General features: G+C 39.9%; 5 protein-coding genes across 12 annotated transcripts in view; 2 read left to right on the forward strand and 3 right to left on the reverse strand.

The window, feature by feature from the left end:
- Positions 1 to 22,769, forward strand: part of PLEKHA8 (pleckstrin homology domain containing A8) — a 31,218-nt gene extending 8,449 nt beyond the window's left edge. Inside the window, exons 2-14 of the mRNA XM_058019347.1 lie at positions 1,461 to 1,577; positions 2,341 to 2,496; positions 4,197 to 4,321; positions 5,752 to 5,910; positions 6,834 to 6,874; positions 7,560 to 7,717; positions 10,159 to 10,318; positions 10,728 to 10,813; positions 11,442 to 11,500; positions 12,784 to 12,914; positions 13,412 to 13,482; positions 14,720 to 14,781; positions 15,698 to 22,769. Coding sequence (XP_057875330.1) covers positions 1,461 to 1,577; positions 2,341 to 2,496; positions 4,197 to 4,321; positions 5,752 to 5,910; positions 6,834 to 6,874; positions 7,560 to 7,717; positions 10,159 to 10,318; positions 10,728 to 10,813; positions 11,442 to 11,500; positions 12,784 to 12,914; positions 13,412 to 13,482; positions 14,720 to 14,781; positions 15,698 to 15,895 — 1,523 coding nt within the window. The 3' untranslated portion in view covers positions 15,896 to 22,769. The remainder of the gene's footprint in view (positions 1 to 1,460; positions 1,578 to 2,340; positions 2,497 to 4,196; positions 4,322 to 5,751; positions 5,911 to 6,833; positions 6,875 to 7,559; positions 7,718 to 10,158; positions 10,319 to 10,727; positions 10,814 to 11,441; positions 11,501 to 12,783; positions 12,915 to 13,411; positions 13,483 to 14,719; positions 14,782 to 15,697) is intronic.
- A 10,901-nt stretch (positions 22,770 to 33,670) lies between these two features.
- On the reverse strand, positions 33,671 to 73,287 carry COLQ (collagen like tail subunit of asymmetric acetylcholinesterase). Of its 2 annotated transcripts, XM_058032324.1 has the most exons (17): positions 73,182 to 73,287; positions 60,049 to 60,158; positions 57,953 to 58,048; positions 55,076 to 55,120; positions 54,273 to 54,299; positions 52,736 to 52,807; positions 50,320 to 50,382; positions 49,389 to 49,415; positions 48,736 to 48,780; positions 48,000 to 48,035; positions 47,036 to 47,116; positions 43,988 to 44,084; positions 42,213 to 42,352; positions 39,383 to 39,502; positions 38,688 to 38,808; positions 35,735 to 35,837; positions 33,671 to 33,740 (listed from the first exon to the last, which is right to left on the reverse strand). In XM_058032324.1, exons 1-17 carry the CDS (start codon positions 73,285 to 73,287, stop codon positions 33,671 to 33,673), a joined length of 1,359 nt encoding a protein of 452 aa, XP_057888307.1. The 2 variants fall into 2 exon arrangements, with proteins under 2 accessions (XP_057888307.1, XP_057888318.1); XM_058032335.1 differs by lacking the exon at positions 57,953 to 58,048.
- An 8,400-nt stretch (positions 73,288 to 81,687) lies between these two features.
- On the reverse strand, positions 81,688 to 102,639 carry HACL1 (2-hydroxyacyl-CoA lyase 1). Its single transcript, XM_058024106.1, has 17 exons — positions 102,551 to 102,639; positions 101,429 to 101,533; positions 97,848 to 97,888; positions 97,225 to 97,305; positions 94,509 to 94,581; positions 93,944 to 94,021; positions 92,876 to 92,970; positions 92,369 to 92,481; positions 90,638 to 90,773; positions 89,393 to 89,498; positions 87,968 to 88,051; positions 87,586 to 87,687; positions 86,515 to 86,669; positions 85,210 to 85,368; positions 84,812 to 84,919; positions 84,027 to 84,213; positions 81,688 to 83,608 (listed from the first exon to the last, which is right to left on the reverse strand). The coding sequence occupies exons 1-17, from the start codon at positions 102,605 to 102,607 to the stop codon at positions 83,576 to 83,578; spliced, it is 1,713 nt and encodes a 570-aa protein (XP_057880089.1). The 5' UTR covers positions 102,608 to 102,639; the 3' UTR covers positions 81,688 to 83,575.
- Positions 102,148 to 112,592, forward strand: BTD (biotinidase). Of its 3 annotated transcripts, none has more exons than XM_058024120.1 (5): positions 102,148 to 102,187; positions 103,717 to 103,790; positions 107,000 to 107,234; positions 108,794 to 108,943; positions 110,273 to 112,592. In XM_058024120.1, exons 3-5 carry the CDS (start codon positions 107,016 to 107,018, stop codon positions 111,461 to 111,463), a joined length of 1,560 nt encoding a protein of 519 aa, XP_057880103.1. In that variant the 5' UTR covers positions 102,148 to 102,187; positions 103,717 to 103,790; positions 107,000 to 107,015; the 3' UTR covers positions 111,464 to 112,592. The 3 variants fall into 3 exon arrangements, with proteins under 3 accessions (XP_057880103.1, XP_057880119.1, XP_057880112.1); XM_058024136.1 differs by lacking the exon at positions 102,148 to 102,187 and adding an exon at positions 102,781 to 102,834; XM_058024129.1 differs by lacking the exon at positions 102,148 to 102,187 and having other exon boundaries at positions 103,446 to 103,790.
- Positions 112,593 to 119,260: 6,668 nt separating this feature from the next.
- On the reverse strand, positions 119,261 to 238,958 carry ANKRD28 (ankyrin repeat domain 28). Of its 5 annotated transcripts, XR_009115434.1 has the most exons (29): positions 193,559 to 195,028; positions 192,381 to 192,464; positions 171,692 to 171,770; positions 161,374 to 161,444; positions 158,301 to 158,501; positions 157,579 to 157,666; positions 154,373 to 154,515; positions 153,197 to 153,409; positions 147,343 to 147,421; positions 146,809 to 146,923; positions 146,289 to 146,371; positions 143,823 to 143,886; positions 142,439 to 142,507; positions 140,753 to 140,893; positions 137,439 to 137,550; positions 136,721 to 136,747; positions 135,753 to 135,827; positions 134,585 to 134,786; positions 133,062 to 133,149; positions 132,547 to 132,664; positions 131,734 to 131,953; positions 130,094 to 130,181; positions 129,914 to 129,997; positions 129,251 to 129,396; positions 128,995 to 129,077; positions 128,774 to 128,856; positions 126,421 to 126,512; positions 122,956 to 123,060; positions 121,167 to 121,254 (listed from the first exon to the last, which is right to left on the reverse strand). XR_009115434.1 is itself a non-coding variant. In XM_058038115.1 (28 exons), exons 1-28 carry the CDS (start codon positions 238,906 to 238,908, stop codon positions 120,968 to 120,970), a joined length of 3,162 nt encoding a protein of 1,053 aa, XP_057894098.1. In that variant the 5' UTR covers positions 238,909 to 238,958; the 3' UTR covers positions 119,261 to 120,967. The 5 variants fall into 5 exon arrangements, 4 of the variants coding, with proteins under 4 accessions (XP_057894098.1, XP_057894010.1, XP_057893919.1 ...); XM_058038115.1 differs by lacking the exons at positions 122,956 to 123,060; positions 193,559 to 195,028 and adding an exon at positions 238,882 to 238,958 and having other exon boundaries at positions 119,261 to 121,254; XM_058038027.1 differs by lacking the exons at positions 122,956 to 123,060; positions 193,559 to 195,028 and adding an exon at positions 214,803 to 214,888 and having other exon boundaries at positions 119,261 to 121,254.
- Positions 238,959 to 288,358: the final 49,400 nt, after the last annotated feature.

Below are 288,358 nucleotides of genomic sequence, written 5' to 3' on the forward strand. Positions count from 1 at the left end.
CTCATTCTTGTGATTTTCCCCCCTTCATATAAAGTAAAGAAGTGTTGAGAGTACTTCGGATTTTTGATATTTTTATCATCTTCTGGGAAATAATGGAAGAGATCTAGAAGGGAATTAAATATTATTTATGTTTAATTTGTTTTCCAGCCACCACACAGGGTTCAGCAATCTATAAACTGGGTTGGACTGAATGCAGTGGTATTGATTAAAAAAAAAAAAAAAAGAAGAGCAGGGGGGTCAAGCCAGAGCATACTCCTGCTGTTAGCCTGAGGCTTTAGGCCTTTCTAATCTTAAACTGTGTTGTGCTTGGCTTCAGCAGTTGTCTAAGGAACCAGTTTCTAGGTGGAAAGGAGCTGTCATTCCTCCGGTGTGGTATCAGTCCAAGCCCAGCCTGGGCTCCTGCCGCACAGTTCTGGTTGGCAGAGCCCTGGTGCAGGGGACAGCAGAAGTGAAAATATCTGCCAAAATATCTAAGAGCCCATGTGGCCCACACAGTCTTGTCCAAGTGTTTTCTTCCAGAGATGGTTGTCTGGCACAATGTGGGAGTGTCAGAACCTCAGTCCATTGGACCTGGCCAGGGATGCTTGTTAGAGCTCAGTAAATTAAAGCTGCTTTCCTCCAGTGACGTTGCTGCCTCATTTCTTCTTAAGTCAATGAGCTTGTAGCTTTTAATTAGACATAAATGGCAGCTGTCAGGTTGTGTTTGGTTTTATCTTTTCATACTACTGTAGTGCTTCCAAAAGTAGAAAAAAAGGATGATTTACTTCTAAAGTTGGGCAGCAGGGTGGGCAGAAGTGTACCCAGAACTACTGGTGTTGGTCTAGCCTTGTTTTGGTTTTTCTCTGGGAAGGTATCCAGAAGTGCAGGTCAGTAATTCAAGACTATGTTTTATGTGGGCAGCACAAGGAGTTTCAGGAGCTGTTGAAAACTGCTTCTCTGAAAGATGGCATTCAGAATGTTCAGAAATCAACAGATCCGCCTCTGTTCGTCTGTTGGTTTTTAAGAGATTCTTACACATTGTTGTTCAAGATAACCTGGCTAGCCCTTCCTTTAAGGGAGGAGGACTTGGAAGGCAAGACAGCAGGGGTGGCTTTTGGGAAGAGTGAAGAGGTAGGTTGAGGTGTGGTGGAAGGAACTGAGGGGTGCTGAACTGAGAAGGTGGTTTTGGAAGACAGAGTGAGTCAGTGATGCTGTGTTAGCAAAACTACTGAAAATGACATGGTATCTCGAGATATGCTGCTGTGCTCCAGCTGTGTGCAGAATGGATATGTAGGTGCCATCAAGCAGGGGTTATGGTGTACAACATCCAAGTCTGTCCACAAATCTTAATACTTCAAAAGGGTTTGGTTTTCCAGGGGGACTGAGAATCTTTGGGGGCGTGTTTGCAGCAAGTCTCAAGTGAGAGAGATGGTGGAACTGCAGGGAGAGGCGTAACTGAGAAATGCAGTTTTGTTTTTCAGGCTGGCAACCTCGGTGGTTCCTTCTCTGTGGTGGCATCCTGTCCTATTATGACTCTCAGGAAGATGCCTGGAAGGGCTGTAAGGGAAGCATCCAAATGGCTGTTTGTGAAATTCAAGGTAACTAAGATACAGTAACACTCAGCTGCATTTAAAGTTTGTCTGATAATGTTGCATTCAAGATGAGATTTCAGGTGACAAGAGCTATTTGGCAGCTTGATTTCTCTGGTATGTATTTGCAGTAACTTGATGCTTCAGGTCTTTGATGCTGCTAAAAGATAAGATATATGGGAATATTAACTAGAAACCTCAGGTATTAATTCTCAGGGCAGGGATTTGGAGACTTTGTTTTTTTCTTAAAATACACTCTATAAAAATACAGTTTTTATGCTATAGTATTTTGAAAATGTTGAGTGAACTGCAAGTCTTTAATATCGTGGATATTTTACGTGCAGGTGGGTCACTGCTTTTCATGAGCTGTGGTGGAACATCACACGGCTTTAAATGACTCTTCATAAGCAGAGAGCTGAAGATAGGAACATGAATAATAAACTTCAGTATTGGGTCTGCTCAGTCATATTGCCACATTTTTGAGGTTCACTTAAGGGCTGGAAGCTTGAAAGAGAGGCTTGCCAGAAAAGGATGCCCTTTCCATAAAGACTCTCAGATTATACTGATCACAAAACTGTCTCTTACAGCTGTACACATGTGTCCTGTCCATTCTCTAACTCAGGAGAGAAGTCATAAAATGGCAGTGGGGGAAGTTGGGACCACAGATTTCTCCTCTTTCATTTCTGTTTCACCTGCCACCTGACACATCTGTTGGGATGTTTGGTTGGGCTGGGAAGGGCCAGGGGGCTGGTCTGAAATCTGTTGCTTTCAGTTCATCCTGCAGATAACACACGAATGGACCTGATAATCCCAGGGGAGCAGTACTTCTATCTGAAGGCAAGAAATGCAGTTGAAAGGCAAAAGTGGCTGGTGGCACTTGGAACTGCCAAAGCCTGTCTGACTGACAGCAGGACACAAAAGGAAAAAGGCAAGAACACCTTTTTGCTAGCACATAATGTTTGCTTTGTATTTCCCCATGCTTTGCCTAGTCCATGTGCTTACAACTTCAGTGTCCAGCCTGTGCTTCAGATCTTTGGTGCTGCTGAGAGCTAAGACACATGTGAATAATAACTAGAAATCTCAGGTATTAATTCTCAGGGCAGGGATTTGGAAACTTTGGGTTTTTGTTAAAATATGCTATATAAAAATAATTTGAGAACCATGTGCTGATGGGTTCTGTAAGCACAGTGAGTAAATAATCCCTGGCTAGGAGTCACTGTGATGCAAACTGTACGAGAATGTAATACCCCCACCTTGTACAGCTGCCTAAATATGATGACCCAGCCTGTCACACCAGTGTGTCTTCAGCTTTGGAGTTCCTCACATGTTTCCATGTTCTAATTGGGCTGTCTTCTGCACTTTGAGAATTGCTTCAGCAATTAAGGAAAGGTTTGCAGTGAGTTCCAGATCTGTTAGTAATCAGAAACTTAAATCTGATCATGGTCAGGCTGTGAAAATTAATTCACTTACCACTTTGCTTTCATCAGCAATGTCACTTCCCTCCCCCAATGAAAACCCCTCTTGCTTACAAGTGTGGCATCAGAGAACATTGTAAGACCTCATGCCTTATCCTTGTGTAACCTCAGCACAGTGACTGTACAGAAGATGGGAAAACAGCAAATTATTGATGTCCTGAGTAAATGCAGGGCATGGCAAGCACTTCCTTTCCCTGAGGTGAGGATTTGCTTCTCCTCTTAGCCTTATGTGTGTTATCTCCAGGCTTTGCATCTATTGGTTCAAACTGAGCCAGAACTGGGCAGAAGATGCTGCTGTAGAGTCCTTCACCAGATGGGATCTTATGTGCAGTGCCTAGAAGCAGAACAAAGTTGGATCTGTAAAGTGACATACAGTAGCACAGGGTGAACAGCTAGTAATGTATATACAGAACTAAACCATGTTAGTCTTACTGAGAGACAATTTATTTTATAATTCAGGGACTCTAATATCAAAAACATTACTTCTGAAAAAATCTCAGAATGACTGTTAATCTTATCAGGATTAGTCTTCTGAGTTCTGCACTCTCTGTTTCTCAGAACGAGAAACATATGGATACACTGGAGTGAGTCCAGCAAAGGGCTGCTAAGATGATTAAAGGAAATATCTAGTGAGAGAGCATAAAAAGATGAAGCCAGAGTCTTATCACTGAATGAACAAGAGAAGATCTGCATGAATTTTGATACAAACCACTCAATTGAAACATATGCAAAAATGTTCTTGTTGTGATGACAAGGGAGCACTGAAAGGCTGCACAGAAGTTATTGTGTAGTCTCCATCCTTGGCACTGTTCAAAACCTGACTGGACCTGAGTAATTTGCTCTGACTCTCCTTGAACAGGGGAGTAGGACTAGCTGGTCTCCAAAGGTGTCTTCCAATCTCATCCATCCCATGATTCAAGGATATCTGTACTAAATTAATCCCTTTCTGTTGGATAGAATTCATCTTTTATGTCCAGTGTTTCCTACCTACGACCCTGTCTAAACAATGCTATTGCTACAGCTTAAACTACTTTGAGAAAACAAAGCATATGTAGGGCTTTTCTCCTATTTAAAAGGCCTCCTAAGACCAAATGTTTGTACTTGCCTTGCACTGGATACAGTAAATTTAACTTTTCTTTTGTTTAACTTTCAGAGTTCACTGAAAATACAGAAGCCTTGAAGACCAAAATGTCTGAACTTAGACTGTACTGTAACCTCCTTGTTCAGCAAGTGCATAAAACAAAGGAAGCCAGCATTTCTGGTGTGTCAGAACCAGAGGTACAACTCTATTTTTGTTATAGACCACATGTGTAATGTCTTGGATGCATGAGCTTTTCTGGATACCCAATGTAGTATTCACTCACAATTACTTAATGTTGCAACCTCCTTCTGCAAAGAACCTGGGGGAAATAAAGTGCTCACACAGCAGTTCTTGTTTAAATGGAGTGTTACTATATTGTTGCAAATGACTTGCCCTTTGTAGGGCTAGCAAGTAGTGAGATGAGATCTGATATCTGTGATCTAGACAGTAACAGCCCTGTAGGTGATGTGTTTACAGTGGAACAAAAAAAGCAAAAGATCTTTTATAAAAAGATAATTTGCATGAAGCACACATTTTTCTGCCCGAGTCATTAATATCCTGCTCAGCAAAACACATCCAAAACCCTTAAAAGGTCAAGAGATGTTGCAGACCACAAAAAGAGCAAAAGTGAGATAAAGAGCTGCTTGGTTTGCCTCACTAAAGTTAAAGTTTCAAACCTTGCAAATCTTTGTGACCAAAGAAGCCTCATTTGAGAGGGATCTCCTAAAGACCGTGATCTGCCCCTTGGTTTGAGAGAGAAATGTGTGAAGAAGAATGCACTTCCCTTGCTAGAGAAGCTGGTGTGGAGTTCCAGGATGCCTCCCACTGGAGAGATGGGTCCTCAGATGCAGAACAAGCAGGCAAAACACCTGAAGGTTGATCAAACCTTTGGTTTGGTGTCCAAACCATCTCTGTAAAGATACCTGAGAAACTGTGTAAGGTGAATTAAAAGACAGTGCAGAAGCATGATGTTGTGTACAAATGACTAAAAGGCACTGTTAGAACTTGCAGCTCACAGATGTTGGCCTGTAATGTGGTGTTTATCCTGCTCATATTTCATGCATCTGGGGGAAGACTCTTTCCCTGATCTTACTGGCATTTAACTGCAAAGATTTATTGCTAAAAGCATTTCAGCAACAATAACTCACTTTGCAGAGATGAAGAGGCAATGTGATACCTCATTCTGCATTTTGTCATTTCCAATAAGTTTCTGTTGATGAGGTTTTTGAAATGATCATCTGCAGATCATTCTCCATCTGTTTAGTTTGTTTACTTTTCATATCTCCTGTCAGTGGTGTTTCCTGGAATGCTGTTGTTGAATACATTCAGGCTTAGTATTTCATGCACTTCTAACACCAATAAGATAATTGTGAGGCATTAATTTCAAAACACAAGCATATTAAGCTGCTTGTACTGAGCTGCTTATACTGAAAAGAGGGGTAACACTGCAAGGGGACATAGCCACAGAAATATGTGATGCCAGTCCTCTGAGCAGCTGACACATTGAATTTTAATTCATGTTAGCCAGAAATCACAGCTGTAGAAGCTGTGGGCTTTGCAGACATTAGTTGCTCCAAATTGATCTTCTGTGGCGAGTCTATTTCTTCCAATTGATTTCTTCCCACAGAGTGAGATTGATATGGGAGCTCTGTTGAAATCAACCTGTGACACTTTCCTGAAGACTCTTGAAGAATGTATGCAGATTGCAAATACTGCCTTCACTTCTGAGTTACTGCATCAGACCCCACCTGGATCCCCAAACTTAGCAGTTCTCAGAACAAGCAAGGTAATGGCCAGTATCTTCTTCTCTCAGCCTCAGCAGGGATGCTAATGGATCCTTTTGTCAAAAGTAGCATTTGTAGAAATAGGGAATGCCTTTTTACCCATATCATAGCTACTGGTCCTACAGTGGACATACTCTGCTATTTCTTGTGGTTTGCAAGTGAGGTAGCACCATTTTTTTAATAAGCAGTGATCAATCTCTTAACCTTTAATGACAGGTGAAAGTTATTTCAGAGCCTGAAAGTTACCCAGTGGTGTTTCACAGAAAGTCATACAGTGGTGTTTCAAAATACCTTAGCTCTGCAGCAGGTTTGTCCATGTGGGAGCTCACAGTAATTATTACTCTGTTAAGCTACAGCAGTATTGGATGTGTGCTAATATGTCAGTGGGAGCTGATGAGTTCAGCTTTCTAATGAGAAGGGCACTTTGTTGATTCCTGGATCCATAACTATATATGGAAAACTGGAGTATCTCTGGCAAACAGGAAGTTAAGATCTATGTAGGAAGGTAGATGCATGACTGTATATGAGAGATGGGATTGCTTCACCATATCTGATATCTAGCTTCATGTTTCCTCTATTTTTTTCAAAGCTTTTTGATTAAGTAAAGAAAACATTGCAAAGGAAGCTCACTGCATTGTTTCTCTTCCATATGCTGTGTGGTGTCTCACTTGACACTTGCTAACTACTTTCTGAAAGAAACCTTCAGATTTTCTTTCTTTTCCTTTTTCTTTTTTTCTTTATAATATTGTAATGGTGTAATAATGTAGCACCATTTTCAGATTTGTCTTTATACTGCCTCCAGGTCAGAGAATTAGGGAGGGTTTTTTTGCTGATTCCAACTTGTGTTTAATAAAATGTGAAGTTTAAGAAGCATGATACAGTCTTCTTGTTTTAAACAATATTCTCCCCCCTCCATATCTTTCAGGTAAAGCACTCTGTCTTGTCCAGTCACACCTCAACAGAAAGGTACAACAGAAGTCTTTACTGTCAGTCTCTTTCTAATCTGTGTTTGGTAGTGTCTGTTCTTTCCTTATTGCTACTCTACCCTTACCTGATGCAGGCAGAATTGTGTTGCTCTGAGCTGCCTACTTGGAAGGAGGTGAAACAAAAGGGATCTGGCTCATCCCACTGTGTGTCTCTTCTGTATCAGCCCTTTCCCTTTCATTTTTCTCTGCTGTCCACCTGGTGTCTTACTGCTCAGTCACCAGCCAACTCTCTCCCACTTCATTGCTCCCTCCTGCATTTTTGGTTCCACTCCATAAGCTCCTAAAAATCACTGATGGTGAGCAGACTGATTCCTGGAGTAGGTGGCAAGGATGTATATTTTAAAGTACTAATGAGGGGATATTCTACAAGTTACAATACCTGCCTGCAATTTTCTTTTCTGTAATCGTATTATTATGTACCTTTTTAATAAAGATCATTGTAAGTATACTTGAACTCTGCAAGCTGAGATCGAGTCTTTATTCCTCTTTACTGCAAAAAGCTGCCTCATTCTTGTTATTATTTTAGACAAGTTCTTTGCTCAGAGCAGCCTGTGACAGCCTGTAACTTCTGTCAACTATTTTTCTCTTGTTATTTGTGTGTTCACAGGAAGAAGCTTACCAAGCAATGCTTTATGCACTAAGTATTATTCTTTCCCTTTCTTCAGGCAGGTGGAATTGAACCCCTGTGAAAATGGCTGTGTAAAATCAGAAATTACCCATCAAGAGCAAGCAGTTATTAAAAATATGGAATGTTTAAACTTGGAAACAAGTGAGGGGGCTGGTGATGTTTATGTTGAAGATCATATAGCAAAGGATTTGGCAGGTAAGTATATGCACAGTCTTTTGTCCACAATGATTATTCTATAGGTGTAAATTAAGGAAGGTGTAGGCTCCTTGTGAGACTGCTGATCCCTGACTCCCAGGAGGGAATATCAGTCTTTTAGTTGATACTGCCTCTTGCAAGTTTTCTCAGCATAGCTCCTGCTGCCTTTGCTGATGGCTGACTTGGGACTGAATGGAGAAGGAGATGAAAATTTTGTTTTTGGACAAGTTGAGGCTCTTCAGGTACAGATTGAAGGCTGGCAGGGCTTGGGCTCTCCAGGCACTGTGGACAGATACATCATTCCCTGCTGGTATGTAGGGCTGCAGTGTCAGAAGAGGTTGTGGGAGCTTTGTGTGTGTGTCTGAGGGCTTGAACTTTTAGTCACTCTTGATTGCTCTGACAAATGTTTACAGAAGATTAACCCTTTTCCTGCAACTAAGAGTATCCTAGAAAGCATCTTATTTCTTCCTTTATCTTAGCAATGGTGTGAAAGTTAGGTTTGTGTGCAACTTCAGTGAAATACTGTTGAACTAATTCAGTATAAAATTCCCTCCCATGTGCTCATATTGTTCAGGGCTGCTGAACTTTAATTGGGTAACTATTCATGTAACATCATTTTTGCACATCCTCTTGAATGGACTGTACTGTTCTTGAACAGTGACTTTCTCTGCCTGGCTGTTATTCCAAAACATAAATATGCAGTCAGTGAGTCAGCAGAAGTTTTTAAGTCCAAGTTAATGATGATAGTAATTTTGCTCTTATGGGTTCTCTTTGGAATTTTCCCATTTTTGGGGTTGGTACTACATAATGTGGCAGGTCCCTGCAGGATAACAAACACATGACACCATCTAGCATAATATCAATAAAACAGCACTAAAGCAAGGACATCAAACTAATTCAAGTTTTTGGTGTCATTTAGCTCCTGTGGTTCCTGTGCACAAAAGAGAAAAGGCTACCCCCTGTTGGGTATAGATATTTGAGCTGCAGAGTTTTGCTGTCAGTATGGGGAGGAGTTAGTATGTGCAGGGCCATCCATAGAGGGTGGGCTGACCCAGCCAGCCCATGAGCTTTGTCTTGCTGATGGCTGCGCCTGGGTGCTCCCTCTGACCCCAAGAGCTCTGCCTTGCTCAGATATTTTTTCTTCCCTCTCCCCTTTTTTAAGAGCAGTCAGTCTTTAAAAGTGCTTGAGCATTTCAATCCCTTAGCAATTTTCTCTGTCATTTAGGACTTACAGTGTTTGAATATGAAATTTCAGAGGACCCAGGGTTTTTGCATAGCACTCCTGCAGTGTCACTGCAGACCTGGGCTGTTTCTCTACTCCCCAGCCTGTGTGGCTTGGTGAAGGACAGATCAGTGGCATCACTCAAACCTCTTGTCATTCCTTGGCAGAGACACTTTACTGGGAAATGTCAGTGATGTCTGAGGCTGGAGAGTGGCTGGTCTGGGTATGAGGGGTTTTCTTTTCACCCAGCACCAGGTTTGTTCAGTGGTTCTGCAACTAATTGGCACTGCTGTAAGCCTGCTCTCAGTTGTCACCTGGAGGAAGAGAGTTCCTTGCACCTTGATCCCTTCAGCCAGAAGCTCAGTTCCACTTCATGTCTCTCTTTAGTCCTCACTGACACTTGGGAGTATTCCTTTCCTGGGAAATTCTGGATGCTAGTTTGACAGTCTGGCAGCAAGATGTGCTGTAGCTATGGCTTGGATGATGCAATGCTGTGAATCATTTTTCCTTCTTTACTTGTTCTCTGAAGTTCTCCATGAGGTCCAAAGGTCTTACCTTGTAAGGGATGTATATGAAAGATTTTGTCTTTCCTTTGTCTTCCTTGTACTTTATGTGAAACAGATGTACTGGGCCCCAAAGAAGAAATAAAACCAACCACAGTAGGGAAGATATACCTGGATCTTGGAAAACTTTAAAGATATTTATAGAAATCAGGGAGAACATAGCAACCTTTGATAACATAGAAGTGTCCATTTAAGCAGCCAATTTGCTTACTGATCAGAAGGAGTAAACATGTTGCTATTATTCTTTTGCTTTTGAAAATGCATTGTGGCACTTCAGCAATACTGGGAAAGTTACAACCATGTGAGAAGTAATCTTCCTTTCAAGGAGATGAGTCAGCTCCCTGCTGCAGCAAATTGCTTCTTCAGTGCTCTTCTTTCTCACAAGACTGTCCTTGCTGAGGTTGTGTGGGCTCACCTGTACTGCAGCCTGGTTCTTGGTTTGTCTGATTTAAAGAAATGGGGGGTGACTGCTTGAAATGTGGTCTGAGCATCTACCAAACCTGCAGTGGTGCTGGCAGGGATGCTTTTAAACTTGCATTATCCAGATGTCCAAGTGCCCTCCTTCAAATATAAAGGCATTTTGATGAAAAGGAATAACAATATGTGTATGTAACTGGGGTTTTTTTTGTTTTTCTTTTGTTTCCTGTAAATGTTAGGCATTAAAGATGATGGAGAGGACAAGCTGCAAGCTGTAGAAGGATGTGGTGCCCACAAGATGCTGCAGTCAGAAACAAATTCTTTAAGTGGATTGACTCTGTGTGAGGAGGAAAGAAATGAAAATGATTCTCCTACCTTCTTCAGTGTCATGAGCAATAGGTAGTACAGTTTCAATTAAAAGGATTATTGCAACTTAATGTTAAGCCTTAAATTGACTTATTTTTAAAACTTTTCTGTCTGTAAAGCTGTATTTACTGAGATTATTTGACAGGACTGCCTACAGCGCAGTAATTGGAAGAAGATATCTTTTGTAAAATTAGCTGTACAGAGTTAAGTGGGAGGTTTTTCCTTGTTTGTAATTGCAGGCCTTGCTTGCACACCACCCAATGTGTGTTCTCTGCAGTCAATTACTTTAACGTAGTAACACAAAAGCCATGGGTGTGGTTTCATGTCTCTTAAGTTTTCCCTCTATGCAAATAACTCAGACAGGAAATCTAATTTTGCTTTTGGCACTTACATAAAAAGAATAGTTAAGGTAGCAATATTTTCTGCTTGTCCTGGACACCAGGTTCAGTGATATTGAGCTTCGGGAGGAGGAGGGCATACCAACAGAGGAGTTCCTGGAGTCCTGTTATGCAATTGTGCCTGTTCTGGGTAAGCAGCTGCTTTTCTTCTGACTCCTTCTGACTGCTGCTAGCAGCAAGCAAAGGTGGAGCAGTCGGGTTGGAAAATTTGTTTCTTCACTAAAGTGAAGTAATAGAACCAGTATAACCACAATCAGTTTAACTGGTACCAGTACATGTTTCTTACCCCTCTGCTTTAAAGAGGATCCACTCTCACTGAGATGGGACCCACATATAAGCTGTTTGGCAATCTAGGTGTCTCTATGGAACAGCAATTTCTCCCTCTCAGAAAAGCAGCATAGATGCCTTACAGTCTGGTACAGCTGACAGCACACCATCAGCTGTACTCTCTATTTCGTTTTTCCAAAGACTTTGATCTTCACCTAGCACAGCCCCCCACCAGCTTGACCCCTGCATCTAGTGGATGTGGTGTCTCTGTGAGCCTGCAGCCTTTAGAAGACTTTTGAACTGTAGGTCAGAGAATTTTAACATGTGTAGCAACTGGGATGGATTAGTTCTGTATCAGAGAAAAAGATCAGTTTGTCGTTCATTTAGTATTTTCCTGCCATTTGTTAAATGAGTAAATGAAACTCATTTTTACTAAAACATGAGAACTGGAAAAAGAGACAATTTTAAAATACGGCTTTTTTTTTCCGTAGACAAGCTGGGACCGACTGTTTTTGCTCCAGTTAAAATGGATTTTGTAGGCAACATCAAGGTAACTTATTTCTAGCACAGGTTTTTGTTTTTTTTAACAAAATATCTACTTTAGACACTAGTGCTCCAGAATCTTTGTGGTAGGAGTCAGTACTGGAAGGTTATTTAATATTTGATAATGTTACCATCTGTCAGCTTAAAACACTGAAATGCCCCTAATTCTGTTCTGACAGTACATGCTGTGTTTAATAAATCCACTTGTGTGCAAACTTATAAAATACTTGATTGACTGCCAAGTAAAACATCTGTTACACCTAATGAATGTGACTTTGATCCTGAGCTGTATAGGTTTATAAGTCATGATGTGATGTTAGCAATGTTGACTTTAACCTGTAAAACAAATGGAGGGGATGGGGGAAAAGCCCCTTTGCTCAATCAAGTAGGATTGAGAAGCAGTTTAAGAAGCAATTTCTCAGCAGACTAGGGCAACCCATGCAGGCTTGGTTCTTGTTCTGGAAGTTCTTCCAGCTTCAAATACCTTCTGAAGAACCTTGAAGAACCTTTGAAATACTGGTTATGAGCCAAAATGTGTTCATAGCAAGATTGTTTGTAGCATTTTCTTTCAAGAAAAAAGAAGTAAAAGCAAAATATATCTTCTGAGTGTGTGCTAAGGAATGTTGTATACAATCAGATTTGTTTGGTTGCTTATCTTATAGAAGGTAGCCACTGGAAGACTGAAAATAGCAAGAGAAAAGAATGCTATTTAAAAAACTAAACCATAGAATATTTATTGCCAAGTGATAGGCAGCTACTCCTTCAATGTAGAAGAAAAATCTGTTTGTATGCTCTTTATATATTGTCTCTTTTGTTTGCATGAGGAGTTGTGTACAGAAACTTGGGAATAAACTGAACCATAGGCATGCTGAGCACTGCTAAGTGTAATATTGAGAGTTTGCAGTGGTCAGAAGGTAAATTTTGCTTGTAGTTGAAGCTCTGGGCAAATGAGACTTTGCTTGAAGAGCAGTTTGAATTAACTCCTTTCCTCCAGTGGGGAGGATGTCATGGGAACTTGAAGCATTTTGTTGGACAGAAATGGTAGGTCCCATGTAAATTTTTGGCTGAGATGCTTTATTTAGGTTGTGTTAGCTAGATGTGTCTGGAGTGTGCCCTGGGATGGCATGCCCAGGGTGTCAGAGCAGCCATGCTGTGCCATGGGGACTCTGTGACATCCTTGGGAATCTGCATTATCTCTTAGCAGGGAAGAGTCCTGGTAAACAGAGCATATTTATAAGCTCCTGTTGGGCCTTAAAAGACCTAAAGCTTTGCCTATTATATTCTTTCCAGAAAATAAACCAGAAATTTATAACCAACAAAGAAGAGTTTGATACCCTTCAGAAGATTGTGCTCCATGAAGTGAATGCAGGTGTAGCACAAGTTAGAAACTCTGCTACAGAGGCTCTCCTGTGGCTGAAAAGGTAATGAATGGCCTTGTAGCTGCCTTCACTGGGAACTGCTGGTGCAATCAGGGGCCTTTCACCAGTGCAATCTTATGTACATGGGGCAGGCTGGTTACTTCCCACAGGCTCCATCAATCCAAACTGCCCAGCTTCAAGATTATTGTGCTTTCTGTGGTTGTATCACTGCAACTCTGCCAAAAGGCCGGAGAAAAACATTGCAGGCAAACTTTTTTCCTCTAAAAGTGAAGTTACAGTGAATGACTGATCCTTCTTGGCTAGGGCATCAAGCAGATGATTTCAAGCTGCAGCAGAAATGTTTAGCACAGTATTTTTCCCTTGGACTGGGAGAGAGGCTGGAGGAGGTGGCTGCAATTTTGTTCAGATTGAAATTGGCTCCTTAATACTGAGTTTTATTGCACTTTGGAGTTGTATTGCAACTCTGGGGGCTTTGTTATACTTTGGATTACTTTCTTATAAACATGGTTTCTTTTTATTTCATGGGTTCGTCCTGGCAGAGGTTTAAAGTTCTTGAAAGGGTTTTTAACAGAAGTGAAGAATGGGGAGAAGAATATCCAAACAGCTCTAAGTAAGTACCAATTGCTTTGTTCTTCATCTGCTTCTAAATTCACATGCTTGACTACTTTCCTTCTTGTTTAGAACCTGTGTCTTTTCTTCAGTGGCTGATGAGGAAAGTGTTCTCGAAGACATAGCATTTTTTGAAAACTGCAGTTTTTTAGAATGGTTGCCTTGAGATGGGTTACTAGATAACTGGTAAATGTAATTCATTAGCAAATAAAGATTCCTTTAATTGGGATACTTTTGGCAGAGGAGACAGTCAAGTGCTTTGACTCATGCACATTTCTCTACTGGTTTCCAGTGGAAGCTCTCCCAAATGTATAATTGCTGTTTTGTTAGTTTTCTAATTCCTTGTGTGATTGGCCATCATTCTTGGAAATCACCTCTTTGCCAATTTGGCTGTGAATTGCCTGCTTGAATTAGAAGGGAGGTTTTAACAAAGAAGAAGGATTTTTTTCCAAGTACACAATTTCTGACACTCTTTGTCAAGCTACTGACCACAGTAAGTACAAAACAAAATACAAACTCCTCTTAGACTTTACTTGGTTGCTCCTGGGCAAGACCCTCTCTACACGCGTGCAGTATAATGTTGTAATAATCCTTTAAACCAACTTCAAAACAGCTTTTTTAAAGCTTTTTATGTTACCTTCTTTTACAGAACAAAGCAATTGCCTTATAGGATTAGTAAAAAGAACTACTACACTGCAGTATGTAGCAGCTCTTGGAAGTGAGGCTGTAAATACATTGCTCCCAGATATGGGTGTTAAACACCATGGAAGGTGATTAGGCACTTATTTGACCTTCTGAGTCTGAAGGCTTCAGCGCTGAACTGCTCCTTGAATTGCTCTGTGTCTGCAGCAGAGTCATGCTGCTGTTTTTTTATACTTTTTCATTCACTTTCTTCCCCTGAAAAGCTCTTCTATATCTGTACCACCACTGCAGCTTTGGTTTACTGTTGGAATTTCACTCCATACAGTATTTTCTTAGACTTTGCATTAGCCTTCCTGTCTGTTGGAACACTTACTTGCTGTGGATGAGTTGAAGGAGATTTGACAGGGGAGCTGAGACCCCAGTGCAGAAATCCCAAATCTGTCATCTCCTTTCAGTCTGCTCAGAAACAGCCATTATTTACATTGAGTAGCAAGAATATACCCTTGAATAGTCATCTCTAAGCTCTGTGTTCTCTTGTGATGCAAACTTAAAACTGCCATACATCTATCTCTTGATTTATTTTCTTTTCCTTTAAGACAATGCTTATGGAAAGACATTACGGCAGCACCATGGTTGGGTTGTCCGCGGGGTCTTCGCTGTAAGTATTTATCTTGGCTGCTGACAGAGCTGGGGGTCTTGTCCATGTGATCTTATATTGTGTGTAATTAATAAACTGTGTTAAAATTCTAAGCATTAAAATGAATAGATTCCTTTGCCAGACCTTATTTTCAAACTGAGGATTGTGGCTTTCACTGTGTTTAGTACTGGACTTTCAGGATGGAGCCTGATTTCCAGAGATGAAACAAGCAGATTGCATTTGCATGCACAATTTTTTAATTATGTGCTTTTGAGCACAGTTTTGCAGGGCTATTAAATGAAGAAAAAAGGTTTTGAGGTTGCTTTTTTGAAGATTGATCTCGCTTTGAATATGAAGAGCATTCAGACAGGATTAGCTCAGTGTGTGTGAGGAGTTGGATAGAGGAAATTTTTCGTCCAGTCTGGCAGCTCCCCCTTGTGTCTGTCATTGGAAAATTATCACTGAAATTCCGAAAGGAAAAAGGGAAAACCTCATCCAGGCAATCATGACTTTGAGAGGAGCAGAATTGTTGGAGAGACCTTTCTAAAGAGCATGTTGAGAATTTAGTGATGGTGTGTAACACTGGGTTGGAAGCTCCCCTGACAAACTATACTTTATTTGGGGTTTGTATTTAATTGATTTCTGATATGCCCAATGTATTTATATAAAATATGATACACAAACACTTTCTAAAAGTCTAGCATCTCTGAAGATATCTTTAACTGGGGATCTACACAAAAATAATAATAAAAATAATATTTTATAAAGTTAACCTCCCTTCTAGTTAAAATTCTCAATATATGCATGTACATGTGATTAAATTGAAGCTATGCAGTCTAAATGCAAAGAGGGAAGTCTTAGAAGTTTTTCAGGGCTTTAATTGTATTTCTTTTCCCATTCTGTGTTGCAAATCTAAGAGCTTTGTTTCCTCTCCCAGTTAGCTTTAAGGGCAGCTCCAACGTATGAAGATTTTGTGGCAGCTCTGTCTGTAGATGAGTGCGATCCTCAGGAAGAAACATTTTACAAAGGAATGCAGAGGGACCTCAACATTTACTTACCAGCCATGGAAAAGCAGCTAAATATCTTGGACACTCTCTATGAAGTACATGGTTTGGAGTCAGATGAGGTGGTATAACTACAGCAAGACCACATCTTAAAAATTCAGGGACTGTGTCTGTTAACAAAGATTCCTTCCATTTTGGTTTTGGGACATCATTTCTGTTCATTGTATCTTTTCAGGTGGGAAAGGTGTTGAGTGTTTTGGGGGAAGGGTATGTGTGATTTTTATATTTTCATTATGCTTGTGTTGCATTTAAATGCAGAGGTACTGTCTCTCTTTGGATCATAACTATGTCCGTGGTGAATGTTTTTGACTGTTTCTCTTCTGCCTGTGCACCTCCTCTTCACCTCATAAAAGTAACAAAGCAGAATTTGGCCTTGGCTGCTGTACCTAAGGAGAGACCTGCTCATGCAGCAGAGCTCTTGTGTCACCACTTGGCACCCAGGCAGGTGCTGCTGCCTCTGACTCTCCCATTCCCTGTGCCCACTCCCTGCCATGGTGTAGGAGGATAGTGAGAGTTATTGTTACCCTGGTAGCAGAAGAGAAGGACAGCTAAACACCAGCTTACAATGTGGTGAGTTTGTCCTTCAATTTGGGTTGAAGCTCTTTAATGCAAATAATATATTTGCATGACATAGATATTTATTAAATTAAATAAGCATTTTAATCCAAACATTACAGAGATCTTCACCACAGGTGTATGTGGCTGGTGGTCTGAGTGGCCCCAAGGTCTAGCCTTTGAAACAGGATATTGTGTTCTCTGACCAGCTCCCAGTATGTGCTGTGGCTTCCCTGCCGTATAAACCTTTTAGGTTTTGGGGGTTTTTTGAATCAAATTCATGCAAAACTGTAATACTTGCTTTTAAGTTGAGTACAGCTAGCAGTTTGAAAAGCAGATGTCATTAAAATCCTTCCTAAACTGTCATTATGGGCAGAAACTACATGCAAGTGGACCTGAAATGAGTAAAGTATAGGGGAAGCTAAAATTTGTGATGGAGCTATTAAACATGGGACCAATTACAAATCTTGAATTTTGAAATTATTTAGAAGTGACTAAAAATTAAGAAAGATTTCCTCTTTTTCCCATTTTGCTGATACAGATAAAAATGTGTTTGTTAGCATTACTGCTATTAAAATAGTGAAGAACTCCTTTTAGCTGGAGACATTGTTAGCAGCAAAATTTCTAGTTGTGTTGATGACCAAGCAGAAGGCTGTCTGTGAATTACTCCAATTCAAGGCATAAGCAGGTCTCTCCTTGTTGACCTTGGGCTTCAGATGGCTTTGTACAAAGAGCCGAGTTTAACTCATGTACAGGAGTGGTGAAGACTCTGCTAATGAGGAACTTAGAATTAGTAAGTTTTCATAAATACACAAGGCAGTGTTGCCATATTCACAGAATTATTGCTGGCTTCTGCTAGGCTAAAACCAGTGTTGTTAGTAAAATGAATGTACTGCAGACCTGCTGCCCTGCATTGCTCTGTGACAGGAACCTCTGCACACTGAATACTTGATCCTTTCTAAAGAGCCTAGCATTGTGAGCTTTAAGAAAAGCATGTGATACTTGAAGAAAAGGCTGACATCAAACTTACTGTATAAAGAAAGATACCAGGACTGTAATTAGACATTAATAGAGTCATAGAATATGCTGTGTTGGAAGACATCCAAAGGGTCAGGATCATCAAGCCCAACTCCTGGCCCTGCACAGGACACCCCAAGAATCCCACCATGTGCCTGAGAGTGCTGTCCAAAAGCTGCTTGAACTCAGGTGGGCTCAGTGACCTTTTCCCTGGGGAGCTTGTTCCAGTGTCCAGTCCCCTCTGGGTGAAAAGCTTTTACCTGGTATCCAACCTAAAGCTCCCCTGACTCAGCTTTGTGTAATTTCCTTGAATCCTGTCACTGGTCACGAGAGTGAAGAGATCAGTGTCTGTTCCTCTGCTTCCCCTCAGCTTCCTGAGGATGTTGGAGATCACAGTGAGGTCTCCCCTCAGTCTCCCTTCTCCAGGCTGATCAAACCAAGTGACCTCCTCATAAGACTTCCCCTCCAGACCCTTCACCATCCTTGTGGCCCTCCTTTGGACATTCTCTGACAGCTTAATGGGTTTTTTATATTGTGGCACCCAAAACTGCCCCCAGGACTTGAGGTGAGGCCACCCCAGCTCAGAGCAGAGCAGAGCAGGACAATCCCCTCCCCTGCCTGGCTGGCCATGCTGTGTCTGCCCCCCAGGACAGGGTTGGCCCTCTTGGCTGCCAGGGCACTGCTGACTCAGATTCAGCTTGCCATCAATCAGGACCCCCTGAGCTCTCTGCAGTGCTGCTCTCCAGCATCTCACTCCTGTCTGTGCACACAGCCAGGACGGTCCTGTCCCAGGTGCAGAATCTGGCACTTGCCCTTGCTAAACTTCATGATTTGGTGATTGCCCCTCTCCAGTTCTTCAGGGTCTCTCTGCAGGGCCTCCCTGCCCTCAAGGGAATCTCAGTTCAGCTCCTCCCAATTTGGTGTTGTTGGCAAACATACTTAGCATCCCTTCCAGTCCTGTGTCCAAGTCATTTATGAAAATGTTGAAAAGCACAGGGCCAAGGATGTGGCCATGTGGAACTCCACTGGGGACAGGGCATCAGCCTGATGAGTCACTACAACCATTTGTGCCCAGCCCATGAGCCAGTTGCTCTCTGATCATGTAACGTGGTTATTGAGCTGTATGCTGAACATCTTGTCCAGAAGGTTACTGTGAGAGTGTTGAAAGCTTTGCCGAAGTCCAAAAAGATGACATCAGCTGGCTTTCCTAAGTAACTAAGTGGGCTGTCATAGAAGGAAATCAGTTTTGACAATCAGGACTTCCCTCTCATGAAGCTGTGCTGGCTGTGACCAGTGACTGCATTGTCTTTCAGGTGTTTTTCAATACCTCCCAGAATGGTCCTTCCCATGATTTTACCTGGCACTGAAGTGAGGCTGACAGGCCTGTAATTTCCAGGGCCCTTCTTCCCCTTCTTGAAAATCAGGACAATGCTTGCCAGCCTCCAGTCAGCTGGGACCTCTCCAGATTCCCAGGAGACTCTTTAAATAGTGTGACTTCTTGCTCTGTCATCTTCTCTGAGTTTTACCCATCTGTAGTTCCTAGGAACTTGAGAGGGATCAGAAGGAATCAGGTTTTAGTTTTGTGGGTTTACTTAAATTAAGTGTGTGTGTGAGTACAAAGTCAAAACTTTTGACTCTGTTCAATTATTTCACTACTCACAGTGCTAAAAATTAAGCTAAGAGCTTTTGGAATTTGGTTGTCTGCTAATTCTAAGCATGAATCCAAAGAAACCACCCCTGTAGGAGAACAACCAACTTTCCACCCTGTGTAGTTTCCTCATGGTTTTCAGCTGTTCTGTTACTTCACTGTAACGGCTTTTAGCTGAATGGTCTGGAAAGATAATGGAGACCACATTTCCACAAATTATCAGCTAGGTTATGGGAAGATCAGGAAGAGATCCCTCTTCTCTAAAAATTAACTGTCAGATCACCAAAGAAAAATGAATTCCCTTTTGCTCTAAGTTTTTCCAGTAGTAGGAAAGTATATTCAGATCAGAGTATTTGGTGGTATTTTTGGGGTTTCTGTTTTGTTTTGGTTTGTTTTTTAACTAGCAGGAGAACCACTAGTTTGTTGGGTGTGCATCAGATGCAAAATTTGTTTCAAAAATCAGGAGGCTTTATTTTGTAGGCAAAGAACAGCTTAATTGGGCCACTAGCTCCAGTTACTAAGTTCTACCGTTCTTCTGTCGTCCAACAAGCAAGGAGAGTGTTCCACATTACACATTCTCTAATCAGCATGGCATCCTGCCTCAGAGCAGGCTTTCTCATCTTGCTGTTTTGTGTGAAGTTGTTTTTTCTGAACTCTGGAATTGGTGCTTGAGAACGTTTTTAGGAGACCATGGCTCCAGGAGACCCCTCTGTGCTTGTTGTTAAACAGGGGCCTTGCAGAGAATGAACTGAGCAAGGTCTCCTTGCCTTCAAAACTTGCACTTCTCCATGCACTGCTCTTGCAGGGCGCTGAGCACTTCAAGACTTCTGAATGCAATCTTTGCAGTCAAACCACCATTGAGAAAGAAACCCATGCAGCGTGTTGCAGAGCTGAACTCCAAATGACACTTCTCAGGGTGTAGTAGGCATGACCAAGTGGAAGCAAATGCACTGATGGACAACTCACTGTCTTTTTCTGTGGTGTCAGTTTGGCAAGCAGAGAGGATAGCATTAGAATAATTGTAGAGAACAAGCAACTAATTTTTGGCCTTCAAATTTAGAATTGGAGAGAAGGTCGATGTTTTCTGTTCCATCTGTTTGGTTTGTTGATTAGTTACGGTTGTTTTCTTTGTTGTGTTTTTTTTAATGGCTGACATTTATGAACAACTGACCTGCACACTGATAGACATCCACATGACTCTCAGATAACAGCACCCTGGCTGTCTGTACTTCACATGAGCTGCTTTGCTTTCTTGAGTTGTGCTGGTCTGAAGTTTTGCATCCCTTTCCTTTAGAAATGCTTTTGGCTGTTTCCTTCAGTGTCTGACAGTTGCATATTCTCAGGGATTTTACTTACCCAAGGTGAAATAAGAGTAATCACAGCCTTACCCTAGGGGGGAGTAAGGCTGCTTTTTGTGAAGTTAGTATAGCTGAGCGTAGAAGTCTGATACAGCATGTGAGACAGGCAGTGTCTGTGCAGTGTGCATCCTTGCTGAGACATGGTAAATCCCAAAGCAATCTGATAGAAGTGCTATGTAGTACTGACTAATCACAGTCAGCATATTTGAATAGAGATCATGAACACATCTTTGTCATATAATGTCATTGACATCAGAGCAGAGCTCTCAATTTCAGTCGAGTTCTGCTTAGCAATCAGATACTTTTATTTATTTTATTTATTTTGTGTGGGCTTTTATTCTTTTTAAACAAGCTGTGTTCTGGAGTCCTCTCTGCTGTTTAAAGTCACTATACTCAGTTCCGTATTGAAGTTCTGTGAGATTACAGTTGTAGAATATGAACTGTATACTCAAGTGCTTTAGTGTAAACATAATGAGTCATTGAAACATCCCATCTTGACACTGTTGTGCTGTGGATCTCCCTTTAACAGATGCATTTAAAGTTAAGGGCCATGTACCTTCACTTGAAAGCTTTTTGTAAAGCATCATCAGGATTTAAGTTACAGCTGTTTGCTTTTGAAATCTTTCCTTGTTTAAAAGGTGTTGCTAAGTTGGTTGGACATGTAAAAAGTATGCCCAAAACCTGCCCCAGGTGTTTGCAGCCTGCTTTGGCAAAGGGGTGTGGGCCATTATAGAAAAGTTGCTACATATGTCCATATGCTGCACCTTCTGCACCCTTTCTTTTCATTGTCACTTCAGCTTTTGTGATAACGATTAGGGAAGCTTAAACTGCCTTTCAGACACCAAGGACGATCATTAGCTTGTTCCTACCTGGCTGTCTTGACCTTTTTCCCCACCTGTCTTTCCTTTTTTATCCATTGTCATCTGCTTTGCTAGGAAAGCTGTTGCTGTCAGAGCAAAGCAGGATGTTTTATAAGGCATGCAAATATAAACTGAGATATTCAGAAATTAATTCTTTGGCAGGCAGTGTAAATTGGGGCATTTCAGACTTGGCTGTTCTGCCTCATAGGAATGAAAGCACAAAGCTTTTTGGTTTTGTTGTTTTATTTTGTTGTTTTAGTTAGTACTTATTTCTCTCCTCTTGCCTGCATAGTGCAGATAACAAAACAAACCAAAAAAAGCAGTGTGAAATAACTGAATTCATGCCTTGTTGATGCCTTCTGTAGCCCCCTGGTGAACAAACCCTGCAAACTTCTGCTTGCTCCAAGCAATACAAAACCTCCCTTGTGCAGGAGGGGTGTCATAGTGCACTTACGGGCTCTGAGCAAACCCAGGCCCTAGCTGATCCTGCTCACAGTTGACACAAGGATTAAAGCACTTGCTTTGAAGTTACAACATAGGCGTATGCTTCCTTACACACACGTGCATCATCCCACTGGCATGCAGTTCTTCAAAATACAGTCTTAAATTGTCATTTTTAATATCCCTTTCTTGGTGTAAGATTTCCCCCCCACATACTTCAGATGTACTAAAGCTGGATTTTTTAAATATGAAACTTCCTTGTTTTTATTTCCTTATTTCTACTTAACACTAAGTATATCAACTTACTTTTGCATTTCAGCATTCAAGGTGTCCAAAATTTATTGATTCCTTTATTTAAAGCCATGTTGAAAGTTTGAGATTTATGTCTACTTGAAACTATATGAGTAAATTGCATTCCAGAATACAATAATTAAACTGAAAACTAAGGCAGCTTGCTTTTATGGTTTCCTTTCCTATTTTCTTTTTTTCAAGGCAGTTTTGGGCATACATTTTTATCAATGTCAAGCTAAGCTTAATGTAAGCCTTACTTTGCATACTAAAACATATACATACTGAAATACATTTAAAGACAAAGAGAAGGTATATTGCCTCACACTTTAAATTTACTGAATTCTAAGGGCTTGTTCACGCCCCCCCAAATCACCTCTCTCAATGTAAGCTTTGCACAAATTGTGCTGTCATAAGCAGTTCAGTCTGAAATACTCTGAAGTTTCCAGTCTGCATCATCTCTCAAATCTACAGCGTCTGTCTCTTTGTTTGGAGCGTTTTTAAGACTTTGACAGACTTTTATATTATTTCATTATAATAAACTTATTTTAAATAAGCATGTTTTTAAATCTCCTTTTCTCCTTGCATGGATTTTGTTTCTTTTATTACAATATAGGGCCTAAAGTGCTCTTCAGGACTCCATTTGTTATGGTTACTGTGTGAACAGTCGAAACCAGTATGTTTCTGGTTGACAGAAACTGCCTGTATGTATCTTTGTATGAAGAATGTTAACACACATGAAGCCTGTTCAGACTGTGAGAATAAAAGCTGTGTCTGGCACATGGTTGTGGGTCCTTGGCCAGTGTAAATATGGGAAGATTATAGCTACAAAACCCAGCTGGGCAGGGTGAGAGGAATTTGTATTTTCAAATTACATGTATTATTTATCCTTGGACTTGAATGTCTTCCATAGAGATTTCAAAGACTTCAGCAACTCCTGTGTGGTCATCTTGAGATGCGGGTAAGGACTGCCGCTCCTTAACCTGGGTGGGACAAATCCCTTTCCTCTCCCTTTTCTTTCTCCATCTGAAGACAGCATGGACCTCTCAGCAGATCTGTGATACCCAGTCGTGTCACTCTAGCAAGGGCAAGTCCCTCTGTTTAATGGCAACAACCAGGCAGAGAGGCATTTTCTCAGCTGCAGAGGAGCCCTTGCCTACCCAGCCCTGTGGCAGGGGTGGGATGGGGTGCACATATCCCATTACAGCAGCACTGTTCAGCCAGAGCTGCTGTTTCCCATGGGATTCAGGAGATTCTGAACCCTTCTAATTGCAGCTGGCCCCAGAGCATCATCCTTGCAAAGGCCAGGAGTTGTATTTGCTTCAGCAAGGGCTGAGTGTGAGTCGTCAGTCCCTTCTGCAAACTGCCTCATTCTCCTGAGCAGCCAAGCACAGAGCAGCAGCCCTGCACAGACACGTTCTGGTAGAAATGCCACGCACAGAAAGATACCTCCCAGGCAAGTGTCACCTCACTGCACTGCAGCTTCTGCTGGTTAGAAAAGTGAATCTGTTGCTGTTGCAGGATCCCAGATGAACTGCAGAAAGAGCCCCAGCTTTGACAGTTTGCCATATTTGTTGGTAAAGGTCAGGGCATGTGATGCTGGCTCCTAAATTCCTGTCCCTGCAGGAATCTGGATCCATGGTTCAAAATAAGAAATTAGTGTGCTCAGCATGTAGGGTTTGTAGGAACACACAGATGCTGCTGTTAAACTGGGAATGCCAAAGAGGACACAGTAGATTCTGTGATAACCAAAATATCCTTAAATACTCTTTTTCTTTAGGGTTTGTCTTATGGATATAAACTGTGTTTTCTGATTTTAAGAGGGAAAGACAGTGCAAGCTCAGAGCGCCAAAGCTGTGACCAGTGCAATGAGGCAGAGTGCAGCCTTCAGTGGGCTGCTTTCCTTTGAGCCCAGCTGGAAACCCTGCCTACTCTGCAGGCAGCACGGGGCTGGCATGCAGTTTTGCTGACCTCTAGGAAATAAAAAGGTATTGAAATGCAAAATATGGGACCATAGTTCAGCACTACAGCAAAACCTGGAGTACAGGTTTTAAACGTTAGTTTAACACGTCTGTGCAAAGTTGTTTCCTGAATTTTAGCCATGGAAAGAAAAGTTTTATCATTTGAGAACTGGTAGAGTAAGAATCAAACACAAATACAAGGACTGAGAGGAGGAATTGCAGGAGATGCTGCAGTTCGCCAGACCTTTCCAGACATTGGTGCAACCAAGCTGTCTGTCCATTTGAATGCTTTTGTCCAAGATGTCACCATGCGGTTTTTTTCCTAATATTTCATTCAATACATTTGCCCAAATATATTCATATATTTCTTAATGAACAGGTATTTATTCCACTCCTCCTGTGCCTAACACAGGTTTTAGACTTGTTTCTTGCATGTTGCAAAAAAAAAAATCATTTGTAGAAAGTTTCCAGCTTCCCTGCCCTGCCCCTGTGAGGGGATGGTTCTCAGAGAAGCTGCACTGCTGGCACTACAGGCTCAACCCCCAACTTTGGGGATTAGGGAAGAAGGCTTTTCCAGCTTTTGTTTTGTTTTGGCATTCCCCTAAGCTTCACCTTTTTCCAGCCTGTATTTCCTTGCTGGTGTCTTGACTTAAAAGGTCTGGTAAAATTTCTCCAGGGTCTTTCATTGTTTACCCATAACTGGGGAGGTGTCACCCTGGGTGCAGGAATTCTGCCTGGAGCAGGAGGAGCTGAAATTGGTGACACAGCCTTCCAGAGCGGTCAGCAAGGAGCTTCACTAAGATGCTGCCTCCCCAGTGGGTGCTGTGCCAACCAGCAGCATTTGGCTGCTTTCTCTGCCTGTACCTCACTGCTTTCAGCAAGATGCACTGGTGTGTGGCCTGAGCAAAGCCCTACAGCAATGCCAAAGAGAGAACAGCTCCCTGTTTTCCCAAAATCAAACAGATCTGAGACTCCAAAATGCATTTTGATCAATTTGTTTGTATCGGGGCTCCTGCTCCAGCTATGGATCTCTGCCAAAATAACTTCCAATCACTTTAGCATCTGTTTCCAGTGCTGGTATTGCCAGCTCCTCTGTAGTCTTCAGAGACCAGCCGTGCCTCACATAGTTTCCTATAGGTCGTAGCTTTCCACTTGCTGTCTTGCTTAGCAGCTGGACACAATCTCTTCCTGCAGGCGGGAGGAGCTGGGCAGTGCCACCTCTGCTGTGCTGCCACCCTCGCCCAGCTCGCTCTGTCCCAGCTGTGGCATCGCATCTGTGGCCTCAGGTACCCAGTGCTCTGTGTAGCACCAAGGGAGCAGCAGCTTTCCCAGTCCACCCAAGCAGCTCTGCCCCACGAGCAGGGCATGGCTGGGTGCAGCAGGTGCTGGGATGGCTGTGAAACCTGCACCCCTCCGAGCCCTGGGGCAGCTGGGGGAGGCTTGCTTGCCAAAACCCTTGCCAACCAAGAGCAAGGGGCCTGCTCTGCCTCACAGCTTGGTTCTGTGCCCCTGGCCATGGTATGAGGCACTGCCAGCTCTGCCTCAGCAGATGTGCCAGCCAGGCACAGGAACCTTCTTGCACGTGCTCCTCTCCTTGTCGGCATGTACGGAACGTCCCAGTCACTCAGTGGACCATGCCAGGACATTTCATTATTTATTTTCTCCAGTCCAGCTTACTAAATTCCCTTTCCTTCCCCACGAGTCTTTTAAGGGTCTACATTCTGTCACCTTCCATCTACAGTGCACTCTCAGAGTAAAAATAGTCACTGTTCCTTATCCCCACCTCACGCTCCATCAGTCGCCTTGCGCAGGCTGCTCTCCCCTGGGGCTCAATCCAGCCCCTGGGCAGAGGCTGGGGAAAACCCTGGGCTATTTCAAAGCACTCGGACATGCTTCTTGTCAGCCAGCCCAGAAGTTTCTTCATATAGCACTTTGTTTACTTATGTAAGTCTTGTGTGGAGAGTTCGTATATCCTGACTACGCCCCCTTCTGAAATAGGACTCCCTTCTGTCCAAGCTCTTCCGCTTTGGATAAAGTAATTAAATATTAATTTACATTTTCTTAACCCTATATCATCCAGCAATGTTCCCAGCCTGTGAGTATGTAGCTGTTATCCATCCAGGGAGAGCATTTATCTGTCCACAATCACATTTTTTTGTCTACCAGCCATCTCAAATGGAGCTCTCCTTTCCTTTCTATTGATGGAGATGTCTAAGAACACGTAAAACCAGGATATTCCTACACCAATGGAACTTTTCAAAAATAACTATTTGTTATCACCTTTTTTATTAAAACAGAAAGAGACAAAAAAATAGGGAGGTAGGGAGGGAATCTCACCTTAAAGAAGTTTCTTATGGGCTTCAAAGTATGGTGGAACCAAGGCAGGGCCTGAAAAGCTCTGTTAATAACCCTAAATAAATATAGGACATATATAACCACATTGGTAAATTACAGCTGATAGCTGTGTCCCTCAGCCCCAGCTGAGCCACAGGTGTTGGGTAACTCCTTCCGCTCCCAAACTCTGATGCAATTCATCTGCTGTGGTTACAGCAGAAATTAAGTCATCAGCCTTCACATAAAGATGTGCTCACCAAGCAGACACCCTGCTGGGAAACATGGATGTGCGTGTTGCAAAGAAAGAGCATCACCCCACCGTGCTGCAGAAACCCCCCACGGCCTTCTGGGGGCTTTGGCAGGAAGATTTAGCTCTCTGTACCCTGCAGCTGCAGCCCTGCCATCCTCAGGGCTGCAGAATACAGGGAATACTGGCAGAGAGAGCAGGGGAGTCCCCTTGCAAATGGCCTGACAGGGACTGCTGAATGCAGGAGGAATGAATGCATTATTTGCATTATTTGCATGTCCTTAGGGCTCTCTTCTTCTTTGCCAGTACCCAGTTCAAACTCTGTGATGTCAAGCTATTTATTTCATTTATTCCATTGGCAGTTTAATCATGCCACATGGTTACTCCCTGACAAACCTACAGGACACAATTGCTCATCAAATAATGGGATAGTGAGGAGCAGAGGACAAACATTTGACATCTTGAAGTTATCATAGCCGCTCAGTCTCAGGCAGCATAAGGCAGAGCTTGCTGACCCCAGGCAGCAACAGGTACAGCTCTCAGAGCTTTATTTAGAAGCTGTAATCCTGCAGCCTTTCACACCAGATATTGTCTTGCTCAAAAAGTCCTGGCACAGAGTGAGCCTCTCTGCCCTTCCCTGCACCCACCAAGACCAGCAGGATTGCCAGCTTTTCCCACTGGTCCCATGCTTCTGCTTTGGGGCTCTGCTGGATTTGACAACCAACCTCTGCCCAAATGACACAAACCAGTAACTTGTCACTACGGCCACCACGTGGTTTATGATGGTTTATCTGAACCTACTGGGGCACCACAGTTTACACCCAGCATTTCATTTGATGTCGCAACCCCCTGTAGATCCTGGCCCATAATACACACATTTCAGCCAGCCAGTTCTGTCCAGTTCAGTTGCCTGAACTCTTCTCTTTCTCACCTCCCATCAGTCATCCTCCCCTTTAAATCTGCTAACAACTCAAAACCTGAGCAGTCCTCAATGCTCTCTTCCCTGGTACATCCTGTCCTCAGAGCAGTAATAGTGCCAGGCAGGTAAAATGTCAAAGCCAGCGGAAATGTGTAAAATAAATTTACATTGCTGGGAAGCATCAGGGTTGCCAGGCTCCTCTATATCCCCATTTGTCCATCAAATAACCTCAGCGAGGAAGGCATAGGAAGCACCAAATATAACCTGCCCCAAATGTCTGACTGGCTCAGCACAGCCTCTCCCAACTCATGCACAATGAGTTCCATGGGGCTGATTGAAATGAGCAAGGCAGGCAGCAATGGTAGCTCTTCTCTTCCAAACAAAGTTAGTCACTAAAGAGTTTCTGGGATCCCACAAAGGGTTTAGGGAACAGATGGGGTTCTCAAGCAATTCTCTCATTGCTCCATTAAAATGAGGGCGTTCTGGTTAGGAGGGCAAAGGAAAGTAAGGTAATACATGCCTGCATTTCCACGGTGTAAGTCAGCACTCTGAGGCGGCTCACTGGGAAATCCCCAAGAAAGGAGGTGTCCCTTCCTCCCAGGAGGGTGACAGTGAATAACCATCAACACCACCCCCTGTTTACCCTACTTAGGATGCTACAGACCCTGACAGGGCTCTGACTGCTCTTCAAGATGAATTCTGAAAGCTTCCTCCACACCTGGCACACGGGTCAAAGACACCTTGCCATGGGCTTGAATTTAATGCTGATGTCAGTTTATTCCCTCCTTGAATGGTGACACTTTAGACCGGCTAAGAGTGGGTGATCAGTTGCCAAGTTGCTAAATATATTAAACATGCTGCTGTGTGAGTAAGTTAATGTTACCTCCTCTTCCTCCTGGCTGATTTATTGTGCCATTTACTCAGATTCCTGCTCTGCTGAATGTCTGTTTGTGTTAGCACAGACCAGCCAGGCAGGCTCCCAGCTGCACCTGCAGAACAGCTCAGGGAGTGCTTTGTGCTTGCCTGTGTACTGCAGGAGGTACCACCAGCAGCATTAGCCTGGGGACAGCACTGCAGGCAGCTTTTCCTGGAGAGCAGGAGATGCTCTGGAGCACATGTGGCAGCATGAGGCCCCTTCCCAGACCCCCACCATGGCCAGGGTGCCTCCTGCTCCCTGCAATGCCCTGCTGCATCCCTTGGCTTTGCTGTCAGAGACTTTGAGGGGTTCAGCTCTGTCATTCTCCTTCCCACTCCTTTCCAAAGAAAATCCTGAGCAGCACTCCATGCAGGAGGGCTGCTTGCTCAGTAGTGCGTGGGAAGGGTGCAGCAAAATATGTCTGCTTAAACCCTCTTCTCTGTCACTGGAGAGGATTATGTATCCAAACTGGACCCTCCCTCAGATGCTCAGGGAAACTGTCAGAGTGAATTAAAAGCTGTAAAAGGCCAGGGCTATAACTCAGTGCCTTTTAAGTGCCAAGATTTTTCCAGGGACGGAGAGAGGGAAGTAGCCACTAATGTAATTTCCATCAGGAGTACACTCCTCTAATATAATTTGGCCTGGCCATCCTTTCAAATGCAGCCTTCCCTGGCTGGTCTGGTTCAGGGCCATCCTCCGAAGTGCCCCAGTAATTACTGATGCAATGAAAGCATGTGCCCAGGCTTTGCTCTGGTCTTTTTGGCCCTGGAGTGACACCAGCTTTCTGCATAGAGCACACTGCAGGGCATGGAACTGGACATATTAATTTTGTGGGGGTTTTTCACTGACTATGTTCATTAAAGACACAAATGGCTCATTTGCTTAGGCTTTGTTCCTTTTCTCTCTTGGGTTAAGGCCTGACGTTTCTCTAATGGTCTACAAGTTGTATGGTCTCTCAGCAGATTAATAAGCATCAGTTACTCTGATCCAAATTCCTCATCTAAATTTTGCATTCACCTGTTGTCTGTCCTTTTTCCAGTACCTTGTGCTGTCTGTGGCAGAGTTCAATAACCCATTATTCTGTCCTTTCCTTGCAAGGGAATGGTTTCCTGGGAAGGGACCCTTGCTTTGCCATTTCCATCTCCTTAGGCAAAAGCTACCAGAGAAAGAACTTGAAAGTGTTTTAGAAAGTGCTCTCATTGCTTCACCTTTTGTGAATTAAAATGCCAATTTTCCAACAGCTCTTTAAACATCTCTTTGCAGCATTGTGCGTGATAGACTTAAATATCAGCAAAGAACCACAGCACAGCACCGATTTCCTTCTCTTGGGTTTATTTTGGTCATCGTTTTAAAATACATCTCCTGATTGTGTGTGGCAGCCAAGTGTATTGAATTGTCCCCAGTGCAGCTATTTGGGGACTTAATACTGTTATTCCTCATAAACAGGTGGTGCTCAAGGACAGTTCTTGGAGACCTGCAGTTTAAGGATAAGCACCAATCCCCTCTCTCCTTGTACAAATGGTTGGGGCTGAAGTGGGAAATGCATCCTACAATTTTTAGAAGGTAAGGACCATGACCAAGGGGCTTTGCTGTGACATATGGCAGGGCTGTCACAAGCAGATGATGTTAGAAAAGGGATGGTGTGTGAGACTGAAAGAGAAGCTGATGAAACCCAGCAGAGCAGCAAGGGCATTGCAGAGTTTTCAGGAGGCTACAAAGGATATGAACTTCGGTGTCTCTAGAGGAAATAAGAAGAAAGAAATAAGGAGATGAGGTACATGGCCAGATTTATGGGCAAGGTCAGACTTGACAGCTATGATTTTGAGCAATTTGAAGGGAAGGGAGAAATGACAAATGACGTAAGCATTTGGGTGCCAGAGAGATGAGTGTCACAGAAGCTGAGTTTTTAGAAAGAACAGGCAGAAAGTAGACTCACTTATTCTCTGTCTGTCCATACACTTCCTTTTCCCCTGGGGACAGCAAGGACTGCCCTCCTCTGGAACTCCCTGTTATACACAAAAGCCTTGGGACCACAGACTCCCAGGCTGCAAGGCAGGATCCTCTTCCCAACGCCTGGGTGCCAGTTTCCAGGAATGCCCAAATCCTGGATGCCAACAGCACCATTCCCATTGTCCACCAGCACCCGAGGCTGCTGCTCTCTGTTTCACAGCTCAGCCTCTGATAGAGAGTTGCAAAGCAGCCAGTAAATACATTATCTGGTAGCATTGCAGATAATCCCCCAAAACACAGCCCAAAGCCTTATTAAACCAAGTACATTACAGATTCCAATCAGAAATCAGTGGAAGTGGAGCTGCTCTGCCCATGGAGTTTTGCAGGGGTCAGTTTGGGGATGAGGCAGTGGCAAGCCCAGGAGCAGGGATGCACAGTCACACTCCCAGGCTGTGCCCACTGTCACAGTACTGGATGCACTGTCACTGTGCCCACACAGAACCAGATCCTACGGCAGGCAGGGAGAGGCAGCAGACAGGGGAAAAGAGGTGTTTTTTCCCTCCTCAGCATCTTAAACTAGGTAATTATACTTTAAAACCATGCTGTTAAACCCAAAATTAAATAAGTGAAAGTAAGGACATAGGGGAACTAAGGTAGCATGATTTATTGACATGAGCTGCTAATATATGCAGTAGGCAATTACATATATTTAATCACATATTAAGTGCAAGCCAGATTTTTTGGTATACATTAATACAGTGCATGGCATAATGCTTTGTACTTGCCTAGAGTTGCATACTAATCATTAGAAAATTCTCCCAAAAGTGTATGCTGCTACAAAAGTCCAATGAACTGAAATGTTCCAATTAACTTTTGAACCAGTCTTGGCACAATGTTATAAGTTCCCAAACTCAGAGAAGGAGGGAAGACAATTTGCAGCAGACCAGGCATCACCCAGCTGAAGAATACCCAATTGATGATAAATCAGGTATGTCAGTAATGAGGGCAAAGGATTTATTTTGCAGCATGTTAAATCATATATACTTTATGTCTTTCTCATGCTTTATATTCTGAGGGGAGCAAGACAGTAATGGTAGTATGAAACTTTTTAATGTTTTCTTATATTTCACATTGCTTTGTCCATTTAAAATCCATGCTGTGCAAGCGTTCCCAGACTGACCAAGCTGATAGCCTCTTTCTGAACATAAGCAGCACAGTATTTTACCTGGGTGACCACATCTCCTGTTCACATTTTCTATGATCCATGCACATAGCTTTGTTATTTCAATGTCCCTTGGAGGTAGGAGCTTTTAATGAAAAACGATCCAACTGAAAACTGAAGGCAAAAGGCCACTGGAATGACCAACTTCTCAGAGACTCCAGCCTTTTGGGGGGTTGAGATTAGCTCCTTGGAGAAGGTGAGCAGTTCAGATGGAGTGCCTCCTTCCCAGGATGGCAACACCAGCAGATTCTGCCAGGGTTTCACCCAGAGGGATGTGCTGCTGGGAGTGTGTTTGTCCTCGACAGCCTCCCAACAACCATAACTTGCTCCTTGTGGTGTGATGCTGCTGGAACCTGCTGCTTGCTCTAGCACAGGAAATTAAAAAGGCAGCTGTGCTAGTGCCCTGATTTCCAGAGTTTGTGGCAATTTTCTTGTCCCAGTGGTTCCTGGACCTTTTATTAAGACCTCAGTTAAGAAGAAAAAAAAAAAAATTAAACTGTTGAACTGGGCTACAAATGCTGGTGACTTGGCTTCATAGCAACATAAATAGCCCAGGTGAGTGATAATCATGAAGAGTACACAAATTTTCTTTCTTGTTTTGTTGCTAATTGGTGATTTCCAATATCACTTAATACATGCATAGTTAAAGTCTTCTAGGCAGGTGGTAAAAGTTGCATGTGTTTCTTAATTGCTGTAATGCATTATCATTATAACACAAGATCCACCTTTATTTAAATTCTGCAGATGTGCCAGTGTCGCTGCAGCTGTTGCTGTGCTGTCACTGGCACAGATAACTCACACATTTCACACAGTCCTGTACAACATTTACCACAAAGCAGGAAAGAGTGGCTTGTATGAAAATAATGCCTAATTTTAAGGCTTTTAGTCCTGAATTCTGCACATTCTCGGTTTCATTTTCTGTTATAGACTCTTTGTCACGTGACATTTAATATGAAATGTGAAATTTGCTGTTTACTACTTGCTAATAAATAAGTATATAATTACCCTGACTCCAACCAGAGCTGATATAGTTGAGAGACCTTCCCAAAAAACGAAAACCCACGTGTACATTGCACAGTATCCATGGACGTGCTACTCTGCAGTCTGACTTACAGCAATACAAAAGTGAGCACACACACTGAGGCAACAGCCAGTGGCACAGGGGGAGGGAGCACAGGGGATAACTGGGAATTGAGTGGTGATGGCTGGGTGGACAAGGGGTTGCAAATGCCAAGACCTTCCAGTGTGGACACCAGAGAGAAGGCAATGTGTACATGGCCGTGGGCAGGGAACTGATGCTATCCCGGCCCCTTGGGGTCAGGCAGAGCCCAGTCAGCTCAGCACAGAGGAGAAAAATACAGAAATATGTTCCTTCTTTATCTTCCCTCCTTGTCTGATTTTCTCCTGGGAGAGAACTTCTTGGCTATTTCACAGTTTTTTTGTCCAGTTTGTCCTTTTGTGGTGTGTTTTGCCAGTCTCCTGTGACTGCTTGTAGTGCACGGACACACACAGACAGTGCCTTCGCCTGAAGGTGATGTTAACCAGCTTATTTGACTGATTTGCTGATTCTGAAAGAACTTCAACTCCTTTGACCAATGAAGGAGCATTGGTAACCTTAGAGTTGCTGAAGTCATCTCTAGTGGATGCAACATTTGCTAAGTTCACATTGTATTGAAAGAGAAAGTTCCTCTAAACACCGCATCCAAGATATGCTTTGTGTTTATGCAGAGAAGGGTTAAAGACAAAACCCCTGAAGAGATTACATTTGGTTTAACAGTGCTAAGTCGAGGTAATTGTTACATGGCATTCCTGGTTAATGAAACTCAGCTTCCAGTAGTTTAATGTTGCTTTTGTGATGGAGAGCCATCCACAGCTGCATGGAAGTCTCACTGGCACACATAGCTTGACATTTATTTCTCTATTAAGACAGGATGCAGTGGTCCTATTTTTCCCTATCTGACAAATCTATATTGAAAAAAAAAATCTCAGAATGGCCATCAGCAGCATGATGTGTCTTTGCTTGTTTTCCCAGAGGTGGGTGGGAGTTTTTTTTGTCCCAGTCCTTCTTGGATAGGTGATAGTGTAGCACCTAGCACCCCTAGGCGGGGGATGCTGCCCACCTCTGCTCCCTCAGGTGAAGTACCGGCACTGTGTGGAGTCAATGTAGCAGTAAGGAGTGCAGCGCAGTTTCCCGTAAGACCTGGAATAAAAGAGAATATCTCAGTTTCAAAACATGGTATGGTTCACTTACATGGCTCCTGGTTGTAACTCTCTGTAGGAGTGTAGAACCTTGGAATATGCATACGCAGCAGCATATGGGAAACTAAATAGGAGGGCAATTTTTATCAGGGCTCGACTGTGTACTCCTCTGTCAGCAAAACAGGCGTCCAGGAGAAACTATGAGTGAAGACTTTACTCCCAGTAATGTCAATTAAAAAAATAAAATCCCTGTTGGCATCAGGACTGGAGCATTTCATGGGGGTGGATGCAAAAGGCCTCGTGCTCACCCACGGGAGCTGTGGAACAAAATATCTGAGGCTCTGAGTTGAGTGTTTTTCCAGCTACTCCCAATAGCTTCAGCAGGCATGACTGTGCCTGTCCTTTAACTTCTTTTCCATGTACTTGAAATAATGAGAGTGACACATTCCCACATTAGAAATAATTATTAAAAGAGTAATTTGAAGAGTCCTTGCAAAATAAAGAGAAACAGAGATTTTCTCTTTCTACTGACTTAAACTGAGCAGTGACTCTACTTACTAAAGACCTGACCAGAACTGTTAATAAGAATTGAAATGAGTTTTTATTGCTGGAATGTCTAAGTGAATAACAGATCCACAATGTCAAGCTATGCAGCTTTAAAACTACGTCCTAGGATAACCCACATTCTCAGACTAACATCAGATCTGGAGAAGGTGTGTGAAACAGAAGGAGGGATCTGTGGGCTGGAAAAAATGGGAAAATCAGTTGCAGCAGAGCTCTTGGAGGAAAGGTTACTTCAGGGTAAAACTCCCATGGGAGTGTAACACTCACATACTCAGCCCACTTGCTCATGATTCACAGCTTTTTCTTTGGTTTGGCAGATAATTTGCAGACTACCACAAAAAAAAAAAAAAAAAAAGAAATCTCAGTTTCTCTTCCACAACTTGAATATACAAGCAAAGTGAAATATATAAAGTTTTCCTCAAGCTTTTGTGGTGCTATGTTGGGCACCAAATTTTCAGACTCTTCAAAGGGAAGAGTTTTCACAATAGAGAACAACTCCACACTGTCTGAAGATGCCTCTGCAAAATGTTTCAGTTTTGTCAGGTTGACTGGCCTGAATTTTAGTAACCTCTTATACCAAAAGTGCTCCAACAATTACAGTGGAAGGATTAGCACAGCACTAGATTTACAAAGACATCCTGTGGTTTCTTATTCCTGTCAATTAGCACATTATTGTTCCCTGAATGATGAGGGCTCTGCACATAATTTAATTTGCAAATTAAATGTTTCCTGTTAGCCAGTAACAATACCTGACAGCTAAACAGAGGTGCTGCTGTTGGAGGCAAAACCCTGACCAGAGGAAGCTGCCTAAACAAAGGCAGAGAAGGCAAGTCAACAATAAGCAGATGTTTTAAATGAAGGACTTTGCTACACAGATGCATGGCTTTGCATCTGCTGGTGAATGAATTTCCTGCACTTTGGAAAAGCTGACAGATGACTGCTTGATTCAAAGCAAATACACCCCCAGAGTACCCGTTAATGGGAAGGGCAGCAGGAGGTTGGTACAAGTCTGTGGTTTGGATATTGTGGGGTTTTTTTTTTCCTTCAGTGTGATCATCTTGTCATGATCTTTCCTACTATCCTTATGTTATGGCTGGACATTAATGTGACCAGATAAGGAAATTTTGGCAAGAAATGGGCAAACATAGGTCTGTGTGAACTTCATTTGTTTTGTACAGTAAGAGGCACGTACTTCTTACTGTGAAATGAGATTTAGCCCTTAAAGTCAATGATATACAGAAATAATTTGGCAGACACTTTCTTCCCTGCTACTTGCAGTGGTCCCAGTGGAACAAGGTTAAAGTGGGTGAAACTCCTCTGTTTTAAAGCTGGAAAAGAGAAAAAAGAAAGGAAAAGCACGCGCAAAACCGCCCTCCATAATCAAACCAAAAACACCCCACCAAACCCAAGTGAAGACCTCCTCTTACATACCCAGGAAGGTATGTTCTACATGTCAAGTATCCAAAATCCATCCCATCACAGTCTTCAACCCCCTCGTGCTTGTAGCCATCTCCGCAGTAAGCACGGCGGCACCCTAGTGAAAAATAAAGAAATAAACACTTTCCAGGCACTTCACGTGTCAAAGAAACAGGTGAAGTGACTGGGACTAGGTTTTTAAGGGTTAGTATAAAGTGAGATATTTTGAGGAAGGCATTCTGTAAGGACTCTCTTAGGAGGAGCAGTACTCTTCACTACAAAGAATATACTTTCATCAGCTGATTTCTGTGATGAAGGGAAAGAATGGATAAATGCTAAAAATAATTACTACAGAATCAGTAATTACAACAGCATTTATTTGAAACTTATTATTGCCATAGATAATTACCATCAAAACAATTTAAGGAAAACATAAAATACAGTTAACATAAAATTATTTGGGGAAGTCACAATCTCAAAAAAATAATCTTAGGTGGTTAACTGGTTTGGAATTCTCAACCTAGACCTTTATCCAATTCTGAGCAATATCTGTGTTTGTTGTGTTTCCACATATGAACAAAATTATGCAGCCTGTCTATAAAGAAATAAAATATATAAATGTTGCCAAAATCGTGTCTTTCCCACTGCTGACTCTTACTGACTTGAGAGTGAGTGGGATTTGTCACATTTTTTCATGGTGACTGGCACGTAGGCTGCAGTAATTTGTGGGTTAGTTTGCCATTTTAGCAATTGGACTTTGATTTTGATATCTTCAGCATATTGCGAATGACTTTCTAATATGAACAAATTAATTTAGTTAAAATCCCTTTGACACTTTCTGGGAGAATCCATTGGTATCAAGCAAAGGATTAAACAGACACTCAGGAACAGGGAGTTTTTAAGAGGCTAAAGTGGGTTATTTACAAATAGAAATGATTAATTAATTGCATCAAGGATGTGTTTGTCAGAAATTGATGCTTCTTAGACCAACAAGCCTTTTTTACAATAAAATCCATTTAACATTCATCTAGCCTTTTCCTTTTGGTTCACTTACAGGAGAAGGATGACGACAGTGTGCTCATTTCCAAATAACTCAAGGATGGGTCAGATCAGTGTCAGAAATCTCTACTGCAAGGCCTCCATTGAGGCTTTGCCCAATGCATAGCACAGAGAGCACGATGTGCCCTCAGACGCAGAGTGCACAATTTTGCAGGCACTAGGATTAATGAACACTATCTTGCCACATGGTTGTTCCCCACGTCTGATTGCAAGTTCTAATTTAATCGTTTCCTCATGTCTGGAAACAGGAGAGATGTTGTCTGCTGTCTCTCTGGAGTACTCTGCAGTCAGGCAAGCTTAGAGGGGCTTTTATTTATGTGTCTCCCTAGACCTGTTGAGATGGAATTGCCTTTGAAATCTCTTTCCTGTTGTCATTGAGAAGTTGGTGGGGATTCCTAAGTCATAAGGGGAAGGGTGGTGATGGACAGCTGGATGGAGAAACTTGCACAGGGCATGGTTGCACACACTCCATTTTCAAAGTCAGTGAGTCATATATAAATGAAAAATTGCATCTTTCAGTGTTGCATAATACTGTTCTGAAGTGTGAAGAAGCACCCCTTTGCTGGGAACAACACAGCACCAAACCTACTATGTAGAGATGGTGTAGAGCTGTGCTCTGGGGAAGGATTCAAGATGTAAAAGTAACTGAGAGAGGGGGAAGTGAAGGTTACCACAGTTGCTCAAATGCTTATATGCTCTTTGTATGCACTTATATGCTCTTTGCTATCCACAATCAGCAAAATGGAAGGAGGATGGAGTAGACATGTGTCCTGGGTTGACTATATGATGCTTTTATCCCCAATCGTCTCGTTCTGTTATGCTGAATAATAAGTATTGCACCTTTAAGCCTTGTTCCAGAGAGTGAAGGGGACAGAGAAGAAGCAGCAGTTTGTTATCAGACACTGCACTCACTTCTCCACATTCCTGCTCCTGACTGTGTTGTCTGCGGATGGACAGACAGGAGGATGGAGCTCTTTTTTTTGTCTTTAGTTAGTTTTTAGCTAGCTGAGGGAAAGAAGTTTCCTGGACTGTGGTTTTTATCCCTTTTCTTCAGACCTCTTGAAACCTGCTCTGGCCTGAACACCCAGGAGAGCACCGGCAGCTGCAGCTGTGGCCCACTGGGCCGGGCCTGGCCTGCGACATTTCCAACACCGGAGGGACTGATCAGAGACTGAGTGCAGAGACCAGAGACTCAGCTGCAACCTGGGGACGGGGTTTTCTCAGTTTGTCATCTCTTTTGGAGCGGCAAGGGGTTTTATTGGTTAATATTGTTTAGGTTTTTTTGCTTAATAAACAGTTTTTATCCACTTTTCTCCAAGGAGGTATTTTCTCCCAGACCTGTTGACGGGAGGGTCGGATTGAATTTTCCTACCGGAGCCCCTTTGGGGATTGTCTCCCAAATTTGCTCTGAAGCAGAACAACATGCATTAAATGTTATATAAATCTGATAGTGAAGGTAGTGGGCTGACACCTTCACTATGCAAGTGAATAACAAAATCCAAAGTAGTGTTTCTGGACTGAGGACCTATTATATCATAAGAAACAGTGTCTATCCCAAGGGCTGTGCTGCACTGCAAAGGTGTGCTACAGCTTTTAGAGAGAGCTGGCAGCCCCCAGGAAAGGTGTGTGTGTGTAACCCAGCTGCTGCATGGCCCTCAACATGCAGAGTTTCTGACTCAGCAAGGATGTTAGAGAAGTCTTGATGTCACCTCTCTCCTGTGTGGTGTGTGCCATCCACATGCATGGACGCCTCAGTTTTCACCCTGTGGCCATCGTGCCTCCCTTTCCCCAGGCCCGCCCTTGATCCACAAACCACACAAGCTCTCCCAGACATAAGCAATGTACCCTGTGGTACAACTGATGCACCTTCCTGGCAGGAGGAAGCCCCTCCTGCTGTGCTGTAACTCACTTATGCAGTCATCGGTCACCACCGCGTTGCCGTCGTCGCACTCCTCCCCATCCTGCACGATGCCATCTCCACAGGTGCCCCCCTCCTCCAGGCGGAAATCCATGGGGTACAGAGGGGAGAGCTGGCCAGGAAAACACACAGGGGTTACTGAACCACACCAGCAGCAGCCTGGCTAGCAAGCAGAGGAGAAGGGCTCTAGGGGCCAGGTTTTATGGCTTGTTATTTGTTGGTTAGAAAGTTTATACAGAATCTGATCCAAAGTCCAGCAGACACAAGAAGGATGCTGTTGCTAATTTCAGCAGGACTCAGCTCCTTGAAGCAAAAAGGAAATATGTGAATTTGGTTTGCAGGGTTTTAGTTCTGCAAATCTGTACCCTGGTGAGTTTTGCCTTATTTTGTATTAAATAAAAACTCTTTTTACCACCACAATTCCCTGAACTCTGCTCCAGTTTGTTCACCAGTGGTTCAGAGGAAGGTTAGCATAACCTGCAACACTGCTGAGTTAATTCCTAAGTAATTAAGACTCCTGAGAATAAAATTCACAGAATTATGTAGAGTTGTGGCAGTGTTCAAAAATGAGCTTTTCCCCGTTTGCTTAACTGCTTTGGTATGACACCTTAAGTACAGAAGTACGTTCTGTATTCCAAATGAAACATACACTCACGGGTTTTCTGAGACCACAGTCATATTTTTACCTGGACTGGGAGCCATCCAAAGGTATCTTTGAAATACAAAGATCTCTGATCTCTTCTAAATGCTAATGCGTTCTCGGTGTTTAACCGATCCAATTCTTCTTGATTGTTCACCACAAAAATCTGGGACACAGAAAAAGAGGTGATTGGCAACCTTCTCAAGAAGTTCTTTGGATTATCACAGAATCTAGTTTGGCATATGTATCTTCAAATAGGTAAATAATATACAGGAAAGCGGTTTAGTTGTTTTCAGAAAGAGAAGAGGTGAGAACCTACAGCAATGGAATGGTCTTTCCCGGGCCCCTATTTTGAAATGCACATCTTCAGGTAAAAATCATACAAATAGTAGTGCACAATCACTGCTGAGAAGAACTTCATGATACTCAAATGGCTTGATGCTGAAGCAACTGCAAAATCCAAATGGGCATAAGTCCTTTTTGTGGATTGACTATAACTTTTTAGGCATGTTTGTGGCTACAAAATAAATAATGCATGGCTTAATACAACCTTCACTTAACTTTTACCTCTTTGTTATTTCTTTAGATTTAACTGACAGTAAAATGCCTGTTTCTTTATATGCATATACTATGGTCTGACGCCAAGTATCCAATCATACTGCAAAAAAAAATATAGTTCAAAATGGAAAAATTAGGACAAGCTGCTCTCTTACCCATTTCTTTAATGTCTCAATCACTGAAATTGGATGTAAACAGCATTAGAAAATAATCTCTTCCTTCAACAGCTTAATCAATTTAATTTTTGTAAGATTCAAGCCATTTTTAAATTAAGAAAAAGCAAATAGAGTGTTTCTGGGCAAAATAGTTTTAGATCTGACTCTGATTCTCACCAACATAAACAGAATTGGCTCTTTAAAAAACAAGTTATCTTGAAATTTTTAAATAGCAGAACATTCCCATAACCTTGGAAGAAGGCCAATTTCATTAAAGAATCATTGAATAAAATGCCTTCAGCTTGAATGAATGGAAGCAAATAAATAGGAAGCCAGCACAGAACTGATTCTGTAATTGGAGCTCATCCCCAGAGCTCAAATTTCTCTTGAAATCAATAACAAAATTATGCTGTCTCAAACCATTACAGATATTAGCCTTTAAAATTGCCCAAGATTTTAAAAAATGGAATGAATCTAAGCCAATGACAGAAAACCAGCACTTTGTTTCCCAGCCTCTGCCCTCCTCTGGAGGAGCTGCTGGGTGCGTGGGTGGTGGCACTCAGGTTGTGCTGCTTTGGCAAACCCCAGGGCACAGAGCACCACCTCTGGGTCCTTTCCATGTGCAGCTATAGAATCCTGACAAGAGCTTTCAAGTGGCCTAAGACAGGCTTCAAAGCTGCTACATGGGGATCTGGACAGAATAAACAATAGTGATGTTTAAGCTTTGGTTTAAGTTAAAGTGTTCTTTACTCTCAAGGGAGTAAAACAAAAGGAGCAGGCAGGAAAACAGGTGATGCTGCTCTGGAAGTGCTTCTTTCCAGAGTTAAGCCTTGTCTTTTTGCCTTCCCACATTCCTGGCAACAAAATGGCACCTGGGGGCTCATAGTGATAGGGTATGGTATTTTACATGTTTACACTCTCATTACTATCTTTAAGATCTATTACTATCATTACTATCTTTTAATATCCTATCTTTTAAGATAGGAAACTGTGCCTGATGGCAAAGGAGGGTGATGAGACCTCTACATTATATTGAGAGCCTTAAAGCTTCTCCTATGAGTTCTCCAGGCTGCAAAGTACATGGTGGGGTTTTTTCGCACAGTGTGGTGTGATATGCACCTTTATTTCAGCACATTCATCTCTCACCATTATGTTTTCAAAACAACAGGAGGATTTTTTCTAATACAGCACAGCCAGGGATGAAGGAGCAGCTGGCACAGCTGCCAGGACCTGAAACCCACTTGTGCAAAAGGCTGAACTCAATGGCCCAGTTTAACGGTGCTGTGAGTGTGTCCCTTCCACACACTGTGACAGCTTTCTGACACTGTGACAGGTGGGGCTTTGACAAAGCCAACTGCTGCTCATTGGCATTCAGAGACAAGCAGACACCACACCATTTCCACTTGCATGGGGGGAGTGGCTGAGCTGTGCTGGCACACAGCACCAAGGGAGCATCTTCATCACTGACTGAGTGCTGCACTGCACAGATTAATGAGGCGGGGCCCAGCAGAAGGAGAAGGACATAAACAGTAGTTACAAAGCCCAAAAAAATCAGTGATAAAAAATTACTTGGTCACATTTCATCAATGCCTTGTCCTTTAAAGTATTTTGTCCAATTTGCTCGTAAAAATGCTTTCAAGGCTAGAGATGGAAATCAGCCATATAATGTGTATGTCTGCAGACTGGAGCCCAGACACCTGATTCTCACAGTTTGTGGAAACTCCTGTTATTGAGGATCTGTGCTCTGGGAGAAAGCTCGATTGCATATGTGAAACGCTTGATCCCAAAATTCAATTCTGAAATCACTGTCTTAAAAAAGCCCCAAACAAACCAGAAAGGTATGCTTACTTCACTGACCAGTCTGAAATGCATTCTGATTTAATGAAATAAAAAGGACAGATTACATGTGTACAGTAGTAGATGAAAGAGAGCACTCCTAGGCTTGAAAAACATTTCCAAATATATGCTACCTTACTGATGTTTTGGAACAGCTGCATTTCAGCATATCAATCACACAACAAGTTACAAGACTGAATTTCAGAGGTTTTGGGTACCAGAAATCACACATTGCTCCTATAAACAAAAAGTATTAGTGAGTACAACACCTCTCGTAACAAAAGCACTTCAGAACTGCTCACATCCCCTCCCAGAAAAGCTGCTTACCGCGGGAACCTTGGGGTAGCTGTGTCCAAACACAGATTGCTCATACGATGGGTTACTCATTTGCTGTGGGGTTCTGCAGAGACATCTCCCTGGAGGCCCTGGAAGTCCTCTTTCTCCCTTTGGTCCTATTGCAAATTGTCCTAGGAAGCAGAGGACCAGCTTGCCTTGTTATGAGGTTACTACACACCACACACACAGCCTTAGGGGGAAAAGTACAGGTCAGGTGGATATATGCATTTACCCAAGTCTTCAGACAGGCACAGCTCCCACCAATTCCACTGGGAACTGAAGGGAGGCACTAATTCCAGTACTTCAGGAGAAAGATGCCAGTTTTTTACCACAGTCATATTATTTCAGATCACCTTCTGAATTTTTCTACCAGTTTTACAGAGGAAGAGAGAGACCATTTGCTTAGAATAAGTGTCAGCCTGTTTGAAGCTACAGAAATTCAGGAGAGGATGAACACACATATCACTCTACAGCGCCTACACACCAAATTTTGTAGAGTTAGTCTCTGTATAAGTCCACAACAGATTGGACTTGGGCCTTTGTACAACCACTTGAGCAATGCTGTTTCACAGGTTTCTATACAGCAAAAACCCAACTAAAAATACAGGAGCTTTTAAATGTTTTAATTAAACATTAATAAAAAAAATACTGCTTTTTGACTTTCAAACTTTGGCAAGGATGCACTGCTCTGCAGATTTAGATTAAAAGCCAATGTGGTCATACTGCAAGCAGTTGCATCATTAGAGAAATGTCTTTTAGGATCAAAATTTATATTCTGGAGGAAAAAGATTAATAACCCTGACACATAAACTTTCTGTGGATGGAATAAAGCCTTGAAAAAGTAATCTCAAGGTCCTGGCTGCCTTCCCATCAGCACGGTGAAAATTCTGCCTTCTGAAAGCTTCCAGCTAATTTACTCAAGCAAAGATGCTTCTTAATGGGAGCTGTGAGATATGTGAAGATTCTGAAGCTGTGCTCAGCTTCACAGATGTCTCATTTCCACATCACCACAAGAAGAGACCTCCTGTCCACTAATGCAAGCAAGGGAAGGAAAAGGGAAAGCAAAATGGAAGGGGACACCGTGCGTTGTGGGTCATGTATTGTCCTTCCTGTCCATTTTGGACCCAAAAGCTGACCAGGGTTCATATGTATGCACAGCTCTGAGGATGCACAATTATGTTATTACAAGGTTTTTCTCATAATTTATACATTTGCACAATTGCAGTGAGCATAGGTCTCAAGCATTTAATTATATAGAGATTTTCTCCACTGCTCTCTTTTTCCCCTGACTTCTATCTCTTTCCATTCTCTTCCCTTATTTCCTTAATGACACTGTAACTTGAATCTCATCTATTTTTCCTTTGCAGAGCTGCACAGGGTGAGCCTGTCCTGTCTGATTAGAAATCACAGTTTTTCATTGCAAGCCAGGATATCTGGAGAGGCAGACCTTTGATGATGGAGATTACCTAGTCTCTCCAAGGCTGCCAGATGGCTTTTCATCATCCCCATCTACAAAAATCCCTCAGGGACCACATAGGATTCAGTTTTGGTTTTATCTGAAACATCAGAAGCCATAAAGTGGGTTTTAAAATAATGGACAAGGATGGCATGACCTGCCTCCAGGAGAAATCCTCTCCTTGCCATGGATGGAGAAGCAAACAAAGCCTTTGTGCAGAGGGGTCTATGTGTGCCTGATGAGTCAGGAGGGGCTGGGGAGCAGGGACACTCCTGGGGAGTGTTTTTGGCTTACCTCATTTTTGGCTTACCTAGTCCTGAGGGCCCAGGGGGGCCTGGCTGGCCAACAGGGCCAGGCCTGCCAGGTGGGCCCATGACACCCGCGGGTCCAATGTCCCCCTTGAGTCCCTGGAAGAGAAGTGACATCCATGTCTTGGCTAAGCTATTAGCAACAAACAAAACAAACAAACATCAGTAACGAGCCAGCACTGGCTTCCCATTTAAGAAAGCCAAAAGATTTGCCAGAAGAAACATGAACTTCATGGACACCACCCCGGGCAACAAGGGCTCTCCTCTCCTACATGGAGACAAAAGGGCATGCCCAGGCAGGACTTCTGCTCCCAAATGGGAATGGTCACAGGGATCTGCCCTGGGAGGAGTCAGCAATCACCCTGCTCTGACTTCAATCATTTGATAGCCTTTCTTTAAGAATGCCTGTTTAACCCCTGTAACTCTCTAGAAGCAAGTGCCACTGAGAAAGAAAGGGGAAAATCACTGAGGAATTGCCAAGGGCTTCCACAGTGACATTTCCCAGTCTTAGGGTGCAGCCTTTCAGAAGCTCACTGATGACTTTGACACTCACACTATTTTCAGAATGTTTGAGGTGCCTGGATTCCTGTATCTCCTCGACTTTCACCATGGGTATGGCTAGGATAGCAAATCATCACAAGCCAAGCCAGGGCTTGGCCTTACAAGTGCAACTTAATGTTTATCAACCTCATGCTGAGAAATGGTGTCCCTCCGGCAGCAGTAGCAAATGCTGCAAAATTACCTGTGGGAGAGGGGCTTGCACACACAATAGCTAATATTCTCAAAAATCAGCCCTAATTTGCCTCATGGGAGCTTGTTTGTGCAGACATACCCTAAGGCATTTGGAAGTTTCAGCCTAGAACTGTTTGGCACCTTCTCATTTTTTGCTCCTGAATTTAATATGGTGACACTTATTAAAAATAACTATATTTATCTTCCTGCTCATATACTTTCCAAGGCTTGGACTTCTCAGCTTTATATTTCAGAAGTGTATTACATAGCCTAAAGTTTAGATATCTGACTTGATTTTAATGTAACAGTAAACATTATTTGGGATAATAAAAATGATGTGCACTCTGTAAACTTTCTTTTAATGACAAAGGAGATTATTTCCTTGAAGATGGTGTAATTCCAGGTTAATGTGCATTCAGAATCATACAATGAATGGCTGCATGTCTAATTTAAGAGTAGCAAAGCATATATATTAATATATGCTGAAATAATTGTAGCTATAGGATATGTTACATCCCATGGATATGTTTGAATGTCGCTTGCACCATTTCAGCAGAGGAAGGCTGATTTTGCCATGGCCTATAAAGAACTAATTGAATATTTGCTTTGTTTAATCCTATTAGGTAAGCTCTGAGCCATAAAAATATTTCAGGATTTATGTGAATGTCAGTGATGCTGATCTCTAATTACTTCTTACATTATGCAACACAGAACTAGCAGACCAGGATTTTGTAGCCCCAAAGAAGTCTGTGGGAAATCTCCTTCCCCCACACAGCAGCAATTTGACAGAGGCAAGGCGGTGCCAGTCGGATGTGTACTGACTGAAAACAAGCTGTTTTCTGCATCCCCTGCTTGGAGGGATGATTGCTTAATGCCCTCCTGCTTAGCACTGATGGATTAAATAATAATGGCAAGGCTTGATGTTCAATGTTTTTGCCTTGTTTATCTTTCACACGTGCCCATGGCATTGGGAGAAGATTTTCCCATTGACAATATTTGTGCTCATGCCCTTTCTTCCAAACTAACATTACCCAAAGCCCTAAGTCATTCCTCCTAGTCAAGACTGAAACCCTAAACTGGGGTTTGCCTGGGGTCAGTTCCCAAGTTATAAAGCTTTGGGTGCTGTGTCTCCGTCAGCTGTGTAAGGCTGTGACTTGTGACTCCCAGCTCCTGGCCATGATTCAGGAAGAGCCTGTCCCAGGGGCACGGAGACTTGAAGAAGTCAGTGAGCTAATCAAGACATATCTGGAAATGCAAGTGGAAGTGACACCTGCTTAATTTAGCTGCTTTTATCTAGGCATGTCAGCTGGATCAAGAGACAGGAAATGGCCCCATGCTGGTGGAAACTATCCCCTCAGCTGGACAAACAGCCAGACCATTAGAGCACTTGACGGTGGCAGCCAGACTCACAGAGCCTTAAAATGCCACTCCCTGGTTTTTTCACAGGATCAAAAAAGAAGAAAGGAAATAAGTTCACCAGTTACAGAGAGGGAAAGCCTTTTTCAGACTGAATCAATGCTAAGATATTCCACAGCACATAGGTAGGAGAGATAAATGGTAAAAAAAAAAAAAAAAAGCAAGAAAAAAAAAAAAAAAAAGCAAACCCAGCAAAGAGCACACAACAGCTTTTAAAACCTGACAAATCTAGGACAGAAAAACATTTCTTGTGGGTCATCTAGGAGACTTACATTGCTCATGCCTCCCTTACTTGGGGATTTATTACTTCCTCCCCAACACCTAGCTCTTCTTTTTGCCCCACACTGGCTACCTTGCCGCTTCAGATATTACCTGGTCTCATCAGAGCAACAGTGAAGCAGGGATGTGCCTCTCCTTGCCATGCTGGGTATAACAAGACTGCAAATAAGCCACTTCCAGCTAAGCCCCTACTACTGAAATGCAGCATTGGTGTAGTCAGTATCCAATTTACACACAATTCCGAGCCTTTACAATTCAGTTGGAACTCTGAAGATGTAGCTCTGCTAGCATAATTTTGAGCTCTCTCTGTGAGATGGGGGTGGGTGTTGCTTAGGATTCAGAGGAAGCCTTCAAGATCTGCTCGAATTGTGTTAAATGAGTTCATTACCAATCCAGTATAAAACCAACTTTTCCTATGCTGCCTGGGCAGGGAGTTGAGTGCTGCTGACAAGACTCCAGCCCAAAAGCTGAGGCTTTAACTCCTGTGTAGCCTGTGCATGCCTGTGAGGTGGTCTAGGGCTTCTCTCCCCTCCCTGGGCAACACAGTGCATGGTACAAGAGCTTAGACCACACAGTCACACAGATGCCGCGAGTCACAGGAAGAGGAAACACCATGGTCCTACTTGTTTGCCTCGTTTTCCAGGTCTTCCTATAGGTCCTCTGTGTCCTGGTACTCCAGACTGTCCCTTGGGGCCCATCTCTCCCTTGGTGGGTGCAGAGGGAAGGAAGAAGGAGTTAAGTACCTGGTTTTACCTGCCTCGAGCAAGACAGGAGATGCACATGACTGTAATTCACACAATTCCTCTAGATAATGCTGGCGCTGTTTCTTTCTTAGAAATCCAAAATTATAATAAAATAGTTTAAAACAAACAAAAAGTAAAAAGAAGCTCATACAATTTACCCACATACCCTTGAAAGATACCTTTCCTAAGGAAGAGGCCACATGAGATCAGGAACGCACTTAGAGACTTGGAGAGGTCAAGGCTGGGAAAGCTCTCTGACCCCTTTGCAATGTCTTGCTTTGCTGTTAAGATGCACATGTGATGAAAATACTCAGGGAAAGGAAGGTAAATTCACTCATCTTCTCATCTCTATAGAAGCAACTATTAATTCCTTTTCTAATTTCAGAGGCATAGTTAGATTATGTACTAAAATTACCACCTTGAAGTTTTCCATAAGCCAGCACCTGAATTTTGATTGTTTTTCAAGTACAGAATAATGATGAATTAAAAATTTGTCAGGTTTATCACTGCTATATATAGTAATGCCATTTTATTTCAGAGTATCAAGAAGGAAATATTTACTAGTTTCAAGTGAATAAAACTTTAGAAATTAGGGCATTTAAATAGGAGTGAGATAATAACTAAAGAAATAATCTGGGGGGGGGAAAGAGAAACAGCACCAAAGAGCTAAATCTGAGTTATCTCTTAAGCTAAAAAGCCTAAAGAATGTGATGAGTCCAGGCAATGTTGGTCTCTGAGTCAAGCAAGACCTTCAATGTGTTATGCCATCCAGGAAGTCCCTGAATCCACTCATTGAGCTTTTCTCAGCATTTAACACAACTCCCAATGTATCACACACACTTACTTTTTGTCCCAGCATTCCAGGGAAGCCTATTTCTCCCTACAAAGTCAAGGAGAAAAATAATCACAATATATGTAGTGATCTTTGACAAAGCAGCACCTTCCTTGGAAGGAAAAAACCAATTGTCATGTGTGGGTATCAGTTAAAAAACCCTGCACTGACTCAGCACTGCAGGTAATGCAGTAGGTGCAGATTTATAAGCAAAATTTTAATATAAAGCTCCTTGTATGGTGCCATTACTCCTCTGTCTGATCCTCTGCTGCCAGTTTCTGCTTCTCTAGCAAAATCATCCTGATTGTTCTCTTGTCTACTGGCAGCTCTGCAACCTGGACAGCTCCCAAAGCCTGCCGTTGGGAATGGCATTTCTGCATTTGCACCAAAGGCAGTTTACTTTTCCTTTCTTAGTCCAAAGGAACCCCCAAGCATGAATCTCTCCCCCTCTTCTCCTCCTGGTGTTACCGTACGACCAGCTGAAAGCATTTTGGGGGGCTGCCGTGGTTCTGGGCTGCGTGACTCCAGGGAAACCCTCCTGTGACTCATTAACCCCCTGTGCCCCGGGCTGGAGGCTCAGGGACATGGAGCTGCCCCGCTGCCCTCCCAGCTGATGGAACACTGCTCTCCCTCACCACTCCTGCCCTCCCTGGAAGATGCTGTCAGGCTCCTTTCCTTCATGCCCCTCCTGGTTTTCCCTGTCAGATCCTCAGATGCACATTCACGGCCATCAGGGAAAGAAAATTACCGGGTCTCCTTTGACTCCTTTGTCACCTCTGTCACCTCTGGATCCCTGAAGAGAGATAACAGTAGAACAACAGACCAATTACTACCATTTCATGAAGAAGCAAAAAATATTTTTTCCCATACAATGCATTATTGAAGTCAACAGAGTACAGTAATATCTTCAGAGTGAGAGATATGCTTCATTACTGATATCATAACACAATTAATGCTAAGGACTGTAGGAAAAGGGAGTCATTCTCCCCAGATAATTACTTTAAATATATGCTTTCCTGGACATAATACTTTCAATTTTTTTTTCCCCCAGTTCAGATCCCACTGTAAGATCCTAGAGTACAAAATGTCTCAGTGCCAAAGTGTGTGTCACCTAACTAAACCAGACCAACAATTAAGGATTATTTTACTCATGCTGCAGATGGGGAACCTGTAGTGAGTTTCACTGTAGAAACTTGTTCATGAGGATACAGGGTGTAAAATTCACTTCTTCAGCACCCCAGCCCAAGCCACAAGACTGTGCTCCTTCTCAATACATGTTTTCATTTCTCAGTGGGACTTTTAGACATCATCGAAATTCAACTTCTTTTCTACAGTTGCATTTTTAAAAAAAAAATATGTTTCCAAATGTTAAATTATACATTATGCTGTTGTCACACTGACCTTTTCTCCTCTAGTTCCAGGAAAACCCTAAAGGGAATGATAGATATTTTAATGCTTCTCGCTTTCAAGATCACCCAAGAAGCCGGACTTTCAAACTTTGAAGTGAAGAAAAAGAACGAAGCACAAAGAATTAATTGCATCAACGCATAAGGGCAAATGAATATTCCTAAAATAGCACTGAAACAGAACTGTGAAATATGAATTAAAGGCAAGACAGCTCAGCCCAAAAGCCATTATGAAAAAGCCAGGTAAAGCCAGCAGCTTTGATTGTGCTTTGAAATTGAAACAAGTGAAATAAATTGTAACTGAGAGTAAATAAAGCATTAGAAGATACAATTAATAATCTGAAATAATTTTAACAATAATCTTCCTCTTCTGTTTTGCTTGTTTGTTATTTTTTCCCCCTGGAACATACTTAAGTTATACTTAAGTAATCTAGTGTGATCATTAATATAAAACTGAGTTTCTCTTGAAGAAACGTGGAATAAACAAAGGTGTTCAGTTCTTCTTTCCAATCCTTTATTTGAATAAACTAATTGCATAATTAATTCCAACTGCCAGTAATATGTCTAGTTCTAGTAGGGGACCAAAATGAATTTTCACAGTCTTATGAGGTGGGTGGAAAGCATTGCAGACATGATTTAATGCTGCAGATATGCTAAAGAACTCCATTTTTTCCAGTGGGATACAATTATATCTGAGCTTGCTTTTAAAATAAACTACAAAAATTTATAACAAAGCATTTTTGTGAAAAGCCAAAAACACAGCCAAGCCCAAACAGACAACATAACCTTGCTTGATGTAGAACATATTTTTTATCTGTATTAGACACATACATCTTGATAAATGCTTTCCAGAAAATTGATGAGGGAAGCAGCTGTCAGCAGAGCGTTAGAAACCAATGTCTGAAAATGCAGTTTGTTTAACAAACCTTGGAGCCCATTGGTCCTCTTGTACCTGGCAATCCCATCACACCCAACTCTCCCTTTTCACCCTAAAGGGTTCAATAAAGAGAGTTATTGAATGAGGCTCTCCCATGAGGTCACGATTGAATGTCTGACAGTTCAGTGGTTCAGGTAGGTTTTATGTCAAATAGTTAAGCCTGACCTTGGTGCAGCATTGTGGACAGGGGTTTATATTGCAATTGTATTCTGCCTGAGCCCTCACATGTTGTCTTACTCTTCTATTTGAATTTTCTTGTGTGGGTAACTTTTGCTTCAGTTTTCCCAGCTGTTACTAAAGGCCATGCAAGCAAAGCACCCTCAGCAGTGCATCCTTTTCTGCATGAAAGTGCATTGTCTGTACCCAGCATCACCTCTACTGAGCTGCAGAAAAGAAAGGCATTTTGCTGCATGCCTCACAGCTTGTGGGGGCAGAGTGACTGCTTTTACAGTAGTTCTGAGGCACCATGTGCTGAACAGTCATTTGGAGACAGTAAATCATGAAAATGTTTTACAACCACTTTTCTGGCTGCCATCAACTAATTATACCTAGCATGAAATAGAGAGCGGACCCCCAGACATGCAGCAGTGCTACCAGCAGAACATTTGGCTCTTACTCTCCTTTGGCCTTCACTGTCCCAGAAATGGAGAGGATTTTCCCATTGGCTGCTGCCTCTGCAGAAGTTCAGACAAGACTTGAAGGAACAAAGTAGGAGAAATAGGGACTGAAGTTAGGCTGTGTCAAAGTAAGAGAAAACAAGAGGAACCATCTGAAGAAATGGCAAATATCCACATACGGATATGAGCTTAAAAACCTGGAACAGCAACTTACTGGAGATTAACAGCAAGATGGAGATGCAGTAAATATCTGTGGTGAGGAAGAATATTGTAAGTTGGTGAAGATCAGAGATGGGGAGAAAGGAAAGAGAGACACAACCAACTGAAATGACCACAGAGATCTTCTGCACTGTATTCAACTGGAGCCTTCACTGACAGGAAAATGAAATTTATAAAGACCAGAAAAAATGAAACTATGAACCTACATAAAGAACAGAGGAGATCAGTATCAGAAGAGACAATAAAAGCAGAAGAATCACCATCAAACAGCAAGAAGGGCTTGCAGTTAAAGGGCAGGAAAAAATATTACTTCTGAATATGAGGGATGCTTCTAGGAATGTGATGAAAAAGCACAGAATTGACTAATCAAGACTAATGAGACAAAGGATATTAATCAAAATTAGGAAGACCACATAAATAAAACTAACACCTATACAAGAAGAAGATTGAGTGTATGAGTTTTCTCTCTGCTTTCCTCTCTTCCTTCACTAAGACTATGAAGGAAGGAGTTGATTGAGCCTTTTCTCTGCCCTCTCTGCTCCTGCTGTGGGAAATCATAGCACACAATGTGTTTGTGGGGGGAACCATTTCCCATCTCACAGTTCAAAGTGAACATGGATTTCTTTTAAGTACATACTCTCTTGCTGCTTGCCTACATTCCCACATACTGTAATATGATGTTCTTCATCTAACATGGCTGGGAAGAGCTTGAAAATCTGCTTCCCAGATGTGGCTTAAATTCACAAGTCAGCTCTTACTATTCTTGCAGTATCAAGAGCTAATGCATCACATCCTCTGAGGTGGGGGCAGCAACCTTCATAGAGCAAAGGAAGAGTGAAAGATTTACCAGAAAAAGCATTTTCAATCTAGGCATTGTGGGCAGTCCTTTAGCCTAATGCAACCTGGATTGAAGAAAAGCACGTTGTCTCAAAAGTCCCTGTAGAAGCTCCACAAACCACAGCTCCTATGAAGAGCTATTATACCTTTTGCTTAAGCCAGTGCTTACTGTCCTGAAGTTTTTTTATAACCAATACAGGTGAAACAGCCACTTTGCAGTAGCAAAGCACATCCTGTCATTTCTTCTGCTGTTGATTATTAAAAATAACAGGAATTAATATTTGTTTGTATGAGAATGGACTTCAAAGATGTGATTAACCGTTGTCATGGTTTGTCATCTCTTTCCCTTGATATCAGCCTGGTATTTTCCCTCTGATCATGAGCTCACAGTACATCTTCAGGCAAAGGGATCCTCATAAAGAACAGTCATAACAATGGCAAGCAGTTTAGAAACACTGATTTGTGTGACTGTGAGACATCAGTGAATCTTCATTGTAATAACTTCAATTTCCCTTTAATCCTTGTAAGAAGTGCTACAGGGCCTGGACTGAAGGTGGAGTAACCTAACCCTAGACTGCAGAGCAGGGTAAGAAAGGGGACAAGCACAGAGCGTCCTTGCACTGCTACAGCTTCCCAGCTTCCTGCAAGTAGCTGTTTAGAGATTTCCCGAGACAACCCTTCCGTTCAGATGGTGATGTTGAGCAGTTTGTTCCATATGGATTTCGGTCTTACCTTCTGTCCCACAGGCCCAGGCCATCCTACTGGTCCTGGCATCCCAGGGACACCCGGGGGACCTGGTCTGCCCTTGAACGGAAAACACTGATTACAATGGTTCATAAAAACACTGATTACAATGATTCATAAAAACACCAATTACAATGATTCATAAAAACACCGCTCCTGCACAGCTCACTGCTGCAGACAGAGCATAAAAAGACCTGTGTGTACTCATATCGATACAAATCCAATTTATATTGAGAGCAGAACCAAATCTTTAACTAACTATTCCTGTTACTGTGGTCCTTATTCTGAACATTCCTACTTTGCTAGCTGTAATTGTTCTTTATTAACTGCTATATGACCACCAATAACTACATCTGTACATACAGTTATTTATCTAATTGCTGCTTGTAAATCACTCTTTGAATATTTCCTACAATGCTGCAGATTAAGGCTCCTCCACTGCATTACACTGCTTCGCAATATGATGTCAGAAATGTCATCATGACTTTCAGGGCCAAGAGTGAACTCTTGTGGGCCAGAAGCTTTTAACAAGAGTTGTACAGTTTTATTTCCAACCTGAGTGACTTCTCTTTCAGAACCTATTTGTATTTGTGAGAAGAGTAAGTGTTGATGTACTGTGTTTAAAGTTTAGCACTTTTTTGTAGGTTGGTGTGTCATTCTCTCAAAGACATTGCTGTTTTGAACCCTTTAATTTATATTATTAATATTTTTGTTTACTGTAGGGCATTTGAAAATAGATTAAGAAATTTGTCTCTTCTGTTTATATGGTTTATATTTATTTGAATTACTGATTGGTAGCTGGTGTCAAAATCCTTGGTATATTATTAGAAAGGTGTCAAAATCCATGGTATATTATTAGAAGGGTACTTCTTTTCCTAGTTAGTGACCACCCCCTGCATATCTCTGATTTCATCCTGCATTTCTGTCTTCTTTAAAGTTAATTACATTAAATGGATGTACTAAGTGACTGAGATAACATATTCTGTTTCACCACATGTAGGGGCACATATTTTTGACAATATATCACAGATCATATGTCACCAAGCATAGGATTGTAGTCAGCATATTGCATTGGTGCCAGAGCTCTGGAAGGGTAATCATCAATGGTTGTTCCTCCTTCAGGGGTATCTGGCTGAACCTTGTTTAGACTTTGGATGAGTAAAAATTTTGATTTTGCTTTGGGTTTTTTTTGGTATATCTTTTATAATAACTCCAATAATCTGCTTCCCATTGTCCACACAGACACTTCAGGTAATGTCCCACTCTTTCCATTTTTCTTTTTTCCCAGTCTTTGGCTTCTCTCCGTGCTTTTTCTCAGGGAATTTGTCAAATTCAAGCCAGCTGGGGCAGCTCTCCAGCCCTGCAGCCAGAGATGCCTATCATCCACTCTGGGTACCAGTGAGAGAAGCACTAACAGGCTAAACTTCAACATTAGCTAAATTTTATTGAACTGTTGTCTGCACCCCTCTCTGGCAGCTGCTATTAAATATTGGATGGGAGTCTGAGACAGCACCTTTATTCATACCTTTCTTCCAGGCCTGCCAATCTCCCCCTGCCAGAGAAAGGAATTTGTCAGTCTTGCAGTCACCACATGAAGCACAGTGGCTCTCAAGTCAATGCATGAATGCATTTATATTAAAACAAACAAACAAACAAACAAACATGCAAACCCACAATCCTCTCTCCTAAAAAACCAAATACCACCAAACAAAACACTGTGAATATTTTTGTGTTCAAAACTGTGCTTACAGAGGTAAAATGAGAAGAATTACTGTATTAGAGCTCCTTGGTCTTTCCTGTGTTCTCAGCCCTAAATCTACAGTCAACTCCTTGTATAACCAATCACACAATTAGCTGCTCAGCTTCAGCTGTAAGGCTCTTTGGCATCATTATGGAACAAATCATTGCACATCTAAAAACATAACATATTGCATAACATAAAGCCACCTTTAATACCTGAGCTGTCCCATACAATTCACACTGCATGGGAGAGCTCTGCTCCTGATGTTTTCCAGGAGGGACAGGATGCTCAAAGGCCTTTGGGTCAGTAAAATTGATGAGTTTTGCACCTGAGATGCTTTCTCAAAGCATACCTTAAACATAGGTCACAAAGGAAGACTATTATACTTCAAGACTGAAAATAACACAGAAAGACTAAGTCTGAAATTATAGCTTCAAGCCAATTCAAAGCTTTACATTCAAATTAAAGCCAAACCTTCCATTTATAAGGCCCATCATTCACTAAACAGACAAAGAAAAAAGTGAACATCCTCCCCTGCTTCTTTGCTCCTCAAAACCACATCAAACTCCATGACAACAGACACTTACTTTTTCCCCTTTTGGTCCCATTATACCAGGAATTCCTTGTGGACCCTAGGGAGGAACATGAACGCTATTAACACTATTAATTAACATTATTATTAAACTGCATTAGTGAGGTGTTTGTGTTCCATCAGCCCTAGACCCTGTATATGTCTCCTGGGACCTCAGGTGTTGGGTGTTGTGTTTGAATGTGGCTCCAAACCCCAGGTCTGTGCCACTGCTGAACAGCAGGATGGAGAGTTGGACTGAAGTGGGAATGGGAAGGGCAGGGGAAACTCATAAATGAGGAGAACCTGCAAGAAAAACAAGCCTGGGGCAAATGAAAGATGAGAAGTTATCAAAGTCCTGAAGAATTAGCAACATGACATGGAGACACCACATCAGCTGGAAAAAGAGGTCAGCCCAAGGGGTGGTAAGAGAAGTAGCATAAAACACATGGGATGGGCTCTGCAGGATGGCATGGACATGGAAGATTGACACCTTTTCTGAATTCTGAAAATATTTCTTTCTGTCAAACAAGGCTGATTCTATTTTCAGGAGACTTCTTAATCCAGGGAGACCTTGAACACTTTTCTCAGAAAAAAACACCAGAAAAGAGATTTGTTTCTAGAAGGCTTTGGTTTGCAGATCATCTTTTACTTTCAGATGACTAAGGAAAATAATCCCATGAGCCTGCATCAGAGAAGCATCAGATTCACTGTAAAAATCACTTACTCCAGATTTGGATCCTGCCTGTCTTATACTGTCCAAAATGTGATCAAATTGTACATGAATAGGAGCAAAATTTATGTTCAGACACAAATTACTCCAACTACTTTAGTCAGTAGAGTTATTTTAGGTTTTCAGTAATGAAAATCAATGCACCCTCTTAGAGTTAGAACCAAATTTAATCTTATTTATTTATTTTTATCTTAGGATACACATGGGAGGAATTACACTCAAAGTTATACCATTACAAATCTAATTCTCCTTCTTATGAAAATTTATTAAAATTCAGCTATGAGTCAACAGTATGAACTTTTACAACTCATCTGAAAGCCCTGCAAGCTACAGAAGAATTCAAAGTAATTACTAGATGTCTTTGTAATGGTAGTATTTCTTTGCAGGTGGCCATTGTCACAAAGTATTTCCCAAAAGACTGCTGGTTCTAATATTGTCCCTGTACAAGGCACAGTACTGTAGTTTGTAATTAAAAATTCCAAAGCCATGTTATACCCATCCTACTGTCTGCTGTTATGATAAAACCTGCCAGCCTGCTCTATTTAAAAATGTTCTTGGAGGCATCATAGGTCATTTGGTAGCAAGATTAATATTATTTATAGCAATGGATCTTGTAGAACAATAGAATTAAAATTACTTTCTTGCAATTTAAGTCAGAGAGACTATCAAGAGGAATTTTTTTTTTTAAACGGTCTAGCAAAGACTGAAATAACAAGTGTATTTTTCATATGAACAGCAATCTGGATCATGGCTGTTTCATAATGCAGAGGAGACTTTCCTCAAGACAGAACTAGGCAAACACGAGGCATCACTTCTGGCCACACTTTTCCACTCTCATGAGCTAAATTAATCTTCTTCACCCTGTATCTCAGCAAAGACAAAATGGCAAAACAATAAATACAAAGTTCATGGAGAGTTGGAACTAGGTGATCTCTTCCAACCCAAACCATTACTATGATTCTATAAAAAGACTTTGTGGCTTTCACCTTGAAACTTCTATACTCTTCAATTATCTTCTGAAGTACTGACTTATAAATAATTAAAGCTAAGCTTTTTGCCACATAACTGAGCCTTTACTTTGATGTGTTTTCCATACTTTTTAAATAGTGTTTGGGTGCTTGTTAGCTTCTCAGGCTGCCAAAGCCTCAGCCACAGCTTTGCTGAGCGCAGGGCCTGAGCTGTGTCTGGGCTGTATGGCAATAAACTGGCACCCAGGGGGGTTGAGGAAGCTCATTGTCCCAAGGCACCAGGCACAGCACATGGACTGGGACTGTCCCAGCAGGAACTGGAAGTACCTCTCCATGAAACTCTCCATTTTCTTTGGAGGGAACTGGAATGGAAAGGCAAACGGATGATCCTCTCAACAATACAGAGATGTTAATAAAAAACTTCCCTCTAGGGGCAGCTCATTTCCTAAGAAGAAAAGGGCCAGGTTGGATGGGGTTCTGAGCAACCTGGTATGGTTGTATTGTCTCTGTTCATTGTAGGGACGTTCTACTTGCTGACCTTTAAGGTCCCTTCCAACTCAAACTGCTATGTGACTCTAAGATTTCTGATCTTCCTCTGAAGATTTCTGAAAGAATAAATTGTAGGAAATGAGGTGTGAGGTCAAAAAGACTGGTCTGAGGTTATCCAGCAAGTCAGAGGCAGAAACATTGCAGGTCAAGCTAGCAGACCCTGCACCTCCTGACTCCCACCCCAGGGCCCTGCTAAGCCCCTCCTTGTCCCTGATTTTACTGTAGATGTTTGCCTTCGCAGGGATGTACTCTGCTAACATCCCAGTCCATTTCTTACCTTGTGCATCCACTCCACAGGCTCTTGTCCTCACAAAAAAGAGAACAGAGTCTAAAGCAAAGAAAAGACTGACAAGAGGCATCTGAAGGAAGTGATGACACGTCTGTGATTTTTGATAGGTGCTACCCACTGTAAAACTCCACAAAAATGAAGGGTGAACTTGAAACAGAATGAAGTGTGTAAGGCAGGGATGAGAACATAGGGTAAAAAGCCTACATGATTTATGCAAAGTCATATCAAAATGAATTTTAGCCAGAGCTTGGCATGCTTATTGGGTGGTGAAAAGCATTTCCATGTGTTTCACAGCTTTGTAAGGACTTATGAGCAAGTGAGAGAATGATGTGGTTTCATCACACATGCCTCACTCACCTGGGGGCCAGGAGGCCCTGCAGAGCAGTGCAATTCAGGCAGAGTGGAAGCCTGTATTATCTGGAGCTCATGGCACAGCTCTTCCATATCCAGCTTCTATGAAACATCAAACATATGAGTGAACATGCAGCCACATGTAGCCTGTTGGAGAAATGCATAAAATTCCAGCCACCATAGAGTACAGCCTCAAAAGGGTTTATTGCACCCTTTGGGAGAAGTCTGGGGCTTATCATAAGGTTATCTTCATGGATGCCTGAACATTAGCACTTCAGCATAGCCTCCTGCCCCATGCTTCCTTCTCTTCCCCCTCTTCCTCCTCTTCCTCTCCCTGAGGCCCATTGCAGCCGGGCTGCCCCTCTGAGCCAGCGGGGGACCCTGGCCTATTCTTAGACCTGACCCTGCCCTCTCTGTCCCACTTTGCCAGCAGCAGCTCCTCTCCAGGAATAGCATCTTGCTCTAAAAATAGAGACTTCAGCCAGGGAGGGCACAGGCAGCGTGAACTTCGCTCCAGAAGACGCTGACCCGCAGGCATCCATCCACTGCAGATCAGAACCAGTGCCTTACATGATCAATGAATGCCTGATCTTCTGGCTTCAACATCAAGCTTTCATGAATGAAATACTTTATTTATGTCCTGTGACAGAAGTGATCTCCCCTGGAAATACAGATGAACACTGAGCCAGAAACACTGGACCGAAACAACTGATCTTCAGCTTCCTAGAGAAAAGGCCATTTTCCAGTAAAGCTCTGACTACGGGCTCCAAAGAACAAACTGCTCATGGTTTAATTCACATGGCTCCCACCCTGCTTGTAACTGCTTATTTTCATATCTTGTTTTCATGGGGAGATGGTGTGAAGGGGGATTTTTGCTCAGATTACTCTCTAAGCTGCCTGAAGGAATCTCTAGAGACCCTGGTCCCAGTCTCATTCTTACTGAAGGAGCACACAACATTCCCAAAGAGATCCTGTCTTTGGATCTCCTTTCTGTGGAAATCAAGGCACAGGCAGGGGAGGTAATGAGGGAGGCCTGGAGAGAGCAGCAGCCTGAGTTCAATCCTGTTCAATCAAAAGGCAATGGAGGATTTTACACCATACTTTTTCTCGGGTTACTTCTTGCCTGGCATCTTACTAATCATTATTTACTATTCTTATGATTTACATAATTTACTATTTTTATCATTTACATTATTATTTATTTACATTATTATTTATTCACATTATTATTTACATTGTTGATATTATTTAAATTATTTACATTATTTACTATTTAATCATCATTTATTTAGAACACTAGCAATAATTGCAGTGTTTGCATATGGTAAATGAATATTAAAATTAAGGAACAGGAATTGCTGAGTAGGAAGAAGAATTCTTTATGCTGGGATGGAGGATATGTTGTAGTCAGCAGAACCTGCAGTAAGGATACTTGGGCAAATTGCTATGTCTTATTCCCATTGTATCCTGCACATGCTTATGTCAGCATATGTGTGTGGACATTTATCACAGGTTTGTGCATAGGTGGGTGAGTGAAAACTGACACCAACCTCTCAAACACATATGTGTTTCTGCAAAATGAAATGGTGGGGGGTAGATTCCACAGGAAGATTTCAGGACCTTCATTTCACCTACTAGGTAAGGCAAATGTGATGCAGAACAGGACATACACCCAGAAATCATTGTGCAGGATGGAAAATTGCCTTTCTGTCCTTACTGGTTTACTTCTTTGCCATCTCCTCTGGTTCAGGATTGCCTCACTCTAAGAAGGTTTCAATGCAGAGTAAGGGAAATATTTAAAGTTAATTGAATTAACTGCAGGAACAAATCCAGCCTTATTTCATTCCTTGATCCATTTGATATTTACTTCAAGCCCCAGTCTGGGATGCTGTGTGATTGTCCTCACAGAGCCACATCAGCACTGCCAGGCAGGTTTGCTGAGTGACACCATGAAGCAGTGCTTGAGAGGATGCTGCATTCTTTGTCATTAAAGCTCATGTAAAAGAAGTGAAAGCCACACTTACAGTGCTCCAGCTGTACTCAGAGGATGCTTCATTCTTTGTCATTAAAGCTCATGTAAAAGAAGTGAAAGCCACACTTACAGCGCTCCAGCTGTGCCTGAAGTACGGTGGTGGGAGCAGGGGCGGTGGAGGAGGGCCAAGGAGGCAGCATGCTCTGCGGTGCTGCTTCTTCTGTTCCAAACAAGGCAGATCTGTTCAAGACAAACACCCATCTGTGGTCTTGAACAGCACAATCATTTCTTACAGAACAAGAGAAGTTGCCATTTCACAGAACACTGTCCTACATCCTGTAGGCATTGATTACAAGGCTGTAATCCAAGCAGGGATTTAAGAAACCTGGTGAACCCTAAAGTCTCTAAGTTTCTTTTTGTGCCAAAGGCTTTGGAGAATTCTAAGCTCTAAATGTGGCTCTGACACAGGCAGAATCTCGAAAATTACAGATTGGTCACATCAGAAAATGAATCAGGCATTTATTGTTTTCTCTACCCTCTGTTCCAAAAGCCAAAAGATGTTACAAACAGCATCTTCTGGTCCCTGCTACAGCCCACTTGCCACCAGGAAAGCACTCAGTGCTGTTGGCCATCACCTTCCCTGTGAACTGAATCACTTTAGGCATTTTTGTGCTAAGTGGGAAGTGAGAAGCTGTCCCACAACACATTGACTTGTATTTCCTCTGGAGCTGCAAGCAGGTTGCTGCATTTCTGATTTGTGCATCATCCCTAAGAATAAATACCCTACAAGCCAAACTTAGCTGACAGCTTTGTCTCTGACTGACTGGTAAGACAGGATCTCAGCTGTGTTTGGCAGTGTATTTAATGTTGTCTGAGAGGTAAACTTGCATCAAAATATGCTCTGACCAAAATTCACAAAGAAGGATGTTAAGATGGTGCATTTATACACTGTATTTTTTCCTTTGAATCTTATTTACTTCTTGGGAAACACATCTCTGATCAGAGTGAGGACCTTCCTCAAAGGTTTTTCCAAGGATAGCAAATATTTATTTATGCCTGTTGGTTTCTTCCTCTGGCTAGTGGCAGCTGGAATGGGTGTCTGTGAATTGAAGGGGGGCAGGGAGCCAAGAAGAAAAGCCTATGGTGAAGTATCTGGTATTAATAGAAAATCTCTAAATTAAGTTTCTGGGAAGACAAACCTGATGAAATTGCTAGATTTGAGTGCAAATCAATTGCAGGCTGGATATTAGTCACATCTCAAGGTAAGGGAAGAACAGAGTTCTAGTTTTTCAAATGTCTCAGAAAATGTATTACCTCAGTTCCACCACCCCATGTTAATGGGGATGGCATTTTCTCAGTCCTGAAGCACAGAAAAGAGCTGCCCAGAGGAGTGGGATTCAGGTGCGTTCAGGGGTAGTTCATGCCATCCAGATGTTTTTTCTCTATTAAAATACTATTTGTGATGATATCTTTGAGACCTGAATCAGTTGAATTCTGGAAGGGTCCATAATGAAGACTCTTTTTCAACTTTTCCTCACAAGTTTGAAACTCAGTCAAAAACTTCAATTTAAGAGAAAGGCAGAAGATTTATTAAAAAAAAAAAAAAGTATATTTTTTTCATTTTAAAGCTTTAAATATGCACTGAAAATGCCAATGTCTTTTAAAAAGTAACAGAGGTAGGAGTCACCTGTCTCCAGCACTTACATGTAATAAAATACCAAGATATTAAGAGTTGAGTTTTATATTGGTTTAACCTGAATTCAGTCACTGTTATGCAGCTGTAAACAAGTTTTTCAATTTTTAACACACAACTTCTGTGGTTGTCTGTGATTCAGGATTGAATTTGAACATATTGCATTTGGACAAAATAGTGCAATATTAAGGTAATGGAGAACTTGTAATTTAACAGGGTATAAAGTGTGATTATAGCTCTATTTTAGGCCACATTCCAACATACTTTTTCTTAGTATCACTGCATTTCATGGTTTAGTTAAAATTTCAAAAGGATTATTGTCATTCAGTGAGAATAAGAATATCAAAACTAGCCTGATGTGGCTTAGTGGCTAAGATATCTCTACTGCCAATTCTTTTTGTGCAGAAATAAAGATTTACATTACTGCAGTTGTACTGCTACTTTAAAAAAAAAAGTTGTTCTTTAAATATTTTGCAAATATAAGATTAAATATAGATGTACAGCTATAGTTCTGATATGATACTTGTCACATCCTCAAGAGTAAATTCCAGTCCTGGGTTATAAAAAATTTGGATTCTCCTTTTTAGAAGAAAAGCCTGAAAATCTGTGGAAGAGCTTTATTGTGAAAAACACTATATCTAAGTGAGAGGGTAAAAAAAAAGCCCCTCATTTCAGTCTTTATGCTACTGTAACACAAGTTAGGCTGAAGCCCACTCTGGGTTTGCTGGTATGAACAGGGGTAGCATGCACTGATCTCAGTGAGGAGACAAGCAAAATCTAACTACCAGTAATAGCAATATATACCATTACTGTAGATATTATTAGACACTATTACTAATAGATGCTATTCCTATAGATACTAAATCCTAATAGACACTATTATTATATACCAAGTAACTGCATACCATTAATAGTAAAGATATTGCTATATAGGACAGGTATTAATTATGTAATGACTTAGGTAGTTAATATTTCAGGGGCTCCATCAGTAACCCTGGCTGTGCTCTGGAAGGTGCATTTTTCAAGAAAATATTTAAGAAAAGACCGATTCTAGACCCAAAAACTTTCCCCACTCAGGTATGAAAAGTGATAGGGCAGCAGAAGGAGCAAAAACCCCAATGATTCACAAAGAGACTGCAGGTAGGACTGCTGTAATCTGATCTTCCAGTAAGCACCACATTTCTTTGCTATGGGTTCTGTCAGTAACTGCAATGGGTCCAGGATGTACAGCTATTACAGTATTGCCTTGATTTATATCACAAAAGGGTTACCTTGGCAGGCTCACAGGCTCTTAGCAAATGCAATGTGTATTTTTAGGCTCCAGGTTAGCTTTGTTTGCTAAACACAGCTTCAGAATACTCCAGTCCCCATCAGTGGAAAAAATCTCAGCCCAAGAATAGGACTGCCATAGTTTTCTGTGAAATATGAAGAGCCTGCCCACACGGAGCATGCGTGTAGGAAGCTGCTCTTTCAACAGCTCCAATGCCAAAGAACATGTTCAATAAGAAAAAAAGACAAAGTGAAAATATCCTTTTAGGACTTGTCCAAGAGGCAGTTGTTTTCAAAGAACATAAAAATTTAAATAATCACCTTTGAAATAGAACATGTTTACATTCTCAGCTTATTTTTATGGTCAAGGCTATGAGTTAATCCAGTTCCAGAAAGTGACTTTATAAATCTATGGATATACTGCCAATGGTAGCTTCAGGAAAGAACATACTTTAGCTAAGGTGCGATGTTTCATTTTGCTGCTGCAGATTTCTTGTGACCATAGCTGGGATTTGGGAACTCTTACTCAAGTTGGCACAACACAGAGCCAGAGAGAAACCTTCACCCAGGCTGAGTCCCCTGGAGCGGGGCTCATATGAGGTCTGTGAAGCCTCCTAGGCCAGATCCTAGAGAAATCCATAACCCCACAGCTGCAACAGAAATACCAAAAATATTCTGCTGGATTCAGGTCAGATTTACAAGATTTCACTGAACAAAAATCATAAATAAACCATGAAAGTGACTTTCCTCCTAAAATCACAAAGCTGTAGGCTGAACGCCAGGAGGAAAGGACAAGAAAGGAAAAGGATACTTAACATGTGTTTCCCTTCCTATTTATGACCACATTGATCCAGCAAGCCCTGGTGGGAAGCTGAGCTGCGACCCAAAGTCTCACCCTGAGAGCAGGGCTGATGGCTTGCCCAGCCTGTGACAGGCAGGGCTGTGCTGACACCCACCACAGATGCTTCTCCCCCGCCGATGGCACTCAGAATTAATCATAAACCAGCTGGGCAGAGCAGCCAGTTAATGACTGTGGGCTTGTCCAGCTGAAACTGAGCCTTTCATCTGCTTTGTTGTCATTCATTCAGGCTCCTCTCAGCCTCCTTGCAAGGACAGCAGAGCCCCACAGGCTGCAGCCACCCAGCTCCAGTCTGGACATCTACTGCAGGCAATCGGGGCACATTTTCCTCTTTAGTTAGGAAAGCTTAAGAGCTTGTTAAAGGTGCCTTTATCTACAGAGCAGATGCAGGTATTAAGCTCTCCTTCAAAATGCCAAAGATAAGTGCCAGCATTACCAATGCTTCTTTAAAAGTGTGTTTTATGAAACTTTTTGACTCAAAGTATGCTTTAAGGTCATATAAGCAGAGATGAGAACACAGCTTGTGTTTGGAGCTGGGTTGAACAGTCAAGTTAGTGAATTTTCTACATCTCTCAGTACATTTTTGAACTTGAACCTTATAGTTGATGGCTGCAATATATCCTTTCCTATAAACCACATTAAATATGCCAAAGAAATACATCAAGCTTAGGTAATGGTGTCTGTGTGGAGGAGGTGGTGACCCATGAAATTCCCATGGGAGTTACAAAATGAGACATACAGATTAAGCTCTGCCCTGCTACTAATTTTCCTTTGCTTAAGATGGGCTTCAGTTCAGACTCTTTAAGAATCAGAACAAAGCAGATCAGAAATAATTTCAATTAATTTGAGAAAATGAAGAAATCCAGATGAAACCTTGCAAGTTTCTTTTAATAGAACCATAACATTCTTTAGGCTGAAAAAGACCACTAAGTTCTAAATGTTAATTTAGCACAGTCAAGAAAATCTCATAGAAATTTGAAAGCGCCCCATTTTTAATCTCTGAAGAATCACAGGCTGCAGCAGCAGTACTTCACTAGCTGATGCACACTCAGAAACTGTCATAAATAAATAAATAAATAAATAAATAAATAAATAAATGTATTTAAAAATCAGTCAGTGTTCCCAAAGCTTGACAACAGCATGATCCCTGGCACTCTGCCTGGACAATGGGACTGGATATTCACCTGGCCACAGCAGCAAGGACTCTCTGTCCTCCATCCCCACCTAACACTGGGCCCACGTCCCTCAGCAGCTCTGGGAGAGCTGGCAGAGAGGGGTGGCTGCATCTCTGAGGTCAGCCCTAAAAAACACTGCAGGCACAGCAAGGTGTGGGAGAGAAAAGGGGCCTGTGGGATTTTTTAGCAAAGGAAAGGTCTTTTAACCCCTGTATGTAACATTTCGGACATTTTATCTGTGTGTATGGGCATGTATGAGGACAACGGATGCCAGAAGATTATGCACTGTTCTCTCAGACTGATTACAGAAGGAAAATTCTGAGATCAGTACAGAGAGGGAGAGAGAGAGAGCAGGATTTGCTTGTGTTGGCTCTGCATTTTGTTTCACAAAACAATGAAAAATCCCAGTAAAATCTAATGGGTATAACACTTCAGTGGGTTATAAAACGGGTTTGAAAAATAAACCCGTGTCTTATAAATCCTAATAACCATGACAAGGCCATTCTGTGCAATTTTCCTTCTATTGCCTTTCACTTGCAGAGCTCCAGAGCCCTAGGTACTGCTAAACAATGTTGACAACTCTATGCACTCCCCACCATTGCATGAGAAATTGAGGCACAGAGAAGTTAAGCAAGTCCCCCACGTCCAGGGATAACTCAATTACAGTACCATCTGGTGAATTACAATATCTCATCTCATTTTATGAGCCAGATCATAAAACTCAACTGCTCTTCACACAGAGCATTAGTATAAATACTCTGAGTATTAAAGCCTAAGAAATTACTGTAATCTGTAGAAGAGCCTGAAGCCTGAAAGATTAAAGCAGGATGGCCTGAAAGACTTCTGTATGTCATTCAGTGCCACACAGTCCTCTCCCACTTTGTGTAAGATCAGTAGCAACAAAGCTGAGAGACACCAGTTCCACCCTTCTGCAAGTGCAAGATCATAATCTGTCAGTGCTGGCAGAGATCAAACATGTACTTGACTTTGATGTTGCTCCACCATATGCTCACACAGTCCCAGACAATCCCTATGAGACTGTGGGTGTTGCTGTGTGCTCAAAAAGACTTCAGAGAAAAGCCTCTCAATTCTTCTTTGAAAGCCTGTTGCCATCAACTAGATTAATTCCTCATGACTCCCTTGCCACAACAGATTCCCAGGCCAGAAAACTTTGTTCTTCTGCCTTTGACCAACAGCTCAACTATGTATTGGAAAAAATGGTAAACTTTGTAGTTTCAAGAAGCTGGTAAAAATACTCCATAATCACTTCCCTGGCAGTGAAATGGTAGCACTGCCTTTACTTGTGTGCACTCCCCAGAAGCCTACATTTATCCATTACCTTCTTGCTAGTTCCTGAGGAAAGTGGTGGACCTCTTTTCCCCACAATATTTCAGTTCTCCTCTGTGCTTTTCCTACATCCACCTTGTCTTCCCAAATGCTCTTTTACCATCACAGCTGTGTGACTACAGGAAGAGTCCCCACAATTTCCTTCCCATTAAAGGGGTGATTCCCTGGAGATGAAAAAGGAAGAAGTAGAACACCTAGGCTGGGGTCAGTTAATTCCTGTAGAGTTTTTCCTCTCTTGTTTATTTCTGATCTTCCTCAAAGAATTCCCCCAGATTTGAAGGTCTTGCCCTGTTCTTTTCTACCTTCTAAGCTGCAGCTCCAGACAGATCTCCCAGCTGTGTCCTGGTTGTGCTGCACCACAGCTGAGTCTGCAGCCACACACCACCCTTGCACCAGGAGTTAAAGACTGCAGGGATGCAGGGTCTATTGTGACCACAAATGTCCTCCTTTCTTAACACAAGTGATACTTTTCTAAGGTTTTAACTGATATTAGATGTTTCTTTTGCTGCAGTTGCACTGCTGGTGCTTCTGTGCCAGTAGCCCACCCATGGGAAGGCTCAGTGTCTGATAGGAAATAGATTGTCAAATGCAAGGAGGCTAAAATGTGAAGCCACAGACTGTTCCCCTCCTGTGCAGGGCTTTGGTAATATTGGCATGCCCACAAATGAACTGTCTGTGCCAAAGGCAGAGAGCTACAAGCACCATGTGTCTACAGCTACACGGGGACTAAGCTGATTTTGCAGCACTTTGGATTGCTTGTTGGTGAGCTTCTATCCTTTCAGTGAAAACACCTGATTTTGAAACAGCTTGCTCTGCTTTGCTGGAATTTAAGCCTCCACCTTTCAGTCTGCTCATAACGAAAATGTGGTATTGACCAACATGTCCCATACCCATGGGTGCAGCCAGTGCTCTCCTCATTCATGGCAAGGGTGCAGCATGGACAGCCTGGAGCAGCTGGATGTCCGCGTCAGCCATGGATCACTTTCAGCTGAGGTTCCCTTTGGGAAGTGCTGCCTGTCAGAAGCACTCAGAGGTTATGGAGAAACCTGCAGATCAGTTACTGCTTCCTTTGCTGGAAAGCCAAGCAAGCACTGCCTCGGCTCCTGTACTGGCCTCTGTCCCTGGCAGCTGGAGGACTTCTTCACAACCCAACAAGTGAATGTCACAATATTCTCCTTCAACAGCATTTCACTGAACCCCTTCCCTTCATCTGCATTGTCAGTGAACCTTTTTTGACAAGACAAGCACCTTGTCAACCAGTAATGCCATAAATATGTCAGAAGCCTCTTCCTTCTCCTGCATGCAAGGCCAGGGCTGCACTTAAGGAGCTTTGCTGCAAACAGGTTCCAGCTTCCTCACTAGAGGCCATGTCCTCTTCTGATTTGTGTTTACTGCTGCAAGGCAAATGCCCAAGCTCCTGAACTGCCTCTGATGTTCTTTCCTTGTCCCTTACCCACAGGATCAAGTGGGCTCCTGCTCACTGCTTTACTGTGAATTTCAGAGCATCTCTGGGGGACCTTGGCTACTGAGGATGACATCAGGGTTCCCTTCCTTTGCCCTTGCTGAGGAGAAGGTGGATGCAGGCTCGGAGTCAGGACAGGCTGTGCAGCCATGTGGCTGCTCTGCTCTCACCTTACTCAGCACAGCACACACACCAGAGAAGCTCTGTGAGGCCTAAGGTGGTTTCTTTCCTGAGTATCATCTACATTGACCCGAGCAGGACACCCAGTCTGGGATTTTCACAGGTCATATCTGCCAGGGGAGAATATACAGGTAAAGTCAAATCAGGTGGGTTTTAAAACTCTGCTTATTTAAAGACCCATTCGCTTGAAGGAACAGTAACCACACCAGGCCAGGTTGTAAATTTTCTACCAGTCCAAGCCTTTCCCAAGAGGCTGCTCAGGAATTGTCCTCTTTATCAGCTTAGAAAGGTAGCCATATACCTTCCTTCTTTTGGCTTATCTTTCCAGCTTCCCATGTGGGCTGTCAAGTTAAACCATCCAATCCCAAGGTTATTTTCTTCTCTGAAGCTAAACAGAGAATCTACTGAAAGAATATTTTGTTTCCCTTTCAGGCTCATATGAATCACAAACAAGACAGAAAGCTCTCAGACATCCTGGCCCAGGACCTTTGGCTGCCCAGCCCTGTCGATTTCTTTGTTTCTCTTGCTGATTTATGCTGATTTATGCTTGTCGGTTTTCTGTTTCTCCCTCTGGCTGTTTTATGACCGGTTTATGTCCAGAGATAGCTCAGGGATGCCACTTGCTCGGTTTCTCGGCTGTTTAGGTGGCCTGGAAAGGCCCAGAGTGGCCTTGGACAGCCCAGCGCTTCAAAGGACGAGGAGAGACTTCTGATCTTGTTTCGGTCTCGGTGTTTATTAATTGTTTATCTAAAAGATTTTCTTTCAGCCCGACAGAGGTCTGCACAGCAAGCCAGCCATGGGCACACTCCGCAGCCCCTGGGGCCGTCACTTATCTTTATACCCGAAGTTACGTGTACAATATTTATAATTTTTCCCCAATACCTTCTACTCTTATTAACCGGAGCACTTCTAGTAAAGACCAATCCCAAAGTGCCACCATCACCACAGAAGATCAGAAGATGGAGGCCAAGAAGAAGAAGGACAGGACACGCCCCAATTCCTCCATCTTACTTCTTTAGACCCACCTGTACAGAAATCCTAAACCCTGTGTTTTATACTCTAACTAACTTATCCCTTCACCATTCACCCAGTAAAATCCTCCCAGTCCTCATACAGGTGTCATCTCCTGTGTAGGATCAAAGTCCAGCCACCAGACACTTCTGGCAACGTTCCAGGACTCCCGAGCCCCCCAAGGGTGGTCTCGGTCACTCTGCACCTTCATCCTGAGGTGCTGAGATCCCACACAGCCCCACAGCTGGGTGACTGCCCTCTCATGGCCAATGATACTTTGCATTCCTGCTTCTAAGCTGTAGCCTTTGCCAGTGGCTCATTTCCATCAGGAATTTTAATCTAACCCCAGCTTTCCTGCTTATGTTTGTTCCATGAGAAACCCACTGACCAGTGGTACCAGGATGCTCAGCACCTCCTGGGCCATGCTGACTTTACAGAGCAGAGCCAGGCTTCCTTCCCTGGTCTGATATTTCTGCTTGCTAGTCACCCTTTGGGCTGTTTTCCCAGCAGGCTCTGGCTGCTGCCTTTTGAGAGTCTTCAAGCTTTTACTTTTCATCTTGTTTTAAATTCCTTCTGCAACTTCCTTTCTCTTGCAAACACTCTGATAAGTCATTCTCTTGTGATTTTACACAAATAAATATTTACAATTACTCTCTTTAGAAAAAAAAATACATCCACCTGACACCTTTGCTGTCCATTATGACAATAGTTTGGATTCCTGCAGGGAAAAGAAAACCAAACCCTGATGATGGGGTCAGATGTTCCTTTTATAGAAAGACAGCCCCGATCCCAACTCCCCCAATGTCAGGAATCATCCCTTGTTTCTGTGTCTTTCTCTCCTGCTGTTTCTCTCACAAATGCTCAATGCCCCCTGCCCGCAGCACAGCACCCCAGTGGCTCCCAAGGTCCCTTCTCTGAGCTGCCCAGCCATGGCTGTCACCCCACACAGTGACACCCTCACACCCCACCCTGCTCTTCCCAGCCCACCTTGCCCATCATCATGGCTCCAACAGTGTCAGTTCACAAAAAAACTCAATTCTTTCCTGCAGCTCTGCCACATGAAGTCTGCAAATATTATACCTTCCTGAGTCAAAGGGGATAACCTAATGCCCAGTGAGATATAAAGTTCCTTTTCTTCAGGAAAATAAGAGGACAAAGGCAAAGAAAGTGTGAGGGATACTGCCAGATATCAATGGGATATCTGATATCCCATTGAGTTCTTTTAAACTGATCCATCATAATATTTCCAAAGGACTAGAAATCAATATTGACTGTAGGAGCCAACTGAATCAAGGGATGCACCTGTGGCATGCAGAGAAGGCCAGAAGATGCACTGAGATGCGGCTCTTTTTCTTTGGATGCTTCTGGTAATTTAAATACTGTCCCATCTCTCTGCAAAACCTTGATGGGCCTGGATGAGCAGTAAAGGGGAGGAGAAGGAAGGAGAAGGGGAGGAAGAGAGTCTTTCTACTACCTGAATTTGGAAGGTGGCTTCCTTCAGGCTGGTTCTTACAAGGTGCAGACTGGTTCATATAGCCCTACTAAAAATGACTACAGAACTCATGCCTTCATCATGTGAGTGCAGCAGTTCAGGAACCTCAGCAGGGCAGAGCTCTGAAAAATAGATGTAAATGACACCACAAACACAAGTGGTGTAAGGGTGGGGTATGACAGGTTACCCTGAAAATAACCTGCTGTCTCCAGGGGCCGAGCTACCCACCCTGGGGTCTTCGCTGCCATATGAACCACAGCTAGATGCTCTTATTACATGTTATAATACTTGTAACATGTTATAATTTCACTCCCTGGAACATTTTCTCCAGAAATGACACTTCAGCACCATGAGACTCAACTCTTTGGATCTGACATGACCCTCAAAATACTTCTAGAAACAAGGATGCACTGTTGCTTGAGGCTGATGGGACTCTAAGGTGGAGTTGGCAGTAAACAAAGACCCAGATTATTCCTCTTTCCCCAGTTATCGTACAAACACTTTTCCACCCTACAGGCTGTTTTCCCTTTGCTTTCTAGTTACTGCTTTGGGACCTGTAAGCCTTTTTATTTGTGACCTGTTGCTATGCAAAGATGTGTGAGGACAGAAATAAAAGTACTTTTAGGCTAGAAGTTTCCAGACACACCTGAAAAAAAACTGAATGTTTTTTCCCAGCTAGAGGAAAGACAAGCCATCACTTAAGAACATTCTCTCTGCTAAATGGGATTAGTTCCAGAATTTGAAAGTGCGCTGTTGAAATTCATTCTTTAAATGTGAAATTGCATCCTGGTGCCGAATACAAATAATTGACTCAGCTGACAGTCAGAGAACATTTGAGCAATCACTAAAATAACTGAGAATGTAAGCAGAATTAATTTACCTGCAGAGTAAACGGAATTAATTCATCTTCTGTGCCCACTGTCAGATTTCTACCAGAAAAATCAGAACTTACTGGTTTTTTTCTTAGAAGTTTCTTAAAATGCAGATGCAACCAAAGCTCTAAAGGCATACCTTATTATATATTTTTAATACCAAATAGCCCTGATTAGCAAATAATAATGACACATAGCCCTGTGGCTATGGAATTATGACAGAATCTTTGGCCAACTGCTATTTTTTCCACATATTATCAAGAAAACATTGACAATTCATGCATGGCAGGAGCCTCACTAAGAGCTTGTTGGATATAAAGGTGATTTTCATTGTCTTGGCCAGAAGAGCAGAGTGTTGGACTTCACCATGGAGCAGACTGTGGAGTGGGGATCTGCCCAATGGGATCTTGCAGACAAGAGCCCAGGACTGCCCTCTGGAAAACGCTCCACTGCAAGGAATAGGCTCTGGCATTTTCCTTCATGTTTACCTCTTCTACTATGGTTTCAGCTGAGATGACAAGTCTTCCCTCTTTTTAGGGGAAGGTTATTTGTTGAACTATCATTTAACAGGACAACTCAAATGCCTTCTGTAGACACCAAGTGTGAGGCACAGGAGAAGGCAAGGGAAACATCACATTCGTGCTTGCCTGTGTGTCATCTGCAGGTGCCAAAGAAACACAAAGGTCTTCAAAACAAGTTTTGAGGTCTGATGTTATTGCAAAGCAATTTGGAGTATATCAGGGAAAATAAATCCTGGTGATTCCTGTACCTCATTGTTAACTAACCTCAACATTACGGAAAAAGCACATCCCAGTCGAAAAGAAATGGTAACAAATTTAAAGGCTTTTCAGCATCTTAGAGAGCTTGAATGTAAACCATTTGGCTTCATGGGTAGAGCAGAGGGATTTGAGAGCAAGAAAGGCTGTTTGCCTTTAAGTCCATGTCTAGGTTTGATTTTATGTACAGACTTAAAATACGCAGCCCTCTGATCGCTGTGAAAGCCATGGGGAGGATCTATAGGTACAGCAGGCCCCGACCTGCCAACCTCAGTGGAACCATCTCAAATCTGACACAAGGAACACAGGACATTAGTTAGAAGCATCTCTATTGATACTGAATAAGAGACAGAAAGTGGGAGACAGCAATTTGCCATAAACTGGTGGAAGTTCCTCAAAGAAGATGGGGTCAGAGCTGTCGCCACCTTTCCCCTTCCTTCACACAGAATGTGACTGAAGGGAAGTCCTGCTGCTGAAACTGTAAAATCTATTAAGAGGGATTTCCAGTGCCCTGGCTCAGCTGACAACTAATTTGTTTTGTCTTTGCCTAGCAGGGATTTTCCATGCACTGGGCTCTTGTTTGCTATGTAAGTCATCCGAGTATTTGTTAGTGTCATAGCCAGAGCCAGATGATGTTTATTCTGCTAACATCCAGCCGGGATCCGGCAGCACTCATTGAGGTCAGGGCTTTATTTATAGAAGCAGATATACATTGAGATTCATTTTCTTCCCCTTGCTGTATTCTGCCTAAACTCATCCAAAATAGAAAGAAACATGCAGACATGCAAGTAATAAACTAATTGGGCCAGATCCATGCCTTAGCACAGCACCACAGAGGCCAATGGAAAAAAAAGCATTTTTGAACAGCTGAGGATCTTGCCCATTATTTCTCATGGGAAAGGGAAGGGAGGGGTTTAAAACCAGAAATTATAAAGCAAAAAGCAAAACCGACCAAGCAACAAAATGTCCTGACTTGTGGCAGAGCAGATCTGCAATGCAAAATCCCTCAGCTGGGATCTGCAATTCGAAAGGGTTTTTTCCTCCTGTGTTCCCAATCATCAGAAAGTGCAAGAATCAGAGTGCAGAGTGCTCCAAGCGAGGAAAAGTAATGACTTAAAGCAATTTACCTGCTGAAAATGAGAAGACATTGTCAGCGTACGCAGTCTGAGGCAAAGCAAAGCAGAAGAAAAGCAGCAGGTAAGATCCCGGGAAAAGCGGGCTGAGGACCAACATGCTGGCTGTGCCCTGGCAGATCCCAGCTCAGAGGCACAAGGCTGCTTTGGGGCTCTCTCTCTCCCCTCTCTCCCTCTCTGCCTTGCCTGCTCTCTGCCTCTGCCCTCACTATGGGATGTGTGTGTCTGTCTGTGTACGTCTCTCTCTCCCTCTCTCTCCCTCTCTTCCCCCTCCCTCTCCATGCCTTTAGGAAGAAGGAATGCCAACCATTTCCCATTAAATCTTCTCCTTACACTAGACACAGTTATATTTAACTCCTGTGCTGGATCAGTTGCCCCTATTGTGGACATTAGCTGCTAAAACTGAGGCATGGGGGGATTCTGGTTTTGCTAACAGAAGCAAAAAGCCTCTTTGGATAATAATAATGACGAGCAGGAATGGGAGAAATTAAGAACTGGGCTGTAAACAGAATCCTTCAGTACAGGCAACCAGGCACTGGCACATCGAGATGGATAAAATCCCTGATTGATCATCTCCTACAGGTCACTAATTGCCTTAATGAGAGATGAGCAGTGATCTACCATCTGCTCATCCCTGGTAGCTACGCGTGTTGCGTTCGTGTACAGAGTGCAGCTCAGGGTGAGGGATGCCACAAGGGCTTCATGAACCCACAAACACGTTATTGTTTTGGATCTAAGTGAAAATGACAGTATCTCTGACAGTGCCAGACATTGCAGGATTGCAGAGTTCACTGATGGGCTGCAAGAGGGGAAGAAACAATACAAGTGCCATGATGGGGTGAATTAAATGGTATCAGCTCTGGGGTGGAGATGGACAACACAATACACAGCGCACTGTGAAGAAAATAAACCTCCTCCTCTCTGAAAACCATCAGGTGCCCTTGCTACCTGTACAAAAGTTTGGGGGTTCTGTGCCTTATTGCAACATGCAGGGCTTTACAGAGTAATTTGTGCCCTCTGAATAAGTAGCAGAGACATCTTCCTCTCTGCCTGGAATCTGACAGTGGTTTCCATGAAAATCAGAGGTACACCCTTTGCTGTGAAAAACATTACTCTCTCCCAGATGGAGATTATTTTCTTTGCCCACTGTTTATAGTTTCCCCCAGAAAAATGTGAAAAATACTTTGGATTAATTATGGAATTGATTTTTTTTCCCATTTGAGAAGAGTTCTCACTCACAGAAATGATGACATGTTCCCCTGGGTATTAATTCCACTGAAGAGCAAAGTGAGATATTTCCACAATTCTGGTTAAACAGTCTCGGCTGTTACTTTCAACATACTGCAAACATATTGACAAAATTTTCTGAATGTAATGGCTAAATGGGAAGAATCACATCTGCCCTATACATTTTTATCTCTAAAGGAAATGCTTAATATAACCATAATGCTTTCTAAAATCTCTTTCCAGTACTGCAATATTTTGGATAACATATTTTCTATTTTAATTTAATCTTATCCACTTTGTTCCACTGTCTGTTACTTTTTAGTATTTGGCTTTTCTTAGTGAAGAGAGTAATTTGGTCTCTTTCTTCTTTGACCAAGATAACCATGGATTAAGTGAGTGCCATTAGTTCTCTTGGCATGCTGCATCTCAGTGGGAAAGGAATAGCTCTTGGGAAGTTTATTATCACAAGCCCTAAGCATGCAAAATGAACGTTCAGCTGCAATCCCCATGTCAGAAGCCTGCATGGAGGCTGGAAAAAATTGCTCAAAAGTTAAAATGTCAAGATTGTATTAAAATATTCACCTCTGAAAATAGGTGACCAACACAATAGCTAGTCAAAGGAACTAGTGAATAATTTCAAATCCTGCTGAAATCCTCCTGTAGCCTTTAAGCAATTGAAAATTTCGGTAGAAATTTCCAGTACAAAACAAGTTCTATTTGATAAGGAAATAATTAATCCAATAATAATAGAAAGAGCTAAGATCATGCAGTAGGACTAATATCTTTCCCCTCCTTCTATACTTCTATACCTATCAGAGGTAGCCAGAGGTGATACAGAGAGCCAGGGCTGCTTCAGAGTTATAAAAAACACATAAAGTTAGCTTTGCAGTCAATTCTTAAATAGAGACTTTTTAATCCACTTATTGCAGTGGACAGCCCTGATTAAAATGGAGGTTTTGTCAATGTTCTCCTTTCTTTCAGCATAGCATCTCCATCACTCTGATCCTGTTTGACCTGAAATGGCTCTCAGCCAATGAGAGAAGAAAGCTCTGTGGGCACGCCCTCTTCTGTGGGAAACACACCATCGCCCACAAAACCTCAAAATGAGATGTTTGGACTTCTATTCATTTGAAGAGACCTCTTCTTCATATGTAGTTCCATTCCCTCTTTAGATTTTAGCGGAGAGCTCTCATTACAGGGCAGTGAGCGCTAGGCCTTGTCAGACTGCAAGTCCTGTGTTCTGTTTCCTCTAATTTTGAGGTGTTGGCCTTGCCAGCTGAGCCTGCTGGCAAGGTTGGCAGTGGTTTCACAAGAGAAGGACAAAGTCCATTGGAAATAAAACGGACAATAGCTGTGGCCTTACTGATTGGACTCAGGCAGGTGGCAGCACAGCAGAGTGACATTCCCTGCTCCAGGCTGGATGGCAAGGCTGCACACCTGGACACACAGCTTCCTTCTGGCCTCTTGGCAGCAGTGCCTGTGGCAGAGAGAATCCTGAGGAGGGAACATGTCACGTAGCAGGGGGACTCTGGCATGAGAGACCTGACAAACATGTGCTCTCCAGACCCTGAGAACTTGCTCAGCCAAGCAATGCACTTCTCCAGCTATTCCTTATTTTTTTTTTTTTATTTGTGGTAGATACCACAGCAACTAAAAATGCCAAAAGCCAACCAACACATAATGAAAAGAATAGCCTGGAAAGTATGTCTGTTCAAGGAGCTGCGGCTTGACCTTTTCAGCCCAAACTTGAACTCTTAGAAGCCTGTGGAGGAATCTGCTGATGACACTATTATGTAAACAGAATTTATGAACCTTTTTCTATGCAAGAATTAATGAATACTTCTTAAAAAGAAAGCTTCTTCCCAGCCCTGTTCAATTTTGGTTGGCAGGTACTGCATCAATGAGACAAGGTAAAATGAATATAGTTAAAATACCATCAATCTCAAATTCTTTCATGAACACCATTCTAGTTAGAAGGACAGAGATAATCATGGAATAATTTCGGTCAGATAGGTCATATAGTCCAAACCCCTGTAATAAGCAGGAGCATTTCAACCAGGTTGCTCAGAGCTCCACCCAACCTGAATTTGAATGTTTATAGGGAAGGAGCATCCACAATTTCTTGGGGCAAACTGTTCCACTGTCCCACCATCCTTACCACAAAAAATTTCTTCCTTTTATCTAGCCTAGATCTACCCTCTTTTAGTTTAAAACCATTCCCCCTTCTCCTGTTGAAATACTCAATATATAATTTCTAGTTCAAAAGTCTGAAAGCTCTTTTGCTGAGTGGGGCAAAGGTAAAACAGCAACCCCAAGTTAACACAGTAATTCAATAACAGCTCGTGTCTGCAAAGCAGTACAGAAGAATCCTGTTCATTAAATTAGAGCAGGGGCTGGAAAAGAATCTTTATAATTACATTTTCCTTGTGAGGTAGTTATTTAGCAACAATTGTTTTTCACAATAAAAATACCTGTTCAGTTTTGCACACTTGACTCAGTTGTGTCTAATACCTAGATTTAGTGCTATGACAACACAGCTAATGTCACCTTGGGAGATGGTGTCCCCTAAAGTACAAAGGCAGCTGCTGAAGCAAAATGATAGTAAGTGCAGAAACCCAGTGAGTGGCTTCACCATTTCCTTGCTGGTGTATTTGAATTTAACTCAGAAGGCCATATAGGAACAGACCCAACTGTGTGATGAAGCAAACCCAAGCACGTTCACACTTGATGGAGCTCTGGCTTTCCCACAGCTCCAGCCGTGCCAGTCTCCCAGCTGGGTATCAGGACAGGAGCAGGTGGTTGGCTAAAGGCGAGCCAGCACAAGTCAGTCCTCACATTACCACCCACAGCATGAACAGGGTGAAGGAGGACATTGATGGCAGGACATTCCTGACTAGCAATTTCCAAAAGCAACTCCTTTTTGCAAATTAGGCACTTAATGGATGTTATACATTTCACAACAAGCAGCAGCCTTCTGGCCTCCTCTTTTGTTTGTACTCTCTGGTTCACAGAAATGCAAAAGTGACTAGGGAAGCTGATTTATCTTTACACTCTTCAGAGTGTATTTGTGTATTTGTTTACAGAGCAGCCCAGCTCTCATTCCATGTTTAGAAAGTTCATCTTGAAATGTTAAAACTTAATTCAAAGACTCAGTCCTTCACTTTTTTTTTTTTTCACTCCAATGAGTAATCCCCATGCACACATTTCTATTTTACTGAAAACTATAAAACAAAAGAGGTAAGGACATGATTAAAGCTTATGGGATAATTCAAAGTGACTTCCATCAAAGCTACCAAAAGCACCCCACTTGTGGACTTGCAATGTTGGAGGGCATAACTAAGTAGAACAACTTTAAAACAATAATTCAGGTGCTGACCTTTATAAAAGCACTCTTCTTCCTCTTTTTCACTTCATTTTTCTTTTAAACCTCGCCTTCCAAACTGCAGAACATGCAATGCTTCTTGGATGAGGTGCACTCATCATTCATGCTCAGACATATGCAGAGAATAAAGACGTATGTCTAGGATTGTCAGGTTTTGAAAATCTGGGTCAGACATGCAAAACCTTAGGATGACTAATAGAAAAATGTCCTATAGGACAAAGAAGATGGCCTTGACAGTCATAGTCCCAGCCAACTGAGGTCTCCAGTCACCACTATGTAAGTAGATAAATTGCCTTCAACATCCTCAGACAGTGAATCACAAACAAGTTACAGCTATCACCCAGTCTGGTCTTGGTACTTGCAACTAGAGGAGATGGAAATTGTGTGCAGGGTAATTTTTTTCATCTTCTTTTCATTTGGATTGTCTACTGCTTTTTACTTTGATTAGTAAATGTCTGCAGAACTCACCGCCTGTACCAGTGTTGCTGCCATGCTGCTGGAGGCACAGAACACAGGAATATCTGGCAGTAATTGGCTCCCACAACTCCTAATTTAAGTGATTTATCATCTATCTTGCCAAAGAGCCAAATGAATTAAGCACCACAAAGCACAATCTTCTTTTTTCTCTGTCAACAGAGAAAATTTAATTTTTTTTTCAGAAAATAATTATTGACATCATTATTTTAATGCTCACACTAAACTCAGGACTTCTAATTTCTGAGAGTTTCATGGATGCCTGGCAATGCAGCATCCTGCTCCTGACTTTCACACTGCAGTACAGCCCATGACACCACTGAGATGCAAACAAACATGGATCCAAACAGCAGTGCATGCATGCCAAGGAGAGTGCCCCAGACACAGGGATCCTCTATAGAAGGTTGTAGTGCCCTTCAGGTGAGAGGCCAAAGCACCACTAACTCAGGAAAATAATTAATCATGAGTGTAACCACGGGCCTGCAAGTGAAAGCAATGAAGGTGCTCCTGAAATGAAGCACGTGCATAGGTGCCTTGGCAAATCAGGGCCTGAAAAGCTGCAGACACCCTGTCTTTTAAATAACACAAAGCCTCATTTTCCCATGGCTCATTTTTCTCTCTCCTGGATACCTCTGGGCACTAAATGTTTTGGGATCCTGTGGCTTACAGAATGCAAAACCAGGAGCAGAGCTGCTAAACTCACTTGGGGAGCAATAGTAGAGAACAACATCCAAGGGTTTACACAAAGGCTTGACAGAAGAACCAACATTAGAAAGCTGGGGAAAGGTAAAGAAATAGGTCACAGTAGAACAGCAAGAAGAAATAGCAGAATGTTTTTGATTTTTAGGGTGTTATAAGCAAAGGGATGGCTGCAAGTGCTGACCATGACACTACAGCAAGCAGGACTCAGTGGGAGTCCTCAGGCACCATAGCTGCTGGGCAAGCCACATCCATGCTGGAAAACTGCCCTGTGTTTGTAAGCTGATCATGAATCTCAGGCTGATTTTAAAAGAATGCTGGTTCAGGCTAAAGTTTGAGAGGATTTCTCTTTTTACAGGGGTTCAACTTTTGAAGCCCAGCTACAGAGTTACCATGGCAGCCACAGAAAAGGCCTGGGCACTGCCTGTTGCCCAGATTTTCTGGGATGCCAGGGTTGTCATCTCCCAAACACAGGATAACTGAACCTAATCAAATTAGACAAGAGCATTTTCCCAGCACCCTTTGCAGAACCAGGGAACTGTAATTAAGGCTGCATTAGAATTTCCATCATAAACTCCTACTTTTGAAGCTTCACTAATTTGTATTTAAGACCTTAAATACCAAATGGCAATTTGGCACACAGAGATGAAAACTTAGAGTAAAAACAGCTTCTGCACCAAAATCATTAATACAGTCTCTCTGATTTAAATTACATAAAATGAGAGCCAGCATTAGCTGCTCAGGCTGGGTAGATTTAAATTCCTGGCAGGGCTGAAATATTAATTTTACCTAACATACTTTTTACTTATTTTCTGGGAACTTGAAAGATACCCCTGTTTTTGCAGAGAAAGCAGGTGGCTTATGGCCTGGCTAGGGCCCAGCTTTGGCTGGAACCTGAAGTAGGTTCTACCAGTTCTGGTACCAGCACTTCCCAGCACCAAGGCTTATAAAATGCCATACATGCACATTGTCTTCATGACAATGCCAAGGAGACAGAAAACAAATCCTTCAAACACTTAGAAAAGTGCAAATTTAAAGAAAAATATATTTTTAATGTGAAGATTTAATTAAAAGAGGGACTTACATCCAGACATTGTGGAGCTCTAGCTTAGGTCACTGAGTGTGTGTCAACATCACCTCTAGAGCTACAAGGAATGTAGAGGTAGGCAAACCCACACAGGAGAACTGAACAGTCTCTCTGTCCAACAGTTTTGTTCTCAGGTAGGCCTGCAGGTTATGACAAGCTTCATGCTACAACAGCTGCAGGTAGTCACTGCACAAAATTCACACCCAGGAACAGCAACTGCTTTCTGGAATCAAGAACCACAAAACCTTAGATTGCTGTATAGGTTGGAGACGTAAAAAGGCTTATGTGAGTCTTCCATTATCTTCCTCATGTGGTTTCATTACCAGCACTAGGGGAAATCCCCCATCACTTATGTGCAAAGATGCTCTAAGCTGCTTACATTCGTGTGATCATGGCCATTTATACAATCCTAGATAAGATGCTAATCCATTTCTCCAAATCTCAAGTACAGCAATTCATATCCTGTCTTCAAAGCATCCCTTCTCTGCATCCAGTTTAGAATCTGATCCAAGGTATTATACAAATAATTGCTAGTTAGATTGCTCAGACATTCTATAGCCAACAAACATAAAAATAATTCCAGATTGAACTATGCAACATTTTCAGTAGCATCCTTCCTTGCTTTTTCTATCACCCCCTTAATAAGACTGATGAAACCAAACATTTCTCAAACATATTGGCTCAAGCAAACAGGCTGCCATTTTATCAACTTTTCTTACTTAATTCATCACTATTTTGGGCATCTTAGAGATTCCTGGAAAGAACAGTCACTGAAATAACTCCCATTTATATTAGCATGTGCCATAATTACCTGGAAGGGTCTGCTTTACTGAGGGCCTCTTCAAAGCTTGTCCATCTGTCTGAGGTTTCAATCACATCATCAAAAGAATCAGCAAATGTCTCCTTCAGGATAGCTGTTTCTTACTCATTTTAATATCCACTTATAAGTCAATAAATCAACAGAAGTCACATTCCCAGTTTGCCATGCAGAAGAGCAGCTCTGACACCTGGTCTTACCTCAGAACATTATTAAGTAGAGGAGTGCCAAGCCCTCTTTCCTCTAAGGGCAGCCATCAAGCTCTTTAAACAGCCTGAAAAGAGCTGCAGGGGGGATTTTGATTACAACATATAAAATAAGAGGTAGCCAGTGCAGAAGATGTATTTCCTAATAAGACTTTTACCATAGCTTCCAGCCAGTGTGTGCTTGTTGCCTATGGGTCCAGAGTGGCAGAGCTGAGGATGCATTGCTGCTTGTTTTGTGTGTACTTGGGCTTTTGAAGGAGTGCTTAAATTCAAATCTGGCCAGACCAAACCTACACCTACCTGACTCCTCATCACAATGGATACGTGCTATGTGCTACATAACAGCTGAAGGCAAGCAGACACCATACACCAAATGCTCACAGGGCAGAGCCTACAGCATTCACTGCAGACTGAAGGTGGAACACAATTACTGAGCAGTTTGGAATTATTGCAAACTAAACCTGTTAGCAAGCTGAGCACACAAGGGGCACAACACATTGTGCTATTTTGTGAGGTGCTGAGACAGTAACAAAAGTAAGCCGATTTCCAACAACTGACACAAAATGCTGACATAATTCAAACACTCTCATTAAAGAAGAAACAGCATCAAAATCACTTTTTATTAATTTTCAAGTATAAAATAGTATTTTCTACATTTGCTTAGCCAATGCAAATAAGCTCCCCTGTGGTCAGTTCCAGCATTAACTCTTACAGATATTTTATACCACGATAATGAGTTGTGTTTAATCAGAGAAACATATCAAAATGAATTTGTGAGACAAGAAGAAGAATGAAACAAAACTAATGTCAAGATTCAACATTGTTCCACCCTCCTTGCAGAGTATCCCAGAGAACACAGCAACTCAGCAACCTTACATTTTTTGTGAGCTGTATCCATTCTAGGATTTTATCCTTTTGCACTTCTGGTTATTTCAGATATTATTTCTTTCAGATATTATCTTCCTGTACCAGTGTGCAGAAACATTCCTATATTCCTCCACCTAACAGTAACCCATGGCCTTGGGCCAGACCCAAACCAAAGTGCCAGACCCAATAAGCCAAGCCTTTTGCAACAAACCTGACTGCAGGCCACAATCCCCTGCCAGCCCAGTGCTCTCTCTCCTTAGGTCATCAAGTGCTTTCCACTAGATAACTAGCACTTATTGACAATGGAATAATAGAAAATAAAGCAAGCAAAACCCAAATCAGAGATAGAATATTCCCTTTTGTGCATGTAACAACAAAGAACCTTGCATTTAAGAACAGATGTAAATATAATCTGTTAGAGTATTCTGCATAGTAACTGTTGTAGGCCATGACAGAAGTACAGACAAAGAGCTACTTAATTTCTAAAGTCTGAACTCTAAGTCAGATTGTCAGATGCAGCAACAAATGAAAATACAGCAGACAGAATGCCAGGCAGGCCAAGTATCTGCTTTAAATGTCACCTCTGCATCACAGTGCAGGTGGGACTCTAGGTCTCCATAGAGGAAGAACTTTTGTTGTACAATTAGCCAGCCACAGCACCAACACTGGTGGTTGTTTTGTGATGCCATCCAAAATTAACATTATGCTCCAGTCTAATAGCTTTTATTGTTGTTGCTCTGGTGAGGGATTTTTTAAAATTTTGTTTTCATTTGGGTTTTTTGGGTTTTCTTTGTCGTCTTTTTGTTGGTGTCACTGTTGATATTTCAGTGATGGTGGTGGTAATGTTTTATTTATAATTTTTCTGATTACAAAGATTTACAATCTATTAATACTGGAAATCTCACTAATAAATATGGCCATGTTTTCAGCCTGGTGTTTGTGAAGAGCTAAGCTTCAAACAAAAATCCAGGGTTTGCTTTTCCTACAAACACCATAAGTTCCAGTTAGTAACAACAAATTCAGCAGACAGAAGCTTAGCCCTTGAGCAAGTCTGCATTTTTAATACACTACTTCTACATTCAGAAGAAGCTGAAAAATCAATCTGTAAAATTAGGAAGCTACTACCAATGCAACAGGCTTCAATGCATAATGAGGCCAATCAGGAATTATTCACAACAAGATGCTTTGGTTTGGTCCTTAGAGGACAAAGGTTTTAACAAGCAGAATGGTGGTGTGGTTGGTTAAAAATCAAGCTACTATAATTGCAGACTGGCAAACAAACACTTCTATGTTTCAGAGAGCATAAAACCCTCACCTTATTCTGCTCATCCAGAACATTAAAGATTTTAATTCGCAGATAATGGGTATTACTGTGAGTAAAAGCAAAAGTATATAATTTTATCATCAGTGTTTGTGTACCATCTGTTAGAAGGCCGGATATACATTCATATGTGTCGTTCTCATTTTACAATTACCTAATTTCAGCATTTAAAGATTCCTCTAACAGCAGTTCTAAAATCCCACTTGTTCCAGTGCTTATGCAAAATACAGTTGTATCAGTTGTACTTCCAGAAAACAACTCTGTTTGTTTAACATGATGCCTTGCACCACCATCATCTTCCTCTTCTACTACAGGTTAGAACGAGTCAGCCAGGGAAATTCCTGGAAGCAAAAAAACAAACCAACATAGAATAAAAAAACACATCAGAATGGACAAACAGTAAGGGGGAATCCACAGGATATAAAGAGTGCTTAAAAATGGTTTATCTCCTTTGGTCTAGAATGAAAAGGAATAACCTTAAATTCTGGAAACAGTCATTAAGGACACTATACAGCCAGTAGGGGGAAAAACCCGAACAAGCAGATAGCAAGGAAAGCAGATGGCATGGTGTAAAAGGACCTGTTCTTTCCAACTCCCAATTCTAACAACAATCTGTTTTTTCCATCTCCCAAATCTAACAACAATCTTTCTTCCTTGCAACCATCCTGCCTCCTCTGTTGTTTAAGTGATAGTCCCTAAGGTTTTCAGAAGCTTACCACCATGAAGCTTGCAGTAAAAGAAAGGAAAAAACATACACACCTGCTTCTTTCTCTCAGATTGTGGATCAATCATTACATTTATAAGAGAAGGTGTTTGCTTGTCAGTCACACTTGCTTTCAGAGCATTCTGCAATTCTTCTGGTGTTTTAACAAAGTATCCTTTGCCTCCAAAGGCAGACATAATTTTCTCATAGTGTGCATTTGGCAGGAGAGAAACAGGAGGTACACTGTAACAGAATGGAAAACATGACTAATGGTATGGGAAAATTGCCAGGCTGACTAATTTAATTACTTTAACACCAATTTTAAAGTGCAAGATGATTATTGTGCTGGCCTGATGAATTCTTCTGGGCTGAAAGACCTGTGGTTGCTGTATCACCTAAGATGTGTTTATAGGGTACTGTACTCATTTTTATCTTGTGGAGCCATTCCTCAAGATAAGCTTTAGCTTAGTTCTCTTAGTACAGAGATCTCAGCTCAGAAGCAGAAGTCCTGTGTAAATTCAGATCTCAGGTAATTTTGGAGAGTATCAGGATTTTGAAAGTTACCCACTATGAACTCTGTACTGTGTGAGCTGAACTGCTGCAAGAACCTGAGAAAACTAATAAAGAATCATCTCCCTGCTGCACTGCTGTGCAAACAGAAGGCTGGAAGTAGGTTGGCTGTTTGCTTTTGGTAATTGGTTCTTACTTATATCAACTTAGCCCAGGACTAAATTGATTTTATAAATGTAATTTTAATCTGGATCATAAAGCATTAAAAATTAAGAGAATGACCATTTTGGTCACTTCTTTCATAGTTACATAGGACATTGAAGATGCTTACCATGTAGCGGGGTCACCAAACTTTAACATTTGCTCCCAGGAATTTGCATCCAAACCAGTGTAAATCCCATTGTTGTTCACCACGATTATCAGGATTGGCAAGTTGTATCTGTAAAAAGACACATTTGGAAGAATTCTGAAATACTTGCCCCCTTCTGTAAGATGCCAAGAGTGTAATTTTCCTTACAAGTAAAATGACAAAAAAACCCCACTTCCACCTGAAATACGATTCAACCATCACTAGTAAAGCACTACATCACAGCAACATAAAAAATGAGCATGTATGTTTTCTGGCTTGTTTTCATGTGTTTTATGGATGCCCCACTTACCATCAGTTAAGCTCTTCCAGTTAAAGTGACCCTGAAGAGCATCTTCTTGAGCCAAAAAAAAGCCAGTTACCTGCAGATAGTCTCCACTTCCATTCCAGAAAATCCAAAAGCACTATCCCCTTCTATGCAGACAACTCGCCTTCCAGGTGTGCGGTCCCTGGCTACCATGGCAGCTGCTATGGCAAAACCCAGCCCCACTCCCATGGTTCCAAAGGTACCTGCATCAAGCCTAAAGGGAGAATACACAATTACTATCCCTTTATTGCTACTCAATCTCTTTAATTCATTCATGGTGCCTTACTTTGATTACTTTGCCATTTAGTATGCAAATATTTTTTTATAAACAATTTGTATAAAGAGATACCACATGTAGAGATTATTATAGTCAGCCAAACATTTGATAAAACTGCAAATGTTTTAAGGGATATAAACATACTGGAAAACTCAAATTAAAATGAAGAACTCTTGTACACTAGTGCCACAATAATGAACTATTCTCATATGCTTTTATCTTGCATAGTTACAGTATTTCAAAAACATTCAATTACTGTAGAGACAGACAACATGAAATATTTCTATATTTAATTCCTTGAAAATATAACTATTAGTCTGAAAGCCATTGATTAAACACTGCTGTTCAAATTTTAGTCTTCTGTTCAACCATTTGAAATCAAATTGAAAGCTATAATTTAGTTAGATCATTTCCATCAGAAGCACGTAATGGATACAAAAGTACATAAAGCACTAGATTATTCTAGGGTTAACTGCTTGAATTTCCTTTCAGACATGTGCAGTGCAGTCTGAAGAGACAACCAGTAACATTAGTGTGTACTTCTTTTAAATAAGGGGGAAAATACACACTCTTTCCCCTGCTCTACTGGAAGTACATGGGTGTTGTTTGTTGTTTTGCTCACAAAGCAGTATTTTGAGTAGCCACATCTTAGGCATGCAGGTTTACATGAAAGCATGCCCTATATATAATCCAATTTTCAAGTTTTCCCTGTTCTGAAGTGTTCCAAAGAAAAACTCTTCATGTGAACTCTTTTCAACATAAGAATTCAAATGATTGTTTTTATTTTTCATTAATATTTACCACAGACTCTGAACACAGAAACAAACATCAAGGTCAGAGAACTGAACACAATGCTCATCACTCCCTTTCCATAAGAAGAGAGCAACTATCACCATTCTGCTGCAGAGCACGCAGAGAATTGTTACAATCTATGACAGGACATCAGTATGTGAGTGGAAAACTTTCCTTAATCCCTCTCCCAACATATTATACTTCTGTTTTCTAGGCCATTATTCTTCTCAGCTAAATGAAGACATTTATGCAGAAATGTAGCATGTTGAGTCAGAACAGAAGATATCCCACCTTTGCCGGGGATAGAAATTTGGAAGCATAGTTCGTCCAATGTCCATGGTGTTTGCTCCCTCACTTACTAAAATGCAGTCCTTGGGTATCAGTTCTCTGATGTGATGGAAGACTGTATAATAATTCATAGGTAGAGATTTCTGCAATGCTAATCCCTTAAAAAGAAAAGACATCAGTAACTCCCATGAATACAATTTAGGGTGCAAAACAGAGGCACATAAATAATAACGATGGAAATAAAATACACTCTGCTTCAGGTAAGGCTGAAGTATTTGGTTTTCAAGGCACTGCATCAAGGTCACTCCTTTTGTATCTATCCTGGGGACACAACATATTTATCAGAGGCTCAACAAGCTCAGCAGCCCTTCAATAGCCTATCATTAGCAGAAGCTATTAAAACTCAGTTTAACCCAAGAGGCTCATGAAATTTTTCTGCACCAGGCGTGACTATTTACAACCCTAAGTGAGCTGTCATCTGTGTGCTGGGAGATAATTCAAAAGAGCAATTTGTTAAAATGACTTTATTTTAGATCCCAGCCTTGGGAACATGCATCTGAAGTTGCAGAATATGAGTTACACAAAGTAATATATATAGGTATATACCAAGCATCTGTGGTCTCTTTGCCTTAACAGCTACTTGCTTTTAACATAGATTAAACCTAGAGCAGCACTGCTAAACTGCACAATTACAAACAATGATTACAATTAGAAGAAAACTAAGAATGTGTCTTCACCTAAGCCAGTTTCCACTTGGAGTACCTGGAATATCAGTCCACTGCTTAAAAGCCACTGCACATAATACAGCAGCTCTGGCTGTGGTCTTCTACTAATGACTTTAAGAATCCAATCCCAAAGTGTAATGATTTCTACACAGTTTGAATTTATACAAAATCATAGAACACTTAAGCATAAGAAGAGTAAGCCTGTACCAGAATGGTACAAATTTTCAAAGTCTGGGTGACTTAACTGAGAAATAATTGAGGAAGCTGGATATAGACCAGTTACAAAACTGACAATTTATCAGTGCCTGTTATAGCAAGAAACCTTTTAATTTCTTTAATGTCACACTACCTTTGATCTTTCCTCATTGTTCTTTATTTTCCCTCTTAGCTTCTGCCACCACTCTGAATTAGAAGGGTATTTCCATGATCTTCTGTTGAATTCTTCTAAGAGCTGGAACAATATTTCAATGTTGTAAAGGGGTCTTTCAACATATTTAAAAGACAACAAGATATCAATAACATTACTAAGAACCATCCCAGCACAATCACAGTAATCAGAATGTTTAAAATAAAATTTGAGAATAGACTGGATATACAACACAAATATACTGCCTGAAAAATGGTTCCTTGAACAGTTGGGTTTTTTTTCTTTTATTTTTAACTGGCAAATTACACCACATGAATCAGAGGAAATTGAGGTCAAAACCAGAGGACACGGGACATTATGTTACCTGCTCAGTCACGGCGTTTATGTCACCTAATAAAGTTGCAGCTGGCCTTACATTATTCCCCAGCTCTTCTGCACAAATATCAATCTGTATTTCAAAAACAAAACCAACCATTAACTCAAGGATATTAACCAGAATGTTTTTTTTTTTTTATTTCAAGTGAGGAACATGCCCTAACATGCATAGATGTCTAACATTGTCTTCATATCCTGTTTTGGCTGCACAGGTAACTTCCTTTGCCTTTCCCTGACATGACATCAGGAAACAACCCTTTATAAAAAGTAAAACCCTATGGTATATACCTATTTTAATGAAAAGGCATATATATCCTTAGAGTTGACTGCTTGCTTCTTTCAAGCTCCTGCAGACACTGTAGAACTTTATTACAGCAATGTATGCAAGCTAAAAATCTAGGTTCAGGTATACCTATACAAAGCAGCAATTTTTTCAGAGAAAACTGTGTGCATGCTACTTGACAGTAAGAACTTAGTTAGCATGAAGAAACTGAAAAGTAAGTTGCAACTACTGAAGCAAATCTATCAGGGATGCATGAGCCCTCTAAGGTTACACAAAATGTTATTATACCAGGTCACACAGACAATGAAGTGACTTAATTTTTTTCACTATCAGAGATTAGTACTAAAACACTAAGTGAGATGAAAAAATATTTTCTTTAATTTTTTAGGAAGAGGAATAATATAATATTTGCAAAAATAACATGTATTTTTAAACATTTAGCTTAAAAATTAATGCTATTAAGTTTGAAGTGAAGTTTGGAACTTTAGACTACATTCCAGGTCAGTGTAAGCAGGACAGCCAGTATGAATCAACTACTACTATTTGATCACAGAGTCTTGGAGAGGAGATTTTAAGGACACAATTTGAAGACTTCTCTTTCTAAGAGCTGGCAGATTATCAAATGCAATAATTAGTTTAACAGCCTTTCTTCCTCTTACTTCATTTCTGAGTGACTGAGCTCTTACAATATGACAGGATTTGAAAGCAGCTCTTTTTCAGAAAAAAAGTCAGCCAAGAGAGCAGTATGAAAGATTCCACAATTTCAAAGACAGTTTTCTTTCAATCATAGAAATTCCAATGCTCCAAAAATCACAACAGTATTGTGAGTCTAACCCTATATTAGTCAATGGCATAGATGTATCTGCCCTCCTCATTACAGCAGCACCAAGCTCTTGAAACTAGGAACAATACTGTAAGCATTCTTGAAAAAAAATTGGGAAGTAAAAACAATAATTAAAGAGAGCATAAGTATTTCTGGAGAATTACCATAACTATATGCACCATACTGCACTGCCCATATGGAAGTATTTGCCACATGAAAGACATTACCAAAATAATTTACAACAATTGCTCTGGTCAATGCTAGAACACAGAAGGCTTCTATTAAGTGATAAAAATTTTCCTGCTTACCTGAATAACCTTTACATCCTGTCGATACCTTGGGGGAAGGCCAAAATGCAAAATCCAATTCAACCTTGCACCAAGCAAGATGATTACATCAGCATGCAGTAATGCCCTAATAAAGGGAAATGACAGAAGCAGGTAAGAAGGAATCACTATTACATATAACAGTCTTTGCAAAATTAGAAACAACCCTAACCACCACAGCAAATCTCAGAATACACATAGAATTCTTCATTCCTCTAAGCTGCTTGCTTAGCCCCAAAACCCTGTATCCTTTTATACTGCCAATCACCAAGCCATTCTAAAGTTAAGGAACTTCAGAAGAAAATTAATTACTATTTTCCTATTACACTGCATATAGGAGAGGAATCATATACATTGTAAGACCAACAGGATGCTAGAATGATGCTCAGGTTAAAGCAAAAGACTCACTATTGTGACACTGACAACGGTGGATGCCAAAATTAAGACTGGTATGGGCCTCTCAGTTTAGTCTCCCATTAATTTACCTTTCAGATAGGCAGACAATATTTGGTATGTTCTTTTATTTTCTATTCTGCCTAGCAGCATGCTTAACAGTGATAAAGCTAATATGCTCAGCAATGGACAGCACTTTACTTTCAGGGTATATAAATGCTCCATCTGCAAACTGACTCTGTGCATATTCATACATAGTGGGGTTCTCAGAGTCCAGTCACATTAATTTTGTCAAAAGCCAAAAAAAAAAAAAACCTGTTAAAAATCACTTTAAACATACTCATTCAGAGTAATTTGAAATATCTTACTTTTCTTTATAAATAAAGTGCAATTTAGTGATAGGGTATTGCAAACACCACACAGAAACAACAGCTGGCAAAACTTCAGCTGCAACAAGCTTCTGTTTATGGTGTTAAAGTAAAAAGAAGGAGTTTATCTAGTGCACAAAGTTAAACATTTAACATAAACTGTTTACCAGCTATGTTTTATGTTACAAAATACACACTAGCAACATGTATACATCTACTTGCCATAGGTTTCATAGCTACAGAATATATTGTATCTCAAAGTATTTTCCTGGTCAGCATTCTAAAGTGATCCACTTAAATGTGTTGTCCCTTTTCCAGCAGAATCTCCAGTGCTCTACAGTGAGGTGCAAAAAATAGTTGAAAAAATTTTTGTGGTATGAATTTTCTCTTCCCTGGCATCTGTAGCCCACCAAAATTCCTAGTTGTTTCTTGTCTGTTAGGATTAGAAGCCTTGCTTTATATTTACGTTGATCTTGCTGCAGCTACACAATTTGGATGGTTATCAGGAACTACTCCTTTTGCCATTGGGGTGGGCAAAAAAGGCAGTCCACAAAGGTCCACCAAGTTTCTGATGTTGTTTTCAGCATGTGAATAAGCAGCACCTGAATGAAATGAAAGAGACTGCTTAATACTACAGAAACCAACTGTATTTGCTTGAACTACAATTATGCTGATTACATTATGGCAGAGAGTACTGTTTTCCATTATGAAATCTGCCTGTTACTTTTCATTCTGAAGAACTCAAAACTAAACATGCCAAACCACAGATATCTGCAGTTAAAAATGTCACATACTTTTGGGAAAAATTTTTGTTTGCTTGTTTTTTTTGTAAGACTTCAGCTGAACTCTTCTATCAATTTTTACGAAGCAGGGCAGGGAAAAATAGGAGATCTGGTTTATTTAAAATCACAATTTTTTAGTGAGTGAAATTTGAATTATGGGACAGAGACTTCTGCAGCAGCAACATGAGATGACCTTGATGTCGTGTCATGTCATTTCTTGCTTATCCCTTGCTCCATAACAACCTGCCCAAAGACTCTACTATAAGCCTTTAGTGAAAAGAGAGAAACACAAACAAGTCCTTGCAAAGGTATGTGTTTGTGCACACATTTCCTGATGCTGCAGCAGTTCATGGCTGCTAAATTTAGCTTGCCCAGGTAACCTGGATTAACTGACTGGTCCTTGTGCATGGCTTGAATCTATGAGTCTTAAATCCTGAAAAATATACTTTTGCAAATCTTTCAAAAAAAATCTGCTAACAATATATAGCACAAAGTCCAGGCACATTTGTTGAGTAAATTCTCAAATGTTGACATAGACAAAACACTTTTTTTTTGAGTTTTCCACCTTCCACTTTCGAAGAACACCCATTTCTTCCTGTGTATCCAGTCAGAGAGAAAAAAATCAACCCATAATCACTTCTGATCTACCTTCTGTTTTCAATTTCATTACCTAATCAATCATAAGATCCATCTCATTTCAATCACTGCACTCCCCAATTAAACACAGACAGAGATCATTCCCCATATCTGCAGGAAACCAGCCTGGGTTAAATGAGCTGGTTATTTTAATTCTCTTCCTAGCTGACCTGTATCTTCAACAGGAACACCATTGCACTGGCTAACACTCCACAAGGAGGCACAAAAGAAGTGAACTAGCACAGAAAATAATTACCCTCCATCTCCAGGAATTGATTAGACTGCCAGAATACAAAGAAAAGTCTGTAAAGCAGCAACAGCAGCAGCACCTGCTGTGTTGCTGTACATCCCCACACAGGTAGGCTGGCACTTATAGCAAGAACCAGAAAAATTACCTTCGGTTACTCTGATTCTTGCTATATATGCCAGAGCAGAGAATATTTCTTTAATAGAATTTAAATTGCTTGGAATTTTGGAAGTGATCCCTTGGTCTTTGCTCTAGGATTAAAGTCAACAGTTGTCTGGGTTTTTTTCTACATAAACTTGTATTTTACCAGTTGATTTTCCTTAAACTAGAAGAAAAATAAACTATTAAAGAACAGAAAAAATTTCTAAAACCTGAGCAGATTTTAACATCAAATTCCAAAGAATTTTGTGTTTTTACTACTGGTTGGTTGGTTTGTTAGACTAAAAAGAATATGGGTAACACTTCTGGGGAAAAGCAATCACAGTTCTTGTCCTGAACATGCACAGTTCAAAGCTACACCAAAGCATTCTACCTTTGCCAATGATGAGCAGAGGCTGCTGGGCAAGAGCAATGACAGAGGCTGCTTTGGATACAGCAGAGTGCTCAGCCAAGCTGATGGGAGGTGGCAGGCAGCATTCCGTGTACCTGCAGCCAAGCAAAACAAAAGAGGCTCTTTAAAAGATTCAGAACAAGAAATGCTGATATTGTTTAGCATAAAAGTGCTGTTGCTACACACCATGTTACAGCATTTATTAGAACAGGAAATATATTTTTCAAAACAGGCTTTGAAGTTTTCCCTCCTTGTCTCTTTGATCTTGTAGGTAGTTTTGTTTCAGAGATTTACAGAGTGACATCATTATATTACCATATTAACTCATTCTTTTTTGCACATTTCAGTACAAACTGTAATCTGTATCATGTTATGATGCAATGTCACATTTAGAGGCTTGATTTTCTTGTTTCAGGAAAGAAATTGACCTATAAATGAATTTTCTTTTGTTCAGTAATTTTAAAAGTAATGAACGTAATCTTTACGCACTTGACAGAGCTCTTATTCACCTGAAGATTCACAAAATCCCCGGGTATGTCAATATAGCAGGAACCTGGACGACCATACATACTGGTTCTCACAGCCTAGAAAACATACAATCACAGCTTTAATCACTGTTTGACAGGATTTTAAAAATATCTATATTCAAAAAAGCAAGAAAACTGCTGTAGGCAGACAAGGTACACAGTTTCATTTTGCTGATTCATCACAGTGGAAGCTTCCATGGATTTATACCACAAAATAAAGTTTTGACAGCTATTTACACTTTCTCTTATATACCAGCTGGAGCCTTTCAGCAGATGCACAGTATTAGACTCTAAATTCTTTGTTTGATTTGCAATGAGACAATGGCTTTATCAGCTGTTATGTTTGGAGATACAAAATTAAATATGCATGCTGAATTCTACTTAAAGTAGCAAAAACAGAGCAAAACCAAGATAACCAAGGCCTCCATTTTCTATTACTTTTGATCCCAGTTCTTATATTCCAGCTAGATGCTCTGCTGAATCTGCACTTCTGGAAACAGTATGACTGTATGCAGAATTTAGGCTGACATGGCTGAAGGGCTGCTACAGCAGTACCAAGAGACTTCTCTAATCCTCTCTGAAGCACTGAGATAAGGATGTGTTTTTTTCACTCTCAAAAAACCCCAACAGAACAGCAAACAAACTCAAACCCCAAATACAACCATCTCCACTGCCCTCCTCCAAATCTCCTTCACATGACAATGGTAAAGCTGAAGCATTTTATTTCTAGTTATTGCATCTCTGCCTAAAAGCATTTATTTCATAAAAATTTTCCAACTTTATCTGAAGCTAACAAAAATCACTGCAGGGATCAGTAAGCATCTGACTGGACTAGGATCTATTTCTAGCCTATTCCATAGCATTGTCCATAAGGCAGAACCTCCCCAGTTGTTAATTTACTCAATCAACCACCACTTCCTTTCTGCCAGAGCAAATTACTCAGAATAACAACTGTACAAAAATAAACCCTCAAAATCTAAACAGGAGACAGTTACCTGATGTTCTGTTGTTTATTTTGTATTTTTCATACCTTTTCAATAACAGCAGGAATAACTTCCAGGCTGCTTGGACGGACAGACAGCTTGCTGTACAGCCTGCCAGCTTCAACCTGAATAAAGGCAAATAGCCATTGTATTGATTTATCAAAGTAATTTTCTAATTTCCACTTGAATAAAATTAAAGAAATGACAGATGAAAACCAATGAGGTGGAAACTTTCCCATAGAAAAATGCAGTAGCAGCTGGTCAAAACTGTCAAGACCATACTCATTCCTCCATATGCTTAAGTTTTTTTGCTTTTTTTCTTTTCTTGCCCCATAAACTGGTGTATTTTCTTGGACATTTTGCTTTTGTCCTTCTCAGAACAAACAAAGGTAATTTATACTAGCTGAAAACCTAAAATAGAGTATGAATTCCAACATGAAGGCAATCTGCTGTATTTACACAATGTCAATTTTAAACCAGTAGGTGGAGCTAATCAACAGCATTATAAGATCTGCTAGGAAATGTTAGTGTTTGGGATTGTTTTTCCTACAATAATGAAGAAACAAGAATTATTTAACTGCAACCTTCCTGCAGAAAGCTATGTCTGTGTACCTGTGGGAATTCTTGGAAAGCTCCCATGGTTTCCTGATTTCTGTCAGAAGAACCACCAATAACAATCAAAGGCCTAGAAAAGTTAAAAAACAAACAAAAATTAAAAAAACCAACAAAACCCCCTGTAAGTATACATATATACATATAGCATCCCCAGATCTGTACAAGAATAGATACAGAATACAAAAATGGATTCTAAATATCAGAGTGTCAGCCAGTAGCCTTCCCAGCAGCTTTTGGGTTACCAGTTTTGGGACAATTTGGCCATATTAAGTGACTTGGATGATAGAAGTTCTAAAACCAAGTCCCATTGCAGGCAATTTTCATGTAAGTTTGAAAATACGGGTTACACAGTGGTTTGAGGGACTGATAACACCTAATAAGAAGTTAAAAAGTATTAATTGGTCCAAAAAGTATTAAGATGTGTCTTTATAAAGGATACTGTAACATGCACAAGCACTAGAACTAAGAAACAAGCTAGAATACAAATTTTCAAAAATATTATGCTTTCTTCCTATACAACTTGGAACACAGCTAAGTTACCTGGCTGAGAGCTAACTCCCTGCATTTTGTTTTTAGTAAAAAAACTCCAAAACTGAAAAAACCAGACAAAAAATTACCATGCCTGCAAGCAGTCCTGAATTTAAATCGGTTCACAGCTAGGCGAGGAAGGCAGTATTGCGTTACCATGAGGATTATACATTCCGCAGGAGCACATTTTTACTGTCATTTCCACAAAGTATAATAAATAATTTTCCTACAGTGAATGAAAACCTGTCTTTTATTCAAATTGTAGGTCAAACACCTTAAAATGCTAAGTGCTGAGTCAACAGAGGAAAGTTGTTTTATTGATCTTATTCATCTACACTATATTGAAATATTGGGTCTATAACTTTCTAGGCTTTTTCTCTTAAACAATTTCTCTTCAAATCCAGCCTTATAGACTGCATTTATCTATACAATGTATCAAGCTCAAACATTAGCAGTGACTTCCATGCATAATCCTCAATTTAATCACCCATAAGACTTGGGGATATATGTATCTAGATCCAAGCTTCATAACCAGGCCATTTCTCTGCCATACATCAAAAATCTCAGTTCTAATCCCCTGGAGCAGTGAAACGAGAACTTCAGGCTGCATCTTACCTCCATGAAAAATCTTTATGGAAAAACTCACTTGGTGACTGCTCTACACATTTCATTCTGCTTCATCCCCTCAGCAAAATGATTATTACTATCCAAGACTGTTTGACAGCAACAAACGCTATGTTCCTCTCACTTGCCTTTTTCAAATTTATTTAAATATTTTAATGAACAAATTAACTACTACTTCCCAATAATGAAATACAATTACAAAACTGGTCTACTATTTAGAAAGCCAACTCCAACAGCTATATCTTGAAAATATTTAGTTCTGCCCTTGAAGTTTTAAACAATTCTAACTAGAAGTAAGTTTTTCCCTCAAGGAAATCATTGTACTACTGTCACAATATTGCAGACATTTTGAAGAGCAATGCTTATAAAAACAGTGAGGCAGACAGAACATTTGACTATAACGAAACTAATAATGGTAAGTCTTATGGACTTGCAGGAGAAGAACTTCAGTAAACTGATAAAAAATTTAACTACAATTTCAGCATGCTTGTGTTTACTCCAAATCTTACCAACTAGCACACACTTGTCTTTGGAATCTATTGTCACAGCCAGAATGAGGTACAAAATCTTGCTCAGAATGAGTCAGGACAGGAGGCAGCATCATGGCAGGCAATTTTTAGCAGGAAGTATCAAGAGGTTTTACCCTTGAAAATGCAGTTTAAGCTCAAAATGTCTCCTGCAAATCCGTAAGTAAATTACATGTACACTTCTTCCTTAGAATCAAACTCCTGACTGTTCAAAAGCAAGGTTTTCCTATAATCTTTTTTAGTTTAAGGTCAAATAGTGATGGCAAAACTTTAGTCAATAACTCATTTTTTAAAAAAAGTATTTGAACACTAGAGGACTTTTTTCAAAATGTCAGATTTGATTTGTAGTGTTCCCATTACCGAGCTTCCCTCATCCATCAGCCACTGCTAATTCAGTGTTCCAGTGTTCATACTGCTCTGAATCACATTCGTTCTGTGAACACATCTGCTTGCTATTGCTACAGCTTCTTCCCAAAATTCCTCAGTACAGCTTTCTGAACAGCTTCCAGGGGCACACCAGACAAAGCTGTCACGTCTCACTGAAGGCTTATAGGAGTAAATACTATCCCTCTGTACATAATTTAATTCAATACTTAATTACTGCTCTAAATGGCTGTGTGGGGAGCAAATAGGGATTTTAACAATGCAGTTGTCAATTTATTCATGTATGAAATACAGTAATTCAAAGGCAGTATGAATTTAAATTTAGGAAACACCTTTAAGATGATCTCCATGATCATGAGAGCATTACAGGCTAATATTGACCTGATTTTCAAACATACCCATACAACCAGCTGTACTGGTAGATTTTCTAATATATACACAATGGAGTAGGACAAAACCAAGAATTTTATCCATGAGAATACAAAAATGTAACTAAATTATTTTAAGGTTGATAAAGGAAGAATTCCTTTTTTCCCCTTTCATGCGGATAATGAGAAAATTAAAATACTAAATACTGTGGAGCTCAACATCTGAAACAAGTAACAACACACAATTATTGGAATTTTAAAGGAAAAATGCAGTTAAATTACCAGCAGTTAATGGTTGCATTTGCCATCCCACCAAGGGTGTGTAAGAAACCTGGACCCGACACTACAAGACATACTCCTGGTCTACACAGAAAATACAAAAAAAGAAAAAAAAGAGGAAGAGAGAAAAGTAAAGTAAGCACAGGGAACACCAAATAAATAATCAACAAAAATTAGTAAGGTGCTGAAATATAGAATATTAAAGCTTTACTCATGTCACCAAAACTCATGAATGACTAGGAATTTGTATGAATGACTAAAGGTAGACATGGAAATCAGAAACTATGGAGCTGTATCAATCCAATTAGAAAAACAAGTGAACAATTATGTGCCACCCACACAGACATGGGCAACACACACAGGCTTATCCTGACACAGCTCTGACTTCTTCTACCACATTTGCTCTGCCACCTAATGTAAACTTATGTTTGCAGTTTTCTCAACTGTACTTTATTAGCAGTTACCAATTAAGAAAACTCACACTGGAAGAAATGCATCTGATTCAACACAAATTTTACTGAAATTTAATTCAGGCAGAGACTTTTGCTATTCCAGGTGATGAGATAAAAAAATATAATTCTTAACTAGTGGGCATTTCTTAACAGCTTTGCACACTCTTTACATACCTGCCAGTCAAATATCCAACAGCAGATGCAGCATAACAAGCCTATTGAAAATATTGGAGTTAATTATATTATTATTATTATTACACTTAATGATATTTTGTACATAACTTTCAACAAAAATACTGAAAATAAGCAGGTACAGATTCTTCCCTGACTATAAGAGCTTAAATATAAGTAAAACTCCATTTCACTCTTCTCATTATTAGAAGTGTCCATGAAGATTAATATGAAAAATCTCAAGACTCTTCTCCACTTCTCTCCACATCTCAGGCTCCTTTTGTCACAAGTTATTACATTAGGATTATTTGGGAATTGAAAAAGGAAAACATCAACCAGATGAAAAAAACCCAACTAAAACCAAGGGAAAAAAATAAATAGAACAAAACATGAAACTTCTGCTTTCCACTGCCTTCAGAATGAACATGGAAGACGGACTTGCAAGAGAAAGACAACAAGCAGAAATGCACCTATTCTGAACTGTATTTCAGAAATCAAGCAAAAGGTTGAAATCTCACATCAGAGACAATAATTGAATTATTTGGGATCATCTTTTATAAGCTGAGCTGCTGAAATACTTCTCACTCTGCTTTGGTATCACACATTTAAAGAAAAATTATGTTTTGAATAAAAATTACAAAAGTAACATATACAACATGTGTTGGCACAGCTTATCAGCAGTGTTATTGCAGAGTATGTTTTTAGCTATTCCTGTAGTGATATTAAACATTTGGATACAAATTTCACCTGCAAAAATGACAGCATGTGACCAAGAAGTTTACAGGTGACAACAGAACTCAAGAATTCAGGTGTGACATTGCCCAGTCTCTCATATTTTCATACTCCTGTCTTGAAATCAATGAGTTCTAACACTTAATGGAAAAAAAAAAACCTCATTTTGCAATATCTTGTAATTTTTTAAAGTAAGCTTCTGGCCTTAGAACCTGCCCCTTTCATTTTTAAATAGACTGGAGATTTGATTTTAGTTATAATCGAGTACTCTGGTGATAAGATGCCCATATTGGTTCCAGCTGCCATTATTAAAGGGTTCTTTGAGCCCAATTCCCTTCACAGCTGCACCAACACCAGCATATTATATGCTCACAACTAAGGATACAAATATCAAGGGATTGGTTTGAATATGTAGTGATAATTATTATTAAAGAGTAAGAATTAACACAAATAATGTGTTTTGTTAACAAATAAACATAGAGTGAAGGGGGTTTTGAAGTTGAGAACTGAGCTGGGTTATCAGCCTCATAAACAAGTGCAGCAATCTCTAATTACACAAGGAGAGATACAAAAAGCACCCGCCCCTGTGAAGTTGCAACACAGTTTTCCCTGTTCAAAGGGCATGTGGATGCAGGTGAACTGCTTCTGGCAAACTTCCACCATGTTACAGGCCACAGGAGAATGGCTTGTGGGTATTGGCAGTGCTACTTTTAGCTCCACGCTTTCATCAGGTGTTTCTATTCTGCAGTTTTATGAGTTTTTCACACAATTATTAACGTTGGAAAAGACCTCCAAGATCACTGAGTCCAACCTGTGGCCTATCACCATCTTGTGAACCAGAGCATGGCCCTCAGTGCCACATCCAGGCACTTTTGAACACCTCCAGGGATGGTGACTCCACCACTGTCAACCAACAAGTACGCTCCTTGATAATTATCTCACCATGAGATTTTATTGTGTTTGAACTTGTTTATGGGCCCTATTTCCCATGAACACTGCTAATTAAAATGTTATCACTTTTACAGGGAAATCCTTTTGCTACATCTGGCCTAGAAATGAGGTAGAAACTCAAATCCTGGGAAAAAAAAAATCCCTTAATTTTCCATATATCATTTACAGCTGCCTTCACCAATAAAGGAGGCAGCTGCATACACATCCTCCACAGCCAGACCACACAACTGAGACATTTAAAACTATGACATGTATATATTGAGTATATCTTGAATATACTATACATAACCTTTCACCCTTTGCCAAGAAATTACTCTATTATTCACTGGGGATAAAGAACAAACCAAAACTCACAACAAGATGCAGCTTCATTCATCCTTTTCAACTCCCCAAAGAAGAGAAATCCTGACATTTTAACTTTAAAACAGTCTTTTTGTGCTGTTTTTATTCTACAACAAAAGCAGCTCATAATTAAATCATAAATCATCTAGTAAAGACTAATAAATAGAACAGCATCTTGTTTGGCAGTGTAAAGCAATCTTCTCTGGTAATTATAGACACCTGAGGAAATTAATTTTAATCATGTTAGTAACCACAGCTAAAACTAGAATATTTGCTAAATGGCCTGCAGGAATATGAAGACTGTGCTGAATTCCCAGTTCTTCAAAGACTCAAATACACCTTTTAAATATGTTTGTCTATGTTTGCCTCGCTCATATGTTACAGATTTTCCATAGAGACATGCATTGCTCTAAATTCTCACATTCCAATAGAACAGTGTAGGGATCAGACAGCAAAAACATACAGCTGATTTAGAAGAAGTACTGTAACAACACTGTGTTGAGGACTGGGACAATCCTAAAGATTATGAACTAAACAAGTTAAGGAAAACTGGTAACTGCTGTAGGCCAGGTATGGATGGGAAGCTGCTGGTCCCTCAGCCACCAGTTCAGCAGCCAGCTCCCCATCTTGTGCAGCAACCCTTCAAAACAACAAATAATCCCAAGGTTATCTTCAATCTGAGATCACCCAAGAAATTACTGAGATTTAAAGAGTTACTACTATGCGAAACTAAACAAATGCAGAATTAGCAGCACAGCACCAAAATGCTGAGGAGCTTGGCTCTTTAATTTCTGACACCTACACAATAAAGCTGAATATATATAAATAAGAGAGTCTAAGTGTATGTTCATGGTTGATTTTGAGGACTTGGAAGCATTATTACTTTCTGTGGTTTGCTGTTCTGTGAGCTTTTAAAACACAGTTAAGGAAAAACCCCTAGAATTATTTAAATTGTTAGAACAAGTTTATCAATCAACAGGAAAACTTTCCTCTTTGGGTACTTAAGAACATGATATAGACGGGGGGGGAAAGTAAAGGAGCCAGCAATAAAGTCCTAAAAGGAACTAAAATACTACCAGTCAGAGCAAGAATGATAATATTGGGAAGTGTGCATAAAGCTACATAAAAGCAAAAAGCCCTGGATGAGCATCTCAAAACCTGGCAGATAATATTTGACAGTATATCACTTGAAGGAGATAACTTTTTATAATTTTTTTTTGTTGTCCATCATATGCTGTCTTTAATTTTTTTTTCCTCTCTCCTATCCTTGCTCCCTTATTGAAGAATAGCATTTTTAAATGAAAGAAGATGCAATTTCCTTAACAGAAAAGAAGTGGCCACTTTAAAATGGAAGTGGGAAAAGAAGGGCACAAAGAAACACTCAACCCAATGCACCAATGTTCTCCATTATTCCAAAATAACAGTGGCTGCTGCTGTATAGGTTCTTTAAAGGAAAATTCAGAGACCACATTCTTTCTAGTAAGAAAACTTAAACTGGGTTTCATTCCATTGTGAAACAGTTAAGGAAAGGGTTGGTCCCATTACAGATATATACTTACAGCTTGCTCATTTCTCATTCCCACATATTTTATTCCAGCTGCCTGGGCTGCAATTGCAATTTCAGTGACTGGAATACCAACAATGCCAAACATGTATTCAATATTCTATAAAGAAAAAAGTTGAGAAAAGTCAGACTGTTTTTTCCCAAAAAACAGCTTTAATAAGCACATGCCAAACACAGACATGCTAACTACACAGGCAATCTAAAACTAAATTGTAACATATATAGTCACAGAGAAGCTCACAGGTCACTGAGGCAACATCAGCTGATGTTTGCAGCTCAGCCCTCTGTGGTTGTGAAATTAACATAAATGGATTTTGGGAGGCTACAAGCAGTGGGACAAGGGTTCGGTGTCTCAGTCAAGGTGTATTTAGTGCTTTTCACTGAGCAATTCTTACCTGGGACATCCCCGTTATGTCACTTTCCCAATTCTCAGTATGTCACCTTCCTCTACTCTGAAAATGCCTCATGGCACCTTGTGCTTTCACACTTTCACAGAAAACTAACGGCAAAACGGGCTGGGAAAGCACCGTGCCCACGGAAACACAGAGATGGAGAAGACTACGCTTATCTGGATTACAGCTGAACTACTTTTCCATGTTTCACAGGCCAAACGCAGTGTCTTCTCCCAAGACCCGTGCCAGCATCTCGAGTTTAGTGATAACACAGAGTTTTCGTCGCTGTAAGGAGGCGCAGGCGGCACATCCATCCAGCTGTCACGGGCAGAGCCGCAGGGGAGCCCCGGCATCGCTTGGTGGTAACGGGGGACGGCTGAGCTCGGGAGGGGGCCGGCTAGGGAACGGGGCCGGCTAGGGAACGGGGCCGGCTCGGGAACGGGGCCGGCTCGGGAACGGGGCCGGCTCGGGAACGGGGCAGGCTCGGGAACGGGGCAGGCCTCCAGAAGCACGGAATCAGTGTCGGCCTGGGGAACGCCGCTCGGGGGCCGGGCCGCTCCCGGTCTGTGCGGCGGAACCTCCCTCCCTCCCTCTCTCTCCCTCGCTCCCACAGAGCGGCGGGGCGAGCCCTTTCCGTCCGTCCCCAGGTGAGTCCGGCCGCGCACATTCACTCGCTGCAGGCTGTCCCGGCCCGCAGGCTGTCGGTCCCCGTCCCGCGCTCTTACTTGCGCCCGGAGGGCCTGGGCGATGAGCTGCGCCCCGCTGACCGCCTCGCCCTCCATGGCTGCCCCGCCGCCCAGCTGCACCGGGCCGGGCCGGGCCGGGCCCGGGGGCGAAGGGCGCCCGCGGTGACTGACAGGCGGCTCGGCCAATCAGACAGCGGAGAGGGCGGGCCCGAGGGACCCACCCCTGACCCCGCTGGCGAGCGGTGCGGGGCGGAGACAGGGGTAGCTTCCTATTGGCCAGCGCGGGCAGCCAATCGGAGGCCGCGAGGCGCCGGCCCTGCTGCGTGAGGGTCGCGGCGCGCGGGGGTGGGGGCGGGACCCGGCCGGGTGGTCCCGGGGCGGGTCGGGAGCGGGGCGGGCCAGGCCGGGAGGGAGGGAGGGATGGAGGGATCGATCGATCGATCGATCGATCGCTGCAGGCCCAGCAGTGGCCCCGGTGGCTTCCGTGAGCCGCAGGGCCGCCCGGTACGCGGGGCAGCCGTCCCGGAGCGCTCCGGCTGTGTGGGGCTGGTCAGAGGTGGCGAACGCGGAGCGGGGCAAAGTCCGGGGGCTGCGTGAGGCGCTGGAGAGCAGCAGGGAAAGCGCCGGAGGAGTGCGCGGCACCCGCCCGAAATCCCACTGAGGGATGGCGCACGCCCCTCTGCCCGGCTCTGCCCATCCCGGCACGGGTCTCTGAAGTGACAGAGGTGACAGCATGTCCTCGCCTCACGGTCCGGCCTGTCCGTGCCACCGCCCGCATTGTCCAGCCGAACCACGGATGATAGCAGCGCTCCATTCGCCCTCACTCGCCAAACAACAAAAACACTTAGATAACAAAACACCCATGGCATAGATAGCAAAAACCTTCACAAAACCTACATTATAAAATACTGTAATATAACGCAGCAAATAAAAGCAGTAGACACGAAGTATCAGTGGAAAACACCTTGAATTTCACTATATTTTATGTATTTTTAAAATACATTGTATAATATATAGCAGAATGGCAGCAACATCACAATCCACAGTTATCATTCAACCTAAAAAACACTTTATTTTTTCATGGCCAATTGAATATTTACCTAGTCATCATTACTGTTCATGTTACTATTATTACTCTTTATGTTGCTATTTATGTTATTATATGTTGGGCATAGCTTAACATGCATTTGCTATTAATCACTCAGGAGGACCCAGACTAGTCCTGTGCTACCTCTGTTGTTTCAAGATTCTTCTGAGTGTAGAAGTGTGAAGAAGAAGGGTATGTGTTGCTTTTGTCTGTGTATATCTCCAGGTGTGGTGACAGGTGACAGACTTCTAAGGTTCCAAAGTTGAAAAGAGAGTGACTGGATGCTTTACTTCACAACACACTGAGATCAGATGGTTCTGAAAAGGAAAACAGGCTGCAGTGTGACTGGGGAGGAAACTTGGCATCCAAACTTGGACACCAGTCTTTTTACCCTTTGTGGAGAACTACAGCTGGAATATTGTGACTGCATGACAGTAACACTGCTGTGAAATATTTATATTTGGGTGACATGATCCTGCTGAAGCTTGTCTGTCAGGCAGAAGACCACATAAATCAAAGGAAGGGACATAAAAAGAGAGAAAAATGTAAAGCATTTCAGGTAATGAAAATTTAAAGTCATGGCTCAGGTGAGGTGACAGCTCTGTAGATCCTAAGCAAATTAACTTCTCTTCAAGGAAAAGATTTATGAGATGGTGTGACATCTTCCAGTAGTAAAAGCATCCAGAGTGTGGCAGAGACACACTTTTTGGAATCTCAACAGCCCAAGGGCTGAGTAAACCCTGTTGGTTATCCTTATTTTGGCTGGAAAGTTTAATACACCCAAGCCCAGCCCTGGGGCTTGTCATGGCTCTGTGTGTTAGAAGCAATCCCTGAGAGAGCAGAGCCCTGTTGTTTAAGCTGTCAGACAGGGGAAGGGCTTTAGGGAGCACTCACACAAGTGCTCAGCCATCATCTGTAGGACTGGCAGTAATCACATCCCAGAGGGCTGGAGACTCAGAGGAATTATTTTAGTTATTTCAGTTGCCCCAGGTTCAGCCAGATGGGGTTGTGTAGTTGCTTGTTCAGTGCTAAACCTCTTGTGCATGTAAATGAGTTAAAGATTCAGATTAGTTCTTTGGAGTGTTTCTGACCACCAGGAAATGAAACATGGTACAGAAACAAAAACTCTCCAAGCATGTTTGCAAAATGCAACATTTTGTAGAGGCTCATTACCTGTTATTTTTTTTTTTTATTGGTGTGTTTGGCATTTTAAAAAGGCAGTTTTTCTAATGCATAGCATTTCCATCTCGTGATTTGAAACTCTCCAGCTTTTTCCATCACTAGTAATGATGAATTCTAATTACATCTTAGTTGACAACTTTATTAAGGAGCAGCTGACTAGAGCCCATTCCTGCCCTAAATAGGCATTTTGGCTTGGAAGGGGTGACAGGAAATAGAAAAGAGAGTTTTGTCAGTGAAGTGCAGCACAGCTTGTTTATTTTCAGTATGTTCCTTAACTGTGAGAGGTTTCCCACTCCTGAACTCCCTCCTCCTGCTACTGCTTTATCTGTTCACATGTGCTTTGGTGTTGCAGTTGCAAAGCTGAGCTGCACAGGACAAGGAGGCCCCTCCATTCTTGGCATGCATGCCAAATCACCCCCAAAAGTACCAAATGTTTTCCTCAACATGCAGAATGGCAAGGATAACTTGTCATACATCACTTTTCAAAACTGTTTACATAAATGCAGTGTCTTTAATCCATCTGATTACAGAGAGGCCAAGGTTTTATTCTGTTTTCATCACACTTTAAATAAATGTATGTATGGACGCACTGGCTAATTAAAGCTCAAGGAAATAGGAATACGTAGTTGAGCTTACCAGCATTGAACAGCTAAGTTACTCCTGTACCCTTAGAAGTGTTACTATTACATGTTAAGTCCTTTTGGTTGAGCAAACAATTCTTCTGCCTACCATGGGCACCAAGGTTATAATGTTGCTGTCCTACATAATGCTTTTTCCATTTGCTCATTGTTAGGTACTAAGCAGTTGGTGTTTAGGGGAAAAAAAAAGCAGTATTGAGGATTGTTATTAGCTGCTTTTCATCCTGGAATTCAAGCAAAGAGATATTTTCAGTTAACTTGCCATAGACTTTCTTTTTTTTTAGATACAAAACTACATTTAATAGAACATAAATAAAAATAAGACTTTGATTAGTTTAGAATGGATCTTTTTTTCCTGCTGAGCTTTAGAGAAGTCTCTTCATGCATGAGTCTGTCAGTCTTTATTTGCTTTGGAAAAATTCAGGGAGCTGTGGATCATAAAGACTGAAGGATACTAAGAGTGTTTTGGAATTATTTTTTTTTTAATGCAAGTTCCCAGAGAGTAAATACAATTAAAAGGTCAGTAACTGAACTTAGGGCTATCAACATATAGCACCAGTAATCTCTTCTGCACCCTCTTTCAACTCCACTGATATTCGAGATTTAATTCCTTAATGATACTAGTGACACTGTGGTGACAAATACAGAATTCTCAGGTTGTGAGAATAATTCTGAATGAAAAGGCATTTCTGTAGTCTTCCTGAAGTGTTGCACAACCAGTGACTGTGTCAGTCCTTGTGCTAAATCTTTCCCTGACTTGAGAAGTCAAAAGGTTACATGGGGAGCCCATATTGCAGAGTGTCCCAGCCTTCCAGACTCAATAATTAATTTTTTTCTAAGAAAAGCTAACTAATACAAATTTTCTCCATTTTTATAGATTTTTTGATTTTTTTTGTTACTATGAAAGCATTTTTAAACTTACTTATTTGCATTATGTGGGAGGAATGCCGATCTGAATTGCACTCAACATTTTTGTAAGTGTTCAAAAAAGCTGCACTGTAGGAGAAATATTTGCCTATTTCATATGTGGAGCTAGAATACAGTGAATTCTGAATCCATTAGGAGAGGCATTTTCATGATAGATGCAGAAATATTGTCTGGTGTAATTCTCTTGGCAATTTTCTCTTTCAGTGTTGATAAAAGAAGTCCTATTTCTGCTTGACTGCTAAATACAGTCTCCAAGTAATTTTAGGAAATTCTACTTTTAAATACATCTCCCATCACTGAATGGGGGAGGAACTGCACATTTGTGAGCTGCTTTAAACTTTTCCCAAAGATGTTTTGATATATGGTGAAATAATCTGTAAATGAATGTTAATTATAAAGGGAAACCAAGCAAGGAGATCACCGGAACTACGTATGAAGTTAAAATACTTTTGAACAGGACACAGTTGTTCAAAGCACCAGTGTAGATGGATTTAAGGTTTAGAAACAACATGCACATGGTCATCCAGGAACTTAAAAGCACCACACTGCTGAGAGCCTCAGTTACATGCACACTTAATTGTAAATTTAAATTCCTGGCGTGATATTTTTCCCAAGCTCCCCCACCCCACCTGTCTGGGTTTATTTTCCCTGCAGATTCCTGGCATTCACCATGGTGGCTGTGTGCTGGAAGCTGCCCCTCTGCTTTCTCCTGTGCCGAGTGGTGTCAGGAGGAGCGCGGCGGGACGGGCACTACGTGGCGGCCGTGTACGAGCACGAGTCCATCCTGAGCCCGGCCCCGGCGGCGCCGGTGGAGCGCCGCGCCGCGCTGGAGCTCATGGCCAGGAACCTCGACATCTACGAGCAGCAAGTGCTGGCTGCTGCCAGGCAGGTATGCCCGGCTCCAGGCAGCGCTGTGTGTGCCCTGGCTGTATGCTGTTTGAAGATAATCTCTCACATCTGTGTTCCCAGGCAACTAAACCTGTATTTGTATCCATAGCTGTGGTCTGGGTTCTCAGACGATCTGACCTGCCAGCAGCTCTGAAAAAGAAGCAGGCCAGTTAGCATCCTGCCTGACTCGGGCTATTCCAAGCTTGGAAAAACACACCCATTGTTATTATTATTGGGAAATTAATTTTCTATTTTGGTCTGAATACCTAGCTCCTTTCTGTTTACTTAAATGGAAGGGTTTCCTTGAAAGTTTGTCTTGCTGGCAGCTGTCTTGGGTTTGGTTTTATTCCAGTGCTGTCAATGGAAATTCCTGGATGTTTCTAAAAACTAAAGAAGTCAAATACTTTGGAAATGAATGTTCTGCTTTTAACAGCATTGTGGAATTAAAATTTTCCATTCCTTTCTCCTACCCACCATGGAATAGTTCTCAGTCTAAATATATTTAGAGAAGAGAGACTAGTATTGCCAGCTGTTCTTAGGCACAGCCCTCTTTCCTCCCCTCCCAAGAAAACCCAGGCTGGTTCTAGTGACAGGAAGCAAGTGTTACTGGCCCTACACAGAGAAGAACTGACTCGCAGTTTTCAGAGATCTGTTGTTCTGGGAGAGAAGAATTACTATTTTTATATAATTTGAAAACATGATATTATTTTTTTTTAAAGTTCAGATGATTGAGCAGAAGCATAATAGCAATTTTTATGCAGCCTTGCACCCAAGACACATAAATTACCCCAGAGCCATCACATAGATAACACATTTGAGCTGACTTTTGAAAACTAACAGGAAGTTGACTGACTGGTGCTGTGTCTGATTTAAGAAGAATGCACCTCATTTTTAGGAACAATTCAGATCTCCCTGAATTTCAGGCAGAGCCTCTGGCATGGCTACATTTCTACCAGACTGTGCACTGCTTCCACAGCTGGTTCTGAAAGCTGGTTCTAAAATCAACACTCCCAGTACCCTCTCCAACCCTAAACTACAATGGGATTTAGAGATGTCTCTTCATGCATGTGTCTGTCAGTCTGTATTTGCTTTGGAAAAATTCAAGAAGCTGTAGATCACCCAATACCAAATTAATTAAGTGATGCTGTACACTTTGACAAAGTGTATCTGCAAATACCATAATTCTGATAAAAAGACAAGTTTTAATGTCATCAGTCTTTAACCTGAATGATGACATTCTCCTGACTTGTGTGAAGGGAGGATACCTTTGGTAAGAAATTGGATGCAGTGTGCTCTTATTTGCATGCCCTTAAAATCATGTCAAATGCATTATTTTTCAAGATAAAGGTATGTGTCAGGTTAAACCAGTTTTCTTTATACACAGCTACACACCTACTACATAGTTACACCTACCCTGAAACTGAAGAAAAGACATCTTCAAGCTATATTATTGGCAAAACATAATTGGGTTATCCTTAACTTTCTTTAGCTCCTTTTACCCATGAGATCCCCCCTTTTCCTTTGCTTTGCCTACAAAACATGTCTTCGTTTTACATACAGGGGGCACAGATCATTGTTTTTCCTGAAGATGGAATCCATGGCTTCAACTTCACCAGAAGCTCCATTTACCCTTACCTGGATTTCATTCCGTATTCACATCCTGGGAAGTGGAATCCCTGCAGAGAGCCCTATTTGTACAATGACACAGAGGTAAATGTAGGGGTGATGCCTGCAGGGGTGGGATAACTGAATGCTCCAAATGAGAAGTAGTTCAAGTTGGTTTGCTTAGGGAAGTAAGCAAGAAGTTTAACAACTCCTAGTAACAGATTCTGTTTTCATGGATGCTCATTCTTAGCAGTGGAGGGTTTAGATCCATACATGCAGGGAGATCAGTTGTGTATGAACCATCTGGATTTGTCATCTCCTCCTCCCCAACCTCTGAAATGGTAACTACTCTCTTGTAAGATCTGTTCTGTGTGGTTTTAGTTTGAACAACATTGTTTTATACAAAACAAGACAGTGCTATCTTCCCTTTTGGTACATACTTGCTATTTGGCTTTAATGACTTAATGACATCTCATCTGACTCAGCAATCTTTGTCAAATGATTAGCCCAAGTAACAGGACTTACCTGCTAGAACATAATAGAAGTCACAGCTTGGATGGGACCAAGCATGATTACATAAGATATGACCTGGATATTACAAAAATAGTATTGTCACTGACTGTTCCAGACCTGAACTGAAAATAGCCATGCTCAGTAAATACAGACTGCTAATTCTTCCAGTAATCAACATAATGAAAGAAATCATGCCTGTACCTAGTGAGCAGGATTTGTGTGTGAGCATGAATTGCAGTTGTAAACAAATACCTGTTTGAATCTTTGTTACCAATGATCATGGCCAAGCAAGCAAGTTTGCCATTCAGATGTTTGGAGATTGCAGTAATGTCAGTCTTTGGTACAGCACCATGTTATGGAAGAAATATTCCATTAATACTGTGGTCTGCAACATTTTCTGTTTCTTTGCTGTAATATGCAAGGTCTGTCCCTTTCCATCTCTGCTTCTCTAAGTGATAAGTAGTAATTGCTTTTTAAAAACTTATAGTAAAAACATCCATCTTTAGATGCAGATGATCATTATTAGATATTTGCTGTTCTAAAGGCAGCACACACAGATCAGTTGTGCTGCCTTGGCAAAGTTTTCAGTTGGTATACAGTGTTTTAAAGCCATTGGTGCTCCTAAAAGTCACAAGTTTCTAAAAACTACCACCCTTGGAATAGATTTATTTACTTACTTCCTTCTGAGGAAATAAAACTTGAAACAATTTTTTTCAGAGATGTTTTAAAATAAACATTTGAAATTTTGCCTACAAAGCTACTGGCTCCAGTAGCTTTTGTCAAAGTCATCAGTGCTTTTAAATTTTATGGATATTGTTAAATGTGTTCAATTTTGAATTTCCAGAATAAGTCATAGAAAGTCAGTCATAGAAAACCTCACCATATTGCTGCACGCTCCCATTCCCCCATGCTGTGCTGCAGGTCGTTCAGCGCCTGAGCTGCATGGCCCTGCAGAACAAGATCTTCCTGGTGGCCAACCTGGGCAGCAAGCAGCCGTGCGAGCGCTGGGAGCCGCGGTGCCCGCCCGACGGGCGCTTCCAGTTCAACACCAACGTGGCGCTGGGCGCGGACGGCGCGCTGCTGGCCACCTACCGCAAGCACAACCTGTACTTCGAGAGCGCCTTCGACACCCCTGCCCAGCCAGACCACGCGCTCTTTGACACCCCTTTTGCTGGCAGGTTTGGCATGTTCACGTGCTTCGATATACTCTTCTACGAGCCTGCGGTGAGCCTCGTCAGACGGTACAATTTGAAGCAAATTGTTTATCCAACTGCCTGGATGAACCAGCTCCCGCTTCTGTCTGCTGTAGAGTTCCAACAAGCTTTTTCAACAGCTTTCAATGTCAATATTTTAGCAGCCAACATCCACCACCCTACCTTGGGCATGACAGGGAGTGGCATATACACTCCAGTCAAATCATTCATCTATCACAACATGGAAAGTTATGGTGGCAAGCTCATAGTAGCAGAAATTCCTGTGATTACTGCAGATTATAAAACCAATTTAGAGAGTAATGAAAGATTTAGAGAGAACTTACATGAGTCATGCAGGACTTCTACGAGCACCTCACTGGATGATGAAGTTTGCTTTAAGGAGCAAGAAGAGACTGCTGGCAGAGTATCTGAAAAAGGAGAAGGAAAGGAACAGTCACCTCCTTCCTTTTATGCAGAAATGATGTATGATAACTTCACTTTTGTTCCTTTATGGGGGGAAAAGGGAGAGCTCCAGGTTTGTGCCAATAGCCTTTGTTGTTACTTAAACTATGAGAAAGCTGTTCTAACTGATGAATTATATGCTTTGGGAGTTTTTGATGGGCTCCACACAGTGCATGGCACATACTATGTCCAGGCCTGTGCCTTGGTGAAGTGTGGTGGGCTCAGCTTTAGCACTTGTGGACAGGAGGTCACGGATGCCACTGCTCTGATAGATTTCCAGCTATGGGGAAATATGAGCACCCCTTACATCTTTCCTTTGCTGCTGACATCTGGTATTACCTTGGACTTTGCTGATCACATGGGCTGGAAAAACAACCACTATTTCCTCAGCAAAAATAGAACATCTGCTGGCCTCCTGACAGCTGCTCTCTATGGACGATGGTATGAAAAGGACTAGCATAGATACTTGACTGAGTCAGGAAACAACAGCCCATATGTTCAGAGTCTGTATTTAACAGAAATTGTTAAATATCCATATTTGCTAGAGGTTCAGGTGTGTTTGTCCCATCACTGCCTGATTAGGTCCCACATTTGGAATAATGGCTGTAAGTAAAGTCTGTAGCCTGGTAGCTTATGTCCTACCAGGAGTGAAAGAACTGCCTTGCAAAGATAAAAGCTTGCTGTGATCTGGTGAGCTGATTGATACCAGAAAATAACACTTCTCATTTCAACTGAATCTGCTCCTTTTTAATTTAATCCTTTGATTTTTGGGCTGGGAGTATGGAAATTAATTAGAATGGAAAACTACTGCAATAAAAAAACAAACAAAAGAAAGGGAAGGAAAACACAAATATTGTGCTTAACATGGACAAGATCATGTAGGTATAGATACATGTAGCTTTTATGTGCTGAGGTTCTGATCTCTGGTTAGGGTGCCATGATTGGTTTTTTTTTCTTAAGAGTCAAAAACTTCCAGCTGAAATCCTTACCATGGACTGGCCATTCGGGTATCTGTAATCCTGTTACACATTTAACTGAATGTTACAGTTCTAAACATCTACAGACTAGCTAATCTGGGGGATATCAGTGACTGTGAAAACCTGGACTGCAGCAAGACACAATTCACAAGAAATTATGTTCAAAGAAAACATCAGCATTAAATGTCAGTGGCCATGTTATGTACTGTTTGAGTACTTTAACTTCCCTGTTTAAAAGAGCAGTCATTTTCAGACTGTTTTGACTTTAAGACATCTTACACGCTGTTCATGAATTTATTCAGGGGGAGTTATGAAAAGCACATAATAAGCTGTGGGACAGCAAGGATTTTGCATCAATGCTTCCTGTGCCAGATGGCAGGTTTGTGCTGCTGAGTAAAACACACCATTTTTTTCCAGAGCAATAACTAGACTAAGTGCTATAGCTGTTCTACTGCAGTGCAGAAGCTGGGAAGAGAATATTCAAAGGTTATTAATTTGGGGTTACATTCAGATGAGTTAATGTATTCTCAAGCATTATAATTTTATGGGGTCTTATTGGCTATTATGACTTCATCTGGGTAATGGAATAAACACAACTGTTCCTTTGGTGAGTCCTTGTGTTCCAGCTGCTCTGTTACTGGGCTGAGGAGCAGAGCACAGGAGACAGAGAGCTCAGAGTCTCTCTTTGTTCTGGCGTCTCAGTTGGTTCAAACTGAAACCACCACAGCTACAAGGATGAGTCCTGAGAGGTGTTCAATCAGCTCCTGCTTCAAATGGTTTTTTTCTGGTTTCAGCAAGCAAAACAACGAAAAAAACTGCTGAATTTCTACCTCAGGGTTTCTTAGATATTTGCACAAAATTAGTGTATAATTATGGAAGATCTTGGGCTCTATCAAACCTTCCTTTTCCAGTCAGTATCCATGTGAGTCAGGCCCTTGTTAAACACCACTGTGACCCAGCAGCACACCAGGTTTGTTTATCCTGCAGCGTATACTGGACAGAAATATGGAGAGGGAATGTCTGTATCTCATTAGGCATAAACTTGCTGCTATAAAGTAGGCCATTCCACCACAGGGTTATTGAAGATCATTAATTCTTTGGCACCCATACCATGTTCTTGCTGAATGCTGCACGGTTCCAGGATGTACAGGGAAGAACAGAAAAGCATTTGCAGTGCTTGGTGGTGCTTCTGCTTCTGCTACCACATGACCAAGTCTGAAAGAATGGAACAATGAACAACTGGAGATTTCAGCTCTCAGGACTCTCCACTTTGGAGGCTGAAAAACATGCAGCTTCATGCACTAAAATACTCCTTGGGATTCAGTTCCAGAGCAGACCATTATCACAGTAAGTGAGGCTAAACAAATAAGTAGCATTACACATATTTCCTATGTTTAAGGAAAGAAGAGTATTCACTTATCTGTGAAATACTTGCAAAGGGTGTCCCAAAGAACCATTCTAACTCTGGGTATGGTAAAACTGATAGAAGACCTTCTAGTCCTATGGAGTTTGCATGAGGCATGTTCCTGTCTGGTCCCTGAGAAGAGCAGGCAGTATCAGAGGGTGTTCTCATACCTTGCTCCCTTCACCCAAAACAGCTGCCTCCAGCAAAGAGACACTGGAAAGGTTGAACAGGCAGTACTAGACACAATGGAATATCAGGAAGTATCAACTCCTACCTCCCACCCCGATCCCTGAGTAACAGCAGATGTGTCTGTCTGACCTGGGGTGGCCAGCAGTAACCTGCAACACCCCCACACACTGGTGGTTTCTGGCAGTGTGTGCTGGAGCAGCAATCCCAGCACTGCTGTTCCCAAACAAGCCTGCAGTCCTGTGAGTGAAGCTACTTACCACGTGCCAAGGAGGTGTGAGAAGCCTTCAGCAAGGCTGATGTTCACTAGTTACACTGCAATGCATCCCATCATCTAAGGGATATGAACAGTTTTATTAAAGCTTCCCAGCATTCCTGTCTGAGAGTGGAACAAAACCAAACCAGGGCACAAGGATTTTTTGACAGAGGAAGCAGAGCTAAAATCTAGAGCAGCTTTAAAGCACTCAGTCTGTGGACCAAAGTGTAACCAGGATTTGGGAATTTGTACTGACACTAAAGAAACTTCCTCTCTGAGACAGCAGGGGATGGTGTCTGTAAGGGACACTTCTCCTGGACAGGATAACAACCAGAGAAACTCTCTGTCAAGGTAGGAGTGACAGCACGAGTCAGACAGGTTGGAAGGTTCCTCATAAGGGATCTGCTACTTCAGGATTCACAGTGGTTTCTCCAGGTGGATGCTGGGATACTTTCCTCACTGTAAGAGAAACACCAGAAAGCAGATCAAAGGGACAGCTGGAAAACAACCTTGGGAGGGGAGCTATCCAGAGGCATGGGAAGAGGCTGAAGTGACACAATCTGCTCAGATCAGAGACCTTCACAAGGCCCAACTGGGCATAAGCTCCTTGAGGCAGATCTCAGCCAGTGAAATGAAAACCCCAAATATTCACAGGTTGAACTGAACTATCACTCCATCAAGTTTTTAAAAGTCAACAACAATGAAAATACTTGGGAGAGTCACTGTGCTCTCCTTTTTCCCTACCCTGGGAGAGCAGGTGTGAGCAACACAGGTCAGGAATCAGAGATAATAGTGGCAGCCACAACAAATGAAACTCTTCATAGAAGAGATTAGAAAGATTGAATTAATTATGACTTTAATAGAGTAGGAAGATTTTTAAGAATTTTAGAAAACTATGCAGACAGTTTGAGTAACAAAGTTTGGCAAGGGACAGGAAATACATGACAGGATACATGAGTCACTAGATTTTGCTATAAAACTATTTAATCTATTAACATAGAACACCTGTGATGTCAGACTTATGTCAGATCCCAGGTACAGAGAAAACCTGCAAGTCTGTCCTTTAACAAGACTTCAAAGCAGGTTTTATTCTGTTCTGCTGTAAACCCGAATAGCAAGAGTTCTGGCTGTATCTATTGCATTTTTAATTAAAAAAGAAAGATTGTAAGGTGGTTTTCTCCTCTTTAAATATTTAGTGACACCAATAACATGAAGACAAGTTTGAAAGGCTCTTTAAGTTCGCTACTATTTAACTATGTTTACAGTTACATGGGGGAACACTGCAAGATCTCTTTCCCAACCTCAGCTTGAAAATTGCCAAAACATAGCATGGAATGGAGAGAGCTATATTTATCCTAAGGTAAAATAACACACAGCACACCAGGGAAGCACAGATAATTTAAATACTGCTTTACTTGAAGACAAATAGTGTGCTAAAGAGACTGGGATACCAGGTTGGAAAGAGCTGCAAGAAATCTCCAAGTCCTGTAAGCAGGGACAGTCATCTTTCCCTGTCAGGAAAGTTCAGTTGTGAGATGAGCTGTAGAATTTGAAAATTTTATTCACATTTATAACTAATCTTCCCCTGGGAAAGGAAACCAAAACAGTCTTGTGATCTTGCTGGCCTCTAGATGCCTGAACAACTGAACAAAATGCTCTTTCCAAGGCTGCCATTTCAGACCATTTTGTTCTCAGTAGGTCTGAGTGGGAACACAGATCATGCTGGGAAACTGGGTGACATTCACCATGTCCAGCCAGGCATTTCCTTCTCCTGTTAAGCAGTAAAATGAAAGGATTTTGTGATAAGGCTTACAGATTCTCATAAAAACAAGAACAGGATAGTTTCTCTTAAGAATAGCCAGTTGTTTCATCATCAAAACTAATACACAGTGATACCTTTGCACTTAACATTAGAAAAGATATGGATATTAAAGTGAGAGAAGGACACCAGAAAAAGCAAAAAGCCAATGCTATCAGCTAACAAAGAGGCCTGTGCTGTGTCTCTCCTCATTTCATAGTCTATGACTGGAAAGAATCTAAGATCATGGAAACCCAACTCCAGGCCCTGCACATGATTACCCCAAGGATCACACCACATTCCCAAGAGCATTTACCACATCAGGTTTCAATATGTAAAGTTTGGAATCCTGTGTTTTATAAACTCTTGTCTGATTCAGAGTCACAGTTACACACTTATATACAAAAAATGTTTTCCATCCCAATCAGAATTCTACTCTGTCTTGCCAGCTCCTGCAGCATATTAAAGAGGATTATAAGGAAATCATCACAAATCACTGAGATTACTGCAAGAAGCAATAACTATCAATCTTGGATTTAAGGATTTGTATGAATTGGCTTGACCAGCTTTAAGAATTTAAATACTTTTTCGTGATACTAATATCAATTTTACAAAGTTTGAATTCAGACCTATGGAAGTTAGAAGTTTAAACTACTTATGAAGAGATTAAAAAAGGCATTTCTCTCCAAAGTCTAGTTAGTCTGATTCCATCAGAACTGGATTATCAGAAATTACTGTCAGGGCGAATCAATGCTTTTTAACCAAAAGTGTGATGGCATTTCTTTTGTGGATACATACCATCAGCAGAGGCCCAGTGCAAAGCTGTGGGGGATGAGGAAGATCCTCCTGCTGCTCCTGCAGCTGGAGCCAGGGAAGCCCATGGAGCTCCCTCACCCACCCTGTGGTGCACAGAGCCAGAGCACGACCTCCAGTTCTGCAGAACTACTGTTTCCATAAACATTTACCTTTTTCATTTCGGTTTCAGTTTTTCAAGATGTGAACTTCACTGATCCAAACATGGAATTGAGTAGTATGGGCTCCCTGCAGACATCTGGCACTGTTAAAAATGTTCCCTGATTGTGACAAACTTCTCTCAAGTCATGCTAGCCAGTTCTTTGGGCAGTATTCATTGACACTTCCCATCATTCTACACACTGATCCTCTCACCCAGTTATTGCAGCATCAACAACAGAAAGATCACCACACTTCATTTTTGGGGTTTTTTTGGCAAAGAGAACCTGAGTTCCCCAAATACTTGTGTTATCCCCAACCAACTGCATTTAATGAACATGCTCTCTCTTTTTTTTTTTTTTTTTTTTTTTTTTTAAATAGTAGCTATAAATAGAACATGTTATTCTGGGTTACTACAGCTATTACCACTGGTAGTTGTTGTGTTTAAATGGGTACACTCTGGGCAAGAAAGGAAGGCCAATTCTTCTCAAAACCAGAATGAATTGGGTTGGAGAATCTGTAAACATTATCTCATACTCCTTTTCAGTCATCTTCCCTACAGTTTAGGTAATAGCTTTGGGACCTTTAGTGCTCCTTTTAACATGTCTGTAGATGTTAAAAGGAGCAAAACTTTGAAAAATTAATTTTTAAATATTAACTTCTTTTTCAACCAAACATTTGTTAATTCTTTAGCCTGGTAGCCAAAACCAGAATATAGACAAGTCAGAATTTTAAACAAAATAAATTACCAGAAAAAACCCCCAACAATTGCAACCAATCAAAGTCTAAAAATTGCCTAGAAGAAAAGCTCTTACTGTTCCACATATATTTATACAACTATTTTGGAGACATTTAACCATGGAAAGGCAATAAAAACTTAAAGGAGGAAATACAAAGCAGGACACAGATTTTATATGGAATTACATGGAAAATCTCCCCAACTGTAGTAGTGTCACTCTTAGGGGGAGACACACTGATTCTTCATCTTATCAGCAGCCAGCATTCATCCTACAACGTGACACTCTAAAAGTAACAGCTTAGCCTAGGAGGTTAATACTGACTTGGCATTTTCTCCTGCAGAACATTTATCCTGAGAATGGAAAACCCATAAAACATCCCAGAAGTCAGAGCACACAGAAAGCTGAGCAGAGCCAGCTGTCCTCGTTCCTTAAGTCCATCTGATTTTTTTTTCTTCCCCAGGACATAAAGGGTTTCTTTTATTCTGATCTATTGCTTCAGTAGTCCAGCCAAGGCTTGCTGCTCTCCCTTGATGAAAATCCAGTTGATTGTTTGGATAAAGGCTGTAAGAATAGCTATGCAATATTCATCTGTAGAAAATCAGGAGGATTTATTTCAGAAAAATGGAGGTTCCAACATAATTTTCTGGAAAGGAACAGGCCTCCAACTGAGGTATGAACATTTTTTTAAGCCCTATGAGACACCATCATCACTATTTGCTTTTCAGAGACAAGGAGCCTGCTGTTCCTTGACCTCTCATTAAGAATTGGTCTCTGAGCACAGCAGCCTGGTCTTTAAACAAATCACGTTCCACTTTTGGAATTAGACCATATTCTAATAATAATCTTAATTATCACTTAGAAGCCACAATTACTGTCCCACCCATACTGCTAGGTAGTAATAGAGTTTTGGGGTTTTTTTAACAAATACATGCAAATTGCAAGGCACAGGCTCACTGAATAAACTGCAATGATCAGACAGATGAGATACACAAATAATGTAACTATGAATTCCAAAGTCAATTTAGAAATTCATAATTAGAAAAGACAGATATTTAGCTCAAAAAAGTTCACAAAATCTAAGTTAAAATAATGCATATTAATGCAGTGAGGAACAAGAGCAACAAAATGAAAGGCACAATTTCTGATGGCATTAGGAAACAAAAACGTTCAACAGTACTGTTTTCTGTGTGTCTCTGTATTCCATATTCAAATCTTTTCAACAAACCAATGCCATGTGAGCTTTTCCTCCTCTGTCACCCAGCCTCTACTGCACTACAATTTTCCCAGCAGGACAGGAGTGTCCCCTGTATAGTTTGTGCCCCATGGCTACAGACACCACACAGAGATACCAGGTCATCTCCAAGTCAGACAGAGGCCAGCACAGATAATAAAGGCCTATTAATATCATCCTTCCACAGTGCTTTTGAATTAACATCAGATAGTTTCATGGACAGAAACATGCAGCTGTTACCTTTTAAACAACTGCCTCACCACTTGGCGTTCTCATCAGGTTTCCCACAAGCATTTGAGGAAAAAATGGGTCCACGTTGCTTCAGCCTTGGAATGGAAATGGTTGCAGTGAATCCCAAGACAGGCCCATGTGGATCTCGTGAGTGCTGCCCGTGGCACAGACATCGCTGCCACAGAGCCACACATGTGGGAGATTCAGAGGGAGGAGAGCACAGAAATCACCACCTCCCTGAAGTCCTCTAACTCTGCTCACAGACAAACAGTGGACACAGGCACAAATGGTTAAGAAAGCAGTATTTATAAGGAAGCCTGAAGGAATAATGAAGTAATATTCAAAATTATTTTAAGTAGCTCACCTTCGCTTTAGAATTAAAATGCTGGCAAATCTTCGTGGAGATTTTATAAACTCCAACAGCTCGACAAGAGACTTTGTCATTAATTCTTAGTACATACAAATAAATTATTCATTAGTAGAACTGACATTTTGGTTTTATTATACTCTGTAAAATATACAGGAATCTTGAAGTACTGAAAGAGTGCAGGTAAATACAGTATTCAAGCAGTCACTATTTCTATGTACATGCTTAATTCTTCAAAAACCCACAAAATTATCAAATAGATCAAAATATTGTCCCATGTTTCCACACTATGTTCAGAAAAGCAGCTGTTAATTTACAATATCAAAGATTTCCAGTTTCACAATACAAAAAAAGGATAAAAATGAAATTGGAATCAGTTTGTAGTAATTTATTTTGTACTTTGCCAGGACACGCAAGGATTCCTTGCATGTACATAAACAAATTCACTTGAAAGTAACAGTTATAGTTAAAGCAGAGCCAAATAAAGTAACTTCATATTTAACAGACAAAACTTCAGCTTACTTATGTCAGTTTTTCATTCTTCAGGCAATTAAAAAAACCACAGTAGTCTGTTATAAATAAAAAAAAAATTGGGCAAGTCTGAACTACATTACAGGGACCTGTTTCTGCTGTTTATTTTCTAAATGGAGCACAACAAAGATACACAGCTCTTCCCACAGACCAGACACTGTACTTTTTTCTCTAATAGGGAAATATACTCTTAAATTCACCTCCCCTCCTCCCTCCCCCCTTGTTAATCTGGGATTAAAAAAAAGTGACAGGGATATACAGTTTTAATCTTACATACAATTTTATGATGTAAGGAAGTAGATAAATTACTGAAAAGAACTCTCAGTCACAACAGGGTTATCAAGACATTTCAATTCAATGTTTTATGCAGTTTCATAGTTTGCAAGTTATTAATGTATTTTTAAATTAAGAAAAATTCCATCCAAAACCCAAAAGTTAAAAAAAAATCTGTAACTGTGCAACAATTACTTCTTCCCTCCCACATCTCCCACCCCTTCCTTCCCTTATTACACTGTACATTTTTCACCCTGACTTCACCTTGTTAGCTGGTTTAATTTTAGTATTATAAAAGTATGACAGATCATTTTCATTTCACCTAAAAGAAAAAAAAATAAAACTTAAAAGCACATCTGCTTTCTTTTATGGTACATTTAATAGTGTCGGAAGGCTTTCAGATGATTAAAAAAAAATAAAATTCAACATTTAAACCCAAATCTAAGCTTCTTTTCCAGAAGTAATTAAGGTTTGGTTGAAATAACTTCTCAAATAACCTATTCCAGTTTTCACAAAAACGCATTTAATTAAAAAAATCTTTAAGTTATTTGGTCCTTTGGCAATTTGCAGCACAAACAATGCCTACTGTACCAAACTCATTTATTGCCTTCAAAATGGTTTTAGGTTTATTGAGAGCATCTGAATCTAGCATCTGAATCCTTTGTCTTGTTCATTTACACCAAGTTGGGTGCCCAGTCTGCAGGAATTACTCCCGGCACCAGAAACAGAATGGTAGAATACAGTTAAATAAAACAGTTTTGACATTCTTTTTTTTTTTTTTTTTTTTTTTTTGCCATGGATTCAAAGTACTTATTCAAGAATTTATGCTTCTTCTGCAAAATATGCTCCTAAAAATCTTCCTAGAGTCTCACAGATTTTTTTTATATGTAACCACAATAAAAAACATCTTCTCAAAGGTGTGTCCTCCTTCTGTATTCAAACAGCAACAGCTTTCTGATAGCACGAGTCTGACCTTCCAGCGTGAGGGTTCACTCAGACCTACAAAAAGCATCTTCTAATAGGTCTCAGAATCTGAGTCATTGAGCTCATCTTCTTCTGCGTAGGGGTAGCCACCTTCCCTGCCAATGTTGTTGAAAGTACAGTAGGAGCTGTGGTCACTCCTCATGATTGGCAAGGAATCGAAGGTGACAGTTTTTGAGGTGTTGGTGTAATGATTAATGGCATTGAAGGTGAGGGAGGGCAATGTGCTGCTCGATGAAACAGGCATCATGGTGGCCAGGATGAGCGCCAGGCAATCGGCCACGTCCTTGTTGGGCGCGCAGGCCAACGCCGGCGTGTAACCTGCGCATCGAGAGAAAACAAAACCTTCATTTAAAATAAAGACAACGGACAAATTTCTCCAAGTTCATACAATCTTTCAGCTGTAAAGGTATTTTACATTGCTTAGCTCCGCACTGTTTAAAAAACCAAAAAAAAATGAAATAAACGCATTATCAATTAGGATTTTTAAACTTCTTATTACAAAAACAATCTTGAAATTAATGGGCTTTGCAAAAAAGATGTAATTGCTTTGTTAAGCAGAGCCAAACACTCTAGGCCAGTGAGAAAAGCCCAGATCTGAAAATGGTGAGGAAGTCACCTGGCTGAGGACAGACAACTAAAAGCAGCCAGCAAGGATACAGAGCATTCACTAAAGAGCTACTGCACAAACTACAGCTCAAACATTTCTTCATCCAGCATCTCCACCATAGCTGTTCATCACAGACAGGCACTTCAATAACACTGTGCTATCTCAATAACAAGCTGGCTAAAGGATCAAGGCCAGTCAATTGAAAAGGCAGAGTGTAATTACTTCATCACAATAGTGTAATATACTTCATTACAATATTCAATAATATAAATTATAAAGCCAATGCCTGATTTCTGTTTGCACAGTATCAATTAAGAAATCCAGAGAAGTTTGAGTAAATGCCAGCTGGGTTAGCAGGCTAGAACTTGCAGGGAGACCACTTGGTTGCCCAAATGGTCCAACCAAACTTCTGCCAGGCATTGCTGCTGTGACAACCCCCAAATGCAGGAGGTCTCGGGCTGTGGAATGATTTGCAGTCAGGTCACGTAGCTGTGACATCTCTTCTGGGTTTCTGTGGCTCTAATAATCCTCCACCACTGTTCCTTCTGCAGCTTCCCCTTCTCTGTGTACTTGCCTCTATTCATTCAATGTCAAGGAAAATGCTTCAAATTCTCAGCAGAGATCTGTGCACTGCTCCTGTCTCAGGCGTAGCCATTCGGATGGCGCCTGAGGGCGAGGTCTGGCACAGGTCTCAGTGCATCTACAGCACCAAGGGACTGTCCTTGCTGGTGCCACTGGCAGCTCTAAAAGCAGGGCAGTCTCCTAAGTACCACCACAGATCACAGCTAATTCTGTTGCCAAGAGCAGGAAAAGTTCCCCTCCCTTGCTCCTGCAGCATCTCTCACTGTGTGGGACAGAAATGCCCACAATGAGCTCAACAGGAAGATTCATATTCAGGTACATTTGGGAGTCTGAAGTCCTGCACTACCTTGTAGTCCACAAGTTCAAGGTGTACAGCATCCAAGTAAAAATCACCCAAGTAATTTTAAATAATAGATGGCTTTAATTCAAAGTGCATGATAGACTTCTATCCAGACTTTAGGAAGGCAGGGAAAACAAGGCAATCCTCATTCTACCAGCAAGTGTTTCAACTACTTCAAAGGAATCATCTTTATTTTAGAAGTAGGTCCAGATCAAGTCTTAGGATAGAGCTCAGGAGCAGTTACTGTATTGTACAACTGCACATAGGTATTAAACCAGTAAGCACATTATGGAAAATAACTGTAGCTAGAAATCAAGAAAACAGCAAGCAGGGGACAGTCTATTGAGCTATTTTTCACTCAGGACAGTTGAACTATTTCTCACTCAGGACAGACCTTGTGCTTGATGCTTTGAACAGAGCAAGACAAGAGTCCCTGCCCAAAGGAGCACACAATCCAAGGAAACACAGAGAAGTCAAGCACAGAACGCACCAGCTGACCATGCGATAGGGCCGTACAGAAGTGCAGCGCAGCGGATGGTTTCATTGTTAGTTAGGTACCACAGCACTTAAACAGCTCAGAGTTAACAGTGACAGTCTGCAGAAGAGATACATTTTGAGAGGATTCAGAAGCAAGGGCCAGGGCTCGCCACACCTGGATCATGACTGCATTTCAGGCATGTAAGGCAGAACAGAAGGCTCAGAACTGATACTCAGATGCACACCATTTACATCTACGGTTGCTGGAGGTTGTGTGAAGGTAAGATGACACACAAAGTTTATTAAAGCTGGTCATATTCAATACCATTCCTTTCACTAATGTGACTTGATAAAAGTTCAAAGAAGAAAAACAAGCAGTCATCTGCTATTTTAAGGGTTTTATTTCTTTGTTTGTTTGTTTGACCCCTTCCCCCCTCCCCCCTTTTAAAGACTTCTAGGGTCTTGAATACTCATGTTCCTTCTGGAGCAGTGCATCCCAGTTCATCATAAAAAGGTCAATGTAAGGATTAAACAAAATACTTGCTTCTGTTAAAAGTTCTCCGTTCTCTAAAAACTGTGTTTATAATTAATACACAACTGAAGATCTCAAGCTCCTGGCTTTCATAAGCAGGAATGAAATACCCCAGTTTTATTCCTGCCTTAGACATAGCAAGATGAAGTAACTGCTTACACCACAGAAGACTGACATCTGTGTCCTCCACCACATTAACTTATATTAACTCCACTATATCAAATTCAAATTTATAAGAACAATTTGTAATTTTATGACACGTAACTGCAGAGTGATAATTCATAAGCCAGGGAAACAGCAGATATAAATACTTTATATTTCCTTTGAAGATGATGTTGGTAAATGAACTGACTCCACTGATATACTCTTATCTCAGCTCCCCTGTAATGGTCCTCATAATCTGCACTTGTACCTGTGCAAGGCTTCACAGAACAACAACAACAAAATATTGACTATCTTCATTTGTAGATGGGGCAATAGAAGTAGAGTGAGTTGGGGCAGCATCCTTGCACAACAAAAAACAACGGTCTGCATGATGGACCCTGACTTAAGGCTGAGGCTCCCCCTGCTCAAATGCAGAGCTGCTCCCTCCCCTGGGCCTTGAAAGTTGCCAGGAAGGTGTCCACAGGAAAATCAGAGGGTTGGTGATGTGGTCAGTGCAATGAGAGTTCTCAAGATCAACTGAATGAGGTATTAGCACTGGGAAAGAGATGAGAGTCTGAGACAGAAGTCATCTTATAACAACTTGCAGAAAAATTCCTTCCAGAAAACTGTACATCTCCAATATAAACCAAAATACAAGTTAAATACTCAGGGAAAAAACTCCACTACAAAACATGCAAAGAAACCCTCCTGAAACGTTGATTGAGTGACAAAACTTCATATGGTATCAAATGAAAGAAAAAGCCAATAATTTCATTTAAGATGGGCAAATTTGCATTAATAATGTCCAATTCAACAGAATTTTGTAGATGAAGGTGATGGCAGTTTCATCATGACTGGTGCAGAAAAATGGGGAAAATAAAAAGAAATTTGAATAAGAACTGATACAGAGCTGAGAATGAACCCTCAACACGACCACTTTGGGGAAGTATACTGGAGAGTAAATTTGCTGTTTCAGCTGCATTTAATCTATTAAGAACCAAGAGGATTAAATTTTTTCTACTGACATTAGTTCTTAAACAAAAATGATCTCACCATTTTAAGAGACGCTCTATGACAAAAGCAGTGTCACTTCAAATTCAGAATTTTAAAAATCTTATAAACTATTTATAAACTGAAATGCAGGTAACTGGAGTGATGCTGGTTTTTTTCAAAGCTCACATTTTTCAATAATGCTCAGATATAGCAGCAGAAGACTCAATTTATACAGCTATAGATACAAATAGAGATTGCTTGCAAAAAGTCAATGTAGCTTTTACAGGAAGGACAAATTCAAAACCAAAAAGTGGATCATCACTCCATAACAGCTGAGGCTCTGCTGGTTACATGTTCCATATAAGGAACCAAGAGAGGTTCCACGTAAAACACTAAAACTTTCTAAAACTAAAATTAAACTCCCTTCTCATCTAATTCTGTATGAAATGCCAATCTTGTTTGGCAGATCACTGAACTTATCTGGACTACGCTGAAGTAAGAGAATGTCAGTGTTGTGATCCAAAATATTCCACTGCCTATTTCTTCAGTCAGAAAAAGAATCCATCAAGGCTGCTTGATATAGTCTCAAGGCTGCTTAAAATTGTATAAACAAAGCAACTGCTATTAGAAAGAACCACAGTAAGGAAAAATATTAGACAGTGCTCAGACTTACTTTAAAATTTAAAATGTGAGCAGAATAAAAAAGAAGATTTTTAGATCCCCAGGCTGCCAGGGTACTTTGATTCAAATGTTTTCCTCTGTTATGTCAAAGATCCATCCTAACAAGGGACTGGCTGGCTGTATATGAGAAGCCCACAAAAATGCAAATGTCTCCAGTCAGCATACATGTGATGAGAAGCAAAAATAAAAAAAAAAGATATATCTTTTTATCTTTTCATTTGAGGGAGTTTCTTTTAGCACTTACTCTTGTGCCCTATTTTAGGCAAGGAATGATCTTTAAGTCACCCATGTTACTTGAAGCGGTGTAATTTGAGAAACACACAGAGAAAGTCACAGCGAACATTAAAAGAGGAAAAAATTTCCAATCTGGAAATATAATTAGAACTATTAATTAGGCACATCACTTTTGGAATAAAAAATAACAAACAAATCCAAACAAAGTCAAAAAGCAAACAATCCATTGCTTCACCCCTCCCCAGATCCCAGCTCCTGCTTTTATGGCATAAGTGACAGAGCCTTACACTTTCAAAAGCACAGCTTAAGAGGACCACAGATATCTTATATGAAAATATGTGAATTAGTCAGTAAATCTAATTTTCTTTTGTTTTACAAGATGTAGGATTTATTCTCATGATAAAGCAGTTACTTCTTACTTCTAAGTGCCAAAAACTCTGAAGAGCCAGAAGCTTGAGAGCAGTAACTGTGAGCTGTAAATCATACTAGCTTTTAAAAGCTAACACCAATATACCTACTGTGACAAAACAAATAGCAATTCAATCCAGCTTAACAGCTGAAAGTTATATTTTACTTTGAGCATTATGTTTTTCTGACCATTTTTGGTATGCGAAAGCTAGTGCATTTATAGGTGCATCATAAAACTACTTTTATAGTGCATCATAGAACTACAAATGCAAGCCAAACTTTTCTGTGCTGTGACTGCATCGTTCTCAAAGTTTTCACTCTCCCTACTTCTGCTGCTTTGCTAAAATGATCCACCAGCAATGCATTTTTTTCTGTGAGGGCAACCTACTGCAAGGCTCATCTGGAGTTTCCACAGTTACTGTTTTTGAAGGAGTTGAGTTTAGAAGCACAGTTCCTTACAGGAAAACAAAGTTAGATTTTTCTTACCATTTTCATCTACAGCAAGTACACTTGCTCCCTTCCCTAAAAGCTCTTGAACTACAACCGTTAGTCCATTTCGAGCAGCAACATGCAGAGGTCTGTGAAGACAAGCAAACTCATATATAAACCTTAGAACAAGTCATGAAGTAAGATAGGTAGCTTACATCTAGTTAAATGTAATACTTATACTTCTATGTTATTTACACATTATACAAATATTGTACATGTAATAACTAAGATGGAAAACTCAGCAAATCTCTTTTCTTATTGCAAAGAAACTCTAAAATACCAATTGTGAACTTTATTCTTTCCATGGCAGCACACAGGGAGGAAGCAGCTGCTAGTAAAGATGTGCCTGCTTATGGAGTTTATCATGTTAAAAAGTCAGAAACACTTGGCACCCTACTGCTGATAAATCCCCCACTCAACTGCTGTAACAGATAGTGTCACATGTGAGAGTAACTGCATATCACTGCCATCACTCACTGGAGCTCTATAGCAGAATGGCAGCCCTTTGCTACTTCATGTAAATATCCATAAGAGATGCAGAAACACTTCATCAATCTGCCTTCTAGAAACCACTATGTTCCATTGTGATTAGAGATGAAAAAATATTTCACAGTATAATGCATGAAGCAAGAAAAGCAGATTACTTTTCAAAACCTCAAACTACTAACCGTAAATCAATTTTGTGTTGACTTGCTCTATAAAGAAAAGTGTACTTTTATCTCAAATATTCTAATTGTATCTTTTTCAAATGCAACAGTTTTTCAAAACTGGTTCCGATTGGCTTAAATAAAACTTTATCATCACGCAGCAGGAAACAGAATTATCAGCTTACTTCCCTTCTGCTTTATATTGCTCTTCATTCATTCTAAGATTCCTGAAGTTGTTTGAATTAATTATAAGCTGGAAACAAATGCCTTACTTATATATCAGAAATGCAAAAGATACAAACAGGAGCAGCTGTATCTATGGTGCTTGCCTTAAAGTATTAAAAATGCAAGAATTACCACACCCCACAGATATACTGAAAAATGTACTGTAATTAAAGTAATTTTAATGTAGAGACCAACAATTTTAATGCTTATCTTGCCACAAAGAAGGACTTTGTTTAAGCTGTTCAGAAAGTCAATTTAGTTATTAAATATTTGCTAAAGCAGTATTGTTTAAACAACAAGTTAAAACCTTTCAATTTATATAAACACTTTATAGAGGTGCAAATGTGTACCTATTTTATCCCATGACATCTCTTGAACAAACTATTTGAGCCAAGGCATGTGGGTGGAATTACATGAGCCTGTGGTAGCATACTTTCCCACATCTGTTCCCATCTCCTTTTTGCTTTTCCTTCTCCCAAGACATCCTTGTTTCAAGCCAGAAATGAGGCAATCAATCCTTTCCTGCTTTCTGGTTATTTCATGCTGCCTGAGGTGCACCATGGTGAGCAGCAAAAGCAAAGGAAGAATTCTTACTATTTTAACTCCTTAATTCAAGCAGGTCTCAGGGAATACTTGGAAGCTCTGTATGAGCTTGAATATGGCAAGATTCCAGAAGGGATGTAAGGCCAGAATAATATGTGAGTTGCTTACAAGTTCCAGTGTGGGGTGTTTTTTGGTGGTTTTTTGGTGATACCATTACTAAAGCAGTCTAATAATTCATGTGCATAACTCAGCTACACGTTGTGTGCCAAGTATTCCCTGAACACAAACCCATTCTCCAAAAGGAAAAAAATGCATTAGAGTCATTTTAGTAGCCCATCTTGATTGGTATGACATACCACACATTTCTAAGGTTTCCTTGTGATTTAGGCTAACCAAATAGTTTTAATTCTATTTGAGAGACCATCTTCAGGAAGGTTTAAGAATAGTGTATTCTCCATGATATTTAATAGACAATAACATTTCACCCTTGAAGCATCAAACAGAAAGCATGCTGAAGAATAAAAGCACACTTCAGGCAGTTATTTTTTTTAAAGTAGATAGCTAAGACTTTGAAGACCAAGTCTTAGTTTGCCTCAAGTTGTTAAATGAAGTGGTTTTTAATGGAAAAACTGGATAATTTTTAAAATAGAACAATCTCAGTTTACAAGTAATCTCAGTGGATTGCAGTAACTCCACACACGAATCACAATAATGTTTTACTTTTCATTCTATTCACCCACGAGAAAAAAAAACATCCAGAGCTGTAAGTATGAGCAAAACACCCTTTCAATTCCAAATTGGTTCAACTCTTGGTACCTATAAACAGTTGAGGTTCAATTCAATGAAGTTGAAAAAATATCTGAAAAATATTCCTCTTTATGAGCAAAATACACACCAAGAACTCATCTTTCAAACACGGTCCCTGTGATACGTACGTTTGCAAGGCTGCGTTGGTGGCGTTGATGAGGTTTCTATCTGTAATCTTCTCCAGGATTAACAAGGCACTAGTTTCATGACCCTTAACACAGAACAAACATCTGTCACATAACAAATATTCCTCACAAATTGCTTTGAGTGTTTTCTCAAAGTAACAATACTTTCAAACAGTGCTCGATAACACAAAGCTCAGCACTGATAAGTCAGACTGTGCACACACCTTGCTGCAAGCCAAATGGAGTGCTGTGTTCTTAGAATTGTCTTGCAAAGTCAGATCAGCCTTAGCACTGCTAACCAGCACCTCTGGGGAAATAAAGACTTTTATTAACTAAAAACATATTCCTTAAAATCCAAACGGGAAAATGAAAACAGAGTTTTGGCAAAATATATTCACAAGAACATGAACTGTAAGGCTACTTCACCCACAGTAAGATTAACAGAGCTAAGAGCAGAAATACATAAAGCTTTCTCTTTACCAACTGTATTCGTCTGTCCATTTTCTGCAGCCATCATTAAAGGTGTTTTCCCAGAAGAATCTACAGCATTTACTTGAGCACTGTGACCAAGCAGAAGCTGTAGACACTCAACGTGATCTGTAAAAGCTGCTGCATGCAGAGGTGTTCTACAACAGATCAAAAGACAATATGGCCATGTTCAGCCATGCTTTCTACTGCATTCACAGGGGCATCCCTGCCTGTGATCCTACAAATAAAAAAGACTCTGCAGTCTCTCCCACTGATCCTTTGCAATCAGTATTGCTGGAGTTGTGACTGCTGCCTTTATAAAAGTCCCTTTCCAGGTTCAACTAATGTCACCCACACAGTTTATAATAGAGATACAATTCGATTCAGAAAAAATAAAAGATGCATAAAGCTCTATCCACAAAATGAAAACATTTAAAATGTACTCTAAGTTGCCTGTATAATAAAAAGTCAATTCAAGTTTACTGAATAAGAACAGGATTTAAAAAATCTAAAATTTATTTCTAGCACAGAATAAAACAAAAACCTTCAAAGAATAAAATGGGACACTGAGGAATTAACATTAAGTAGTAAATACAAACCCCCCCAAATGACTGAAGAATTAGACACAGCCACTGTATGACATTACAGACATTCCTTCTGCATTTGCACTCTTACCTTCCTTTTGAATCTGTTGAATTTACAATACCCCCACCTAGTGTATCAATTAACATTTCTGCAGCACCTTCATTGTCATTTATCCTATAATGAATTAAACAGACTGTTATTTACAGAATGATAAATCTTTTGTTAAATACAGCAATGAAATTTATGAAGAATAATTTTGTACTTCCTTACACAGCACAATGCAAGGGACTGAAAGAATTTCCTTCCATTTTCTGAAAAACTTCCTGTTCCAGGAGCAGCTCTACACAACTGTCGTGACCTAAAGCAAATGTAAGAGTTAGGTATTGAAAAGAAGGGAAAAGGTCTAACTATAGCTTACAATGAAAAATATGTATCTAAATTAGATTAAGCAGTATTGTATTTGAAAATTTAAAACAAAGACTGGTTATATCCAACACGGCTGAATATTCAACATTTAGGTACCAATACAATCTTGGAATCCTGAAAATCAAACTGACATGTAATACTGTAAACTTGATGAAATTTCTAAGGTACCTCACGCTGTCTGAAGAACACCCAGAACACCTAACTGAATTCTTTACACCTCTGCATTGCAAACTCTTCTGTACATTCATCACTTTGTCTCCATGAAAACAACTCCACCATTTGAGGTTTATTTTTGCTCCATATTTAGTTGAAATTATCACCCAGCTGCATCAGCTCAGTAGTTATTCACTTAATAATAATTGATGAAATAAAGGTTTAATCTCTTACTTCTTGGTTTTTCTCTATCATGTCATTCAAAGATGAAATAAAAAACAACCTCTACTATGTTCTAAATGAACACACAGAACAAAATCTTTAGCAAAGGTGCTGAATGATTTTCCTACATTTTAAGGTCTCCCTCACTCTCAAATCCATGAAAAATATCAGTGAAGAAGAAAAAAAAATTCTTATTGAATCACTTTTATATACTTGAGATTCTTATGCGTACCATATTTGATGTGAAGCAAGTTTAATATAGATTTAATCTGAAACCATTCCTCCTTATGCAAGTTGTTTTTTGGGATGTGTGTGACACATTTCTATTCGAAAGTATTTAAAGACTCCTTGAGACATAAACCTAAGATAGTATATGACGAAAATGTAGGACAAAAGTAAACATCTCTTATGTATTAGATGTTAATACACTTGATATAGGTAAAAGTTAAGTTAAAATAGGATATAGTTCAATTATATTGTATTAATTATGTTCTATTATTTGTATTATGTTAAAGGGGGGAGGGCTTATTAGAATGTGCTGGAAGGGTCCAGGGTTTGGTGAAACAGGGGTCTGACGGGGCAAGGCAAGGTCGAAGAGAGACTGGATGAAACATCTGACCAATCATTCGAAGCCCTGCAGAAACGATTGGTCCAGAATGAATGGCGGTAAAGACCAATGAGAAGCCTGGAAATGGACCAATCATCATGAGGATCCAAAGTGCACCAATCCTGGACTCGAGGGGGACTATAAATGCGGGGAGTTCGGCTGGGTCAGGGTTCTTCTTCTTTTGCAATACTTTTTGTTTGGGAGAAGCCAGTGCACTTGGGGTGAGCACACTGTTTGGTTTTTGGCTCGCTGTGTGGGTGCCTGGGCTTATCCTGGGCACTCCATTCCTTGTAGCTATTTTAATAAACGAGAACCTCTTTCTCTGGAGAAAGTTTGGCCTCATTCGTATCCATAACAATTCCTCTACAAGATATCCTGTCATTTTCTCTCTTTCACTGAAAGGAACTGGAAGATGATGTTGCTTTTGTATGAATATTGAGTTATTAATCCATCTACCCCAATACCAATAAATAAATGTGGAGCTGCATTTGGATGCATTTACCATTGTAGCAGGCCCAGTGCAGCGATGTGTAGCCGTGATTGTCTGCCATGGCAGGGGCGGCGTCCCCAGCGGCGGCCGCCTGCAGCAGAGCGCCCAGCACGCCGATGTGGCCGCACGCCGCCGACAGGTGGATGGGCGTGCGGCCCCGGCAGTCCCGCAGCAAGCACTTGGCACCGTGCTGGAGCAGGGCTTCCACACATTCCTCGTGCCCAGTAACTGCCTGGGAGAGACACAGGAAAGGGCCAGTTTGGAAATATTCATGTATGTAAGCCGAGGTGTAGAACCCAAGCAAGCAAACCTCAGGCAAATTCTTGCATTTTTAAGGCGTAACAAAATAAGCCAAATAAGCTGCTATTTTTATTCCTGAAAACAGACATTCTGTTGGGAAAATAGCAATGTATTATAATACTCATGTCAGAATATTTTCTTGGAATAACACTGAATGAACTACTAATCTCTTGGGCTCATTCAATTGTCTTATCTGGCAGATACTGTAAACAAAATATTTGGCACGTGGCACATATCATGCTTTTCTTCCTCCTATTAACCCTACCTTGCCCCCAACAAAAAACTGTACTCTAGGACCTCTCCAGTCAACACTTTACAGCAAGATTAGGAGGTTGTAGAAGTCAAAAGGAATTCTGAGGGTAGCAAACAGGCAGAATACACCCTTCGAATGCAACTAAAAATACAATTAAAAATTAAAATGGCAAGATGAGAATAATGAGACATTAATTAACACTACATATTAAGTCTTTATTTGAAATTAACATGTAGGAAACTGGAAATGAAAGAAAGGGAATATTCTCTTACCCCTCTGTGTAATGCTGTCCTTCCCCACTTATCTTTGGCATCTACATTTGCTCCTTTGTTAAGGAGTGAATAAACACAGTCGGTGTGCCCATTGAGAACTGACAACATCAGAGGAGTCCTAAGCAGAGACAGAAATAAAGTGGAAATCTACACTTGGAAATTTAACAGACTAGCACTCAGTTCAAGCACAACAACTGCTATCCTTGCACTCAACACTGTTAAGATTTACATCATCAATGACCTTCCACTCATTTGCTTTTTAGATTTGAGAAAATAAAGTAACATGCCCCAGTTCAGAAGTCCTAATTAAGTAACTAGAATCCATTTTCTCAGCATCTGGGCAGTAAGACACATTCTAATTTCCTCCACTGAACATTTTTCACTCTCAACTTCATGTTTATTGCAATAATTTTCTTTAAAAACAAGTTAAAAATAATTACTGTAAAGTATTTAGTTTTTTCTTTTACAAAATGCAATGACTTGTGTAGAACAGAATGTCCATCATTTAAACTCACTGTCCATTTCCATCTTGAATGTCCACTGCATTCTGTGGCTCTGCATTTCCTATCAATAGCCGCAAACATTCTGAATGACCATTTGTAGCTGTAAAACATTATAAAAATATGGGGTTTACATGAATTGCCTTTGAGTAGAGAGCTCAAACAGAATGGCAACCTATCTGCTCAGACTAAAGCCCATTAGCTTAAAAACCCACTGTACAATTTTACCATTGTTATAACTTAAATTAAAATATGAATACTAGAAAGTTTCAGAAATCAGGTATTCTCAACTGTACAGTGTTAGAAACCACTGATTCCAACTATCAACTGCCAACAGATTTTATGTATATATATATATTAAGGAGGTTGCATATATTAAAAGTAATTGGAATATATGCTTATACAACACACACAAGAAGGAATATTAAAATATCAGAATTAGCGTAATTTTTGCTTGTTTTAAGGCACTGGGAAACACATACCTAGCAAATCATAGTCAGATTTTGTTAGCAAGTGTAGCATGCACATAGTTATAAAATAATAATGGAAATCACATTTAGAAAGGGGAAGGAAATGTAATGCATAGATGCAATAAACCAAGCAGTTAAAAAAAAAGGAAAATGAACAAACAGAAAATTGAGAAATCTCATTTAAATGCAACTCATGAAAGATAAAATGATTGCTTCTTGGAAGGGAATTTATTTCTGATCTACAGCTGCAGTATTCAGCTCACACAAGCACAGCAACAATTCATGTTTCTGTAGCTGACAGACATGCTAACACAAGTTAGGAAAGCTCAATCAAATAGCATAATGCAGCTTGTGCTCATGGACAACAAAACAAGTTGTCAAGAATGATGATGTTTTGTACATAATGCTCTTTTTAACTGCAACACTTCTGTAATGCCATTACTATAAATGCCAAATTTAATAAGCCTATTTTTAATGTGAGGGAAAAAAAAGACTCTAGTGTGGATTCTAGACTGAGAGAAAGGCAGGCCTAGAGATGTTTTCTAGGAAAGCCAGCAAGAAAACACTGCAAAGGATTTGCTGTTACTTTGAAAACGCTCAGGAGTCATTTAAATCCTTGGAAAAAAATCAAAGTAAGTTTTCATGTCTCTTCTCAAACTGCCAAAATTCTCCAAGACTCCAGTCATTTTTAGAAGCATTTTACTGCCAAGACAGGCAATGCAATTTGCCTTTCTAAATTTGGGGCTGCAGTTTGGCCTGTGTGAAAGATGAGGAGAGAAGCAGGGACATGTCACTGCACCTGTCAGCACAGCCACTTGAATGGACAAGGACAATGCACCCTTCCAGAGGGAAGTGTGGAACAGCACTCTTGGACTCCACTGGTTTATTGGATTAATCCTGGTTCCTGCCTGCAACTCTCTTGCTACATGCTTCTCAGCACAGCATATATACCTTGAAAGTCATCCTCTGTCCCTAAATACTATTTCTTAGAACAGTAATGACAGAGACTTCTAAACAGATTATACACTTCAAAAGCCAAAATTTTGGAGGTTAGTAGCTAGCACATACCTGCAGCATGAATTGGGGTCCTCTTTACAACATAATCTTTCACCAAGATTGATGCTCCCTGATTAATGAGCACATCTACACATTCCACGTGTCCCTTAAAGGCAGCAAGATCCAGTGGTGTCCTCCCATTGTTATTCCTCACATCAAGGTCCAGCAGTGACTGTACCAGCACTTCCAGAGCTTGATGGTGGCCATGATAGGCCTACAAGAGTAAGAAAATTATTCAATTTTCCCATCCTTAACATTTTTCCCTTTCTTGTCAGAACTACATAAATGAAACTGTAAAAAGACTATCCTTACTTTAGCATGCAGAAGAGCAACTGATGCAGCACATGAGTAGTTACAACAGTTACAACTAATTTTAAAACCCCACAATTTCAGCAAGAAGATTGGTGGTTTTTTTCCTATTTTATCCCCTCAGTCAGCAACTGCAACTACTCCCAGAAAATCATGTCTTCAATCTGCATAAAAACCAGTATTTTTGACTACTGCACAGTGTTTCATCGTTTCATGTTGTAGTTACATCATCCTCAGATTATTTCAAGCGAGGAACATAAGCAAACTTAAGTATTGCTTTTAGCTTTTTACATAAAATATTAAAAAAGCACCTGTAATAAGAATGCAGTAAAATAGATTTCATTTACCACTACCAAAGATTATTTTTTACTTTGTAGATATATGTGTATATATGTATACACATATAGAGTGGTTTTTCAATTGCTTTAAATTCAGTGAAAAGATCAAAGCTACACATTGAGCTGGTTACTCTGCATTTTGAATATTTTTTATAGACAGAATTTCATCATTATGTTACACTACTCCTTGTGCAAACTTTTCCTGAAGTATTGAGGACAAACATTTCTCATAGTAAACAATAAAGAGAGTAAAACAATGTAATGATTAAAAAAGTCATAATTACTTATAGAATAAGTCTTATAAAAGTTTCATTAGCACAGATTTTAATTAGAAGATTCCACATGAAAGCTGTTCTGTGAAGCAAATTTCAAGTGAAATGCAAGAATCATCCTGTATACCTCATTCAGGAATATTAGTACATATGTTTGCATTTTGTTTAATAACCTATTTTGAAAAAATCCAAATGAATAAATCTGTGCAGCAACTGTTTGCTACCAGATGAGCTGTCATCACTAAAGAACTGAGAACTTACAGCTAAATGCAGTGGACTTATAGGTGCTCTGTTGTCTGAGTCATTCAGCATGTCAGTACCTGATGTTTCCATCAGCTTAGAGAGAAAAAGTCAGAGTGAGTGCAAAACCCCCTCACCTTTGAAAACACTCAGCAATAACTGCTACAGTTTTCCATAAACACAGATTGAAAAATAAAGGAGAAAAAATAGGAAGAATAGTATAGAATTACAGATGTCCCGATCTCTAACATTTTAGAGTCTGCAACATGAACTGCAACATATCCCCCAGGTTCATGTTCCAACCCCAGTAGTTTAATTTTGCATAATAATGCAATAATTCAATAAGAAACTAAATTGAAATTAGTATTTTTTCTAAAGTAGCAATATGAACAATGAATACAAAGGGAAGACAAGGAAGGGTGACAACAGCAGCAGGAATAAAACCCCAAACGTCAGCCAAGTAAGCATTCTGATTAGGTGAAAAGTCAGCAGAATACAATATGAAAGGCCAGACAGCAGGATGGATTTCTCAGAACAGGAAAACAATTCTCAGAGAGAAAAAATGGACTCAAAAAAAGCAAAAGTATTATAGCATTAAAATATCTATGTATATACATTTCTATTTGTGACTTTCACATGTGTTCTGAAGTTTTACTTCTGGGTCTTCTTCAAGACCATATTTAATTAAGTACATTAGTAGAATTAAAACATTCAAAATATTTGAAGAACACCAAATACATTCAAATTACATTTTCATTATCATGCATGGTCAAACAACTGTTTAAGTAAAAAACTACATGGCTTAAAAATAATTTCCCATTTTAAAATTGTAAAATCCAATTAAATCTAAACTGTAGTTGAAATGAAATAATACATTCATGCATTGAAGAAATGGCTGAATAAGTCTAAAAAATAAGCAGTATCATTAAAACTACATGTTCCCTTTTGCTCTATAGCAGTACTTAAAAAGTGAAAAATAATAGACTTACAACATCTAGAGGCGTTTCACTTGCAATCTGCAATTAAAAACATCCAAAATTCATGTATGAATACATTTAAACATAAAAGAGCAATTTCAATAAAAATACTGAAATTGTATAAGACAGCATATCAAATAGCACACATATTTTTGTAAAGGGAGCAATACAAAACTAACTATGACTTTATTATCTGAAATTCTATTCTGTGGCCACTAGTTACTGTAACTGCATGAACTATTTTATAAGTCACCCTTTCTTTACAGGTTCTCCCGACATTTTAATTTGCTCCTTTCAAATAACATTCATGAAATTTCTTAAAAGTTCTCAGTGGGATAACTTGTGGTTGCTTTATTTCAGCCACCAGCCAAAAAAAAAAAAAAAAGTAGTATATTTTAAATTTAGACACAAAAAACCCTAATATCCCACATCTTCAACCAGTTGTCTTGTCATCTGAGAATTTTTCATCTTTTTAAGCCAGTATCGAGCATCCTAGCTCCTCACCTTGCTTCTATTTTAGGAATACCAAATGCTTAAATTTATCTGCACTGAGGCTGAAAATTATAATGTTACTTGATAATTATTTTTTATAATTATAAAATTATTTTTAAAAATACTGAAAATCCAGTATTGACCCAGCTGACAGGCAAGGAGGAGGAATGCCCTGGCCTCTGCAGCACATCCTGTGAGAGCAGCAGTGACACCTTCCATCCAGGATTTGTTCTCTTACCAGTTCAAGACACAAGCGATGACCGTAGGCAGCTGAGTAATGCACTGCATTGTACCCTTGCTTGTCTCGGATCCCGGGGTTGGCATCATTTCTTAGCAAGTATTCCAGGCACCTATTCAAATTGACATATGCAACCATGTATCTAAATGCTGAATTTCAACTTAATGCTAAGTGATAAATTGTTCCAATTCAACTGGAAAATAGAATACAGCACACAGGGACACTGATTTAATGTACAATATTGGCTAGGACTAGAGAATGCTACCTTATTACAACAAACATAAAGGTCAATCACAAAGCTTCAAAATTTGAAATAATCCTTCTCTGCAGACATCCTGCATCTTCTGAGTTATCTGACTTGGTTAAAACTAGTATTTCATGGCTATTTTCCTCCAGCTAACACAACTGCAGTTACCTTTGCTAATATCAAAGATTACTATTTTGTATGCTTTTCTGCATTAATCCCTTCTACTGTATGTTATATGCAAAGAAGAGAAGCAGATCTTCATGGTAGCATACAAGAATATCACACACACACATATGCACTACCAGATACAACTTTTAAAATTTGTTTATACAGCAAATACTCAGTTGTTGTCATACATATATCTTACCATTCCTTACTTTCACTGGACAAATTTATAGCCCAGTTTCATCTACACTCTGTCAGGAGGATGGGAAATGGGGGATTCAAGTCAGCTCACTCTCTCCCTAGTTTTCAGTTTTTAAGAGACTCCATGTGTGCACACTAATGACTGCAAGCAATAACTCTGCTGTTTCATACTTTTATGATGACTGTAATTTCAGCAACCTTTTCCAGAGTCATTATTATGACCTTGAACTTTCTGGTAAAGCTATTCGTTATTCTGAAGTGTACAACAGGTCAACATCCCTTCTTTTCTCTGGGATCACTAAATATTTCCTTATCAGAGGTGCATTCTCACTTCCATAATTTTTTGCCCAGCTTAAACTTGGTATGTAGTGAGAAAGGTAAAATTTCTTGAGTTTTAAAGAATAACACATGTAACATAAGATGCAAGTAACTTTAAAACTCGTTCAGTATAGCTAATAAAAAGCTACTTGTAAAGCATATCTATGTTTTGAACCAATCAATTTAGGTTTTATTTGTCCACTAAATAAATGCCTAGACTTCACTAATGACAACTGTGCTTGCATGTTTTTGTTTGAATTAAAATGAGACGAGATTTATGAAAACCCAAAGACAAATCAGTTTGTCTCATTAAGTAAGAATTACAGTTCTTACATTTCATTTGTCCAATCATCTAACTTTCTTTTTAATTTGCATCAGTAATTTTGTGTTACCATTCATAGGTGATTAATAAATGTCATTGGCTTTGGCTACCTAAATTTCTACAATACACTAAATACACTGCATGGAGCCAAGTCTGCTAAAAATCCTCAAGTACCCAATCTTTCCAGGGAATTATTTTTGATATTTTTTTGCATCAAGAGAGAGGTTACTCCCACATCTTTCACATAATTAACTGTCCTCAACAGGTCTCTTTAAGAGAATATTAATAGAACTTTCTGAAAGCACAGGTAAATTAAATTTATTTCTCATATATTTATTTTATTTATTTTCCATTAGAAAAGTATAAATAGAAGCAACATTCTTTTTCTCCTCTAAAGAGAAAATTATGAAATCATGCTTTTCTCTCTAGTCTTGGTAAAATGGGGCTTAGTGGTGTTTATTCCAGAACAAAAGCATTTGTTAAAGATACAAAAGAAGTACTTTCAATCAGGAATGAATGGGAAAATAATCTTCAACAAAAACATCCATGTTTCTACAATCTGTCTTTAAAGATGTCTGAACAAAGACCATAAAACTGCACATAAATATTTTTGCAATTTTATGTAGATGGCTTCCTGGTAGATGATTTGTGACATGTTTTTCCCAGGCTTTATATTCTGACTCCAGTAATCATTTTAAACTTCATTCCTGTTTTGAATGAGCTGAGCAGTATTGGTTTTCCAGCTGTTACTACTCATCGTGGTGCAGCAATATAAAAAGCTTCCCCTCAGGCCATTCTGCTTTGCAGCCTGTCTTCCAGAGACCCAAATGTTAATGAGAAGGGCAGCAGCCCATGGGCTCCAGAGAGGATGCTTTGAGTTACCTCCCAAAGCTCTGCAGCATTGTCATCATCACTCCTGCTCACGCCTTTTGTAAGACAGATGGCAAAACTATGTCATCTGAAGAACCATTATAGTTTGGAGGTTTTCAGAGCAACTGTTAAGCTAAAATTAATCCTAGCTCAACTTGTAAGAGGGCAATTAAAGTAAAATTATCTCAACAAGCTCCAGCAGGAATTGATATTATTTCTAAAGAGCAGCAGACAATTTAATTTTGAAATCTGGCTTAACATAAAAAAGGCACGTTGTTCAAATATAAGTTAAATGGCCATAAAAGTACTCTTTATTTAGCTTTCAAAACCCAATCTAAGTTATACACCACCTCATTCTTATTGCTATCTCACCCTTTAAAAGGTGCTGTATAAAAAAAAAAGGTGATTTGGCAGGAAGCAGCACTTCTCCAGGGAAGGTGTCACTGTGTGCATGTGGAGTGTGCTGCTGCACACCACGACCTGCATATGTGAGTGTGTGCACAAGAAGTGATGCTCTTCTTGTCTCCTCAATATATCCAATGTCTGCAGCTTAAGTCATCATCACTTTGGTGCTACCTATATACACTTTGTATATAAGCATTTAAATCATTAACATATATGTCAAACATAACCATTGGAAAATAAGCACATGCAAGAGATCATGGATTTATGAAAGATTCTGGATGCATTTCATTAATACAAGTGTAACTACACAATAAAAAATTACAGTATCAACAGATAGTCATGTTTGGCATTACAGCTGTGATTTACTCAAACATCAAATAGACAAAGCCTCTTATATTGAAATATCAAGTTAATATCCATCCTTCAGAATTTGATTTTAAGGGAAAATTACTGCCCACAACCAACTTAATAACCCCCACAAAGGATATTTATCCAACCACTACACAGCAGATAGGATTAAGAACTCTATTCCCAATTAATTCCTGATTTAGGACATCTGCATTATAGGACATAAAAGTATTACAATTAATTTTCCTGCTGTTCATTTTTTTCCTCTGAAATATTTGTTACGTAAAGTCTTTTACATCCAATGCACACACCTCTGTCAAATTTAATCTTTAAAAATACAAGAAATGCATTTGGCAAATCTGAAGGCTGAACACACACGAAATTCACAGCTCAGATGTTCCTAATGAGAAAGGCTTTAGGACAAAGCATGCCACTTACTTCCCATCTGTGTCTGATGCAGCTGCATAGTGCAGAGGTGTACAACCCCTCTCATCAAGGTCATTCACACTAGCTCCAGATCCCACAAGGGCAAACAGGCACTGATAATTACAATTGGCAGCAGCATAATGGAGTGGAGTTCTTTAGTACACATTTAAATAAAAAGTACAATGGTAAATAACAGCAAAATAATATTATAGAGACAGAAAAAGCAAAATAAAGTGAAACTTAAATCCTCCTTATATTTTTAAGTAAGTATTTGTGGTGAAGAATGCATCATCACATACTAAAGAATAGGGCAGCTTTCTAGGGACCACTTAACAATGCTGAACTATATATAGTGGATTTATCTGCCAACCAAAATATGCACAAACTTCATATTAAATGAAGCTTTATTTGAATTTTCTTGTGTAAACATAGAGAGGGAAATCTAGTTTACATTAGAAATCCTATTTTCTGTTAAGTAATTTTAAGCCACATGGAAAAATATGGACAAATCAAAAACTGCACAACAACTAAATATAGCACAAATAAAATACAACAATTACACAAACAGACATTTTTAATAAAAAAGCACAATTTTGCCTAAGAGAGGAAAACATTACTATTTATTTTTAGCTATACTGACATAGCAGAGGCACTGTTAAATATACCTTGTCTTCTTGTATCAAAACCATGAAATATTAGTACTGATGTATAATCTCAGGGAAAACTTATCCCAGCTTCAAATACATAAACAATTCTCTAAATATGCCAGTTTAACTAAAATTTTAAAAAGACCAATATGACTCAGAATTTCATTTTCTATTTTTAAAGAGACTGCAGCTATAAATATATTGATTTTGAGGAGACAGGCAGGCTATTTGGTCTCTCTTAAAATGTCTTTTTCCCATTTCTTCCCATTTTAAACTAATATTTTCCATCTCCTGAAAAAATTCCTCTATATAACATGAACGTTAAACCAAAAGCCCAAAAGGAAACCCCAACTTCCGATGACAAAAGTTGTGACAGATAGTTGTTCCTTTCTCAGGAAATAATGGAAGTGGAATTTAAAGCAAAATACAACTTTGGATCCATAACATTTTCTTTAAGTCCTACTCCTGCTCTTCACATCCCATAAAATCATATTTTCCATGATGTGACATGAGATTTTACATGAGTAATGATCCTGCCATCTAAACTTAAATAAATCATATACTAAAAATAGAAATTAATGTCATTCCAATGAGTTCAGAGCTCAAACAGGAAAGCAGAAAGGGATCAATACTGTGAAATGAGAAAGGTGAAGCAGTTATAATAAAATACTGGGTATATTAATAAAAGAGCTTAGAAATAGCCAGAGATGTATAGATTTGACTAATACATTCTTTGGAAAACATTAGTAATGTCCTTGGATGAGAGCAATTTAAACATATTAGATCCATGTTATAAGGAAAGAAGGGTCACCAAAATTAGTTGATGTGAAATGCAGTCTTTATAAAAAAGACTAAACACCTATCTAACAAAAGAGGATTACAAAACATGTTAGTGACTTTTGAGAACATATGCTGAAACACAGTTTATTAGAGACATTATATCACAAAAAAACACATTTAAACTGGAACCCAGACTTGGCCACATATCAATAAGCTGCTACTGCAATACTTTTAACAGCCCTTTCCAATATACAAATCTGGAATGCCTTACCTTCCAAATCTGTCCTTTTTGTTGAAGTCTGCACCAGTATTTAGCAGAAGATTTAGGCACTCCAAATTCCTATTAAATTAATACACTATTATTTGTGATTGCAAATTTTATTTCATGAATATTGGCCTCTACAAATATCAGAACTGCTACACATGAACATCTCATATGTTAGGTTAATGGAACTGAACTATAATGTGCAATTTTTGATATATACATTCCTGTATGTAAAATAGATTCCATAATTTATGGACCAAACCGATAAAGAATATGAATTATTTCAAAAGCACATACATAAATTTAATTGATGCCAATTGGCATGCATAAGGCACAAAAACATGAACCTAATTCAATTAATAATTCAATTTTTATAAACAAATAAATAATAACACCTGCATGTCACATGCTTTTCCTACCAGGATTCCAGCACAGAGGGCAAGATTTTACTGCATATTATTTAAGGCCAAATGTAAGTTGAAACATAGATATTTTACTTTTTAGTGTAATCAATTTTCAATAAAACATATGATAATCATAATAGATATACTATATTGTTTATTGTTTAAACACTATTTTGGGTAACTTTGCTAAACTGAAGATGAGTGAGGGAATGTGTCACAAATTATTTGGTTTTTATATGAAGAGATAGCATTTTTACTTCTATCACTTGCAACAAGGATGTATCTAGCAAGTACTTTTGACTTACAATGATTACTTAACAGTATTACTTAAACAACATTCAAACAGAAAAATGAAAATATCAATATCATGGAGTTCTTGTGTCCCACAAAGTGTATCATGAAATTTATTACCCAATTTTTCCAGGCAATTTTGAGTAGCTGCTATAGAAAACCTACAATACAATAACAATAATCAATATGGATCACAACTCAAGTGATGAGCAAGTAGTTCTGACTACTTCATCCACCTAAACTCTGGAATTTAATTATTGCTTTTATTTTATTTAGACTGACCTTTTATTCATGGATTTGGTAAAAACAAATTTCCCAAAGTTGCTGTTCTCTATGTCATGTCCCACAGTGATCTGAGGTGGGCATGCCATCTTAGAATGCTGTAAATTCTAAAAATTTTATTATCATCCATGGGAATTGAAAAAAAAAAGAATCAGTTCATCCCCAAATATAAATCTAACGTAAGGCTGATGACACTTGGACACTGTACTCCAGCAATGACTTATTGAGCTGAACAGTTAATTAATTTTCTGTTTGCAGATAGAATCCATCTTGAAATTATTTTCATGTTTACATAAGTTCCAAGGGGAGAGGACAGGAAAAACAGAGAGGAGATAACGGAAAAAAAGAACAAGAATGATCAGCAATTGAAAAAGAAATACTGAAAATGAAAGCATGAATGCTTTTTTACACACCCTCCAGCTGCAGCTGCATGAAGACAAGTCCTGCCAAAGTCATCTGGTGTGTCAATGTCAAAACCTACAAAGCAAATATTTTGTAAAATCATTATGTAACATCACCTTTCATAAAACTGCTGTCATCTGCTGTTAAGAGAAATGCTTGCTAAGCAAACTTAACAGCTATTTGCAAAAGAGCATTCAAGCATTAAATATTACTTCATTTGAAACATGTCCTTGCTATTTCCAATGTTTTGAAAAACAGGCATTTTAATAAAACTGAAAGGGGTAAGGTAAAAGACAAGTAGCTGCACTGAGGCTGTGTTCTTCTCATTCTATTTTTCAGTGCCATTTACTATTGAAGATAAGATATATGCAGGTCATATGAAAATTCAGGAATACGCTAGAATTTATCACTGTTGTGCAGAGATTATTAATTTTTGGGGATGTCAGTATTACTAAATATAGGAGCTACTTAAATTTTATCCTTGAGTCTAGTGCTTTAGTCCCAAAGAAAGAACTTTATTGAGTTGGAGTGATGGCTGCAAATAGCAGTTAATTACAGAGGAGCTCTTTGCAGAACACTGGAGTTTTCTCTTTCCGAAAAGGCTTAGCTATGGAACTTCAAATCCAAGATCACAAACACCAGCAGTGTAATTCCATATCCACCCATATATTTTGACAGAAAGATTACTATTTAAATCAGGCTTCAAAGCTACATTTTTGGTTTATGAAAACTATTACACTCTTAGGAGAGTTTTGCTCTTGTGTAATGTAACTTATTTACTAAATCTCCATTTGTGGTACCTGGGAATGCTGGTTTTTTGCTGCCTTTTTTTTTTTTTCCTTTTAAGAACTGTTCAACAACATATATAATGAACAACATAAGATATGTTATTCAAAAATACTATTATTTCAAGACTGTTTTCCTACTCCATATCCCCTAAAACAGGTTTTGTATGCACCACTATGCTTTTATCCCATTTCAATAATTAGGAGAGTTTACTAGCTTGGTTTGAAGAATAGCCTTTGGTGCTTTCCACATCCCTACGTTGCTTGTCAACCATCACTAACTACTCGAATGTCATTCAGTACTGGGACAAGGCAGATTGGTGACATTTTGTATGAATGAATATAAATGAATATATGAATATTGCACATGAATATAAATGAATTTGAAAATCAGAGATCTTTAATTTACATAAAAGAGACATCTCCCAACCCCAAAAAAGGACATAGTCTGCACATAGCAATCCCCACACCACGAGCACATCCTAAAAGCTCTTGGCACTACGTAGTCTTTCTAGCCTGAAGGCTGAATGTACTCTTCAAGTCCTTATCTGCTCCAAGCTAGATTTGCATCCAAGTTTTCTCAATCCATGTAAAAGCACAGATACCACTTGCAATTCCTCCACATGATTTCCTTTGTCATACTGAACCTCCAGTAAGGGCACAGCCAGCACCACAGCACGTGCAGGAAGGAGAAAGAGCCAGTGTTCCCCATTTTGAACACATCCAATTGAAATATTGTCAACTATTGAACAGTTCTTTCCTGAAGTGTATCCTTGCAAGTGTGCCCATGACAGGACAGTAAATAAAAAAACCTTTCCAGTAGGTAGCTTTAGTTATATTCCTCTAGTTCTTATTCCAGGCTTCCCTAACAGTATAAAGCTGGGGAAGCAACTTCCTATGCTTCCCTTTCCCCAATTCTTTCCTTTCCACTTATCGTTTTTCAAAAAACATTCAGTGTTTCCAGATTAATACAGAACCATTTAGTTTATTCTTATTCTTCTTCTGTACCAGAAGTTTTATTTAAATAAATCTACTTTCTCAGAATTGCACTGGTTCAAAGAGCTCAGAATTCACCTAAGATTCTGGCCAACAAGAGAGGTAATGACCTTCCAACAACCACATCCTCAGGGAGGAGTCAAACATCAAAAGAAAAGTGCAGTCTGCATTGCATTTGTTCAACAACACAACACCAATGCAACAGTTTCTTAATATAGCAGTCCACAGAGTCTTCAGAGCTATTAGGTGCCCACTACAGGAACAGATGGGAATAGACTGATCTGTATTAAGCTAAAGACATCATGGAATGGAAATTGGATGATCCATAAATTAATAAAAAATATTATCAATCTTTCTCCTTGAAGTTTCATTATGGTCTAAACCAGTCATCCCACCTCCATGGCCAACTTGAAATGCACAAATACAATATTAAAGAAATTATAAATGTATTAGTGGACATTGAAATTTGAAAGTCCATATGAAATTTGGACTTTTTTTTAAACTTATGTCTGCAAAAGTTTGCACTCCCTTTAACTATGGACTGTCCATTAAAAAACAACATTGGCCCCAAGGTACTAGTAAACTATAAGGAAGTTTAGAAGTTTAATCACTAAATTAAGACCTAATTAAAAGCTATTCTGTGAAATACACAATGAAGTACAAAGCACCTTGTAAGAATTTAAGAGAGTGTCCTACCTGATGAGAGGAGCTTTCTGCAGCAGTCTGAAAATCCACTTAATGCTGCCAAATGGAGAGGAAACATCCCATGTATACCCCGCCTAAGATACACCATAATCAGGTATCACAGTTTCATTACAATTAAAATAAAACAAACACGATTCTGTGCCAAAGTGCATATGAATGGTGGGTTCAGCAAACCACCTCATTAGAATACTGAGCTAACTTCACCTTTTAAACACTTCTTTCCAAGCTATCAGCATGCATTATCAGTGCAACAGCCTATTAAAACTTTCAGAGCTTTTATTTCAAATACATTACAGAAATAGAAATAGAAAATAGAAAACTCTATTTCTCTTAGTTTTGGTACAAATTGTGATATACTGACTAGCTACTTACAAGTATAGCACAGCATAATAAACAAAGCATTTCCTAGTGCAAGTTGAAGATGATAATAAAAATTGCACTAGTTCTGTTAACCTAATAAATACACTTGTAAATTATGTCAGCTTGCATTCATGTCAGTAAAGTTACCTACTTTGCAGTGTCAGCACCACTCGTGATCAGAGTGTTGATTAATAGCTCATGGCCATATCTAGCTGCTATGTGCAAAGGGGTATTTCCATTCTTATCTTCACAGTCTATTTCAGCTCCTATAATAAAGAATAATTACTAAGTAAGGGTATATCCAGGCATTCAGATACTTTGTTAGAAAAATGGGACTGATGATCATTTAAGTAACATTATTAATTGTCAGCGACTGAGTAGTTTGGATTTAAAACTTACACACATTTCAGTGGCAGAGAAAAGCATTTTATTATGTAACTTTATGGGACAAACTGGATTATGGAAAATAACCTGGGTTATGGAAACAAATACATATCCCTGCATTCCTAAAAAGAAATGGTTCATCAGTGTAACTTACCAACCTTTATAAACAGATATGCCAGACTCCACCACTACTAGTGGACACTGGACATGAAAAAAATTCAGCGTGTTGTTACCAATATAAGAGGATGAAAATATCCAAAATGGAAAGCTTATGGCAAAAATACTCCCTCCCCCTTTTTACCATTTTGAATGATGGTTTGGGATCTTGAAAATCTACCATGGATCGCTGTCATGTGCAAAGGTGTTTTCCCATCTTTACTCTGGAAAAGAAAAAAGAAATGCTGTTACTTATTGCCAGTAACAGTAATAATCAGTTCTGACCAAAAAAAAAAAAAAAACAACAAAAAGGACATTTCTTTCTTCTTTTCTCCCTGCACTCCATCCTTTAAATTGTTTCTATGCATTTGCCACACAGATGCTGGCAATGACAAGTTCAGCATGACATGACAAGATTTTCACAAGAGCTGCTCTTAGTCACTCTTCCAGCTGCCAGTGACCACTCAGGGGTGCCCACTCACTCACACTTCTGTCCCTAAGATAACTCTCAAGAGGAGGATGACAGCACACAATTTCAGCAATGAGTCTATGTCCAACCCCTCCCCTCCCCAAGGGTAAAATAAAACAATGCTTTAAGCTTGTTTCTTGAAAAAAAGTAGCTGTATTTACTACAGGAGTTTACACATTATATTAGAAGACAACACATTACAAAGCTCATGTGTTTCCTAGAAATTTCTGCAAAATGATGTTTGTAAGCAATTTATCATAAACTATAAGTAATCCTAGGGTAGAACTATTCAACCCTACTAGGTACTACACATTTGAAATTCACATTTTGAATGTGCACTTAGTCATTCACACAGTAAAGACATCCTTGAAGCAGGCTAACAGCAACACATAAGGAAACTTCACTTTTTAACAGCTCAAAGCACCATTTCCACTGTTGCTATTATTTTGGAATGATCTTCCCTTCATACTTGTCACAGGTAATGGGAAAGCTTTACTGCAGAAAAAAGGTACTACACATGCACTCAAAAAATTTCAAACAGGACACAGAAAATCAAAGGACCCTTGAGTGCAGTATGCACATGCATCTGTATGTTCAATGATGGCTTTGAAGAGTGTGAAAGGTTCACAAAATACACAGTTAAATCAGACAAATATGGCAGGGGAACATATGATATGAACACATGTATTGAAACATCACAAATTATTGTCATATGCAAAAGTGTCTTCCCATCTTTTCTCTCCCTTTGGCACCAAATGCACATGGTTCTATGGATGTGATACTGAAAGTCTGCTAAGACCCTTTTAAGGATGGATACAGAATTTTTCATTGTGTCACTGCCCAGAGTAGCATAACAGCACAATTATGTGAAACACTGTCTTCTCAGACCTAGGTTGAAAGAAATACAACATTTGATAAGGAATGCCAAGTTATCTCTAGCTCTTCCAGCTAGCAGATTTCTTTCACCATAAATAATCCAAAAGACAACATCCACATATCCATAGCAGATGCAAATAAACACAGAACATGGGGTTGAAATCCTCTTGAGGAATTAGACAATCAATTTTAATTCTGTCATTGGAGGCCTTAAGAAAAAGCCAAATAAACACACCATATGTGACAATTTCTCCAAGCAACCTCTGTGCTCCAGTTTTCTTTCATGTCTCTCCCTACAGTTCAGTTCTTATCTCTTTTTCCAACCACTAAAAGTCTCTGTGCCCAATTACTTTGAAACAACATCTGGTGACTTTTCTCCTCACTTTTATCCTTCTTTAACCTGAAGAATCTATAGAACCTAATAATTTAAAGAAAAATTAGCATATAAAATAAGCTTAGTGAAGTAACAGACAGAATTTCAGGACTCAGATAAAGTAGCCTGCAGTCTTACTGGCTTAGGTGGAACAAATCTGTATCTCAAAGGAAGGCTAATGAAGAAAAAGAAGATGGAGCTGAAAAAACACAGATCTCATAATGCACCTTACAAAGACATAGGAATAACTTAGGGTGACAGTATTAGAAGCTGAAGAGCACTGTGGTTTTCTCACAAGAAAACTTCAGTAAGATCTTGAAAAGAACAACAAAATAAGCTACAGAATAATTTTCCACTTAAAAATGAAAAAACACAGTATAAACAATAAGAGATTTTTAGATTTACTCCATTCAAATTTACTTAAAAATGCACTTAACATAGATTTCTAAGAAAATGGATTTTATGAGAGTGCCTCTCTCATGTCTAACAGTCTCAGGTTCCTTTCCAGCCCAGATATAACACAACATGCAATTGTCTATCAGCATATAAACATAGAATAGGTATAAAATTTAATGAAGACAAGTCCCATGATGAAGCAGGTATAGGATTGCATTCAGAATTGCCTTCTAAGACACTAGAAAAGGATATACAGGACCAGAACCAGTAGCCAAACACTTCTTTAAGCAATGAAATATCAAGGCTCTCTTAAGCAAATAACTATTTCCTGATATGCCAGGAGATTGGACTGCAGAATCAGGGAGGTATCTTCTAAACTTTGCTTCCATTCCTTTTCTTTATGTCTTTAAGTTCTTCTCTCTAAATATCAAGCTAACTACAGCTGTGTGATTTAATGAGATCAGAGAGGATCACAGCACATGACAGGACAGCTATGGGCTAATCAAAACTTCTGTTGTCTTCACTGAAACTCAGCTAAATGTGGTAATAGGAATCATCCAAATCTCTCCTATCACTAGAGAAAATGTATCCACAAAGTACTTAGATCATAGCAAATGTGCTAAGAACAGTAATTGCTATTAGACAGAAATAATACACAGCACAAGGTGCCTTATTGAGTGATAACTCACATATTAACTGTACTCAGACTACTGAGCTTCACTGAGGGAGAGGAAATGTGGGTCTGTCATGTCACAGCATTCCTCCAAATGAAATCTCCCCCTAGCAACAATTCTTATGTTCTGGTACCAACAATGAAAGTAAAAAATTTTTTCTATTTAGGTCACTGAATTTTCAAGCAGCAATGAGGTCCATAAAACAATTAATACTGTCCCATTACATACTCATTTCAATGTGTTCTTCCATGCATGGAAATCCTGAATAGTGAAGAGGGAGTGCTGCAGTAATGAGCAATACTTAATAAGATTCACTGTTCTACAGTGGACACTGACAAGGCTATGAAAACAAGTAGGAAATTATGTCCGGAGGTGATAAAAAGCATATAACATATTTCTACTGTTCTGTTATCTTCTGCTACATAATCCCTTCTTGAGATGAGGCTAGCACTCACAGATATGCACAAGAATTTCCCTTCTATCTGCCATCAGGAGTAAGAGTGTTTCCCTTTTGCTCTCCCCACTCAGTCATCCCCAGCAGGAAGCACTGTAATAGTACTGTCCAGTCTGCACCTACATTGCCTCTAAAATCACAGGAAAAGCTGCACATGGAAGGAAATGATTGAATCAGCCTACACAAGCAATATAATTATGATGAAAAGTAGATCTTAGAGCCATTTTAAGAACTATTTTGAACTCCAGCCTCAGTATTTGGAAACTGAATCAGCTTGGTTTCAATAAATATTTAGTAAGAACACCCTAATTCCATCTCATTTTAAATCTACAATTCTTTCTTAGTTACCCAACATATTCTATGTTTTAGGGATTGCTCTTCTGATTAAATCCAGGATTTATCTTTATATGCCTTTCCAGGGAAGTAGAAGTTGACTTAAAATTATTTTCTTTTGCCTCAATTCCTGCACTTTTCCACAGTGCAAGTGATAAGTTTTCATATGCAAAGTAAGGCTGTTCACACCTTCAGGTGCAAAGTTACAGGCCAAATTCAGTCATACTGGTTCAAATCCACAGAAATGCTACTAACAGAATTACAACAGAAACACCTTGATGAGGAAAGTGGGGATAAATGCTATTTTCAAGCTATAATTGCTTAAAATCCCTACATAGCCCTACTTGCTTAATTTTGCACTTAAGAATTTTGATGTGTACAAAACCAGCACATTTTAATTACAACCAACCCATAGCTAAAGCTAATGCTGTTTCTGAAATGGAGCCCTGTTCACTTTTTTATTCTTCATCAGAAATATGCCCAAAATCATGAACCCTTGCAGCCCTGCATTTAGAAAAAACAGTAATTCTTGGCCTGGTAATATTTTTCAGAGCATTACAGAAGAGTTTGGGTTCAAAGGGACCTCAGCTGGTTCCAATCCTGCTAGCATGGGCAGGGTTCCACTTGACTAAGTAGCTCAAAGCCCCATCCAGCCTGGCATTGAACCCTTCCAGGGATGGGGCATCCACAACTTCCCTGGACAACCTGTTCCAAGGCCTCACCACCCTCACAGTAAAGACTTTCTCCCTAATATCTAATCTAAACCTTCTGTCAAAGCCTGAAGCCATTTCCCCTTGTCCTACCATGCCCTTGCACAAAGTCCCTGTCCAGCTCTCTTGTAGGTCCCCTTCAGGTACTAGAAGGTGCTCTAAGCTCTCCTTTGCTCTTATTTGTGTGAGTAACACACAGATATAATCAGTAGTATATTTAACATTGTGGGATTATTTTCATGGCAGACCACACTTTACTGAAAAATGATGTTTCAAGAATGTAGGACAAAAGTCAGCCAGCCCTGCAACACTGAACACTCAGTCATATGCAGCCTGGGACATTAGGCAGAGCAGAAAGCTGGCAACAAAAATAAATGGACTGTGACCTGGATATTTTAGGACAAGTTGGCAATAAACCCTATAACACAGCTCCTTACTTCTGCAGGGCACTTTGGTGATGAATTTTTCCACAACTGAGTTATGCACATTTTTATTAAATGAGCTGCATGTCTAAATATATGTAACAGTGAGCAGGAACATTCATTTAGGAATTTTCCACATCAAAGAGTTAATTTTTAAAATACTCCCAAATTTTCAGTTGGCTATGAGTTTTGTACTAACAATAGATATAAAACTGTATTTTGGAATTAGTTAGCTGAAAACCAGCTTCAATCACTGTAAAAATCACTTACGTGAAGTGAACCACAAACCCCAAGATTTTTAACAGAAATGTCAGCTACTCTAATATTCACCTCCTGCACAGATTGTGCTGAAATTCAAGCATAAACCTATTAAGCAAGTTTCTTTTCCATTTTTTTTCCAAGAAATTAAATAAAAGATTATTCCTGTCATACTACATGTGGGTGACAGTTCAGGCAACCAGATATTTTGCCATAAGGAACACTTGGACTCTTCATTCCATATACCCATTTCCTACCTCCCCCAGCCTGAAACCTGCCAAGACACCAGACACTGCCACTAAATATTTCTGAACACAGTTAAATTTTCATTACTAGAGTAAAGATCAACATAATACAAACCAGAAGGTCTTACATCTCTCTACCTAAAACAAGGCTGGATTCTAAGGAATATTCTGCAGTCAAAGACTTGTGACCAAAGATGTAAAATGCATACTGACTCTGCTCACACAATTTTGCTGGAGTAATTAAAACATCAGCTGTTTAAGACTTTCCATTGGCCTGATCTACTCATATTTGTATTTTTAATACACTCTTCCCCAATCTCCCTGATTGATTAGATTCTAAGATCTTACATTATCATCTCTTCAACTGCTCCTGCAATTAGCTAGATCATACACACTTCCCTGAAATATCCCTGATTTTGTTCACATTACTTATTTATAAGAAAAACATGTGCTTTTGCATTTTTTCACATTATTTGCTCTTACTTACATGGCTAGACTAGGGTAAACAAAGCATACAGAATTCTGACAACTAAATGTAATTGAGATTGGCCAGACATTATTGCATTTTTCTTCATCCTTTTGGGCTATAAAATATATCCCATTGAGGTTTCCAGATTCAGATCAATTCTTGAAGCAACATATTGGCTCATTTTTACTGCAGTACTTATCAAACAAATACTCCAGTGGGAATTTCTCTGTGTTATCAAAACAAGTATGTTTGAAAAAACTACCTCCAATAAGGATGTACAGCATTTTTAAGAGTGAAAGGATGGCTTTGGATATACCTACCTTTATATTTACATCTGCTCCATTGCAGACCAAGAGCTCTAAACACAATGCTCCATGTGTTGATGCAGCAGCAAAGTGCAAAGGTGTGAACCCCTTCTCATTCACTTGATTTACATTAGCACCACAGTCTATGAGTTCATTCACTACAACATCTTGCCCATTGTAACAAGCTACATGGAGGGGAGTATTTCCATAGGCATTTGGCTCATTCATCTATAGGAGAAAAAAACACCAAGATTAGTTAGTAGGCAAAAAGCTGTACTTAATGCAGCACTTAATTCTAACAAAGGAAACATCTCAAGTCACGAGATTATGTTTGGAACTCTTCAAAAACAGAAATTAAAAGCAAGTTCTGGATATAGCATGTTGATTGAGATCTGTGTCCTGGGGAAGATATGATTGCTTTACAAGTGAGCCAACCTCCTCCAATTGTCTCCACACCAGTTTCCTGTATGCAACTCTAAGAGAAGCCACACGTGCCAAAAATATCAACTGTGTCAATTTGTAAAGATGCTACACACAAAGCACAGCACAGACCTCTATAAAACAGCATTGCAATTCTGATCTACTCCTCAATATTGAGCTTGAGTTGCAATCTCCAGCCTTGCAAGACTAAGATTATGATTCACAGTGTAGATTTCTTACACAGTTTCACAGTTTATTGTTAACATTCCTTCTACAGGCCGGTACTGTAGAACCTTTTAATTTGTTTTGCATTTCAATATTAATATGGTCTAAATTACTGCAGTAATGAAGTTTCTCACAATTTTTAGTATCATCTAAAATTTATGTCATGTAGAAAAGTCAGTTCCATGTATATTTTACCAAATTAGGCAAAAGCATTTGATTTCCTCCACTTCAAAAATTATTGTGTGGCAAAGCTAGGATCGGAATTCCTACTTCCTGACTTCCAGTCCAATGAATTCAGAGCAAGAAATATCAAATAAACAACATGCCCCACTAAATACACATTTATTTTCAAATTATTGTGCAAAACCTGCAAGGCTCTGAAGGAGGTTTTCTTTTAATGAAGAAAAGAGGGTTTATAAAAGAAAAAGCAGTACTTAGGGAGACCTTCCTTCACGTACTTTCACTATATCCCAACCTGTGTGCTACAAGTACTAACAAGAGTATTTCAAACAAAAAAAAATCCCATTTAATTTTATTTTTCCTTACATCAACTCCAAGATCCAAAAGATATTTGACTACACTGATCATCCCACTAGATGCTGCAGCATGTAAGGGTGTATATGATTTCTTGTCTTTGCATGTCACTTCAGCTGTATGGGTCACGAGTAACTTCACAACTTCAATATGACCTAAAATAATAAGGACAAATAAAATGAAGCATCATATTTTATTAACCAGCACAGGTTTGCAAACTTCATAATTCTACAATTGTTATAACATGATCAAGAAACTATTCCTTTGGACCTAATGTAGGAAAGAAAGAATTGTTCTTGTTTTCTAATCCTATAATGAACTATAAAAGCAACATAAAATAATCATCTCCACACACCCCACCCAACAACCACTGCAAAAATAAATTTGTATACTCAAAACACAATCCTGGAGAACTAGAGAAGCAAAGTAACTTTGTAATAATTAAGTATTGACCACAAATTTACATTAACAACTTGCAAGACAATGTGACTGCCAATCTTCCACTGTCACTCCAATTCCAAACATGCCCATTAAGATTTTTAAGTCTTACAGAAACTTTGAAAAATTGATGCAAACACGAAAAGAAGAAAATATTCTACTTTTACAGCAAAATATACCCCCCAATCCAAATCCCTTTACCCATAAAGCATTTAAAATGTTAAGCCACATCATACAGGATTTAGTAAAGCTTTGTTTTCAAGACTGACTCAGAGACGATCTTTGAGGAACTGCAGCCTTTTAAAAGCATCAACTGCTCTCCTAAGACAATGGAAGTAGAGTACAAGGAAGAGTAAGAGTTGGGATAATGAAGAAGGCATGGGGGAGGTTTCAGGTGGAAAAGAGAAGAGAGGGCAGGGAGCCCACCCTGAAGTGGTGGGCAGTAGCTCTCACTGCCAGCTTTGGGCCAGGGACCCCAGCACCAGCACCCACCCCAGCTGCAAGGGGCAAGGAGCTTTTCCCTTCCATGGCCACATGCTCCTCCTCTGCTTGCAGGCACTTGTGACACTGCCTGCTAAGAAGCCATGAAAATGGAGTAGCCAGGTATCTGTCATTCTTGCTCTGTTGTTAATTTAACTGCCAAACAACTAATTACTGCAAGCACACGGATAGTCATGACAAAGACTGCTGAATAAAGAAACACATGACTTTAACAGAGCACAATACACTTGGTGCTTTACTTTTGTAACTGACCCATGCAGAACTCTTTATTTTACCTTTCAGATGACATCCTTTCCTTAGTTAAAGAAGTGGTGAGGAGCACACGGAATACTTTTGTTTATACTTATCCAGACAGATATCTAAGTAGAAAGTATCAAACCCACCTTTCAGTTTAGGTGCTTCACAAAGAGTGTGGGTCTTTGCTTCATAAGCAGTTAAGAGAATTTGCAAAAGTTTGGATAGGAAGTGCCTACCCAAAGGAATACAGACAAAGCTATTTTTATAAACACTCAGACACTGATACTTATTTTATGCTGCCTACCCAACAGTACACAAAACACCATTTCACCTAGCTATACCAACCAAAGCCATAAGACTTTACCAGTGAAATGTGAAGTGCTTTAATATTTCACTTCTTAATTATCTCAGTATAGTAGGAAAGAGGGGAAAGAGAAATGCAAACACAATACTCATCTTTTTACCCAAATACAATGGGGAAAAGAATGAAAACAAGCCCCAAAGGAGAAACAGAAGTACAGAAGATATGGAAAGCAGCGAAAGGAATAGAGACAGTGAACAGAACAGTGGCAGAAAAAACTTCAAAGAGAGAGTAAAAAGCCAAAAAAACCCCTGACCTGCATTGAAAAGGCAAGCAGCGATCAGTGGAAGACTCTCAAAGGGAAGAGCAAGGTACTTGATGTGAGAAGTGCTGCAGAGACATCCCAGTGCACCAGTGAGGGCAACACCAGCACACAGCACTGTGAGTCCATTTCAGTCCCAGCTTTGCAGCTGGACAGCAATGGAGCCGGGGGAAAAGCAGGAAGGAAGCAAAACAATGGACATCACCCTAGAAAGTTATTTATAGCAGAGTGACGAAAAGCATAACTTCTTTATTTTATGGTCAGTTTTACATGGTGGAAAACTTTTTAAGGTTTTCTCCAAACAATTAGAGCAATGTACAATGGCTCTAAATTGTGAAGGAGAATGTCATAATTATTTTTACTTTGATTGAAGACTTTCAAAAGCTTTTTCTTCTCTATTGTCTGCAGGGAAATTTAGGCAGATCAACATCAATTGAACTACATTTTTCCTGCCCAAACACTCTTCATTAAGAGAGTTCCCTGTAAACAGCCTACAATACAGCACTGATTAAAATTGGAATAAATGTAGCTTATCTGCAAAACAGAAGACTTTTCAGCTAGGTAAGCACAAGGCAAAAGGTGTCACTGGCCTCTCATTGACACTTGTCAGTTCTCTGAAACTTCACATACAAGTTTCATTCAACAAAATTTTGCAAATAACCACATTCAATAAGGTGGCTGGACAGAATGTCACAGATACTGCTTTGCAGATATAAGTACATCAAAAACACTAATACTGAAATAACATTAGATCAATAATGAAGATTGTTCTTTAACTTCTGGGGTTTTAAGTACTGGTATAAATACCTGAAGTGCAATCTCATCCAGCTTGAAATAATAAATTAAGAGCATTATTGCTGTGATGATCACTTCCTAATTGAATGGCACATTCAATTCTTTTCAATTGATAAAAGGCAAGGAAGAACATTACTCTGATAGTATTGCCAGGGCATTGATCAAGACCGCAAGAACAATAATTATCCACTCCTGGAATAAGAATGGCGAGGCAAGAGAATTTGTAGTTTTAGAGATGAAATATTCTTTGAAAATACAATCCCAAGGACGCTGCAATGATCCTCTGTTTCAGGTGCCCCCTATATTAATTGCTTTCTTTTCATTTAGCATTTCTGCAAAATGTTTCACCTGTGACTAGACTTGCAAACTGAAGAACATAGTTCCTCCTTTTTAAAGAACAAAACTACTTACCTTACTTTTCTTCTTCCAACAAATTGATTTTCATCACCACAAAATACAAATTTGCAAGGCAATTTGAACTACACAATTAATGTTTTTTTGGCAGACACAGGTAAACTCAATGCTTCCAATGCAAATATTTTTCCTAGAAACATGTCAAACCACTAAACATGAGATGATTTTTCATTATTACTACAGTATTAATCAACTGAAATATGTACATACCCATATATGCTGCCCAATGTATCGCTCGTCTGTCTTTCTTGTCAAATGCATTAATATTGGCCCCTCTAGACAACAGCAAGCTGACCATCTGAGATAAAGAAAAAGAACACAAATCTTCCATTCATAATGGAAAAAACTTTGCCTCAACAGAGAAAACCATGATAGAAAACAAAAATGTATGCATTTTCAGAGGATTTAAATGAGTTGGGTCTTGAATATTCCGTAAGTTTGAAAAACTGTCTGTCACAATGAAGTGACTGTAAGGAACACAAAACTTGATGTCAACAAAACCACTTCTCAGTTAAATATTGCAAAGCCATGAAATCTTTTATATCTTCAGGTTACTAAGGGACTAGTGAGTCAGAGTTTATTACATATATTTCCTCTGAATTTCAGTGACAACAAACTCCCTATGTTCGCTGTTTACTGAACAGAAAAATATCTTGGCTTTCCCATTTTAAATTTACTTGTTACTAATTTAACTCCAGTTAACAAATTTCCTTCTGTCACAAGAAAAGTGTACACTGTAATAAACTTCCAATAAAATGATGCAAAACTTATTTTCCACTTTTCTGCACAGAGATGCATACAAAAAATAAACACAAAACAGAGATTGAGGATTTTTGAGGGAATGGGGGAGAAATGATTTTAAACTCAAAAATGAAATATCAGAAATATGAGGGACAGAATGACGAGTGGAAGACAAGAAAATTAACTTTTACCTCAACGTGTCCACTGAAGGCTGCATGATGCAGTGCAGTTCTGCCTGCTCGATCAGACACATTTACATTGCTTAGGAGAGGCACCAAAGCTTCAGCACACTTCACAGCTTTGTTTGCAGCTGCTATGTGTAGGGGTGTCTGCCAGTTTTTATCACGAGCATTGACATCTGCTGAATGTTTTAACAACACCTGAACAGCATCCTGAAAGCATTTACCAAAAAACCAAGCCACTTAGTAAAGATCAGAAATGACAGCCCTGGATTTAAGGACTGTACAGTGGAAAACAACTCTTTATTATTTGCTCATCTGCAAACATAATCATTGGGACACTTTGGGATTTGTACTTTATCATAAATCCAGACTTGGGGATGTTCTCAAGGACATGAATAATTTAACCAAACCAACCATTTCCAGGTCTTCTATTCCTTAAGCCACACGGAAAATTATTTTGTAATCACAACTGACTTCCAAAGTTTAATAAACCATCCTAGGATTTCTTCTATTTGTGGAATTCTTAGCCAAGGATTAGTGTGAAGTACTATGAACTTACAATGAATTTCCATCAATCTGCCAAGTAAAATTTTTCAACTGTGCAAGTCTACAAATGGCAAACCTGAGATTATTAAATGTACATTTAGAGAACCACAAATAAAACAGTGCATGGTCACAAAAAGTTTCAACATACACTGTTGCAAAATTCCTGAAAACCGTTTTAAAATATTGCAGTGAATTCCATCTCTCAAAATGATTATTCATTTCCTTTTGTCAGAAGTACAAGCTGTGAAAATGTGACAAATAAGACTGTAATTCTTACAGCAAGATAAACAAACCCCATTAAAATATGCACACACAATTGGAATGCATAAAAAAATAACTGTGCTGGCAGTATCAACACTGCCAGCAATGATGAATATCAGTGATGAATATTGCATTTTGCATCAGCTGTGTGACCTTCCCACGATTCACTAATTGCTTTTGGTGACTGCCAACTCAGTCACTGAGCACACAAATAATTGATTATCACTTTGTACTTAAAACACAGTTACCAGAAGTTGTTACTAGAGATTCTGAATTACAACAGCAAAGTCCATGGGCAGATTGCTAAGTCACTATTGGTCCTATTTATATTAGAAGAAATAATATTGAAAATGTTGAAATTTCTTATACCGCTAATAAAAAAGAAGACAGGAACAAACACAAAAGTGAAAATACTGCATCACAGACTTGTACTTTAATGAGAAAACTGAGTAGGTCTTCTCTGAGAAACTGAAGCAGATTAGTGTTTTAAAAAACTAATTATGTTTTTAAGTCTTGCCTTTTTTAACCCTAATATTAAGGAATATTTCAGAACAAGGAAATTTCAGAACAGCTATTACCCCTTTTGCAGAAGGAAGCACCACAACATTAGTATAAAAGTAATGAATCTAATTTTTATGTGCATTTGCATTAATGAATTCCATGACTGAATCTACTTGGAGTTTTTTTTTTTTAATTTGCGACATACAGCAGGCACACGCAAATAAAAATGTGACTGTCTTGACATGAAGCTGCCTGAACTTATGCAGCTGACAGCTAAACCCATAACTGCAGCTATTTTTTAAGCTTCAATGTCCTTGTTTAATTGCAGCTGTCCTCACTTCAAGAGTCCAGATGTTCTACTGAAACCATGATGCAGTTTTTTCATGACAGCTTTTCAACCAGTGCCCCAAACCCATATAGGTCTATCAGCTAGAAAACAGTGCCTACACATATCAACCCTGTACATGGGCTCCCATGACTCACTGTGTTTATAAATAGAAAATTCTGACAAGTGTCTATCAAGCTCTGACTGGTTTACTTGTCTTGTTTGCCTCTGAATAATGTTTTGTTTAAAATCTTCCATATTTAAAAAAAAACCTATGACCATGATTGCATTTCTTGAAGTTATCATTTAATCCCAGATTGTTTGCAGCACTCCTCTGCCTCTGCAAGCATTAGTGATGTGGAGAGCTTTAATTGTTCCTCAGCTCTGAAGAATGCAGCATTTGGTGCTTTGGTCAGCTCCCAAAGGAACAGCCTAAAAATATCTCAAGAACAAATAGCATTTGGGAATAAGAAGCCCTTGAAGATTCATTTTCAAACACTGTTTTTTTGAATAACATGATCTCTACATAACTTTGCTATTAATGCTAGTGACAAAATACTGCAGTTTATCCAGGGAATTCAAAAGCAAAAACTGAAACAAGGCTTGTTTAGATAGCTCATGGATCAAACACTTGAAGTTCAATGCTTGTCAAAACTAAAATATTCAATTCTATCTTCCCAAACAAAAATTTACTAATAAAAACCTTTATTTGAAACGTACTGAAATGAGCATCAATTTGATTCAGGATCTCAAAGGAGATAGTTTTGCATAAACTCTTCCACATAACAAGATCAGCATTTCTCTGTTTTGATCTTCTACAGGCATTTAAATTTTTTATTAGGACAACCACCACAGGGAAACAATAACCAAATAATTTCTTGCATTATGATATTCTCACTACTGTATAACTGGTAGACTTCAAGAAACAGTCTACATTTCATTTAAGAATTTTAAAGTGATATTCAATACTGTTAATTAATCACTTTTTTTTAAAAAAAGACATTGGCAGGCCTTTAATAGAATAATTTATTTCTTCAATGCCTGAACACACAAGCATGTAAAAAAATATGAAGTAACGCAAAGACCATGCTGTAAAAGTTGTTCTAAATCTTAATTCATCTTCCCTCATGCTGAACCATTCTGGTTACCTTAGCAGAAGTAAACAGGACTTAAGAACACTGCATGCAGAGTCCTCTGCTAGGGAAGTCACAGAGAGCAAAGCTGAGAACTCAAAGTTTATAGTTTTCCTCCTTTCTTACTACTTTAGCAATAGATACACACACTCATATATACATATATACTCCCTCAAAAGGCTAAAAAAACCATCACAAAAATGTTCTGCAATTCCAAATGTTTGGAGTAGTTTCACTTTTTAAAAAATGAACAATGGACAGAAGTTAATTTGAGATGTCTTATTTTAACACAAAGTAGTCAAAAAGAGCAACATACCTCACTACAAGATGCTACAGCTCTGTGTAAAGGAGTCAACCATTTGCTGTCTTTGGCATTAACTCTAGCTCCTGTAACAAAAAATAACAAACACAGAAATTTAAAAGGTATTTACAGAATGACTAAAATATTTTCAAGAAGATATTTTCAAGAAGATATTTTTAGAAATAGAACTATTTATTTATTCTAACAAAATGAATTTACTTCTTCTAGGCATTTCTTTGCATTTTTTATGCAAAAAAAATGAAAAGGAATCTTTTCTCCAGTTGAAATCAACCCTTTGAGAAAATTCTTTGAACACTACCAATAATCTTCTTCTACATCAATAATCTTCTACATCAAAATATACTCATATTTTTATACTAGGTCATCCTCTATAATCTTTTGCCCTTCCAAAGCCACATAAAAGGCTGCTGCCTAAGAAAGATCAACTCCCTGCCTTCACACAGCAACAAAAATCTCATGGTTTCCCATTATAGCTGAAATTCCCTGTGAAAATACAGAAAGAGGCTGCATTGACTCCCCACACCTACAGTTTCCTTGTGGTTGCCATGTCTGATGGACAGGTATATGGAATGAGGATGATTCTTCTACTGGGACTTACTTTAGGAACAAATCTCCACTAGTCCAGCAGGTCACCTAGCCCACCCCTGGTCCTCCCTTCATGAGAGAGACTCCCAGCCACACTTCTGAAAGCACACTCAAGGAACAGCCCTCCCTGTCCCCAGGAAACAAAGCTGCACTAACAGCTCTAAGGGACACAAGGTTGGGTTTGGATTTTCATTTTTTTCTTAATAAAAGGAAAGAAGGGTTTGGGAACTTCTTTCCCCTGAAGGAAGCAGCTGAACTACATAACTTCCTGTGAACTCCAACAAACAAGAAAACCTAATGATTAATAACTTAATTTATACAGAACCTTGTAGGATATTTATACCCCGACTGGAAACTTACCCATCTTTATTTTGAAACTTCTGATATTTTACAGAGATAGCTTAGATAAAATCTTACATTTTTGAGAAAAAGAGTTACAAAATACTGTTGGAAAGAATCACACAGTAACATTAATGCTACGTGACCAGTGCTGATTAACATCTCAAGCTAAACATAATACTGGTACGTCAGAACCAATTGCTGTTTTTTCTATGCAAGGAACAGAAAAAGGTGGAAGGCCAGTAAGACACAAGATGCCAAAAATTGCTGGTTGCTGGTCAAATCAGGATATTCAACTGAGAGACTAGAGTATTTTGATCCAAGATCTGCACCAGCAAAGAAGTCTCTCCCAGGCTATTTGATCAAGAAACCCAGAAGTGTGTACAAAATCATGGCTGTGTATACAAATATCTGAGGTCGATTCTCTTGAGGTTCTAATCAATCCATCCCTTTCAGTCATAAGAACAGAACATGCAAGCTGATGCAGGATCCAAACTTCCAGTCTGATTCTAGGTCTTCCACCCACTGGACAGAGACTGAGATCTAACTGCTGGCTACAATTTCAGGGATTTCCATCTTTCCTTATCTAAATTTCAGAATAGGATGCTGTGCTATTTTCCTAAGTGCAAACATTTTTGAAAAATAAGACTAGTAAATAGGGAAGAAAGTCCGAGCCAATTTGAAGAAAACCACCACAGTCTAACAAAAGCTTAGGAGACACCACAAGTACCTGGTTTTGTCACACATCCTAAGGACCCATTGGTGCACTGCAACACATCATGTGCCACAGCAGACTGTACTATATCAAGTCTTGCATGGAACTCAAGCAAAGAAGAATCTGAGTATTCTAAAATCACTAGAAATGCCTGAGGATTTTTGGCGATCCTTCCCAGAAGACAGCAAGTGATGAATGACATCACAAATATAATGAGGTAATGATTGGTAAGTGAGAATGTAATCAATATATGTCAAAAGTATCTGTAATTCTTGATTATTTTTCAGGTAATTGATGGGCACATTTTGTTTTTAGCAGATGAGACAAAAAACAAGAGCCAAAATCATACTCCAAGTTCAACCTGACTTCACATGCAGCCAACAACCATAAAATAAAGACTTTCACAAACTGACTTCTATCTCTAACTTTAGGATACAAATGTCTTTGAAGCATTTGACAGAACTTGAGTGAGTTACTAAGCCATTAATTACTATCCTAATTATCCTAACTTTCCTGAGGATAATGCATTTGCAAGACCTGGGGTCAGCTCAGATCCATCCAGGTAATGAAGCTCAAGATAGGAAAAGGAAAGTCCCCCATCAGAAGAGAAGAAATTCCCATTTCCACTCTAAAAACCAGCAGCTACTTAAGCTTTAGCTCTCAGTGAAAATGTTCATATTTTACTGACATTTCTGGTAAATCTAACATATAGCCTAAAAACTACACCAGAAGAGAGCAGAAATCAATACAAACAGATACTGTACAAAAGATTTTTACAACAATAAGTTAATCACTAAAAGAAAAATAATATGTGAAAGTAAGAAAGAAAATCATTAAGAAAGCATTAGCCAGAGAAATGTCTAAGGAAATCTGAAGTGATATCTAAAAGTAACATGGTCCTCTTAATAGAACAAAAATCAACATAGCAAATACTTGCCCCCCATTCCATAAGTGGTCTTCCTCCCAAAGAAACAAGGATGCCTAGGTCTAGCACATTGAAACAGTGTAAATACAGATTCTAAAATAAGTCAACTTTTCAAATACACAAAAAATTCCTATGTAGATTCTCTGACATAGGAAAGGCTAAAGTTGACTTTTGATAACAAATCTGAATCTCTGATGGACTTAAGAAAGAACCACCAAGCTTGTTTTTTTCTTTCACAACAAAAACTCTTAAAGAAGTGCAAAATTGTTACATTGAAAGAAAGTTTTTAAGCAATAATCAGAATAAATGTGCTACCAAAAACCACATATGCATTATTAATTTGGGGACTGGGAGATCGCCAGCTTTAGATACATTAAACAAAATAACATTTTAAAATTAATTGAGAGATACTTTGACCTTAATCATCTCCAAGAAGCCATGCTGCTGAGAACCATTTAAATTTCATAAAGGAGCTTTTCCAAACAGCCTTGTATCTGAGGACACAATAATCCTCCTGTAGGCTGTTCTTTACTGCCTAGCACATGATTTGGGGAAAATGTCACTGCTCCTCCCTGACCCTTCACGGGCTCTCTAAACCTGTCACAGTCCTACCATGCAGCAGTGAGGGAATTTACAGCCTTCACCATCTGAGGTAAAGCTCTACTCCAGACCACTGAAAGAAATGTTACAAAAATGTACACCAAATGTTATACCTCCACTGAATAACTTTTGCTTTAAGATATTTCTTCCCATTTAGCTTAAAGAGAGTCTGAACACATGTATGTGTATAACCTACTGCACAGCACTGCCAATGCAATATTATCCCTGTGAAGCTCAACCTGCTGACATGTTAACCAGGGCATTTCTCACATTTCAAATGCCAGCTATGAGCAGTTTGCTGTTTCAAAGCACAGGACAGTGTATCTTAATTCCCTCTATGGAAAACCAAAAAAACAAAACAAAAAACAACCCTAAGAAACTGCCGTTCTCCCCGCCTCTGCCTCTGTCCCTTGGATCTCACACACTTCAAGGGCCTGGTCTTGATATGTTTATTAGAACTTCTGATTTGTTTACTATACAATTTCAACTCTTTTAATGCCACAGAGTTTGCAGGAAAAGGATAAGGGTGCTTGTCAGAGCAATCTCAATGCTGGAACACAAATAGGACTTAAGAACCAATCACGTGAATGATCCTCCCCTAAAACAGCACCTTCCAAATGATATGAATTATTACTCCATCTTGGTGCACTAAGCCAAAACATTAAACATTAAAAGAAAATCACCCATTTCACCACTAATTTTGCTAGTACAGCCCAGTTACTTTACACATCTAGGCAAATATTAAAGTACTTTTGCTCTGCAAAAGGTGGGGTGGTAACGAGAGAGAAGTATTACATAATTTTCTTCCTAGTCCCTGAACGTTACATCTCATCTTGCCAATTGTATTTGCAAGACTGACAATTAGAAAGACACATTTAATAAATAAAGTACAGAGCTAAAAAGCTTTGTGATGCTTACTACAAATTTATGTTTCAAGAGACAATCTTCTAATTGAATATGTGCACTGATTTACAGAATGATCCTGGAGAGTTTATTTCTACCAGCCCACATGTGGCAATTGCACATTTAAATGTGCTATTAGCCACCAATTCCTGTCCATATGTTTCTGCATACTTCTTACATTCCAGTAAGATCTAGCATCTCAACCATCTCTTACAAAGACAGACAAGAAATGACTGGGCAGGAAATGCTGCAAGGAACAACCACGCATCTCTTCCTTCACCCATAAACTGCCACACAACTCTTACACTGCCCTGTCTCACACCACCTCTGTGTTCCTCTCACAAAAACTCTGGCTGTGACACTCCTCCACAGCTCCTCTGCACCAGAACTCTTCCTATTTGGAAATGTCCTCAGAAGACTAATGAATGCAGTGGCTGAATTACTTATGCGTCACTAGTTGGAAATAGATTAAGAAATACAACAGAACTGACAAGACATTTTCATCTTTGTTCACAGTACTGACTTAAGTACTCAATTGCCTTCCACTGTTTTGTTTGCAGTCTGTATTTTTAGACTCTCAAGGATGGTATTTTCCTTTGTTATTGTACAAGATGTGCTAGTGACTGAGCAATATCATAACATAAGCAAAGAAAGTAAAAGTGTTTTCATTCAGTTATGCAATACAGACACCAATGTTTGGTATTTGAAGCTCTGAAATGTCTATTTAGGAGTAAAATATCTTTATAGAGTGCATTTAAGACAGTAACAAACCTTGTCTTAGGAACTAGTATATTGAAATAATTTTAGATATTATCTTTGGAGAAATTAGGAAGATCTCAGGTATAAATCACTGAAAGTAACCACTTGTCCTGCTGTAATTAGATTCTATTTAATTATTTTCCTAATAGCAAGTAATAGGTTCAGAAATTCTTCCTTCTGAATGATCCACTTTTTTGTCTAGAGACAATGACCTTGGAAGCACTTAAACTGGCAAGCAGAAATTCTCAGACATACTGAGGAATAAACAGATAGAGATGAAAACTTTTCCTTACATAGAAAAATATGCAAACAGTCAGGAGGACATAAAGAAGTTTTTAAAGTATAAGATTTGAGATATGAATTAGAATAATCAATAATAGAAATGGAGTGTAATTTCCTATTGAAAACTTGGATACTTGGAAAATCATTCCTGCAAAAATAATGACCTTATGGAGAGAAAGCTTCTTGCTATTTAAAAGCTAAATGCGTAGCAGAAGATCTATAGAATAGTGAAAAAATCCAAGAGGAACAGGTCTGGAATCATTTGTCCAGAGAGAATAAGCCTTCAAGAACAGTTTTAATTTTTGTTCCTTAAGAAACCAACCAACCAAAAAAAAAAAAAAAAAAAAAAAATCCAAACCCCAAAACAACCCCACAAAACAAATACTCATGGAGACACACTAGCCAGAAAAGGGAGGAAAGCAAGAAAAGCAAGAATCAAGTCAAAGCCACCCTTCAAGGACTTTACTGATTTGTCAATATAAGCCAATTTCCCTTCAGAATTTCAGTTTCTGATGCATCTCAGTCACTCCCCCCTTGAGCTTCAGTGAGCAACATGAGGTTCTCTGACTCAAGCTACTGACAGTTCTATCTTTTCCTGAGTCAGCTTAACTTTTTTCTCTCAAAGAACATCAGAGCTACTTTCTTCACAGCAACTGACTTTTACTGCTGCCAGGGGGAAGTTAGGGCAGCTTGGAAAAGAAAAACATCGGCCAACAACGCTGTGAAAAGAAGAGGAAGCGGCTGAAAGATACAGTCAGTGTCAAAGGGGCCCCTGTGAAACAGCCCCAGCCTGTGGGTACATCTGCAATCCCAACAAAGGGAGCTTCACTCTGCTGGGACTGAGGCAGCAAGAGCCTTCCAGCAGCTGAGCCATGTGACTGTCAGGGCATGGATTTCTCACACTCGCAGAGATTTGTAATTAGATGAAAGAAACAGAGGTAGTAGAGAGCTGTGACACTGAAGGGTCTTTACTATCTTCCAAAACCTGTTATGACTACAGTGGCAGTTTTCCAGCATCAGCACGGTTCTTACATTTTCCACCTGACCCAGAGGAAACAAAAACTCGTGGGCTGCCAAACCTTAATGAGATTGAGTTTGACCACACTCACATAACACTGAGCTTCATGCAGAGAAAATGTTGGGTTAAGCAAACAGCAATGTGTTGTGCTAGTATTTAAGTATCAATGCAATATAGCAACTAAATCCATTCAGAAGAACATAACAGACAATTCAAATGTTGATTTTTGTGAATTACATTGATTTCAGTGAAAACAATAATCATCTCTCTGGTATTTTTAGAAAATAAATGGAAAAAGTTAGTAATCAAAAGAATACATTGGTTGATCATGCTAATTTGTTCTGCTTTTCACATGACACTTCCTGGCACAGTAGACTCTGATGATTAAAAATCATAGGACAGCTAGAAAGAATGATTTTTTTATAAAGCAAGAAGCCTCTCCAGAACAGTTGACATGCCAGACTTAAAGAAGGGTTTGATTTTTTAAATCAGGACTTCTTGGAAAGAACAAAAAGCTGGATATTCAGTTAATTAAGACTTAAATACTGTACTTTTCTACTTTTTAGTAGTTTGCCATAATTTACAGTCTTAAAGTCAGTGCAATTATGCCAAGTAGACAGGTGTATTTGTGTACCAGGATGCAGAGCTGTACACAGGTCATAAAAATACAACTATGAGGAGCGCTACTACTCTTCCCAGAGTAATACAAAAAGGAAAATGCTTCTAAAATTATGATTCTCAAGTGACTAAAATATAAACTTCTGTTCTATCCTTCTGGATACTACAAATAATCTTCATGCCTCCTCTTGGTCACCTCCCTACACAACAAATCTGGGAATGCTAATTGCTTATCTAGCTACAATCCAAAAGTGAGAGATTATTTGAAATCTTAAACTTCCACAAACCACAGTGGTATGAAAAACTGTTGTTAAGACATTCACATCCTCAGGGAACAAGTTTATTAATGTTCAGTGTCTCAAAATAAAAAAAACAAAGGCAATTTAACGTCCAGGCCAAAAATGGAGACAGTAAAGCAATTTTCTTTGATGTTTGAAGCCTGTACACAAAGCATCACCTTCAGATTCCTTGTCCAGCTGAAAGATAACAGGAAAGGTCAGAGAGTAACCTTAAAATTTTGTAGAAAAATATCTCAAGAATTCAACAACTAAGTAATAATGCTCTTGAGACTGAAAATTTACTCCAAAAACAGTCTGTCAAAGGTTGGATCAGTTATATTTTCAGGACGTGCAATATGGGTTACTTAGGTCTGTAGCAAAGTAATATAAAGACATTGTGACTGCAATATGTGATCCACAATACATATTTAAAAGCAATGTGGATCCCCTGGAGCAGGATGAAAAAGACATTCCAATCAAATTAAAAAACTTATGTGTAAGTACTCTATAATAACACTTTAAGAATAAAGAATAATAAGAAAGAATCAAGTATGAGCCACCGAATAGTGGGAAGATTAATACTGACTTCAGTAATTTTGAGGTCTTCTTAGTTAGAAGAAAGAATAAAACATCAAAGCAAACAGTCTTTGTAGAATAGTTTGCACAGCAGGAAAACTGTAAAGTGGCTCCTAGTAACATTAGAGCAAAGCTGTGTTAGAGGACATTAAAAGTTGCAAAGACAAGCTTTCACAAGGTAAGAACTATTAGGATGAAAGTAGTCTACACTTTATTTAATCCCTTGCACAGATAAGTTACAATAGATCAGTTAAAGTCACATAACCCAATTTTTGCATGTGAATTTACTGCACAGAGGAGATGGTAGCACAGAAATGCTATTTATTCAACAAACCACTCTCCTCAATTTTAAAAAAGAGGTCTTGCAACACAACAAACAGTTTTCAAGCCTTGCTGCATTAACAGATGTTCTTTATTTGCTCCCTAATGCTCTTCTATTATGACAAAGTGTAACATTATATATCTGCCTCAAAGGAGAGATTTAATTTCCAGCTGAAACATAACAGATGAATTTTCCTTATCTTTATGAAATGGAGAGGATAAATACACTTAACCTCTGTTCCCCACCTTTCAATTAAGAGAGCTAAAAGACAAATCAAAGCTTGTGCATTTTGATACATTTAGACCTGATTTCTCTGAGAAGCAGCTGCCTCAGCACTTCTGATACTGCTGAGTGCTCATACTTCACCAACCACAAAGATTTCAAATCCAGCATTCAGAAATGAGGAAGACTAAATTGGTGAATACTTTTTAAATATTTAAGAGGCTTGCCTAAAACTTGCCTTGTGCTTGCAGGCAAGTAATATACAGATATGTGCCTGAGTACAGCATAGCCTTGCAAATTGAAGAGCCTGAGCACTCAGACATCACTTCCCCCCTGCAATTGATGCCTCTCTTCACTCACAACAGCTCACACCTACCTGTGCACCCCTCACTGCACCAGCCCAGGTCACTCTCAGTGCAGCCTCTCCCTGGGCCTTTCAGGAGGCTGTGCCCTTCCAGCAAGGCACAGCATGGAACTGCAGCCCACAGCACAGCACATGAGCACACCAAGGTTGGACTGACATCGCCACAGCTTTCAGAGCTTTTGATTTGCAACTATCTAATGCATTGTTTTGTTGTAAGCCAATCTTGATTTTCATTAAATAAATGTTATCTGGGACATATCAATGTCTCACATCCTCCCTGAACAATCTGCAGACACTGCAGCACCTACAACCTCTCCTTCATGCAGCTGCTCAGCTTTGCACTACTTGTACAGTTCTAATTCTTACCTCCCTTCTTTGTTCTCCATTGTTGGTTTTCCTTATGCTTAACCCCAGGCTACATGCCCAAATAGCAGGACTAATATTTCTTCTCCTTCCACTCCCTCCCAGCCAGGATCTAGTTTCATTCCCATCTGAACTAGAATTCCCCTCCATCCATAAGCCTTTCACCCAAGAAAGGGATATTTTGTTCTATCACTGATCTGGTAAATGGACTATATTCATCTAAACCAGACAGATGATTCCCTCTCAGAAGTAGCTGACTACAACTTTGCAAAATTTGTAACATTGTTAGTTGATTAAAGGAGTCACTATGTATTTTCAAGAACTTGCCTTCCATCTTGATAGGGAAAAATAGCACCTCTTTAGATTTTTAAACCTTGCACATTTTCAAAAGTGAACTTTTCTGGACAAAATGTCACTGTAGAGTATGTCCATACAATAGATATATTAATTAATATGACATAATGTATATTTATGATATGTATATATACTTATATAGAGTATAAGTAATATATATAACAACAATATTACATAATACTAAAATTATAACAAATTAAATTATGCCCAGCAAATTCAGTTGAAGGTCTGGAAGTGACTCCTGTAACCCTAGAAGTGGTATTTCCTTCAAGCAGGATTTGTAAAAGGGGTTGATGGGGGGTGGTGGCAGCAGACATAGCCAGCTTTGCACAGGTAAGGCCTGCAATTAAGCAGACTGAAGATTAAAGTAGTTCTGTGGCACTGCTACAAGTTTTCATCTTTCTATGTAAGCTTGAAGCTCTGTATTATGAACTCAGCCTCAAGCTACTTAATGGGTAGGTCTCTCCAAGATCAAAGACCTTCTGTCATGATGTTCTTCAGGTTTTTGGTTTAGTTTCTTGGTTCTCTACCCTTAAGAAAACAACAAAACCAAACCCACAACCCAAAGTGTACTGTTTTGCAGAACTTGGAATTTTTATTAGTACAAATAAATAGGAAAAAAAGAGATATTTTATAGCATTTTCAGCTGTTCTAATTATATTCTGTGCATTCAAGTCAACAGGCAAAGATACTTAATACAACCAACTCTGGATGGCACCTTTAAGCTCAAATGTAATTGCTTTTCTGAGGGGCATTTCAGAATGAAAGAAATACTGCTAACACCCACCTGTACCATAGACATTATTACTTCTTTAAAATAGTGTTGAACTATTGAAAGCTGATCAAGCTACAAATAAAAATAGCTATAACTGAGAAAGCTTTCTACAAAGAAATAATTTAGAGCAGAATTACAGAAATACACAGTATTGCAACACTAGTAAATCTGGAAACTAAAATTTCTGTACAAGCATTTTTAATTTCTAGTACATTAAATATCTCAATAAAAACTACACAGACTAAGATGTACATAAATACTTCCTTGGATGTGCATAGAGTTATTTGTTTTCCATTAACAGGAATAGAACATACCAGATAAAATAAGTAGTTCAATAATTTCTGCATCTCCCAGATAGGCAGCAGCATGTAAAGGGGTCCTTTTCTCATTATCCTGTGGTAAGAGGGGGGAAAAAAGGTTTTATTTAAAATAAAAAAGTATGGTTTAGCATTTTGTATGTTATGAAAAAACACTGCATAAAAGTTCATCTTTCAAATACTGTACATTATATATTTAAAAAATATGATTACTCTAAAGACATAGTCAAACTTACTAAGACAAGCATGCTTCTCCCTAAGGAGCTCTTAACACCCACATAGCCAACCACTTTTTCCTGACACACACAGGATGCTCATCACATCTTCAGATTAACCCATCAGTTCTAAACCACCAGTCACTTGTCTCCAGAGACACGAACTCGAGTCTGTCCCACACAGTTAAAACCAGTCTCTTAATGTCATATGCAACAATTAGTGAGAAACATCTTCTTTGTGAAGTTTAAAGCAATTTCAGAAGTTACTATTTTAATAGAAAATAGAAAAGAAGCTACAGTGTTTAAGGGCAAAAATAGTGGAATCCAATTTCAACTGTTTCAATTACTATTAATAAGTAAAGAGAAGACAGAGGTGAAATTTGTTTTGCAAAAAACCCACTCTGCAAGTAACACCCAGTACTTTTAATTAGTTCAAGCTGATTAAGGTCCTTCTGAAGGTACCAGTAAGACATATTATTCATTCATGCACAATATATAACAATGAAGTTCCTCTTTTGAAAGATAAACACAAAATATCTTGTAACTCTTTCAGGATCAGTGCTAATTTCCCTGCACCAGTTTATAGCTTAATCAGAAAAATAAGATCACATCACAGTGAGTGATAAAAATGAACAAGAACCAACCAGTTTGCTCTCTGAGGGAAGGCTGGTGAGAAATCAGAAAAGAGACAGATAATCAGTCAGCATCCTGGTTCTGCCCTAAGCTCTGCTTAGATCTTTTTAGTAGAGTTTCACATACACTGGGGTTGAGGGATCAGGTTGATATTCAGCAAGAAATTTTAAGTGGCAAGGCTTTTCTATTAATTCTACTGTTGTGTCACGACTATCATAAAATTAACACACATTTTCTATTGACATTTTATTGTGAAAAGCAATCTTCTCCCTTGCTAGAATAACCTTATTTAGTGAACCCTGACTTGACAGCTAGCACCATGTAAGAATAAAATTAGAGTTCATGGCAGGAAAGATCTTAGAGCAAAACTGGAGCTGAGACCCAAGAAGTTCTTCTGAAACATAAAAGGCAACTTCAGAATTCAGAGCATTCAAACCACCCCCTCTACAAAAACATCACCACACACAACCCCTTGCCCCAAACAACCCACTCCCTGCCTAGTCCCTGCTCAGAAAAAGTTAAAGCTACACAGTTCACCATATTAGCAATGTTTCCTAACACAATATCTGAATTACATGCAAGAAATTCCAAACTGAGCAGTGCAAACCTGACACTGATGCACCCTAAGGAATCAATGCTACACTTATCACTAACACCACATATACCTCACCAATTTCTTGCCAGGATGTCTCAAATGCAGCTTACACATCTAGGATAAAAAAAGATAGGCCCCTGGCACTAAGGACTTGATATCTTGAAGAAAAAAAACCTTTAAAAAAAGGAGAAAAACCAAACACCGCCCTCCCCAAAAAAACAACCAAACAGATAAGACAAACAAAACAAAAAAATGCAAACAAAAAACTCAAAATAAACACTCCTCCCCCCAAAACCAAAAACAAACAAGAAAAAAGGAAAGGAAAAATACCAGAAGAATGAAGAAAAAAGAAAAGCAATACAAATTTTAAACTTGTTTCCCCAGCTGAAAGACAGTAAAGACCAGCCAGCAATGAAAATCTGTTTTTATTCCTTCAGTATGGAAAACAGAGCTCCTATAGAGAGCTGGCACTGAAGCCTTTTTGATAATGCAAAAAAGTCTATAAACTAGAGATTAGGGAACACATAAGAATGAGTATGATAGTATTCTGTCTGCAATTTCATCATAGAGTTAGAGAAAATAAGATAGGCCATAAGCAAATTTTTCTGTAGAGAGAGCATTTACACAGGAACATAAGAGAAACTGCATTCCCCACTCAGTGGGCAAAACTCATTACTATAAAAATGTACATCACACATGTTTTCTGGGTGACTTTGTTTTCTTTTGTGGTTTTTTAGCATCTCAGTGACAGAAGTCATACCAGTAATCAAAGTGACAGAATGAATCAGAAATCTTCCAATAAAACAGTGGACAGAAGGGAAGGGTTTATCTACAACTACACTCATCACCAAGCCACAAATAGATTTTCCCAAAGCATCCATGGTCCAAACTTCTGATTAATTTCAGACATACTTCCCCAAAAAATCCAAGCTCTATTAGTGAAAACCCATCCTGAAATCACCAAGATACAAACATAAAAGCAGCTTAAACACAAGCAACATTTCCACTCCACCTCTCCAAGCTGTGAGTTTCCAGCCATGCAGATATTTCAGGTTTGCTGCTCTTAAGCTGACAGACTGCAAACACTCAAAGCCCAGCTCCCAGTTCTGCAGCAGGGAGCACAAACTGGGAGCACATCTAGGCAGGAGGTTGGACATGTCCCTGCTCTCTGCAGCACCAGGGCAGCACTGCTGGGACACTCAGGGCTTGTTCCTTTCTGGGTCAGCTCCAGAGATCGGAATTTCAACAATCCCAAGCCCCAGGGTATCTACCGACCACAAATATTCCACACGCTGAGGGTGCTTTGACAGAAACCCTGGCCTTTCCTTCCCCTCTAGTTTCACAGCTGGCATTCTTCTGATGCTTCCAAACACTTTTTTAAAAATGTAATGTCTCTGTGAAAAAAGTTTTTTGTTTAGTATTTAAAAACCTGGTTTTCAGAACCTGTCAAAAAAAAAAGCAGAAATGCTGCATTCAGCAATCTCTCATGATGAAGATTTTACTTCCACTACAGGAAAATTCTCATTTTGCTCCATCTGAAGAATTACATTTAATGAATTAATTTTAGTAAATGAAAGCTGAATAAAATTAAAGAGAATTCTGCATTTTAAATGCTACTAAAGTACTTCTGAACAAATCAACTACATTTTATTCAAGCAAGTCATCATTTGATGAACAAATTTCATCTGCAAATACAAATTGCTGCATATAAAGGACTACTTTAAATAACACTAAGAAAGCTTTCAGCCTTAACAAGGAACTTTGGAAGGCAACATGTTGCACCACTGGTGTTGTAACACTAATATAAATACTGGACCTCATATTCTTCCTTTAATTTCATAAATTTAAATGACACTAAAAGAAAAATTTCATTAGAGAAGGGATTTTGTTCATAATAGTCACTGTTACACAGAATGTAAAATCTAATACTGATGGTATTATTTAATTCCAAGTATTGCAGTGTTGCAGCAGTATTTACAACACAGAAAAGCAAGTGTTGTGGCACCTTCATTTTCCAGTTCAAATATCTGCATGACAAACTGGACTATTACAACTCTAAATCAGCTGTAATGGTAGTGAGGACACAGATCACACTGATTGTATTATGCAGGTTTTACACAGTTGAAAGAGAACTTTTACCTTTTTAAAACTTATTTCCCATGGAAACAACAAAGAAAATTATATTCCCAAAAGGAAACTCTCAAGTTTAACTCCAGATATTGGTCAGTACTGTCATTAAACTAAAAAGCAATAAAAGGGCTCAGATCTTAAGGAATCGGTTTTCAGAATGATGCTTCTGCATCACAAAAGCCCCAGCATCATATCCACATGTACCTTTGCATTATGTGAAAAATATACAATCCTGCCATTCCCAAGAATTCCATTTATCGAGTTTCCCATGCATTCCATCTACACAGTAGTTTGCATAAAATAGGAATATGAGAAATGCACAGAAGAAGGCCTTTTGACCCTGCCAAAACCAAATCTGGAATAAACTGACATTGACACTGTGAGCTTCTTCATAAACTCTAATCTAGAACAATGGTGATGCCACCTTTGTTCCTTTTGACCTAAACCAGAAGCTTTAATTGCCTCATTGCTTATTTTATGGATCAAAGCTTCTACAAAGGACAAATTTATGCTAATTTAAAGATGTAGGTTTCAAACCTACCTCTTTTTAAAGTATCCTTTGAGTAAGTGTCCTTTGAGATAAAACAATTTATTCCTGGTTTGGGCTCTATCTCAGTAATTGATTTAGAGTAGCCACATACAACTACAGTGAGTTTTAAGGAGCTAGATGCCTTTGAGGCAAATCTCTTATCCCATGAATATCCAACAAGACTGCCATAAACAATCTATGACTCTCCCAAGAGTACATTAGAATATAATTTCAATTTGCCCTTCAAATAGTTCAACATCTACTGATCTGGATTCTTTGAATTAAAGCATTTTCTGAAATAGCCTGAATGCAACTTCCCCCTTCATAAAAACTCCTCTTTAGCTATCTGCTCTTCAAAACCAAATTCTGCAATGACACTTTAATATACTCTCATTATTTTATGATCACAGTTCCAAAATATCTTTTAATAGGTGTTTTGTGCTGTATAACTTGTCATCTGTCTGCTTCTAGTGCCATCTGTTCCTGGTAAAAATCAACTCTAAATACACAATCACAAATCTTGAACAAGTTTCAATTCCAACATACCCTGCAGTAGCTTTAACAAACATTCCTTTTAAATGAAACTGGGCTTAAATATAACTCTTAAGTGTATTATTCAGCTAGTTTAGAGAGACAGGACTTTTCAACCAGGATGATGTATAACTCTCGAGTTCACTGAAAATGTCTAAGGAATGATTACAAAGTATTTCCAATCCTTTGGTAGTGTCCAGTATCACTGTGTGAAGTCCTAGTGCTACTCTTGGGAATCATTAAAACAACAAATTTTAGTTACAAATATTGCTACAGTTTTTAGAAAAATCATTTCCTCAGGTGGAATAGCTGTCTAACTAATTTTTTTTTTGTTCCTATATTAAAAAAAAAAAAAAAGAACACACGTAAATACTTGGCTTTCACATTCCAACTTTAAACTACTTAGAAGTTTACTTTAGGTACTTGATTCCAGAAATGAGGACTAACTCTTCAGAAGTATGTTCAATCCCAACTGTGTCTTAGAAACACATAGCTAGCATTTGAAAATTACTGAATTGAAACTAGAAGAAAAGGATTAAGTACTAAACTTTCAAAACTTGTAAATACACGAGAAATTAATACTGTATCTCTACTCAACCTTAACTGTAAGTCATCTGCTATTTCTTTGGATTTTTTCTTATATTTTTAGTCAATTCTCAGAACTTTGCATTGCCAAACATCAACCAATTTCTAACTAATTTTGTTTGACATAATTTTTGGAAGCAGACCTCTATTTTCTCCCCATGTTTCAAAATTAAGATGCATGTCCAATATATAGAGAAAGCTAATGTAACACTAATGGTCTCCTGCATGCTTAAAATATGAAGAAATTATGACAGTAACCACAAAACCAATACATATTACATGGCTAACCACAAAGTACCCTTTGAAGCCAGACAGTACATACATTTTAGTTGAAATTATTAGATTTGCCATACTGACTGCATTAATTTCTTGAAGTAATTTTCATGCTCCTATTTGTATGAGCACTTGTACCACGTTTGCAAGAAACATTTGTGCAAGCCCAGTACTAAACTTTCACTAGTAAGACCTTATCACTACTCATTACATTTCAGGACATGTCCTCTTCATGCCAGCTGTTAGGAGGGCAGAACAAATCTAGAACTCAAAAAAAATCACAAAAAAAGAGGAGGAATTTTTGCCCTCTTGCTCATTAACACAGAGTGACCATTGATGAGAAGGACCTTATCTTGTAGGAGAAAGAAAGTGTTTTTAGCAACAAGGGTCACATCAGTCATAATCTGCCAAACCCCACTGCTGTTGCTAGCTAAGGTCTTCAGTACCAGTTTAACAGTGCATGCTCTTTACTTGTTTCTAGCTGGTAACAATGATAATAATAGTAGTAAAACAACAATAATAAAAACTGGCACACCATGGAATAAAGCACAAAAGGTTTTAATCATGACTACCATTTGTGGCACTGTGAGTTTGTGGAGGCCTTAAAAAAACTGGATAGCAGCTGTAGGTTACAATAAAAAATAAAAGATACATCAGAAGAGAACTACAAAGTTGTCTGGAAAAATGTTACCAGAGCAACATTTTAGGTCAAACCAAGAGTTTACCTGAACATAAGTCATTCTAAACACCTGTGTTCCTCAAGAGTACAGGGTTACAGTTTTCTAAATTGTCACAAGGAGCAATAATAAAAAATAAAATCCCATTGTAAGATATTTTTGAGTGAATCTACACTGACCACAAAACAACCTTGAAGCACCATACTTGTAGCATGTTAGAAGAAATTACTACTAGCTATATAATTGCAAAGGAGACACTAACTTTCCACTTCAAATTTTGATTTTCCAAACATCAAAATCTCCCAGCAACTGCAAATGGTCAGATTTTGCATATGGGCATTTTTCAGAAACAAGACAAAAGTTTAACTTGAGTCCTGGTGAACAGGACAAACAAAATGGGGGAAACCCATGCAAAGTGACATTAAAAACAACAGCAGTGAAAAAGTCTAATCTATTCTGATTTCAATACTTATGGCAGTCGTAATTGGCTAAGAAATTTGGCTATAAAAACTATCAAGATATAGTCACATTTCCACCATGAAAAATTAATGAATTTAACAACACAGTGAACCTTGATCTGGAAACCTCCTTCTCCTGGACAATAAGTTATCTGTTATGGTAAAAACCTAAGGGGGAAAAAAAGTATCATTTATGCCAAATTGGAGTTTTAGAGTCTATAAAAACAATGACCAACTGACCAAGTATAATACATTTCATAACCAAACAACTGTTTATTCCTTTTCTGACTATTGAAACATCCCAGGCAATCAAATTTCTTTCCTATATTTAAAGTTTTACAGGAAAAAGTCAAACATTTGAGTTTTACCTTTATCTAGAGTAGAGCAGAATGACATTATCTGTTTGCACACCATTCCACATTGCATGCACAAAAATGAGAATTCCCACCAAGAAGGAGGCAAGAAAGAATTCACATTGAATGGCTTTGCTGTACAAACATACTTGGAAGCTCCAGAAACATCCTTGTTTAGCATGATGCCTCTTGGCATTTTTAAAATTTTTCTGACTGAATTTAGGCTCAAGTTCACAGAACAGCACTAAAATCCCTGGAAGAAAATTTACTTCCAATTCAGCTAATGATTCTAGGCAAATAATAAACCTAAAACTGATAAAAATATCTATCCTTACTGAACCACTGCAAACAATTCATGCACAATATAAAAACTTATAAACAAAAAGCACATTGAAGGTTTGGTTCATTTCTAAAATGCCTAAACACTAAAAGCAATCTTAATCATAAAATTATTTGCACAGGAAAAACATAATTTTATATCTATAAGATAGCCCATTTGTATCTTTTTAGTATTTTTAAATAACACTGGAAAATACCTTTTATAAAAATTGTACAAAAAATATCGAGAGCTCAAGTCATGTGAGCAAACATCAGATGCCAAAACTACTCTTGTCTAAAAGACAATCCAGTCTTTGACTTTGGCACAGAGCAGAAAAACTTGACAGGAAGAGGACAGGAGAAAATTTGCTGGTTTAACTTTTATTGAATCTCAAACTGTAATGTCCATAGAAACTCAGCAAAGTGACATTTTAAATGTAAGTTGATACTACAGTACCAAAAAAGACTGGTAAAAAAGGAACCCAAAGCTCAGAACAATTCATGTTGTTAAATAACACCATTCCAGGCATCTTTCATTAACTTCAAATGCTGTCTTACATGACAAAATTAGGTACAAAACACCATTCAGGTGTAATTGTTTGAAGCCTGTTCCTTTTACAGGAGTGGCCCCAAAAGAAAGACACACAAAAGAAAGTGAGTCACACTTAGAGCAAGGAACAGCAATTAAGCTTCAAACTTCATCTAAGATTATGATTGCTGGATCTTACAGCCAGCTAATGTCTCATTCAGAACATGAGAGTAAAAAAATCTCATTTAAATATATACAGTAAAACCCCAACAAGTTATTTTGATGTGGTGAAGATGTTTGAAAAGTGAGATTCAGTACTTGAGCACTCCTTGTTCACACATGAGAACAGGAGTGCTTGAGGTGTTCTGGTCTTTATTTGTCTCAACTAAAGAGGTCCACAGCAAGAAGACTATTTGACTTGCTGTCAAGTATTTCAATTATGTCAAGAAGCAGATTTTGAAACAACTAAACATCTCTGCATTTTTCTACTTCCAAGTAATTCAGCTCAAAACCTTTTGTCTTCAATTATTCTTTCTTGAAAGTACTGAGTCAGAGTGTTTTTTGGAAATACTCATCTTCTCATACCCTTTAACCTTGATGTTCCACACAGATTTTGTAATATTGCTATCATAATTCTGCTGGTCAGGTTTTAGAACTTGTGTAGGGAACAAGCTAAAGAAAAGCTAAACCCAGGTTTTTACAAGCTTCTACATTTTTACATGTTTTGTAGACACAACAATATTTTTACACAACAGATAAATGTTTCTGGCTGAATTAGAAAGGCCAGGATTTCTTATGAGCAAACTCAGGCATTCATTTGGATATTGGATAAGGACCTGAATAACTAAGCAGGTTTTGCAAGCTGCTGCTCCCTTTCAAAGAAAAGTTCCAACATCAAGAACTGGTCCTATTTATCACTAATAAAGGTTACTGAATTCTTGCCCAATACATAGAATGAATAAAGAGCTATTCTGTATCCTTTGGTAAGAGCAACTTGATCTCACAGTGCAGCTGAGGCAGTTTGGATGTACTTTCCTTTAACTCAGGAAGAAAAAAAAAAAAAAAAGCAACTTTTAGGACCAAGACAATTTGTTAGCATTCTAGAACCCTGTGAGGGGAGAGAGCAAAAAAAATCACTAAAATTAAAAAAATACTCATCCATTAACCCCTACGAATTCAGAACTCTGCTGTACTAAAAAAAAAAAAAAAAACAAAACAAAACACACAAAACCCCAACAACAAAACAACAACAACAACCACCAAAAAAAACCCCACAAAATTCCCTAAACCAATAATATATCATTGAAAATACTTGCCCTTGCCTTTATCCTTCCCAAATGCCAGTTATATGATTTGCAAACATTTACCTGGTAGGTATGACAGAAGAAAACCCCAGCTTTTAAACAGAATGGAGTTGCTGGTAAGAAAAATGATAAAGAATTCTGAAAAAAAAAAAAAAAAAAAAAAAAAAAGGCAGCAACATGAGAAAACAATGGATTTTCCATAATGAGAGTACAGTGCTGTGGAGCACATTATGTAACCCAGGCTGTGCTCACAGAGTGGGCTGGAACAGGGGCACTGCCTCGTCTTCCAGTGTCATCATCTGTAATGTTTGAGGACACAAATAAGAAAATATGCCAAGAGTGAAATCAGTACAATCCAGGCTCTGTTTATGCTCCAGTGAAAGATCACACACCACACTAGGTAAGGTATGCACATCTCCAGCACAGTTTAAATCCAGCACATTACGTTCGGGCCACTGCCACTTTTGTTCAGAAAAGCTGGGGTTTCTGCCCTTTTCACTGCAAAGGCAAGTGCTCCAATGACAAGCACCGATGGAAAACAGATATTTGTCCCACTAACTGCATTGTCTTGCTGACAGGAAAGATGTGCTTCTCAGGTTGTATGTTTAATGTTAGCACCTCTTCTTGCAGCAAGCCAAAACATTTTCCTGCTGTGTGTTAAGCTTCATGAAGTAAGGTCATCTAGTTGGAATATGCAAAGCCCTCCTTTTAAGAGACCTTTGCACCATTCTGAACTCCAAACAGCATACAACACAATCTATGCTAATCCAAAGGCTAATTGTTAGGCAAGAAAAATCTATTCTGAAAAACACAAGTAAAATGAGAGCAAAAAAACTTCCACCCAACAATGGAAAATGAGAAGTCCCTACAGTGATCACAAAATAAACCCAACACAAAGCCTCTGACAGTGAGGATAAGAACTCCTCTAAACCTGCTGGTTATCTTAGGATCAAAGTATCTTCTGTGCACTATTTCTTAGGCTAAGTGGACACTGGAAAAGCTTAGAAGATAACTGTCATTATAGGAAAAACTTGCAACAACTAAGGCAAGATATGAGCACTCCTTTGAGGCATCAAGTCAGCATCATGTAATTTATTTATAAGTTACCATAATTACACATATACATATGTATATAACTAGTACTTAACACAAATTCAAACAGAAATTACATTAATGATCAGGAAGGATGATAATAATAATGTAGGACTTCAAAAGATTGGAAAGAGAACAGAATTCCACTGGTTTTGGAAACAGAGGGGTACAGGCTGATATCATAGGCCTGAGAAAATACCCCCTCAAACTTCACAATCAAGACATTGTATCTGAAATTTTGGAGCATGCTCTTCAGCAAGAACTCATTGGAAAAGATCTTCAGTTTCTTTATCCTGATACCTGACACCAGTATCCTACTGACAATAGACAAGAGTTCTCCTCCTTGGGTATTTATGGGACAGCTCTCCCTACATCATGTAGCAAACAAATGAGAAACACTTTGTTTTCACTGTTTTTCATGTATATCCATCGTTTATTAAAGAAAATTTAAGGACTTTAAAAGATGCATCTACCTCATGCAGAGCTTGTGTACAAGGGCCAAACTGGACAAAGGAAATTATGTTTGCTGATTGGATATTCCACAGTAAGATACCTTCAACAACTTGCATAGTGGAGAAAATTCTTGTTCAAAGGGATGATACATATGCATAAAGGGCTTTCATCCAGAAAATGGCTACAAATAATCAGTAAATTCAAATCCTATCTTGCTTTTCCCAGTAATGCCCTCTTTGAGGGCTGTGTCTATGTTGGAAGCTAATGCACATTAAGACTTTTGGACTTTTTTTCCCCTCTCTGCTCTTTCAATGGGGATGTTCTGTTCTAAAATACCAATTCTTTGCATGTCAGGCACAGCAACTGCCAGGAATAACTCCAGTAAGCTCCAACTATTCAAGACCTTGCCTCTAGCTTGTTTTGTAAAAGCAGCAAGAAATGCATAACTTCAACTCTGCTTTGAAGGTTACAAACTTAAGGAATAATCACTAAAAGTAAAAAGGCAAATTAGACATGATCTACCAAATCATTATCACTAAGAATCATACAGGAGACTCAAACACAAAACCCTTGAAACTTTAAAAACTCTTCAAACTTTTAAATTTGAAGTAGTTATTCAAGGCTCTCTACACCAATGAGAATTTTTCAATGTTAAAGAAATCACAGGGACTGAAACAAAAGCTGTCTATCAAATTACCAATTACTGCAGAAGAAATTCAGTGTTTGGCCAATACTGTAAAGCACTGCCATGCAGACATCCAGGCTTGTTTGCCCAGTTTAGCAAGCAGTAAATCCACATTAGCATAGTACTGGGCAAGCTTACCAGGCCTGATGAGAAGGAGATGTTTTCCTGAGTAGCACACTAATATTAACTCATACTCCAGTCTCTAAAGAATCATTCTCATTTCCTGTTCAAGGCAGCAGCATGCCATGTAAACACAGTGTTCTTCTCAGTTCTACCCTTTGCAATGGTAACTCTTCAAGAGCCACTGCCCATAAGACAGTATGGGCACAGTACCAGCTCTACTGAGTACCAGTTTGCTGATGTGGGTCAGATTATTCTGTAACTCTGCTCAAGGTTTGTTTGTAGCACTCTAATATGAGTAATAACTTGATCCAGCTGAAAATCTCATTTGCAGAGGCTAAAGACAGTGCTATTGACACAAAGGATAAAACTTATTCCTCTCTGGACTAGCAAATTTCTCCCATTAAACTTTTCAATTCTGAAGGAAAATGCCTAATTATACAGATTTGTATTTAAAACATCTTGAATCTATTTCTAAGCCAGAAGAGGAACTCAACACCATTTGGACAGACTTTATATTGAGGCTGAAAAACATGATTCACTCTAAAACACTACAGAGGAACTAAGATATCTGATTAATCATTACAGATGACATGCTTGAGAAACATCCTACACTAATGAACAGGAAATGCTCAACTTTAAAGCTAAGTTACAGTAAATAGCTTCTGTGTGAAGATTTTAAATAATTTTTGAGTAGCTGATGGATACTGTTTACAATATACAACTGGCAGCAAGTTTCCACTACACCTGGAAGAATTACTCTCCAAAGTTCTCTATTTCTGGACTCAGTCAGGCTCAGATCAATGGATCAAACAATCTATTGCCCAATCCTTTAGAAGTACAATCAGCTTTTGTACAGAAAGAGCTTCCCTACATTTCCTGCAGTGAAGTTTCTTCTTATCTCTTCAGACATAAAACATGAATATTCATGTATTTAACAAGGTACTTAATTCTTTACCAAAAACCTCCTGGACATTCCCACATGGTAGTGCAGCACTCCATTTCCTCCTTTACAAACATCTCACTAAAAATTGATCAGGCTTAGTGACAAGGTGTTTCACAAGCTATGTCTCTTGTTAATACAACACCACACACTTTGGCCTGTGCTATTCACAAAATGTCCTTCCAAAAACAAATTCCTGGACTTTCTTACATGCAAGATACTTCAGCTCCACATCAAAAGCTGATGTATATATGCAAGTTCTGAGCAGGCTGCTCCTGTTTGTTCAAGATCACAAATGCTCCCCTCAAAACCAGAATTCTTCACAGAATCTTCATTCAGATGTGAAGAAATTACAATTTACTGAACATTTTATAAAGCAAGAGTCTCACATGACTCATCATTTCATCAGGCTGAATGAAGATTAGTACAGAGAATATTTAGAAGCAGAAAGCAATACAGTACTCTGAGATGAACATAGGACAAAAATCCAAACACAGGTTTAAGGAGAAATAAACACCTTGCTCCTATCAGGAAGCTGTATTTTGTTAGAAGCATGTGGGCAAACGAATAGAGAAGATAAGACTCAGCATCAGTCTCTGGGGTTATACACTACAGTTTTCTCACCCATACATTCAAAAAATATATTTACATATATTTTGCCCAAAATGAAAACGTACCAAATTAAAGCCATTAACCATTATAATGTCTCTATCTAATTACAAAAGCTCTCAGTTCTTACTAGAGATCAGTTCTTAGTAAGAGATAGGTATAATTATTGTTATTTAAATGGGTAATAAATATTCTTCTATTAGAAGTTACAGTAGAAGGGTCTGAAGGCACACACAGCTTGTTTTGTGTTTTATGTGCACCCTGAGTTCACCTGGGCTCTGTGAAGCCTCACAGCTCCTCACTTGGCCAATATGAGATTTCTTGGCCCCTGCTGCAGCACCTGAAGCTGGGTTCCAGGCAGAGGCTGCCAGGCAGCAGCTGCTGCCTTGAGTTTCTCAGCAGTGCATTTTACTGCAGGAATTCTCTTTATTAGTGTTTGTTTGTACAGGAATGTTTTATTTCCTCTCCAACCTCCTGCAGCTATTTCAGAGGCCTGTTCTCACTGTCATTTCATTATATGCCTTCTGTTGTTAACATTAGGCAAGTGACCATTTAAAAAAAATAAGCTCACATTTTATCTATAACTTGAATGCATTCACATACAGGCATACACATGTGTGTGTTCTTTCAATATACAGTTCTTATTTGCAGGAAACTGAGGGGGAATTACTGCTGCTCTAAGTTACAATATATCCTATCTTCTCATCATATTAAGAAGTCTTTCAAACTCACAAATACCTTTAATTTTATCCCCTAAATCTGCTACACTCTAAATTGAAGATAAAAACATATTACAAAGAATGTTCAACCAAGCAGAAACCTTTCTAGTGGAGAAAGAAAGGGCTTCAAGGTTGAACAGATTTCTAAATAGATAAATGATATGGGAAATTAGCAAGCAATTTTAAAACAAGTTTTCCTCTAGATTTGATCACTATAATGTGATATAAATATTAAAGATATAAATATATAAAGATATAAATATTAAGACACACCACAGCTATAAAAAAATCATAAAAATAGGAAACTATATCTGTCCTTATTCTAACAATCTCTGAGGAGAAAAAAGTGTTCTCAATAAAGCAGAAAGCATGCAAATATTTTTATGCACTTTATGAATCTCCCAAAAGTTACTATTTTCACAGAATACTTCTTTGCTATGATTAGAGACTCAAGATATTACATTTTTGGAGAGAAGGCCTTAAATTCAAGTTTTATTTTAATAGGTCTAAACTGTGCACTCCTCCAAAATACTACAGCAGCTACACTTTCACAAAGTCAGTCTAGATGGTTCAAGTTACAATAACTACAGTGTCCAAGTTACAATAACTACAGTGTCTCTTTATTAAAAGCTTGCCTGCCTTTAGAAATTAGCAAAAGATCCAGTAAAAAAACAGTGACGAACACTTTTAGAGAAGAAAAATGCATAACTGATTGGAACTCTTAAGCAATGACCACAACTAAGAAACCAAAAGTGTAAAAACTGACCTATTAAAATAGGAACTAAAAGTAAATAAATTGTGCTCTTCAGAATATTTTACAATTTTCTGGGCATCTTTTTAATTCCTCCCTAGCACTCAAATGAGCAAAGCAGACATTATGTCTGTCCTGCCAAGGAATACAGTAAGATGCTGCTCCACAGTAACAAATACTTTAGTGCAAGTTTTTGTTGCCAACTCCAGCTGCCAGTGAAAAAGTCCTTCCTGTAAATCATCTGATTTGCCTGCAGGAGCCTGACAAAATAGTTACCAACACTGGGTGTGAGCCATGTCTGGGACAAACAGACTGGTTAGCAAGCCCATCATCTCACCTCTTCAGAAACACAACTTGAAGAGTTAAAAACTCCTCACAACTCCTGCTTAGCTGTTGTTACGTTACATTCATTTTTAACCACTATTTACTCTCACCAGTTTAGGTACAAAAACCAGAGGGTAGCTTTGCTGTGACTGCCAGAAGCTTTCTCTGGAACCAAGAGGTGCTGCAGCTGAACTGGTCTGGAAAATTATTTCCCTGCAAACATACTCGTGAGCGCACCAAATCACAAACCACTGTGAACTCCTTTTCCTGATCAATAGTGTCAGCATTCCTGAAGTGGAATGGAGGACTGCTAGGACATGCCTCTCTTCCCATTGCTTTTATCTGGCCCATACAAATCTCTGCAAAACTGTCAAGGTCTTCCCCCCTGTTCTCAAAACAATTTCCACTCCCTGTTAAAAATAGCATCTCTGAGTCTTGCTCTCACCAAAAGCACAGAAACATGGTGCTGTACATCAACCACCACTGTTTAAAGAGCATCACATATTTGAGAACTTTTTCCAGTTGTCCCAACCAGCAAATTCTTATACTAAGTTACTTAAAGTTACAAAGGCACTGATAACAAAAGGCATAGCTCAAACACTTTATGCATATCAATTAATGCAGAAAAGTTTGTAGAAGCACAGATAAGTCAAACTAAAGTGAAATTACATTTGTAGTCTGCATATATACTTTTTATAAAAAACAGACAAATGAGAAAATCCCTGTTAATAATCAGTAAAATGATTGGCTACAGTAACATCATGAACACAAAGGTAAGAAAATACCTAATGATTATTTTTACCTCATTAAAAATTACGGCTTCTCATTCATTTGTTTTCAAACATGTCCATGATATTTACTCATGTAAGGTTCTTTACACTGAGAAATATTTCAATATAATTGCTGAATTAGAGAACAATTACAATTTCTTGCAGAACAACATATATAAAAATTCTTTTAATGTATGAAATAGGCACAGGATTCATTTGCATGATCAGAACATCAAACTTTATTAGATCTTGCAGAATGTTCCATACTGCAGCCAAGTAATTCAGGCTTTCCTGTTCTACACTGCACTCTCAAGTGTACAGAAAAACACCTGTTACTCCAGTAGTCCAAACAACAAGTATAAAGATGAAAGCCAAGTGACCATATATCCATTACCTATTTTTTTCTATTTAACCTCTTTCTTTTAGGCCTTTGCCGACCATAACCATCATCTCAAAGAATCTTTCTTGCTATTTAAAGTGTACTGAAATTTTCATTATTCATTCCTAAATTACTGATATATTTGAGACCCCCAATAATCTAATTCCCCCGGAACCCAGACCTGATGCTGTATAATCAGTCCTAGAGTTGTCACTAGACTGAAAAGCCAACTTTCTTCTTCTTTCAGTATATCCAGTGACCTGCAGAGTAGGATAACCTAATGCTGTGTCTTATCCTAGAACAACATCCAGCAGCATTCTCCTACTATGCAAAAAACACAAAGAAGTAGTTATGCAAACCCACATTTGGCAGGACTGGGAATGAAACCCACATCTCTACTGGAACAGCTATCCATGGAGGCACCCCACCACCAGTCAGAGAGAATTTTAGCCATCCTGTTTGTACCCAGAACTTTGGTGCTACAGGATCACAGCCTTTGTGAGTCCCACCAACAAAACTTGGGATTTATGGGCAACCTTTCATTGCAACCTTTCATTGCTATAGGTGTGGGTTAGGGAGCGCAGACAAAAGATCATTTGGTTCCATGGTTTTGTTTTGTTTTTCTCATCTTCCCCAAATAGCAGCACAGGTGAATTTTTACTTTGTGGTTATTTATTATACAAAAAAGACATTAAATTAGGAGTCATGCTGGATCAATAATTCAGAATAGAAACTATACAGAGAACCCTGATTGCTACAGGGTAACAACGGCTGTAATGGTACAGTATGAGGAATTTCACTTCCCATTATTTCATTTTATGTAGGGAAAAAACCACCAATTCACACATAAAGCAGCTTTAGAACATTCATAGTTTAAAATCTATTTTAATCTCACAAAGCACAATACAAAGTAAGATCCAGGTACTTAATTATTAAGTAACTTATCACATATGTCAACATTACTATGAGCACTTTTGAGCTCATTGTGAGAGATCTGTGTGATTTTGGGAATCTTCCAAAAAAAAAAAAAAAAAGCTTGTTTGCCTTTAGTATGAGAAGAGCAAGGGGCACACTGACACCAGTTCCAGAGAGGATCAGATGTTTGTCCCCTCGGCTAAGATCAAGTGCAATGGGGTTATAAAAAATGCATATTGGGTTACCTGAAGTATCAATTTTCATGGCAAGAAATACTACCCTAATAGGTCTAGGAGGAGGAAAAATTGTTCTGATTTTGAACAATCGCTTCAGTAGTCAGATTTGCAACCTCTAAATCATTTTTGACACTGAGCTGGTATTTCCTTGAGAGAATTACATTCTTAACTAATAGCTGACAAGAAATATTCAATTTTCATGATCTTTTAAACTAAATGTGCATCATATGAGTTTTGATGACAAACAGAAATGGCCGAGTTTACAACAGTAAGAGATCTCCAAATCTTAAAAAAAAGTTCCAAACCAATACTAATTTATAAATGCAATGCTGGAATCATTCAGTTAGCTAAAACAAATTGCTGAAAAGAAGAATTCAAACCAGCCACACTAATCTAATCAGCAAGGGCAGGAAACGTTGAGGATCTCCATTAACTAATAGATATTAAATGTGTCCATTGACATGCAAGATTTTCCTTTCTGTCAAGTCTCAAAAGCTCAAGATGGTACCAATAAATAATTTTTAAAGCAAACACACACAGCATAGCAGAAGCAATGCTTGTAACAGAATCTCTATGCTGTTTGACATATGTGATGCATGCGATTTAAGCCTGATTTATGAATCAAGCAGCTACAGTTACTCAAGCTTTCTTGGGGAAAAATGAGTGAGAAGCAACCCCATCTCCTCTGGTTTGTTTTTTTTTTTTCCATTAACTGGAGCCTCAGGAAAGTACACCTTCCAAACAATTTATTTGAACAAAGTTCCTATAAATCAGTTTTGTCTATAAAGAGCTGCACATTTCCAGCTTGCAGGGAGGGTAAGCCTTTTTGAACCCCAGTTTAAGCAGCTAGGGATATACTCAATTTGTCCTTTCTTCACAAAAGATTACAAGAGCAGATGGAATACAATACATACTTTCTAAATCTAAACTGAGCCTGTGACTCAAGAGGCTGGTGTGGCATGAACAGAAAACAATCCTCTTCCTGAAAAAAGCCCATTTGCTACTTGTACATCATCTTACAGTCACAGCAGCAACTCACAATCTGTAAGACTTCATAAGAAGGTAAATGAAGCTGGATGAAACAGAAGGAAAAAATACCCACACTTCATCATAAAAAACCTTCCTAGATGAATGTCACTGTCACAACAAAGATGTACAACAGCCCTATCTTCAGTTCACTTTTGGGCAAAATTAACTCATAGAACGCTGCTGGGTCTCCAGTTACAGAGTCAGGCCCATGCACAGGGGAAGGGAGGATGGAAGGAATCTCAACTATTAGAATACAAACTGCAAAATAATTAGTTACTCTTGAGAGGGGGAAATGACTGCAGAGACATTGAAGGGAGTGACTCTGGAATTCAAATAACTGTACTGAAATATTTGGATAGCAAAGTGGAAAAAAATCCAGTATATACACTGGTCTAATACAACCCACAGTGGTCAAAACAGTCTATCCCGATCCTTCTCTTTTTTAGGAATATAAGTAACTACCACATTTTCTTCACTTTTTCCCTCCTTCTGTCCACACCAATTTGTAACACATAACTCAGGGAGCAACTCTGGATCTAGACTTATGTAGAGATATATTACCTCCAGCTAAGGACGTTTTCAACAAAAAATCCAAGGAAAGGAACAAAATGCACAGACACACAGAAAAAATGTATTAAGCAGTCTTTGTACTTCATTGTCTACCAGACAATGGGAGAATTTACATGCTCAATTAGTCCCAACAAACAGCATTTAAGGGATAAATGTAAATTTAATATTAAATACTGTAGCAGGACTAGGAGTGCCATGATAATAAACAGTGGTCATGTGTGATAAGCATCTCCCTGTGCTGAAGAAGGTGGTTCTGAAAAAATGGCATATTTGTCCTGCAAACACTCTAACCACACCTTGGGTGTTACTAGGATAACACCTAGTGCACACATGTTCTATTAAAGGCAGATACATCCACAGAAAGGAATTAAAATAAAAAAAATTAAGACATAAAATATAGGAACCTCCAGATTTTGACTATTTCTCCTACAATAGAAGTACCTTGCAATCTGAAGTAATTCTCTTCAGCAAAAGACAGCAAAACATATGAGCTTTCCTATTTATCAGTTGGCTTCCTATCTTCCAATTTATTTGCAAGTGTTTGATAGAACTTGAGAAAGAACAAAATCCAATACCAAACCACTCCCACATGCATACTGAAATACAGCAGAGGCTTTGGTAATATATTGTTTAAAAAAGCAGAAAGACAGTAAACCTAACTTTGTTTACAAGCTCTAGAGCTATGAATGCTAAACCTGACTTTAACACATTAATGAATACAAAGTAACACCACTAATTATCTTCCAGAAATAAAAATGGCAATGGTACCAGAGCATATAGATGCAGACACGGGAAGGATACAAAAGTAGTGCTCTCATAACTAAAAAGAATATTAAGTCTTTAGGTATAATTCATCATACAATCTTGCTTAAGGACATACAAAACTCCTGAAAGAGGATAAAAAGTCCAACCTTATCAAACAAAATTTCAGATTTGACAAAAATTTCTTTATATAGGGTCCTACACAAGCTCTTCAAGACAACAGGAGGGCTCCCTTACACTGGGACTTTTCACACAGCATTTCTCAGCTGTAAATTCTGCAGAATGCTTTTAAATGTCAAAAGAGACATACCAAACTAAATATTTGCTTTTGGTTTACATCTCCCTCGAAGAAAGTGTAAACAATCATTATGGTCTTAAATGGGCCCCTAGGAAGCAACTACATCTTAGCCTTTGCCCTTTATCATCACTCTTGCTCTGAGGCATTTGGAGGAGAAACAGCTGTATACATTCCTGTAGCATAAGCTCTAAATGGTTTTTGTCAGTTTGCTGTAATAATCAAAGCAATTTCTAATCCATGTAAAGAGTTTATGCTATATTATCTTTCACAGTGTCAAACACACATATTAGAATTTTAATAGAAATACAGTAACTGCATGCTGTTCAAATCTTGAATATCACCCAGTGGAACAAACTTAGTTCCATTTCAGTAGAATTTTTATGTCTGCAGTGCCTGAGTCTGCAGCACTGCAAAAATAAAAATCCTGTTTCTCATTCCTACTAATACAATCATTAGGCTTCCCTTTTTAAAATCCACTATTAAATGTACCTACTGAAACCCCAGACTATGTTCTTATAATTGTCTCATGTATACTATATGCTATATTCAATTTCAAACCAATTCAAGTCTACATAGCATCACACTCAACCAGTCTAGCTTTCTGTAAATTAGTCTGATGCAACTGTATAAACAAACTTTGCAGTTACCCAAGCACTGCAGAGCTAACATTTACAAGGAATATAAAATTAGGTCTTTACTATTCACACAAATCTGCAAAGCTATACATCTGATTCCCAGTATTAAGTGTATGTATAGGCATTACTTAGCCTGGGATATAAAATGTACAGCTCAAGAATTAGCAAAGTTTTCAAGAGATTAGTACAGCAGAAAGATGTAACAAACAAAATTAAAATACATTCAAAATTAAAACATTTTCAAAGATAGCTATATTTGATTTTACCTGAAAATTAACATCTTCTTTCTTAAATATTAGTGCTCGAACTTCATCAGGATCTCCATTAAATATAGCTTGAACCAATGGTGGCTAAAATGAAGAAAAAACACATCTTAAAATAAAATCTCATTTTAGGTTTTAGTGATACACATACAGGGTTTTTTGATACATAACAGAAACCCAAGGTAATGACAAAAAACCCCATTCCAGGCAGTAAAACAAAGAAACCAGCAGCAGTATTTAGAATCAAAGAAATTGCAAGTTTTAAAAACCTCAAACACACGGACATCTCTAAGTCAATTAAATATATACCTGAAAGAAAAAAAAGGAGCTGAGAAGACAAGCTTATAAGAGCTGAAAAGAGAACGCCTCAGAACAAAATTAGGGTTGTCATTACATGCTGCAAATTCTATACAGTATAAGCAAACAATCCCCTTTTACATTAGCAAGTGACTCAAGTTACTGGAAGTCTTTCACCTGTTTAGACAGAGTGGTAAAGCAAAGTGCATCAGATAAGTATGGTAACAAATTCACACTCACACACATCTATTACTAAATATAGCAGGATTTCTTAGTAAGTAAGAAAAGCTCCTGAGGTATGCTAGCAAGATTTAAGTCAGTCACTTGACAGAATAAAATAATTTAAAGCAATAAAAGCACAGTCCCCAGTGTTGATCATTTTCAGAAAGTGCTAACTTGAATCTAACAGTAATACCAAGATTGTGACTTATGGTAATTTTTATTTTAGCTTAGAACTGCTCTTGTTTGATATAACTATGTACTCTATCAGTTCTCAAAATAAACACAGCATATAATACAATGATCACATCAGCTTCTAAAGTGGTACTGCATAAATGTACTATTGAAGAGTGAGAAGTGGAGCAGGGAAAGCCCATTTACTTCAAATACACTTCCCCAAGCCTTCTAAAACCCCACTGCTATTACACAAGAATCAAGACCTGTACTTGCTGCACCATAAATAAGGTTACATGAAATAGCAAGGACCCTTGCAAGCATAAATTCTACCACTAAGTTTCAGCTTTTCCCATCTTTATTACATGCAGATTTTATCAACTTGTCTTGTTTCAACATTGCACATATTCATCCTTATCCTAGGAATATAGCTATCAGTATCTGAGACAGCATTAGAAGCAGGAAATATGCCAACAAACAACATGCCTTACCAGCATGTTTCCCGAGGGCGATGGATGTACAGATACATTTTCCTGAGGTAAATTGGAAATAAATGTGGGAGAATCATCTTCTTCCTCCTCCTCCAAAACAACAATACAGACTCGACTCATTCGATCCGTTTGAGGAAGCAAAAGCAAACACGAAAATGCCAGCAATGGTATTTTTGGAAGCAGACTGCAGGTATCGCAATAGTGACCATAGAGGAAACACTTTCACCTGTTTCACAGGCCCTCACCAACTTGTGAGTGCTCCTGCTGGTGTCTTAGCATCTAGAAAGGGACCTTCCAATCCCCCCCCACGCTTCATTTTCCAGACTTAAACACCATGAGATGTTCAAGACACTGCTGAGAAAAAGTTGTTCTTTATATAAAATAAAAAGTCCCTAAGCATCGAAACCACAATAACAAAACCGTGGAATAGCTGATAAAAATATCCCAAGATCCAATTCCATTCGAACAGCACTCACTGTCGCACACAGCTGTCCTTTCAGAAGCAAATTTGTCTTTGCTAATGTCACAACTTCCACAGCGTCCTTCTACCCCCACAGTGAAGTCATTGTTGCAGAAGACACGACTCCGTCCTGCAGAGGACGGAACAAGGAACAATTGCCCCGAGAGAGACGGCCGCAGCTATTCCCACTCCCGCAAGGTCAGTTTAAATCAACCCTCACAGGCTTTCTGGTGACTGAAAATAAACGTGCCTCCCGATCATCCTGCCATTCTACAGCTTCCTTTCTCAATGTCAAAAACAGTCCGGACAGAAAAACACATCTCGGTTCAGCAGTTATTCAGGACCTACTCAGAGGAAAAAAATTCTTTCCCATGCAAGAAAATAGCTGCAACGTGCAGCACGGCTGCAGCACATTTACATGCAATGAGTCAGACCCCAGGGACAATGAACTCCTTGAATAGTATTGCCGGCTGAATCCAGCAAAAGCAGCGCAGCCGGCGCTGCTCCGTCAGGGACACGAGCAATGCGGAGCGTTCATTTCTCCTTCAGCAGGCAGTAGCTGTGGCTTCTCCATCAGGGAATGCGTAAGGCAGAAATACTGTCGAGGAGGAATGCTTCAGCAAAACAAGCTAGCTACTGCACACAAAAGCTCAAATTACTGCCTTAGAAGACTTCTGAAAAAGCAGTTCATCACTCAAGTGTTTCTTTTGATCACCATGTGAATGCAGTTCCCATGATAGTCTTCATTCAGATTGAGGGGGAGGAAAAAAAGGAAAAAAAAAAATCAGACTCTGTACATCTTCTCTGAGCCAACTTCTTTATCCGAACATCTGTCACTGCGCCAACCTGATTCTCCTCTTCAGTTAGAGCTTCTGCTTATCAGGTTTTTTCCTTGACAAATTAAATTATACAATCACAAGCAGATAGCCTTGTGAAGTCCAAAGCCAGCTGGGCGGTGCGGGTCGGCAGGAGCGGCGCAGCGAGCGGTGCCACGGCAGCGCTGCCCGGAGCAGCCGCCCGGCGAGCAGCGCTGCAGCCTGCCCGGGTGCAATGAATGCCTGCTAATGCTCACATGTCACTTACCGGAGCGCCCGGCCGCCGCTCCCAGGGCAACTTCCTCTGGCACCAAAAAAACCCGCCTTTTGCTTTTTTGGGGGGCAGTCTTTGCAGCCTGCGCCAGTTCGGTGACTAACGCAGCTGAAAACGTAAAAATTCTATAACTGAAGAAAGAGCGACTGTTTAATATTTTCCACTAAAAGCCGCAAAGCGATGTGGTGTACTGGCTCTGCTGACTAACTACACTTTAGGCAGTAAACAATTCCAGCGCTTTAACTGCTTTCATATGGCACTGGTCAGAGCAGCAAAACAGTCCTAATTTAACTCACTAAAGACAACAAATGCCCCACACAAATCATCTGAAAATTAAATGAAAAGTAAAATTTTAAAGCAATAAGCTGACTATTAAAAAGCCAGTTATTAACAACCAAACCTGTGGGTTTTTGCAATTAGTACAGACAAACACAACCTCAGCTTGGAAAAAAATTACATTAAGTATAATTTAAATATAATATTATTAAAATATACCATAATAATGAAATATAATATGAAGCCCTACAACTTGCTGAATAAATACTTCAGCTTGAATCTGCCTAAATGGTGCTGGCTCGTGGGTGTGTTATGTAAATGGCTTCTGTCAAAAGTTGCTGGATAAGCTTCAGTGCTACAGGAACAGAGGGAGGGTTTTTGCTCTTGCTGTGCAGCATGAAGGCAATTCTGATGTCCTTCAGTGGCTGCTAAGAGCAGAATTTGTCAATGGCGAGCAAATTTATAGCTCTTCAATAAAGTATTTGCACTCAGGTTTCACACAGGAATCCAGACAGAGAGAAAGACAGGTTTAAATGGTGGGTAAGTGATTTGGATATAAATAGACATAATGAATTCCCACCTTTGGGGGCCACAGACAGGAAAAGCTTACATGAACTCTTTTGCAAAAATGCCTACAGTAGCTTGATTGTAACATAATGAATTGCTTAAACACCTCCCTTTCCCCCTGACACTTCTTGCAGGTGAAACTTACTGTAAGTGCAGAAGAGTACCTTGGTCAAAGGCTCCCTGACCTCTAGAGTCCTGGCCTGGCAGAATATAGCACCAGGCTCTGATTCATCATGAAACTTCAGATTAAAATTTCTCAAAACTAACAAATAACTTTATAAATGTAGTCTGTTCATTACATGGAGTCTAGTTGTTTTGAAATCTCATACTTTTGGTCTTAATTACAAAAAAAAGCAATGATTTGTACACCACACTGCTTTGTTCTAGCATTTCACCCATTTACTAAAAGCAACAACACAGATTACCTGAGTACATATGACAACTCATGTTCTTCTTGGCCACAGCAGAACTAGTTCTAATAAACTATGGACATCCTCAAAGCTCAGCTATTGCAACACCCTACTGTCTGCTATGGAACACAACAACCACAGCATAGGAAATAGCTTGCTTTCTATTTGTGAAAAATGCCCCAAGGAACAGACACTTTAGCTTTTTGCATAACTAAACTTGCATTTAAAAAAAAATTAAAACTCAGATTTTATGTGTAAAAGCAAAATACTGGCACAATGCATACTCAAGCTTCAAATGATACACACACACTTGCTAGATAATGGTTTTCCAGCTAAACCCACATGTTCAGTGTAAGTGAACACTTTTCAGGAGTCAGTAAATTTATGCAGAAAGCAAATGCCAAGGGTTCCATATGCTTTCTTTGGAATTACCAACTGGACACATTGCTAGGTAGAGATAATGCCTAACTTAGTTCAAATTATCTGAATATGGTCCATTTTTTACCTTTGGAATTAATGCTTCAAAGTCAGCTAGAAATTCAATAGTTAGCTTAGAAGGTACGCTTTCACACTCAGTTAATTGTGAAAATTCAGAACATTTTAATTTACTCTGGTAATTATTCTAGTGATCTTAGATATAACACAATTAATATAAACTATTTCCAAAAGCAAGTTAACATATATCTCACCTAACATTGTATGTTTTTGAATTCTGACATTACAACAGAGAGTTAAATGCCAGTACATCACAGTTTGCATTAGAAAGAGAACCAACACAACTGAGTCAATATTATATTGATTTCTATAGCAATCTAAACCATGTATGTAAGCAAAAACACCCTGCTCATGATAGAACTCTGTGTGTGCAATTGCTTCCATAACCAAAGGAAAACCCAGTTCTGGATATTTAATTTTTGCTCACAATTAACTGGCATTTCCCCCTTACATCCCCTTCAGCCAAAAGCTGTGCCTTCACCTCAATGCAAACAGCATCTCTAATGACCTCTTCTTTCAACTTCAAAAAACCATCCAAAGTATCTTCTGGTGTGCAAAATGCAGTTTCTAATGTTACCTAAGAGGTCTTCTAAAAACCAAAAACTGTTTCGAATTCTACTGTGAGAAACCAAACTAAGGCTTCAATTTTTCAGCAGCTTATCTAGACTAACAACTTTCTGTGTAGAAGAGTTAATAGCAACAGAGAATGAAAGCAGAGTAAATTCAAGATGATTAATTTAAGCTTCTGTTCCTCAAACTAATTTAGGAATCATAACAGAACTTTGTGAAGGTATAAAGAACATTGCATCTCAAACAGTTTGTATTAATAAAACTTAAAATAACTGAAGACAGCAGGTCATCATCATCCCTCTTCTCCAAATGTCATCTATTTCCATACAAAAGCTTATGAAACCAGAATTAGGAAAGAAGGCTCAGAAATGGCCTAACTTAAAAAAAGCATGCCATGTCTACAGGGGTTTGAGTGGTGATCTGATGACCTCCACAAGGTCTGTTAGCAAAGTAAGATCTCCACACTTAACTCTCAGATTTTAAGAAGTGCAATGATGATACCCATTTTTGTGAAAATAAAGGCTTTTTTGTGGACGTGGTAGCTGTAAGGGGAAAAAAAAGTGTTGCAATTTTCAAACTACACTTGGCTTTAAGTAAATCAAGTTTCAAGAGTCTTTAATGGATGCATGTAAAGGGGATATTATAAGAATGCAACCTGCAGGTTAAAACACAGATGTCAGCCATCTACACTAGACAGAAAAAACATGAACACTGAATCAGCTAAAAATAGCAACCTTTTCTATGGATCTGTCTTCTTCTCTAGGAACAAATAAGCAAAAGACTGTAGCAGCCCTGCTGATGACACCAAAAACCAAAGGACAATCAGTGTCAAAGAATCTACTCAGATTAAGATTTCTCTCTTGCCAATCAGCATTTACCAAGTTTTTTCTGGGCTGAGGTTAATCCAACTGGTTTCAGGTAATATTTTGTATGATTAAAAGGATCTAGGAAAGGAAAAAAATTGCTCTGTCAGGTTCAAGTAAAAATGAAAAAAACTTAGAACCAATTCATATATCAACTTTGCAAGGCAAATACCAAATCTGTGTATTTCTTCATAAGACAAAAATTGCATTTAACAGCTACAGCTCTAAGTAAACAGGCATGCCCCAGTATAAGCTGATTTTATCACATACAGACAGAGATGAGTGTTCAGCATCACCATGAATGTAAGTTACAATACTTCTAGAACACTTCTCATGAGTCACTCATCTGAACTCCTCTGCTGTTTCCTCCCCACTCCTGAGGGAATGAGGTGGAGTCAGGAAAGAGAACAGTCTAAAGCAAGAAATTAGTACCTTTCTTCCCAGTTTTGTTCTGTTTATTCCAGAGCATCTGCATCTGCAGAATAGTTTTAACCCTGCACTCCCCAGTTCTGCTTCTAAGGACATGCAAAAAAGCTCTGCTTGCACTTCATGATACCATAGAAAATTCCTACTTTTTCTCATGCAATTAATCATACTCTGTTAATCTAAAGAACTATTTCACATTGTCACATATTACCTTTGAACACTTGGCAATTAATAAAATCCAGTATCTGAAAAGTCATTTCAGCTAAAACTGAAACACAAAGAAGAAAAATAATCCAGCATTCATTATAACCTTCCTCAACTGGAGCAAGAGGAGAAAAATAATTAATAAAAAATGTCTATGACTCAGATATAGACTTCAGTTGTATACTTAAACACCTAGTAAAATGTTAAAAATATAATCTGATCAAAGAGCAATAAAGCACCTTGAAAGTGTTTAAAATCTACTAAGCAATTTTCTGTTTAAGACTTCTATTCTGTATGTCTGCACAATGCACCTGCAGACAAACTCTTGGCTGAAGGACCATACAGCCACCACAGTACAAGATAAGTAAATACCTGAAAAAAAAAATAACTCCGGAGTCCAAAATATGGAGTCTACCAATCAAACTGTGCACAGACCAAATACCAGAAAAGCAAATGCAACTCCTATTTCTCTGAAAAGAAAGTGAAAATATGAGGGTCCTGCATCTTCCAACATGTTTTCTAGCTAGGATATCACCCAGCACACATTCCTTTTAGGCCAGATTTAAATTTACTGGCAGGAGGAGGCACCTTGTGCACTTTCAGTGTACAATCCTGTAAACAAAAATCAACAATTTATTCTTACATTAACACACAGTACATAAAAGAAGTCCTCCAGTCTGTCTGAATTCACAGTCTCAAGGTACTTTGCAGAAAATTTGTGTGCTCAGATTTATCAGCTGCACCCAACAGCAGCCACCTCTCTGTCTTTTGGGAAACAGAAGGCAGCTCTTACATCCAACAGCTTCTCCAAATAACAACCACACGAGTCTGACTGTGGTATTGTCAGTCTTGTAAAATTGACTAGAAGTCAAAACAACTCCTGTTTCAGGGAAGAGAGACCACAAAAAGGTGCACCTATCCACATATATTGTTAAGAACAGTTACCGTAACTTTGCATCCATGAAGACAAAGACCTTGACAAACCGCTTTAGCTACTGTGGCGTGCATTTTGGACAGAAGACTGTTTTTAAGCAATTTTTCTTTCTGGGAGAAGGTAAGTGAGAGAAAACGATTTCTGATGGAAAATGGAGAAGACATTATCTTAAAATGTCCGTTTAGTCAAAGAGAGAAGCAGGCAAAACATTTCAGTATTTGTTAAACCCACACAAACACAAAATTATTATCTATACACTTAAGGTTTTCGCAAGCATGACAGCTTTTAAAAATGTTTTCATAATACAAAAAGCAAGGCCCACAGGTTTGTTGAAAGTATTTCCACCTGTTGGCAGAGCAAAGGCAGAAAAGACACTGATAGAAGCAATTCTTCTGGCCTCCTTAGCTCCTTCCAGTTCATATCATGTCCCCGGCCAATTCTGGGTTTTGGCACTGAAAATGGCATCAATTACAATAATAACCACAGTGTCCTTCCAGGAACAATTACTGAGGGCAGCAATTTCAGCTGTGCACACGAGTTCTAAAAGCAGAGTTGACAAAAGCAAAAACAAAAATCAAAGACTCAGTCTCAGCAGTTCCTGTTTGCTCTTTCACATTCAAGCACCCTCTCCCAGCACACCCAGCCCGTTGCTGGGAGGTGAGGAATGCCAGCAAGAGCAGAGCAAAAATAACAACCCAGACACATTGGAAGAACAACCCACTGTCACAGCTGGCACTGACAGCCTGGTGCTTCAGGGAACAATACTACTACGTTTTCCCAAGGAGAAGAAACAGGTAGCTTGGCTGGAGCAAATAACAACTGCAGAATTCCTAATCATAGTTTTATATCACCTATCACCTTGCTTTGAAAGTATTTATACCACTACTGTACACACTCCTGTAAATTAACTAAAATATGATCCTACTAAATTATATTAGTGCAGCTGGTGAAACAACTAAGAGAATTCTCTTTGGGCCCATGGGCACACACACACACTGAGAAGAATTAGTACATCTCCTTTGATCTCCTTTTCTACTGATCTATAGTCATGCTCAAGATGAACAGAGGAAGTGCTGATTTTACATATTTCCTCATTGAAAATTTCTTCCTGCAATACTGTTCCCGCAGAGAAAAAAAAAATCAAACTCATTATTTATTACAGAAAAACTAGCCCACATCACAGAAGATCAATGTAACATTGCCTTATTTTTCACCATGTAATAGGTTTGCTCTTCCCTCTTCAGTAGGAATTAAGGGGTTTGTGGATAACCTATGAGATTCAAGGACAGACAGTGTAACACACAAAAGCACCACAAGCCTCTCAGAGACTGCATCCTTGAATACCAGACATCCCTTGGGATTTTCTAATGTATGGCATAACACACTTCTTCTGTCTCTGATGCACTGAAACCAACTCTCTATGTTTGTATCCCAAAGAAAAGAAGCAATTCTCACCTGGCAGCTGCTTACTCAAAAAAACCCTGAGTGTGATCTTTCATTGTGCCATGGGAAAAGAAGTCCCAGTTTCCCCAGATTTGTATGCTTTTCTGGTTTGTTTTAGAACAAACTGCTGTTTCTCCAGCAGATGATTAGGAACACATTGCATTTGGTCTGTAGGGCTCAGCTTCCCCACAGAGGCTCATTTACCTGCATGGGCTATAAACCAATAACCTTTATCCTTTGCTCTTTTTCTAACCTTGGTTCTTTAGCTGGAAGACTGGAAACCCCCTTAAAGGAAAGGCAGCACAATGCAAAACACCCAGATTCAGCACTGGACAGTGCTGGTGTTGAGACTGGAAATGAGGTTCTCACTGGAGCCAAGAAATCTGGCATAAAGTTTATCATTTCCTCATTAAAACTCTGCTGGGCTGCCATGCTGCTGAGCTTCTGAAGAAGAAAATGGTAGTCAGGAGATTTCTAGAAATGAGAATTGCTCTGCTGAGTAACCACTCTGATTCAGTCCCAATCTCCACTATACTGATGACATATAAAACCTTTCATTGCAGCATGTTTTATGAGCTGTGGATGACAGACAATTCAGTTAGTCCTTTCCAGATTACATCAAGGTTATCCTCCTACTACCATTCTTTAACTCACATGTGCCCATTCTTTTCCTTTTCCCCTTCTCTTTCCCTGTAAAATTCACTAGCTAATTTTTTCAGCACCATTTCAGTTAACACTGGAGTATGCATTGTTTTTGATGCTCCAAGTTATGTAGAAAGAACAAGGAAAGTCAAAATTAGCTAAGAGCATATGAAACTACAGAGATGTGGGTTCATAAAAAACATCTCAATTTTGGAACAGTAGCAGGCAGCCATATAAAGAGGCAACACAAATTCTAGCATTCTACAAGACATTCTACACACTTGAAAAGCAATTTCTCTTGAATGAATTTTTATCCTATACCTTTTAACACATTTTAGGCAGAAAAGTTAGTTATGCTGGTCAGAAGAGAACTTCCAAAGTTTTATGCCACCAACCACATCAATCCTTGTGGGTAAGTTGCCATGGTTACAAAATGTTTGCTTTTATACATTTGTCAGAAGTTCCTATGGAATTCCCACATGACCAAAATCAGCAGTGGCTGGGAGTGCTCCACCAACATTTAGGAACTTGAGTCAGAAACACATACCACTTCCACTCAGACTATTATCTGGGAAACACTAAAAAAATGATTCATACCATTTTGAGCCATGGAAGGGAGGAAACAAACATCATATTCAACTATTTAAATCTTTCACTGATGACTCACATCAGTTTAGAACATTTCCAGAACCAGTTGCTTTTCTCCAGTAACAAACAGCAGTTGCCTATTCAAAAAAAAAATAAACAACACTGACAGACCCGCTTTCAACAGAACCATTCAACTATCAGAGAATTAGAAAAAAGGAAAGAGTTGGGTTGGGGATTTTTTTTGCCCCTCCACCTCCTCCCAAAGCACAAACCCCAAGAAGCTCAGTGGATCTATCTCTATTAGCCAAGGTCAGAAAGCTCACCGACTTCCAACTGCTAGCTATGCTGATTTAAGTTTGATTTTAGCATATTTGCAAGAATCAGCTTGGATATGCTGCTATAACAAACAGTGCACCACCTGTCTCATTTCAGCAGCATTAGCAGGGTTTTATCTTAGTCCATGTTTTGCTTGGACTCACAGTTGTGTTATCTCAGCAGCAAATAATAACAAAATGATAATCCAGTCACAGAAGCAAGAAGATACAACCAATTAAGAGTGAGAAGTAATGAACACCCTGTGAAAAACTAAGAACCAGAGCAGAGCAATGCACCTAAAGAAGTGGTAAACAGCTCTCACTGGCTTCCAGTGATTAAATGACCAAAAGGGGAAATAACACAGGTTGGACTGAAGAGCAAAGATAAAACCCAAGGAGGAGCAACTATAAGGTACAGGCTGCTTTACCTCTACTAGAAGGGCATCAGGAAGAGAACACTTCCAAATCTGACCATCTTAGGGAAGGAAAGTTTACCCAGCTTCAAATGTATGTCTGCTATTCACTCAGTCTGATAAGTAAAAGAACTCAAATGCATTATTTAGAGGAAACTATTTAGAATAACAGAGTGGTAACAACATATATTTTCTGAGAGTACCACACAATTTCTGCTATTCAAAACGAAGCTCCAATTTCATCAAGAAGGACTACAAAATCTGCACCTTCAAAATATCTGTCCAATACATTTGTCATTACTGAAACTCTCCTAGTAGAAAGTTGAGCGAGTCCATAATACTGAGGGAAGGAAGAGGCTGAATTATTTCATAGCTCTAAAAGAAAACAGAAAAACTGTGGCCTTTAAAAGTTTCTGTTCAGATTTTCCTACTCATTAGTCATGTGATGGTACAATCTGCCTACAACCCAGTCTCCCCCTCCCTGTTCCACCCAGGAATGAGTGTTGCAGGGACAAAGGAGGAAAAAAGGGGGGCACATTTTAATGATGAGGGCTTTTTTCTCAGGATGGAGTTTGGGACGGAAAGGTCCTGAATATATTAATTTTTTTTAGAAGATTTAAAAGTTTTCTTTTAAAGAAAACTTTTTTAAAATTAGTTCTCTCTTACAGAAGTTATAAGAGTTAGAACAAATTTTTAAATAAATATTTAACTATTATAATACTAAAAATGCATGTAACATTTCCTACAAGTGCAATGCTTTTAATTCAGTTTTGGGTAGATAGGAATAGACTGTGACCACACAAACCACAGTTCAGCTGGCTTGCTCACATGTGAAATTTTGGTTTCCATACATACCAGGACTCAAAACACTGTATGTGAGTGAGCAAAATGAATCCCAGTTGCTATGGATACCACTTTTTTTTCTCTTTTCAGTATGTAAACAGTGTCACTGTACACAAATTATGATGATCATCTTTAGAATAGTGTGTGTCAATAGCTGCCTCAAGCGTCAGGATTTGCTGCTTGGGGAAAGCTAAACTTCCTAGAAGTTTTTAGGAACCCCTTACACCTCCCTCACGTCCAAGGAAAAACTCCTTCCTGGCAACTGAAAACACTCTATGAAACACAGCTGGATGAAATCCACATATTCACACACATATACAGGGACTACTGCAGGATGAGAGAGCTCATCTAAAACTTCTGCAGCTGCCAAAATAGATGTGGCTTCTCCCAAAGAAGAAGCAAGGAGCACACAGCTGCAGACAAACATCATCCCTGCCTGCTTCAAACCTCCCAAGGAGTCCTCCCCACAATGCCCACAAGAGAAGCAGCTCTTCAGGAGGAGGGCTCTTACACATCACTACAGGATAAGAGCATGAACACAACCTGCACTCCTCAGTGACTTTTCCTATCCATTTTTCAATTCTGTATTTAGAAAAATAAAAAACACTTTGCTTAAAAAGTCTATCACCAAATGAAAATTAATAAAATATAACAGAGTATTACTTTAGAATGCTAATTAAATTCTTACAACCCTAGAAATCTGTTTGGTTTTTTTTCCCCTAAGTGACATTTAAAAAGTGTATTAGTCTGATTTTAACTGCTGGTCACCAGACAGGCTCTTCACTCCTCCCTTCCCCGCATGATCCTTGCACATTCACATCCCTTTCCTGAGCCAGCACAGACAACTTGTATGACCCATCTGTCCCTATTTACTTTTTTTTTTGCTGGCCAATTGTGTGAGCCAGCTCACCATGGGCCGGCAGCTGCCACACAGCACTGGGAGGGCTCAAACTGCTCATTACAGCAGACAGTGATGAGAGAGCTCTGCAAACCCACACCCATCAACCCAGCTCCCTCCATCAACCATGTATCAGAACTATTCCATTCCTTGTATTATCCTTAAAATATCTCAAGACAGCTTTCATGACACCTGAACTTTTCCAAACTTGGACACTATTACAACACTATTACACTATTACAAGTGTATCACTCCTTAAATTCTTTCCAGTTACACAAAACCATGGTTATGCAAAGAATTATTAAGTTTCTCGTCCCATGAGTCAATATGTAAATTGCTCCAAATAAATTTCCGTTTAAAAAAAAAGCATTTTGCAAAATACAAATTTCACAGATTGTGTTAATCAAACTGTCCCTGCAGTACTAACAGAATTTATAAAGCATATGGCTCTATAAAGAAAATACTAGAGAATTTTTTAAAAAAGCAGACAAAACCAATTATGTATCCAGAATCCACATACAAGCAATTTATGTATTAAATACAAACACAACAAGGTAGAGCTACAACTTTTACACAATTATCCAACATGATCTAAAACTTGTGAGTTTGGGGGGTTTAGTATTTTTTTTTCAATCAGGATTATTTTGGGTTTCATGTCTTCCAAAATCTTCCTAACACCGGCTTCAATCAGTGATTTATTCAATTAAGACGACACCTAGAGGAGAACTTGCAAAGTAAGTTTTGGCATTCCTAAGAGCCAATAAATTGCATTATAAAGGAATATTATCATACAGAATTAGAAAGATGGTATTAAAACACTACATAATACACAATACACATGAGCTGCATATTACTTATTCAAAATATTAAGAAAATTAACTTCTATACACCTTTGCCTCTAATACTACTTTAGGATCAGGTATCTTAGAACCTACAAATAATCAAACCCCACTCAGCAAATAAGTGGGTATAAAAAGGAAGAGTATTTGGTCAAGTTTTGTGGCAAAAACGAGGCCACAGGGTATCTTGTATGCAATTGTTTTCTACCTCTTCTTGACAAGACAACTTTTGTTTTATAAAAGCATTGTGAAAAACAAATACCAGATTTCTATAATATAAATATGTTAGGAACCAAACATATTTAATAACTTCAATATTTAATAACAGTAAGTCAGTAATAGGGTTACAAATAGTCATATTTGTTTATATCTTACATAGCAAGCTGTGGAGTGTCTTCCCCAGAAAACACCTCATGCAACCAGCATGCTCATAATGCAGGGCAATGAAGAGAGAACACTGAACTCATGAACTGGCTTGCAAACTACACTAGAGTCTAGAAATACATCAATAAACTTACACATCTTGGTTAAAACCACCAAATAACTATGAAAATGTAACCTTTAAGTCATGCAGATACAAATTTTTATCATCTTGACTCAGCTGCTGTAACCTTGTCCCTACAGATTTATTTCAGGCCCTATGAAATAAAGACAACCATTTTTTCAGAAGCATTGATCACCCAAGTTTCTTTTTGGATGTACACTGACACCTCATGGCCATTTAAAAAATACTTACGGTCTACACTCTCTTTGTTCTGTTTTTCTGTCTTTTTAAAAAACTCCAATTAATTTCTTTTTCCTTTAATGAAATGTTGTCCTCTTTAGAAATGTCAATCTTAAGATGACATTATTTGGTCTATTGCTCCTTTCCTTTCAGCAAGAAACCACTCAGCATTAATTTTTGATGAGCAGTGAGGAACTCTGCCCCCCACAAACACTGAATCATGGAAGACAGAAGGACAAGGGACCTTTTCTCTCCAGCTTCAGACCCTGCAAACTGCAGGGAAGCAGCCACAGCTGCTCTAACTCCTCACAGAACAGAGAGACCGGGAAGATAAATAGGATTATGGCCATATGAAGAATGAGACCAGAAACGTTCCTCCCCAAATGACAGAAACAGCCTCTGGATAAATTTCTGGCATTACACAAAAACCTTTTACTCTTTGAAGTACATGAAAACCTTCAAAGTTACACACATGTTTACCTAAGAATATTAGTAAAATTCACTACTTCCTCCAGATTCTCATACTGGAAGGAGAAGTGTGTTACTTTTCACTCTTTCCAACAGGGTGACATGAAAAAAATGCCAAACCTCTGCTATTTCTTCCTTCTTGATTGGAGAACTCTGTGGCATATCTATATAAATAGTCAAATCACACACTACATATCTCAAGACTGATAATCTAACAAACTACTCCTTGCTAACTAAAATTATAAAGCCTTCAACTGTGAAAAATAAAGAGTAATATATATATAATAGGCCTGCAATGTTATTTGCTAGGGGTATTAGCAACTCTTGTTAGAAACTGTAGAGGTAACTGAATTAATATTATCCAAGAAATGTTAATATCCATGGAAAAAAAGACTCATTCTTTTGAAATATTTATCTTTACCTAAATATGCAAGACAAAGCTATTTAGAGGATATTGTCAGTTCTTAAAAAAGAAATGCAGCTACATTGTATAATTTCTTTAGAGATGCTACTTCAAATTTCTTGACCTTCTAAGAAAAACTGTTTGAATTCTATTCTCTGAAGTACTTATAACATTAATTAATACAACATTAATATTTTGGCAAAATCTGTAAAGCTTTCCATGTTTAAAAAAATTATTAAATACTCCATCTCTTTACCAAGTCTAAGGGAAAAGATTCTCAAGCATTTACTCTTTATGTAATACAAGCTTTGTTTCACATATATCAAAGTGGAATTCCTGTAGCATTAAAACATGATAAAGAAGGACAAAAATATTCACTTTCCATATCAGAGAAACATCCAACTTCTTGCCTCATAGAACTCCTGGCTTTAAGGGAGATGGAACAAGCAAACTGCCAGTCAGCATATTTTTACAACATTCCCTCCCACCTCTGCCAAAAAGCAGCAGCTGATAAATTCCATTCATCATGGAGGGAGCTTATTTTTCAGTCATTACTATCACCATCTGGTCAGCAGCTATGGAAATATCACACGTAATATAAAAGATTAAAATGAGGTCATCTTGAAGTGCACACTGGAGAAAGAATCCATGGTAACACACTTAAAAATAAAACTTACTCTGCTCCCCATTATTTGCATTAAAGAGCTACCACAACATCTGCACAAATGCTAGACCACACATACTAAGTGCCACAGGCATCCAGCTTTTAAACTCAGTCAAAATTTAGACTCAAGTTTTCTCTATCGGGTGTCAGAATCAGATAAAAAATAAAGGGAAAAGAAAAAATTTTAAAAGCCCAAACCAACAATGAACCTCCACCCACCCAGTATGACTAAAATTAGGGGAAAAATAAATTTTATTTTCATCTGTTTAATCCACACAGTAATTTAAGTTATAGCATCCTAAGTGTTACATAGCAGCACAGTATTTTATAGCTGGAACTGAAATTTTGAAAGGTCAAAGAAACATATGCCATTCTGGTACCCATTACACACAAATAATGGATATGTTACAGTCTCTTATCTGTACATGACCCATGTGTTTGGATAGCTTGTAGCTGTCTGGTGACCCAGTTTCCTGAATAATTTACCCCAAAAGAACAATTTCCAGGCATAAACAATTACCATAACATGTATAAAGTGGACTGCATGCCCCACCCAAAAACCAATCACCCATCTTTCAGCAAGTGCATTTTGGAAATACTGTAGCTAGCAATAGGTTTCCAGTATTCCTAAATAAGGACATGCATCATTTTTGTACTGACAGAAGAGCAAAACAAATGTTATCAGCTACCATGGTTTTCAGTTTCTAAACTAAACCACTACAAGCCATCATCTTCACAGCCACTTAAACCTCAGGAAAGATGTAAGGAGGAGAGGGGGAAACTAACTCTTCTTCCAGGACATTTGTCAGGGCACCTTCCTCTAATAGTATGATTTGCATTAAAGTTGCTCTAGTTTGATTCCATGACAAATCAGTCAAGAAAAACAATCACCAGACATATGAAACTGTAAAAGATCAGATGAGGGGACAGACCTGGAACCTGATCTTCACACAGGCCCCAAATTATAGGAAGGACATCTACACCACAAAGCAGCTTGGCCTCCAGATTTCTAGCATGTGATGTTGAGGAACTAAGAGGAAGATTCAGCTCTTCAAAACTGAAAAAATACAACTGGTACCAGCAGTACAAAACAGAACCCACTTTTTAATTATTATTATTAACAAAAGACATTTAAAAGGATGGTATAAAGTCTACTTGATCTTCAGTTCAAGATCCTTAGGGCAGCCAGGAGGGCACACAACAAGCTCAGTACCTTGGACATGACAAGGGCAGACTTTGGTCTCTTCAAGGATGCCCTCAGTAGAGTGCCATGGGAGAGAGCCCAAGGGGGAAGAAGGGCCCAAGAGAGCTGGATGATATTCAAAAATTGTCTGCTTCAGGCTCAAGAGCAATGTATCCCTACAAAGTTCAGGAAATAGTGCAGAACACCAGAAGGCCTGCAGGGATGAACAAGGAGCTCCTGGACAAACAAACACAAATAACTTACAGAGGGGGGAAGCAAGGACAGATAGCCTGGGAGGACTAGAGACAAACTGTCTGAACAGACAGGGATCTGGTTAGAAAAGTACTGGCAGAGGTAAATCTATTCAAGGGCATTAAGGGTAAAAAAATAAATCTCCTTTAGGTACATTACTAATAAAAGAAAGACTTGGAAAAATGTAGGTCCTCTCAGGAAAGATACGGGAGACCTGGTTACCTAGGACATGTAAGGCTGAGGGACTCAGTGACTATTTTGCCTCAGTTTTTACCAGCAAATGCTCCAGCCACACTGCCCAGTTTGCAGAATGTGAAAGCAGGAACTGGGAAAAAAAAAGAATCTCCCTCTGTATGAGAAGATTGAGCTTGAGATCATGTAAGGAATCTGAAGGTGCGCAAGTCCATGGAACCTGGTAAGATATATCCATGGGTCCTGAGGAAGGAAGGGCTAAGGTCCTGCCCAAGGAAGTGGCTAAGCTAAACCATCATATTTGAGAAGTTATGGCAGTCCAGTGAAGTTCTCACTGACTGGAAAATGGGGAATATAACTCCCATTTTACAAAAGGAAGTAAGAAAGCCCCAGGCAACTATAGGCTGGTCAGTCTCACCTTAGTGCCTGGCAAGATCATGGAACAGATTCTTCTTTAAACTACACTTAGGCATATGGAAAATAAGGTAGTGATTGGTGACAGTCAGCACTGGCTTCACTGAAGGCAAATCATGCCTTAGAAATTTGCTGGCTTTCTATGATGGGCTTGTGCAGCAGTGGTGGACAGAGAAGGGCAACAGACATCACCTACCTGGACTTATGAAAAGCATTTGACACTGTCCTGCACAATATTCTTGACTCTAAACTGGAGAGATGTGGATTTGATGGATGAACGACTCAGTGGATAAAATATCGTCTGGATGGCCTCACTCAAAGAGCTGCAGTCAGCAGCTCAATGTCCAAGTAGAGAACAGCAATAAGTGATATCCCTCAGGGGTCAGTATAGGGGCTGCTCCTTTTAAACATTTTTGTCAGAGACATGGACAGTGGGGTCAAGTGCATCCTCAGCAAGCTTGCCAGCAATACCAAGATGGGTGGTGTGGTAACACACTGGAGTAAGGGGTGTCATCCAGAGGGAGCTTCATGGGCTGAGAGGTGGGCCTGTGTGAACCTCATGTGGTTCAGCAAGGCCAAGTGCAAAGTCCTGCATGTGTGTTGGGGCAATCTCAAACACAAGTAGAGACTGGGCTGAGAATGGATTGAGAGTAGCCCTGGGGAGAAGGACCTGGGTGTGTGGGTGGACAAGAAGCTCATTGTAACCCACCAATGCGTGCTTGCAGCACAGAGAGCCAAACGTGTCCTGGGCTGCATCAAAACCAGTGTAGCCAGCAGACCAAGGGAGGTGATTCTTTGAGAGCAAAATAAATAGCTACATAAACTGAACAGTCTGGGGAGGCTGTCCTAACGAAGATCTGAGAGAGTTCTGTGTGCCATTTCTCTCCTGATGCTGTGTTGGGAATTTAGCTGACTAGAGACTGGAAAAGTAAAGGCTGTGGCTAATTCTAAGTCTTGCACCTGCAAGATAGTATGTCTTTAGGTCTAGCTGGGTATGATAACAAGTAGACAGAGAGACATGAGAAATAAGAAATGTAGGCCCAAAAGAATGAAGAAGAGTTGATGGTATAGTTTAACCAATTGACTGCTTGGCTTACAGAATATTCATAAGCTTATTACTTGCTGTATAAGTGTCTGATGCTCTCTTCAATAAACAGAACTTGCTGATAACTCATATTGAGCGTCCGAGTCTCCCCTCACCGACAAATGGCTCATCCCCGACAAACAGATCATTCTGCAACAATGCTGAGCATGAGTTTGGCCATCTATTCAGATGAAATTCTGTATGTAATTTACCTTGAAACCCTGGAAAGACATAATCATCCTAACCATATGGTAACTATCCCAAATTGAACACTTCTGTGCAAATCATAGCAACCATAGAAACTTGAAGACAAAACAAAAGGAGTATAGTGAAACCTTCTGAAGTCCCTAGTCAAGTCTCAACAGGAATGTGTCTTGCAAAAGAAGGCTTTAATCAAACAGTTCCAGTTTTAACAATTTTGCTGCAAATGCTGTAAGTATAGTCGGGAGTACCCACAAGCAATACTTACCAACAAAGACACTGTTAAGCTCTGCAAGTTAAGGGTCTTGCTGAGCATCACTCACAAGGGAGATGGCTTCCACTGCACCCCAGCTGGGGAGCCCCCAGCAGCCAAACCCAGGCCCTGTATGGGCTCAGCCAGAGGTATCCCATTTGCTGGGGACTTGGACTGCCAGGCTCCAAGGTCCCAACAGAGATCAGCTGACAGACACCAGGGTGAGATCAGCTCTGGGAGGGCTGTGAAAAGCAAACGACTACTGCTTGCTTCAGTTTTATAAACAGACTTGCCCATATGGAGCTCCAAGACAAATCACAGCTTTTGGGTTTGATTACGAAAGTCACATATCCAAGTAGTAGAAATGCATGGAGAAAGAAGGATTACTGTATAAGCATGAAAGGTCTTAATGAACTAAACGAGGTTCATGTCCCACACACTGAAGCAAAAATTTCCAGCAACTGGAACTACCATTTCATGACAGTCTTCCTCATCCAGCACAAGAAAGCTGTTGAGACTGGAGAGAGAAATATTGAAACTATTTCCTCTCACATCCAGCAATTCCTCTGCTTAGAAATCTGTCATACCATCATGAACTTATAGAATGTAAAGTTCACCAAAATTGTCCTAATATCATTGTTACCGCTCCCAGAATCTGGGGCTTTCAAACCAAAATAATATCAACAATGCACCTTTTCATTATTGGCAAGAAGTATTACTGCTGTTTGTTTCAAAGTCACAGTCTACATGGAAGTGGTATGTGGAATAAGGTAAGAACATGCTAAATGACAACAGCCTTCAGTTTTCTAACCTGGTGGTAGCAACACAGGCAAAAACATGTAGGTGCTACTTCTTTCAAAGTAGAGGTCTTCTTCAATACAGAATCAGCACAGTAAAAAAAAAAATTAATTAGAACATGCAGCCTGTTGGTCAAAACTGGCCTTCTCAGCTTTTATTCAGCAGTAATAATCTGAAATTATGTACACTAGCTTCTCAGGTAAATTCACTTTTGAAGTCAAGCATTAAAAACTGCAATGCTTTTCCAGAAATCCAGAATAGTCTACAAATAACCAGTTCTTCCTCAACAGACAAGAAAAAGATGGGATTTACATTTTGTCTAAGCTCTTATGATTTTTTCACTATGCCAGGTTTAAATATCTTTCCCTCCATAAGTGTTGCAGCTTAGCAAGAGGAATCAACAAAACAGAGCGTAACAGCTTAAAAGTGTTTCAGCCTCCATAAAGAGCAAAGCAACTACTTCTTTCAGACCTATAAAAATAAAATTTACAGAAAATCTGTGCAAGCTGGGAAGAACAGTGGTTTTATACCATAACTAAAGCAGTTAGGCCAGCAAACTCCAAGTTAGACTTTTGTTCAGAGGGACTACTTTGTTCAGAGAATCCATAGATACTACACTGACAATAGTAGCATAGGATAATCTCCTCTAGGGAGATTCTAGCCCCAGGAGAGAGCTTGACACTAATGCTCTTTTTACAGTTTCAGAACTACTTTTAAGGGTAAAGAATCTTGATCTATTTTCCCATGCTAGAAGGAAGAAAGGAAGTAGCTGAACTAGTCTAAACCAGAAGGCAATAGACAAGTCAAGAGTCACTGTCATGGCTAAACAGGAAAACATACTTCAGTTTAAAAAAACCCCAAATCTGTAATTTCAAATGAAACAATGATGCTTAGCCTTGAAACTGGGACATCTCCCATATTTCCCCTAAACCAGGACAAACATAAAAATCAAAGTTCAGAATCTGAAGCAAAAAATCCCCAACGTATAAGAAATTAAGCAAATGCAACTTCAGGTGCAAAGCTAAAATACACCCATGACTCTAAAGCAGTAATGGAAGTCTACCTGTGTTCTCCTGAAGGCTTCCATCACCAGTGAGCTGCTCAATCAACCTAAACCAATTTTTCTCACAGCCTTCTACAATCCAGGTACTATCAAAATAAATACAGTTAACAAAAAAAGTGCTGCCACAAACCAGATGACCTCATACAGTTTACTTGTTAAATTACAGGCATCACATCCTGACAAGTTTCACTCCTTTTTTGCTTATCCATTTAATTTATATGCCAAAATAGGTAGTTACAGCAGTTGCCTTTATCCAAACACATGAAGGACAGAAACACTGCATACAAAACACTAGCTCAAGGTACTCAGTGTATTGGTATTTGGACAGAAGTTAATTTTCTTCACAGTAGCTGTAATGGGGCTGTGTTTTAGATTTGTGATGAAAACAATATTAATAACACAGAGTTGTTTTACATATTGCTGAGCTGTGCTAGCACAGCACCAAGGCCTTTTCTGTTTCTCACAATGTCCCATCAGCAAGCAGGCTGGTGATGTGAGAGCTGTAAGGGACAGAGCTGAGAGGGCTGACCCCAACTGACCCAAGAGATATCCCCATGCCATATGAGATCATGCTCAGCATATAAAGATGAGGGAAGGAGGATGAAGAGAGGAGTGTTTGGAGTGATGGCATTTGTCTTCCCAAGTCATCATTATGTGTGATGAGGCCCTGCTTTCCTGGAGATGGCTCAACACCTGCCTGCCCACAGGAAGTGGTGAATGAATTCCTTGTTCTGCTTTGCTTGCATGCACAGTTTTTGCTTTCACTATTGAACTGCCTTTATCTCACTCCATGACTTTTCTCATGTTTATATTTCTAATTCTCTCCCCCATCGCACTGGTGGAGAATGAACAAGTGCCTGCATGGGGCTGAGCTGCCCACCGGGATCAAACCAAGCCAGAAAATGGCAGAATTAAGGTAACATACAACCTTGATATATTTACCTTAAATAGAATAAAGACAGTGCTGAATTACACACCCCTACTACTTTGAAAGTTAGGAGGAGAAGTGGTTTTTTATTTAAGAAGTCTATCCACAATAGCAGTTCTAAACACTTTGGATATTCCTTTATAGGTTAGTTCTGTAAGGGGAACCAATGAAACTTACATCATCGAACACTGAGTGGCATTAATGAAATTTACTTTGGATTTAATTAAATTTACTCATTTTGCTATTTTAATAAATAACACAATCACTTGAAGAACATTAGGAGAACAAGGAAATACATGACAGGAAACAGAGCATTTAATGAAATTATACAGAAGTGTCTTACCCTGTGAATTGCCATGTGACTGTGGTAGCCTTTACGCACCATGAGACAGGAACACTTACACTGGACTTGAAATGGCCACAGGCAAAATTAATTCCTAATTTACAGGAAAAAAAATTCAGAACTTAAATCCTTGTTCACTAAGTTTAAATATAACCCAATATATCACATGCTGGCTATATTTTACAGAAACAACTACTGTCACCTCAGAAGTAAACATTTTAATTATGCTAAAACTGTTACAATAATTTACTGAGGCAAACAAAACCATACCTCGGGTAATTAATTGTTTTTCTTTTGCAAAATAAGAAGCACAGCTGGCATATTGATAGGCCAATACTTGGGGATAGAACTGGCAGCATAGAACTGGCAGCACGTGACATTTCCTGTGCCAGAGAGGAGATCTCTGGAAGCTTCAATGTATTTCTATGAACTGTTTTGGTCTTTATTGCTATTAGGTTTTACTGACGGATTTCCTCTCGGTGGACCAAAACAAGTGAATCACTATTTTCCCCTTCTCCTTCACACATGTATTTACAAAGAAAGCCAAGCTTTCACAGATGCCTCCCTTCCATCTGAAGAGGGGCAAAAGGGGAGAGCAGGGAGCAAACCTCAAAATATTCAGCATTCATAGTTAAGACAGGGTACAGAAGGTAAATAGCAAGGTAACAGCTGTGGCAAGCAGATACAGACCAATCCAAAATAAGTGCATGATTACAACATTGTTTAGATGAGTCTTAATGACAAATTAATTACTCAGGTCAAAACACAATCCTCGGTCACCTTTCCAAACTGGGTGGAGTAGCACGTGACACATTCAGCCCCAGCAGAGCCAAGAACAAAGAGGAACCACTGCTGTAGTTACATGTCCCCAGTGTTTTCTTTGTGCTGCCACTGCATTTACCTTACTGTCCCATAAGCTGAACTATAGAGAACAAGTGGCAGAAAGCTAAAACTGTTTTTTTGCTAATTCAGCCCCCAAAGTTGCCTGCTCTAAGATCTGCTGAACAGCCAGGAAACTCCCAAAGGAGGGATATACAGGAGACTACCTTTTCTAGTAAGACCTTGAAGTCTTTTTAAACAGCACTTAGGATGGATTTGCTAATCTGTGCAGATGTACCTTGGCTACTGTCTCATGTACAAATCAGACCTCTAATCATATTCTCAAATAATGCTGTAACTAAACTCTTAAACATCTTCATTTTCTTAGAAAGAAAGCATAATTTCATTGCTCAGCAATTTTTATAGCACTCAAGCCTGTAAGAATGAGAAGATAAAGAATATTGGTGGCAGCATCAGTAATCAGTGGAAATGTATAATCTTGTCTCTAATTTCTGCACCCCACCATCATCCCTGTCCACACACAGTGCCCAGCAGGTCAAAGAGACAGTACACCTCAGATGCGTGAACTGCACAGGTGTCAGGTCACCCCTAGCACCTCATGGCTACCCCACTCCATCTGCAACAATCTCACCTTAAATGCACCAACATCCTTTATCCTACCAAGCAAAGCAAGTTTTCTATAGATTAGCAAATAGGGAGGCATTTTGAGTATTTTGAGTGTTGCTTGGAATATTGGTTTAATATACTGATTATTTTTGTAAGATTGTTCATCAAAAGATACTCTGAAATGTTTAAATGTAGGATTCAAACATTATTTCTATAATACATTTTGATCTGCCAGATATTGGTTTTTGATCTCAGCATTTTTATATTTGATGTTTATGCTCAGATGTGTGCTTACATTGTGTTGTTCAGTTTGAAGATTATTTCCAATCATGGAATCACAGCATGGGTGAGGTTGGAAAGGACCACAGCAGGTGATCTGGTCCAACCTCCCTGCTCAGTCCTAGAGTACATGGCACAGGATTGCATCCAGATGATTTGTGAATATCTCCAGTGACAGAGACTCCACAATAATTTACAGAATCCAGAATATTTAAACTAAACAGCAGAATGATGGGGGAAAAAAAAGCTTAGCTTTGACAGTTCATTTATCCTTGAAATTTTCAGTCAGACTTTCCAAGCAGTCATGTTATTTGGAATAATAATTTGGAATATTGTATTCGAATGTACCAGGAGCATAAAATAATATTCTAATTTTTTCAGTTTGAAAGAAAAGAGAGTGATTAGTGGAAATCACTCTTAAAAAAAAAAACCCAAAACAAAAGCAGAAAACAAGAGCAGCAATATCAAACCTTGTCACTTGGTGGCAGCACACCAAAGAAAACCAAAACACTTGAGCAAGACCACGAAATTGCTTCCCAGCACATACTAGTTTAATATCTCTCCTACAAGTGCCAGGATTCCTGGAAGGCTCTAGTCACTTCACATATTTAAGGCAGGCACCTAAAATTTTAAGACTACCGACTTCACATTCAAGGAGATCGTAAAGGCTCAAAATTAAAAGAGTTTTATTTCAGTCTTTTTGACATGTTTAGAGGTTCACCTACCTCCACCAAAATTGCCAGTAACATGCTAAATAGCATTACCAAACAAGGTGGGGAATAATGCTAAAGGTGCTAAATAGTATTCCCAAACAAGGTGCAAGGCTCAGCAAGCAAACAGAAGCAATACTTGCAAGCCAGCAGTTCCTACAAACTGAACAAAAGAGGGGACCCTGAGTCAGATGCACCATGGATTTGGATTTCATGCCACCAGGAAAGGCCTGACAGCACATCAGAAAACTCTAAAAACAGTCCTACATCTCTTCCACCAGCTGAAACTCCTGCCAGCATCACACATGAAAGGCAACACCGCACACAGTAAGTACCCAACAGTGCTATTGTAGTCAGTGACAATGAATGAGAATTGATACTCCTCCCCCATTTAAATAATTGATGTTAAGCAAAGGTTAGATTTAATTAAATGAGTAATATTTAATAATAATTAAATAATTTAGCAAACGCTTTCAAGAAACATTTGAAACTACTACTACTGAAGCAGGAAAGGGATGCAATGAGAACACAAAGATCTGCTGACTTCCTTCTGCTCTGAGTAATGTTGTAGCAAAGGGTCATTTATCAAAGGGCCAACAGTTTGGTTATCTTTTCTCTCAAACTGGTCTTCTACACAAAGATGTACAGAGACATACAAACTATACAACGTCTTATTTCTGTAACCACATGATAAACAGCTTGGTTTCACTAGAATTCTAAAATCTAAAATTTTGGTTTAGATTACTATTTGTAATCGACATGCCAATTTTACTAATAGGATTACCATATGCTATCACATCATTAACACACAAGTTGCAATGACAGTTCTATTTTCTCTTTATTAGATCTTTATTATTATAACTACAAGATTTAAAAGAGAATAGTTTCTTAATAACAATCCCGTACAAAAGTAACTAATGCAGTCTTTATAATACTGAGGGGTTTTTGTACTAAGCATAAGATGATATTACCCAAACAATTGATTTCTGGAAAAAAGAATTTGAGTTTAAAAGAGCAGAGTACTTGTATGCAAGCTTCAGGGAGGTGCAGCCATCAGTTTAAGCCAAGCATTAGGAAGTAAGTATGACCTGTAGCACAAAAGAGTGACTCCAATAGTTAAAAATATTAAATAAATTCAAGTGGAGAAGATAAGCTCTGCCTCCTTTCCGCCTACCTAACCAAACAGCTTACTGTTGTCTAGTATACATGCAGTGTGGTAGGGCCCTTCAATTTTATCAGCTTCATTAAAACTCCACTTTCAGTGGGACACACATGAAACAACAGCCTAATCCAGCATTGCAGCAAGGAGATAAAATGGAGACCAAGGGAGAGAGATGAAAGTGAACACAGAAAGCAAGAGAAACGCAGCAGTTTGCCATCAGAGGGAGTAGGAGCTTTAAACAAGAGTGTTCAGCTTCTAGGTGGGAACAGACACACAGTTCTGTGATTATGAACACCTACACAGTTTAAGGGAGGGCTGGTCCTCCAAATTCTTGTTGAGACACAGCATATATGTGCAAAAGCTGCAAGAAAACAAAGTTTTTGTTGAAAAACAGAGCTGCTGTACTATTTTTACAAGTAGAAAATAGGATACAATGGCATAATGAAAAACAACTTCAAAGTTCTGCTCATTTAAATTACTAATATTTTTAAAAGTTAGGAGAATGTGCTCCTTATCCTTTTTTCCAGTAAACTTACTGCCTTTAAAAGAAAAAAACCAACATCCTATATCACAACATGGAAATAGTTTTTGGACCTGACTTAGATGAAAAGGGAAACATTAAACAAGTAAGGCACAGGACTATTTATCAATTTTATCCCAAACTCTCAGCTCCACTTCAGTGCTGTTCAGTGCCAAATGTGCCTTGAACACACTGCATGCTCCTCAACATTACCTGTAAGAGCAGATCCTCAGCTGAGGCCTGGAGAAAAGAGAGGTAATGATTCTGTGTAAAAAGAAATAATATTCCACTACTTCCACCACCACACACAGGTTTCTAAGATTTCTTTTTTATCCCTGTTCCTAAAGAGGAGAGATAAACCATTCAGCATATTCAAGACTGCCATACAAGGTCTAGACAACAATGAAGCACTATCAGACCCACTCTGTTTTAAAAAGTAAAAATGTTTGCCCATTTATCTGCATCCCAAGTTGCAGAATACACTACCTTCCCCATACACTAGGAAAAAACAGTTATCTATATTCCATCTATATTCCAGAGGTACTGAAAAGTAGCAGAGTAGGTCTACAGTACCTCAGTGTATTTTCTACATCCAAACAATGGAGCCATTCATTTGCTCATCTTCATTTTTCCCCATTTAAAAGTGGTCTCAGCAAAATCAGCAGAGGTCTGGCATCTTTTAAAAATAGTGTCAATTGCATTTTAGGTAGGGGAAACAAAAAAAGAGACTGCTTCCCTAATTTTAAAAGGAAAGTGAACTAAAATCTGATTGAATCATAGCAAAATAACTCTCGTTGGGGTGGTGAGAGGGAAACACTCTTTTTCACAGGAATCAAAAGCTGGAGGCACATACTTGGTGTTAAGTACTTTGCCTGCTTAGGACAAGTGTAAATGAGTCATACCATCTGTACTGACATTCAGATGATTGTCTGGCAAGATAGCAGGGATAACACAAAGCAATATGATGCTCTGCTCTTAATGCTATGGATGCAGTTAAGCTGGGAAATAGAAGGAGACTTAGCAGTTAAACTAAGAACTACCTACAGTGACAGACACTGAACACCTTGTTCTCTGAATTTATAATTAGTTGTAGAATGCTACACAGAAATCAATAGCACAGAAGTATCTACAAACTCATATATAACAATACTGCAGAGGCTGATTAATGCTGTATTTCAGAGGAATATTCCTATCTCACAGGACAATGCAGATAGGCTCAAAGTATAAATAGATTGGAGCAAGAAGTCATTGTGGAACATCAATAATTCAGAGGGAAGCTATTTAAGATAACCATTTGTTACACAGACAAGACCAAATGCATTGACTAAGAAAAAAAATAGCAAGAAAACAACAGAATCAACACTGGCAAGCAGCCTTCTGAAGCAAGTTGTGCTGAGCAGAGTAAAAGCAATAACCACATTAGAAGAAATGAGGAGCTCACAAAGATGCAGTGTGAGACTAATCTCAGCAAAGGTGGGGGAAGTCTCACCCAAAAAGATGCCTCATGGCAGCATCTGAGCCAGGGCAGACAAAGCATCACCAGTGTCTGGGGCAACATGCCACAGAAAACTGCCATTCCCAAAACAGCTGGGTGGGTGGGGGACCCAAACTCATGGAAGTCATAACCAAGGCTTAGCATGAAACCAATTATTAATACTGGAAAAATGTGCCAAGTTCAGGTGTCTTTAGTACTCTTTTAAAAAGTCCTGGAAAGTCCAACTATGTGGGAGGCTGAGCTTACCAACATTACTTTAGTTGTAATAAAAGCAATATATTTTAAAGTACAAGACTAAGCTCTACTTTGGATCTCAGGATATGTAATTTAACATATGTAGCACTGAACCCTCCATCTTTTACATCTGATGAGTGTCAGTGGTACTAAATGATGCTAAAGACTGTTTCAATGTAGCACACAGAATTTATTTATCATGGTTACATATAAACTGGAGTACATACAGGAAGGACAACAAGTTCTTCCCAAGATATTCCTGAATATATTGGGGGCTGGAAGGAGGAGAATAGACATCCATCTGCTGTTCCAAAATCCTTGTGATGACTTGTTTATATTTATACCAAGCTTTAAGCAGCAAAAATGTACAAATAATTTAAAATGGTATCTCACTTTCTCCTTGTTTTCATGCCTTCATCTTTTAAGTATATAAGAAAACTGTTTACAATCTAAAAAAAAAGATCACTGATGTACTTATATTGGTTTACTTACTTGATCCTCTAATTTTTTGTTGGTTAAAATCAGGCATATTATTTGAGAGCATTCTAGAGGTTATATTAACAGCATTTACAACTCCCAACAGGTTTAGCAGCAGCAGCAGATATTCACAGGGATGTCTGTCCCCAATAATCACAGTTCACAAGAAGGTACACTAACATAAAATCAATACCATTAACATGCACATGCAGCTGTGAGCCGAGCTGATTTGAGGGGAAGGAGGAGGATTTCAGGGGGTAGGAGGATGCTATCCCTTACTGTTTCCTCAGTGACTACTATTTACCAAGGACAACCACGTGGAGGAGCTTCACAGGCAAACAAAGCAGTAATTCAAGCTGCTTCATTATGAATCAGCAGAACTGTCAGAGATCATGGCAAAAGTATTAGACCATTTTTAAATAAAAGTAAATTAAAAACCAGATTTAATAGTTCTCTTGATGTTGAATCTGACTCTGTGATTTGCTATTCAGATAAAAGCTTTGAGCTTGAACAGCTCCCTGGCACAAAACAAGAGGTGAAATAACGACCTGACAAGCCTGAGGATTTGTGAACCTATGAAGCATCCCAAATGACATAAGTGAAAACACGTGTTGATCCTCTGATGTTCACACCACTGTTAAAAATGAAAAATGATCAAAGCAGAAGAGGAGTAAGATCCTCTAACAAATCCAGAAACCTTTACCTACATCTTATTTCAGCATGTGCACATGTATAATTTCAAACAATAACTACTTACACAAAAAGCCATATCAACATTGAAAATTCTTATGACATACACCTTAAAAAACCCCACAAACAAAGTAGTGCAGCTACTGCACTCAGTTGCAGCTGTGGCCTTCATTTTCACTTTTACAATTCTTTAAGCGCTTCAGAGATAATTTCCATTTAAAAATTTGAGAAGAAGGCAAAGCAAGCAGAAGATGAATTCTGATCAAACTTAACATCAAAAGGACAGATAGACAATAGCATTTCTCCTCAAGCTGAGGGAAGAAATCTTTACATTTCACACATCTTTTAGCAAGGTAATTATCTGGATAAAAACGAGGTGGTGTGCTGTGAGTCACAGCAGTTCATACATAAATCAACCCATTAAGAAACTTCACAGCCAGGACAGACTTCTTTAGAACCTACAGCTACTCTTCAAAAACACTGTACATAAGACAAGAAAAGAGTAATGCTTTCTATTCTGAACAGATGCCTGTCACATTCAAAGAGAAATACAAATCAAGAAGTGATGTTTATAGACATTAATATCAGAAGAAAGCACAGGTTTGGAGCTATTTGAGCCTACGTTTGTCCATAGCAGGTTACCTGTCAAAGCCTACAGTCTGTCTTCACAGAAACCACAGAGCTTAAAATACACGGGAGGACTGAAGAGTTAAGACCCTCAGATCACGACTGTGGAACAGAGACTTTCTAGTGTACAGCAATGACATATTTCAGAACATCCATGGGAAGAGAGCAGTTAAAAATGGATATTGGGTAGAGGGAGGAAAGAATTGCATACTTTAGGTATCTGCCAAGGCACAAGGATTAGGTTTGATCAATAGTATTTATAGGATGGCAGGGTGGAAGTTTGAGAGGTCATCTTTTACCAGCACACCACCTTTAGGAAATTGTTTCTTGATTTATGGGTTTTAATCATTACTATTTAATTTTCATGTGTCTGAATTTTAACACTTCCACTCTACCAAATACAAGGGTAGGAAAAACAGGAAGAAGGGTTAGGAGTATTTTTGATAATACACATCCATCAGACAGAATGATAAAACCTAAATACTATTTCAAACAAAAAAGGATGCATTTGCAAAACTAAGTTACAGGCATAAAAAAAAGAATGCCTACTGGAAACATTCAGCTCATGCATTAAGAGAAAGAAGCCACCATAAGTAAAAGCTTCCTTGGAGTTGCTTCTCCCTCCCTGAAAGGAAAACAGTACCTTTAAAAAGAATAATTTTAGATTAATTTTTGAAAACAAAAATAGAAGTACATCCAAATGGCCTCACTGGATCTTTAATGAGGAAGTGCCATAATACACTGGGAATAACAGTGCATGCAGTCATTTCTCTATTCCCAGGGCCAGCAAAGCAAACAGCAATTGTCTTCTTAATCCTATTGACTAGGCCTTTAAAAAAATTGGAAAACATAACAAAATATATGGAATAAGCAGCTCTTTGAATAGATTTAAGAATCTGCAATTTCATATAAACACTAGCACACATGGGGTGGTGTTGTCTTATCAGCCTCGAGGCTATTGTAACAAGACAAGAACATGTTTTTAAAATGGGAGAGTCAGAATTCACTTGGAATAAAGGCATTCCACATAGGTGTGTCAGAACAAAGCTTTGAGATTTTAACACTGCTAAATGATACACAGCTTTCATTCCATAAATTGCAAAACAGTAAAAGATAACTGGCCAGTATACTCAGACACATTTTTGCATGTGGATGTAGCAGCACTTCACCTTACAAGAGGAGTACATCAGTCAACTGCAAGTCAAATATTTGAATGAAAAACAAGATCCACATTTTCCAGTTCACTGTAATTCCACAGGAAACACAGAGGGTACTACCACTACACTTTAGGACTTTCTTATTCGAGGGAAAAATCCAGTTGCTTGGACAGGACACATGGCCAAACATCTCCTTTATGTGCACTCTATCAATTGCTCAAAGCTTAAATCGTGACTGCCACTTCCACACAATTGAATGAGGCAAACTGGCATTCTTACCTGCCAGGCACAAGTGCCACACCAGATTCCACTACATCAATACAGACTGCAAAGGGAAGAAAATCAGTTACCTCTGACTGCCAGAAGCCAGTCACCTTCTCTATCTGACCTGAGGACTGCTGTACAGAAGAGCACAGTTTTGGAGTTCAGCAAGATCTGACCATTACAGGAAAAAAAAAAAAAAAAGGGTAATTTTTTTTTAAAAATACCATTACATTTCAGTTTGTGGAACACTTCAAGGGATGAGAAAAAAGACAGGTTAACTGTTACAGCTTGGTGGACACAGACATTCTTAGGAAAATGAATCCCAACAAAGTCATGCCATCAAACTAAGACCTTGCTCAGGTAAAGTGCAATTACACTGACTAAATAGAATTCACTTCCAAAGTATGTTTGCCTACCTACAATTATCTAGGTGCAATGCTCTTAAATAAAACACGACAGATTTTTTCTTGACAGACAGGAACCCAAGAATTGTGCCACATGAAAACTTCAAGCTTTTCACTTCTCCAGGGTGAAGATAGGGGCCAGATGGGAAAAGATTGTGAGAACACATCTCCTTTTTTGAGGAAAGACTGTGGGAGCTGGACCTCTTGGGTTAGAGAAGCCAGAGAGGGGATCTCATCAATGCTTATAAATATCTTAAAGGTGGATGCCAAGAGGATGGTGCCAGATTCTTTTCAGTGGTGCCCAGTGACAGGACAAGGAGCAGTGTCCATAACCAAACCACAAGAAGTTTCACTTCAACACAAGGAGCAGCTTATTTTCATTGAGGTGACAGAGCACTGGAACAGGCTGCCCCAAAAGGTCGTGGAGCCTCCCTCTCCAGAGACTCAGTTTAAAACCCACCTGAGTTTCTGTCACCTGCTCTGTGTGACCCTGCCTTGGGAGGGTTGGACTAATATCTCCAGAAGTCATTTCCAACCCTGGTGATGAACACACCTTCCAACCTTCCAAACACAGAACAGCAAAATAATGTGCACTAAACAGGGTGTAATCCAGCACACCAAAACCAGCCACAAAAGAAACCCCCTGTAAAATGATTATTCTAGCATTTCTCCACAATAGCAATGCAATGTTGCAGCAACACCTCTCAGTCCTGACTGCTTAAATCCCTCCCTTGGGAGAAGAAAAGCAAGCTACTATTAAATAAGATCACCAGGTGTGACACTCTTCAGAACAGAGAGCTGATTGCTTTACTTACACTTTTTAAATTAATCTCTACCTGTGTTCAGAAGGGCAGATCTGGGCAAATCAAAGTGAGTTATCCTGAGTACTATTTTTGCTTTTTGGATGCACTTAAATAGCACATGATAATCTTTACACTGCATTAATTACTTTAATGCACTAATTACTTTACTTTTATTATTTTTGCTATACTTTTTAATTTGTCATTTTATCAGAGCAGCTAACAAAAACAGAAATTAAAAAAAATATTTTAAGTTGTTTTAATTACATGTGCCACTAATTAAAATCTTCCAAAAATATCTTGAGTTAAGTAGTCCACAGTATTTCCTTCATACAATGACAGTTAATGAGCTGAATCAATGACTTGGGGGTGGCCACAAAGTCTGTCAAAATTTTAGGATTAGCACAGTTCTGTCAGACTTCACTACATTGCAGAAGCTTTTCTTTTTCCCAGCTTCTTCTGATTTTCAACACTGAACAGACCAATTAAGAGGGGTAATTGTAAAGAAAATACCATTTGTTCCAGAAGAGGCTACTGTCTAATGCTGCTTTCAAACAGTGAGCTTTCACAAACTCGTTCCAAGTGCTTAGCTCATGACTTCCGTTCATGAAGCAGTTTGAATTCAATCCCCTGGCAAGAAATATATACTGCTTAAGTGCTATTTTTTATAATTCTTTGAAAGTAAGTAGATGCTATACTTAAATCTTAGCAAGTTATATTCATATCTTTTCCTAATGTAATTTTTAAATCAAAAATTTCCGTCCTGTTCTCTACGTACTCAAGCTCAAACATTCCCTTGAAATTCCCACAATCCATGCCAATAAACCACACTGAAAATAGATTAACCTTTTGTCTAGTCTTATCACTGAGAACCTTTGTACAACATAATACAAAAAGCACAACAAAAAGTACTCTGTATCTTCTATAAACATGGAACATAAAGTACAGAATAACAAGAAATTTGCCATAAATGTAATTTAATTTGCAGCACTGACTCTGATTTAAAACACTAATAGCTACATAAAACAGGTGTTCTCAAAACCTTGCATACTTTTAGTAACTTGGTTTATTTCAGCACAGCAAAGAAGATTCTGCTATCCTCTCATATTCTGTCCTCTTGCCAAGAAAATCTATAATCTGATACTTAGGTAAGCTGTCTTAAATATCAAACCATGTTTCCTATTAACACTGTAAAAAATAGTTCTTTATTTAATGTTTGTCATTGTCATTCCCTCTCCCATCCTTCCTGTATTCATTTGTTTATGTTTTACATTTTTTTGTCACCCGTCTGGGTTTTGACACCTACTAGAAGCAGCCCACAGCCATGACAGCTGACCTACTCAGAAAGCAGCTCTTGAACAGCTGCCTATGACTTTTAGGCTAAAAGTAAAAAAAAAAATTAAATGGTGCTGATGACCAGCTTTAAGAACCACCCTGAAGTAGGGGCTGTAACCTAAGTCTTCAAAAGCATACAGGTGATATGTAGGCAACTGTTTGTTTGGAAACTGTTAAAACAATTTTATTATACCCTAATATACTGATAATTATTCTCAGTGCATTCTCACAGTCAAAAGACATGCCCAATTTGTTTTTTCTTTTAAACAAAGCTTTGTAGTTTTACCATTGCCTATTCCAGAAAATAAAACCAGTCAGATGAATGGCCTCATCCCCAACCTGCTGAATTAAATGTTATTACAGCACAATCAAACCAAGAAACAGAATAAAGTAAGGAACAGTCCACCTTGATAGATAAGGTTTTCATTAATGGCAATTCAAAATGTTATCTTCTCCAGCTGCTGATAAAAATATTTGCACAACCGGTGTGCTTATGTTGTGGTATTCATACAGCTACCGAGGTGATGTGTGGAATAATAAACACTAACTACTATTTTCTGTTTCCATTTCCTGTTGAGCTGAGATGAAAATTTCTATTCCAGAAGACTGCAGTTTACTCTTAGACTGACATGCTTTGTTAATTACTATTTTTAGAGTTTATTTCAACTTAGGCATTTTTCTATGAGTGTTTTCATACTAGATATTTCCCTACCCCAAGCACATATCTCTGTGCAGGGAGATAGAGGGATCACTAGTCACAACAGGCATGACTCCAGGCCATCGCTGGATGGTGTCCAAGAATGAAAGCTGCACACATAAGAGGCACAAATGTTGAAGGGCCCTCTATCCATACATGTTTCTATGAGGAAAAAAAAAGGCTGCAGCAAGTTCAGACTACTTTTGGCATATGGTTTTCAGGTAACTGGACTACCCAAACACGGTCTTGTACTTTCACTGTAACCTCTTGAGAAGAGATGGAAGGCAAGAGAAAGTCATTTTGGTGTCATTTTCAGATCTCCAGTTTCAAAACCGACTGGTAGAGCATGTGATCACCCTAAGAGGGTGAAAAAGCAACTCTAAAATGTTGCAGGAAAACTGACACACTGTTGTCAGATCAGAGATGGGAAAAAGCTGAGTATCCTGACAGTGGAACTTTTCTTCTTTTGGAGTTTTCAGTCAATGTAAGTCAACATAGTGTGTTATAAATAGAAGCAGACTTCTGCAGACCCTAGGTTCCTTCACAGTTAGAGAAGAATTCACAACCACACTCAAAGCCCAGAACAATCATGAACCAGACACAAAAATCAAGCCTGTTGTTGAGTTTCCAAACACATTCTAAGAAGTTTTAGACCAACAGCATCAAAGTTACTCAGAGAGAAAGGTCCAAGGCAGACCACAGTCAAGTTTCTCCACGCACCTCCAGTCCCCAAACCAAAGGACACTTACGCAAGGCACATCATCTGTGATTACAGGACATCTGACACAAAGACAGACATTAGAGTAAGTTTATGTGATACAAAACTCTCATTTGTACTTCCTACTTTGGAAAACTTCCAAGAACAACTTCACAGCCCTATGCTAACCCAAATAATTTGCCTCTCCCCTCCCTTTTCAGCCCTTTGCAGAAGAATGAAAGACTGCTTAAGCTCAGCTACCACCTAATATCAAACCGTGGCCTTAGGCAGTAGATTAGAAGCCAGTGAGTTTCAACCATTATTGTTAGAAACCTTGCAAATGGAAACAAAAAAACTTAAAAAAAAACTCAAGGAGAAGCACATCATTAAACTCCATCCTAAAATTACAGAACTCTAATAATCTTTCATAAAAATTGACCTACTCTGCTGGCTCAAAAGAACGGGGTTGATTGAGGCATGTACTCCATTTCTCACACACACAGTCCTACCCTACACCAGAAAAATATTTGCATTCAGTAGTTCATGTATCTGTGTTTCCTTCTCCTATCTGTCAGCTGAAAACGCTGGCACTCACTGTGGTAGATAATTTCCAAGTCATATAATTAGCATAGTTTTGGCTGTTAATTAACCTCTTAAAAGAAAAACAGAGTTACAAGAAAAACATACCCTAATGTTTCTGTCAGTATTTTAACCTTGCTTGTTACAGGTCATTTTCATTGCTTCTTATCCAGTGAAAAAATCAAGACAGTGCAAATATACACCAAGGGATTGCACCTTACTTCTGCAGCCACGCCACACAGGGAAGAGTAAGAACTTGGCATTCTGAACAGGCATCCTGTGACAACACAGCACTTCCCAGGCAGGCAACATATCACTGCACTCCACAAAAGAGCAGGTCACGAAACCCTGAGGTCAAATGATGTAATTCCAACAATTCCCTCTCTTTTCTTCAATTATCCATCCTACTTTTACAGGTTACTTTTCCTAAAAAACAAGGCATGTGTCAGGCATCATAAAAGGAGCTCTAGTGGGTAGGACAGTCATATATGTATGAATATATATACACATAAAACAAACATACATATAAAAACCAACACCAGGGCTTTTTAGGACACATCTAAAACACCTGTATGCCAGTAAGGATAATAAGGGTTGCCACAACATGGAAGGCTGAGCTCCAGCAGACACTTCTGAGATCTCTTCTGCAGGTACATTCATCCTGTCTTTAGGTTCAGTTCACTCTGGCCACCTGCTGCCACCAGATCAAGCTTCAGGCCTGCAGGTTTCATTTTGTGCTTGTGGCCACTGCAGAGCCAAAGAGCTAATTTTCTAAAGAACTTCCTCCAGAATGACAGGTCCCAAACAACTCTGCAACACCTCCAGTCAACAAGGAGGAGAGCCCTGCTAATACTGGTGTGGCAAAGTGCCAGGGCCGGGAGCTGAAGCTCTCTGACAGCCTCCAAAGCACCGCTGGCACCGCTGTTCCTCCTGCTGCTCAAACTGATGCTGTTTCCCTGCCTCCTGTCAGCTCCAGCAGAGCTCTGCAGAAGGAAACATCTCACTGCTCCCCCATGCAAGGGGTGGCATGGCAAGACAGGAAACCAGAGTGACACCCTAAATGTGTGGGATATTTTGTACAGACATTGCAGCACCAAGAGAGCCTTCCAGGTGACAATAACGCTAAAATGCAAAGATATAATCAACAATTTTTCAACGGTCATGGCAGTTTTTCTGCAAAATTCTTCCAATGCTTGTGGACACAGGCTCATGAACTATGGCACTTATAGTAATTACTCTTGAATTATATATGCAGTAAGTTTAATGCTTAAATGATTACAAAAGCAGTTTTAACACATGCAAAGTATTATCAAAATTTTATCAATCTTCAGTTGTGAAAACCCCATAAATTATCTGTACAAGTCCATGCTATAAAAAATATAATTTTTAAATTATGGCTTGCTAGATGTTGAGTTAAAAAAAAAAAAGGAAGCAAATTCATGATATGCAGAGTCAAAGTCCTTTCAGAAATAAAAGATATGGCTGCATGCAGCTATATTCGCCCTTCCAAAACAACAAATTTGGTATGCTTGATCAAAAACCATTTTTTACATCTCTGGATGTAGAAAAACAGTGCAATATTCACAGTGTTAGTTTGAGATTACAGATGCTGCGAAAGTTCCCTTCCTGTGCTGTAGAAAGGTGCAGCAGGTAGAAAAAGGAATCAATATCTTCGAGTCATTGCAAACACAGCTCCACAGGGCAGCTGGATACCTGTTGGTCTTTGGATGATCCTTGACTATGAAACTTGAAGTTCATCAGAAGAGCATTGCTGCTCACTGATGCTGACAAGCTGGGATATCCTAACCCTTTCTGTCCTCCTGGTTCTCTCTGGTGTTCTATAAATCCTCTCTTCACCTTTCCTTTTCACTCTCTTAATGAAAGCATTCAAAAAACTCCACTCTTGAGCTCTCTTTCTTATGGAGTAGATTAACTTGACTATTTACATCCCTGATTGCAGAAATCATAATTTGCTAAACTTACGGTAAAATATAGAGAAATATCTATGGACAAGTCCTAAAATATTCTTTATTTGAAAGGTTTTATTTTAATAGATTTACCCTTCTGTAATCTAAGCAGTGTTAGATAATAAATTTTAAATGTTCCTGTACTTGTGGATGGAAAGGAACTGCAAACAATGTCAGTGGGTAGGTCTGGAAGAAATAAATGAGCTGGTTGGTTACTACAGGATCAGTACTGCTGCAGGTCAGTAATGGCCTTTGCAACCTTGCAGTGACAGAAAGAAGAGAAAGTGTTCCTCTACAAGTACTCCTCAATACTGAAAATTATCCCCCTAATGTAAGAGCACTGTTTAAAAAAAAAAAAAAAGGTAAGAGATACAGCAGAGCTATAAAACAAAATACAGCTCCTGGAACTGAGACAAGGAGCAAAGGAAATAAAAGCCATCAGGCAGCACCATTACAGGGTTCTGATCTGGCAAAGACTGCACAGCAGCACAGAATTAAGCATAAGACCTCTTTCTATCGATCCTCGTGTTTTAGCCAACACAGCAAGAAGGGAACAAAACTGTGCAGTTAGCAAGGGACAGAGGAAGGGCTGAGGAATGCCATTAACACGCTGTTTCTGAAGCACCCTTCTACCATGGCTTGGGACATTGCACTAATTTGAAACAATGAGTAATAATGTAACCAGTAAAACAAGGTTAGCATTTTGTTTTTCTTCCTCTCCTGATTTATGTCCTTCCTTTTAACCTACCAACAATACTTTGTAGGGACATACTGGTGAATGAATGAAATGCTAGCAGACACTACACTGTGATCTGAGGCAGGAAAGACACATCAAGTGCTTGGGATGAAAAAAAGGACTTGCATAGATTATCTGCCCACTCTCATGAGCAACTGACAGAAGAAGCAGATGACCTGAAGATAGCACAGGGAAAGAGAGAATACCAATTACCCCAAATATGGTACAAAACTTAGTCTGCAGCAATGAATTTAAATAACTTAATGATTTATTAGGTATAGATTATGTTAGAATATAAATAACTACAGACCTTCCTGAAAATGCTTTTCACTGCCCCCAGGTAAGCTGCCTATGACACAAGCAGCTCCTCCATCTACGTGCTGGGTAGATCCCTGGTCTATTATGCTGCCTGCTGTTTGATGACCAGGCTCCTGATGGAAGGTTCAACTTTCTCCTTTGTCAAGGGGACCAGCATAGATGGAGCTATCAAAACAAAAACAAAAAGGAGGACAAACAGCAAAATCTTGAAACAAAACATGGATTCGTCATGATTGCTAGAGTTCTGTAAGCTCTAAAAAAGGCTTGTTTTGGTCTCAATGCTTTAACTGACTGTAATTTCATTTTCATTTTGTCATGCTGACTGTTCTTGCTTGTGCTCCCTTCCCTTCCTTCCTTAAGGCAGTGCTGTATCTTCACTTTGCCAAAGAAAAATTAAAAAAAAAAAAATCTATGCTTTCTTCTCTGCACCAGCTGGAAGCAGGTACAGGACTTCAGCACAAAGTGAGAGTGGAGCTTAAGTATTATTGCATGACTGCACAATTACCAAGAGTGACTTATAGGCAAATGCTCATCATCTTGAATTAGACAGGCCATTAAGTGAAGTTCATTGTCTGAGAATATGGAAACATTAAACATTTAGGATGACTTCACAACAGTTCAAGACACAGTCAGAATTAGACTGCAGTCATGTAAACAGGCAGTTCCCTACAAAACCTGAACATTCAGGAAGTTCTAACATGAGTCAGTTTACAATTGTAAACACTTTCACCCCCACCCAGGTAGCTTCAGTTCTGAAGTTTAACAACAAAAGCTTGAGTTGGTTTTTTCTTTTCTTTTTTTTTTTTTTTTTACCAGATGCCAAGCATTAGAATAGGCAGACTTCTGCTTCATACTTCTCAAATTTATGTACCATTTCAGTAACTTACTGAGAAAAATATTTGTTCTCAGGCTGCCCTAAATAGGTAGCCTTTATTCATGTAGAAAACAATCTACTTACATAGTACTGTTCACTCAATTCACATACATACATTACTGTAGAGATAAACAATGAAAATCTCAGGTTAAATTCAATTCACAGTAAAGAGCATCTCATTATTTAAGGACAGAAGTCATCAGCTAAGTCACTAGCTTCAGCTAACAAGCAGTTTCCTAATCTACAAGATGCTACAAACCAACTGTTTTGTCCCTTTTATTTGCATATCAGTGCTGGTGCTTCCTCTTCATCTCTCTGCACCCACACAGCTGGCTACAAGTCTCATCTTCCCTTCCCTCCCAGCTACTCAGTCCCACCACTCTCACATAGCTCTGGTTTCTGTGCTGAAATGGGTCAGTGCTGTATAATTCATCAACACCAGACTCACAACTGAATTAACAGAGTTAAACCTGTATATTGCCACCCCCTGGGAAGAGTGCTAATGTCTTTACTATGGAAAGCATAACATTCCCTGATATTTTGGAGCTTAAACATTAAGATTCGTTTCTCTTTGTACAAAGGATAACACCAAGACACCTTATTTCAGATGTATCTTGAAATGCCAGATGAGAACTTGTCTTCCACCCCCAACAATGAAAGGAAAACAAACCTCCCAAAAATCAGCACTGTAAGCATGCTCCCAGTGATGCTGCTTTGTTTACTTTTTTATTGATGTGAAATGTTCTATGATTCTATTGTGATACAGGTTATTTAAAAACAAACATTATAAATAACTTTGAAACAGTTAGTCACTGTAACTAAGGCAACGAGTCTCCCACTCAATTTCCAGAAATAGGAGTAAGGAATAGAGGTAAGAACAAAGTAAAAAGTTGGCAGAAGCAAGAAAACAAATCATCAGATACTAGTCTGACCTCCGGATTGCCCAGCTGATTAGAGAAAAATATCAGGTATGGCAAATGAGAAACAAACTTGCTGACAAAAGATGAGGTGGAGAATATGAATTATATAATACCAAATAAATTTCATTTCAATAATCATATTCCACAACCCGTTTCAGTGAATGGAACAACCCTAGGAATCTGGGAAAATAACAATCCACGCCAGATAGCAGACTGCTAGTTCAGAGTGTCAACAGCTACTAGTTTCCTACAGGAATCATCTTTTCTTGTGGGTGCTAAAGAAGTCACTTCTTCATAGAGAAGTGCCCATTTGCCTCATTTTCCCCTGATATTTGCCTCCAAATAATGGCCAGAAACCTTCGATGCTATTTGCATGAATAGACCTTTATATCCCCACAGAAGGCTGCTGAGTTAACAGGATCCGCCTTGAGGATCTGACTGCAGAATCAAGGCTTGCTTTGTTTCTCCCCCACCTCTTTTTTCCTCCTTCTTTTAAAAGGTTTATTTTCTTGACTGAGGAGAACTGCTTGTTCACAAGTCAAAAGTTCTAAAGTTATCTTGGGGCAATCTGATCCCCCCAAACGAACACGTGGTAGAACCAGGGTCTCTCAACACATTCTAATGGAAGGGCTGGTAATTACTGCATATAACAAGATAAACAGAGTTCAAGTTACTCAGAGTTGCCCATCAGCTAAAGAAACTTATCTTCTCAGCACATGTAAGTTCTTAGCCTGGGAACAAGAGAACTAACAGTAAGACTTTAGGTGTCTTGGTAAGAATTACAAATTCTTAATTTCATTATGTTGTATGCACTTTGAAAAGATTAGATGCAAATTTTAGGAAGAACATACAATGGACAACAGAGTACAAAGAGCTGGTTCTTAGCCACTACAAGATTCATGAAAGAAATTATTGGGTTTTTTTAAAGAGTAACTTGAAAGTAACTACTACCAAAAAAGTCAAAAATAAAGCACACATCTCATTAGCCTACATCTGAACAGAATTTGTAGAGCAATACCACATAATTCCATTCCCACCATATCCCTCCCTCACTGAACAGCAGCAGCTCCTTTTCATCACCACAGGAGACCATTCCTCCTCTTAGTGTAACAAGGAACTAGTTGGGACATTTATTCTTGGCATAAATTCTAAAAGAATGAAGTCTAACGCTGGCAGTAATGAAAATAGCAACCATAGAGGCATTCAGAGCCTTCACTATGACACTGCAAACATTTGTTTAACTGCCAATTGAACAAGATCCATCTCAGCTACGAGAAAGATATAAATGGGCAATAAAGAAGTCAGTGCTCTCACTGTTCAAGGACTTTAAAGATAAGTGGTCATCCTAATATCCTCATGCAGTTGTTCCTACTCAGATCTGTACCACTCATATCTGACTTATGGAAATAAATGCACTGCCTCAAGCACAGTCTAGCAGTCATACAGAAAAATCCCATACAAAATCCTTCCACATGCCCATCATTATTAGCCCTAAGACATCTTCCTATTACACATTTAAGATTCAGAGAAAATGGGAAATGCATAATATTAAAATGCTTAATATTAAAACTATGATGCACTGAAAGAAAAATATAAAGCTTTACCAAATAGAATGACACTGCATCCAATGAGTTTTGCCAGAAATAGTTATAGAGCTGCAAAACTAGAGAGAAAAAAACCAAACAAAAAACAAGCCAGTTTTGATTCATTTCACACCTTTCAACAAAACTCTGCTGAGATGTAGGCTTATGTGAGCCTAAAAGATGACCTATAGGCACATATGCAGGTGAAATTTGTAATAGAAAAGGAACAAATCCCCGGGCTGTTGGGCAATCCAAATTTCACCTGCATGCTAAGAAAAACTAAGCTGTCAGTTACCTCTTAGGTGTAAGAGAGACCAATTCACAACCCTTAAAGTAAGAATGTATCTGTTCTGGGAAACAGTGTTCCTACAACCTACATTGCATAACAAAAACCCCAGAGGATAGTTAGCCATTCACACCTAGCCATGCAGAGGTGAGAGGGATTTCACATAGGAGACCAAGGCAACCACTATGGATACCCACAAGCAAAATACTCCTTTTTTAGCCCCACCCCATACCTTCCCTTCCACACACTCCCCCTAAATGGGGAAAAAACCAAAATATTGTGATAAAACATTAGTGACCCTTGACCTAAACTGGACTGTTAGTGCAGTTTCTAACAGCAGTGTAACACAGCATTTCAGGAACAAACTTTTCTAGGCTTTGTCTCACTTAGCATTTTTGTACTTAAAGCAGCATCTCATTTAGAAGAACTTGGTATACAAGCACCAATATATGAAGACAATACAAAAGCACACAAACTTAAAAGCAAATACCTCAATTATAATGTACATTTACCATATTTTTCATCCCTACCTTGAATAGTTTAACATTCAGAATTTGCAGATTTGCTTCCTTTGTTATCAAACAAAACCTGCACAACACTGCACAAAAACCCAAGAGCAATGGGAACAATCTACAACTTCTAATTTGACATTTGAATGATTGCTTTTCTATACCTGAGTTACAATTTGCTATTGAGCATTACAGGTATCAGCTTTGCCCAATACAGCTCAATTTAGCTTTAAATGCAATTTTTGCAAACATGGCGTATGAGTTTTTGTGATACCTGATATACTTTGTAAGCAAACATAAGTCACTTCTGAATGTGCAGTGTACACCCTCAATTACGTCTAAACTTTGAAATATATTCCTACCTGGTAGGATGGCAAAGCAATAAAGCTCAAGCAGCAACACAAATGTATAGATAATGTACTGGCTGACTGCTTGCTGAGCCCAAGTAAGGCCTGCTTTTCTCAGTCCGTGGAAAACCTGTATTCTGAAGGTTAAACGTGTCAAATCAGCCTCCACAGACAAACAAATATTTGAGCTTCACAAACACATTAAGCATCTGCAGGATCAAAGTTTTGTTTATCAGGTACTAAGTAAATTAAATCGAGCAAGCGGAACCGGGATTTCACCCTCTGAGCTGAACTAAGAGGCTCAGAGCAGAATTTCTCACCTCGTTGTAACTTCCCAAGCACTGCTTTGACACCAGCTTGCAGTAAATTGAAAAACTAAGCAAGTGCAAGAAAACACTAAGCTTCTTGTATGGCATAAGTCTGCCTGTCCCCAGCAAAATTCTGATATTTAACAGAGAGCCCTTCTACATTATCAAGGAATAAAATCAACAGGTTCATACTGAATTTGGAAAAATAATCTTGATAATTCCACTTAAATAATACTTTAGTTAATAATTTGTTTTCAGAAAGTTATTAATCTGACAGCTGAAGAAAGAAACTAGCAAATCACTTCCCTTCTTCATACCAGCTGAACAGTACAAACAACAGAGCAGCCTTTGCATCTCCCTGTGAAGCACAGCCACCCCTGCAGACAGAGTCACTCTAAGGACTACAAATGCACAAGACAACTCACTTCATTCTGACCAAACACACCACTATGGAGCACAGCAAATGGCTCAAGCACACAAGAAGCATGTTTCATGAACTACTGAAGAGGAACAGCTCTGCTCCCACACAGTCCCACAGGCTGGTTTCCATAAAGAGCAGGTGGTGCCTCACTCTCCATACAGCATCCTCAAGTCAAGACATCCTGCAGCACTCTGCAACAGGGACCTGCAGGAATGCTCTGTATTCCAAAGCTGAGGGATTTCATGTTAACATCATTCCTCATGACTTTCTGGCATTCTCACACTGCTAGAACAGAATTAGTTTGAAATAACTGATTTGTCAAGCAACTGACACTTTAGCAGCAGAAATGCAGCTGCTGCTAAAAATCACTCCCCCTACAAAACTGTCCAAAACCAGCATTCCCTTCCTTCCTTCCATCCCTTCCCTGCCCTAGCACCCCCTCCTTTATGTGAATGAATACTTCAATTCCCAGTGTATCAATTCTCCTTTGCAGATCTGTGAAGCCGCTAAAAAATCCACCTTGTGCTTCTTCTGAATTAAAACTTACATTATGACAGAAGCTGAAAGTCTCACATGCATTACTCTGTCAAACCAATGGTCCCACATAGTTCAATATTTCACTTCAACATCTGTCAATAGCAGGATTCTTCCCAGAAGAAAAGTTCTGAAATACAGTACTTTTATGTTAACATATTGATAATGGGGTTTTTACCCCTACTTGCAGAAGGGTTGTAGTTCTTGGTTTTAACAGAAGGGCTTATTTAACAGAAGAGATGAACAAGTGCTTATTCCTGTGGGAAGTCTCCCATAGAAGAACAGCAACCAATCCTGAAAGAAAATCTAACTCGAGGGACACTAAGTGTCTTTCAGATCCACAATTGTTGCTGATTCATAGATGAGGTTCTAAAACAACGTGAGACTTCACAAAGTTTACACACAACACAGCAGGACATAAGAGATCCCAGCCCCATATCACCAAACGCTCCTTAGAACAAATCCCGAGGGATCATGCAAGCTAAGTGTGAAAACACAGATGTGTAGGTAGCTAATGAAAGGACTCGCAGGTAAGGATGGGCTGACACTGATCAGCATAACAAACAGACACAGAACATCAGCTGCCTTACCACCCCCAAGTTCCTACAGGCTTTTTTACTGCGGGGCTTTTTTTTTTAAATTTTTTTTTTTGGAAGGGGGTGGGGTTTTCAAGTGTTACAGTTGGTTATCTTTAAGGAAGGGTAACAAGGAGACCCACAGCAGGATGTATGAGTTTTTTACACGGAATTTGGCCTGGCACACATGAAAACACGAGATGATACCATTCCTAAGAAACATCTTTTCATAGGCGGCAAACTGGCAGCGCAGACCCTCCCACCTTTGTATCCTGATACCGCACAGGAGACAATAGGTAGGACAGGGGAGACACCAGGAAAGGACAGAGCAGCGGAGACAAGTATTTTACACCAGCTGGGATGGAAACCGAAGAGCCTGGCAGACAAAGAAGGGTGTGATGCGACGAGAGCAACAACCCACTGAAGGCACCGAGAGCCTCCTTCGCCTTCAGCAGGGGAGCGCGGGCTCGGGGAAGCTCTGGCATGCCCGCGGCAGGCCAAAGGCACGGCGGCCGAACAAAAGATTGTAAAGGCCCGGCAGGGAAAGGTGGAGGGACGAGCAGGCGGCTCCCGGGCACGTGAAACTGCGCAGGGCAAGGGCCGGCTGCGGGGCCGGGGGAGCGGCGCCAGCTCCAGCCCCATCTCCCGGGCACGCCGCCTCCCGCCGCCAGGTCGATCCCCTCACACCGGGCAGCTCCTCAGGCCCGGGAGCCCCGTGCAGAGACCCTTCCCTTCCCCAGACCGGCGCGGGGCAGGGCTGGCCCGGGGGGAGCCCTCAGACCCACCCCCGCCACCCCTCCCGGGCTTCCTCTCCGCGCCGGGGAGGGGGCTCGCCAGGGACCCGCCGGCGATGCGGGGCGAGGGGCGGGCGGGCCGCCGCGGCCACCTGTTCGGCCCGGTACCTGCGAGGGACGGCGGCTCCCGCCCGCCCCGCGGGGGCACCGGCGCCCACACCGGGCGCACATGGCGCCTCCCACCCAGCCCGGACCCCAGCGGCGGCAGCAGCCATGCTGCCTCCCGCTGCCCGCCGCCTGTCACCCGCGCACGCACGGCAGCCCGCGGCGGCGGAGGGCGCGCCCGGCGGCCCGGGAGGGGCGGAGAGGGGCCGGGGAGCTCGGGAATGCCCACCTGCTCGCGGAGTTTCAGGAACACCATGGCGAGCGAGCGCGCGCCGCCGCCTCCGCCCGCCGCCAACGACTCCCGGCTCCGCGCGCCGCGCGGCCACGCCCCCCCGCCGCCACCGCCCGCGCGCCGGCCGCGCCCCCGGCCACGCCCCCGCGCCCGCCGCCACCACCCCGCGCTGCTGGGGGCGGGGCCTCCTCTCGCCCCGCCCTCCCGGCCCCGCCCCGCCGCTCGCGCCGCCGAGCAGCTTCCTGAATGAACCCGCCCGCGCGCACCACCAAGGGCCGCGCTGATTGGCCCTCGGGAGGCGGGACAGAGTAAGGGCGGCGCTGATTGGCGGGCCGGGCGCGGCGGGCTTGGCACGGGCCGATAGCGCGGGACGGGCACGTGGCAGCGGAGCGGGCAGGGCCCGGGGGCAGCGCGGCCATCGGCAGGCCCCGGGCGGGGCCCGGCCACTCGGAGCCCGGGATGGGGACGGCGGCTACCGGCACAGGCGGGATTGCTCCTACACCAAAGGCAGCTCTGGCTCCTGGTCCCGCGGGAAGGATGGAGAGCTGCAGGGGCACCGTGCTGGGCAGTGTCGGCAGGCCGGATAAACACCGAGAGGCGCTCTGGCAGAACGCCACACGGAACAGACATGTACACACAGGGTACAGAAAACACTTCACTCGAAATAGAGAAAGGTGGTTTTGCAATGTATTTATTCAGTGTTCACCTCTTCTGGCAGAGGGCCAGCGGAGATGTCGTCTGCAACGCTCCCATTCTGTATTTTGACCCGTAATTTACAGGTTTATTGTGCGTGTGCATCAAACACAAAGCGACACATTAGGATAGGTTGTAAAACCTCCTGTGAAGGGGACGAGAAGCAGCACACCGGACACTGAAATCAAATTCTGCTGCTCTTCCATAAGAGAATGCTGCAGCCAGCCAGCATGGCAACTATGACTGGGAAGAGTTATTTTCTCCTGAATTTTCATTTCCCCTCAAAAAATAAAAAAATAGCAGAGTCGAGAGACTGAGGCTTTTTGGAATTGCATACTGCTACAGACAACGCTGATATGAATGTGTCAAGTTTCTTGATTTTCTTGTAAGTTCAAAATAGACTGTGACTTCTTAATGCTTTACACACACTGAAATGTAGTTAGACTTTATTATCAACCTAAGAAAAATGAATGTTTAATAAAGCAACGAGTGTGTTCAGTGTGAGCACTCATTTGTGTGGTTTTGCTCTCGCTCATGTGTTGTTATTGATTCCAGCAGGAGCCTGGCACATGGACAGGTTCTTTTGGAGAGTGGCAGCATGAGAACAGAAAGGTTTTCTATGGGTGTTAGCTGAGGATAACTATTTTGGTTAGCTTTGAATACCAGTGATCTGATGGAATGTGTTTGCTTGGGTTATTTTATTTTAGCCAGTTAAGAATTGTAGTCCTATTTTACCAGGCAAAGGAAAAAAAAAAAAAACCACATTGCCACACTTCCTAAATGAATGTTTTTGACATCTGGATATGTCCAGAAATGCTGATTATGATAAGTAAATGTTTTAATTTATTTCAAGTAGCCCTCTAATTTATTATTTGTGTACCTATGGGGGGTTGTTGTTGTTTGTTTGTGAATATAAGTGTTTTGTAAATTGCAAATATGAAGCAGGTAGATTCTGACACTATGCAAAACAGTTAAGGACTGTGATAATAATGTGGTGAAGAGACCAGTGGTTGTGGAAATTAGAGATAATTTTATCAATGCAGTCAGTGAAGGAGAAAATGACATCAGGAAGCATTGCCTTTCTCTGTCCCCAAATTAGACTCCTCCTTTTGAAAGTGAAAAGAATGTCTGGGAGCTGATAAAGTTCTTCTCCCTGTGAAGCTTATCAGAGTTATTCAGAAAAAACATCTACTTTCAGCTTACCTGCTATTTCAAGCAATTGATGTAGACAGTTTATCCCACCTGAAAATGTCTCACCTGTCTGAGGAGCACCTGGTGCAGCTTGGAGCCAGGTCCTGATTCAGTGGGGGAAGGCAAAACCAAGACATTATTGGTTTTCCAGCTCCTTGTTCCAGTATTCAGGATACAGCCAGGGACAGGCCTGTTGGCTGTACCATCTGCACTTAAATATGTCATCAACCAACAGATCTCTGACCACTGATTTTTGCTTTTCCTCCCAATGGGTCACAAGATAATATAGCATGAAAAAGTTCAAATGGTAAAATGCAGAAGTAAAAATACAGATCTTGGAGATACCTGTCTGTTTCAGTTTAAGCACAAGAGGTTGTTGAGATGGGTTGCATACATGAAGGGGATAACACAGAAGTGGGGGATTTTCTGAGTTTTTGTTTCCCTGATACCAATCAGTTGCATGTGGATATTTTTACTCAGGTCACAATATAAATTGCTGCCTTATTCTGTGAAAAGCAGCCCAAACGGTTATTAGAACTGAAACAAAAAAATGAGAATATCACCAGTATCAGTATTGTCTGATCTGCTAGTGTCCCACAGAATACAGTATTTGACTGCAGAGTGACAGAAATAGAACAGCAATGACACCTCAGATGTAACAGTGCTGCAAGGAAACAAGTGCTTTTAAATGTTTTGTTAAAGGGTAAGTAACTGCCCAAGCCTTCCTTAGGAACATCCACAGAATATTTCACACAAGTCTCAGTACTGACACACAAACATACTGAAAGCCACAGCATTTCTGATAGAGTTCACAAGATATGTCTGCAGAAGTCAGAAATTTCCACAACACTTTTTAATTGGACAATGTGTAAATTATTAGCAGGCTGGCTCTCCTGAGGGCACACTTTCAGCAGAGAGCCATAGGCTTTAACTGCACAGCTCCCATTAATGTTAATATTAAATCTTCATGCTGTAACCTATCCCACAGCATGTAACCCTACCCAGTGTTTTAAAGATAGGACATGTGCTCACTGAAATACATAACAGGATCAAATTGAAGAGAGCACAGAAACCTCATACTGGAGATATTTTCTGAGCTCATTGGAAACGTCCTCATGATTTATTTACTTTGCCAGGAAGGCCTGTATACTTGGCACTTTCTGACTGAGGGCTTCACCCCCAGTGAAGTAGGTATTCATTCTTTTTTCATTGTCCAACGTGGGTAAACAGGCACAGAGGTCAACAGGCTTACACAAGGTCATGGCATGAGTCACTGCTGTGGCTAGGAATAGAATCCAGGAGTCCTCATTGCCACTGATCTCCTCCAAACACTGCCCTGTACTCCTAAATTAAAGCAGGGCTAATTTTATTTTTGCTCAGAATACAAGATGTCTGAAATCAATAGAAATGTTAAAGTTTCCTACAGAGGGATGCATTTCTCTTTATGGCCCTGAATCAGCACTTCTGGGGAGCTAGATGGAAACCACACTCATTTTATAATGGTATGCTGAGAGCATCATCATAAAGATTTTACACATTCTGTGACACATTTTATCCATCAAAATCTAAATCAGTCAAGGTTTTGTAGTTCTGTCCCAGAGATTACATTTTGAATTGTTGGCTGTTCACAGCTACTGATTGTAGTGGAAACATATTAAGTATCATAATGTCTTCATCAATCAAATGTCATCAATTGGCACTTCCAAAGCACCATTATGCTTATGGTGGCTCATTTGACCAATTCAATACCTGTCTGGTGCAGACAGGAGATGGGAGGACTCCTGTGCCCTCCTTATTCAAGGAACAAATTTAATAACCAGAGGAGGGTATGGCAAACACGAGTGTCCTTTGCACAATCAGCAAGGGACAGGGGCCAGCAAAACAGGTCTAAGTTCCTATCAGTTCTGTATTCTAAGGAAAAGTCAAGTAGAAGTGAGAGAAAACAGAAAATTAAAAATATATAGAATGAGGCAGCAATGGCAAGAAATTACATCACTTGCATTTTTATTGGAAAAATGTTGCAGGAAGTTTGCAAGATGTTTGGTGTGTCCTTATGCTGCCTATTTTACAGTTTTACTGGTAAAAAATACACAGTTATGCTGGTAAAAAGGGGATGCCAATGAGGCTTTTACAAAGGTAGCAATTTTATCTGGAATTGTATTAGAAATCTTGTTCACATTTCTTCTAGTTTGAACAACATGCAACTTTTTGTTTCCCCATAAATGAGGTTTATTTTCCTCAGCAGAATAGGATCTCAAAGAGGCACAGGAAAGGTACAATGGACCCTGGCCTCTGGGCTGACACAGGAGAATTTTATCTGAAATCTTCTTATGATTTCTTTTTTTACTGTCTCCAAACTGTCTAAGCATAGTGAATTGAAGTTGTATGCTTTTGGAAATGAGATCTTAAAAAACTATTAGTTCTGAGGAGCTGTGAAGCCAAAATGAATATAATAAACATTAAATGAATAAATTTTGTCTTTAAATTTACCTGAGACATGGAAAGAGAAAGAAAAACACAATTAACATATTTTCTGCTATTAGCCAACACCAAGATGACACCTTCTTAAAACACAGTGAATATCAGCACCCTTATACATTCTCACATCAACCTACCTTGAATTAGTATTTATAGACTAGAATATTTTCTTACGTATCTCTTTATATAAACAAAATAGAATGTTTTACTTACATTTTATTTATTCAACAAAATAGTCTGCTTTGTTTATATAAATAACCAAATGCCTCAAAATGTTTGGGGATTTTTTTCAGGTTCATTGTATAACAGAGTGGACAGTATTGAGTAACTGGAAACTCCAGTGGGATTTGATTTTGCAAATTAATTTTTTCTGGCTTGGCCAGTTCTTCAAAGACTAACACCCAACATGAAGCACTTAAGCCCAATGAGAGGGGATGGGTTTTGGTCAGTCACCTTGGCCAGCTGAAAGCTTTATGCATCACAGAAGCCTTGTTGGGAGGTTTCACTGCTACACAGTGATATTTTGTTGAAATGCATTTCACCAGTTCTGTAGCAAAGTATTAAGTGGAAATAGTGAAAGTATGAAAATGGAAATGCCAATTTTCATGTGAGAAGCAAAACAGAGGATCTGACTTCTGAATGAGAAATTTCTGGGCACCCAAACCCCTTATTTTCTGATGGTGGATGATATAATTCTAATATTGCAACCAGCTGCCTGTTTAGAGAAGAGGATTTCTGCATGCATAAATTTCCTCTCCTGATGAGATGAAGATCCCTTATTGACTATATCCTCTGGCTTTTGCTTTCAGACTGGTTTGGTTTCAATTGTGGGAAAGTGATGCCAGTGAATAGTTTGTGTATTTGGCTATAAAGCCCTGAAGTGGTCCCCACGGTGGGGATAGGGAACCAAGGGAAGAGACATTTTTTCCACTACCCAAATTGCACTGGAAATGAGAGCTCTGAAAAATTAGCTACATGTAACACAATATGAGTTCAGAAAGGAGGACAAGTTGGGGTTCTGCTTTCACAAGTTCCCCTTTCACACCCAACACTCCAGGAGCAGGTGCCATTAAAAAGGGAAGAGTGTCTATAAGGAAAAGTGAAGGTGAAGAAAAGCTTATTTTTCCAATACCACAGTTGCTGCAGTAATGGCCAACTTTCTCAGCTATCATTCCCCTCAGGACAGCTGTATAAACCAAAATGCAGTAGCTATACACACATATTCTTACCTAGTGATAATGTGTTGCCTGATGCCATCTCAGGTAAATGGCTATTACACATCCAAATGCAGTAATGTAGCTGCATTGCCACACATTGAGAACCTCCAAAACTTTTAAGTTCATAAAATACACTTGCATGCTCCTTAATTGCTACAGCAGAGAGCATTTCACTGTCCAAACATGGTGGAAAGACGATCACTGTGCAGCCATTGTGGAAATAAGATCCTGTCATAAAGAATATCCGTCCTTAAAGCTGATTTTTTTCTTGGAAGTACGATTTTTTGGAATACTTTGATGATGTGTGTGAGCCTACAGCCACACAGGTATGTATGTAAACTCTTCTCAGAAAAATACTTTTATCATCTAAAGGAATAAAATGCTTGAGGCAGAAGACAGGAATCTCTGGGAAGTACACTACTGTGATGAATACATTTGTCAACCGAGTGCCACAGTGATGAATTTCAGGAAAGATGAAAAGGTTTTTCATGACAGCAAGAAATTTGTAACTCAAAGAAGAGAAAATGAAGCAAACAGTTTGCATTTATCTTTGCATCTTAATAGACAACTTTATTCCTGTTTTCAGGATGTTGTCTTCATTCTCATGTTAAAGGATTTCCATTCGTATAAAATATTAAAACAAAATGGAGTCGTACAGGTATGGGTTAGTACTGTGTCAGTGGCAGCAGTCACAGAACCTAATATATGGATATTTTAGTCTGAGATTTTTCATTACTACGGATTTTGGAGCTGCTTTGGACCTGACACTTGACATGCACAGAGAAAATGCATTAAAATACCTCCAACTTTATTATTAATTAGGGCTTGATAACTTGCTGCTCCTGCCCTCCCCTAAAACATATGCCACAACAAATGAAATCAGAAAGGTGTTTCAGCTCTTTCATAGTTGGATCTGCCACTACAGTGCCGGAATCAGTGGGGTTGTTTTTTGGGGTTTTTTTGTTTGTTTTTCTTTAGTAGGCACAAAGATTGAGCCCTGAGCTCCAGCAAGCTGCATATGTTGTGTTTTCTGCTCAGAATCTGTACTGGTGATCTGCTCTCCCTCCTTACCTGATACAGCCTGAGTTTCTTAACTTGTAGGGCATGCTGAATAACCTGTATTTTGATTTTCTAAATAGGAAAGTATGATACTTTTCTTGGAAAAGTGGAGAGAATAACCTCCACAGCAGCCAGCACTAGGATGAAGGTAATTAAAGCTCTTTTACTGAAGACATTAACACCAAATATTCCCTAAAGTACTGACTGTAGAGTACTACATTGCCATGAGGTGAATTTGCTAAATTTGAATTTACATACACTGAAATAGCATAATTTAACAGAAATACTGGAAAAGTCCCATGTAACATATTTGGCAATGGTTCTGTACAGGGAACTGGTCTGTGCAACACAGTGTTGATTTAGGGAAAGACTTTCCATTTGCCCACATGCCCATTGGTAAGTCAACTGGAATGTGAGCATGTATTGAAAGTGTTGCACACACTGTGTAGTTATGTTTCTAAACTGCAAGTTTTCCAATGCTATAAAATAATATGAAAATTATTTATTGTGTTTCTGAGAATTATGTCCTGCAGTCATACTGTGGAACTGTGTTACCATCACAGTTGGTTTCAAGTTGTTGCCCTCCAAAATAAGTAGTGAGGATGAGAATCACTGTTAGACTTGCCATGGATCCAAGGATAAGTGGCATCCTCCCTGCACTATAGCTCAGACACACCCACCCACACATAACTGTGTTATACCCATATAAATATCTCTATTTTCTTACTGCTGTCATTTAGAGCAGACATTTGGCTGAATGTGGAAGATTTCTTTTTATTGCTGTTATTACTATTTGCATTACTATTCCATCTAAGATTTCCTGCCGTTCATTTCTTTCACAAGTTTCTGTAAGCACCAAAACAACACCCTTTCAGCTGCAGAGACACCGCTTTGGCAGCCAAGACGCAGTTTCTGTGGCAGAGCTCCTGTCCTGCCAGGCTGAGGCAGGTGGCGGTGGCGGGGTGCGGGACGAGGCGGAGCAGTGTCAGTGTCACCTCCCGGTAACCGGAGCCGTGCCTGGCACCCGCGGGAGCCGTGCCTGGGCTGCTTTGCAGTGGAATCCCTGCCATGGGCAGTGTCAGGACCCAGGACATCCCTCTGGCTGTCTCTGAGCAGGAGGCTCAGAGACCCTGGCACAGAGCCCAAGATGCCCGTGGTTTGGTTATGACCCGTGGAGCAGGTTACCAACCTTATATGAAAATCAACAAGCCACAACAGTTTAGGCAGAATAATAATGAAGTTATCATGGAGTGGAAAAGTAGATTTTGGGGTTTTTTTGGTATGGGTGTTCAGGAGGCAAGATGGAGGGAACTGGGTGTGTCCAGCCTTTCTCCTTCTTCTTCTTGGCCTCCATCTTCTGCTGTGATGTTGGCACTTACAGATTGGTTTAGAGTAGAATCTCACTGTCTAACATAGGTGATAGGCATTGGAAAGTAATTGTAAACACTGTATACATAATTTTTAGTATAAAGACATAACACCGCCCTGGGGGCAGGCAGAATGCCTTGGACTGTCTTGCTGAGCTGACCTCAACAGGACAGGAGAAAGAATTTTATAGATAAGGTACAATAAACAACCTTGAGACTGAGAAATGAAGAGCTCTGACTCCTTCTTCAAGCGCCAGGCTGGGAAAGCAGACTCTAGAACTCTTCTTGGGGTCACTCTGACAAGCTAAAGATCCCGACATGGCAGCAGCGCCCCGTGGGGGCAGAGGAGCCTTCTGAGGGTCCCTCCTGCTGGGGGTTTGTGTGGAAGGAGCTGTTGCTGTGGCAGTGCCCAGCCAAAGGTCAGAGCTGCTGAGCGCCAGGGGGTTTCAGGGGCCTGAGACAGTTTTGTTGGGGGCAAACCGGTAAAGTCAAGGTGAGTGAATCTGGCTATACTTCTGACACTTCCAGAAAATAGTATGTCCATCACAGCATCATGGGACTGAAAGAGTCCTGATTCCACAGATCTCTGGCAACTTTTTGGAGAGGAAAGGAAGCCAGGTTGCTGCAGCCTGCATTGTACCTTCCCCAGCCACCCGGAACAGCCAGTGCCAGCCTGGCACTGCATCTGGTGACAGCAATGGATCGGCTCCACTGCATGATTGGTGTTTGACATTATTAATAGTTTCACTTGTGGAGACTGGCCAGAATTGTGCTTCTCTTTGTGCCAAACAATACAAATAGAATGTAGCTGAAAAGTCCTTTTAGTGTCTGATACCTTTGCTACTCCCCTATGAAAAGACCCAGCACAAACTCCTTCACCTCACATCTGGTACAGACATTTACACCTTTGGGGCTGAGGTGTCTGCCTCACTGCCCTCCCAGCATGGGAACCCAGCAATTCCCTCTGCACTGATGTGGCCAGATCCTGCATGAAACAGGCTGTGACTGCTTAGCCCATTGTTCACAGGTACATATAATGACTCACAATGCAAAACAAAAGTACTGTGCAAGGCAAAGTGGTTTTGGCTGGGAATCATGTATTCATCCACCTGAAATCAGTGTTTGTTTTCTTTTAGCAGGCTTTTGGACAGGCCTGCATGGGTCCAAGCAGTGTGAGGACACACTGAAGGGGAGTAAAGAAGAAAGCTGACACTTAAATGATGATAGTAAAAACTGCATATCTCAATGTAAGATATAGATCTGTGTGTCTGTATTGGCAGGTCTGCATGTGCTGAGCTGCAGATTTTCACCCAGTGTAATAACTCTTGTGATTTCTCACAGACCATCCATGCTGAGCTGGAACAGTCTCCTGATAGTTGATTTTCTAACTCTGTCAAAACACCTCAACTGCATAATAAATAATGCATATGGGCATTCTCTGATCACCCATAAACCCAAGAGGAGATATACATAATCTGAAACTCCTACTGGTTCATGGGAGGTTTTGATCTTCAGAGGATTTGCCAAATCAAGTCAGCAGAGTGCAAGGGAAAAGTATTTCCTGATGACAACTTACTGGGCAGGCTCTGGAGCAGGAGGTGACCCAAAATGGGGTGTGTGGCACACCAGCAGTTCAGTGGCCCAGGAGTTCACCCACCAGCACTGGGTGCCTGAAGGTGCCTGTAGCTCAGGGACTTCACTGCTCACCTGGAGCTGGCAGCAAGGAATCATGGCCAGCCCCAGGCAGCACATGCCTACCACAGCAGACTGGTAAGTTTTGATTAAGTTATCAGGGTCAGATTCAGTTTTCTGATACATAAGTGTCAGATATGCTGGGTAGATAAAGAGCCACCAAGAAAAAGCTGGTTATATTTTCTGAGCAGCATGTAAATCTTGGTTTGTGGTTGTATCAATCTACTCCCTCTGAAAAGTCTAAGAAGATGTGCATTCAGTATCTCATGTGCCCTAAAGGTTAGATTGCAGCAAGAATTAAAAGAAATACTACCTTTCTTATTTTTAACGACCTTATGAGTTCTGCCAGCCCAGCTCAGGATTTCTGAATGCTTGGGGCTGGCACTACCATCATTTCCATTATCACACAATCCCCTTTCCAGCTCCCCTGAATCAGCTTGGTGCTCTTTCATATCAGAAAAAACCAGGGTGGATAAGGTGAGCTAACAGCCCCTCACTCTTTCCTGTTCCTCAGAAGAGGAGTTTTGCAGTGAGGCTGTGGTTTCACAGGAGCTGCTGCAAGCAGCTGGGGATGTGAGCATCTCTGGATGCACTGCTTCTGCCACCTGGGCAGGCAGGCTGAAAAATAACTTTTTTCTATTTTTTTTTTTCCTGAATGATCTTTATCTAAGACCTGTCCACTGAGCCAGCTCATTGCACAGTCACAGAAATGATCCTTCTAAGCATGGTCAAGGACAGCACGGGGCTTGGAGAGGGGTGGGAGTCATGGGACTGCTTCCACTGGCTGCTGCCAAGTGCGTGTGAAAGCACATCCTGCTAGCAAGGCTGTGATGGCTCTGGGCATTCACAGCTTGACCTAGGGCCCTTTGTTCCTTGTTAAATGTGATTTCTAATGACTATCGTAGATAGAAACTGCAATTTTTTTCCTGCTGAACCATGTAAAGAAGCTGTGGGATAGGTGGTGACTGTTCCCATCAAAACAGACACTTCTGTGCAGGACACAACAGATTTTCTTTGACATGTCCAAGAAAGTGATATTAATTACCTCATCAATTCCATATGTATCTGGTTCCTCATTTGTGATCCACAGCTATCCTGTTTCTGTTCAACTCATTGATTCAAAATATCAGGGTTAAAGAAACTCTGGAGAGCAAACTGGGAAATCCTCACTGTCCCTTTTGTAATGTAAACCTAGATTTTCTTTCCTTTCTTCTAAAAGGAAAAAAAAGTAAAAATAAATATAAATACAAATATCAGTTTAATTTAAAAATAACAGAACTAATCTCTTTGTTACACATATTTAGTGCTGTTTTTAAATACCCTTATTAAAGCTAATCATCCTTCCCAAAATATATTTGCATTTAGCAGTGTTTTACAGCACCCCACAGCTTACTCTCTATGATATATCAAAAGAAATATGTAATGCTTTCTTTGCTGTCTTCCACAGCAGTCTAAGGAAGAAAATGGAGAAAACAATTTTCTTCTCTGTGTCCCAAAGACAGTTTAAGGGCACCTGTGGTCTTTTCTGTGATTATATTTAACATTTACACTCAGTGTTCTAACCCCCTTTGGGTTAAGAAAAAAACACAAATCCATTAATTTGAAAACACTTAAATCATTTAATTGAATAGTCAAGATATGGGAAGGGGTAAATTAACTTGGGATGGTAAGAGACACAGGACTATCTAAAAGACTACTGGCTCTCCATTACTAACAGATCTCTCTTCATTTGTAGCTCATGACAAATCTAGATGGGATCCTGCAGCCACTAAGCCCTGGGACTTAAGGACAGATCTCTGAAATTCTTGGGTAATTGAATGGCAGGGACTGGGCAGAATGTTGTCACAGGGCCCTCCAGAATGAGAACCTGGGTTCCTACCTGTGAAAGCAAAAGTCAGCACTGGATTAGCTTCTGTCCTTGTAAACTCTTCAGTAGCTTGTCAGTGTCCCTGCCTGGGCAGGGGAGCTGGCAGCATCAGGTCTCACAGGTTGTGCACAGCTGCAGGTACACATACTGTAACATGAGCAGAAACATAATTTTTCATAATTTCACTATTCCTTACTTCATAATACATGTATTTTTATGATGGTAAATCTGCATAGCGCATATATAGGGATATATAATGTATATATAAAATATATATATAGGTTAAAATGTGTTATATTTATCTAACAACTGAAATGGCTTCCAAAAAAATAGTACAAATTTGATTTGTCAACCTTCTTAAGCATCCTTGCACTAGCCTTCCAGTGGAAAATCATGCTGGAGGAGTACACACACTTTCTGGCACATCCAGGGTGAAAAAAGAAAAAGAAAGACGTGTGGAATCCCAATGACTTTATGTTGCAGTGCAAGACTGGCTGGAGTAAGAGCTGTAAGGTAGCTGGGACATCCTTGAAACTTGAGCAAGATCCAAGTACAGGTTGGAGCTCTCAGCAGGTGTTGCCATAGTCAGAATATTTTTGGCTGTTCTTGTCTGTATCCTCAGACTTAGGGACAAGCAAGTGCACGATGTTTCACCCTCCTTGCTGATTTTGCCCTGCTGGCTGTGCAGTTGCATTTGGGCATTTGCTTCAAAAAGGAAAAGAAAAAACTCTGAGCACAGCCTGCTGCTAGCAGAAACCCATAGTTTAATGGATGTTGGAGTGATGCTACCCTTATTTTCAAGATCACAAAGTCAGTGACTACATTTTGCATGCAAGTAGCAGAAAACACTGAAGTTCAGTTTCTAGGGAAAGAGCAAACCTATTAGATGATCAAGGGAAGCTATAACATAGAACTGATCAAGATAAATCTAAAAGAACAATGTAAATCCATTAAGCTAGTAATTGCCTGTGTGTGACAAATTTCTTTTATTACCACACTTTTCTTGTAGTAATACTGACACAACACTATAAAATTTAGGGCTCTTTTTCGTGTCTGCTCCATCCCAGTGGGATCTCTGGCTGAAATTCTGCTCCTAGGAATACAGCACATAATCAGTCCCTTTGAAACTGCTTCAGTAATGCTGAATCCATAGAAGTGTGGATGCCAATTATGCTAATGAAACTGCAATGGGCCCAATGATTCTTGCCATCCTCTAACAGTGCTGTAAAACTACTGTCACACTCAGCAACTAAATTTTTGTAGCATATGACCACATAGAATACTGAAATCTGCTTATGCCACATGTTCCCCAAGCCTAATCCTGCTAAGAACACAAAGAAAGCAACAGGTAACTAGAAAATCTGGGATATTTTTTTGTTTGTTTTGTTTTGGTTTTTAATGTTACCTTTTCTACTTGTCCTGTATTCACATCTCCAGAAGGAGATGCAAATATTATTAATGCAAATAATATTTATTTTGCCCTCCTTTCTTCCTCCCTGTTTCCCTCCAAAGCATTGCTCCATCCTGAGGAGCAGGCACTGGGAAACATAGTGGGCTAGCAAAATTTCAAGGTGCCCCTGAGAAAATCCAAGATAGATCCTTAACATCCTTTCTCCATTTGCTCTTTTGGGCTGATAGGATCTCTGACAGAAATACTCACTGTTGCCTTGGCAGGGCATTTCTTTGGACTCAGGCAGGACCCGTCAAGTGTGGTTTCTCTTTTCCTCTCTTGTGTTCTTTCACACAGCCCTGTTGTGGCAAGGATAACTCTTCTTCTCAGGCAACAAATGGGAGTTCAAAGTCTACATGTTAAAATGTCTACATCCCCTCCCCTTTGTCTTTACAGCCTGGCAATGTTATAATCATCTCTGCAATAGAGGCCAAGGTACCAATCAGCCTGTGTGAACAACAGCATTAAGGCCACTATAAAACCCCACTAGGACACTTTTAGGGTGTGGTGGGAGTAGTTAGTACAGATCATGAGAAGACACAGACAGGAATATGGATTCATCAGGAGTAATAGCTTTCACACATGATTAGACAGGATAAAAGAAATGCAATACAAGGCTGACCAGTCTACATTACTGGGCTATTACTTCTTGCACCAGTGGAAAGTCCTGCCTTACTATTTTTTTCCCCACATTAAATCCTATCACCATTATTATGGTTCCAGCACTGTTGTGTTTCAATAGTGCTTCATCCCTTCTTCATGCACACTCATTACAAATACTACAGGCTCAGGGAAACAGCTTTGAAATCACTTTCTGAAAGTGCATCTGCCTTCAATTCTGTCATCACTTTGTGGACCGTGACAATTGCAGTCCACAGTATTTTTATAAAAGCAGTGAAAACCTACAAATGTTAACCTTTTGCTTAGTTTATTGTTTATAAAACAATAATATGTTGTCATGTTCTCTTATCTTCTCATCTGCCTTTGAAGGGACCTCTCACTAATGACACCAATTCCATGATAGGTGAGGGATGCTTGGAATTACTGTTGTATTAGTGGCTGGCAGCTTCTCTGGGGATGGACTTCATTCTTTGGTGTGCCTGCAAATCCATGCTAATGTTCCTCCTTAACTTCCAGGGCACTGGTTGAGGAGCAAAGGCAGCCTCTGGTGGGGAGGTCCTTCAGCTCACAGGAGTCACAATTCCACCCCTGCTCCACAGGCTGCAGAGGAGTTCATGAAGCAGTTCCTAAACCATTTGCAGCCTGTCCTTTGAAAATGTAGCTTCACAGGTCCCAAAATGAGGCAGAAATACTAATCTTCTCATGTTTCCTGAGACTTACTGAGCCTTTTCTTGAGTCAGAGCCCAGAGATGTGCTATGATACTTGATCTTTAGGCTGCTCAGATGTAACACAAAGTAGCAAAGTAATTTCCAAAATTAAATCTCCTGACATTGACATAGTGCTGACAATGTTCAAATACTAATATCTATTTTTCTCCAAGGAAAATTATGAAAATATTAAACATAATTGTTATTTGGTAAGCCGGTACAATATTATTATTTATTTCTTACATACAGCTCTATTTTAACTTAACTAGATTTGCCTTCTTCTCAGTACTCTAGAAAAAGGGGAGCAAGGACATGACAGCCCAGCATAACAAGGCACACCCTTCTCTCTGCATTTCACTGTTGGCTTCAGCATCCCATCCTCAGCCCTGAGCTGCCATTAGATATTATAAGAGCAGTTGCTGCAACCTAGGCTTGGGGAGCAGGCTGTGCAGCACCAGCCCAGAGGTTTTACATCGCTCCTGTGTTTGTTTGTGAGGATCATCTGGTTCCTGTCTGTGGTCTGAGCTGCTCCTTAGAAGCACTCAGATACACACACACACACACACACACACACACACACACACACACACACACACACACAGGGATAAAATGCCCACAGGAAAAACTCCTACTCACACCTGCACTTGCAAAGATACACATAATGAATGCAGAAATATACACATGGGCACATGGAAAACTCAACAGTTCTGTGGAATTTGCCCATACCTTATGCTCCTTGCAGCTTCAGTATCGATTTCATCATTCCTTCCTTGCTACTCACTGCTGCCACCACGTGTTAACCACAATTTTGGGGGTTTTTTTTGGAAATAACAATGCCCCTTGAAATAAAAACACGTTCTGCCGTGGGTGAGAAAGACCTGGAATTTGGAAGTACTCCAGAGAAACAATGTGAAATGGGCAAGCCATTCCTTGCCAGACTGGACATTGCTGGAAACAGTATAACAAGCTTCAGAAGAGCTCCCTATAAGCAAAACTTCAAATTCTGAATTGAGAATTCCTGCTATTTATTACCAGTACACCAGTATTACCAGTGTGTTAGGAAGTGCCAGGCTAGTGCTAGTAAGTTCAAGTTCGTGCACTGACAGTTTCTCTTTCTCTCCCCCATGCCTTCCTCTTGCACTTGGATTTCTTGTCATGCTTTCTGAGAATGAAAAATGCATTAATAACCAACAAAAGTGGAATGCAGTCAGGAAAGCACTTTCTTCCTAATTCCCATGATTTGGTAGTATGCCTGTTCCCTTGGGAATGAAAGGCAGTCTTCCAGTTTGGGCTTAATAAGAGTAATTGTGGATATTTTTACTATTGGTACAAATGACTAATTAAATCATTATTACATTTGCTGTGTCTCCATCATACAAAATATGGGTAAGTTTTACCCATGTCATTACACACTACTAAAAATGAGTGTGGCTCAGAGCTAACAGGACAGCAAATTTTCTACAAGCTGAACTTCCCCCAGTGCGGCTTGGTTCTCAGCTAAATTTATTTCATCCTAAATAACTCCTGAAGGACGACATTTAAGTGACAATCTGTTGATAGCTAATCACAAGCCTACAGGGTATCATTTCAATGGAATGTCTCGATGTGCAAGCTAAGGTTAGTGTAACAATTTGCTGGTTTATGGTTTTGTTGAGGGAAACTGAGCATATGCAAGGCTTAGCTGTTCTCTCTTCCCTCTGTCTGGCAAGGTCTGAAAGCACATGCCTAGGTATAGATGCGGTGCTACCAGTTCTCACATTGGTTAATGTGTTACCAGCACATAGTCCCGGGCCAAGGAATGATTTCAGAGTATCAGTTTGCATTTAAAACATAAATTCAAGCTTGCTTTCCAGCTTGTGTGACTGAGAGATAATGGATGGTTAATCCTTGCTCCAAGCCAAGAATGATACTGAAGATGAGTATGAAGATGTGACATTGCAGCATTTCATGTTTCTGAGAGACTGTTTATGCATATGAAATTTGTTTTAAGTCAGTGGTCCTCTTCACACGTGTCCTTGCAGCTGTTTGTCACACCTTGCTGGATCAGCATGCTGGGGAAGGATAGGGAAATAATGCTCAGTCAGGACTGAGAAGGAGATGAAATTGGAGAAGACACTGATACAAAGGTCTGATGTTACTGTGGACAAATTGTAGCCTTTTTATGATTTACTTCTGCTTTTGCACATGCTTTAATTCCAGTGCCTATAAGGAGGTTTTTGAGGAAACAGAACCAGGGTTTTCATGGTGGTGCACGGCAAGGGCATGTGAGAAAACAGGTGTAGCTTGAAACAGGAGATGCTCTGACTGGATATAAAGAAACATCATGAGGCAAATTGAGCATGGGAAGGCATTGCCCAGAGAGGGTGTACAGTCTGTGTCCTTGGAGGTTTTAAAGAACCCAACTGTTTAGAGCCCTGAGGACAGGAGCCCTCCAGAGGCGCTTTCCACTTGGATTACCTCATAAGCCAGTAGATGTAATCTTTTTGGATTTCAGCAAAGCTTTTGAAACTGTCTCTCACAGTATCCTTCTGGACCAAATGTCCAGCACACAGCTGGATAACAGTGTTATGCAATGGGTGAGCAACTGGCTCATGGGTTGGGCACAGAGAGTTATAGGGAATGGGGTGACATTAGACTGGTGTCCTCTCCCTAGGGGGGTTCCCCAGGGCCCCATCCTTGTCCTGGGGCAACTTTATGATGATTCTATCCTAATCTTCTCTTCTGTTTATGCTGGATATTAAGTTCTACACCTTTAAGAGTGGTTCTGAGAGTGAAGGGGGAAAGACAACCCAGAAACTGTTTTCAGAAACTGCACTTGCTCCCCTGCATCCTCTCTCATGAACTGTATTGTTTGCAGCACGGACAGTGAGAGAGAGAGAGAGCTCTCCTTTGCTTTTACTTAGGTTTTTTTTTTAGCTAGCTGAGGCAGAAAAGTTCCCTGGACTGTGGTTTTTCTTTTTCTTGGAACTGATCAGCCCTGCTCTAGACTGAAAACCCAGAAAATCACCAGGAGCTCACACCTGTGGCCCACTGGGGCCTGGGATGCAGCATTTTCCAGAGGGATTGATAAGAGACTGAGAGAGCCAAGTTACACCCCATAGAAAGGAATTCCTGAATTTGTAATCTCTTCAGAACAGCAAGAGGTTTTATTGTTTAATATTATTCTTTTTTTATGCTTGTGAATACTTTGCTTGTTAAAAAAACAAGTTTTTTTACACTTTTACCAAGGAAATATTTTCCCAAACCAGTTGGGGGAGGGGCTGCTTGAATCTGCTTTCTAGAGGAACCCCTTTGGAAGTTTTCTCCCAAATTTGCCCTAAACCAGGACCACCCTCCACCCACTTCTCTTCAACATCTTCATTAATGTCTTGGACACAGGACCCAAAGTTTGCTAATGACACTAAACTGGGAGAAGCTGTAGACTCCCTCGAAGGCAGAGAGGCCCTGCAGAGAGACCTTGACAAATTAGAGAGGTGGGAAATCACCAATCAAATGAAGTTCAGCAAGGGAAAGTGTGGGATTTGGCAGCTAGGACAGGACAATCCTGGTTGTGAGTACAGACCAGGAACAAGAGCCCAGAGAGGAGCACTGTGGAAAAGGACCTGAGGGTCATGGTTGATGGCAAGCAGAATCTGAGTCAGCATGCCCTGACTGATGGCAGTCAGGAGAGCCACCCATGTCCTGGGGTGCATCAGGCACAGCATCACCAGCCAGGCAAGGGAGGGCATTGTCCTGCCCTGCTCTGCTCTGCACTGAGTTGGCCTCACCTTGAGTGCTGGGGGCAGTTTTGGGTGCCACAACATGAAAAAGACATTAAACTATTAGAAGGCATCCAAAGGAGGGCCACGAGGATGGTGAATCATACAATCATGGAATATGCAGATTTGGAAGGGACCTGTCAGGATCAGTGAGTAGAGAGGCCCTATGAGGTCACTTGGTCTGTTTGGCCTGGAGAAGGGAGACTGAGGGGACACCTCATTGTGGTCTTCAGCATCCTCATAGTGGGAAGAGGAGGGGCAGGCACTGATCTCTTCACTCTTGTGACCAGTGACAGGACTTGAGGAAATGGCATGAAGCAGAATCAGGGGAGGTTTAGGTTGGATCCCAGGTAAAGGTTCTTCACCCAGAGGGTGGTTGGGCACTGGAACAGCTCCCCAGGGAAATGGTCACAGTACTAAGCTGGACAGAGTTCAAGAAGCGTTTGGACAGCACTCTCAGGCACATGGTGTGATTCTTGGGGTGTCTGTGCAGGGCCAGGAGTTGGACTCAATGGTCCTGATGGGTCTGTTCCAACACAGCATATTCTATGATTCTGTGATTCTATGATGCTGTGATGGTATGGACGTAAAAGACACCAAGGGTAGACACCAGCAGTGTTAAAAAGTAACCATCATGCACTAAACATTAAACACTGTATTTTAATCATCAAGACAGATTGAAGTAGTTAACCTGTGTTTTCAATGATCAGTTTTCAAAGAAACATTAAAAAATGTGGGACTCCTATCTGTTCTCTGGGGCAGGAATGCCTTTAGTGATGGGAGAAGAGAACAGAAGGAAACTCTGAACTGATTTAGTATCTGTGTAATGATGCTGTAGGCATCACCTCTGTGATCACCCTCTGTCCTACTGAGATGTTTTTGAAAATACAGATGGAATGAAATTCATTATCTTGAGCCCCAATGATTTCCACTGCCAACCCTCCTCAACATGGCACGTGTGCCCCAGTTTTGGGACCAATGGGAGAATCTAACACTCTGTCTCAGACTGTCCTTGATATTATGAAATTAATATTCCATTTTCTTCTATTCTTGCTTCTGTTTTCACCTCACCATGAAGTGCTTTGTTGCAAAATACTTTCCTTTTGTTTACTGCCCAACTACTGCCCTATAATAAAGCCGGAAGAGAAAAGTGTGTAAATACCAGGAGTGTCCTGTCATTAAAAAAATGAGATTGTATTGATTTCACTTTCTAGACCAGAGACAGTAAACCACTACTTCTAAGTGATGGAGCCCTAACATTTTCTACTTGAGGAACAAGACAGAGAAGACTTAGGCCCTCAGCTTTTGGTGCTAACTCTGACTCCTGGTTAAGGTCATGTCATTACAATGATGCTATGATGACATATATTCTTTTCTGTTTGGCAGAGGATTGTGGCTTCAAAAATTTACTTCAAAGGTGATGTGGATGTCCTGAGTGCTCTATTATCTTGAAACAAACAGTGTTGCCTTGTTTGAGCTGTGACTACAGTATTTGACATGAAACAGAAAAGAAAAAGAAAAGTGTGTATTTTGGAGGATGTGAAGGGATTTGAATCAGTTTAGAAGGATAATGTTTCTTTAACTGGGTGATCCATATGAGATTTTCCTACCAAGTATGAAAGGATCCACACCAGCCACCTCTTGGCCAAGTCTAAAAAATATTGCAAAGGATTTAGGCAGTCATTAAATATGACCTTTGTTCTTGGCAGCAGCACAAGAAAAGCAAGAAACAATTAAGCAAGTGACTGTTGAAAGCACTACTGACTGATTTCAACACTGAGTTTGTTTTCTGCTGTGAGATGTTTTTGCCTCTTGTAGTTTCATTTTCCCATGTTGGAAGAAAGACAAAAATGTTATTTTATGTCTACAAATCCAGTTACATTGATTAGCAGTATACATTTAGAACTGGCATCAGTTATTTTCATGCATAGTGCAGCATCCAGCATTACTGTTTACGTTTTTATGTTTCTAGGTTATGAATTTTTTAGTAATTCTCTGGAATCTGCACAGTAAGCTATAGTGTATTGCTGAGTTCTGGAAAAATAAAAAGCAGTACTGGGCCAAATGCTCCTTCAAGGCATAAGAAATTATTAAGAAAAGTCTTTTGGTCCTTTGCACTTCCATCTCACTGAGCTGAACCAAAACAGTCAAATTGCTCAAAGAATGGTATTGGACATCTGCCCTGACCACTGACAGGTGCTAAAGAGACTTTCCAACATGCCTAAGTATTTAGCTACCAAGCTCCTCTTGATTCTCATGAAATTAGGCAGCTCAGCACTTGGAAATATCCCAGTAGGTTAACATTTCTAAGAAGTTGCAGGAAGATTCAGAATCTTTTAACATAAGAACTCAAATACATTTTATTTTTAGACATTTACTGAAAAAAGTCTGCTTTTCTCTTACACTAAGTGCTTGCAGTAGGATGCAATGCAGAAAAGCCAACCTAGGGGATTCTGTGATTGATTCTAAGAGAATACACATGGGAAACCTCTTTTAAGCAAGTATATAACATGCTAGTTTACCTCAAATATCTTATTTCTTGTCTCAGTTTTTGTGAATGAGATAGTTGGGGTTTTTTGACATTAGAAGAATTATAAATTTCAATAGGTTTTGAGTCTTCAGATCTGTTTCAGCAGATCTTCACTGGGATGTTACCCTTGGAGGATAATAGCACTATCTGCCCTGATGAAAGGAGAGAAAACAAAAATTTACAGTCATCAGAAGCTCCAGGAATTCAAGTACTGAAGTAACAACATATTCTTTCTGTGCAAATGTTAAAACCTGGACAGCAAGGGGTAGGTTCCACTACAAAGTCAACCAAAAATAGAGGTGTTTTGCATATAGTCACTTCTACTTCATCCTTTGCATTGTTTACATATCACAAGAATTGCCATCAGCTAATTAACATGCACCATTTCTAATTAAAATATCTCATGAATTTAACAGAAAAATCAAACTTACTCTTGCATGGTGGGAGAACAGGCTGAGGTGAGGATGGATCTGGTGGATGAAAGCAACATATAACCCTCTGTTATCAGACACTGTGCTTTATAAGCACAGGTTAAAAGAATTGGAATTATCTTGTCAGGCAAGGAGAAGAATTAGATGTGATGCCTCTTGAAATGTGTAAGTGGTGGGAAAAGTGGAATGAAGTACTATTTATCAGAATATTCCCTATGGAGAGGATGAGACTTAAAGGGCTTCAAATGCAGCAAGGAAGACTTAGGTTACATGTTAGGAGAAAAAGAGTTTAACTGTAAAGGCTGGGTGGAAACAGGGTGAGGAAGCCAGAAAGTGGCCTTAATAACATCTGCTGGATGTGGAAAAGGTCTGGCTGGCTCTGCCACAAGGCAAAAGGATGAACTAGATGAGCTCTTGGACTCCTTTCCAGCCCTCATTGCTGTCATTCTGAGATTCACCATATTGGAAAGCTTTTCTATAGTTATATTGTCCAGCAGCAGTAATTCCCCTATCAAAACCACATTCTTTGTGAACGCATGAGCACATGAGAATAGAAGTTTTCTGAGGACTGAAACACTGCATCCATCATTTTATATCATTTGCTTCTTAGTTATAAAACAGTGGTGTGGTTTAGCTCAAGAAATTTGGGAGTTATCAAGAACCCTGTTATTAGGAACCATGTGTTTTATTTCAATGTTTCAAAGGTTAGAGGGTAGGAGGCTAGATGCCCAGCAGTAGTTTCATTTCTGTAGCCTAAACAGTCACTGAGAGGCTTGTTTATGCCAAAAAAAAAAAAAATTACATTAAGAGAGCTATTTTTTGCAAATCTTTAAATAATGTATGAACTTCCTTCTATTATTTCATAATATGTATGCTTAAACAACATGCTGTTATGCTAGTCACATCATGAAATTCAACTGATTGGAAACAAATTAAGTAGCAGATATAGTTTAATTGTCCATGTAAGTAAATTACAAATGGTAAGCAAATAACTTGAATAGTAATAAAAAGGTCTAATACTGACATTGCATCATAATGAAGTTAATTTTTAGCACAGATGATGATTTGTTTAAAGAAGAAGCAGTTTAACTTTGACAGTAAATACAGCTTTCAAGCCATGCAGAGGAGATAGGAGTATGAAGTCATATTGCCAGATACCAATGTTATTGTAGAAAAGAGTTCCTTATGTGCAAGGGAATGTTTCCCCTGCATTAAACCATGAATATAGACCTGTGGCATGCTAAAAGGGATGCCTGCATATGGACATACTGATCTGGTGCTTTCTTTGGTCTCTCAGACTCAGGAAAACAAGAACCTCAGATGAAATCTGGGCCTAGGAAGAGCTGCTCTAAATGTTGCTGATCCCTGAACTCCAAGAACAAGGTACTTTATCTGAATTCTCATGTTCTTGTATTTTCCTTGAAGAGAAGTAGTCTGCCACTCTTGATGGGAGTTCAATTTCTGATGCCTCCACCTCCATGAATGAATGTTTAAATATCAAAACTGCTGTGGGCATTTCCATATAATTGAAAATAAAGATCTCTCATCTTCCTTCCTACAGAGCACTTTAAATGCCACACCCCAGCCTGTAATTTATTGACAGTGGGAAAGGCTACTGCCACAGTTTGTCACCTTCCCCCTGTTCCCAGGGCAGGCTGAGGATGCAGGGCAGCCCCCCAAGCAGCCCCTTGCTGCCGCTGCATGCAATCCCTGCAGAGAACAGGCTCTCAGGTGCTGCTCAGACATCAGGGCACACAGAGCCCTTCTCAATGATCCCAAAAGCTTGCCCCTATACTCTCCTGCCTGCAGATACCTTCTGGGTTGTCCTTTTCAAGAGGTCTGGCCCTCTGCTTCCATTCTGTCTCTTGTAATGAGCTGTACTTGGATAATGGCTGCCCCTCCCTCCTCCTGCCTACCCAGGCAGCTGGAGTCATTATATCCTGTCTTCCTGCATTTTTTTGTTTCTACATCTCATCAACACTCATTTTTTGTAAGTGGTTGGTCTTTGCAGATTGGACTTCCCTCAGCATGTTGAAAGAGCTTGCCAGCCTTGTGGAAGAGACCAGCTTGGAACATAAAAACATCTGATAAAATGCATCACGAAGCCCATTAAACTCCCATCGTGGGTTGTCCCTTATCATTAACAAAAATGTTATAGCATCTCTTGTTTATGATCACACCCTCCTCTTGAAAGTCCTGTCTGAAAGCATTTAATGTCTTTACATCTCATCTCTCAAATTTTTTTATCTTGTTCACCAGATCCAGTTTCTGTTATGCATTGCAGCACAAGAAAAAGGTCCCCATCACAATTTCCCAAAGAAAGAGTGTAAGAATCAAAGTTAGATGTCAAAGGGCATTCCCTAATAGCTTTTTAAGGCAGTAAGCAGGGTTTATTCATCTACTAAGCAGCATTTTTAGATCCTTGGGTTAATGACAGTCCATCAGGTTCTGTTGCTCAGCAAAGGCTGCAATCAGAAACAAAATCTAGCTGAGACCATTTCTATTAGTCTACAGTGTGTGAGTTTCATGGCCTGTACTTTGAAACAACTCTAATTTCATTTCTATAGAACTTTCATAGTGTAAAACATTATATTCACTGGGTAAATCAGTAATTATGTTCTTGTAATTTGAAGAATCATCCACTCCTCAGAAAAAAATCCATCAAATCAAAGCTTTAATAATGAATAAGAAAGGGTAATTCGAGCTATGCTTTTTGCTTCTTACTGCTCTGGCATCCTTCCTTCTATGCTTTTCTGTTCAGCTTAAGTGATTTGACTTCCTGAGCCAATTCTTTGGACAAACTAGTGCTCTAATTTTAGGTTTATCAGATGGCTCACAAGACATTTTCTCGGTATGATTCTGCAGAGTCCGTTTCCATACACTCATTACTGTGTTGGGGGTCAGAAGAAGAAAGAACACTTAGACTCTATTTCTAATTCATCCTATGTATATTTGCAGGGAATTCAGTTCCAAGAAAGCTCTAAATAACAAAATGCATGGCCTCACAACATGCTGCAAAGTGCTCATTATCTGAATACACTCTGACTGCTTTTGCAAACAGATGCTCCAAATACTGTTCTTAATTAAATATCAAGGGTTGGATTCAAATGTTGGTCCATGCCAGCAGAAGATAGCACAAATTCTGCCACTGGGCCCCAATCCAACAAAGGATGGTTGTGAATGCCTGAAACATTGCAGGCTTCCCTCTCTTGTGGGCAGACTTGCCAGACACTGAGATATGATGCAAAGAGTCTGGATTTTGGGGTGTTTCTCAGGTGTCAGGGTGGGAGTGCACTCCAGATGGCTGCTTGACAGCAGACTTGTGTAAGGAGTGGGCATGATGCTCTCCAGTCAGGCTGGACAGAGCTGCTCCCTCATATCGTCAACAACCACCACTACAAATTCCTTGAATCTCTGAGGAAGATACAGGAGTCAAAGTCAAGTCAGGAGCTGAAGAAGAACTTTGAGCTGAGCTTTCATTTAAACAATTCCTCCTTTTTTCTTACCACCTGATGGGATTTTTCTGCTTAGTAATGGCTGTGCAATAGTTTTTAGATAGTGATGGAGATGGTAAAAGGTTTATTTTCGGAGTGTGGATTGACTCAATACTTGGGGTTTTGGTGTTTTGTTTTGACATGGAGAAGAGATAAAACACTTGGAAGAGAGGCAAAGAAAAGGAAAATGCAGGTAGCAAAGGGATCTTTTCTTTGAGCTGATGGCTTTTGAGCCACATCAGCATTACATAGTGCAACCTATCTAAAGAAGACTAACTAAGCTTGGAGAGCACCATGGCTGTACCAAAGACAGCACAGTCAGATCCACCATTGCATAATATATGGTAATCCCACTGAAGCAAAGTTTTGGGCTTTTTTGGGGTTTTTTTTAAGATAATTTCCTCTCATGTGTTCACAGCTCCTTTGGAAAAATATTTAATCTTGGACAGCAAGGCTAAACATTTTCTTTAAGAGGCACACAAAAAATGAGGAGAACAGAAAAGGAGCAGGAAAAGAGGCAGAAACATGATGGGCTGCTAGCTGGGTTCCTTTTTGGTCCCCTTCTCTAATAACTGGCCAAGTTATTTCTTTGGCTTAACAGGGTACCCTGGGCTCCAAGTCGTGGGTCTGCTGAGGCAAAGGAGCTCACAGAGCTTGAAAGCTTTCCCAGCTGCTTGTTCTCCCAGCCTTTGTGTCAGGCTATCAACCTCCTCAAAGGCCTATTACCTACTTTCCAACACAGAAATTTTAGTAAATTATTAATATTCAATGGTTTGTGGTTTTTTAATTTAAAAGCCATAGTGTTACCACCATACTTTGATATATGAAGTCGTGTTTTATTTGTTTTTAACTCTGCTGTCTTTTTTACACAAGTTTGCAGAGCAACCTGATTCAAACTTTTCTGTGCTTTATAGGTCAATGTACCCTCACCCACAACGGAGGCATCTCAGTCTACCATCTGTCTTTCCTCAGTACACACAGACATAATTTTTAGGGCAAGAAGACCTGGGTGGTGGTCCTCTTTCTTCACCACTGTTACAGGAAAGCTGCCAGAAGAAGCCAGCCTGAGACCCCAGCTGATGAGAAAAACCAAAGTTTGTGGATTCTTAAGAAATGTTTTACTTTTGTATCTCTCTCTACTGTGTGCTGCCTCTGTAACAATTGCTTTACCTCTTTATCACTCATTCATTGATTTGCTCTTTTCCTTTTTTTCGCCTTTCCTATTTTGTGATTCTCATTTCACAATTTGCTTTCTGGTTTTTATCTGATTTCCTTCTGATTCAACCCTTCAGAAAAGATGGGAAGAACACCTGTGAAGCAAACATCTGAATTTTTCCCATCATTCCAGTGAACCTCACACCTCACTGCTTATGCTTTATACCCCTTTCCTTACCCCATTTATATCTGCTCTACCTCTATTTCAGGCTTGGTAGTACAGACACTGCCTACAACTTTTTGTTTGTACAAGAATGCCTCGTTCATATTTTGTTCCTACTCAGTATTGAAATAACTTGCTAATGTTTAACATTGATGCATAGAGGTAAACTAAGCAGGGCCAGCACTGTAGGACTTTATGACATTCTGAAGAAAAAGCACTTGTATTCTAATCCCAGTTTTACTTTATTATAGCCTTAGTTTCAGGCACTGGGAAAATCTCCTGGGACTGCATTTTATCAGTCTATTTGCTTCCATGCTTAAGTGAGGTTTAAGGCTTGTGACCCTCATGAAAAAAATGCTTCTTTTTGGGTGAGAATTGGATGCTTAGCACAGCAGCAGCAATAAAACTCAGCAAGCTGGAATGCACATTCCTGTAAAACTTGCATCTCTCTTGTCTCCTTGAATGGGAATGGTCACAAAAACCTTGCAGGCAGTTCTCTGCCTTTTCCTTAAAAGATCTGTTGTATAGGAATCCCTGAAGACAGTGAAAGGCACAGTGCTTTCCCCTGCATCTCCACTGGCATTTTTAATCATTGTCCCAGGCTTTTTACCAAGCCCATCTGTTCTACTTTATGCCAATCTAAGAGAACCAGAGGGCTTCTTTGGGGAGGGAAAGCAGGGTACAGTTATCCTCTTACTGTATCCCCTCAATATCTTCCTCTGGGTGCAATTGACTACTTGGCAACCCAGTGGGGTTTCACCCTGGGGTATCCAGCAGCCTTCAGGGCTCACACACTGTCCACTATTAACTCTTCATCAGCCAACCCTAACTGTGAGTCAGGAAGGGAAGTGACCCATGCTTGGAAGGGTTTTGGCAGCAAAGAAACAAACACATGTAGACCTGGCAGATGCTGTGGAGGTGAGAGCTCCAGGAGAGGCTGGGGGCAGTGCTGTCAGTGCATGGTGCTGCTGCAGGTGGGCTTGGACCCCCAGACTGAAAGGGCCTCTGAGGTCTGAGATAGTCCAGCAGTCAGTGTCTTGTACGTCCTCATCAGGGTGCAAATGCTGAGGAAAGCAGTATAAGAGGGGGGAAAAGGCATGAAGACTCCAGCATGTGATTATGCAAAATACAAGGTGTGGCTGGATGTATGTGCTTTCTCATTAAGATGACTTTCACATGATTACAAGACGCCAACAAGACATAAATCTGTTGTCATGCAATAAATTTGCCATGCTTTCCTGTTTTGGTTTTGTGTGTGTGTCTACCTGCAGGAAAATTAAGTCAGGAAAAGGGAGCATATAAAACATTATCTATAAAAACCGACTGTATGCCCTCTAACAAATTTCCCCTTTAGCATTAAAAAAACAAAAAGGAGAATTTAGTGTTTGCATGCAGCTTATTTCCATCACAGCCAGGTAAGAAATCACATTTCTGCCAAGCATTACAAGACTATTCCAGTCACCAAAACTCTTATACTTGTCCAGCTTCATGGTGTCTTCTCAGGAATAAATTGCATTCTCAGCAGGTCAATAAAGAGTTTTCATTGTGTCAGAATCATGAGTCCACTCAGTGAACAAGAGAAACAAAGATATTCAGTGCAAGCTGCTTTGATGGGACAACAATATAATAGTGAGTTTTAAAAATGTGAGGAGTAGTTGTACTCACTGCTACAAAGATAAAGTTGTTGCTTTGTAGGTCAATTACTTCTTACTGTACTTTTCTCTTTCTCCACAAATGGTGTGCATGTCTGGCAGAATACAACTAATTGCCTTTTTGAGTATGAAGAAGGAAATTAACATGTTTTTTTTCTCTTTCTATGCAGAAATGAAGGAAAATGTTTCTTTTATAAATTTGGAGTTATGAGAAAAAACAACATGACTGGAAGAAAGTTTTTAAAGAATTGTGATTTTTTTTGTGCATCAAAGAGGTAAAGCCTCTTTACAGAATCTGAGCATAGAGGAAGCTATCTAGGAACTTTGCAAGGACTGAGCCCTTTTGATTCAACCTTGCAGTGCCTGTCCAGAAATCTTGAAACCCTGCTAAACAGACTCCTGTTTACCTGCAAAAATACATGATGCAAGTGAGGGTGACAGTACCAAGACAGTATTGCAATGTTAAGCAGTATTTTCTGCAAGTCTTTTTGTATCAGAAAAGTAAGATGTGATTCATGTAGTGTGCCTCTTTCCCCAGATATATATGGTGCCATTCCATTGATTTTTACAGTATAACCTACAGGAGACCAAATCCCAGTGAGGTAGTTTCAGGAATTTATTACTGATGGCAACATCCATGGTATATTGTAGCAATTAGCAGTGTGCAAGAATAGAATCTCTCTCCTCCAGAGCACCATGGTCATGACAATGCATCAACTATATGAGGACGTTACACACTTTTATAGGCACAATTAAAAGGATTGAGTGAGTTTGCTGAATATATTCTCCATGTGGGGCAATGCTTAATAGTAATCATTATATAATGAATGTAGTATGCAAGTTATCTTGTGTGACCTGATTAGTCAGAAATAATGTTTCCACTCTTTGGAATGAGATTGTTATCAGTTCCAATAAAACCAAGCAAGACTACACTTGATGTGAACTTTGTGCTTCTAGCACAGTCGAATCTGTACATAAAACATTTGAGAGACAAACTGTGAGGAACTGAAATGGAGGCAAATTAGACAGCTTCACAATTTGATGGCAACAGCAGTGAAGGTAGGAGATAACTCATTTTGGGAGACCCACTGGCAAAATTGCTTCTCCAAGAAGCAGAAATTGTATCTTTTATCTGTACCCTAAAGCAGGCCAGTTTCAGCCTGATTTATTTGTCCCCTGTCTAAACAGATCTCTGTAAGGTATAGAACAAGTTCTTCCATCAGGAATTTGTTAGACTCAAATATGCTTGACTTTCTGGCTATTCACCACACACAGGTGCTGCCCTGCCACCCTCTGATCTCAGCTTATGCTTTACTTGGGGTCATCCCTATAGGGCACTCACCAGACGCTGGAACCCACCTCCTGCTGAGGCTGTGGTGGGCTCCCTCCCCCATGTCCCTCCCTGCACCTGGAGGCCCCACACTTCTCCTTCTACCTGGACTGCATTTCCTCCCATTTCCCTATTCTCTAATTCCAGAGAAATGTTTATTTCTGGGAAAAGGCATGTACTTGAAGGGCTGCTCCTTCCTCCTGTGAGGAGAGCCGGGTGATAGCAACACAGCAAAGCACTATTCTGACTCCTCACATCTGCCTCTCTGCTTTTTGTTTGAGACCTTCTGCTGAGCTTCTAGGGAAATAGCTCATAATGAACTTGGTTCCTTCTAGGATTAAATATCTTTCCCAACATTGGTATGTGTTATTTTGATGCTGCGTCTCTGACTCTCGAGTACAAATGCAGAGGTCTCTGGGTTCAGGATCTGGCTGCCTTATCCCCTTCCTTCTTTCTCAGTCACTCCTGATCCATGGTGTTGAAATACCTTCTCATCTCAAAGGCTATATCTAACATTAGTTTTTTCTCAGTTTCACAACTTTCATCCAGTACTGATGGTTTTTCATCCAGTCTGTTCTCCTATCACCTCCACATATTTCTGGGACTGTCTCCCCAACCACAGTAGTCCAAACACAGATATCTAGGACACTGAGTATTGCTTACACCACTAAAACCAATGCCCTCCTTGTCCTTGATGTAAGACATTCTTTACACACACCAATGAATGCTTCCAAGCCACTTTACTTTGTTGCCATTTTATTCCTTGGTGTCTCTCCACTCTTAGAAATCCCTGCCATGACCTCTGATGCTCTGTCTGCAGGCTAGACAGTCAACATCACAGCTTCTCTGCTGTATTTCCTCCTGCTGATTCTGTAACACCACTTATGTCTCCACATATGTTTTTTTGGGAAGGCCAGCTGCAATACTACTATCTAGAGCTCTTCCTTGCAAGCAGCAATGTATTATTTGAGTGCAATGGCCTTTGATATTTCAATGTCTTGGTAAATCAACAGTTCAACAGTTTCAAGAAAGAAAATTGAGTTCCACCATCACAAGTTCATTTTATGCAGGATCCCTTTTCTGCAGATTGCTACATTTCTCATGCTGTCAGGATAGTGAGTCCCAAGATGTCACATTGTGCTTATCTATTTTCCCACCCTTGTCAATCTTTATCTTTTATCTCCCAAGGTCTCCTTCCTGACTGGCTTTTAACTATTGCCTTACAATTTTTGGCATCTGGCTGCTGGCAGGTGTTCATACTCCACTGCTTTCCTGAGCCCAAATCCCACATTCATATACTTTTTACTTTCACCCAATCCCTGATCATTTGCTGCTCGAAGGTGTCACCAGAGTCAGATGGGCACCTTTCAAGGATTAAGGTCTCTACTTTAGTCCCTTCTGGTCCTCCTGTCCATGTTAATAAACTGCTAAAGGAAGAGTCCCCATTAGAGATGTAACTGAATTAAAAACATACTTTCACAGGCATGTGCCACAAACAAGACTAAATTCTCTATCACATGACAACAGGGCACTAACATTTGTTCACTAAATGCACAGGGAATTGAATAAATGTAGAAAACAGCCATCAACAGCTAGTCTTTGAGAAGGACTGTCCATCAGTCAGGAAATCCTTCTGCAGCACATTGCTGTGCCAATGCAAGTATTTCAGGGAAGCATTTTTGTAAGGTTTGCACTACTGCCAAAAGTCAGAAATGGGACGCTGAGCCAGCTGGATCTCCACCTGATCACCTTATAGTATTTTAATTTTCTGTGTTCTAAGGCTGTATTTACAAGCATTAAATACTTCCAGGAAGTTCTTGGATGTGCTAAGACAGCAAAGATGAAATTTCAAAGGTGTCTTTAATTCAAAAGCTGAAACAACAGAGCTGTTGATTACACATCAATAGCAACAAAACGGGAAGGACCAGAGAAGATTTAAAAAGAAAAATCTGTTAATTTTTGGTCATTGTAAGGTGGAAGGTCATGAGGGATCATTCACTAGAAGAAGTTTCTCTAGTTTTTATGTTCTGTTCTCTGATCTTGAGATCTGAAAATTTTGAGAGTTGCTGCTAGTTAAAAGCCTGAACTGATACCAAAATAAATCACAGAAATTACAGTGGGAACTTACAGACTTAGCAGCTGCCCCTTGCTTGTTTATATGCCTGAGATAAATTCAGGACCCTGCTTACTGAACAAGCAAAGCTGTGGAGTTGAGCACCTCCTGAGTGCAAAGGAGCATTTTGTTCATTGTTAACTGACTGAAGCTCGACAGTGCTGAGACATCCCTTTGTAGGGAGGATCTGAAGAGACAATCTGTAAGTGCCTGACAGCCCAGCTTGCACAGATTTGCCAGCTTAATTAACACATTTCTTCCTCTGGGGAGGAGGGAGCTTCTGAACTGATGGAAAGAGCCCCACACTGTTTGTAAAGTCACCCAAGTGCCACCAGCTCAGAGACTTTACCAGAGGGCTAGCTAGAAGCACAGGCTGCAGCTTCCCTTTTTTCCCTACTGAGTACCTTGGAGTGGAAAGCAAATCTGTTTCCTGACAAAGAATGACTCACACAGGCTGCTTGGCTTCCCTTGCTAGGTGATAGGGCATTTGGCTGTGTCTTCCAGGGTACCTTTTGTATCCAAAATACCTGATATACATCTGTGATGTGGCTTTGCTCTTGCACCCATGTGTGCGAGAGCAAACACAGCAGGCTCAGGTGACTCATGGGTGTTGCTAGAGCCAACTAAAAGAAGCAAGCTGGACAAATATGTTCAGGTCTCAAGTTCATGTCATGCTATGACTGAGGCACAGCAGCTAAGGAGGGAAACTGGAACTCGACATTCCCAAACCTTGACCAGAGCAGTGGCATGTGCCTGAGCTGTGCCTGAGCTCCTAGCAAGGAGCAGCAGAGTTGCTGGTCAGAGAGCCTGGTTAGACCCCTCTGCCCCCCTGGTGCATGTCAGCTCTCCTGCCAAGAGCCCCCCAGTGCTGGGAAGGGAGCAAGCAACAGGTCTGGGGCTGCCCCACAAACTGGAGAAAGGACTGCTGATGCTGCTTTCCTCAGTGCTGGCGCACGGCTCTGCTGTCAACTGTGAATGAAAGTAATTGTAAAGAATTTGGGTCAGTTTGTTTTTCTGCACAGAGGATGCAGGTGTTCAGTGCTTTACCTAGGGGTAATACAAACAATTCCTTTATCCCTCTGTGACACAGCTTGTTCTGAACAAACTTGCTTTATCGTTTTGGTGTGCTCGAGGCTGTTGTTTTGTTTTTAATTGTTCTTATTTCAGCAGCACCTCAAAGGCCCTACCAAAAGCAGGGCATCATCTTCTTAGCAGTACAGAATGTAAAACAGTGCCCTCCCCAAACAGGTGGTGATCTCAGTATGTCGTGGAGGCTAAAGGGAGGATACAATGGAGCAAAGGTGTGATGAAGTAAGGATTTCCTCACAGGCATCCATCAGTTTAATGGCCAAGTCGAGACTGGAGGTCGGGTTTCCTGGCATGCACTAACTTTTACAGTCACCCCAATCATCACATCTGCACATTTGGATTAATGTGGAATTTGTCCTCTTGCCCATAGCAAACTGTGTGTGGGCAGGCCGCCTGAGAACTTCTTTCCAAATACACCACATCAGCTTCTCACTGTCAGAATAATACCTCACAAAAATTCATATAAGAGCTTGTCCAGCACAACCATCAAAGAGGAGAAGCAACTTAAAGCCAGGTCTCACTCCATAACTTTCCCCAGATAAACAAGCCCTGATTTATGACCCTTACAAATCCCAGGCTTGAGTGAATAAAACTAAAAAGATGATGGGTATATGTTCAGAAGAATTTGTGATAACTCTGCAGTGAAAATTTCCTTTTACAAAAAATGGTGGGAGAAAAGAGGAAATATGTGGTACAGACAACAACTATCACTAGCAACCTCTCTGCCAACCTCTTAGGCAAAGTTTCAACCTCAAAGGGAAGAAGTGACAGACACTCAGAAAATACTCCTTATATTGTGATTTTTAAAGGAACTGCTCAAAACACAGGGGTGAGGTACAGCATGACAGGATACCCAAGGTTACATTAGGAAATTAAATACTTTAACATGAGGAACCACCATGTGAACTAGTAATTGTATCTCTATCAGGATGATGCTATTTATCTATCACCAGAAGCACACATGGTTGTTAGCAGACAAAAGAAAAAATAAAAAACCCTCCAGCATGAGTTTGCTAATCATAATTAGGCATAATCAGATTGGACGATACTTTGTCAATTATTTTCATTTTGCTGTGTTATATTTTCTGGAAAGGACCAATTTACTAAAAGGGAAAGATTTTGCAGAGAGAGATTTACATAAATAAATTTCCTATGCAACTTTGCTGAAAGAAACATTCATACAAGGAAATGCTTCAGACGTTTCAAAATGAAAACATTTGCATGTGAAATTAACCTAAGCTTTGTGATGATTTATCCTGTTGCAAATTGTAAGGATCTTTGTTTTTCACTCTGCTTTGTTGCACAACACATTCTATACACTGATTATTGATAGAATTTTTTTGACTTGTGCAACGAAGTAGAAACTATATCAAGAATGGGGGTCAGGATAATGCTGGGCATCAGAGGCCCACTGAAAGTATCACAAAGGCTTAGAAACACAGACAGGTCACAGACTGCATGGGCTGAGAGCAATCCAAGCAGAGCAGTAGCAGTGGATATGTCCTAGAATTTCTTCTGGAAAGGGGCCAAAGGAGCCTCAAGGGCAGGTGAATTGACAGGGCTTAGGGGGAGAGGGGCAGCAGGGGAGCACAGTATGATACAGAGCTATTGCTAAGGAAATGGCTGATCCAGGAGAGGATGTGCTATAAGGAAATGTCAGCATGAATATTTCATATGTTGACCCTTTTTGTAGTTTTAACATCTTAAAAGACAGTGACTGTAATTGACGTTAGACTCTGGGAAGAGAATGCAATTCCTGTCCCAGGAGATTGACATATATTACCCCAAAATGCAGCTCCAGGCTATGTTCTGCAAGGTGACATGCACTGCTACATGTATTCACTGAAGCAGCATCATCATCATCTCCCTGAACCTTAATTTCCCGTGGAATATCACCCCTGTGCTTTTTTCTTTCTAGCTAATGTTGCAGTTTCATATATAAGGGCTCCTGTGGAACAGAAAGGTATAAGACACCGTGGATGCAGGTTGAGACCAGACGAGTTCAGACTGCAAATTAGCTGTGGCATTTTTGCTTATCACTGAAGGTAAGTAAACATTAACAAGGGCTGTAGTGGATTTTCCACAATTGGAAAGCTTAACATTATAATTGGTTGCTTTTCTAGCACCAAACACTGCTAATGATTTTTGCAGAGGAATTAAGAGAGGGGCATTCTTTGGTCTGTATTATGCAGAAGACCAGACCAGTCCCTTCTGGCCTAAGTTGTTGATTACTCAAAAGCAAACTCTCATGCCCTCAATAAGAATAAATTTTTGAACTGAAAGCTAACTACAGATGCCTGAGGTTCTAGCAAAACCCTTTTATTGTGAAAGCTATTTCCCTGACTCCAGTGTGTATACAACACCATCCTGTGTATGGTATATGCATTGGAGCCCTTTAAATGATAAACCCTCTGGTAGCTGCTGCAGCATCTAATGGACACATCTAGTGTGGGAGTGAAAACAATCCGTGATGTGAAGAGGTTTATGCACTGACCCTAGTATTGCCTAGCATGGCTTCTTTTCCATGTTTTGACATCACAGTCCCTGCTGTCCTTACCCATGAAATCTTTCAAGCAGAGCTCCCATCTGCCTGCTCCCCAGGCTCCATGGAGGTGCCAGGACCCTGCATTTTTGGAGTGCAGGACTGGAGCTCTTGCTGCTCTCTGGGATATCTGAGCTGTCTCACTGTTGGAGAAGCCTTTCCATGAGGAACTGTTTCCAAGACTGTCCTTCTGCTCCATAGCAACAGCATTTCACTACCAGACATATTCCTTGTGCCACCCCTGTAGCACAGAAGGAGTGCAGACAGGAGCTAGCTGGCAGAGTGACCCCATGGACACACAGCCAGCACAGGAGCCAAAAGCCTTCATCAACCACCCCATTTGTCCAAGCAATCCAAGTCATGTAATTCATAAGCCAAAGGCTTGGAAACTGGGCTCTGCATGCACTGAGAGCACAGACCTCTCTTTGAAGGGCTGGGCAAAGAGCACCTTCCCTGCAAAGGTGGCCTTGGAGAGGGGGATTTGCCAGGCAATCTGTGCCATGGAGATGTGTCTGTTGACCATGAGTGAGGTTATGTGCTCTTCTGACCCATGCAACCACCCTGGGAGCTGTGAGTGCAGAACAGAAACAAAGCACTAAAGCACTTGCGGCCTACTCCTGGTGCTGAAAATTAGGTACCTACTGAAATGCTTCACTGATCAAAGCCTTTGCACAAGAGACTCCACCAAACAGTACAATGGCATTGCCTTGTGGCACTTCACACCAACCCCTACAGTCAGCTTTTCTCTGGGAGATGTAATAAGAGAGTCAATAAATATCAAGTAGAAGATGGAAGAACAAACCCCAAAATTGGCCTTTACTTTGCTTTAGTTCCATCAAAACATCTTTGTTGTGATTAAAGGGAACTTGGTTGTTCCAAGTCAATTTAAATATTAATATAGGCTGAAACACAGGATAAACCAAAACAAGGAAAATATTTTACAAATCTATAAACTAGACAGAACAAGCTGCCAGCTGGGAATAATGCTAAATGGTCCCTCTAAACTACTCTGTGGAATGTGAGTTTGATCAATTTAGTCCAAGCCACATTAGTATCATAAAAGCTGAGAGCAGTGTTTTCTCCCAAGGGTTTCCTTTGAGGGATATTCCTCTCAGAGCACAGTATCACAGAGACAATTAAGGATGATAACATTTTTTGCATACACCATGCAACTGATGAATCAACACTGATCAAGACATTCATAATTATTTTTTTAAACTGCACTTCCAAGTTCACAGTATAGTCACCAAGCTGACAGAAGCAGTAAAGACTAGTGAAAATTATTGTACAATGACCCTGTGAACTATTTTTGATAAGCAAATACTTTACAGGAAGCTGATTGGGGAAAAAAAAAAATGTTCTCATTAACAGTCTGTGCACTTACTCAGGTGGAAGACAAGGTGGGTATGTTGTGAGTCTTTCCAGCATTGTTGGCGTATTCTTACTCTTCCCTCTCAGATTAATGGGCATTAAGGTTCCCAGGTCTCAGTGATGGTTGCAAGCTCATTACAGGTGCTGCTTTGCTTGTATATCATTGCTGTCCCACAAGCCTATAATTTATTGCTTAGAAAGGATTTCTGGATATTTTCCCAGATGTAAAATCACAGAGGGTTGTATTTAGTGCTCCAGCTGCTGACAACCCTACCTGCATATATTCTCTCTCTCTCTCACACACACAAACATACTTGGCTTTGAACTCTGACATTTATTTTATGTCATAAATTCCTTCAATTAGGCAACACAGTGCATTAGTATAATTGTTAGTCCCAGCCTGCATTGTCTTTTGGAATAGCTAAGTAGAATTCTAGTGATGTTGTTGCAGTTCACATCATACATACAGTCTGCTAATAGGCATTTAAGGAGGTATTGGTGAAGCTCTTGCTATGGTAATGCTCTTACTTCATGGTTATTTATATTAAAAGGTGTCTAGTCTTTGTAAGGAAAAACTCAGCATACCTCTGTGCTTCCTGTACAATAACATGATGCAACACCTTTCCTTCTGAAGTTATTATCTTGGCTTCTCTATATACTTTTTCAGCCATTATGAAAATTCAGGCAGGCCTTAAAACAAATTGAAAAGATTAATTCAAAGATGCCCTTGAAAATTCAGGGGCATAAAATAGGAACAGAAAAAACCAGCATGATAAAAAGCAGTCCAGTTCTGGACTCATTTGTTTAAGTCAGACTTCTATGTCTTTTCAAACAGCAAGATGATCCAATGTTAACTAAAGCTCAGGAAAACCCATGGCATCACTCAGAAACATGCAGCTCAGAAAAGAGTGAAACTCCCATCCTTTTTCCAACTATGCAGTTTGCCTTTGCAGAGAGAATTTTTTCCCTTGTGAAATATGAGGGGCCACAGAAGGATCTGGGAATGCCAACAAGCACCACTGGATCATCACAAGGTTGTGCTTCCATCAATAACATTGCCTGTCATTCAGTCCAAAATGGTTTCCTTAAAGTAATACACCAAGTCCCAGGCCAGAGCATCCTCACAACTCATGGATGATGGTAGGGACAAAGTGTCTACCAATCTTTTTGCTTTTTCAACAGGGAACCAAGAAATTGTTTTTCACAGAGTAAATGTTTTTACAGCAGCAGAGTCCTCATGTCTCCTGTCCCAATACATTGCTAGGAGAGCCTTGGAGCTCTGCAGGACTGGCTGTCTTCACTGTATTGATCCCTGCAGCAGTAAGCACAACAGGGAAACACTTCTAGATAAATAATCACACACTCTTAAGTCCATCAGTTATTGCTGAATCACAGCTTTCTGACCACTAAAATAATGTTTTGTCAAGTGTTTTCAGCACACTTCAGCTACACAATCCAGCATTGTTTTTCATGGAAAGGGCAGTGGACTTGCTTGTTTAGAGTGACTTAATACAGACATGGAGTATTCACACCCAGAGCAATAATTAACATACTTCCAAGATGGCATGGAAAGAGGGAGGTAGGGGTGCTGTGAGGTTTTCCATGGCTCTGGGATAAAAGCTTTTGTCACACTTCACAGTACCATGCCATTTCCACAAGTTTACCCGTGGCGAATCATTTGTTCCTGGGGTGATTCATAGGCACGGCTGTTTCCCATCTTCCTGGGGGCTTTCTGCAGCATGAGGCTTCTCACAGCCCCAGCAAGGCCCACGCTTGAAGAGGGCTGTCACCAGCATCCAGCCTGGCCTTCTTTTCTGGCAAGAGGGGGTGATAAGGACAGCAGGCTGAACAATGGATGCTCCTCCACAAGCAGATTAGCCTGGCCCTGCAGAACATCATGTATCTTTTAAGGGATGCTGTCAGGGAGAGAACAGCAGGTCAAATCCTTGGTGGGAGCAAATTAGCCCGGCTGCGTCAGCTGCACTGCGGTTGGTGGAGCAGCGCCAGCTGATAGGAGCTGAGGATGTGACCCTGTCTATCTAGGAAAAGCAGTGTGTGTCTGGGGCTTCAACAGTGCTGGGGAAGGGATTACTGGGCTCCAAAGCAGCGTTAGCTTTTTGCTCACTTTTCACCACTTGTGCTGTTTCCCACACTGTCTGCTGGGTGCCGACAGGGCTGGGCAGCTCTGGCCTCTGTGAATGCATTTCTGGCTTTCCTGGGATTGCAAAAGAACTGCTGTAAGGAGGCTTTCTCACCAAGATTAGAAAACACTGCAAAAGCTGCTCAAGCATACTGAATTTCTATTACATGGAAGGCTGCATCCCACCCCTTCTCTCTGCAAGTGAAGGGAACCTGATACTGAGGAATAGCAGCAGCAACATTTGCCCTCTGTGCCACCTCAGCCCACTGGCACTCACTCACATCTCAAAGGATGTGAATCTGCTGCAGCTCTGCTGCAGGGGCAGCAGAGAGAGGAGGGGACAGACCCTCCCATCCCCCTGCAAGGCACAAACATGATGTTCTCTGCGGGAACATCAAGTGCATTTTGAGGACTGACAGAAATGTCACAGTGCATCACAAGTGCTTTCATCCCCTCACCAGAAATAAAACACATGTCAGGTCACAGAAGGCTGTTTTCACTCTTACCAACAGTGCCGGCTGTTGTCTGGCTGTGAAGGACCTCCCAGCCTCTCCAAAGGCATTTTTATGCCAAGGAAACAAGCATCAACCGAAATGATTCTATGATTTTATGAAAGTGTTTGCCTCTCTTTCCTTCTCACTGGTTTGGTTATTTTTTTGGTCACTCAAGCCTGAAATAAAAAGTCCAGCTCACTGGATCCTGTTGGTCCAGATACAGCTTAATTTGCTGAGGTTTTGATATCACTCAAACTAGGATTTATCTAGCTTTCATGGATTGTGGCTAAACTTTTTGAACAGTTTGTCCTTCAGGATTTCCCAGATGTCTCAGCTGACACTTTCTGGCATATATTTCAGGGGAAGAAAGATGTAAAGAAACCCTGTCAATCATCTTACTGGAATTTTTTTTCTTTTTTGCTACAGTGCTATAATAGTGTTGATAAATACTGAGAAAAATTGGCTTCAGCTCCACTTTTCTTTCTGTCTGCCAGGACATGTCCAGCTTCAGTTTGCTGGGTGATCTGCAAACTTTGTTGGCATGTGGCCTGTACAGTTTTGGCCTGCTCTTTTCACACTCATTTTCCATCCAGGATTTAGAGGGTTTCCCAGAAGTTATCTCTGATTCTCTGACGCTGTGCAGGCAGCACACTCACAATCACGTTTAATGGCAGGTTTTCAATTAATGCTCCTTTTTCTGTGATCCAGTTTCCAAAGGCTGCTTGTTTTATTAATTCTGGGTGAGATCTGCCCTGATCATTTGCCTGAATCTATTCAGTACCTAAACCATGAAATCAATTTCAATAGGCCTCAAGGGATGTGCATATAACCCATCCTATAGCCCTGAGTTTGTCTGATTCCCAAATGAGGTAAATCATGCTTGTTACTTTGTGGATAATATTTTGCTTGATAAAGTAGGCATCATGCATTGATGATTAAGAAAAGCAAAATGTCTTAAGTTTCTATGGATTCAGTTAACACACAAATTGCTGAGGGCTGAAACAGATCCATGCTTTTGGCAGATCAGCTGGAGGCATCTGTATCACACTGATGCTGGTTTCTATCAGCCTTCTGACTCCAGATGTGTTTGAACCAAGAGGTATTTGAAGCTTTCCATCTTTCCAGGACGAACAAAGTGGCTTCTCTGGGTTGCCCCATGCATAAACATTCAGGAGACAGCCCAAGAAACTGAGTACCTGACACCTCTAAACTCACTGAAGACCCTACAGGATTGCTTACAGATGGAGAGGCTTGTTCCATTGCATTTGCCAAACATTTTTCTCTAAAGTATGCAAATGCTTGGGCCTTCAGTTTCTGGGATTAGTGACCAATTTGCTCCACTTGCAACACTGCCCAGCACAACCAAGTGTAGAAAGTTTACACACCAGTACTTGGACACTTCCCTAGATGCAATGGCCTCCCCAGACAAAGGGCCACATTTCCTTTCTGCCTGGCTGAGAACTGCTGGAACTGCCCTTTAAGATACTTCAGGTCAGTAGGAGGTGGTGACAAATTAAGATTGCACATATTAGACATCACAGCTGAGAGAGCTTAGTCAGAGGAAGGCACACACCTGTAATGTTCATTATTTTCCTGTTATAGTAACTATATTCCTGCTATATCTGTAGTGTTTGTGTCTGCAGGCTCTCCTGGGTTCCATACAGATCCAGCAGTTCCCACATTTCCTCCTCACACGTAACATATCTCTTTGTGTAGCCAGGACTCTGGTCACTGCAAGAAGGCAGGATAACAAATGTGGGGGTTTTTTATCAGTAGCTTTTGCAGCAATCAGTCACAGTTTTCTAAAAACTGCCTCAAGTGAGAATCAGTCCTGCTATTAGTAATTTGATTTCAAGGTGAGCTCATGGTCATGGCAAGTTCCCAGCACAGTAATTACTTGGGGTGCTTAAGAGCAATGAAAACTCCTGGAGAATTTGATAGAGTACTAATTATATCAGAAAGGTTTTTAATGATTACTTTCTATATAAAGATGGAGGAACAAAATAAGGCACATATTCTGCATATATCCTGAGTGTTGGCAAATAAATTTTCCTTGCATGAGGGGCCTCGTGGTTGCTCTAACAAGAAATATCTCAGCACTCACAGGAGCTCTGGCTTACTCAGAGTCAAAAAACAACTGCACCTCTGTTGGGCACTACTCAAATTCCATACCTCTCTACACCATGTGCTTTTATATAAAAATATCCTCGGGAATCTATGAAGTTTAACACATTATTGCATTATAAACACATGTTATTTATAAATTAATTCACTTATGAGTTTGACATTTCATAAAGTATAATTTCTGGAAAGATGAACACTTTTGAGAGAATCTTCTTTGAGGAGAAGTGTAAATAGTCATATGTTGATATTGCAATACTGAGCCTTTCATTAAAGTAGAATTAGCTGGAATCCAAACACAGTGGGCCTGATTTTGCTCTTTTCTTCAAAAGGATAAGGAATATATCCCTTGCACAGGAAATAATACAATGTCCAGTTCCTAAGCCTCTTTTTATAGTTAATTGACTTTTTCCCTGGCCTGAGGACATTTGGTGATGAATGATAATCTAAGTACTACAGATCTTCATTCCTAAAAAACCCCTCCTAACTCTGATGTACTTACTGGGTTTGGGTTTTTATCACGGTATTTGGTAAACACTTAGACTGGAGAGCTTCACACTTGGTATTTGGTAACTGGGCACCTCAGCCAGTGGGAGGTGCCTCTTCTGCACAAAAGCTGAGCTCTCTCCTGCTGCCAAAGGAAACTGCAGCATCTCCATTTACTTCAAAAGGAGTTGGAAATATGGAGCACCTACTTGAAGACCAGGCTGCTCATATGCAATGCATTTATATGTCAGCTTGGAAATTTGGACAGAGTGTCTGACTCCTTTTTTTTGGTCATCCGCACCTGATCTCATGCAACTGTTGAGACTGTGCCGTAAGGGAGAGGTGTCATTGCACAAACTGACACACCATGAGAGGAAAAACCTGCATTCCACCACTCCCAGTGAGCCATCTTAATACCATATATGAGAATTTTTAAACTACAGATGATCTGTATTTTTAAGAGTTCCTTCTTCCCAGATCAGTGTTTGAAGCATTGCCCATAGCAGCACTTGCCTGTGCCCTGCTGCAGTGCAGTACACTGACTTGTCCCTCGGTTTCCACAGCAATTTCGTGTGTATGGACAATTCTGTCCCACAGTCTTTTAGCAAACTTACTGATGGCAGTTCTAGCACCCTCCAAAGTGAAGGGAGTGACATGAGCTGCATGTCACAACCACATGAAGCCTGTTCCCTACAAAGCAGAGAGGTCTGGCAAGTAGCACAGAGCAAGGAACAAGGAACAATTTCAGGCATTGGGAATGAAGGCCAGTAGATTTGAGATTATCCAGATAGTTTACTGAGGTAAAATAGATTGCTCTTCCTTAGTTTAAGACACTGTGATGTTATTCAGTGCTTAAGCACCACATCTGTTGTCTCTACTTTCCTCACCTTTAATTATCCTCCCTAAAAACTACAGCATTGAAGGCTACTCTTTTTTGCCAATAAGTAAATCTAACATCCATTTAAATAAGGCAGATGCATTCTTACCTAAGAAACTAAGAAAGAAAAGTCTCCAGCATCATCCTAGATGAAACCAACCTGTTTAGCATGCTAGTCTGCATTATTAACTTCAGGAGTTTTCAGAAGTGATAACACCAAATTCCCACGAAAATAAAATACTGGCTGTCATTTCTTAGTGACTGGTTTTTCTAGGAACTAGATTGTGTAGAACAGGTGGGGCCAAATTTTGCTCTCATTTGCATCAGCATAAGTCAATTTATTTAAAAGACAGCAGTTCCTAGCACAGTTACAAGAGACATCTCTTTTTGGAGCTCCTGGAACATCACAGCTCAACGGCAAAAAAAGCAAAGGAACACTTTCAAAAATCTTTGGTTAAACAACCAGTAAAATGAGATTATTTAGGAAGTAGGTAGTGCTATCACTTAAAACATGTTATCACCAGCACTCTATGAAGATAGAATAATGTAAAAATACAGGGAAATACAGTAAAAAATGCAGAGGGTAGTGCACAGAAGAGCACCAGGAAAAAAGAATGAAGCCACCAAACAGAAGCAGAAATATCACAGAGTGCAGACAAGGAAGACTTCTTGCTCAACTTGAATATATGTTCTAGTTTTATATAGAGAACAGTTTCTTTTACCTCCTTTATACAAACATAGATGTTCTACCAATGTTATGTATGTGTATAAATATATATGGGAAATTAGTAACACATCTTAAAAATGTATATGGGGTTTAAATAGAAATATTGCTTGGGGACTACGTCATGAAACCAATCTATTTATTCTATCATGTTTATGTGGCTGATCTCCTGAACACAACCTGCACACAGCTGAACAGATGCATTTTCTTCATGTTCATTATTGCTGTTGGCTGTTTCAGTTGGTCTGTTTCTAAGGACAGGGTATCTGAGAAAATCAAAAGCACGGGGTCAGAGGAGGAACACAATGGATTTTAGAGGCTTGGCACAGGAAAGCTGGGGAAATCTGCTCTGAACTGAAAAAACACACGTTTCATGCCCACATGCCCATCACATGGCTGCAGTGCAGCCGAGCTGTGCTGGACAGGGCTCCCAGAGTGTGTAACACTGACCCACGTCCCTCAGAAGGGACTTATCTAGGCATGTATGGTAAGTAGTTTCCTGGGGTGCAAACCAGAATCACTGAAAAAAAGCACCTAGTTGCAGTGAAAATACAGGAAATATCCCATGATATCCCTGGAGCAGACCTGAATCTCCCAGTATGGAAAGTTGGCCATTGCAGGATGGCCAACACCATGGCCTGGCTGGTGGCTCATGGGAGCAGCAGCATGGGGCTCACAGGACCCCATCAAGGCAGTGCTGGTGGGAACTGCATGTCCCTGCAGCAAGGTGAGAAGGATTAACCATCCTGCACAGAAGAAGCCTTTTTCCTTTTCAGCAGAATTAAGCTATTTGCAGAAACTGTTTCTGGGAAGAATACACTTCTGTCCAGGCAACATTCTGTGTGTGCTGGATTTCACCCACAATTTACCAGACTCATGCAGGTATCTTAGTTCAGTCCTGTCAGTGCTGTCAACATCTGCCTCACCTCCAGCCAAAACCCCTTATTCCCTGCACTCACCTGTCCTGTTAAAAAGGTGGTTCCCACTGGGGACCTGCCTCACCAGCACAGCCCTGTCACTGGCATGTCCCCCTCCACCCGGCCCAAGCTGACAATCAGATGGCCTGGTTCAGAGGGTGTGGGATGGGATGCAGTGGAAACAAGCTTCCCCTATTACTCTTGGTTCCCCTTTGCCAGCCACAGAGGTTTTGAGTTATTCCTGTCTATTGCACCAAAGCGCAGATTATTAGCGGATGTGTCAGCCTGTAATTTGTTTCACAATGTGAGCCCACATGCCTGAGTGGTTCTGTTCCCCTTTCTTTCAGCAAAGCCAGTCCATCCTTTAATTCAATTACAGCCCTTTATAGCTGGCTTCCTTGCAGATCCCCAGCAAACCATCCTCTTTGCTTTGCAGATGATAAGGGTACTAGCATCCTGGATTCTTGAACTCAGTTTTTATGCAAGCTACAAAGATAAGAGGACTGTGTTTTTTCAATCAACACACCCTGATCCTCTGAGATGAAGAGCTCTTGTCCTGCTTCAGAAAGCCCCATTTGCTTTAGAGGAAAGAAATGCTCCTCAGTGTGTGCTCAGCACTTGCGAGACCCCACAATTAAGTCATTTCCTGAAGACCACTAAGTGAATCAGAAACAGTGCCAAGAACTTAATACAGCTTCCTGAATCCATCCCCTGCTAACCATGAGAACAAAACCATGCTCTGTTTACACAGAAATTAAATGTCACTGAAGTTTTACTATTGCACAATTGCATTCCATTTGTAATTAATTTTTCTCTCAGCTCTCTTTTCCACACTTTTCATCTGGAGCATTAATTTCCCTGCTGAAGCTGCATGTTTTCTAGAGGTCCCAATGGGAGAAGTGCAGCTGCTGGCCAGATCTGGGCCCTGAGGGGCTTTGTGTGCCAGCATCCCCCCTCTCCTCCAAAGGAGACATCACCTTCTCCAGTCTCTTCTGTCTTTCTCCCAGCCCCTGCACTGGATTTGTCTGGGGTCTACTTCAGGAGGGAGTAGGCTGAAAAGGAAAGAGGACACCCTTCTCCTCACCTCTCTTTGAAATAAAGGTCTCCTAAAGACAGGGTCCATAGCCAAGACTAGGGGCTGCTCCAAGGCAAAGTCTTCTCTGCCAAAACAAGGGAAGAGAGACATTTTACAACCCAGTGTCTTCCCTTTGCAGAACCTGGTTCCTGGAAGAGGGCTAAGATTCAGGGTTGGGGAAGATTCAACATCTTGCAGTCCAGAAATTGAACCGGAGTGACCTCAGCTATAGTGGTCTAGACCCAAGCAACATAAGGGAATACTGCTGAGCTGCTGTTTATGTCATTTCCACCCCCATCTCTCCAGCATATGGCCTTTTCCTCTCCTATTTGCTATCAGAACTGATACTGGCTATAACAGACTCTCAGAGGGACTTTTCCTGCCTCTGTACTATTTATCTTTTCCCACCTATGGTTGCTCATCCAGTACTGTAAGATCCCTGCTTTTGAAACCACACAAGTTTGTGTGCTCCCATCCAACTGAAAATGAATCTACATCCCATCTGCTGGCATTTGTTCCACACACTGCTGTGCTGAGACTCCTTTGTCACCCATGGCACTGCTATAGCCCCCTCGGGCTTGTTGTCTTTTCCAAGGGAACACAAGCCACAGCAGTACTGGTCCCCAAACACACAGTGTTGGCTGGGGGTGGGAGTTTGCTCAGTCTCAGTCTGTGCAGCTCATGTTTTTTATCTAGTCTGTCAGAGATTCACATAATTTTCTGCCTCGGGTCTGCTGCCAGGTCTCAGAGAACTGCCCACTTCTGTAAGCTTCACCACAGCTGGGGACTTTCCTCTCAGGCTATGTTTTGATAATCTTGTCAAGGGTTTAGCCTTTACAGAGTGTTTTGCTGTATAAACTCATCCTAGTTTCCTACCAAGAGTTCAACATTTCCCCAAAATGACTATGTTGGCTCATTGGGCCAATCACTTACTTGTCTGTGCTCTCACCATCCTTTTGGTTTGCCACTCACAAATATATTGTTCACATTTCATGGGCTGCCAGTGCCACTCAATTGTCCATAATGCAGTTTCATATCTAGCTGCATTCTCTTAAATTAAGTGGAAAGTTTCACAATCATCAAATGCTTTAGAGAAAACAATTATCAGAAATTAGACTAGTTTTACTTAACTATCTTTATTTTGGAACTCGTTGCTTGCAGTTAAAGAACTGAGTCACTGTTTAAACTCTCTCCAGTAGATCTTTATATCCCAGAGAATTTTAGCCCTGGGAGGCAGAAAGCTTTCACACTTCTTTTTGGGGAATATTCTTACTTTCTTTTAATCCTGGTTCCCTGTATTGCTCAGCAATTACTCCAAACTCTGAATTCTGTGCTCCTGGGCTGCTTCCCTCCCAGTCCTAGTTATAATCAGATGCAGCCTTGAGCCTGGCCCAAGGGAAATCTCCTCACTGTTTGGGCATCAGCTCTGACTGACTCTTGCACAGACCTCTTGGGAGTGCCGACCCCTCACAAAGGCAAGCCCACAAAAACTCCTTGAAAAGAAGAGACTAACACTGTTATCAGTCTCAAGGAAGGAACATGGGACCTTTCACACAGATTAAATACAGAACAAGGAGTAGAAATTAGTAGATTCTGTACAAACAGTGATTTTCTGCTCTCACAAGATGGGAGGGGGGAGTAATTTCCATGGCAGTTATGTCAGTATTCACAATGTCATCTCTATTTCAAAGAGATCTTCCTAGGTGTCAAGAAATGCATTGATAAGATAAAATTCAAAGCCAAATCCATAGATTCTCCCCTCCTCCCTCAAGAAAATAAAAAAATAGTACACATTGTACACCAATCTGTTTCTTGGAAAACTGGCATATTGCAACACCCAGGGTTGGCTCAGATGCTTCCATAGCAGCCAGACTCTTGCAAACTCGAGCAGTGATTGCTGAGGATAGCACCAGGCTTTTCTCCATGGCAATGCAGACCACTTCTGCTCAGCCATCTGTCTTATCCATCACCTTTTAAATTTCACTGCTGTCCTTGTCCATGGAATTCTGACATTTCATATGCAAGCGTGCTGCATACAAATCCCCAGTGCAGGATTTCTCTGTAAAACTCCAGGTGCTGTTCAGAGATTTTATTTAAATGAAGTAATACGTGTATTATCATCACAGTGAAGATTATAAGAACTTGCTTTTTTTCCCTTTTTTTCACACTGACTAAGCCAGTTCAATTTTATTTAAGGTTACTTAGATAAAAAATGACAGGCTTGCTCACTGAAATGTATTCTGTTTTTCTTATAGGCACCACTCAGGCTGTTAATTCTGCTCCTGGATGCCAAGGAGTTACATAATAATGATAATTACCTTGCATTTCTATGGTATTTTCATGTCATGAATGTGTTCTGTGAGCTGAACATGGAAATAAATGGAAATGTCACCATTCCTAGGGATTTTACAGCCACTGTGAGTGCTAGATAGATAATAAGGAATGATAACCTATCTAAATGAAATCCTTTGGGCAGGCTTGTTTGGAATGCAGGCAGCTACAGAACTGCTATTTTCACATGAAAATTTTGGGATTTACTTAAAGCTTCTGCTTTTGAAATCATGGGATTACAAAGATTTTACTGGTAATATCTCTCTTTTGATCTGCCATTCAGAAAAGCTTGAATATAGGAAACTCAGAAACTCAAAAACAAATGGAGGCAACCCCTGCTATATTCAGTGTGAGGCAGTGTTATGATGTGAGAAGGAAGGGGAAGCTGCACCCCTGTTTCCAGTACATGCAGTCAGCAGGCACAGTTTTTGACATGCTGACTGCAAAATGTCACCAAGACAAGATGCAGCCTATGTTAATTAATAGAGGTCTGGCAATCTCTACTCACAGGGCTTCCAGTGATCTGCATTTTCAAACAACAGATCTGACTCTGATCTTTGCTCTGAGTAACAAATCATGGAACACCTGAACACTGGGAGTGTAAAATCATGGCTCCATTTCTTTCAGCCTGTGGACATATTTTTAAGAATTCTTTGCTCTTACAGACTGTTCACACTAACCTTCTCTTCTACTAAATGTATTAAAGAGTCCTTCTGTGCCCTCAGGAAGAAAAATGTTCCCTAGATCTGCCTTAGCAGGGGTATTTTGATGTTAGACTATATGGGAAAATTCATCAAAATCTATCAAAGATGTGAAATTGTGGAGGATTCATTTATAGAAACATAGAATTGTTTAGGTTGAAAAAGACCTTTAAGATCATGGTCAAGTCCAGTTGTTAACCCAGCAGTGCCAAGTCCACCACAAACCCACTTCTCTATGTGCTACATCTACACATAAATGTGGTTAAAGTTTAACCACATTAAACTCCCACAGGAATGCTCCTACCTAAACTAGTTCATTTGACCAAGTGCACTTTCTTTCTGAAAGATTTGAATGGAGTCACAGTGCAGCCACTTTAGTTTAGAATGGGATTAGAGAAGGCTCAAATCAGCTTCTTCCTCTCTCTCTGAAGCATGGCTCTCAGTGTAATGATTCACAACAGATATCCATGTTATGTGATATCCATCCACAGCTCTTCCTGCCATTTCAGTACATTTTTTCCCCCTCCGTTCTGGAAAAGATGGTGAATGGAGCAGGTAGCCACAAAAGGCACAGCACTGGGACACAGAGCACTGACATCTCGCCTGCCTGCACGTCGCTCTCTGACTCAGCAGAGGAGGAGGAGGAGACCTTTCAGTTCCCAGCATTTCTTTGTTCACTGCTGGAACATCCTGCATTTCAGAGGGGAATGTCAGATTGCCCAGGCCTTTTGCAACCTTTACAGGTGGGCAGAGTTCAAATGCCATCACATCTTTTACAGCTCTCCCGAAGGGGTTTAACCCAGAGAATGTCTCACCTTTTACATCTGAGCCCCCTCGAGTTTATTGGCATCACCCCTGACAAAACAGGACAAAGTGAAAGGAAGCCAGGAATTGCAGAAATGCTGACCCATTGTGCAGAACTTGCAAATGCTAATCAGGCTTTAGAAACGTGCAATAAATTATGGCTGATCCAGTAAAAAGAGAGGAAAAAAAATGAAGATATCAAGAAATGTCTGTCTTCTCTCCAAGCTGTATGTTTTGTTTACACATATGAGGGCCACTGAGAAAAACAGGTGGAGATTTTGCTCGTTTCTTTTCTTTTTTACTTAGAGGATGACTTGGCAGCAGGGTTTGATTTGAAGAAAGAAATTCAAGTCAATACAATCTAGATGATTAATTCTATTATAAGCAATGATTACTTAAACTGGCAGGCTTAAAAATTCTGAGGGTGTCACTTTATCATTTATAATTATCTAATGTTTCAGTGTCTTTTCCTTCACTTCGCTTGCCACTTGAATCAAACCAGAATCCAAAATTTCAAAGCTAAAGCATTTGAAAGGAATTTTAGGGGGAAAGAAAAGAAGAGATGCATCTGGTTTGGGTTTGTTTTGGTTTTTTTTTTGCCATCCAATCAAACCCATAAAGGCCCTACTCTGAGATTCCCATTTAAAAGGAACTGACATCCTGAGACAGCAAGATGTGTTAATGTTAATATTTTAAATCTGAACTTGAAACACAGCCTTCCTTTGACCTTGACTCAAAACATTTAAAGCTCCTTTGCCTCAGCCCATTGCCAT

Source organism: Melospiza georgiana, chromosome 1 (genome assembly GCF_028018845.1).
Source record: "Melospiza georgiana isolate bMelGeo1 chromosome 1, bMelGeo1.pri, whole genome shotgun sequence".
NCBI lineage: Eukaryota > Metazoa > Chordata > Aves > Passeriformes > Passerellidae > Melospiza > Melospiza georgiana.

What these genes read in the sequence shown, in the direction of transcription:
- ANKRD28 (XM_058037936.1), bottom strand. Translation starts at nt 193,678, where the DNA reads ATGAGTCGAGTCTGTATTGTTGTTTTGGAGGAGGAGGAAGAAGATGAT. An exon ending in GACCCCAATTCATGCTGCAG is followed by an intron (nt 133,150 to 134,584) that starts GTATGTGCTAGC and finishes AATGTTTTACAG; the next exon opens with CTACAAATGGTCATTCAGAA. An exon ending in TCAACAGATTCAAAAGGAAG is followed by an intron (nt 129,397 to 129,913) that starts GTAAGAGTGCAA and finishes GATCTGTTGTAG; the next exon opens with AACACCTCTGCATGCAGCAG.
- COLQ (XM_058032324.1), bottom strand. Translation starts at nt 73,287, where the DNA reads ATGTTGGTCCTCAGCCCGCTTTTCCCGGGATCTTACCTGCTGCTTTTC. An exon ending in TCAGGCACAGCTGGAGCGCT is followed by an intron (nt 58,049 to 60,048) that starts GTAAGTGTGGCT and finishes GATGTTTCATAG; the next exon opens with AAGCTGGATATGGAAGAGCT. An exon ending in TTGGATGGCTCCCAGTCCAG is followed by an intron (nt 38,809 to 39,382) that starts GTAAAAATATGA and finishes TTTCCTGGCCAG; the next exon opens with CTCTCCCCTCTGTACCCCAT.
- BTD (XM_058024120.1), top strand. Translation starts at nt 107,016, where the DNA reads ATGGTGGCTGTGTGCTGGAAGCTGCCCCTCTGCTTTCTCCTGTGCCGA. An exon ending in TGCTGGCTGCTGCCAGGCAG is followed by an intron (nt 107,235 to 108,793) that starts GTATGCCCGGCT and finishes TTTTACATACAG; the next exon opens with GGGGCACAGATCATTGTTTT. An exon ending in ATTTGTACAATGACACAGAG is followed by an intron (nt 108,944 to 110,272) that starts GTAAATGTAGGG and finishes GCTGTGCTGCAG; the next exon opens with GTCGTTCAGCGCCTGAGCTG.
- HACL1 (XM_058024106.1), bottom strand. Translation starts at nt 102,607, where the DNA reads ATGGAGGGCGAGGCGGTCAGCGGGGCGCAGCTCATCGCCCAGGCCCTC. An exon ending in TTCCTGCTGTTATTGAAAAG is followed by an intron (nt 92,971 to 93,943) that starts GTATGAAAAATA and finishes TATGTTTTCTAG; the next exon opens with GCTGTGAGAACCAGTATGTA. An exon ending in GAAGTGGAGACTATCTGCAG is followed by an intron (nt 84,920 to 85,209) that starts GTAACTGGCTTT and finishes GTCTTTTTACAG; the next exon opens with ATACAACTTGCCAATCCTGA.